We start from the raw sequence: 245,032 nt of genomic DNA on the forward strand, positions 1-245,032 counted from the left end.
GGTCCAATTGATCAAACTGATTAGGTCCATCAAAACTGATCTCTGGAATGACAACCTGGCTGTGGAATCCTATTATACAGATTAATATCTGGAATCAAGGCAGATTTCATAAACCATAAACTATCTAGTAGAAGCATATAAGTGTCTTCACTTCTGAATCCCTTTAAAAATAAGAACGGGCATGCCAATACAGAGGGCCATACAAAGAACGAGAGAAAGATTTTAGAATATATTGCAACTGACATCTTATTTTCACAAAGAAACCCACACAATATAACATGGTAACATGTGTTGAATTCCCTAAAGCACAGGTAGCCATGAAACGGTGTTTCCCATAATCATGTGACAGAAGGGTGATCACTATGGCTTTAGCTGGAGGAGCCACAGAAAGATGTATCTTATTTTCAGCACTTCCACTCCTCTTTCCTCCACAATTCTGCAGTAACTTTTCTCCAGCCACCTTCATCTATAGCATCCACGGGGCTGGGATTGTTCCCAGGTCAGTAGCTCTTTATCTAACATGTCATCCAGCCATGTGAAAAAGAGCAAAAGTCTAGAAGAGGTGAGGAATGCCCATGGGGCTATGTGACGGACAGAAAGAAGAAAGGTAAGAGTACAGGTGTCTTCATGTCAGTCTGCCCCTCAAGGAACTAATCAGTTCCATTACAAATCATCAAAACAATTATTTTATTGAAATTTAAACACCAGCCACCATCCCTGTTACATCATTTTCTAGGTGCCACTCATCTTTCAACTTCAAGAGCTAGGACGCTATATCACTTGGTTCTGAAAACAAAATACTAATAAATACCATACCTTGCCAATTCATTTTAATCAATGCTATCTTGAAATAGCTGTTTACTAATTTTGCATAATATAATTAAATACCCAGACACTATATTTAAGAAATATTAAAAGTATCACTTATCCTACTGGGAGTTGGGAAATTCCAAATTTAGGAGGTCTACAATCCCTGGTGTTGTGAAAGTGAAATTCTCCATGAAGACAGCAAATTGGAACAGGAATTAGCACAGCTCCTATTCTACTGAATACTATGATACGTGAAGAACACAAAAGGCAGGAGCTGAGAAAGGCTTAGAATCTGGTTCAACATTTCTTCCCTTAGTGATTCCAGTCCACAGAGTTTGAATTTAATATTAGGTTTCAGATGCTCCTAACCATGGGCGTTTGCAGAAAAAGGAAGAGGAGCATGGTAAAGCAAATTAATTATTTATTCCACTGTCCAGACTATTCCTTCTCCATCATTTGTTGTCTCCCCACTTTCTCTAACACCAGGTAGGAAACCTTGAGGTCACCCTTGATTCCTTCCTCTTCTCTAATGCATAGCCTTGACAGTCTCATGTTCTACCATTCCTACCCATTCCACACAGCATTTACCCTAGTGAGGCTAAGTCCTGTCATATCTTATCTGGCCTATTGCAAGGATCTTTTGATTGGTCTTGTACCATCCAATATAGTTTTACTCCAGTCTTCGTTCCTTATGCTACCTAATTAGCCCCTAAAATGGTATATGTTTCATTCCCACTACTCAAACCCCACCAATATACCTCAAACTCTTGTTGCAGGAATTCGCATTTCCAGGCCCTATTCCTAATACCGTTTTGAATGCTCCTTGACTCAAATACTCTATTTCAATCAAATAAATCTACTTCTCCTCAAATAGAGTAGATAAAGAACCTAGCACATAAGGGAGGATAGGAAGTACTTGTTTTACCTACTTGGAATAAAATAAAGCTACTGTATTCTTTTTGACTTTTGCCCGGGCCATTCCTGCTATTTAATCCTTTCCCTTCTCTTTGCCACTTCTCAAAATCCAATCTTTATTTCAGGAGGTTAAATTCCAACCTCTTCCTTGAAGCCTTTTCCATCCATCCCACTTTGGTCATTCCCACTCTAAATTTTTACAGCAGTTGCCTGTCAAAAGCAGTGTTTGTTTTCTGTTGGAGAGAAAGCTGGAGTATTTATCCTCCAGTCCCCATCCATCATGGCTTGAGATCTGTCTCCAGGAGCACTGACTCTCTGGCATTTTGGCCAGCCCCATGTATGGACCAAGAATGTTTTCACCAAGGAAAACCCTCAGCAAAACCCAGCAGATCTTGCAGTAGAAAGCTACAAGATTTTAAGGGAATGCTGAGTGCCTAGGGATATGGCAGGGAACATCCTTTCATCGAGTCACAAGTGCTGGAGGGCAACAAAGAGATTCCCCAGTCAATCTCTCATGTTTCAAATATACTTCTCCCTGCCCTCCTGTTATAGCAGTAACCCTATCCTCTCAAGATGTCAGCATCAGGAACTCTACTAACTCCTTTCTCTAATGACTAGACTACTGGCATGATTAGTATCATATCAGAATTGATCATTAATTCATGCAAATGATGGATACCATTATTAGAAATAAGGGTTTTGAGAGTCTCTGACTCTATGTTGCTAAACTATAAAATGTTACCTCTGTTGGAATCAGAGAACACTAAAGAGATATGGGCCTAAGACCTGCGAATGTGAAATGAGGATGGTACATGTCTAGATCCTAATCTCACTTGGAAGGAGTAATGGTGGTCACCTCTGAACCAGGCTGAATAAAGCTTAATTTTGACTGTCGTTGTTCTATACATGATGCTAAGACTTAATACCTCAGACTTTGGTGAATATAGTTGTGGGTTCTGATATTTTTTTGGTGAAGATAAAAAACCAGGATAAGGGCTTTCCTTGGGAAGAATTGGCCATTTCTAATATCAGTGGTCCTGGAAGGAGCCAGCTGTAGGACAAGAAAAAGACTAAAGAGACAGGCTTTCAAGAAACTAATACCTTGAAAAGGAGATAAGCATATAAACAAGTGATTATTAAAATAAGCAATTATAAGTAAGAACAGGAGAACTGGGTTATCATTATTTTTATTACAATTTAGCTGCCCAAACAGGTTTAGCCTGAAATCCTATGAATCCGTTTCATAAAAGGGAAACACACAACCCATATTAAGGACCCACACAACTAGAAAGCAACAACTTTGTCCTGCAAAATAATGTCCAAAGTGATAGAAACTATGCCAGGAAGAACTGGGCTAAGGCCTAATAAAAAAGAATGAGTGTAAGCATTCAAAACAGAAGCAGTGGTTATATTGGGTTTATTCCTCTCAAAATCTTTGATACGACTGACTCTAATCTACTGTAATGTATTTATATTGATGCTGTTGGAGGCTTCCTAAAGTACTAAACAATAAGTTACTACCTGGCCAGCCTGGGTTCTTGTTTGGAGGGACATATCTATGACTGGTGCTCCCCTAGTCATAACCTTCTTCTATTGCTTACAAGATCCAGTGGGGACAGCTATAGTCCCAACACCAGAATAGGAAATTTTCTCTCCATACCTCTTAGGGAAATTTATTTTGCAACATTGTTTTTTATATGCTGTATCCCAGATCCATTGATTTCCAAGGCAAATACATCTACTAAAGCTAGTTAGAAAAAGCTAGTTATGCCACGCAGTGACATAATCACCCCTAACTTACAGAGCATATGTTCTTAGGCTCAAAAGACACTCTCATTATCTACTCCCACTGGACAGATCCTAATTATCACCAAGTCTGTTATAATAAAAAGTAAGTATATTGGTCCAGTCCTCGTACCACATAAAAAGATACTAAACATCACACCTGGGAATTTGGTGCCTTCTTTTCACAAATGTGTCCCATTTTCCCTTTGCTCACAGTGCTGCTAAATGTTCTCCTTTAGTCTGAAGCTAATGGGTAAAGCCTCTACTTGGTCTACTCTCGGCAGCTGTGACCATCATCTAAATGAATATATAAATTAAATTAATGTGCAGCGAGTGCCTACAGTGTCCCAAACTATATTAAAACTGAGAAGTGATGGCCCCAAGGAATAAGGTCCTATTCTCTTTGAAGCTCAGAATCTGGGTAAGGAATAGATTAAAACCACCGAGTACATAGTTCACATATCAACTGTGAACTAGAAAGATGGATAACTCATAAGAGTACTTTACTTTGTTTCTGGGATTTATTTTTGTACTAACCTGCTCAGGTGTGGATGAAATTCTGAGAATTTGTAAAACTTCAATCAAAATAACAAAACCACAAAGTGAAACTCTGCCTCCGCCAAGACGGTGTTTAATTTCCTCTTGGCAGTCCATTGCAGATTCAAAAGGTTGTCACTATAGCAGTCGGGGGCTCACAGAAAAGAGAAGGCATGCTCTGGGTAGATTCTGGAGAGTTTATAGATGTTGGAGTGTGATTAAGGAAACCTACAGGCAAAGTCGAGGGCTCTAAGGACAGCACCAGGGGAAGTCATTACCACCCTGACACCTGAGAGGAGGGAGGGAACATAGTATTGGAGCCGGGAAAGCTGAAAGAATGGAAAGGTGTCCACAGGAAAGGAACAGTCATCGAGGAGGAATGTAGCCCAGACAGAACCACAATGCAAAAGTAGAGGGAGTGGGGTGAGCAAACTCTGACCTCCTCCTCTTCCTGTCCTTTGATCTCTTACATTGCCTCCCCATTGGCCAAATCCAACCAGAAACCAGAGGTCAATAGAGCCCATAGGGTGTAGCCTATAAGGGTCAGGGTAGAGGAGGGTGGAAAAGGGATTTGGAGAAGGACAAAAAGTGAATGACCAGCACAATCACCATCTAGATCTAGACCAAAAACCAACTTCCACTGAGTTGTCTTTTCTTGGTCTTATCAAGATACTTGTTCCCAAATGTAGTCCATATGGGGGCTCTGTGTATGTGTGGTGGGGGAGGTCTGTGCATAAATTGGCTTGGGAAACACAGGATTAACACATTTAAACCAGCTTCACTCTCCAAAAGTTTTCAAAGCTTCAGTATACCAAGGTCTGTCGTGTTTTTCAATAAATAATTGTTGAGAGCTATGATGGGCCAGGTACCAGGCTGGGTGTTGGGGATACAATGGTGAACAGGACAAATACCTACACTCAGATTATGTGCAATCAAATGGAGAGCAGACAATAAATAGTAAACGAAAAGCTGACTAAGTACAACGTGTTTATAATGAAGTTTCCAGATGAGGATTAAAATGTACAGCATGTCTCAAACAAAAGTATTTAGCTTCGGGAATCTTTGTTTCTAGACATTTTTTAGGGAGTGAAAGGCTCTCTCTCCGAGAGTCCACTCTAAGTTTTTCTTGACTATCAATTACATATTTTGATCTGAAATCTACATAATTAAATGTCTAATACCTAGTTTTTGATGACAGCTTTCACCCTGCGGGCCCTGGGCAGTCAATCGGAGAGTAAATCTGATATTTATGGAAAATGGGTAATGGGAAGATAACGTGAAAAAGGAGAGGCAATATCTTAGTTGTCAAAGACACTTAAATCAACTTAGCATCTTCCTTGCAGCATAGACTTTTCTTAGCCTCTACCCCTTAAGGCGAGATGATACTGAAATGGCCATGGGTAGATGTGTTTGAGGAAGATACACATACTTACCAGGTTTTAAGGCAAAGTCTATAGCGGTTTGAAAAACATGAGACAGAAAGCAAGAAAGTCAGTTTCAGGGAAGAATTTATTCATAATGGACATTTACTTGACTTTCTGTTAGAGAAAAAAAGCTTTTCATTAAGAAACTGTGTGGCCAGTTGTCATAAGTACTATTTGGTGCCTCACCTCAATACCCTAACCAGGCTGGTACATTCCACCACAGCTGCTTTAAGTGGTTGTTGTCTACTAAGGGCCCCCAGCTGCCCCTTCTCACACCTCCCCAAACCCCTCCCCCATGGTGTAATGGTTTACACCAGAGACATGAGGCCAAGGCTCAACTCTACCAGAAACCGCATCCTGGCTGAATCTCCCCTCCTCACTTTCTTCTAGTAAATTTTTCCTAAAGAACACCTCCCTAGCCCTGACCCCCTGTCTTCCTCAAGCTTCACAGGCAACTAAGAATCAGAAGGGATTTAGCAGAAATCACAGATCAAGTTAATATAGCAAGAAAGACATTACTAACCTCTTTACTACTCTAAGGTTACGACCTGAATGAAATGTGGCCATATGATATTAACTACTATTACAATAATATTTGCTTTGCACATAATAGTTTATAACACACTATCATAAAATAGTTTGTCTTCACAGTAACCCAGTGACCTGAGTAAAATATTGGGATCGCTGTTTCATAAATGAAGAAACTGAAGTTCAGGGATATTAAGGAACTTGCTCAATGTCTGATAGTTATTAAGTTGCATAGTGAAGATTTGACAGGTTTTGTTGGTTTGGGTTTTTTTCTTTAGCACATTTGGAGCTTTTCTGCTTTCTTGCCTATTTTATCCATTTTATCATGTTTTGTCATTTTCTAAGTTTTTAGAGTTTATACCATCAGTTTATGGCTTAGTCATCATAAAACTCTGTAGTACAATTTGTATTTTGGAATACAAGACTTTCTAGAATTTCTACGAGATACTGAACAAAATAAGCTACATAATTAAACATTACCTAATTTCTGTGAAGTTGATATGTCAAGATATGTCTCTCCACTTATTCAAAATCTGACTTGTGGTTCTGCAAAATTAATGTCCATTGATTTCTCAGAAAACTGTGCATTCGCTTCAAAGGGTTTGGTTTTTGGAAAAACCAAACAGTACATCATTATTGATTATGTATTGTCTTTCCTTAAGAGCCGTTGAGAATGTGAAACACTACCAAATGGGTACTCAGACATAACACTTATTTAACTCATTTCCCAAACCCAGCCTGTCTCCTAGCCAAATACAGCATAGTTTACTTTAGAAATATCAATATGTTTTTCTCAGCCAAAAAAAAAAAAAAAAAATGTCAAACAAGAAAACATTGCCCTAAGGCTTAGCTTTTCCACTTGGAGCAAATATATTATTTTAGCTTAGTGGGAGAGAATAGAAAGCATCTTTTCTCTGTGGCTTAAAAGAATATACCCTCCATTTGCCTTATCTCCTTGAGTTTGTGCAGTTAGGAGTCACAATGAGAATATTGATGAGCCAGAGAGGGAACACAGAGCTATTGACAGGCTCAGGCATATCTTGGAAATTATCATTCCAAATGCCTTATGCATTTATTTCTCTCTCTTGGCATGCATGAAAGAGTCAAGCAAATTTCATGTAATTGCTATACTCTAAGAGTTCCAGAGGGAAATTACTGAACCCAATTATTTACTTAAACACAAATAGAAAACTCAGGTAACCTCAGGGTCACACTGAAGCAGCTCCAGACTTGGGTTACAACTTTTAAATTAATGGGAAAGAGCAAGCAGTTAAGGCCGTTGGGGTGCACTGAGCAGTCTCGCCATAATTAAAGATCCACTTGCAGCCAAATGACATTACCCCCTGCTCTGGGAAGGAAGAGGGTTTAGCCATTCCAGCAAATCCCTAACATCAGGTGGTTGCAGGCTCTTGCTGCACAGTTCTGTGCCTATAAGAAGGCAGGGTTCCTTCGGTGTTGTCGATGAACTGATTGTCATGGGCTGTCATTTTAATTACTTTTTAATCCTCAATAATCATGTTATCAAAGGATTTAAATAATGTGCCATGCCTGGCACGGGGCTGCAGGCACCACACACGTGAGGTATCAGTGTACAATTAGCTCTAATGAGCGTAGAGAGCTTAACTCTGCAAGCTTCAAACAAACCTAATTTGCAAGTCGATCACACATCACTCAGAGCTGGAGATCTAACTATTAGATTGTTGAAAGGTACAATCTCTTTGGAAGGTTATTACAATAACAAGATGAAGAAAGATTTGAAATGGAACAAGAAACACACATGGAGTCCCAGACGATGAAATTTCACTGCTGCCAATCGGACACATACATTCAAGCAATGAGTTAGTCTGTGGATGGACTGAGACCGGCGTCATCGTCCAGGCATTTCATGATAGCTGGGTTTGGATCACTGTGCTGGCCACGTCTTTCCCTAGAGATGGGTCTTCTACACAGGAAATGACAGCTCTGCTCGGCAGCCTCTGTAAAACTCTACTTCGGCTACTGACCCTTAAAAGGGTCCCCATAGCTTATTTCTGTGAAAATTGTTAAGAAATAGGAAAGAAAGAAAGAACTGAAGCAATAGAGCAAGAGTGGAGGAAAAAACTTTTCAATATTTCTTTTCAAGCCAACTGATGAAATTAACTGGTAAAAATGAGGAATGGGGGTTTTTTGTTTGTTGTATTTATTATCTTTAGCTTTATCTGCATAATTGCTTCTGATTCCATCTGCCAGATCTTGGTGGTGACAGACCAGACATCTGGGTCCCTTCTTAGGGCCCAGAGGGAACTCATTAGAACCCAGGGTTGATAAAGCAGCAGCTAGTTTGACTATGACCAAAGCCAAACATTCCTCTGCTATTCTGGCTTACAGGGAGTGACAGTCCCCGAGAAAGCCTTTATAACAAGAGATTTCATTCTCACTGCACTTTCCCACATGACACTGAAAAATATAACTGTTCTGAGAAGTTGAACGATGGGGAAACTAAGGCAGAGTTGAAGAGCTATTTGCCCCACATCAGAGAACTGGTAGAGCCAACTATCCCAGGTGCCACGGTACATCTTTGTCAACAGCAGAGTTGGGGATCAGCCACTCACAATGACTCACACTGTGTCATCAAATGGATTCTCAGCAAACACCTGAAAATGACAACCAATGTTTGTGAGTCTCTCTGGGACTTACCAGTACCTTCCTTGGTCATGGATTTCTATTTCAGACTTCATATGTATATATTATCAAACCGATTTAAAATGCTTAGAGAATACTGGATGGAATATCTGGAAGATTCAAAAGTTTCCCATTCTCAAGGGTGGAATGTTAAATCTGTCTTCCCAGTATCACTCAGTCAGACTCACAGATAACACTTAGGATCCAAATACCCATATTGTTGGCAGACTACAGAAAAATTTGTTTTTTCTGAGATAACAAATATTTTGCATTCTTGCTCTCCAGTTAACAGGCATCATATTATCTTTTTAATTTAAGAAATATTTAAAGTCTGTCAAAGTAAACTGTTAAACATGCAATGCCAGGCTTCTTGCTATTAAGAAGAAGCTTGATTTTAAGGCACCATCTTGGTTGGTTAAACTATGTGTACACGAGACAGTACCTGACATACATTTACAATAAGTTGCCTCAAGCTTGGTGTCTGTAACCACCTCCCTAGACAACAGGATCAGATGCCTCTAATTCTTTTCAAAATCCGAGGCTCTTTTCATCAAAGCTTTAAAAAGTATACAAATTAAACTACACGCAGAGAGACGCATTGAAAGAAGCTGAAGATGTACCCCAATATTATTTCGCCATTCCTATTGTAAAGAAATCCATCGTTTCTTTTTATAGTTTTAAAAAAAAAAATTGCCAATTTCAGAATAGCAAAGTTCGATCATTTGTATTTGTCTTCATATTTTCAATGACTGATAAGCAGTTTATTTGTTCTAATGAATGTCCCTTTTGTTCAATGAAATCAATTCATCTATTCTAAATGCGATGCTTTATTTTCAATTATTTCAAGAACTGAGTGCATTAATTATCCCAGCAGCAAGTCAAACTAAAACACTGGTTACAGACATTTAAACTCTGACCCTAAGTAGTAGTTGCCCTTCAAGATGATTCATTTTATTTTTTTCCCTCTAGAGGTCTAATCTTTCAACCCTTCCCAGACAACCTATAATTCTGCTCCTTTGCCCTCTCTAAAATTACCCAAGTGCTGTCTGCCTTCAAGGGAGATTTACTGCTCTAATGGCAGAAGCAGTAAAGGTCAGCTGAAAACTTCAGGTCTATCTGCCCAGGGACAGGGGATTCCTCAATAATTTCAGCAGTCCCTGAAAATAATGACTGGTTTCGGTAACCTGATGACAGGAAAAACTACCGCATTGTAGCAAGGAAGTTTGTTTCTTCACTGAGAAGAAGGCGTCTGCGAGTTTCTGTACCTAATGATAAGGAACGCGGACTGCCATAAACAAGCCATTAGAAACAACAATGACCGCAGAGTCGGGGGTGGGGGGGGGGGGTTGTTGCTGTGACCCTTTAGGTGCCCACAACATTCGATTCTCACGCCACATCTTCCACGGTCTTTCCTTAGGGGCATGCAAGGCAGGCACCTGTGTTTTATCGCTCCTCATGAAACCTTTTCAGACCTGGCTTCCTAACTTACCTTAAAGGATTTACGAGATGATTTCAGCTCAGTTCTTTGTAGGGTTTGGTCTCAAGCTAAGTTAATATCCATAAACTTTGTGAGCTAGAAATGGACTCTGATTGTAAAAGTCAATTCTCCCTTGCCTGAGAGGGGCTTACCTGGGGCTGCCCCACTTCCTACCTGCCCATGCGGCAGTCCGCCAAGCTGCAGAAGACCAGATAGGAGGTGGGAGGAGAGTGGGAAGGCACCGGAGGTTGGCGTGTGCGCCTGCGCTAAGCCAGATATGGCCGGCCATTCATTCAATATTCACTAAGTCCATTTACGATGAACTCCTTAGTATTTTCCAGATCTCTTCCCCTACTAATCCCACATTGAAATTCTAAGAATAAAATCTGTCAGATAGAACACTGTATCTGTGGGCAAATCCACAGCTATTTTACTGCATAGTGCTCTTCTTAATCAATTTTTAGTCTCAAGTGGACAAAAAGTAGAAAGAAAAATGGATCAATAGCATGGGGCAAGGCTCTGGAACATGAGAGTTGAGTTCCTCAGACTTGGCCTGATTTTGTCATTGGCATCCTAAAGGGCATTATTTTAAATAGAGAACTGGGATTGTTCCATATCCATACCATCTCTTTTCAGGTTTCTATTTCTGTAATTAGGATCATTCAAAAAGCACCAAATGAGTACCCCAAGCGCATCACTGTTGCATATTAAAGAGACATGATTTCTACTCTCAAGGAACACATAATTGGACAATTTTCTATAAAAGAGTCTTCAAAAATCATCCCCTTCCATTCCTTAGCCCTCATTGGCCATTCTCAAAGGGTGATCCTGGCTTCCTCCCTCCATCTGTATGAGGTCAGAGATTCTCATCTCAGTCTTAAAATGTCTTCAAAGAATTGCTCCCTCTTAAATCTCTTTACGGTCTCCACTGTTCCTTTTATGTGCTGCTTCTTTAGTTTTCCACAAACCTCCATAGTCATTTGATATTCTTCCTTCCTTCCTTTCTCATAAACTGAATTCATGAACAAACTAGATGATACAAACTATATATATATATATAGATATACATATATTCACAAACTATTTGGCTTTTGTCCTCATTGTGAGGTAAAACTCATTCGGTTGTAACAGCTAACTATTTTGTATCATAGTGCGGGTATGTCTACACTCAGAAAACACACAGAAAAAAAGTTATTGGTTTTCTAAATACTAGACCATTACCTCACTAATTGCTATTCTTGTTTGGAGCTACTTATGCAGGCTTGAAGGACATAATTTAGTCTAGCTTCCTTAAATAAGTTTCTGCCTCATTTTTCTTCCTTTATTCAAACTTGCTTTGTTCCTTTTTCATCCTTCAGTTTGATTATTAATCACTTGTCCTTGTTTTCCACCAAACTTAGATTAAATTTCTTAATAAAAATCTCTCAAATACTAAATCAGCATTTCCTGTGCTGCAAAAGACACAATTATTCACATTGTGTTAAGGATCTGCCATCTACCCACAATAACGTCTGTCTCCAAAAACAAAGGCAGACATATTACTTTTGTTGATTTTTATATTTTAGTTTTTGGCTTCCTCAGCAGCTCTGGATTTATTGCCCCATTACTATGATTTGGTCCCTTCTTCATCTTTGTGTTGTTGACCCTTCCATGTACTCACTGATACAATTACTTTCCTTCAGAAATGGAAATAAATCTGCTCAAACTTGGGATGGAATTATAATTTATTCCTTTGGCTGACTTCTTTGATTAGTTTCTCACTTTTCTTGAAGAGTATAGGATGACTTTACACACTATCTCTTTGTCCTTGCTTGTCTACTAGAGTCAACACCCTAGAGCAATTTGGTAAGGGTCAGGAAGCATTGGTTACACATACATTTTTCCAGCCCCAATAAATTCTGCACTACTTCTCTAAGGTTTCATCAACATCAACTGTCTAGTCCTTGGCAAAGCCAATGGGCCCACATTGAAGTTTTTTAAGGAAGGAACCTAACATTTCCTGAGTGCCTTTCAGGCAGCTATCATTATTACCACATTAACTCATTTAAGTGTTGCAAACAGTCTCATGAATTATGTACTATTATCCCGATTTTGGATTAAGAATTCAATCATCTCACAGGTGGAGTGACTTTGCCCAAACTATGTAATTACTAAACAGCGGAATTAATACCCAAGTCGGCCTGATTTCAAAAATAGCTATTTTATCTACGATACACTATATCATTCTGTCTCTAAATAAATTCTACCTTTTCAAACAGAAAACTAAGACCTACCAACCCACTTTCTCTGCCAGTCGGAATAATAAAATAAAATTCACATTCTTTGTTAGTGTCCTTTTATATGTTGTTCTCAGGCGAGTGGAGGCAAGTAAGTCAATCCATGAGGGTTCGTGATAGAAAGACTTTATAAAGTCATTTTCTATCTTTAATTCTTTAACCCACTGAGCCACCCAGGCGCCCAGGATCTATCTTGAATTCTTAAAGTTTGTTTACACCTCTGTCTAAACTATCCCCTTGCGATTTAGTATCATCTCTAACCAGCTCCCAAAATTTATTCCCTTGTTCTTGACCACTGTTGACTTCGAGTGTACGTAGGATGTTGGTGTCTATGAAATAGTCAGCAACCATCAGAATGCAAAAAATCTTTTTACAATTTAGATGTGTGGCTCACCTGACATTAAATAACCGGACATGTATTTGAGAACATCTGGATTTTCTACCCCATGCCTCCATTTTCTCCCAGCTGTTTAACATTGTGAATATGAATGCTGTCTGTCATCATCTCTCCTTTGTTCTTCCTTCAAAGAATTCCTTGGTTTTGCCCCTCTCTGTCCATTCTTATAAACCCAGTCCATGGCTTTTCATTTTTTTTCTTGCTCTAAACCCTTTCTAAATGCACTTTCTCTGTCTTCAATGCATCCGATACACCATAATAGCCAGGCTACTCTTCTTTAAAGCTTTGCTTTCATCCTTTTACCCCCTTGCATAGGCATTTCTGAGCATTGTCTATTCTATCAGATAGAAAATTCCTCAGTCTAATTGCCAGGTTTCTCTGAAATTGAGCTCTGCCTCCATCAAAGACCTTTCTCACTATTCTCCAGCAAGACTGCCACCCCAGGAAGGTCATTTCTTTCATTGGTCTCCCCTGGAGCCTGTGCTGCGTAGCCTGGGTCCCAGCTCTGTGGTACAGCTGTGTGGCTTCTGCCATCCCACTCACATTTCATAACTGAATGTGTGGGCGATGGGATGACCTGTTGGTGGATAGCAAGACCTCAGGACCAGACACCTGGTGGCCTGAAGAAGGCCTAAGAAAACCCATGGGATTTGTGATGCCATAGGACCTGACAAGCCCAGAAGGGATGAGGAGTGGAAAGGGGGTGGCGGAGGAAAAAACTGATGTGAAAGTGTTAAACCAGTGTTAGAATTATTGGAATAAGGATGAGAGAAAGAGAGAGACGAGGTCTTAGGAAAATAAAGCATAAGCCTATTTCTGGGACTTTGAGAAGTAACTAGGGATCATCAGAAGTCACTGAACCAAGTAGAGAGAGTGCTAGTCTCCTCGCATGAAAGTAGACATACAGATGCTGATGAGTGGTCTTCTGGTACCTGTTGGTGAAGTAACTCAGACGGCAAAGTTCAGAAAATGATACTGTCAGGACACCAAATAGAGCATCATAGCACTGAAACTCCCAGGGCGGGTCCAACAGCTTTTAAGAAGGCCAGAACATGAGACTACTTCCTTCTTTCACAGAGGGCACAACTGCTCAATTTCATGATGCCCCGCATCTTTGTGTAACTGCAGGAACTGTTCTAGGCTTACATGCAACTTACCTCCACTTACGTGTATGCGTGGTGAGGATGGTAATGGTGGGCTCGTTATTATAAATCCTAAAGGTAGCACAGCTAGGCTTGACCCATGTCTTGGGAATTCCTTCCTCTCTTTTTCTTAAAATTCACGCATCTTTCTTTCAATCTGACGTGAATCTGGAGATCCATGAGTAGAAGTTAATGTTCCTATGGGCTCCAAAGTGCCAAGAGGATTTTCCTTTAGGAGTAGTTGTACGGTAATAAGGCAATCCTAAAGTTGCTATTCATATGATTATGCAACATATTCTATGGTAGGGAATATTGGAGTCAGAGGTCTGTCAGCAAATACTCCATCTTAACCACTGTAGGTCTGGCCAAACTCAAACCTGGAATGGGAGGTTTGAAGAGCCTCTGGAGTCTGTGACCAGCATTGGGAATTCAGCACAAGTTTATTTTCAGTGTGATGCCCCTGAGGAGATGTATGGGCATGGCTGTCAAATTATTCAACCTCTTTAAGCTTCAGGTTCCTCAACTCAAAATGCATGTGCTTACAGTCATAGTCTGCCTTACAATATTCTTGTGAGGATTAAATGAGATCGTTCAAGCAGAGTCCTCAGCATATTGCCTGACATCCAGTGAGTGTTTTAATATTAGCAGCTATATATTGTTAACGTATATAATAACTCATTTTTGCAACATTGTTTGGAAATAATAGTGTATTTTGCAAGTAACTAAAACCTAATTCTGTGTTAAAACTCAAATTTTTTATTGTCTTTATTGAAAATGTTTCTAAAATGTGCTCTATACATTTCTGTCGTCTTCTTAATTTCCTAAAGTGAGTTAAGTTCTGTTCTAGGAACAGAGCATAGGGAGCTCTGTGGGAAGGATGTTGTACTTGCACTTTAAGCTCTAGATTTTCAGTTGCCATATGTTTTTAGAAATTAGATCCCAAAAGGACTCTGACAGGAACTAAGCATCTCAAAATTAATACCATGTTTGTTTCAGTCTGAGTCTTTGTTTTCATATCCCTAAAACATCTTGCAAGCCCTGGAGGGAAGGAATTAATTTTTCCATTTATCAAATATCTATTGGGCATTTACTAAGGTCCAGAATCTCTTTACATGTTGAATAAAGAGCAGGACACAAAATAGACAAAATCCCTGCTCTCATAAAGTTTGCATTCTGGTTGGAGCTAAATTCAGGCAATACACAAAGTAACTATTGGATAAGATATTAAGAATATATTAATAAGTGTTGGGGGGATTATGCTTTCAAATATATAGTCAGCTGAGCTCTCACTGGTCAGGTGCCATTTGATGAATGCCATGAAGGCCCTGCAGGAGGGAACTATGTAGAATTATTTGGAAAGCGCATTTTGGGCAGACAGAACAGCAACTATAAGGCTGTGAGGTAGACAAGGTAGACAACAGACAAGGAACAGCAGTAGGGCAGGGGGGCTGTTGATGAGTAAAAGGAGAAGGAAGTGATAGGAAATGAGGTTAGAAAGGGTTTGGAGGATAGGAAGGTCATTTTCAGGACTGTGCCTTATCTTCTGCACAAAAGGAAAACACTTAGAGTGTTTGAGCAGAAGAGTGATTAGACCAAAGTTTCGAAATTTCTTGAAACTTCAACTCTTTCAAAGTCGACTCTAGGGGGCAAGGGTGGAAGCAGAGATCAGTATTGTCCCCATGGGAGATAAAGAAGTGGTAAGATTCTGGATGTAGTTTGGAAGTCGTCTTGCACACTTTGGAAGTGTAAGTTGCAAGAGAGAATATCCATAATGACTCCAAGATTTTTGGCCTGCATGATTAAAAAAATGAAGTTATAATAAACTGAGATGGAGAAAGCTAATGTAGAACAGGTCCGAACGGGGAAGAAGGAGTTCAGTTTGGGGATATGTTGAATTTAACATCTCTATTAGACATTCAAATGCCAATGTCAAGTAAAGTATTTGAATATCTTGAGTATGGAGTTCTGGAGAAAGATTGCAGAAACATCTCCTCACATTAGTAGTCAATTCTTACAAAGGCACAAAATAATTCAATAGGGAAACTAAAATCTTTTCAATAAATGCTCCTTGAAGTAGTTATCTCTGAGCAAAAAAAAGTAAACCTGTATCCCTAACAATTACCATGCCCATATATTTATCTGAGATGCAACATATAACTAATTGTAAAAATTAAAACTGAAACCTTTTAGAAGAAACATAGCAGAATATCTACACCACCTTAAAGTAGGTAAAGATTTCTTAGACTGGATACATAAAATAAAATAAAATAAAAACGGACAAAATACCTATGGCAGCGAGAAGAGATTGACCAGTTAAATTTCATCAAAATTTTTAAGTTCTGCTCCTAAAACAACCATTATGAAAATTTAAAACAAGTTTCAGAATGGAAGAAAATATTTGCACTCAATAAAACAATGATAACCCATTTTTTAAAAGATTTTATTTATGTATTTCAGAGAGATAGCAAGAGAGAGCATGGGAGGTGTGTGAGGAGAACGCTAGGAGAGGGAGCCCCGATGTGGGGCTTGATCCAGGACCCCAGGACCATGACCTGAGACAAAGGCAGACACTTAACCAACTGAGCCACCCAGGTACCCTCCCTGGGTTTTTTCAAAATGGACTAAAGTCAAACAATCACTTCATAAAAAGAGACATAAAAATAATCAATAAGCACCTGAAAATGTCATTAACAGTATTAGTCATCAGGAAAGCACAATAAGACCCATGAGACATTCCTCTAAACCCATTAGAATGATTAAAATTAAATTAAATTTGATAATACTGAATACTGGGAAGGATATGCAATAACATGAACTCTCACACATTTCCTCTGAGACATGAAGATGTCCATAGTGGACAACCACTATGAGAAATCACAACAATAGTTTATTATGTTAATAATGCATCTTCCATTTGACCAAGAAATTCCATCCTCAGACAGTTTTTTAAGAGAAATGAAAATATATGTTCACAAAAAGACATGTATAAAGATATTCATAGCAGACTGATTAGCAACAGCCAAACTTAGAAGCATCTCAAAATTGCACTAACATGTGAAAGGATAAACCAATGGTGGCATATTCATACACCGAAATACTACCCGGTGATAGACAGGAACAAATGGACACCCACAGCCACACAGATGCCTATCAGAAACATCTTGCAAACTGAGAGAAGCCAGACTGCCCACCCAAAAAAGTACATACTATGATTCCAATTCCATAAATTACAAAAACTGGCAAAATTAATCTATGATGTTAGAGAGTCAGAGTGATTGCCTCTCTAGTGAGGTAGAGGTCACTGCATATGATGAGGGGATTCTCTGAGGTGACGAAATGTTCTATATCCTGAGTTGGGTGTTGGTTACATGGCTATATGTCCTTGTCAAAATCCATCAAATTCTTCACTAAAGATCTGCATATTTTATGGAATGAAAAATACTCCTTTATTTTAAACTAGAACTATAAAACCAGCCAGGGTCAGCCTCTTCCTCTTCCACAGAAACTGAAAGTTCTCTGTTCTTTCAGCACTATCAGAAGATTATCCTCAGAGCAATCAAAATTATACAAGCTGAGTGTGAACCTCCCAAGCCCTTGACTGGGTGTTGCTACTCTTTCTTAGACTTTGCGCTGATGCAGGCAGAGGAAGGAAGAATTTTTTTTTTAATTTTTTAAAGATTTTTTATTTATTTGACAGAGAGAGAGATCACAAATAGGCAGAGAGGCAGGCAGAGAGAGAGGGGGAAGCAGGCTCCCTGATGAGCAGAGAGCCCGATGCAGGGCTCGATCCTAGGACTCTGTGATCATGACCTGAGCCAAAGGCAGAGGCTTTAACCCACTGAGCCACCCAGGCGTCCCGGGAGGAAGAATTTTAAGAGAAGGTAGAAAAAGTTGTTATGGACACAGCATGGCTGAGTTGTTTCTTCCAGGACTCTGGCTGTATCACTTGCACCCAAGGTTAAACTAATCTGGTGTAAGTCATTATGCATTGTCTAATCTGTACAAAATTTGACTGTTCACACGAGTAGTTTCTGAAAAGAAAAATGCCCATTGGCAAAATCATTGATTTGAGCATTTTGTGAGCTGATTTAAATTTGAATTCATATTTATTTCTTTATATTTTGCACAGATCGTAAGTAGGGGCTGAAATCTATTCCGTGACAGGCAGTTGGCAGAGCAGCATCGGGGTTTTCTCCATACTTCACTGTGACCCAGTTCAGTCCAAGAGACTGGCTCTGAGTCTATGGAGATGTGTGACGCGGACGTGATAACCACTACACTATGGAAATGCGGCAATGAAGATGTGAATATTTATTTCTTATAACTTGAGTTCTTTAGGGATATCAGTCACTTAGGGAAAGTCGCAGAGGTTATCAAGATCTTTAAAGAATTTTGACTTATATTAAATATTCCCAAATAACTGATTAGATTTCCAAGACTACTTAGTGGTGTTTTCTACCTCCCACCTCGCACTCAGGCCGACCACAGTCACTTCCTCTTGTCCCCAGGCTCCCTTTAAGAGCCTTGTGGTTCCATCTGGAATTTGCTAAGGGCCGGGAAACTAGAAGCTGAGTCCAGTATTGCATGAATAAGTGTAAATGAATTTCATACCAAATAATAATCAAAACTACTATAATACTGATACAAAAGTGTATCGATGAAATATCACAGAACTCACAGAAGAAATTTGTCAATATCAGAAATTAGGATATTTCAAGTAAGTGGAAAAGGGGTGGATTTTCACCAAGTGGTTAGGTTAAAAGACTAAAAAGTTGGGGGGAATGAGGGAGTCTCCCTATGCTACACCAAACACCGAAGTAATTCCAATTTGATTCAAGTTTTAAAAGTACAAAAAAGACACTATAAAAACAAAAGAAGAAATAGATGTGAATATTAATATATTCTTGGGATGGGAGGGCCCTTACTATTATACTATCATACAAGGCAAAAATAATAAAGAAAAATGCTGATTTTATATGTAAAACTATAACAATTTTACATGTAAAGAATGAATAGAATTATAAAGCAATCAACAGAAAAACAGCTGCATATTTATGACAGCCAAAGGACCGATAAAATCACAAAAATGGAAAATGGACAAAGAACCTGCAAAAACAATTCACATAGGAAAATGTGTCTGCCGAGAGTGAAGTATTACAAAGACTCTCCTAAAGGAAACATAGTGGACTCAGACCTTATGACCGCTCTTTGGGTCATTTGATGACCCAAATTAAGTCTTCCCATCTTCCCTTCCTGCTTCTTGAATGGTTGAGTTTGCCAGCTATCTGCTCCTGAAAATAGAATGATTTGCCCTGATGGAGCCACATTTTCCCTGGGCTTCCATTAAGCCAAGACTACACTTACAAAACAAATAGGTTGAGCTGAGAATATAGACTATGCAACCATGGTTTTGTGCTCATTTACATACCTGTCCCAAGTTCATGAGGTAAGCAGCCACAGACACCAAATACTGTCTTCCATCTCTCTGGTGCAGGGATCAGATGTGTGGAGGCAGCTCAGTGATGTGGACAAAGAGGAGGCCCTAGACTATTGTAGAGTTAAGGCTACCTCATCCTGGCTCCCAGTTTACCATCTGAGTTCTTAACTTCTCTGAGCCTTACTTTTCCAGCTATAAGATAGGGATAGCCATAGTGCCTACCTTATAGCTTTGCTCGAAATATTTAATGAGAGTATACCTCCAAAGCACTTAGTGCTGTGAATGATGCTTAGCAGCTACTGAGTAATTGTTGGCTATTACCTCCCTTATGAGCAAAGGACCTTAGTTCCCTTCCTTCTGGATAAAAATGTGCCAACACATCAAAGGATGATTTAGTTTCCCTTTATGTAGGTATGTGTGTAGTACATTGGGAAGGCATAACACTTGGCACTAGGAGATCTGGTCCTAGTTCAAATTCCACCCCTAACTAACATTAGAGATCACATGCCCACTCTGGGCCTATTTGCCCATCTGTTAAAGAGAGTAGTTGAACTACTGATTGCCCTCCCTTGTTCTGCCCAACATGCAGCCCCAGAGACATACAAACCAACAGATAAATCAGGGTCTTTAAATATGGCTATAGTCTACAGGAGGTAAAAATGAAGGTCTGTGAGCTAGTAAGTCACAGCTTTTAGAGCCTAAAAGAAAGTATAGATGAATTTGCTGAAAAGCTGGAATTCTATCAATCCATAACAGCAGTGATTATGTTATGGCGATCAGAAGCTCCAATTGGCAGTTAATCCTGTCTAATTTTTTAACTACTTAATTAAAGTAGTTAATTTAGTGTATTTATGTGTTTGTGTATTAGTGTATACGTTCATTTAGTGTATTGCAAGGCATGGGGAGTGCCTTAGTGATGAAAAGTTTGCAAACCACTAGCCTGGGTGCTCACTATCCATGAAGATATCTCCACCACTTTCAGCTTCATAGGGAAGCCAAAGTGGATACTAATTTATTCTTCCAAGCAGGGAAAGGTTGTAATAACGAAGATTCCCAGTAGTGTTGGGCATTTGTAGTGAGCCACGAACTGTCCAAATCTCTTTATGTGGATTACCTCTTTTAGTCCTCGCAGTGATCCATTTATTTCCATTTCACACGTAAGAGGACGGAAGCTTGAGACTGAGACCTACTGTCATCAAATAAGGTGAATCTCCAGAACTGTGGTGTTTCGAGAATAAAGGAGTCTAAAAAAATCATTTGAAAACATTTGAAATTAAGTGTCTCAGGCCAAGCACTGACAATGTGCAAGCCACACACATGAAGCGGTTCCATTGGAGTCCAGACACTTCGGAGGGGCAGCCCTTGGAAAACACGTAGGTGACATATGCCGGCGTTGAGAAAACTTCACTGGTTTGCCCACTTAAGAGTTATCACTAGAACATTTTTCATTTACTCTTGATGCCTCCTTGCTATTCAGCACCCTCTAGGCTTGTAAATTCACATAATTAGTGTGAAAGCATTAAAAAAAAGCAAAAAACATGAACTTCAGTATTAACTCAAGCAAAAGGTAATTAAGGAAGTAAATCTACAACAGAGAAAAAACCATATAATGCTTTGCAATGTCCAAGGAAATGGCTTTTAGATTATCTGCTATTAGGAAGTATTTCATTCCTATTCCCTTTTCCTCTGCTTGTTCATTTTTTCATTCCGTAATTACATAGAACTTGTTAAGTACCTGGGAATTGGGCCCTCAGCGGAGGTAGATCATGGAAAACTGTGATGCTGAATTGATGTTGAGCAGTTGTTGTCACACTTCACCTCAGGCTCTCCTTCCAGAGCTGTCCTTTGATCTTTAAGTAGGGACACAGAAAGTGACAAAGAAGGACAAAAGTCCACACTGGCCACACTTAGGGCTTTGTCTTCCAGCCAGAGAGTCCAAGGTGAATTTATACACCAATCATTCCCAACCAGATGCCAGTTATCCATCAGAGTCTCACCCCCATGGGTGTTGTCTTAATCTCCCCCCAAACACAGGGGTCACTTTGAAAGTGCCTCAAACAAACCCTAAATTACCAGGATTACTTGCTGTTTCTTTGAAAATGACTTTCATGTGAAAATGCTTCAGAAACATAAAAGTTAATCACCCCCTATCATGGCTTGCATCTAGCAGCAGAGTAAAGAGGAAATTAAATTCTTCTTCATTCTTTCTTACAAAATGAATCAGGACCTCACTCCATCTTCTCCACGTTTTATGTAAAAATAGATCACAACCCACAACTTCTCTCTCTCTCTCTTTCTTTCTCTCTCTCATTCTGTCTCTCAAAAAGGAAAAGGTAAAACACGGATTGTTCCAAAACTCAAAGTGGGAGAGGAATTCAGGGACAGCTACATCCTACCAGCCGTGTATTGTGCAGGTCTGAGAATACAAGTTCATAGGAGGTTAGGTCTCTAGCCAAAAAGATGTAACTTCCTGACACAGTCCGCATGAACCATCCAAGCCTTCATAAGTAATGCGACCCCATATATGCTATTATGGATGTTCAAAAAATCCTTTATGTTCATTTTTAATGAGGACGCCCAACCCTAAATTTCCCTTCTATTTCATACTTTTTTCACAGGCTGGCCTGGGGGTAAAATGGAAGCCTTGTGTTTGGCTAACTCCAGGGTGCTCAGCTTGAGCTCTGTGAATAAATTATGACTCTGGTCATTAAAATGTAATCAAAGCCAGGGCCTTAAAACCTTCACCTATACAAGCCTGCTCTCTGATCTTGGGGGCAGACGTCAGCTGGTCTCCCAGCAGGGCCTCCCCTGCCCAAAGCCCAGGCCTCGTGCACACTGCTGAAGCCTGCTCATCTTAGACACACACAGCTAAACACACAGAGCCACTGCCACGGCGGCAGGCTCCCAGTGGCTCTCGGGGCTGTCATTCTTAGGCTGCCAGGACCATCCTACACCCTCTCCTCCCAACAGAACAATGGGAGAGGCAGGTATCAGCCTTAGGCTGTAAAGAGGTTAAGTTGACCACTGAGGGTCCCACGATGTGACTCTTCCAAAATCTCCTTGGAGAGAACAGAACAAGATGACCCCTCAGTCCACTCACCCTTTAAGGGAAGGCTGTTGATTCAGAGACCTGTCTGAAGCAGACAAGTAGGGGAGAGACTGTCCAAGGTGGAAAAGAACAGGAAGAAACACGCTGGCTTTTTTCTTCCTCCAGCCAGTATCTCCCATCAGCTGAACGAGCCAGAAGCCAACCGGTCTGGGAACGTAGAAAATAGCACAGGGAAGGATGGTGAATCAAAGACAAACAGACCCAGGAGGGCAAGATGTATAAGATGTACTTGGGGAAGATAATAGCTCTTCTTTATTTCCTAGTGTTGCTATGAAGCTCTTATATATATATATGCACAAATACATGTCATAAACTATAAGATGTGATCAAAAAAGGTATTCAGTTTAATCCCACTTTTGATCCTTGGCTCATATTGCCTTCAATTATTTTTACATCACTTGTCCAAGTCAATCTGTTATTTAGTAGTTCTATTAACTTAAGCAACTTAGCACATGGCAAAGAATACAATAAACAATACCAATCTCATGCAAGTTATCTTCCAATCTTGACTAATGGGTACACAGCTCTGTACTGGAATCAGCTCGTGCATACCACTTGATGTTCTGCTTTTCTCACTTCACGTCATACCCCATTCTCAGGCACTGACATGCCCTGTAAACTCTGTTACCGCAAACCGCTAACACGCTATAGTTCACAGCATCATTCCTCAATAGGCCCTGGTCTGAAAATATTGACCAAGACACAGAAACCTTTCAAGATTAATGTCTGTGCTAGCCATGTCCTTGCACAAAAGCAGCAGGCTAGAATCGCATGCAAGTGGGAACAGAGGCAGAGTAAACCTTCTTGACTGAGAGAATCCTGAGGCAATACCTTGAGGGAAACAGAAATGCTGAACGTGGTGAATGACAGTCTGTGGAAAGACACCTCAATGTTGCCAAGTTATTAACAGAGAATCAAGGCTAAATGGATCATGAGCGAAAGACTGAAAGAGTCGAGTAGGGAACCCAGAGTAGGAGACAGTATACAGAGTGACTCATGACTTCAGCAGCATCTCTGCAACGTGGGTCTGAATTCTGATTCTGCCACCAGCTAGTACTGCTCCTTATCATTGGGAAGGATGCTTGGCCTCCACAAGTCTCTGTTGTCCCGTCTATAAGAAGCGATGACAGTAGTCTCTATAACTCGTAAGTTGGCTTGAGAAATTAAATGAGATAATATACATAAAGCACTTAGCAAGTACTCAGAAATCATACCCATAAAATTAAATTTGGCAGTGTTTCTAGACCTTAAACATGCACAGTGGTAAAGCTAAATGACATCTCCGTTGAGTGCTCAAGGCATAGCAACCCTGTGAGGGTCAGACATCAGCAACTGAGGAGTGGCAACTCAGTTTCTTTATGAGGACACTGACTGTTTTTAAAAAGTAAAGCTGCATTCAGTCAGTATCAAGATGGCACCCATCTCTCCTACTCTAAACCCTTGACTGATTCCTGGGTGCAAGGTGAAGGATGTACTATTTCCAAAAGCCCAACCTTCTAGCATTAATAAGGCGGTATAGCAGCCAACCCTATCTGGAGTCTCAGGTCCTTGAAATCCATCTTTATTTAGATAGCAGTATCTATTAGCGAAGGAAAATACCGAAGTCCACATCCATACATTACAAATTCGAGACGAATGGAAAATATTTCTAAAGCTGCTAATGAGAAGTAGGTTTATCCAAGTGTGAAAGCCAATCTCGTGGTCCGAGGAAGGCAAGTGGCATGAAAACAGCAGGAAACCCACAGTTAACTAAATTCTAAGAGTCTGAAACTTCTCAACGTGCCTCACACCTGGCAGCTTCCAAATACAGGTTCTTCTTCTTAGTATTGACCCAGGAACCACAGTTGGCTCCTCATTTTCATTTGGCACAAAAGTCAGTTTCCAACAGATAGAAAACATCAAGGAGTCGGTATCAGGAAGAAAGCTTATGCAATTTTCCCTGTTTTTCCAACATTTGAATTTTATGGACATAATGTATGCCCCAGCAATTTAAACCCTAGGTGTATCCCCAATACTGTTATCCATATGAGTACCAAAAGTACTACCACACAGTCAAGATAGCTTCATTCATAAGAGCCCCAAGGTGGAAACAACCCAAATGTCCGTAATGGGAATGGAAAAATAAATTGTGATATATTCATGTAAAGGAATAATAATCAGCAATGAAAATGATTGAACTACCACTGCATGCAATAATATGAAAGAATCTCACAAATACAGTAAGTCAAGAAGCCAGATGTCAAAGAACATATACATTATGATGGCTTTTACTAAGCGCTCAAAAACTGGCAAGCTTCATCTATGATGTTGGATATTATGAGTGTGATCATCTTTATGGGGAAGAGAGGGGATAGTCATTGGGAGAGTGTCCGGCTGGTAATGTTCTATTTCTTGACCTAGGATGGCGTTATATGGGTGGGTTAACTTGGTGCTAATTCATCAAACTGCCACTCTTATTTGGGCATTTTTCTAGATGCATATTGTACTTTAATTAAAAAATGTATTAAAATAGATTTTTCCTAAATTGACGAATATGAAGAATGAAGAAATTGCCTTACTGGATCAGACTGATGGACAACTAACCTAACTTTCTTACAATAAATTAGGAGGTGAGGGTTGGAGCTGCTACCTATGGTGTCATCAGTGAGTTAAACCTCCTCCTTTTGTCCAAATAACCTGTTCTGAAGCTCTAATATAATGATCTACTATTACTTCTTTAAGCTAAATTATTTTTATTTATCTGATTTGATAAGCTTCATATATTTATTATGCTATGAAAAATATTTCCCTCTATGTATCAAATGATGTCTTTTAAGCCTCAAGTGGTATCCCACCCATCCTAGTAGACCAAAATTTGTATCAGTTATGTTCACTTTCTTATTTCATAATTTTGTCAATGTGTTTGGTACTTCTTCCCACATTCATATTTTCCAAGTCAACAGTTCTAAGGTTTTAGTCTCTGTTGGTAGACCTCATGTTTGGAGTTTCTTTTTACACATGTCTTTCTGGTTTCCTGAGCATTTTAGCTGCCCTCTTTGGACCTGTTCCGAGTGGATTATGTCTTTCCTAAGGTCTCAATATGCAATGTTCCCATAGCAGGTGGGCGAGCCCTGGAGCGGGTGAGCATCCCACTTTTTCCTTATGCCCATTTGACAGTTTTAAGGAAGATAATGGCAGCCAGCCTGACCGGCCTCTTAGCGCACCTTCCATATATATTATGGGGAAATGTATTATTTGGATTGCCACATTGAAGCTCATCTGTTTACCTTATTTTGAAACTTTCACAGAGCCTTCCATTAGCTTTCCAAAATAACTACTACTAGAGATTCTTGGAGTTTCTTAACTCTTTTTGCAAAGTTGACAACATCAGTGTGTATCCCTGCCTTCAAAATCATTATAAAGTGGTTTCAAATGCATGGGCCCAGGGTTGACTCCATACATGACCCCACACTCAACCCTGTTGATCCAGAGACATAGGTCTATAATTCTAAGTTTATATTTCCTGGCATTAGTCTGGCTTCTCTTCCTTGACAACATAATTTCCAAAGTCCATAATTATATTTTTCTCAAAGATTTTTTAAAATTTAGAATATATGCTTTTATGCATAGAAAGTGTGTTGGGAAAATGTGCAGCAAGATTTTGTTTGTTTGTTTATTTTGGTTTTTTTTTTAATGTTCAGTTAACCACTATATAGTACATCACTAGTTTTTGATGTAGTGTTCAATGATTCATTAGTTGCATATAACACCCAGTGTACATGAAACCTGGTTTATGACCTTTGAAAATCCAATACATATGCCCACATAAGGACTTATCCACATAAGGACAACGATACCATCAGGAGCTTACCGCGTATCAAGGACCATGTTAAGTGATCACCTGCTTAGGTCTCATTTAATCCTTTCAAATATCCCAGGAGGTACGTACTAACATCATTCCAAGTTTCACAACCTGGCTGGGTTCATCTACCCCTCCCATGTCAGAAACCTGACATGAATTCAGGAGTGCTTGCTACTGTCCACACTCTTAACATATTACTACCCCCCCAAGCCTATTTAAGTTCCTTAAATAATTAAACTAGATTCACCATATTGTGTGAAATATTATGAATCATAATTATCTTATCTTAAAATGAAAGCACCAAAATGCACGTTGAAGCTAAATTTAACTTATTTTTGGATTGGGGGCCACTCTTAGATTACTCTTCCACCATTAGTTTCAGTAATCAAGGTTTGAATGTAAACAGTAGCAGTTTAAAGAGTAGCTGGAAAATACACTTGGCCCAAAGTTTTGGTGCAAAAAAAAGAACAGAAAAGACTCCCCTCTGGTCTGACTTCACTGTTGCAAGCTCATGTGATCCTGCTGTGGCGTTACTGCTTGACAAAAAAATACGCAGGCAGACATATTCAGGTACCTTCAATTGTGTTTTTACTTTATTTTTTCCTATTATTCTTTCGTCTCCCAAGTAAGAAGATAACAAGATTAGTGTGCCAGCCACATTTTTTAATGTTAATAGTATCGATTGTGCTTTAATTTGAAAAGACTATGATAAATGCCCAGATAGATAGGACTCAGCAGCAATCTCAAGAAAGGAGAAAAAATTAAGGGCCAAGGAGTCACTAAGAACATTATTCTAATGTATACACGTACATATAAACAGAGTCTACTAAACGGGAGCTTTAAACTTAACAGGAAGGGTAAGTTAGGGTCACTGTGAGAGTGACTACAATTTGCTCCTTTGAAACAGTCTCAAATGACCATAAGGAGATTTTAAACGGCTTCATCTGAAATGAGCTGCAAGAAGTCTGATTGTGAAGAACTACTGTACAGAAGTGAACGGGCAGGAATTTCATTTTAGAAGAAATATTTTTATCCTCAACATCATTAGCTCTGTGACCGAATCAAGACCACTTAAGAAAAAGAAAAAGACCACTTGAAAATTAATTACACATATATTCAAAAATGGAGATGAGCCAATATGCACAGGCCTGGAAAGGTTTGTTAGCCGAGTGTGTTGATGCAAAAGCACTGAGGTCATGTAATACTCAGTGAAGACTTCACTCACCTTTGGGAATTGGGCAATAAAGGAAGAGGGCTGATGGGGCCTGAAGGGTATTTATTCATTTCAAGTATACGCCATTTTCACCAAGGTTGAACTATCTCCTTGGAAGTGATAACAAAATATTCATTAGAAATAAGCTTTTCTGTGAAGGAAAAAGAACATAATCCTAGAAGTCCTCACTCAGTCTGCCTTGTCCGTCCAAAAGGAAGAGGGAAGGCAGGGGGAGAGCAGGAGGGTTGGGAGGGAGGAACAGGGGATGAGAGGAGGGGAGGAAAGAAGGAAGGAAGGGAAAGAGGAGAGAGGGGAGGAGGGAGGGAAGGAATGACAATTCTTCCTTCTTTGTCCAAAAGACACTATGATGTTTGTGGTGAGGCTCAGAGTGTGGTGTCTAACACATGCCCACTACTGCCATATTTCATCTTTTTATGCTTGCTGTATTTTTTGTCACTGTGCTCATCCATTTCTAGAAATTAGCACGTATTATTTATCTGTTTACCATATATCTTCTCTCTGCAATGTAAACTCCACACCAGCAGGGGTGCCATCTCACCGCAGCTCTGCCCCCGGCTCCTCTAAAATGGCGCCTAGAACAGTAGGCCCTCAGTGTAGATTTGAGGAAGGACAATGGGTAAGCTGACTGGTTCAATAACTAATAGCTGGGGTATCAAAAGATCTTGCTTTTTCAAAATTTTACTATCTGGGCTTTCTTTCACCCATCAGACATACTGTTGTGGAGGTGGGGTGACGCTGACATTACTCCCCATGCCTGAGCCCAATTTAGAAGCACTGTCTTGCATGTACATTTGTGCATGCGGGCGCACGTGCGCGCACACACACACACACACACACACACAATTTTGCTTATGCAAAGAAATTCAAGCTAAAAAAAGAAAATATATATTCTGATAACAAGTGAGAAGACAGGAATAGGCAATTAAAAGGAAAGATAACAAAGAGCAAACATATATCCTCTGTGGTGATTAAAGAAATAAATCTAAAATAGTCATGAGATACCAGTTTTTTAAAATCTCTGCCACTTGGCTATGAAGAGCCAATACCCATTTTGGGGCATGTGCAGTGAAATGAACACTTTTACGTGCTGCTAGTGGGACTGTCACGTCTTAGACATTCTTTTCAGTCCATCTCATCTCTGGAGGAGACTCTCAGTTGTGAGGTCTGTCCTGCCACAGAGGTTAGCCCAAGATAACCATAGCACCCAGGAAAAGGTAGGAAATGGTCCTGGGAAGATTAATCCTTTGGTTGCTGCAGATCACTACAGATATTTAAAATGCTAAACTCATTCAGACAGATCGATAGCCTAGGAATGACCCACTATAGCACTCTTCCACTTACTGTAAGTGCAGCATTCTCAGTGGATATCTGGAGAAGGAGAAACAAAAGGAACATTGTCCTGTTTAAGAAGGATGCAAAGAAAACCAGCCTGTAAATATCCAGGCCTTTCCAGCCAAACCCCATGGAATCACACACTACAGTATGGTAGAGAGTAAGATCGGAATGTCCCCATTAAACTACAGGCCAGCCATAGTCCCAGAGATTGTGTATGGAGTGAGCGGTCTTCTCCCTGCAAGTTTCTCCCTTGAAACTCAGTAGCTTTGCTTTATAAGTTATAATAGACATTTACCTACATATATATTGGAGAAGAGCTGAACAATTTGGTGTTTAGTATCAACACTAAAACAACATTTAAATGGGCTTTTGGTTTGCTTTGGGTGAGCACAGGTTAGTTATGCAATGAATCAGTGCTCAATCCAAGCCATATGGACTTCTTGGGATTCAGTCATCATTTGCCTAAAGTAATCTCAAGTAAGCGAATGGAAATCTGTTCTCTTTTCCATATAGTTAAAGAGAATCAAGAATAGTTTTCAGAGTTTCTCAATAAATATCTTCCTCTGAAATAGTGTACAAGGCATATCATATCTGTAGAGTAAATATAAATTCTTCACATAGCAATTTTGATGATGCACAAGTCAAATTTTTTAGTCCCCAGATCTAGTTGGTGACATTTGGGGCAGGGCTGATGGTGGTTCAATCCTGTGAGAGCCTTTGTCCTAGACATACTGCTACCAATTTCCAGTGGTCCCGAGAGGGGCCCACGAGGGGTGATAAAAACAGTTACTCCTTTTCAATTTCCATTCCTCTTCACTCAACAGACCATGGGACTACTCTCTACCATTCTTCTGACTGAACATAATTTCCAAAATTCTTAAGGAGAAATGGAGAAAATAATATTAAATATAATTCAGAAATCTTATCCAAAATGATTAAAAATCCTTTTCATGGAAAGAATTCATCCCTGTTTCACCCTTCTTCCATATTCTCCTCTACAAGTTACAGAATGTTTTTTGCAGTGTTTTAAGTGAGAAAAACAAGATTTCACTTTTACTGCCAAATCCAGAGGCACTGGAGCTCTAGCATCAGTTGTAGTTTTGGATCTGATTCTCTGATTCTATCTTGGCTCTCATCCTCATAGTCATAAAATGGCTGCCTCACCTCCAAGCATCACACCTCAGTTTATGTGACCAGAGACTGGAGGAAAGGAGAACAGAGATTTCTCTCATATTCATAGGTAGACCATATAATTTATCACTCATACTAGAATTTTCCAAGTGAAAGAGAACATTATTAATAATTTCACTAGGATAATACACATATCCCAGAACCATCAGAAAAACTGGGATGTATGCTGGTTCTACTTAATTAGAGACCAAAGCATTTCCCAGAAGTCCCAGCAGTCTGGAAGCAGCTCCCCTTTCCCGAGCATGTTGCCACCCACATAGACTTCTGTTACGTGAGCAAGGAGGAAGGTGGGTTAGCTGTTGAGTTGGCAACAAAGCATATCTGTCCTCAATCCAGGTATAGGATACTAAAACTGAATTTCTTCTTCAGATCTTAGAAATGGAAAAGGAGGCTCGCTTTTCTGAGAACACAGCTACAGTAGAAAGTGGAGCTGTTGTTGGTGGTTACCATTCTTCCTCCAGACTTACATCCTCACATATCCTATCATTTAGACACAAAACTCTCTACTGTCCCACTTGAGTTCGTATTGCCAAATCACACAGAGCAGTGCCCCGTACTTGGCACCAGTATTGAATTGGTTTTCGATAAGTGGGCCTTCCTTAGTCCAAAGCACAGACATCCACATATAGGTGAGGATCCTCACACCAAGAGACATATTTCAAACGGAGTGTCAGGTTGAATGGCATTTATATTCTCAAAGTCAAGATTTCCAGAATAAGTACCTTGAGACTTTAGTTTCATTCTCCAAGTCATAACAATGAAGTATTGCCTCTTATATAATCTCTAGCCATTCCATTTTTTAAATCAATTGATGCACTTTTTACCAAAATGTCTCAGAGTCCCAAAAGGTTATTCAGAAGATTGGCAAGCAGTCAAATAGATGTGCAATTAAAATCTTTGTCATCCTTTTTTGACGGCATCTGAAACATCTAAAAACAAAGTCAACATTCTGTTCCAAGACGTTTGTTTTTATGGTGGGAACACATATGAAACCTGCCCTAAAAACGAAGTGCTGGAGGCACTGACCTAGTTCAAGTTCAATATGTTCACAACCAAAAAAGAAATACTCACTGTCAGATTTTGACAATGATGGCTAAGGTCCAATACCCAAGGCTTTGACATTCAGAATGAAAAAACATCCTTTAAACTCTTATTATATTTCTTATGTAATCTTCATTTCTATCTGGATTAATTGACAATGAAAAGTATGGATGAAGAGAAATTTTTTTAGAGTCGCCTAAGTCTTTTTTTTCCCCAAGATTTTATTTATCCATTTGACAGAGAGAGACACAGCGAGAGAGGGAACACAAGCAAGGGAAGTGGGAGGGGGAGAAGCAGGATCCCCATTGAGCAGGGAGGGAGCCCAGTGTGGGGTCTCAATCCCAGGACTCTGGGATCATGACCTGAGCCCAAGGCAGGCGCTTATGGACTAAGGCGTTCCTGGAATTGCCTAAGTCTCATGCTTGACTTTGTTCAGGAAGTTGAGACCCCGTAGACCAGTTGCTGGGGCAAATGGAGATGGAGAATAGTTTGGGCTGTGTTGCTTGCATATATGCATGTGTTGGTGGGAGGATGATGATGGTCAATCAGGGAGAATTAGACCTAATCTCCACACCTCTGCGAGCATCCTTTCCAAAATCTCCCAGGAGAGGAAATTAATCTATATGTCAACTGCTGAGGCTCTCCCCTTGTGAAATATGGAAAACCTCTAATTAAGTAAAAGGCAATGGAAATCAGACAAGAGTCTTGGATTTGGGGCAGAATTATAATCCCATTATTCTAATAATAAATAAATAAACAAACAAACAAACTCCTTTCCCACAAATGTATAAAATGTCCAGGAAAAAACAGACCTAACTATATTTTTGACTTTGACTCCTGTGACCATTTACCAAGGGGAATTGGTACTCTCATAAATGTGCTTTCCAAATGATAGTGTATATATTCTAATTAATCTAGTCTATTTTTAACCAAAGCTATACTACTTCATTATTATTTTTGTCCGTATTGCATTGCTCAGAAACAACAAAAAAATCAGCTCACACATCAGAAGCCTTTCTATCCCTCATGAAAGGAAGAAAAAGACAGCTGTACCGTTATAGTGATCCCCTTTGTGGCTGATTTTTTCCATGGGACAACAAAGAAATGATATAGAGAAAGATAGTAATTTAGAAAGTGCTTTCCAGGAAAAGTGATTTTCTGGGCTTAAATCTTTGCCAATGTGGGGAAAAAAAAAAAAAGAAAAGAAAGGCAACTCTGCACATATCAGACAAAAGGAGTTTCATTTTGCACATTACAAAGTGAACTCATTATAGTCTCTGGCTAAGGTCCCAGAGAGAACCCTAATCTTACCCGCTAAAGTCCACCGTGTAGCTTGGAAACCCTTGTTGATTTCTGCACTTTGTAGTTCCTCATGCAAAGATCGCACATCAAATATGTCATCCCAGGAAGGGCACAGAAGAAAAAAGCAGTCTTAGGACCCTGTCCAAGCATACTAGAAGGTTGACAGTCAAACAGATTTGCAGGTAAAATCTTTCCTCTTCTTCAATAATGGTCTCAAAGTCACAGGAACATGCTCTGTGAGTGTGCTTTTAACATGCCCCATTGATCTAGCCTAAAACTGTGCATTGCTTGGCAAACAGGTCTATTATTTTAGCCCAAGGACAAATTCCATCAGACAATGGAGGATTTGCCTCAAGCTTCCCAGGCAGCAGTCAGCTCCATGGGGTTCTCCGCAAAGGCACGCCTGGCTCAGGAACGCACCTGAGGAGGCAGGGGTTAGAAGACAAAACAATGCCAGTAACCAGAAGACTTTCCTTCCTGAGCTTCCTCCACACCCATATATTAAAAACTAAATCCCTAAATAAGTTGTGCTCAGTATGCTAGTTCACTTGGTCCTCTTCTTAATCAAGTCTCTCCTACAGGATTGAAGACTAAACATAGATTGGGATGTCTTGAGCTAGAAATGCCAAAACTTAATTTAAGAGCTTCATAGCTAAGTTACCCTTCCAAAACAGTGTCCTCTGCTGCTGTGGGACTCTTCCATCCCAGAACTTGAGTTCCTCTTTCACGTCTACATTACATAGTGAAAAAAGTCAGTTTTTTTTTTAATTAAATGAAAAATATGATACATAGAAATAACACTATAAGACAAGAGTAGTTATTCTTGGCTGTAGAACTATAGGTGGTATTTATATTTCCTCTTATTTTTCAAATATTCTTAGAGTTCTTCAATAAGTGTATTATTTGCATAAAACAGGCACAGAAAACTAGGGCATCTAGGTGGCTCAGTCGGTTGAGCGTCCAACTCTTGATTTCGGCTCAGGTCATGATCACAGGGTCCTGAGATCAAGCCCACCCATGGGCTCTGTTCTCACTGGGGAGTCAGGTTGGGATTCTCTCTCTCTCTCCCTCTGCTTGGGCACATGTGCTCTTTCTCAAATAAATAAACAAATAAATCTTTTTTAAAATGCACAGAAAACTAATAGTCACAATAATTGTATTGTTGATAGAGTCTCTTTCTAAAATAAAGCGTCTAGGTGTTTCTTAATGCAAATCTTATGGAGTTCCCTTCAGGAGGTTAATTTTCTACTCAGCTCCTTATTTCACTTTTTTTCTTTAGATTTTCCAGATTAATTTTATTTTGAGTTGGGAAGAGCTGTCTCCTTGGGCCCCTTTAACAGAACTCTTAGACATTAGCTGCATACAAATAGATTATATATACTGTGTTGTAACATATAAATATCTTCCAAGCATCTATGTCTTGCAAGCAGGGGAATTATTTGCTCTATGCACTGTATGCAGCCGTAACTATGAGGGCTTAGGTGAAAAAATAATATAGGTCCTATTCTCTTACCTGGAAATTTTATTTATTCATTATCTGTCCAAATGTTCCAAAAACTAATCAGCTGAAGCCCCAGAGTCCTGAATGATAAAGTATGGAAGAGATGTTCTAGATCTGTGAGATTCTATGGGCAGGGATTATCAACTTTCTGCCTCTTCCAAAATATAACTTTAATAGTGTTCCCATACAACACCTGATTTCTGAGAGAGGCTGCCTACCAACGAGGCTGCCACATCAGTTAGCTACAAAAGGTACTTCCAGGTAAATCATTTAACCAATGATTTGCCTTTCAATGCATTCCAAGAGCCTCTTTTAAATACAGTTTCCACACTGAATTGAAATTATTCACAGATATCTATCCCTTGGGACATGAGGGCTTCATGAGGGCTGAGTCCTTGCTTCTCCTTCCCATCCAGTCCTTATCAGAGTGCGTAGTGCACAGCTGATATTCTTAAATATGTGTTCAATCACTCACTTCACAGTGGTATTGATTATTTGCATTTTGGAATGAACAAAGCTATAACAAGAAAAGCCTTTTTTAAAAAGCACTGTTTGATAGACACAGGTTACTCGTGGCCTGACACTTCAATGTCTCCCTCCGCCCCAGTCCTGCTCTGCTCCCTTCCTTTCACAGGTGTTGACCCCAAATCAACATCATGTACACAAAGCCTGTTTTAACACCCTCTTCCAGAGAATTCAACCCACAACTGCCTGGAACTTAAATCTAAGACAAAGCAGACTTCAAGGCCAAACACTTTTATGGTTTCTGCAGAAATGTCAGGTCTTCAGAGAGACCTTTGCTGACCCCGCTTCCCCAGAATAGGTACCCTCCATCACTCACCCCTACTCCGCCCATCTTCGTCCCCCTTAGTTTGCTTTAGTTTCTTCATAAAAATCTCTATTCCTGGATTGTTCACTTGCTTACTGTCTCCCAGTACTAGAAGATAAATTCCATAAAGCAAAGACTATGACTTGTTCATTGCTGTACGCCCAGCACCTGAGAGCATGCCTGGAATATAGTAGGCATTTGATAAATATTTATTGAATGAATAAACCATTGCTAGATTTATTATCTTCGAAACATAAAGGGAAAACCTAAAAGCCAGTTTCCATATATTGAAATTTTAATAAGAGTTTCTTTCTATGGTTGAATTAAAAAAAAAAATCACTGAATGTACCAAATCGTCTCAGCAGTTAATTAGATTCAACAGTTATGACTATAAGCCTTTGTGCAATCATGGAAATGATTACTAATTCATAAATCCCGAACAAATAAAAATCTGAGGCAGACCTAAGAGGACCATCATCCACCTTCCCTTCTGTAGTTTGGTTTGGCTTCCATGTAAACTCTTTGTGTTTTGTTTTGTTTTTAGAGAAAACTCTAAGAGTATTTATTTCAGGAAGATCTCTTTCTCTCCTGGGCTAGAAAGGGAGATCATAAGAGAGAAGAAAAACAATGGCCAGAAAGAGAAGGGTGGAGTGTTATTCAATGTGAACTTGGTCTATTCATTAATTCATTTTAAAAATATGTATTTAGAAGAATGCATTGGGGGCTCCTATGATCTGAGCATAATGCTGGACTCCTTACTTCTATGGAGCATATGCTAGTAGGGGAGACAGAGAACAGACAAGCTAACAGGTCAGCAAAGCAAAATCCTTTCAGGAAAAAAATTAGAGTGCTATCTATGATGAAGAGTAAATGGGGATAGGGTGGGATTAGTGTTAAAACGCGATAATCACTTTCCTTAAGAAGGTGTCATTTAGGCTGAGACCTGTAGAACAGAAAGGAACCACCCATGCAGTGAGCTGATGGAAGAGATTCCACGCAGAGGGAGAATAATAAACAAAGATCGTGAAGCAGGAATGAACTTGGTGGTTTGAGCAGGGCAAGGACTAGCATGAGACACTCACCTAGGTTATAGAATTAAAGGGAGTGCCAACAACCTCAGTAATCGAGATAAATGAGATTTTAATGCAATATTTTGAAAATAAAATTATCAGTATGGGAAATAAAGACAGGTTGAGTATTACTGATTTCCCTTTGCCAGAAGCTCCAAAAGAACTTGGCATAACACTGGTATTGAGCCTATCTTTAATTTTTTGATATTTTATGAGTCATTCACTTCACACTAGTCCCAGCTCTGGGAGTGAGAAATAAAAGCAAGGAAGTGGGGCTGGAGGGTAGTAAGTGAAAGGGGAGGGAAGCAGGGTCCACAAGCTCCAGGCCCTTGCAGATGTATGGATTTTATTCCTGGAGCCATGGAAGTCAAGGAAATGATTTAAGCAAAGGCATGCCAAGCTTCTGTTGGCATTTTACAAGATCAGATGTGCTGTAGGTATCAGAGCAGAAGTGGAGTGACTGACTAGAGAGGAGCTTACATAGGCGTTGCCCTAGCTAGATGTGGTAGAAGTGTATATTCAGAAATAGAAACAAGGCTTCCTGGCATAGTAGATTGGAGAGAATGCAACAAGGCAGAACACACAGTAACTCTTCCTTTCTGGCTGGAGCTGAGGAGATGGTGGCATCATTTAATGAACGGGGTGAATAAGACTGAGGAGAGACCAAAAGAAGTGAATCAAGAATTCCATTTTAGTCTGTTTACATTTGAAAAGACATTGAACCATATACTATGTAAAGTACACAACTGGAAATGCAAGTTTAGGTTTCAGAGGAGAGATCTGAAGCAGAGTTAAAAATCTGGGATTAAAACAACATGGAGGAGCACCTGGGTGGCTCAGTGGGTTAAGCCGCTGCCTTCGGCTCAGGTCATGATCTCAGGGTCCTGGGATCGAGTCCCGCATCGGGCTCTCTGCTCAGCGGGGGGCCTGCCCCCCGCTCTCTCTCTGCCTGCCTCTCTGCCTACTTGTGATCTCTGTCTGTCAAATAAATAAATAAAATCTTTAAAAAAAAAAATATGGAGATGACTGTTAGAGCTTTGGAAACAGATCAGACCAGGGAGGAGAGACTTGAGAACAGCATTTTCAAACTTAACCGCTCATTAGAGTTAATATTGCATCATGCCACATCTCAGCTCTGATATGTGTAGAACTCTGTATCAGTATAATTCTATTTGCCTGCCCCCATACCCTTTGTGCCATTGTCAACCCATTCTTTACTTCTACATTCTTCATAAACTCTACCTTAAAATGTTACTATTTTTGCTTTCAAGAGTCAAATGTCCTTTAAGAAAATTAGAAAAGTCATATTCTTTTATATGTACACATTTACCATTTTGTGTGCTTCTCATTCCTTTCTATGCACAAGTTTCCAAATGGTTCCATTTCTCTTCAGTCAGAAACATTTAGCTGTTCTCATTATACAATTTACTGGCTACATATTCTCTCAGCTTTCAATTACCTGAGAATGTCTTTATTCCACTCACATTTTTAAGAAATATATTCACTAGATTTAAGATACAAAGTAGAAAATTTGGGTTGTATGGTGCCAGGGTAGCTCAGTCAGCTGGGCTTCGAACTCATAGCTTCAGCTCAGGTCATGATCTTGGGGTTCTGGGATTGAGCCTCACATCAGGCTCTACACTCAATGGGGAATCTGTTTCTCTCTCCTTCTCCCTCTGCCCCTCCTCCCACACATACTCACTCACTCTCTAAAATAAAAAAATCTTTTAAAAAAGGGAGAGAAAGAAAAATTTGGGGTTTCCCCCCTTCCTCATTTTCAGAACTTCCAAGATGACATTTCATCATACGGCAGTCTGCATTGTTTTTTGATGAAGACCAGCTGTCATTCATCTCATTTCCTCTGGATTGTGACATTTCTCTCTGGCTGCTCTCAAGATTATTTCTTCATCTTTGTGTTTCAGCATTCTGACCATGATATGCCTAGGTGTGATTTTCTTTGTATTTATCTGCTTGGAAATCATGGAGTTTCTTGAATACCTAAGTTGATGTTTTTCATCAAATCTGAGAAATCTAGACCATTATTTAAAATTTTTTTTCTATCACACACTCTTCTCCTTTTTGTACTCCAATTACACATATATTAGACCACTTGATATGTTTTGTATACCCCCCAAGGCTATGTTTATTTGACTTCAATCCTTTTTTCTCTGTGTTCTCCAGATTGAGAACTTTTTATTGATCTGTCTTTAATCTCACTGACTCTCTATTCTGCTATCTTCAATCTGATATTAATTCCACCTGATGAATTTTTTAAGTTATTATAACTTTTTAGTTCTAGATTTTCAAAAACTATATAATATAGAAGAAGAGATGGAAGGTGCAGAAGAGAAGGGAAATGGGATCTAGTGAAAAAGAGGAGAGATTTACCTTTAGCAATTCCATAATGAAAGAGAGTAAGAAGAGGAGACAGGTACAGATGAAAATTGAATTTTAGCTTCTATCCCAAAGACATTTCAGAACTCTGTTCAATAGCTTCTGATTTTTCAGTGAAATATGAAGCATGTTGTCAACTGAAAATGAAGGGAGAAGCTTGAGATAGAAGATGGTAATGAATTGCTATCTTCAACTGTAAAAAGTTTTCTTTATTAGGTACTTGAGTGCAGTTTGCTATACAGAGATTGTTTTCATGATTTTCTCACAGTACTGAGCTACATGGATGGAGAGAATCGAAAGTTTTGCAGACAGGCGTGACAGAGACAGACAGTGGCAACAGGCTTGAGTGCACTTATTACCCTGGATAGGGATAAACTAAAAAATGGAGAGAGAGCAAAATGAAGACACAAAGGAACTGACCACTTGTAGGTAAGTGTTAGGATCACTGAAGTGAAAGTCATGCTGGGTTCAAAGACCGGGGGCGGTGAGGGTGGAGGCACCAGGAAGCCTTGGGAGCCATCAAAGGATGGGGCATTTAAAACTGAGAATTTTAATTTGGTACAGTTTTTAGTGACGAGACATTCAGGCTATGAACATGAGAGGCGTTTGTGGTGGAATAAATCAAAGAACTGAGCTGTTGGGGGGCATGTGGATAATAGGGCTTAGGGAGGTAGAACTGTGAGCCAAAAGGTAAACTGGGTACCAGGGAAGGACGATGGGTGGAGGAGAGATGCTAGAGGTACCAAACAGTGTGTAGAAGAGTCCAGGTTATAATGGATACTTGAAAAAGAGAATGGGACATCTGGAAAAATCTGATATAAATAGGGATGAAACATGACAGGACAGGTTTTGAAGGTCCCTAAGAAGGTGAGAACTCACTTCTAGAATTATATACCTCTGACACAGGCTTGAGTAAGCTTATGATAAACTCTACTTCAATAGTGATAGCTAGTCTACCAAAAGTTTTTTTTGTTTTCGTTTTTTTAACTCATGGCCTGTGTCTGGTTTTGAGGTTCCCCAACCACCCCTAAATCAGGTAACATAATAAATTTAATAAATGTACAGATGGAGATTTTTCTATTTAAAGGAGAAATTAGGGGTGCCTGAGTGACTCAGCCAGTTAAGCATCTGCCTTCACTCAGGTCATGATCCCAGGGTGCCAGGATTGAGCTTTGCACTGAGCTCCCGGCTCAGTAGGGGGCCTGCTTTTCCCCCTCCCTCTGTCTGCAGCTCCCCCCGTTTGTGTTCTGTCAAATAAATAAACAAAATCTTAAAAATGTAAATAAAGGAGAAATTAGTCTTGGAACTATTTTTATCAATCAGCACACATCTGGGTTTGTTCAGGAACAAAGCAGCAGCATGTACCCAGAAGCACTATCACAATGAGAGTATCGCACTCAAACATAGTCTGGAGAAACTTTCTGTACTCATATTTTGGAGCAGTGAAATAAAATCAAAGAGGAACATATATGTTGGAACTTGAATTTAACATGTCCAGCGCAGCTCCTTAAGAAAACAGCCCAGTTTCCTTCATGTTTGTATGCTAAACAAGCAAACTACAGCATGCTTTTTAAAAATCTCTTTATTACACAAAGGAAGAACAATAAATGCATCATCTCATTTGCCTGAAAGAATGCTCTGAAAGTGAAACCAATCACGTTTATAAAATAGGTGCTTATTCCATGTACTCCAACTTTTTTGACAATTTGTATTTAGATTTCTTTCTTTTGTTCTCTCTCTCTCTCTCTCTCTTCCTTCCTTCCTTTCTCTCTTTCTTTCTTTTCTTCCTTTTTTTTTCTTTTCTTTCTTTCTTTCTCTTTCATCTTCCCTGCCACCTTAGGGCAGAACCTGTTGTGACAAAGACTAATCAAACCTTGTTCATGGCCTCAGGGTCTCACCGATAGCATGTATTTAAGAAAGTATTTGTAGGGACGCCTGGGTGGCTCAGTTGGTTGGACTACTGCCTTCGGCTCAGGTCATGATCCCAGAGTCCCGGGATCGAGTCCCGCGTCGGGCTCCCAGCTCCATGGGGAGTCTGCTTCGCTCTCTGACCTTCTCCTCGCTCATGCTCTCTCTCACTGTCTCTCTCTCAAATAAATAAATAAAATCTTCAAAAGAAAAAAAAAAAGAAAGTATTTGTAAACATGTATTTGTTGACTGAATGAATGTAGACAAGCAAAGAAGACAACTAATGTCTGGGAAGGAAACTAAAGCTATAACCTCTTAAATCCAAGATCTCTGATAGAGTAATAGCTTGCCTCCTCCATCTGTTTCTCATAAAAAGTAAGAGTTAAAATAATGCCATGAGTAAGAAAAACAGTCAGTTCCACTCTTAAAACTAAGTTTTGAATAACACTGCCCTGAAAGAGAGAGTCTTACTGCTACTGGACAAAGAAAATGAAGAGAATTTACTGACTCCCAACAATGTGCTAAGGTGTTGACTAGATCAAAATGTTGTAAGAGTTCTTGCAGGACTTGTAGAAATATGGAGGCCTTCAAGAGTTGGTCTCTGTCTTGGCTCAGGCTCCTATAACAAAAGGCCACAGACTGGCTAGGTGGCTTATAAACCACACACATTTATTTCTTACAGTTCTGGAATGTAGAAGTTCAACATCAGGGAGCTGGCATGGTCAGGTTCTGGCAATGGCCCTTCAGATTGGGGTTGTATCCTTGTTGTATCCTCACATGGCAGAGTGTGAGAGAGCTTTCTGGGCTCCCTTAATAACTAATAACTAACATATAAATAATCTTACCAGTTTACAACTAAGTGTAACTAATAAATTATAACTAATCCCATTCATGAGGATTCTACCCTCATGACCAATCACCCACCTAAAGCCCCTTCTAAACACCATCACACTGGCCATTAGGATTTCACCATATGAATCTGGTGTGCAGTGGGGGCATATTCAGTCTATAACTCTCTCTAGGGACACTACACTGAGCATAGGATCAAATATTGTAGATATTTGGTCCAGGATGACAAAATGGAGATGTCCCAGTTGGCACTAGCTGCACTGTTGGGAGTTTCTGGTTCAGTCCTCTCTTCGTGGCTGCCATTTCATACGGCTGCATATACTAACAGCTTTTCCACTTCAACAGAAAACAAAAAGAGACACATTGTATCTCATTTGAAGGAGAAAGAGGAATTTGGTGTATGAACATACACTTTTAAAAGAAAAAATGTTGGGACGCCTGAGTGGCTCAGTTGGTTAAGCGGCTGCCTTCGGCTCAGGTCATGATCCCAGCGTCCTGGGATGGCTCCTTGCTCAGCAGGAAGTCTGCTTCTCCCTCTGCCTCTGCCTGCCACTCTGTCTGCCTGTGCTCACTCTCTCTGACCAAAAAAAAAAAAATAATAATAATAATAATAAAATTTAAAATGTTGTGAATTGGCAATGTAGTCAACATACAGAAATTAGTGTATCAGAAATTGTAAAAAACAAAATCCAGATATTACCTCCAAAAATGATATGGTGAGACTACCCACGTAGGAGCTGTGGTAAAACACCACCTGTGCCTGACCACACGGCTATCATCATAAGTACTTCCCCACATGGCCCTCTGCAGCCCTAGCACTTTGTACTGATTTGTGCACTCCCTTAGTGGACACTTTCACATACATGACTCTTGTTTTTCTCATTATCATAACAATTTACAAAAGGAGGAGATGTGCTTCCTCCTTTTCTTCTCTTTCCTCTATGTCTCTGCCTTTCCATTGTCTTTCCAGCCTTCTTTCCAACTTTCTCTTTATTTAGTTTCCAAAGAGCTTGTCTTAATTCCTGTCTCTATTTACTACCAGATCCTCATCCTCACTGTGAACTTCCCGGTCCTCTGAGAATCTGAAGACTTTATTGGGTAAAGGGAAAAGCAGATGGATGCTGAAGGAACAGCAAGAATTGCTCTTAGAGGAGGGGTAGGAGTCCCTTAATGCCAGGTCTTCTTCAGTGCTGCCCTGTGAGGAAATGGTAGTTTTGTTTGAAAACCCCATACACCCCAGGGCAGGAAAAGAGTCTCAGGCCATGGACTGAAAAACAAAGGATCACACCTCCTCTCATAAAGGTGGGAAAAAAAGAGCTCATGTAGATGTTGCATGTAGCCAAGACTAGAAATCCCTTGGAACTATCTACCTGTTGTGGCACCTTAGCAATGCCTGAGGAAACGTGTATTTAAAACCCCAAAGAGCTGGTAACTTTTGGACCCCAGTTCTGGCTAGGCTTGGAATGACCTTAAATGAGGAAAACAATTGAAAATAAAGACTTCAGAAAAAGATATGACAGAGGATGAAGATGAAGATATGCTCAGTGGCCCTAGATCAGCCAAACTCTCTTTCCTTAGTGGGAAATTATCATCCCAGATGGCCAGCTTATTGGACTTCATTTCTGCGCACATCTCCATGTCACTGCAGCTTCAAGCAATGGTTGGCATGACACCAAGTGGCCTGATCATCAGTGTTTCAGCAGTGTAAAGGCAGCAACAACTACCCCCAAACTAAGAGGCCTATTAGTGGACTAAACAGGTTTCTGAATTCCTGTGAAATAGAAGATTATCCAAGAAAAAATAAAAGATTATTAAATTGGGCTCACATCCTGGGCAGAGTGACTACGGCTGGAGTTCTTGGAGAGATCCCAGGAAGGAGAGCATGTGAGAGAGAATGATATTATTTGTGATAGACAGAATGAGACTCCATGGCATTTAATATGAATATTTAAAGTAACGAGCTACTATTCCATGGCCTGAGCTGAAGCTGTGGCTGCCCAGACCAGAGCCGCTGGCTGGCCCAGAGGTCACATGCAGACAAATCTTGTCCACAGCAGAGCTCCGGGCAGGTCTCTCTGGAAGGAGAAGGAACATGTTCAGTCAGTGCATAGGGCAGCCCAGAAGGGCTCGAGTTCACATCCAAGGGTGACCTCAGCCAACAAAGGGTGGGAATTATTGGAAAAATGCCTCAGGTTCCTCACTCCTCAAAGAGACCATTCTGAGGTGTGACCCTTTATCATAAGGTCACCCTTTATCAGTGACCATTTATCATAAGGTCCCAGGAAGATTGCATCCCAGTTGCCCACGTGGTAACCTCCTTCCTCCTGTTCTCTTGAGTGGCTTTGCCTTCTTCCTGTCCTGCTTCCCCACCCCCTCCGTGTTTCTTGGGACTAGCTGATAAGGGAGAAAGGAGAGACTACCACCCAAATTCCTTTTTCAGAGTTTGCTTTTGGGAAAACAATTAAAACTTGAGGAAATAAAATTTAAAACAATTGTTAACAGTAGAAAGGGATGTATCTGTTTAATCTCCCTATACATCTAGCTCTCTACAAGACTTCGGTCTTTGGGGAAAGGAACCATGTCTGTATTTCTTGCACCTCCCATATCCTCATACCTGTCAGGTTCTTAAATATTTGCTGAATAAGTGAATGAGGTACCAGAAAATATCCATTTAAGCTAGCAAATTCAAGTTCTGGTTCAAGAAGACGACATTGGAAGCCTGACTCACCTCCTCCCACAGACACACACACAGTGAGTTAGTTGATAGTTAGAGACAGAAGTTTCCTCTGGGAAAAAACAACGACAACAACAACAACAAACAAAAATATCTAAAGACCACTGAAAAGGAAGAAGAGGCTGGGACACAATCTTGGCATAAACCCCACCCCTGGCACAGCAATCTTCTATTGGAAAGGAACTCAAAACCTAGAGTTGTTCCTTATGGAGCCAAGTTTGAACCCCATTTCAGGCACCCCAACTTTTAAGACCTGCACCAGAGAAATGAACCCGCAAAACATCTGGCTTTGAAAACCAACAGAGCTCTCATCCTTGAGAACTGCAAGGCCCATAAGACTGTAGCCATCTGGGAAACCTGCCCCAGGGCCCACCCAACTCGGACAAAGGAGTCAGCCCAACATACACTGAAAGAGGCTTATTTGCTTATATTATTAACATGAAGCACGAGAGACAGACAACTGAATTAACTCACGTTTATAGGAGCCTGCTAGAGTGCTCTCTGGAGGTCAGAGACTGGTGGGCACCATCTTTTTCCCCTTAATACTTTCTTTTTCTTTTTTCATTTCTTTCCTTTTCTTTTCTTTTTCTTTTTTCTTAGTGGGTGCCATCTTCATACTCTCCCTCTGCCATGCTCCAGAGCACCAGTATCTCCCAGAAGAAAGCTCTGACACCCATCTGGTGTCCCAATATTTGCAGCTGCATCCAGGGCACAGCCCTAGATTGCCTGTCTGCGGGACTATAACAATTGGCCTCCCCGGGAAAGAAGCTTCCACCCTTTTCTGATACCAGGACTTTCGCAGCTGCCGCCGGGGAACACTCTACCTAGCCTGGTTCCAGAGGCTAGCATGGTTTGCTTGAAGGTCCCACAGGACTATAACCAAGGAAGAAAGAATTCTTACACAGTTATCACTCCAGGACCCAGTGAGAGGCCGCGGTCCGAGGGGCTTGGCCTTCCTGGGCAGGAGACCTATTAGCTGATCCTCAGGGCTTTGGCCTGCACCTGTGGGGCAGGCTTCTCATTAACCCCTCATCTCAGGGCTGGTGGCAGTCCTTTCCAGAGACCACGGAGAGGGGAGCTAGTGCCAGGCTTTCTCTCATGGCCTCATTTTTCACAGTGCTCCAGAGTGCTGGTGTCTCATGGGGAGAACCTCTTACACATATCTGGTGCCCTGGTTTTTGGGGCAGCCACCCAGGGACACCCCATTATTAAAGTCACTCTCTGCGGGCCAGGTGGACTTGCCTTCTGGGTCCAAAGGGGCTGTATCTATTATAGACTGTTTTTGGCAGGCTACCACCCCCAGGGCAGGGAGACTGAAACACATCTGAAACACACCCTCTGTCTTTCTGTGAAAGAGGCCCATTTGCTTGTCCAGGAGCTTTGGTCTATAGGGCAGGCCTCTAGCATGGCTCACATCTAAGGGCCTAATTCGCTGCTCTCTGGGAACTTGGGCTGGTGGACGCCACCTTCCCACAATCCTCTGCCTTGCTAGAGCTCATCTTATCTCCCAGAGAGAAGTTTATACACTCATCCACAGCCCCAATTTCTGTGACTGCCACCCAAGGGGACACCCCCAGATCACCTGGCTCAGGCAACCAAAGGGACTTATGCTTGTGGCCCCACAAGAATGTATATATTGCAGACTTTAAAACCTGCTTCCTGAGGATCTGGCTTCTCCCTAGCCTGAATCGAGGTGCTGAGATCCTCCCCTAGGGGATACATCAACAGGTCTTAGCATATCCTCAACTATTGGGAATGTGCTGTTAAAAATAAAGTAGGCTGCCTGGACAATCACAAAAATTCAAGAGACAACCAAGAGCTGAGGTGGGTTGAACGACAGGGTTCACCTCTGACACCAGGCCACCCCTTCAAGACTTCAAGACTGAGAGCAGTGGTTGTTTCTTCTACTGTGCAGAAACCAGCAAAGGGCCAAGCAAAAGGAGAAAAAAAACAAAAAGAAAAAGAAAAAAACCATAGAAATATGTTCCAAATGAAAAAACAAGATAAAACCTCGGGAAGAAAACTTAGTGAAATGAAGATAAGTAGTTTACCTGATAAAGAGTTTAAAGTAATGGTCATAAAGATTCCCTCTGAACTTGGAAGAAGAAAGGATAAGCTATCATATTTCCCTTCTGATAAGCACTATGCTCAGATTATTGGGTAAAAGCAAACTGGTGATAGTTATTGCAGCCCATGAAAAGTGGTAGCTACTTTGAAAAAAGACATCCACTTAGTTTTTTATAATGAAAAGCAAAGATGACCTCAGAGTCTAGGCCTACCAAGAGTTCCCTCAGGGATTATTCAACACACACTCTCACACCACACAGACACACACACAGACACACACACACACACACACAGCCTTCCAGTGCTGTACAAGGCAACAGCAACACCATGCGTGCAATAAAGGCATACAACACAACTAAGGCAAAATGCCTTTTCATTTCATACAGAAACATTCAGCAAAGCCCATGCTGGCTGGTGGAAGACACTCAGAGAGAATATTCTAGCAGGTAATACCTCTCAATTGACTGGCAGCTATCAGAGTGGAGAAATGTCTCAGACCCAGTGTTAAAAGACAATAAAAAGCACCAAAAATAATTTCTATCCCTTCCTGCTCTCCTCATTTTTGCATCTTTCTCTTTTTACCACTCTCCCAGATTAACATCTGGAATAAGTTAAAAAATGGTCCAACATCAGTACATTCTTAGTTTTTCAGCCTTAGCTAACACTATGTTTCATATAATTACTTTTAAGTCAACTATAATGTGCCATAGGAGGTGGGGGTAGAGTCTCTTAAATGAAGTAGGTATGGAGTCCCAAGAAACAGACTATAAACCAAAGAGAAGAAAAGACTCCATCCTTTCTCTGTGCCAGGTACAAATGGATCCTCAAATAATTAAAGCATGGATATATCCAGTGGAGTTCTGGAGGCTGAGATGTTGTGAGCCAGGTAGAGAATGGGATGTGGCCCATCAGCTGGCTGCTGGCCCAGGAAAGCAAGCCAGGGGCATGTTGGGACCTCATGGTGTGACCCTATGCAGCCACTTTGAGTATCAGTGGTCAGTTATTTTGTGTTGTACTTCTCCAAGATCATCTCACTTGCAATGAAGTTTTGTTCACACCTGTCAATATGGTCTTAGCTCTGGAGCATTAAGGGAGAGGATTCATGCCCAGGGACCATGCCCTGCTGTCTAAGTCCTGAGTGGTGTTAAGAGGATCAGGCAATTGAGCAGACTGCTTTGGGGGTGGGGGACAAAGGGGAGACAGAGCAGAAGGACTTAGAGAATCAGCTCCTACAGAAAATAGTACTTTAGGAGAGTTCATGGAAATAGCTAAAATTGTTCTCTCATGGTTGTACCCCAAGTCCCCTCCAAGTGGGTGTGCTGAGCGTTTCGTGGATGTCTTTGGTTACATGCATCACAGCTCTTTGTTTTGAATGCCAATGTGCACATAATATTACTCAAGAGAAATCTTCAGGAGCAGGCAAGCTAGAAGGGGTTGTTCTCTCTCTTGAGTGTCCATTGCAAATATTGTCTAGACACTTCTCATCTCCCAATTATTTGGTGAGAAAGAACAAGTATCATTTATTGATTATAGTGCTGGTTCGTTGCAATGACCAAGGTTAATGATTTGTTCATTTAAATAGTATGATGTGTTTGTATTAACCATTATGGTCCAGGAGCAAATATTAAGGAATTTGAACTTTCAAACGTCGACTTGAATTTCTCCTTGACCTTGGCATTTGATAATGTAATTCATCAATCCATGAATTCTTTACTGCCATTTGGACATCAACTTGTTGGATTTTACCTTTTATTTACATCTGTTAAGGTTAGTTAGTGGGTGTTAAATTCTAATTTTCTTGATCGATTTCTAGAGCCTCTTTTTCTATACCATCCAAAACAAAACCTACACATAGATTTTGAAATGCATTGGAATTTGAATATTGAATGAGACAACATTTCTGAAATTTTGATCTTGGAATGTTTTTCTCAAAAAGGTCCTATACACGGATAGTCCAAATCTCTTAACCTTCAGAGCAGAAGAGACAACCATTTAGCCAGCCCTTGGCCTAATTCTGTTGAGTCCCAGAGCTGCCATTATTTATTGAAACATAAGCAGTTGATTGGATGAATGCCCAGGGGCCTTGGCATTGTAGGTACTTAAATAAATCAAATGGTCCAGAAAACTGGTATTATATGAGACCTGCACTTGAACTGCCACTCCCCTCATACCCACTGGTAAATCCAGAAGACAGGGAGGACCCTCATCCATTATAAGGGAGAGCAAGGCCAGGCAGAATAAGGGGAGAGGGCCAGCCAGGCATGTCCAGTGGTAAGTGACATGGAGACCTTGTAATAATATCATGGTGGGAGCAGAAAGAGACCCTCCCCCCTTAAATGAGAAATGCTATTTAGATCATTTCTGGTGCAAACTTAACTTCTAAAATCCAGGCTGTTCCTCAGGTCCTTGCCCCGATGCTTTACCGAAGCATACAGCACAGGGTCAGGAAGAGACAAGAATTTACATTTTTAATCAGGTTATGATTTTCATAAGTTCTATCATTTTACTGAACACCTTTATCCCTGTGGTTTGTTCTTCAAAAATCTGATTATCTTGCAGCCAGATAATTCTCAGAAATCTCCTCCTAGGAAAACTAAACCCTACTTGAGCATAATAAAGAAATGCAACCCCACTGTTGAAAAATTCAGGATAGAGGCAAAAAGGCCTAATTGAATATTGACCAAACAAAGCTATCTTATTTGTTCCTTACTTTAATATTCTTTCTTAAAGCAAACCTTTTCAGTCTGGCTTTTGTTCTCAGTTAGAAAGACCCACCAGCAAGATCAACAGGAAACTGGAAATGCTGCATTAAAATATTTAGATCATAAGTCTCCAAAAGTAGAACCACATCTGTCTCCCGATTTAGTATGGATACTTGGAGAGACCAATGAATGTTATAATCAATTATCACAACGGCAATACCAGCAAACAGGCAGTGAGTTACAGCTTGAATACATTCAAGATGGACTTTACCTCCATGAGATTTAATTAAATGCTATGCATATAAATAATCTCACACATTCTAATTCCCTGCTTTAGTCAGAGTAACCCTGGGCTTGCAGCCTCTTGCTCTGTTGCATGACTAGGTGTTGATCTGAAAGCTGAGAACAACTAATAAAAGGGTCAGGCCCAAAGGAAAAGCAAGCATTCTGAGCTGTCACCTCTATCATCTTCCTTGTGTCTCTGTGGATTTTATCCTTTTACAAACACAACCTCCCTGGGCAGAACATTAGGACACAGAATGTTTCCCACACCACTTCAAAACTGTAAGCCACTGGAAGTGCGGTAGCTGGCAAGTCATGGTCTTCTTAATTGAAATCCAGCTGCTGGTGGAATAAATTTGATGTTGGAAGGGTTGTAAGAAGAAAGACCAAGAGAGGAAGAGGTCCCTGTATTGTTGTACTTAGCTTTATAAAGATCCTCCAAGGTGTGTCTTCACATATTTCTGGGGGTCCTGACCAGAGTACTTAGCCTACCCAGCTTATGAGGGAAATAGCCCTGCCTCGCTGCGTTGCAGAGAGTCCCAGGGAGCACTGCTCCTGCACCTGTGAGCCACACTCCCCCTACCAACACTTGGATTGCCGTTCCTGAACTGGGCCAACCTTTAAAAGGATGAGGGCCTGTGTAGGAGTCTGGCAGAGAAATGACTTCCAGAGCAAGGAAGTGCTGAATGATTCAGATTGTGCAGTAGGAGTCAATGCAGAAAGGTCATGAGGTCAAGAAGAGATAAGGGCCCAGAGAGCCAGAGTCATGAAGGCTTCAAATGTCTGAGTAAAGCAGAAGCTACAGAACAGAGCGAGCCAGACAGCCAGTCCTTAGGAGGAGGAGCAGAATGAGAAGACATCAAAAAGTGGTATAATTGGAAAGTCACATTAAAAGGCAACACAGTAGAGAGGATATCCAAATTTTCCTGCTTTACAAGGGTCTTGAATCCCAGTGGGCCTTAGTTCCAGTCTCAAAGAGACCTGGTTAAGCCAGGTTATATTCTGCCAAGAGGCCTGCTTCCCACACTTCTTATAGGTGAGAAGCTTTCTTTTCCCCACATATAAAAGCTAAGAAGCAGATGAGTTAGGCTAATGCTCTTCTGGTGGTAGGCATATTAAAGTCTCCTTATGTGACAAGCATCAAGGACAGTATAGGAACACTTGAGATGAATTTACTTTTAACTGTCAAGTGCGGTAGAACTGTTACCCATCAGCATCTTGAGATGAAGGCCAAAAAAAAAAAGGATAATTAAAACTAGCCTTTCAAATAAGCATCATTGCAAAGGTTACAAAACACTGCAGTCATGCCAAACTTGGTGAAATCAATTTCCATCTTGTTGCAGTGTGTGTCAGGCAGAGATTGCTGAAACCAACCAAATGAAGAGCATTGATAATTGGTATTAATAGCTTATATAAATTAATTTGCTTTTTGTCGAAAAGAAAATTCACCAAACAATTAATTATATGGAAGCCCCGCACATTGCCTAACAGACAGCATACATGTCCTACTGTTTTTAAAAATGAAAACAAGCACTTGAAGTTTCAGGATATCCAACTGGTCCTTGAAAACTGAGAATCCCTTTGCCAGTAAGATGAAACGAGTTTGATGGGGAAACAGAAAGAGCATCTTAGTGCCTTTAAAACCACAGAAAATATAAAGAGTAGTGTATTTAATGTAACTGAATGACTGAAAATAAAACGGAGATAACTAAGTCCACATATGTTCGCAGCCCTTTGCTGACGACCAGTACTTAAGGGTCATAACTTAATTTCCCTGCCATGCTCAGGAGGAGGGGGAGGAATAAGTAATAAGCCCAAATGGGACATCCAATACTGGTAACATGAAGTACTATGTGAAAAGGATTTCATGGATTCATGTCCATAGGTGTTTAGTGTTGGGCCCACCATGGTTTGCCTGCCATTGGCTCTAACGGGAATTAATATCCAGTGTGGGGGAGGGGAAGGAAGTTGAGGACCTTCTATGTCCATTTTTTTGTTTATAATCATATCTCTTGTCACACACACTGGCCACCTTCAGTTCTTTAAGAGCTAAGTTAGAAGCTTTGAGGACTGTTGGGCTCTAGGCTTCTTTCTCTATTCTTCCTCCCTTCTTGCCTGTTCATTTTTGTTAAGGATTCTACCAGAGGTTGGTTTCTCCCTGCTCTCAACAAAGACAAGTATATCAAAAGTTGAGTACAATATCAGAGTTCTTAGAAATTTATCATAAAAATCTAGCAGGACTTCAGTCTCATGGAGCGAAACAAGGGGTGGGAAGAATCTGATCCTCAAATGGGATAATATATTAGATTGCAACGCCATTTTTTACTCCTGTCTTATAAATAATACACCTTCACACCTATCAACCCACACAATACCATCCACTCACTCTTGGTCACAGAGAACCACAGGGAATAAGAGCCATCCTCGTTCGACCACCTGGTCCCGAGTAGGTTTAGGATGTTAGGGCCGACGTCATTCGGACCCTGACTGCTCCTCCCTTGAGCTCAATTCTCCAAACAGAGCCACAATGGCTGCAGCTCCCCAGGCATGTGTAACCTTTCGGGTCAGGTGCCACTGAACGCCAGCACAGATCCCAAGAGAGCAAGTACTGTGAAGCCCCTCTGCACATGGGGTTTTCTGTGCAAATCTCAGACAGTACCTCCCTCAAGGCACTGCAGATTGCTGAGTAGAAGAGGTAAGTCCTTAGTAGGATTCTGCACATGCGCACTGAGAGCTGCACCCCGCATGCCCCAGTGTTGTCCTTGCATCGTTAGCGCGTACACGCATCCACGTCTGACAGGCGACACCCAGCCACTTCAGGTAACTGTGTTTTCAGAGCAATTGATACTGAAATGGGGAAGGCTTGGCTTTGCCCCTTGCCTTGTTCCAAACTAGATAAAATCTAGCGTTCTTTCTGTTAAAAAAAAAAAAAAAAAATCAAGAAAGTTTTGCCTCAAACTATTTGACTGTCTTCTCCCTAACCAAGAACTCTTAAGTTTTTGCCATGTTCCTTTGTTTGCAATATGTGCTTCATTATCTTATTTAATCATGGATTATCTTTCCACTTAATTAAACTCACTTTTCACTTTGAAACTTTGTATTAAAAAGAAAAATACAGATGTCATGTAGAATTATTTTACTAATCTATTATATCAATCAAATAATTGCTCCCTGCCCCCAGGTAGTTAAAGATGAGACATTGTTGATCAAAATCTCTCTTATATCTTTCTTCAAATTCCAGAATTTTTAAAGCCAAGTAAGTATAAAAGACCCAGATCGCAAACATTGCTAAAAAACATCTTCCAAAATCAATGTCAGACATTTGGATTTCTGATTAATTACAAGAAAAGATCCACCAAAAGGAATGTAGGCTTATATAAGGGAGGCAAAACGCTGTGTTCTTCCTTTACTTTTCATTCAGTTATATCTTCATGTTTGTTTGTTGGATAACATATGGAAAGACTTTCCTTGTGAATCTGATCATATCCCTGACAAAAAGTCCTCTTTGGAGCACTGATGAATTCTAGTTTAGTTCGTTGAAATGAAGATAATTAATATTCAAGACCATCTCTAACTCAAGATTGATTTCATAATAAGTCTTAAAATATTTAGAAATAACAAATGACTACTTTAGATTCTTCAGAGGGCATACAGAAAGAAAAAAAAACAAGAAAGCATGCTCCTGAGAAAACATTGTCTTCTAGATTGATTTAGAGTTGAGTCCCAAGGAGCAAGGAGCAGTAGGCCCTCAGACCTAATGAGAAATGCCATGAGTGGGATTAAAATCCATTCGGGACACTGAATCACTCAACAAATATTAAGAAAAATACCAAAGAAAAAGTATCTGAAGCTACTCCCTTTTAAGGTGGGTTTCTCAATTTTCTGCTTCTGCTCACCGAAGGATATTAGAAACATCTGTACAGGACAGAGGCCAAAATCTTGGAGAAATTGGTGTTTCTGAAGGGTTCCAGGTTCTTGCACAGAAAACAGATTCATTAAGTCCCCAGGATGTACTACACATTTTAGGAGTTATGGCTTACCCATTGCCATGGTCTGCAGCTCCTCCCCTATTTCTCTACATTTGCAAAGTACTATTGACTCAACAAAATGTGGTCTATGGAAACCAGATGCTCAAGGAAGAAAAGCTTCTCTCACAGAACAGTTCAGGATCTCCACTACTTGCAGATTTACAATGTACATTAACCAAAACTACGGTGGAAATTGCAGTAGGTAGGAGAGCTTCTCTGTCTGGGTCTTTGTCTAGCTGGCCATGTGGTTAGGGCAAGTCTGCACAGCTCTAGAGGGCTCAGCTCTCTCATCTCGGACGTGATGGTATTTTCTCAACCACCTTAACAACTGCCTCCAGACATAGCCTGACTGTGGAACAGACATTTCTGGCTGCCCACCGGATCCTCCTTTTAAATTCCTATTTGGTTCAGAGAGCTACCCTCTGCCAGGCAGCACACAGGACTCAGGCCACTGAGCTCCCTTTAGCTGAACTAAGCCAAGAGTCATCATATCTTGCTTGCGATTTGCTGGCAGCCTGGGAGACCATCTTCTGTCCTTGGAAGTTGTCTTGTAATTTCCCTCCAACTGTTCCTCTGGACACCAGGAGGGCTGTATGGAAGAGCTAGAAGACAGGTAGGAGGTGACAGTTAAAAGAACAGTAGAGGGGGTGCCTGGGTAGCTCAGTGGGTTAAGCCCCTGCCTTCAGCTCAGGTCATGATCTCAGGGTCCCAGGATCAAGTCCCACATTGGGCTCTCTGCTCAGAACGGAGCCTGCTTCCCCCTCTCTCTCTGCCTGCCTCTCTGCCTACTTGTGATCTCTCTTTCTCTGTCAGATAAATAAATAAAATCTTTGAAAAAAAAAGGTGGGGGGGAACAGAGCTAGAACTGGTAGTTTAAGCCCAGTCTGAAACTCACTCTTCCTCTGGACTTCAGTTGTGTAAGCCAATATATGTATTTATGACAATTTGATTGGGACCCTGCCGGTCATAGTTGAGGTCATCCTGATAGATAAGACACTATAAAAGCTACACACCTTGGGGACCCTCAACAACCTTACCAGAATCTGTCTCTAGGACGTACTTACACTGTGTTGCTTATCCTCCTTTAAAGAATATTTGCGTTGGATTTTGTTTTTAATCTTTAGCCACTGTGGATGAGCTCACCTTGCCCTTTACTTTGCCTTACTTCCTCCTGCCTCAGACAGCAGTCAGAAGCCCGGACATCTTGCTTGTAAGAAAGAGTCCCCAGTTTTCCCAGAGTTCCCACTCATCCCAGCCTCCCAGGACCATTCCCAGCACAGCAGCTCTGCCCAGCCTCAGTCCAAGCACTCCCATCCCTTTATCAGAGACCAATTTTCTTAGACCAAAAAAGTACAAGTTTGGAGGTTTTTGAGAAGTTGTGTGGTGGTCTCTGCTTACACCTTAGTTATTGTTTCTAACACAATGCCCTCAGATGACCAGTATCTAAATCGCCAGTCTCATGATCAGATGCTTGTTAGAAATGCAGGTTCCCAGACTTGCTGAGTAGTACTCACATTCTGCATTACCCCAAAGACAGCTCAGCTTCCAGCCTCAGCATCTGATGAAACAGAGGCCGCAGCAGTGAGAGCAGGAACCTGGGGAAAGAATTAGGAGTCAAAGGGACAACCTGGAAGTGTGATGGGAAGGTGCTGGACGATTTCGATTTCGGAAACTTGGAGTGGAACTGTGCCTGGAGGCAGATGCAAATTACGACAGGCATTTGCCTCCCAGCTTCTGTGACTTTGACCTTCATGCATGCTCTACTAGCTTTTGCTTCTGGCATGATTTGCACCCAGACATACCCAGCATCACGATGGATCCCTCCACAAATTGTAGAGCTGATGACAAAGTACTAGGTGAAGGATAAAATGTCCAAGCCCGAAAGGTCAAAGCGAAGTTTTATAAAATGGCAATCTACATGTCACAAAAGTTTTGCATGAAAGTTAGTACTTTCACAAATGTGAAATATGTTTCCCAGTCCCACAGCACCTCTCATTTCCCAAGTCCGCACCAGTTCATAGTGCTCATTTCACGCTTTGTGTGGCTTTATAAGTTCTTTCCAGTGCAAAAGAGAAAACCACCCACTTCCTTCCTTTTTCTTAGGAAATATATTTTACACAGTGACTGACACAACAGAATGCAGATTATATGGGGAATAACGCCTATAACTTCTGACTGCTAACTTCACTCAGATTTGGCTTTAGGGAAACTGTAGACACACCTGGGAAAAAAGTGTTCAGCACCATTTTTTTCTTTTTCAGAAAATAATGGAATGGAAATTGAAACAATCTATTCTAGAATCTGTTTATTCTGGAGTCTATTCAAAATAGATATTTAACAGTTCATTCTCTCAGACTCTCTACATACCTAGAATTAATCCCCTTTTCTCCTTTATAACAAACCTACATCCTCTTCTCTGCCTCTACTACTCCTGTTCTCATTGGGTATTTTTTGTTTTAAAGATTTTTTAAGAAAGGGGGGAGTGGTGCCTGGTGGCTCAGCTGGTTAAGTGTCTGCCTTTGGCTCAGGTCATGATCCCAGAGTCCTGGGATCAAGTCCCACATTGGGCTCCCTGCTCCGTGGGAGTTTCTGCTTCTCCCTCTACCTTTGCCTACTGCTCTGCCTGCTTGTATTCTCTATCAAGTAAATAAATAGAATCTTAAAAAAAGAAGAAGAAGAAGAAGACAGAGAGGGAGGGAGGGAGGAATGAACAGTGGGGTGGGGCAGAGGGAAAGAATCTCAAGCAAACTCCCCACTGGGCAGGGAGCCCCACACAGGGGTTTGATCTCATGACCCTGAGATCATGACCTCAGCAGAAATCAAGAGTTGGTGGTTAATAAACTGAGCCACCCAGGTGCCTCCTCCTTAGATATTTTGACACCAAAACTATTATTCATTTTCTTGCTCACTAGGGGCAAATCAGTCTGAGGTCACACTTGCCCACCATTCCCGAGCCCTATGCAATGGTCTAAAAATTCATGTAATGGATTCTAACCCTGGACTGAGTTCTTAGATTCTAGTTTTTAAATTACATTGCAGACACCAGAGTTAATTTATAATACACAGAGCTTTCATGTTAGAACTCAAATTCAGGTGTTAACATCTGGGCCTTCTGATCACCGATGTCACTCCCATCTCTATTCTCTAGGTTAGTAGTTCCCAAAGTGGATGTGAATCAGAATCACTGGAGGAGTTAGTTCAAAATAGATTTTGACACAAGTCTAGCATTAAAAATCTGATTTTCTCCCTTTCTTCCTTCCTTTTTCCCTCCCTTCCTTCTTATCTTTATTTATTTATTTTTTGTTTTTTGGCAAGCTCCCTGAGTGAATCTCATTGCAACCACCCAAGGACTCATTTACTGAAGACATTTGGGAAGCACTTCTCTGGCCCTAGTGGTTCTTACATGTGCATCAGAAACACCTGAAGGCCTTATTAAACTATAGACTAAACCCTCAAAGTTTCTTGTTCAACAGATCTGGGAGGGAGCCTGAGAACTGTGCTTTTCTAACAACTTTCCGGGTGATGCCGATACAGGTCTGGGGACCACACCTGGAGAACCACAGCTCTAAACCAGGTTACTTGTACGCATGTTTATTAGTCATTAGGTTTTTTTTTTTTTTTAAATTATGTAGCCAAGGACTGGGCTTCAGAGGAAGGAATTATCCTTTCAGATCAAGGGTAACACACCCAGCTGAACATCATAATCACCCAGGAGCTTTTAGTTTCTTTAATTTAACATTCAATTACCGGGATTAGGCTTATGCTTCACCCCAGAACTACTGAATCAATGTCTCCAGAATGCCCTGGTAATTTGTATTGTTTTGAAGTTACCCAGAAGATTCTGATTACATGGATTCGAGAACATGGCCTTAGACAAGCCAAACTAACTTACACTAAAAATTATCTGAAATTAAATTTTAATGGGGCATCCCGCATTTTCAGTTGTGCATCTGGCACCCGTACTCAGCTGTATTTGTGAACAATTTATTTCCTCTGTGTGTTCCATCTTTTGCTCAACACAGCCCCATTTTAAATGCTCAAGGGGGTGGTGGTAAGAAGTGAAAGCCATGCAAACATGATGTACTGGGTGAAGAAGAGAAAATTAAGATGTTTCCTCAGGAAAGAAACACACACACACACATGAAACTTCATTAATCTAGATAGCAGAAACAAAATCAGAAAGGAAAAAAAACTACTGTCTGCTAATGGTTTTTTACCAGACGATTTGTCAATTATACAGTCAAAAGAAACCCTGGGGAATAAAAAGACACCAAAGATGCTATTAAAATGTTCCAAGTGAAGCCATATATAATTAATTTCAAACAAGCATAAGCTATGAAAACTCAAATACTTCAAGGTGCTGAGTGAAAGGAGGGATAAATCTACATCAAGCTTCAAAACTGTTGCTTCCAGGTGAGTCCAAGATTAAGCCAGAGACTGGGAGATCATGATGTCTGCTCCCTCCCTGTTTTATTGGAAGCTAAAGAGCCTTAAGAGGAGATGCTCCCAGGGCATCAAGGACGAGAAGAAACAAACATACAGCCCAGCACCTGACATCAGCACATAACAACCAAGAAACTGAATCGAATGAGTGAAACAAAACCAAAACAGAGAAGAAAAATTCACTGACACAGAAGACAAAGAATTCAAACCACCACACAGCCTGCATAACCACCATTAGTACCACGGTCCCTCCAAAGCAAGCAAATTTCTCTTGATGCTGTCCTGCCATTTCATAGGTTAGTCAGCAGCAAACTTCTACTGTGAAGGACAAGATAATGAATCTTTGAGACTTTACAGACCATACACTCTCTGCTGCACCTACTCATTCTTACTGTTGAGCGTGAAAACAGCCATAGATACTTTGTAAATGAAGACACGACTGTCTTCCAAAAAACTTTACTCACAAAAATACATGGTTCTTGTGAACTGAATTGCTTGTCCATTCAAAATTCATATGTTGAAACTTCAATTCCCAATTTTATGGTATTTGGATGTGTGGTCTTTGGGAGTTAGTTAAATCACGAAGGTGGAGTCTTCATGAATGGAACCAGAGCCCTTAAAAGGGAGTGAAGAGACCAGACTCTCTCTGCCCTGTATGAATGTAAGTAGATGGTGGTCTTCAAACCAGGAGGAGAGCCCTCACCAGATCTCTGACCTGCTAGCACCTTAATCTTGGACTTTTCAACCTCTAGAACTATAAGGATTAAATGTTTTTTTTTTTTTAAAGATTTTATTTATTTATTTGACAGAGAGAAATCACAAGTAGTCGGAGAGGCAGGCAGAGAGAGAGAGAGAGGGAAGCAGGCTCCCCGCTGAGCAGAGAGCCCGATGCGGGACTCGATCCCAGGACCCCGAGATCATGACCTGAGCCGAAGGCAGCGGCCCAACCCACTGAGCCACCCAGGCACCCCAGGATTAAATGTTTTTAAGCCATGTATGAATGTAAGTAGATGGTGGTCTTCAAACCAGGAGGAGAGCCCTCACCAGATCTCTGACCTGCTAGCACCTTAATCTTGGACTTTTCAACCTCTAGAACTATAAGGATTAAATGTTTTTAAGCCATATAATCAACAATGTATTTGTTACAGAAATCCAGCAGACTACAAGTGGTAGGACAATTTAAAAAAAAAAGTGTTAGGACATGTTTGGTTCATGGACAATAGATTGCTGACTCCTATCATAGGTGAGCCCACGCAGCAAGGATAGCATCATTAATGGATTCTATGGAGTGCTCAGTGTTCTGAGGGTAGATGCTCAGTAAAACACCAAAAACAAAACCCAAAAAACTCCATTTGCTCATCCCCTGAACATACAAGGGTAGAGTGTTTGAAGATCACCCCAGTTGCAAAGCCAGGAAATCCAGGATTCTGGAAATAGAAAGAAGTTGTTGAGACTGTTAAAAAAGGGAAAGATGAGACAAAAGGACCAAACATTTTAGCACATTTTTAGAAAAGATCTCTCGGTGATCCTGACATTCAGAGAAAAGTTGACCCTATGGGGGAGGGGGTCCCTTGACAGTTTCTTTGAAGTTTAGCTGCTACTGGGGAGGAGGCGTTGTTATACTTCTGCATCAGAAAGACTTCGGTGCCTGGGTGGCTCAGCCTGGGATGGAGCCCAAGCCCCATGGCAGGGATCAAGCCCCCTCCCTCTCCAACTCCCCCTGCTGTGTTCCCTCTCTCACTGTGTCTCTATCAAATAAAATAAAATCTTTAAGAAAATAAAAAAAATCTTTAAGAAAAGACCTCAATTCACTAATTTGAATTGAACATCCCAAGAAGTATCCTTTCCAAAAAAGAAAAAAGCTAGGTCACTTTGGCATGGAAGTTTATAATTTAAGCCAGAATATATCACCCATGGTACATGGAAACATGACTTCAGTGACCTCCTTTGTAACACTGGTAAATGTTTTATCTGAGGTCACCAGGTCAGTCAAGAAACACACAAGCATGCACTGTACGTTGTATAATTTAAAAGCTTTTATTTCCCCCCAACACGAGCAAATGGATTTCTTATTGGTTCAACTAGAAGTCTTCTTCCTATAGCTAGTTGCCTTCTCATTGACTATGTCATTGGTGGGAAAACTGCATTCTCACAGGGGAAGGATGAGATTTCATAGAGACACTCTGAGCTCATCATGCACAGTCAGGAGACGGTCTGACCCAGCAGCTTAGAAAAGAGTCTTGGGGTTGACGAATCCCTTCAGCTAACAGCCTGGGCAGGCAGGAGCAGCACAGGCTTATCGCCACCCACCCATCACAGATGCTGGCAGGCTCCTCCCGCCACAAGTGACAAAATGCAGCCCCTCTGGCCCGGAGGCTGGGAAGCCAGACGATCTCCTCAGTTCCTGCCACATCCCCTTCCTCGATCCCGTGGCCTGATGCAGGAGTGCTCTAGCCCAGCAAACAACTGGCTTCCGCTTCGGGGTCCAAGCTGCAGTCTTCCAGTGCGAAACTGGTCTTCACTCAAATGTTCGGAGTTCACGCAGTTTTTGGCCTGTGCTTCAGGAGGCGGTTTCTGCTCTCCTAGGAACAGTGGCTTTGCATCAGCAGAAGCACAGAGACCCAGGCAAGCGCGGGTAAGGAGGGCGTGGGGGCGCCGCTGCCGGATGTCCTCTGCGCGTGCATCACGGCGAAGACTGCATTCGTGTGGTTGGTGGGTAACTCTACGTTACAGATCATGCCTTCACAGCAGGACCTGCACTCCTGTCACAAAAGCAAGACGACAGGGGAAAGAGAGTGAGCAATGGGAAAGAGAGGAAAGGCTGAAGCAAAGAGCCACCGAAGGAAGCTTCTTCAGCACAGAGACTAGATAGAATTAGAGTTCACCAGCTCATCCAGTCTACGACAGCATCAGGCCCCCTCAAGTAACTTTCCCCCCGACTGACCCGGCAGTACGGATGATCTTGAAGTAAGGACGAATCTTTTCATTTAACAGAGATTTATCTGCAGTGAGCCAAGCAAAAGCACACTGGAAAGAAGACGAAGGGGAATTGAATAAGACTGCCTGACTGAGTCAACAAATCCTCTAAGGTTTGTAAGGAAACACACTGAAACAAAAATGAAAGCGAGGAACCTTTTGGACTGGTCATTGATTTTCTTTCTCAGTACTACTCGTTAGGGGATAGTAATGGCTCTCTATTGTCTATACTAACACCTGATTCCTATCATTACAGCAGCAACGGCTTGCTAATTATAGCTGCTGGGTGCTGAAAAAGGCTTGCTCCCTCCCAGCACAAGATGTTTTCAGGGGACGCAATCTCCTGCCATAATACCTGGAACGATGCTTCAACCTGATAAAGCTAGCCAGCCATTCACAGAGGCTTCCAGGTTGGCTAGCTGAGAAAAAGGCAGCAGCTCTGAAATACCTTTATCAGCAGCTTTCAACCCTGGGTGCATAGCAGAATCTCCTTGGGGAGCTTTAAAAAAGAAAGATGCTGATGCCCAGGACCCCAGCCTGAAGTTCTGTTTAGGCCCATCTGGGATCCCCATCCCCCATGACATAGCTACGAAAGTTCCCAGGAGACTATCCTATGGAGCCAGAGCCACTTTCTGTACACATCAACTAAATCAAACTCTACAATCTCATGAAATTAACACACTTTCCAAGTAATTTTTTTTCACAAACATTTCAGAATTCCAGGCATATAAAAGAGGAAAATTGCTCATTTAGGACGAGAAAGTCGAGATAGAGTGATCTAAAATCTATCTATAGTTCAACCTATTAAACAGATGAACTCTTTCAGACTCTCACTTCCTCATCTAAGCTGTGGTAGGGGGTAAGACCAGGACTCCTTAGTCAAAGTGTCCCCATTTCCCTCTCCCCACATTCCAGCTTCCCTGGGCAGTGTGCTTGGTGATACCTGGCCAAAACCAAAATCTGTGAGTGGGGCTCTGTGGGTTTGTCATTCTCTCATGGATGGTTTGCTCTCAGGCTTCCAGAGCAGACGTCAATCTACCCAAAGTCCGAGGTCTAGAGTGTAGTTGTGTGGCCTGGGAAGCATCGGTTGTTTTTTTGTAATGTTCTTTTTCCTTGAAGGACAGAGAGTTTGCAACTTCTCTGTGGTCTCCGTTGCATCACTGTCAGGGAGTCCTTCCCCAAAGAGTAAACACATACACCATCTCATTCATCCTTCCTGCCTTTCCATTACGTGTAACTAACCATCAGGAACAAAAAACCTCAGGACAGTAACTTTACACACACAACTCCTTACCGTATGTTCAGAATCTCGGCTGTGGTGGCAGCCAACAAAATGACATTCACTTCTGGAGGCACATTTTTTGGTGATGGATGTACTTCTTCCATGACTGGTGAAGTGGTGAACTGTCAGACAGTACTGTGTATCTAGGCAAGAAGAAAAAAAAGCAACCTCGTATGTCACATTGCAAAAGAGAGACTTGAAAATCACTTCAGAAAGGACTAAACTTCAGGACGATCCTTAGGGTTCCAGGCAAGCGGGTTAATGGGAGAAGCGGACACCTCGCCTTTGGTGTGTGCTAAAGCTGACCTTAGGTCTGCTATTTCATATCAAAGTGCCTATATCTCTCTCTCCCCCTATGAAACACAGGTTCTAGGACTCTATGAAACAAACGGTGTAAATGCAATGGGCTAGAGCACTTTGGTGTATTATTCAGCATTTGTTTCTTGTCTACCAAGAGGCCAGAGGTGAAATGAAAAGCAGATGCTTCAAAGTATACATCAAGACCAGCTTCCTAACGCACCCAGTTCCTACCCACACTCTATTCCCCCCAAGCATGTCTGACTTTTCCTGAGTAGTCCCATTTTTCTCCTCTTTCTTTACTCTTACTCCTTCTGTTCCCTCCCTGCCACGTGCCTAGCTCATTTCTACAACTTTCCTCAGGGCTTTAAGCACTCATGTTTTACTACTTTGAAAGAAAGTGATCTCATGCACTATCTGAGGACCTTCCGCTTTGGTTTCGCATCTCTCTGTAGTGATCTCAGGCCACTGCAATGCTCCTTAGGTTACTGAGAAGGGACGACAGCGGCAATATCATAAGATGGGGGGAGGGGGAGACTTGTTTAATATGGAGAATACCCGGCTTCCCAGAACAGCCTCAGTCACAAGTGAGTGCCTTCAGGTCCTTCAAGCTCACTCTCTTTTAAATAAAATGATGTTAAATAAAAAGTATGCTGACATTTCGATAGGGTTGTTGTAACTTCAAGTAATACTAACACCTACCAAGTGGGTACCGGCAGCTACACACAGTAACATGTATTCACCCAGCCAATCCTTATGATAAGCCTTAAGACAAGTCATATTAATACCATTGTACAGATTAAAAACAACAACAACCCAAATCGAAGGCCCACAGTTACATCGGGGAGAAGGTGGTGGAAGGTAGCATTCTAACCTGGGCCGTTTTCTAGGGTTTTGTACTCTTCCCCAACTATTCTGCCTCTCAGCATACTCAGTATGAAACCAGATGATGGTGTGGGGCGCTCGGCAGGAGTAGCTGACTTCCGCATTCGGAAGGAAAAGGAATGACTGTAATGTTTTGGAAAGGCATTTCAACTTAGACTTCAAACAAAGGAGAGCTGAAAACTGGTAGCTGTGTTGTTCATATAAAATGTCACCCGTGCTAAAGCAGCCCTGGAAAGTCAGAACAGAAGCCAGGGTAAATAAAACAAGAAATGTCATTCTTGTCATATCCTGTTACACAGAGAACCGCTCTTAACAACACTGACAGACCACAGAAGGAAAACTCGAAGGTGAAAAGGAAACCTGAGATGACATCGAACAATGGCTGTGGCCCTGTTCGCCCCAAGAAATGGTTGACTATCACTCCCTAAATAATGGCAAGTTGTACGAAATTACACCCTCGGTTAGAATTCCAGATGGTTAGTATCTCTGGGGCTTGACTGTAGAACAGTCAAGATTGCACCCTCATGCACACTGGAACATGGGGTTATTTCATGGCAAGCTCTTTAAACAGCAGGTGTTCAGGGTAGACCTGGAAGAGTCCACGGGCTTTGCCTTCCCATCTCTGACATTTGCTTGGTGGTAGAAAGCTGCAGCATTCCTCTTTTGTTCATGTGTTTCAACAGAGATAAAACTCCAAAACCCCAAATATCCATGCACGTTCCCATTAAAAATGACTTTGATGAATAAATGACAATTTGGAGCATTACACACAGACCTGGCGGAACAGTGTTTTGATACAATTCAAAATAATACGGTCTGTGAAGATGAAGCACAAGAAGTTAGACATCAAGGCCCCAATTTACTACTGTGTGCATCCTTACCACCGAGTGTTTCAGGGGAATTTAAAGCAAATAGCAGAACGATACCCACCTTCTGAAATAAGGTACTAAAGCAAGTGTTGGTCAATCTTTAAAACTGTGAAATAACTAAGATACCTTTCTGTGCAAAATGTAGAAATCTCCAAATGCATAACATACATTCAGGTATTCACAAGCACATACTCAATTGAGGGTTACTCTACGAAAACATAAAAGAACCTCAAGAAAAATTATAATAATTATTTTTGAAAAGAAATCATGACAAATACTGTCCAAGTAGATATCATAACCACTTGTGCTAATTTACAGAATCAGAGACCCAGGCCCCAAAAAGGTCTGCAGTGTGGACTATTTCTTGGGGCCACACACTGGCTTTCTCTGGAAGAGGTAAGGCTATTTCTGTTTTATAGAATATTATACAGAAATTTCCAAAAGAGTCAAGGTAACAAAACACCAAAACCAATCATCTTTAACTCTTGAAGAGATTGTCGGTTGGCTAGTTGGCTTTTCTTGGCCTTTTAGGTCTAAAAACCTAAAAAAAACAGTACCTCCTAAAAAATTTGAATAGCCTGATCTTCTTACAGCTCTAAGTAGAGCTTTCCAATTCTAAATCCCCCATCAGCACATCTGGTCTGCTTTACCACCAAGTCTGTATAGATTAAAGCACTGAACTTCTTGTCCCTCGATTCCTACCACCCTAGTCCCAGTTGCCATCTTCTCTTCTCGGAAGACAATGAAAGACCCCATCTGGTGTCCCCTTCTACTCTTGTCCCCAACCACCGGCTCTTCACATAGCAGCAGAACAGTATTTTAGAACACAACTAGTATCCTGTATTTCCCTAGCATACAACACCCTCCTGCCTTCCTATCACATTTATAATGAAATCCAAATTCAACCAGAAAAAGAAGATCCTATGTGCCCTGGTCCTTATTTCCATGAGACCCCTTCTCTATCTCCCCCTAAGTTTTAATGGCCAGTCTTCTTCCAGTTTACTGAAGAGGCCAAATCTTGTTCTCTTGCAGACTTTGCATTTGGGGTTCCCTCTTCTTAGCATGTTCTTTCTACAGATCTCCACATGGCTGCCTTGTTTTGGTCAGTCAGGTCCTAGTTCTTCAGAGATTTTCCTGACCACCTAATCAAAGGCATGTGTACATTCTATCAACAAATATTTATTGAGTGCTTAGTATGGGCCAGGCAACTGGATGGGGCACTAGGGATGTGTCAATGCACTAAGCAAACTAAGAAGATATTCAAATGTTTGTCAAATGAATGAATGAGTTACCAAAGCATCAGTGTATCCCAAGAGTATAAAAACCTTTCTTTGCTTCAGCCAATACGTATGACTTTCCTAGAGGTATCATCAAGCATTTCTGAAATTCCTGGAATGCCTTAGACAATATTGTGGTTTATTTGCTCTGCCTGATAAACACTATTTAAGAAATTCTCCTTGGAGACACATACACATCGACAAATTGAGGATATGCCATCAGTTTCCAAATACTGTCAGAACAGTCTAATATCTGCATAGTCTCTTAAATCTCTCATTGAAACAGAGCATCACCAGCCTGTTGATATGCTAATCCCATTATATATGGCATGTCTGCTCAGGGCCAGACATGAGAGACCTCAATGAGGTAAGATCACAAGAGCGTCTTCCAAACTCAGCACACTTACTTTGTGGACACCATTTGTCTTCTGCCCATCGATTGCAGTTATAATTATCTCCTGCATTTTCACAAGTAAAACACTTGAAGCTGTTTGGAAATGGCGTAGCTTTAAAGAAAAATGCATGGTGAAACAGAAAGGTTACAAAGGACAAACTTTCAAACATCAAAGATGGCACAAAATTAGCAACTCTTGTTAGATCAAACAAAACGTACAAGCCATCATCCTGAGAACTGTTGTTGCTCGCGAGCTGGACGTAACTGCCAGACTTCGGGGCATGTTTTTTATTCCCTTTTCTTTAAATACTTTGCCTACTTCTCTGTTAGAGAGTAAGGAAAATGATTCCACAAGGCACTCTGAAATATCGCTCCATTACAATTTATAACTTGGGAATAAGCGCGAATTCAGAGAACGGGCAAGGGTGGGGATAGTGTCAGAACCAATAACTTGGTACAGAGTGGCCCCTGAGAAGAACTAGAGTCAGATAAGTGTGAGCTTGATTTCTACTCTTCCCACTAAGTAGCTGTGTGGCTTTTATGTTTCCAAGAATAATAATATTTACAGTAACACTAACAGTGAAGATCCCCAGGACATGCACAGGAATCCTGAATATTAAACAGGAGGTTGCAATAAAAATATCTAGGAGAGACCCTGCCCCCCTGTCAAATCATGCTAGTTTCTGTCCACATGCCCTTCCATTATAGCAATCTCACTTGATGTATGTTAATTATCACAGCATTAGACCTCAGTCAGGAATGTAACATTTCCTATAAGGATGGGAGTAATTCTCGGGCTCTTATGCTCAGGATAGAGTGTTACAGAAAGCAGGATTATGACTGTTGGCTATCTGCATTGAAAGCCGCTAGAATGCCCTTTTTGTCTCTATCCTTTTTTTTTCCCTCCACCTTGTATCTTATTGTTTTAATGGGCAAGATGTCAAAAGTATAATGAATTTGACATTTCTTTATAAGACATGATATAAAGCCTTGTGTAAAACTTTCAATTCTTCCATTTCTGGAGAATAAAACACATAAAGATCAAGGAGAACCCCAAACCACCCTAGTAACCTGACCACACATTGGTCAATTTTTTTTTCATTTTTTTAAATGTGTTTTCTTCTTATCATAAAATTGTATTAGACCTATAAAGTTGAAAATGTGTAATTTAGATTTTATGAAAACTGTCTGTGCCATGTCATAAATAATGTAATATAATCATAATATGATCATTACCAATTTAGAAATGTATAATAAATGATAGTTCAAGGTGTGTGTATGTGTGTTTGTGTGTGTGGTACAAATGTGTACATGTGTGTGTGATATATATGTGTATGCACATGCACACACAATGTCCTAAATAATAAAAAAGCAAAGTAAAGAACAGTAATGATATAGGCTTCATTTAAAAGTAGTATAGGGGTGCCTGGGTGGCTCGGTCAGTTACGTGTCTGACTCTTTATTTCAGCTCAGTTCATAGTCTCAGGGTCTTGGAATCAAGCCCTGCATCAGGCTCTGCATTCAGCGTGGACTCTGCTTGAGATTCCCTCCTTTTCCCTCTCTCTGCCCTCTCCCTGCTTGCATGCATGCTCTCCCACAAATAAATAAATAAATCTTTAAAAAAAAAAAAAAAAGTAGTAGTATAAATACAGTGGTTCCTAAACCTGGTTGTGCATCAATAATATCAGGAAAGCTTTTCTAAAAAGGAGAGGGGGTTGGGGAAAGAAAAGAAAAAAATAATCTGCATCCACCCTTCTGATGCCTGAATCTCTGCAGAAGGGACCAGGGAATATGTAGTTTTAAAGTCTTTTATCATGATTCTAATACTCTTCCTGGTGTGGGAACCCCAGGCTTTGGTGTTTCTACCAAACAACTGTTATCTACAACAATCTTTCCTTAATAAAACATATCAGAGAAGTTTTATTTGTCTGAAGAGAAAGGAAGACAGAGGATATCTGTATACAAGCACATATATACACATATATGTATGTAACGTGCAGAGTTTTCTTGAGATTCTCTCCTCCTCTCCCTTGGCCCCTCCGTGTTTGTGTGCTCTCACTCTAAAATAAATAACATCTTTTTAAAATATATATATATTTATTTTATCCTATAGATGATATTCACTGATACTTTTTTTTAAAGAAATTAATGGGAAAGTTTTCTTTCTAATAGTGACTGTACATTATCAATAAAAATCCAAGTAATCTTTCCTTCTAAGTTTCAACCAAACTAACCTGTTCCAAAATTGTTAATGACCATTTGAAAGAATGTATCATATATGGAGAAATTTCCTACAGCCAATATGCCTCTACAAGGAACAGATCAACAAAGAACACTGAATCTTTTCTGCTAAGCCATTCTTAGGAACAATATTCAAGAGCTTATTTTAAACAAGAACCCCTTGGAAACTTCAGCAGAAAGCCAAACCATTTTAAAGAAATAGAACAAACTTCTGTCACCATGAATTACCTCTCCCCACAGAAGTAGGGAAGACTTCCTGGTTCTTTCTAGGTGTAAACCAAATGTTCCAGAGCAGGCAAAGTTACGATAGGAGGAAAGAGGGTCTCTGAATGGTCACCTTGACCCCACAGCCATGAACTATGACTCGACCAGTACTTACGGTCCAGAGGAGGCCTCACGTTGTAGAAGTTGATGTTCTTGCCCAATGCCCAGTTTTCTGACAAGATGAAAACCTGGACAGCAGCGACAGCCAGAGCATGACGTAGGGGCAGCATTCTGACCTTGGCTGTGGGAAAATCCCAGACTCACATATCTACGATGAAGAGAGAGACTGGTCACAGTTATCTGCATTTTGTGTATCAGTAGGAGAATGTTTTGCTTCCCTTTGGAAATCCTGATTATTCAAATATATTCCACCATCTACTTGTTCTGTAGGGCCCATACCTGTGGTAAACGGCATTCTTCCCACACAGGTGAAAGGTTTTGTTGTTGTTGTTGCTGCTGGTTTTGTTTTTGTTTTTTTAATTATTTTTTAAAGATTTTATTTACTTATTTGACAGAGAAAGAGATCACAAGTAAGCAGAGAGAGAAGAGGAAACAGGCTCCCCGTTGAGCAGAGAGCCCGATATGGAGCTCGATCCCAGGACCCTGAGATCATGACCTGAGCTGAAGGCGGTGGCTTAACCCACTAAGCCACCCAGGTGCCCCTGTTTTTGTTTTCTTAAATGATTTTATATATTTATTTGACCAAGAGAGACACAGCGAGAGAAGACACAAGCAGGGGGAGTGGGAGAGGGAGATGCAGGCTTCCCATAGAGCAGGGAGCCTGAGGTAGGGCTCCATTCCAGGACCCTGGGATCATGACCTGAACTGAAGGCAGACGCTTCATGACTGAGCCACCAAGGTGCCCCCACACAGATGAAAATTAAGTGATTACTGCCTTCTACTGGTCAGGCCTTGACACCAGCCAGCAGAGCTGGGGCCAGACACCCAAAGGCCTTTCAGGCTCCAGTAGAACAAGCAGCTGCAGGGGTGTGGCTGCACCCCATTCTCTCACTGCCTGAGGCTAACCGGGGTGCTTTGTGCTGAATCACCCAATCTCTTACTGGCCAGGGTTCAGAGCATGGTCCCCTGAAGTTATACCAAGCCACCTTTCTGTCAACACCATTCCTTGAGTAAACACTCAAGTTTGAGAAGTTCTGCAACATTTTCAGAATCTGGAAGGAATCATAAGAGTTGGAGCAGTGGGAAGCACGGTCCGTAAAAAACAGTGAATTTGAAAGTGAGTCTCTGCTGGATCCCAGAGCACAAGGGCATAGAGAAGATAAAGGAATCACTGTAAAAATGCCATCCCCAGGGGCACCTGGGTGGCTCAGTGGGTTAAGCCTCTGCCTTCAGCTCAGGTCATGGTCTCAGGGTCCTGGGATTGAGCCCCACATCGGACTTTCTGCTCAGTGGGGAGCCTGCTCCCCCTACCCCCACCCCACCTTTCTCTCTGCATACTTGTGATCTCTCTCTCTGTTAAATAAATGAATAAAATTAAATTAGAAAAAAAAAAAGAATACCATCCCCACCTGTGTCTGTCATACCTGGTGCAAGAAGCTGCCAGTGTAGGTTCTAGAGGAAGCAGAATAAAAGTTCTCTGAAAAGCTGAAAAACATATAATGTTAGTCCTAGCCCACAAATACTACTCACAGCTTTCAAAGACTTAAAGTAAGCTGGCTTGGGACCCATGAAACAACGATGTCCACAGAGCACTGAGTAAGATGGTTCATCTTAAGTTCCCAGAGGTCCTACCCTCTAGAAGCAACCTGGTAGTAAGAAGATCTTCAGTAGAGATGCTAAGAACCTATTGTGTCACCACAAACTTGTTCTCTTTGGCAAGGGGGAAGGTGTGGGAAGCAGAAAAGAATGTAACTTGGAGTCCAAAGACTTTGGTTCAGATATTGGCTCTGCTCTCTATTAGCTGCCTGAACTTGGGCAAGCTCTGGAAGCTCTATTAACCTCAATTTCCTCATCTATAATGTGGCTTAATAACACCTGTTCTGCCCACATGTCAGGGTAATTGTATGCATCAAATATAGACTCAGTTAGACTCACATAGGATAGTGTAGTAACAGCACCTGTAATACGAGTCTGTGAAAATGCTAGAATCTTAGAGCTCAATAATATTGCCTGAGTTCATTTTCTTCTTGCTGAATCAGCTGGTCTCAGTAGGTTTAGGGAATTTTTCAAAGAAGAAAAGTGTGATCTCTGCACAGATGAGCATAATCCTTCACATGGAGATTTTGTCTGAAGCCAGGCCACTAATACATGGGATCTGGGGATTTTACTTTTCTTGTGTTGGGAGTAGATTGGTTTTCCATGTGTGGCTAATGTCTATCTACGGAGCTGGAACTGGATAAGAGACAACATACAGCCACAGCACCCCCATCCCTACAGACAGCTTCTGCCACTGAGAACTGAGTCTCTAAGGAAGTACTCAGTGTAAAGGTAAACCTGGTGAGCTTCAAAAATCAATAGTGCCAAACTTTATATACTGCATTTCAGTTCAGTTCAGGACAGAGTGAGACCTACTGTTTCTATATATTTTTTATATATCTTTTACATGAGAAAAAAATACATATATTTTTTTCCTGGTTCCACTTTAGAAACCAAAATTGACTTTTCAGAGTTACCAGATTTCCAAATCCTATTCATATGCTCTTTCTGAAGAAATAGACATTTCTTACAGCTAACTGTATTACTCCTTACAAACAAGTCATTACACTGGTACAAATTCTACTTCTCCTATTCATTTCTCTGAGTTGGACAGTTCCATATTCATTATGAATCTGGAGTCCAGGAATGAAGACCCCTGCTTTACACCAGTGGGGAGTCTCTGAGTAGGGGAGACTAATCCCTCTTTCAAAAACCTCAAATTCACTGTGTTCCAATAGCTACCCTGTATGATGTCTATGATTCTAGATTGAAGAGTAATATTGTCTACATTCAGTCCCTTTTCCATCACTAAGCAAAGGTGGGACTTCAGACAAGTTGATTAAACTTCCCAAGCCTCAGCTTACCCATCTGTAGAAGAGGCATAACAACAGTCCCTACCCCAGGGTGTTGAAGAACAGATTAAATGACACCATGTGTATGAAGCACTCTACCAAGTGCTGGGCACATGGGCACTTTCTATCTGGTAGTAAAGAGCATTGGCTCAAATACATCTTTCCAAACACAGAGCCTCATGCAAGTCCCTTAACCTCCCATACAACAACTTATGCATCTATAAAATGGAAGTAATAACACTTACCTCATAAGGTTGTGGGAATTAAATTAGTTAATATTATGAAGCACTTAAACTATCTCATCAGCTATGTTTGCCATTTTCTACTACTCCCCAGGTAAACATGTCCTCTGATGAACCAGAAATCACAAGCCAGAATCCCTGGTTTGTCTCTATCTAAGACAGAAGCCCATTCCTTCATTCAATGTGGCTACTGCATAGAAAGACCTTGTAGTGCATAGAAAGACCTTGTTATTACTGGATCTCCAACAAGGTCTTTGCTCTCATCATGTCTGCATTTTAGAAGGAGAAGATAGGCAATAAATATGGGAAAAACATAATCTCAGATAATCCCAATTCTGAGATAAGTACAATAAAGAGATGTGTTAGAACAGGAGGAGATACTTTACATGTATGGTGGGCCCAGGATGAGAAGAAAGCATACAAGCAAAGAATCAAGAGGAAAGATACCATGGTCCCAAGATAAGGAGTTTGCCTTGTTGAGGAACTCAGAAAGTGGCCAGTGTGACCAGCGTGTTCCCAGAAGGGGGGCCCAGATCATACAAGCACTTACAGGCCATGGCAAGGATTTGGGATCTAACGAAAAGCAAGGAATGATTTGGTTTTAGATTTCTCTAATTTTGAAAAAAATGCTTTGTCTCTGCAGAGTGATAAGTCCCAAATCCTTAGCCTTATTTCTAACTCCCAGAATAAAAGGATGCCAATAATAGAGAATATAGAGGAATGTAGAATTCACCTATCTGGGAATCCCAAAGGCATCTCTGAATAAAAGAGTGGATGGCAGACGACTTAAAATCAACCAAAGGAACAACACACCCAGATTAGATTTGTATTTGGGTTTTTCCATTCTTCAAAACAGCACCATAGGGAAGGTGGCCCCATCACCATTGTACAAGAGAGGTTCAGAGACTGCGCATAAAGACCCTAGCACACTGCCTGGAACATCTCCTCAAAACATTCCCACGTAGCTTCCTCTAACCTGCCACCCTTGAGCAGTAGTGAAAAACAAACTGTAGGAAAATTGCTTCCAAATGGACTGGTGTCTTTTCATTTTGTTTTCAACTAAAACAGCACAGCCTTATTCCATCAAAATTCTCTAGAACTGCAGAAGTTTTACCTGTCAAATGAGGAAAACACTAAAAAACATCACCTATTTTCCAGAGCTGGCTCTATAATCCATTCCCCTATCCTGCTTTTCCCCTAAGTGCCCAGATCCATCTCTATCTGCTCTACAGTGGGTTTGTGTTAACATGACTGTTTTATCTTTCACAACCAAAAGACATTAGGATAATGAAAAAACAAATGACTAAGTATGGTATCTGAAAGTTGTTTTACATTTAGAATCATTTCAGAGACTCTGAACTAAAAATCATCTGCTGGGACTCTGCGGAGTGGGCTTCCAGTACCATCTCAGTTACAGAACAAGGTTACAGTAGAGCTTGGATTTTGCTCCAAAAGGAAAACAAAAAAATCTTCATTCTGTGACTTTCTCCAGGACCATCACATAAAGCAGAGTTCTTCATAGCGGGGAGGGGTGGCCTATAAGCTTCTTAGGGTTATTTGCAAAATTTTGTGTCTATACATATTTTCCCCCTGGGCTGAGCATCTCAAAGGAATCAGACCTAAATGATAGTAAAGAGAGGCTGATGCTGTTTCAGGATACAGCTATCATGATTGGGCTTCCTTTGACTTAGATGTTTCTATGTCTGGCACTGAGTAAATTCCGTACATACATCAGGGATGTGGTATACACTCCTCAAGTTCAAGGGTAGCTCAAAAACATTCCTCCCCAAACAGAGCACATTATTTTTATACTATTTTCCTAGATGGTAGGCCTGGTCTGAAACCCCTCACCTGCGGTGCTGGTCTTCCATTTGTTTTATGATCTTCTCTTTGGAAAGTTTGATAATTCTTGCTCCAGAAGGCAGTGTGCTTCTTTGCCAAAAGATGGGGTGCTTTCTGCAAAGCACCTTTATAGGGATACCACAGGGATGGGCAACTCTCAGGTCTTCCAGGAAATGGCAGGTAGCCAGATTTATAAACTTACAAAACCTGCTTGAGACTTTGGCCTACTACTATTGCCCAGAGTAAAGGACCTACACAGCACTTGGTCCAGAACCATGACTATGTCCCAGGTCTGAGTAGTCATCATCATCATGTCCTATACATGGCATTTTATGCATCCACAAAAAACGTGCAAAGCTGATGGGAGCTTCAAGAAGCAGCATGCCCTGGACACCATTAATAATCTGGGGGCAGGAACATGACCTATGTTATTTTTAAATTACCTGGGTCAAGGCTCAGTGCATGGTAAATACCCTATAAACACCTTTTTGAATAGAACCAACCACTTAGCTATGGCCTATAAGGAACGCTTCCGTTAGCAAGTAAGACAGAGATTGTGGGTGGTAAGGAATTGGTAGAGTGTCCAAAGATAAAGAAATGGGCTCACAAGGAGAGATGAAAAAGAAGAGTCCAGATAGATGTGGTAAATACTGGTACTTCCTGCAGTTGCTGAAAATGAGTCAGCAAGCCAAGGCTAACTCTAGCTGCCAATAAAACAAATGAAATGGAGAATTTAAAGGAGGCAGCTCTGCTAAGTCCAACATGCCCATCAACAGTCACATTCACACCTTCCTGAAAGTATCACTTATCCTGCAGTAAGACACTTTAATGACAAACTTTAATAGGCCTGGCTTCTCTTGTAAAAAGAAGGAAGGCAAAGTGGAAATTCAAAATGAGTGTTGAAATTTTACTCAGAAAGAATGGACTCGATGAAAACACTGCTCTCAAGAGGAGAAACTTGCCAGAAAACTTTACCATCCGCAACAAAGGTTGTGTTACTTGTTTCTGGCTGTTGGGCCAGGTGGGCCAATGGAGATACTCTGGTTCCCATTAAATTCAAGAACAGTGTTTCATGGGACTTATGCCAGACTCTGTGCCAGCTCCCTTCTTTGCAGGGGGACTGAGTTCTCAACTGCTGACCTTGCCTGGCCATCTAGAGCCCCACTCCTAAGACGAGAGCTTCTACCTTCTCTAATCAGTATTCTATTTCTGGTACATGAAAAATCTTTCTTCCCCCTAAGTTTAAATATAAATTTCTTGGGGCATGTGGGTGGCTCAGTCAGTGAAGTGTCTGCCTTTGGCTCAGGTCATGATCCCAGGGTCCAGGGACCAAGCCCGGAGTTGGGCTCCCTGCTCAGCAGGGACCCTGCTTCTCCCTCTCCCTTGGCCCCTCCCCACCCATGCTCACGTGTTTGTCCTCTCTTTCTTTCGCAAGTGAATAAATGAAATCTTTTTAAAAAATACATAAATCTCTTTAAAGATATTTAATCTAGCCTTTTTATGGGCCTGGAGCAAAAAATACAGGAGAGAAATTAACCTTATGCCCAATCTATTAGTTTCATCAGAAAATACAAAATCTCCATGGACAACAACATTCACTAAGGAAAAATAGGGTCATGACTCAACATCTCATTACCAGCTTGTCCAAATCTTAAAAAAGTAGTAAAACTGTAAGTCATGTTTTTATACCAGGTACTCTGCTGAGCACTTAGAAAATAATAAATAAGAGACATAATCCCAGTACTCACACATATTATTGGGGCCAAAAACTCAATGTGAGATGTGTCCATCAAGGGTTAATATAATCATTTTAAAAAGTAGGAAAAACAACAGACTTTAGGTTCAGAAAGAGCACCCAGAATAAAATTCTGGTTCCACTTTTTTTTTTTTTTTTAAACAGGATCAGCATTTTTTTTAAGTTTTTGTTTAAATTCTAGTTAGTTAACATACAGTGTAATATAAGTTTCAGGTGTACAATGTCATGATTCAACACTTCCATACAACACCCAGTGCTCATCACCCAAAATGTCCTCCTTAATTCCCATCACCTATTTAACCCATCTTCTCACCCACCTCCCCCCCTCTGGGATCATCAGTGTGCTCTCTATGGTTAAGAGTCTGTTTCTTGGTTTGCCTCTTATTTCCCCGCCTTTGTTCATCTGTTTCTTAAACTTTACATATGAGTGAAATCATATGGTATCTGTCTTTCTCTGACAGATGATGTTGACAGTGATGTGAGCATATTTTCATATATCTGTTGGCCATTTGGAGAAAGATCTAGTCATGTTTTAAGCCCATTTTTTAACTGGACTATTCATTTTTGGGGTGTTGGATCTTTTAAGTTATTATAGTATAGTTTGGATACCAACTCTTTATCTGTCATTTGCAAATATCTTCTTCCATTCCATAGGCTGCCTTTTAGTTTTGTTGACTGTTTCCTTCACTGTGCAGAAGCTTTTTGTCTTGGTAAAGTCCTGATAGTTCATTTCTGCTTTTGTTTCCCTTGCCTCAGGAGACCTATGTAGAAAGAAGCTGCTATGGCTGATGTCAGACAAGATACTACCTCTGTTCTCTTCCAGGATTTTTATGGTTTCAGGTCTCACATCTAGATGTTTCATCCATTTTGAATTTATTTTTGTGTATGGTTAAGAAAGTGGTCCAGTTTCATTATTTTGCATGTAGCGGTCCACTTTTCCCAAAATTATTTGTTGAAGATACTGTTATTTTCCCATTGAAGATTTTTTCCTGCTTTGCCAAAGATTAGTTGACCATAGAGTTGTGGGTTCAATTTCTGGGTTTTCTATTCTGCTCCACTGGTCTATGTGTCTACTCTTGTGCCAGTACCACACTGTCTTGGTGATTACAGCTTTGTAATAAAACTTAAAGTCTAAAATTATAATGACTTCAGCTTTGCTTTTCTTTTTCAAGGTTGCTTGGCTATTTGGGGTCTTTCATGGTTCCACACAAATTGTAGGATTGTTCATTCTAGCTCTGTGAAAAATGGTATTTGTATTTTGATAGGGATTGCATTAATTGTGTATGTTGCTTTAAATGCATTATGTAGTATTGACATTTTAACAATATTTGTTCTTCCAATCCATGAGCATGGAATGAATTTTCATTTCTTTGTGTCATGTTCAATTTCTTATGAAAACTATAAATTCTGCTTCTAGGTTTAGTAACCAGGTGACCACAGAGTTAAGAAATACTGTCCCCATTTGTCAATAAGATAAGGGAGGCTTAGAGCCATGTAGGTAAATTTCTTAAGCTGTTGTAGGAATTCGGTGTAATCACACAGGTAAAGCAGCTTTTACTTAGATGGCGTTGAAAAAATGTTAGATCCTTACCTTCCCTCCCCATTTCTTCAGACATCATTAGCAGGAGAACAGAGATAAGATTAAGGGATATAACTGTCCAATTCTGCTCCATACTAGCTGGACTGAATCTGGTAAACAGTATTGATTTCTTTGCACCAATTTCTAAAGGATATTTAGGAATAATCTTTCTTGCAACCAAATGAAAAGTTGGAAGGAATCCAAGGTTCTTTCCACTTCTAATATTTTATGATTTTTATGGAGGGATAGTAATGAAGATTTCCAGTTATACCATAAAAAGTCATAAATGTAATACAGTATTCCCATATTTCAGATTTCTGCTATAATGTGTAGAAGGATAAAAACTTTTTAAAATCTCATCAATCATAGGATCAAAAATTCACAGAAATGAGTATCTCATTTCTAAATAGCAGGCTGCACATTTTACAGTGCTAAAAAGTTTTTTCTACTCCATGCAACATGATAAAATGTCTAAAACAGGGCTAATATTAAAACAACATTATGCAAATGAACCTTAAATCTAATCATGAGTTAATATAAGGCAATGAGTGTGCAATTTGGGTGGGAAAATAGTCAAATCAATGTTAAAGGCAACTATCTAAACGTGATTCAAATTTTAAGGAAAAAAAAAACCTAAAAAATAAAACCCTTCCCAAGTAATAGCTTTTCTACTGAGTTTTTGTCAAAAACATGAGTTTACATGTTTTGAGAAAGTTTTGATGACACTGAAAGAGATGGTTAAGAACTTCATGTGAACAAGATTAAAAAGCTTAGATGATTAGGAATTGGATAACATGCTCCTTCTAAAAAGAATCAAGATTGGTTTGCCGGGTTTTATTGAACTATTTGGACAAATGGTGGGAACCTAATAAATAGATGTTAACAGATTAAATTTGAGAGTATCCTTCATACAGGTGAAATAATTTTTGCCCAGTTTATATCCATAAGTGATTTTTAGGAGGCTTATGCCAAATCACTTATGCATTGAGGTTCTCAAAATGCAGAGTAAAAACCTTATTAGATGAGAGAAAGATCTTAACCACTAAACTTTGTTCATCTACTGTGCACTACCTTTCACTCTTAGGGACTAAGGGGAACACATATTTTCATTATTTGATAAAGGCAAACTCCTTCTGATACTTAACTCTCAAACTGATAGGCCCTATGTCTCATCATACAGAGAGCACCAAACAACATATGGACGATGCCTGAAATTTGTTTCAAAGAGCTCCAGACGCATCCTTCAACTGGCCATTTCTTAAAAAAAAAAAAAAAAAAGTCAAGGGCACAATATTAAAAGATAATTCTATAGTGATATTTCTGCGGTCGGGGAGGCAAATGCGAGAGATTATTTTCTTTTCCATGAGAGAAGCAGTTCTTTACATTTAAGAGAAAGATACCAGCGGACAGGCGCTCTGCAAGAGAGCTGTGGGCACACAGGTGTTTAGCACTGTTAATGAGCAATTCCCCAGGCAGAACTACACAGACATAAACTAAGCAGCAGCACAGGCTGGGCACGGAAGACATTGTTTTTATGTCCCTTACCCTTGCTTGCTTTACTGAACCCATTTCTTTTAATCACCAATCAAGGCTCTCATAATAGAAATCAAGGCTGAAATGTCCAACAGCTGGCTAAGAATCCATTATTCTACATTTGTTGGAGGGATGTTTCTTGCCAAGTGCACATTCTCATATTATATCGCATACACAACTCAACTGAGAAAATGTAGCTTTCAGGGTCAGTGTGTAGATGACGGCAAGTACTTCTGACTTCATTTGGTCTCAGCTGACATAGAAAAGGGACCATAAAAACAAAGTGTGCGTAGAGATGCGTTCCTCATTTGAATCTCTCTGTATCTATTCTAACAGGAGAGAATGTCTTTACAAAGCAGAAGTCTTAGGCAATCAGTTCATCTGGATATGTGTGCATGCGTATATGCACTCCCACACACATGCATGTACGCATGTGCATATACACAGACACAGATTTTTAAAAAATATTTTATTTATTTATTTGACAGACAGATCACAGGTGGACAGAGAGGCAGACAGAGAGAGAGAGGAAGGGAAGCAGGCTCCCTGCTGAGCAGACAGCCGGATGCGGGGCTCGATCCCAGGACCCTGGGATCATGATCTGAGCCGAAGGCAGAGACTTAACCCACTGAGCTACCCAGATGCCCCACATACACAGATATATTTTATTGAATGATTTAAGTGTTAACTACATGCCAGGTTGTAAAAGTGTCCCTAGAACTCTATATGAAAGACTGTATTACCCATCATGTCAGCTGTTTTCAGCACCCACACGGTTATCTTCCAATTCGGAGAGGGTTAGGATGCAAAACTGTTATTCTATGTCTGGTCTGTCATCTTTCTTCTGCACTAGGGTTTTATGTTACTGACCGTTGTTTATAGAGCCCTCACTAACTCAACTTCATTCTTGATTCTACAGCTGAAATAGATCACACAAGTAAACAACATGTTTGCAGATATTATTGTGAAAACAGAAGGGCATTTTTTAAAAAAACCCACAAACTGCACACTATGGCAAAAGAATATCATGCTGACTTTTGCATAGTCACAAAATCCAGGGCAGATTATTCAAAGAACTCTCTGGAAGCTGACAAACTTATAAAAGCAATCCTAATAAAAAATATCTGCATTCTGCATATGTAACAAAGTTACAGCATTTCACTTGCTCTATAAATTGTCACTATTACCACTTGGAGCAGAAGGAAATGTACATATATAAAGATATATATGTGCATAATTTCATATTCCCAGAGGAAAAGGAAAAATTATGTGCATTAAATAGTGTTTTAATTGCAACATGAAAAACTGCATTTAAGCAACAGTTCATGATTGCACAAGGGTAAAGTCAAGTGTAAATGTTGCCAAGTATAATGGCAGAAAAATGGCCTTTGTAGGCAGCCCAGTCTGGGTGCAAATTCTGACCCATCATTTGTTGGATCTACTATCTCTAGCTATTCCCTCTATTTCTCTGAGACTCAGTCTCCTTACCAGTAAAATAGAGATACTAAATATCTGTTTTGCAGAAAGTTGTGAAAATTGGAGAATAAATAAGTCCTTACCCATTGCCACTGTTGTCAAATTATCAATGGGAAGTGAAATGTAGAGATTTATGGTTGGTTCCTCTATAGATTATAGGTTGGCAAATATCATTACATTCATGCAACACCTACTTGATTAGGACTGAAATTCAATAAACATTTTTTTCAGCTCTCAAATTCTATGATTTTCTGAGCATATATGACAGAAGGGTGTAAAATTCCTCTAAAGACCAATTTTAGGAAAACTACTCTTAGCATTTTCATTTATCTGTTTTCTGATAAATCTATATTCTTAGCCTTTACTTACACGATAGGCAGTTGCTCTTACAAAGTTTGCTTTCAAAAGTGCTCCACATGGGTCCTTACCTGTACTTGCCACTCGTCTTTAAAGGCCTAGTTCATGGGGCACCTGGGTCTCAGTCATTAAGCTCTGCCTTTGATCCCAGCATCCCAGGATTGAGCCCCACATCCCACATCCCTCATCCAGCATCACATTCTTTATCCCGGCACTGGGCTCCCTGCTCAGCGGGAAGCCTGCTTTCCCTCTTCTAGTCCCCCTGCTGGTGTTCCCTCTCTCACCGTGTCTCTCTCTGTCAAATAAATAAATAAAATCTTAAAGGCCTAGTTCAAATATTTCTCATTCATTCAACCTTACTATATCTGCTCCAGCCCATGGGTTAGGCTCTACTCTGAAAAAGGCTTGGGGTTCATTTGGGGACAGAAGACTATATCCCTCCTTGGTTAGCACTGGATTGGGCACAGCAAGTTCTTAGTCCTTCCTTTTGGAGGAGCTGAGAGTTTCTAAAGGTCTCACACAATTGCAGGCATTACCGATAAAAATACATTGGGAGGAAAAAAAAAAACCTTTTTCATCATCTCGACCATAGAATTCCCATTTCAACTGTTTCTGTAGATTTTAGGCTAACCCTGTGGACATTGTGAGAACTCTCTTTTCAGCAATGTTAAGTCTACCCAACTACACCTAGTGTATTCACGTGTTGTTTGACACACACTACGGCAAGCTCAGAAAATGCTATGACCACACCATCTTCCCAAGCTCTCCTCACAGGATGGAAGGGAAATGAACCCTCCAGGCTTTCACCTTTCGTCCTTCCAGACCTACCCTCTATCCCTCTCCACTCTACTCTGTGCCCTGCAAAGCCAAGTGAAGATCACTCACACAGTTCTTTTTTTCACGGACTTCCAATTTAGTTTGACTAATGGCAGAAACTGGCAGGTTGGAGGACGGGAAGAAGTTGAGAGTGGGGTACATATTCCCTTGATTCACTCCTGCCCGGTTGTTTCACACCCCTCAGCTTCCGTCTCAGAGCTGACTCCACAGCTACCTTCTCTTGGGTTCTGAGAGCCATTCTCTCTCCTTGTCCTGTGAGCCTATAAAATAAACTCTTCTCTGTTGCAGACCCTGGAGCATGGTACTATCTCTTGCTGGTCTTCCTAAACCTAACCATACCATTATAAACAGCACCCTATTAATTCTCTCCAATTATACCAGTCTGAATATGCCCTTGAATATGTCTGCCTGCCAAGTCCCAGCCAGGACCCTGACTGAGCCTTGAATATGGTCCTAAAATATCAGGAGTCACTTTGGACCAAAGCATCATGGCTTATTATTATACTGGACTTAGTATACTTCTTTTCTTTTTTAAAATTTTATTTATTTATTTGACAGAGAGAGATCACAAGCAGGCAGAGAGGCAAGCAGAGAGAGAGAGAGCAGAAAGCCCGATGCGGCATTTGATCCCAGGACCCTGAGATCATGACCTGAGCTGAAGGCAGAGGCTTAACCCACTGAGCCACTCAGGCACCTCGGACTTATTATACTTCTTATAGGAACAGCTATTGTGAATAAACATTACTCCTTTACTAGAGCAAGTATTACTATTGGCTTATAATAAAGCAATATTTGAATTTATTCTATAAACCTAGGTAAGAATGAAGGCTGTAGAAAGAAAATGAGAATATTATATAGAAGATAAATCTATCTGAAGAATGTTATAATCTCAGGCAAATATCACAAGTCCATCAAAATTAGCTTTATCTGCTCCTACTGTCATTGAGAAATAACATTAAATAAGTAAAGAGATAGGCAAATTCTTGAATGTCAATAAAAGAGCTGAGAAAACAGAACACATGTTATGGACATGGTACTGAAGCCCACTGAAGCTTTGCTATTTTCAGGTTGTACCCTCTTACCGCATTATAGTACCTACAAATATCTGCACAGAGATGTAAGCTTATTTAAATATAATAAATCCACTATAAACTGGAATCCTGTATCAATACAATGGTGCTTGGCCCTGCAGTCTCCTTCCTAAGATCTTATATTTTGAGAAACACCATGAATTTTTACATGACAATAGGCTTCTCACTGAAGAAATTTTCTCGACCTGCCCCCCTTTGGTTAGGCTTCTGATTACTTCTCATCTTGTGCAGTCCCAAACCCTTCTACAGAGATAATGTTTTTGGTAGCCACGTTTGCCCAAAAAACACTTCCCTTCACCTTCCAAGGTTACTCATATCCACCTTTCTTAATTTTCGCTCCTCTTCCCTTTCCATTCCCTGCTACCCTCACTCAAGGACAACTGAAAGAAGGTAGAAAAAAGTTCAGCTCGAAATGTACATTGAGATCTCATCCATATTCTGTACCAATTTCCAGACCATAAAACTCCTTATTGGCAGAGAAAGTGTTCTGTGATGATGCCTACAAGAGTGCCTTTTACCTTGTACCTAAAGTACACCTTGAATACAGATTTTAAAACACCGGCATATAACAAAAGAAGTCAAAGGAAGTCTTCTCTTTTCTAGTACTTTCTTGTTAGTGGACCCAAAGACTCCTTTCGTTGAAAGCATCTGAGAGAGAAGACTAGCTTAGGGATGAGGTAAGGGTGGCAACCAGAAAGTGATGGACTAAGGAAGCGCTGATGACCCTACTTACTATTCAGAGTTTGCCAGAACGTGAAGCCTGTTGTAACAAATGCCCAGCTCACACTTTTTTTTTTTCTAAAGATTTTATTTACTTATATGACAGAGAGAGATATCACAAGTAGGCAGAAAGAGAGGGAGAAGCAGGCTCCCCGCTGAAGAGAGAGCCCGACGTGGGGCTCGATCCCAGGACCCTGAGATCATGACCTGAGCCAGAGGCAGAGGCTTAACCCACTGAGCCACCCAGGTGCCCCCAGCTCACACTTTTGACGGCAAAGATGACGGACTTCTAGCGCAGAGTTACAACTCTGGGCTACCACATCCCACCATGGGTGATGACCACTCTAGTAGTGAGCACAGTGCCTGTACTTCCGGGTAACCACTCCTCAGTAATCCAACAGCAACCCCCACAACTGCCTGTACGTGTGCACAGGGCAGACAGTTAGTCGTCGTTGAATAAATGCCTGACTAAGGTAGGCTTCACCCATTCTTTCGGTTTCTAAAGTCCATTTCCTTGACTCTGAGGAAGACTGACTTCCCCTTCCCCTCTGGTGTCAGGGCTTGGGCAGCAGGAGATGACCCCAGCTTGTGGCTGTGTAACCTCAAATTAGCAACCGTCCCCTATGACTCATCAGCAAAGAACTTTCCCATCTGAAGCGAGTTAATCTTGCCCACACGTTCTTGTGAGGTAAGTGCCCTGTGTTCATCTGCAGGTTATGAAGAGGAAATTGGAGACGAGAAGGTTTGGGGCTGTGCCAAAGGTTATTAAGGGTGTCTGCTGGGGAATGAAGTCACAGAGCAGGGATCCAGGTTCAACACCTCCACCCACTCCGGATCCAGGCCTTTTCCTGGTGCTTTGACCACCTTCTCATTCTCTGGGCTTTCAGGAAGGTATAGACAGTATCTAGCAGATATGTGCATTTCAGAAGGGGAAAAATCATGATTTGGCCCTGCTAAATAAATACTTTTGGATATCTTTCTGAGAACGCCTCTCCGAAGTCATCTCACATTCAGATCTTTTTCAGCAAAGATATGTTGTTCGATAGATTTCATGCTGTCTCCTGGAAAGAAGGCTGAGATGATATATCCTCACTGCTCTTCCTGGGAAATGCACAGGGAGGTTCACCCTCGGACCCTCACAGACACAAGTCCGCGCGCAGACTGCTGTGGCATTCACGTTGCTGCCCTTGTGAGTCTCTGAAGTGCCCAGAGCAGAATGACAGCACGGCCTCCTCTCCACGCTTCATTCACCCGGGCTCTTGCTGCTCTACAGCATATTTCTTGTCTCTGATCAGTTCCCCGGAGCAGGTACACAGCACATATCTCAACCTTTTTTTTTTTTTTTTTAAGATTTTATTTATTTATTTGACAGAGAGAAATCACAAGTAGATGGAGAGGCAGGCAGAGAGAGAGAGAGAGAGAGGGAAGCAGGCTCCCTGCCGAGCAGAGAGCCCGATGCGGGACTCGATCCCAGGACCCTGAGATCATGACCTGAGCCGAAGGCAGCAGCTTAACCCACTGAGCCACCCAGGCGCCCCTATCTCAACCTTTTTAATTATCAGCCTTCGTGACTTTGCAAAGAGAACCAGGATTGGCTGTTTATGAGGGCAAAGCTTCAACCATCAGAATCATGTCCTTTTCCCTTTGTAGGTTCATCTTCCTCCTCCCACCTTCTAGATGAGGACCTGCCTTGAGTTTCATGCTCTTCTGTAATTACTATTTACCTCCCTATAGTGTGTTATTACTACTACTCTCCTTAGGGACCACATTCACTCTCACGCATTCAACTCCCATTCCTTGTCAGTTTCTAAATCAGGCCCATCCCTGACCTTAGGAGGCTGGTCTGCCAACTATAATTTTCTGTCATTTTTATATAGCTTGAGTTGGAGTAGATGACTATTTCTTTTAGAGAATGACTCCTCCTGACAGACATGAAAACATTTGCTATGGCCACAATAAAACAGCATAGTATTCGTACAGGAGTAGACAGAAAAATGGAATGGAAAGTCCAAAAACAGACTCAAATACATGTGGGAATTTCTTATATGGTAAAGGTGGCTCCTCGAACCAGTAAGGTAAGATTTTACTTTAAGAAAATGAGTTGGGACAACTGGATAGCCAAGAAAAACATAAGACTGGATACATATCTTATACCACACACACACAAAAAATCAAAGCCATTACAGTTCCACAAGAGAACATTTTGAACACAGGATGACATTAGATAATCATAAGGAATTACTGGTGTAATAATCACAGAAGAGTTATGTTCTAAAAAGTCCTTATATATTATTGATATATACTGATAAAAAGAATATATGTTGGAATGCTTGGGTGGCTCAGTTGGTTAAGTGTTGACCTCGAGTTCAGGTCATGATCCCAGGGTCCCGGGTTTGAGCCCCACATCGGGCTCCCTGCTCAGTGGGGAGCCTGCTTCTCCCTCTGCCTCCACGTCCCCTGCTTATGTGCACACTCACTCCCTCTCTCTCTGTCAAATAAATAAATTAAATCTTCTAAAAAAGAAAATATGTTACCTGAGGTTTGCTTTAAATATTCTCAAAATGATAATACATTGTATGTTAATAAAAAATAAATATTCTCAAAATGGATGGGAGAATAGGTAAAGTAAAAGATTTGCAAAATATTCCTAATTGATAAAGCTGGAGAATGGGTAGTTGGGGTTTATTATTTTCCCTAATTTGTATATGCTTAAAATTTCCTATAACAAAATGCTTTTGTTGTTGTTTTTTTTAAGTACCAGAAGAAAATATGAGTGACGTCCTTGGAGTGGGAGAAGGCCTTTCCAATTATGATTCAAAACCAAGAAATTATAAAATTAAAATTTCATAAATTCAATTACATTAAACAATAAGTTTTGTATGACAAAAAAATAGCATAAGCAAAGTCAAAAAACAACAACCTAGAAAAAGATATTTTCAATTTATATCACAGACAAAATAATGAAAATTTCACTAACATGGAAATAGCTACTGGAAATCAATAAGAAAATTATCAGCAACCTAACAGAAAAATAACCAAAGAACACTCACTAATAGACATTTCATAGGATATAGGAAATAAATAGTTGTGAAACACCAGGAGAAAACTTACGCATCTTTTCAAATAGGGGAAATGCAAACTGAAAGTATACTGTATGGTTTCAAGATTTTGATGAGTCTGACAGGTAAAAATATTTTCTAATGCTGTCTTTTAAGGAGACCATAGGAAATCAATTGCTTTCATATATTGCTGGTGGAAAGGTGACCACTTAGGAGCAATTTGGTAACATTAAAATTTCAGATGCATTTACCCTTAACCCAAAATCTCACTTGTTATAATTTTTTCAACAGATAGCCTGCACACATGCACAGTGATACATTGCCATGATAGTCATCACAGCACTATTAGTAACAAATGACTGGAAATAATCCAAGTCCATCAAAAGGAGTGTGTGTGTGTGTGTGTGTGCGCACACACACAAAACACAATGAAATATAACACAGTCATTTAAAAAGTGAGGATGTTCCCTATATGCTGTTATGAAAAAAGCTCTAGAATATAGATATATATATGAATGGGATACAGAGATATGAATATAATGTAATTTTTATGTTGGAGAGAATACAGAATAAAAATTACTATATGTATTTACTTATATATGTATAAATATACTCAATAATGATATACAGGAAACTAAAAGAACTGAGGACCTGTAGGTGAAGGAACAAGGTAAAAAATGGTAAAAAGAGGACAGAAGTAGGAAGACTTCTCAGAGGACATCTCATTTTGTTGTTTTGATTTTTGACCCACATAAATCATAACTTATTTAAAAAATTTTTTAGAGAGAGAGGTGGGGAGAGGGAGAGCCTTAAGAGTCTCCATGCCCAGCACAGAGTATATCATGGGGCTCCATCTCACAGCCGTAAGATCAGAACCTGTGCTGAGATCAAGAGTAGGACACTTAACCAACTGAGTCAACCAGGTGCCTCTATTCAAAATTAAAAGCTTAAAAGAAAGTTCAATTGACTCTATAGTTTATGATTAAGCATGTACCATATAGTTAAAGCTCAAGTTCTCTCTTGTTGACCCAGGGCTTGGAAAGAAGAGATGACACAGAACAGCATTTTTTTTTTTTTTAATTTGGCTTTGAAATGAATCATTTTGTGGTAGGAAAGAAGGCACCAGATAATTCACCACCCTGATTACACTTTACAAATTCCATCAGCAAAGTACCCTGAGATCTTGGTGAGAACACAGTCACAGTGGTCTGCAGTAAGAGCAGAGAATGCAGAGAAGGAAGAGAAGTATTCTGCAGAAGAGAAGTGTTTTCTATCCATTTGAGTATATTGTGATTGTTGAATGTAAGCAACCCATCTTTTTGCACGATAGGCCAATAGTGGCTAATGGTTTCATCTCCAAAGTCCATTTCTATCTTGCTGTGACTCCAGACCCCAGATTCCATGTTGAGAAGGATTTATCTAAACTGTATGTAGGAGGATAATTCATTATCTATTCTAAGATTAAAAATGTACAACTGCCACAAAATAAATTACATCAATGTAGTATATAATTATGACAAATAAAAAAAGTTTTTATACACTCATTAGCCTATATGTTGTTTTCTCTATATGAACGATTTCTTTTTTTTTTTTTAAGATTTTATTTATTTATTTATTTGTCAGAGAGAGAGAGAGAAAACACAAGCAGGCGGAGCGGCAGGCAGAGGCAGAGAGAGAAGCAGGCTCCCCACTGAGCAAGGAGCCCGATGCGGGACTCGATCCCAGGACCCTGGGATCATGACCTGAGCCGAAGGCAGCGGCTTAACCAACTGAGTCACCCAGGTGTCCCACTATATGAACAATTTCTATTGGGCTCTATGAAATGTTAGAAAAAGCTCATTTCCTGTGACTCCATTAGAGGTTCTGAATCCTAGATTTCCAACTTTCAAGTAGAAAAGGAGCAGTAGCCTGGGAAACCTTTCTCTTAACCCCTAGCATCGTGGCTTCATGGTAGGAGGAAGCTAGGACTCACTCCTGCAGGAAAGGAAGCAATGACTCCTTATGCACCTACAGCAAGGGGGAAATGCCCCTGTATTTAGCTGAGCGACCAGCTACGTATCTTGCCATACCTAGGCTATTTCTCTGGATGTAATCAAATGTTAAAAGTTACTGCTAACATTGGGCAAGTCAATTCACCTCCCAGTGCCTCAGTTTCCTCACTGTAAAAAGGAGATGACAAACAATAATGACCTCAGTGAGTGAGTTAATATGTTTCAAGCACATAGAATAATGTCTGGAAGATAGTACGAACTTAGTAAATATTAGCTACTCACATTAGCTATGTTTAAAACTCGCTCTTTAGAGCCAGCCTTCCAAGGCTACCTCCTGAGAAGTTATAGAACACATCCCCTGTCACCATTTCCCTTCAACCAAATAGTTGTGGTACAAATGGAAATTACTCTCATAACTTCAACTTTACTCATGTTGAATGATTTACATAATCCTGTAGCTAGGAGGTCCCAGAACTGCATTCCTTTCTTTGGCAAATGTGTACACTTTCCTCCAAAGGCAGTATTTGTTCATCACGCCTTGTCTGAGAAAGGACTGCAGGCTAGGCTTCGAAGGAGAATGCCAATCTCTTTCCCCACCTTCTGTGCCAGGGCCTGAAACCCTGGGCAGCAGAGGAAGATACTATCCACAGCCAAGGGCAGAACCAACTAGTCATGGTCCCGCTCCATTTACAAATGAGAGAGCGGTGATACAGTTAAGACTTCCCCCGGCATTTAGTCCCTCTGAGCCTCTGTTCTCCATCACAAGAGGATACTCAAGAGTCATGCTCCTAAAGTAAATTGGAGAAAAGTGTGTCTATAATCAGTAGTGCTTCTCTCTCTCCTACAGTGTCTCCTCTTAACACAATCCAAATACGAGAGCAGAAGAACTGGGACTCTGCTCCCCTGAAGAGACAATCTAGAACATTACAAAAATGGTCCCCCAAATCATTTGGTCTTAGGGAAGAAAACAGAATCTCACTCTGTCCCTGATGAGCAACGAGAGGGTGAATATTTTCCCATCTACCGGTTTCAAAAATACATCTTTGCCACGTTTGAAATTTTCACCCATTACTTCTTTCCTTATACTTCATTTTTTAAATGCACATTAATTTCATAAAATAATCCAATTTATACACTCTAGTTGGACTAACTACGTTTATTCAATTATTCAATCAATATTTATGCAGCACCTACCAAAGGCCAGGCACGGCTTGGTTCACAGCCATGCTTCTGTCCCTAGAATAAAGTTCCTGCTCTCAGAGATCCGGCTTTCCAATGACTTGCTGAGGCTTTTCTCCATGTGTCCTCATGCAGGATAACTTCCTTTTCTAAGGTAACATTTACAAAAGGCTTCTGGGTGTAAGGTACATAATATCACTAGTTCCTTTAATTCCTACAACATTCCCGTGAGGGGGGTCCTCTTATCACCCCCACTTCACAGACGAGGGATCTGGAGTTTTAAAAGAGGATCAGTAACTTGCCTGACACTACAAAGTTAGTAAATCATGGATAGAATAGAAATTAGGTTCCAATTCCAAACTCCTCCATTTTAATCCCTACACGACAGTGCCTTAAAAACTTCTTAAACATAGCTCGCTATGATGGATTTCTGGCTTAAAATGGTCTCCTCTGCATTTTCCATGTTTGGTTTGCTATGATTCTTTGCCTCTTCTGTACAATCCCCTTCTAGCATCTAGAAAATGATCATTTAAAAGCAATTTTATCAAGTCATGGGACCATGGCAGAACAGGCTAACAAGAGCCAATCATACTAAATATTTAAATATATGCACTACACTCCATTTAGTGCATTATTCAGATTCTGGGCTTACACAAAAAGGTTTCCAGAACTTACCAGCTGCTTCTTTTTGTGATCTCAATGATTTTCTTGCCCAAACAAGACTCAGAGGACCCATTTCCCAAATCAGCTTCCTCATATTTACACCTGGACATTGATGTCATTTTCCTTTCCTGCCAACCCGAAACTGACTAGGGAGGAGAATTTGGATTCTCTCTCCCTAATTGCTTCTTTTCCTTTTCCCAAAACCTTGCATTTTTTTTTTCTACCTCTAAAACTCCCTAAGCCAAAAGCATAGTCCAGTCAAGTGAGTGTGATTAAGCAAATTAAGAACCGGCTCAGGGAGTCCCTCTAATTGCTCTAATCAGGGGTGCTTTCCCTGGCCCTGCGTGAGGGAGACCCGGCTGGCCTAGAACATTCACTCCCTGTCAGGCAGTGGTGTGTCAGCAGATGGCAATCACTGTGGCTATTTTTCCAGGTTAATGTGAGATTAAGTTTGGGGCTTTGGACCCTAATTATTCTTCTCAATGATTTCTTTTAATTGGTCTACTGAAAAATGCTTGGCTAATCCCTGAGTGCTCCAGAAGCCCACACACCCACTCAGACCACGACATCAGATTCTTCAATAAGGAGAAGAACATGTGTGCAAAGGGAGGTTCCTATCTCCCTCTCTCACCAAATTCAAGCTCCCGGAAGGCGGGAGTCAGCTTCCATCTCCAGGAATGGGAGTGGACAGAGCAGGTGTTCAAACGTTTGCTGAATATTGTGGAATGGAGAAAGGAGGTGTGAGAGTCCCATTTTATGTTAATGATCATTTCATGAGACAAGGGATTTGATAAGAAAAAAATACTTGCATAGGGTATGTGTACCTTATGTGCTTACACTGAAGTGAGAATGTAGAAAAGACATGGCCAGTGCTCCGTACATACTTTACAGCAAACATCATCTGATTCTCACCATGAACTCGAAACAGTTAAGGGTTCAAGTATATACGAGAAAGAGAAGACCAAACTGACATCCAGTCAGGAACTTTCATCAGGAAAAAAGCAGTGGCAAGAATAATCAACATTCTAACAAGCTTGATTTGCTTATGAACGCCTTCAAGGAAAATTCCAGAACCTCAGGAGTCTCCTAGCTAAATAAGGGCTACAGGATGGTTGTATATTTAAATATTGCTACCCTGCTTAGGCTTTTGCTTATCTTCCTATAGCTTCTGGCAATGGTAACTCATGATGGAGAGTTGAGGGAGCTGTCACAGGAATTCCTCTGGGTCTGGGTTCACTGGGCCCTGCAGACAAATCTATGAAAATCTGGCAACGTCCTACAGCTGCAGCATGGCTGCATGATGGAGTCCTCATTTATGAGGCTTCCTTTCATGTAGGCAATTACATTGAACACTGGGTTAGAAGTGTCATGTTTTGATATCATCAAGCCACATTTATTTGGGGGGTTTTTCTTAGGGAAGAAAGTATTAATCAAATAAACTTTTTAAATGGAAAATGCATACACACACACACACACACACACACACACACATATCCACACAAAAATATGTACACTCCTTTTATTCACTTAATAAACATTCTTGAACACCTACTGTGTACCATACGAGGAATCAGAAATAAAAATTTAAGACTTGGTCCATGCCCTGAAGTGGTCTGAATATAGTGATAAAAGCTGCTCATGTACAGACAGCAAACATGTGCCAGTTGCTATGGAAACAATGGATTATGAAGTGTTACTAAATGCTACCACCTTTACTTTTAAGATTTATTTGAGAGTTCGTGTGTAAGCCTGAGTGGGGAAGGGGCAGAGAGCTTGAGAGAGGAACTCAGGCAGACTCCCTACTGAGCCTAGATTCTCTACCCAGGGCTCAATCTCATAACCTTGAGATCACAACCAGAGCCAAAATCAAGAGTTGGATACTTAACCGACTGTGCCTCCCAGGAGCCCCCAACCTTTACTTTTCTAAAATGCTAGTTATTCCTATAGCTTGTAGTAGGGAGGGAAGCATATTATTTACACTGAAACCATGTAGGGAGAACCCTAGAAACAAGCAAAGCTGAAAAGAACAGATCTATGTATGTTTAGTTTGGCCAAGTAGAGGAAATGCCCAGGAAAAACCTTTTCCTCTTAAAAAATAAATAAATAAATAAAATTAAAAAAAAAAAAAAGGGGGGCAGCCTAGTAAAGATTTTCTGCAGATATCCCCAGAATAAATGAACGGGCGCAGATTAACACTGTCTCCACAGCCTAAACTAGGAATTGGATAGCCTGGTACTTTGAGGATTTCCAACAGATTTAGAGCTCCCATGTCCCTATTCTTGGCTCAGCAATTTTTTCACCTGCCAAGAAGTTCAGTTCTTCCAGAAGCATGCAATACCCTAGATAAGTCAAGCTTGAAAGGGGGAAAATCAAGTTTTACTGATGGCCAGGTTAGCCCAAATTAAGCCTCCAGTGTAGTAAGATGCACCGGGCATTACCTGGCATGCCCCCGCCTCCCTCCCCCGAGAGTTGATCACAGCGTGCCCACCTGATCTTCCTGAAGGCATTCCAGTCATAAAAAGAAATGGTATCTTTCCCTAGGATTCAAAATGAAGTAATTTTCACTTACATGAAGGCGTATTTGCCATCCACTTACGGAGGCACTAAGAGCACTCACTCTTAACAATGAATATAACATAAAAACTTACTTTCCCGGAACATACTTGACTCGGAAAAAGTTGGCTACAAAGTCATGTGAGCTGCTAAAAGACATCATCTGAAGCTTGCAAGGGCCTCTTTTGCTGTTTTGGACAGACTCGGCCTCCTCAGTGTATCCCAGTGCAGTTCTGAAGTCCCTCACTCTCTGGAAGCTTCTCCTTACTCATTATGAGCATCCAGAGGTTGGTTTTTTGCTTTTTGGGGGGTTTTTTGGTAATTTTTTTTCAGTGTTCCAAGATTCATTGTTTATGCACCACACCCAGTGCTCCATGCAATACCTGCCCTCCATAATACCCACCACCAGGCTCACCCAATACCCCACCCCCCTCCTCTCCAAAACTCTCAGTTTGTTTCTCAGAGTCCACAGTCTCTCATGGTTTGTCTCTCCCTGTGATTTCTCCCAACTCACTTCTCCTCTCCATCTCCCCATGTCCTCCGTGTCATTCCTTATGCTCCAGAAGTAAGTGAAACCATATGATAATCTGACTCTCTCTGCTTGACTTATTTCACTCAGCATAATCTCCTCCGGTCCCGTCCATGTTGATACAAAAGTTGAGTATTCATCCTTTCTGATGGAGGTATAATACTCCAATGTATATATAGACCATATCTTCTTTATCCATTTGTCTGTTGAAGGGCATCTTGGCTCTTTCCATAGTTAACATCCAGAGTTTTTAGAAGCCTATGCTGACCAAGGACTGACTGCCAAACTCACTACAACTGGTCCCAGACCAGACTTCTGCCTCAAATCAATCTTCAGGAGAACATCTCACTCAGATAATATAGTTAGCCTGTTTCTAAGGCCTTCCACATCCATTCAAAATTCTTACAATTTTAGTCTTATTTTGAGAGGATGCCAGAAGCCAAGTCTCCCTTCTGATAATTAAGTGACCTCTACAGCTAGCACACCAAAAACGGTCAGTTCTTAGAGAACGTCAGAGATCAAAATTCTGTTAAACAAATCCCCACAAGCTACCTAATAGGGGATCAGCACTGTGAGAAACACTATAAAGTTGTATTGAAGTCAACTTTTAAATTTAGGAAATATCTTTAACCTAAACTGGCCAGACTCGGTATCACATGTGAAATGAGTGCAGGGAGGACAGGGCTGAGTCTGATTAGTGATGAAAACAAGTGCTCTAGGAGGAGACCGTAAGGAATAATGCCACCTTACTACTATGTAAGAGCAAAGCCTGAAAAATGAGGTCTTTAATAGACAAAGTGCATTCACATATAACTCTTCTCTTAATTTGTACAATAGCATGGTGAGGTAGGCAAGGGAGATAACATTTTATTACCCCCACTTTACAGATGAGGAAACAGAGAACCAAAGAGGCTTAGCCAAGGACATCTTGCAAATAAGCGGGAAAATCCCAGGATAGTAATCGTGTTGTGTGACTTTGTTGCCACCCCACTTTGCCTCCTTGCCGAGTCGCACGGGAGGGACAAGAGGGAACGTGGAAGGACACGAGGGGTGAGCTACAGAGGATACAGGTAGGCAACAGAAAGGATGAAGGGTCTTTATGGGGAAAGGAAGAGAGATGGGCAAAGAGCACGACCACAGGCTTGGAGGCAGAGATGAGGGAGAGAATGACTTACTGAAATGGAATTATATTAGAACAAAGCAGGGAATAGGGTTTGAAAGGAAATTAAATAATCATGGAACTTTCAGAAAGTCAGTGTCAGCAGCTGAGTTTTGGTCTTTCAAACAATGGGGCTATTTTGTGAAAGAGACGGACATGATAAACACAGAGGTTAAGAAAGTTGATATGGTATTTGTATAGTTGAGGGTTAGAGGGGTGGGAGGAGGGGAAGCAGAGAGTCAGGGTTTCTGGAATCCAGGAGAGGGTAGCAAAGGGCCAGCACAGTTCTGAAACGTTGAGGTGGGTGTGCTTTCCAGACTTCATCATCCACACTTGTTTACACATCACTGAACAAGAGCAAAGCTAAAAATACTTGGGTTATAAGGAACAGGGCATATAAAAGAGAAGAATGATTGATGCTTTCAAATTTATGATGGATTAAGTCATTTTAGGCAGGTTGACTTAAAATTTGTAAAATATGCTGTCTTCAAGATTGACAAAGGTAAAATCACCTCCATTTTTAGGCCTTCTATTAGTGCGACTTTCTGCATTCTGTTATCAAGAGAGCTGGAGGTGGACCGCAGGTCTGTTGGAGTTCCAGCAGATGAAGGGGATTTGAGCGGGGGAGGGGGAACTCTGGGTCGCTCACACACACTTAAATGAGAATAGGTCAGATTTTGCAAAATTGCTTTTATCGATAGATCACAACACTTCATATGGGTAAAGGGGTCCACAGCTTGAAACATCTGAAAAGCCATTGATCTAGTCTAATCTCAGCCCAGAGAAAGCAGCAGAAAAAGGCCCATGCAGTGCCTTCTCCAAGGTCACAAGTCAAAGAGGCCACCTGAGGGGCATTTTTGCACAGCAAAGAAAATAATCAACAAAATGAAAAGGCAATCTATAGAATGGGAGAAAACATTTGCAAACCAATGTCTGCTAAGGGATTAATATCCAAAATATATAAGCAACTCCTACAACTCAACAGCAAAACACCAAATACTCCAATTAAGAAAGTGGGTCATTGGGGAAATACAAATCAAAACCATAATGAGATATCACCTCGCACCTGCTAGAGTGGCTTTCATCAAAAGGATAAGAGATCACCAGAGTCATGAGGATGTACAGAAAAAGGAACCCCTATGTACTCTTGGTGGAAACGCAAATTGGCTCAGCCCCCATGGAAAATAGTATGGAGGTTCCTCAAAATATTAAAAATAGAACTCCCATAGGACCCAGTAATTCTCCTTCTGGGAATATATTCAAAAGAAATGAAATCATTTCCTTGAAGAGGCATCTATCTGCTCTCCTACCTTTATTGCAGCATTATTCACCCCAGCCAAGATCAGGAAACAACCAAAGTATCCATCAATGGATGAATGAAGAAAAAAAATGTGGTTTTCTTGGTGTATATGCATGGAATATTATTTACCCATAAAAAAGAAATCCTGGAGGTGCCTGGGTGGCTCAGTGGGTTGGGCCTCTGCCTTCGGTCCAGGTCATGATTTCAGGGTCCTGGGATCGAGCCCCGCATCGGGCTCTCTGCTCAGCAGGGAGCCTGCCTCCCCCCCCCCCCCCGCCTGCTTCCCTGCCTACTTGTGATCTCTCTCTGTCAAATAAATAAATAAAATTAAAAAAAAAAAAAAAAAAAAGAAATCCTGCTCTTTGTGACAACATGAATGGAAGTGGAAGGATTCTGCTAAGTAGAATAAGCCAGAAATAGAGACAAGTCTTGTATGTCATCACTTACACATGAAACCTAAAAAAGTCAAAATGATAGAACCAGAGAGTAGAATGGTGGTTGTCTGCCAGGACTGGGGGTGGGGGAGTGGATAAGGTAATGGGGAGATGCTGGTCCAAGGTAGTCAACTTCCAGTGATAAGAGAAATAAGTTCTGGACTGTAATGTAGAGTGTGGTGACCAGAGCTGATCATACTGCAGTGCATACTGACCAAGAGTCAATTTTAACTGTTTTCACAAAAAAAAGTAACTGTGAGGTCACAACGGAGGGTTTAACTGACTAGATTGTGGTCATCACTTCATGATGGATACAAATATCAAATCATCACATTCACACTGTATCCCTTGACACGATTTTGTCAATTTTACACACAATTACGTTGGCTAATCTGACCTTCCTAAGGCTGAGGTTGTGGGGGAGAAGAATTGGGGCAACTGAGAACTCAGCAAACGAAACTCATTCCATGGCCTTTCACACCCAGGCTTCCCTCAGTCCCTTTACTGTGCCTATGGCAGAGCGGTCCCCGTGGCCTGCAGCAGGCCAGCACGGGCAGCAAGGGCAGTGACAGGGACACGTGGAGACACACATGGCCAGGCTGAGCCAGAGCTGCAGCTGCTTGTTCCCATGGGAAGCCTCCCACCAACGAATGAAACTTAAGCAAAGGGTCTGCTTAATAACTCTTCTCCAACTCATTCATATTTCAATATTTGCTTATTTTTCCTTTTCCTTCCCTTCTGTCCCCCCCACCTTTTTAAAAAGATTTTGTTTATTTTAGAGAGAGCAAAAGAAATCACAGAGGGAGAGAGATCACAGACACAGAGGGAGAAGCAGACTCACTACTGTGTGGGGAGCCCGATGCGGGGCTCAACCCCAAAACCCTAAGATCACGACCAGCGCCAAAGGCAGACACTCATCTGACTGAGCCACCCGGGCACCCTACCTTTCGTCACCTTTTGAAGACTATCTAAAGCTAGCCGCCCCCCATACCCCACAACAGAAAACCAACCGACCACCACCACCCAAAAAAAGCCACCATAAGGAAAGGGATGTGTGTGCCCTAAGGGTGATCAAGAAGGACTACAGGTTTGGAATTTCCACGGTTAAGAAGAATTAGGACCCAGAAGCAGAGGCTGCTTTCACATGTACAACAGCACACAACACCGTACCCGTTCCTGCAGTGCTTGCTAGATCAGGAAGTTCAGAGGGAGAAGGGCCAGCAGAGCCCCTAGTAAATCTGTCTTTTTGTTTTCTAATCATAAAAAGTATTCCCCTCACTTTCTCACACAGGGCCTAACGTCACCTTAACTGTGTTCATCAAGACAGAGCAAGTGTCTTCACCAAAGCTGGAACATTTCTCTTCTTTGACAGCACACACTGATTAAATCTTCCCAGAGAAAACTTCAGCAGACCAGAATCCACCTTCATGCCAGGCACAAAAAAGGACAGACTTTACAGTTCTGGTAGTTACAATTCTCTTATTGTCAAGGAAAATAAATAAAAGTGATAGAACTGCGGGCGCCTGGGTGACTCAGTCAGTTAAGCATCCAACTCTTGATTTCAGCTCAGGGCTTGATCTCAGGGTGGTGAGTTCAAGCCCTGCACTGGGCTCCATGCTGGGTGTGGAGCCTACTTAAAAAATAAATGGTGATAAAATTTTGTAGAAAATGTCTACTGAAGATATAGCTGTTTCCATTTTAATTTAGGTTCGACTATTTCTTACCAGTTTTGTGTATTACCTAACCTACCTAAAGGAACCCTTAAAGTAACTATACTACTGATTGTAAATTTAGGAAAACTGGAGCAAACACAGATGGTATATAATCCAGCAGTGCTAGAGGAGCTTTCCCCTGCAGGACCATTTCAGGGTGGAGGATCCTGAGAGGATTGTGACTTTGCCTGCAATGACATTAGTGCCAAGAGACATTTCCAAAAAGGGCTGTAAGTTATGAATTAACAAGAGTGCTCTGGGAACTGATTAACGCCTCCCTACTCAGAATTCCCACTTAAAAAAATAACAAATCAAAATGACCTTTCCAGCCCTCATCAACACTTCGAAGAGAAGTAGATCCCAGTTGGAAATCTGGGGGAGAAAATGATGTTGGTGGCACGTGTGCTGATCTGAGCAACAGAGCCTGTTATTTCAATGCACCCCTGTCTAAAATATAAAATCTCCTTAAAACATGTAATGCAGCTCTCTGTGCTTCATGAGCACTTTTCCATGAAAGCTCCGGACCATACAATATGAAGCAGTTATGGGCACGGTCTGCTCACGGAGGGTTACTGAGATGGGTGGCCTTGGTAAAATATCTCCTGATGCCTTTGAAAGTCATCCACATAACTGCAGAGCTTTCTAATCCCAACCAAAGACCCATAATTGTCCCAGGATCAAGTAAGGCTCTCCGAACCCCAGTCCAGTAACTGGATGCACAAATCTCCCTTTGAATTGTTCCTGAACCACGGCCCTCGAGCATCTGTGTGGAAAGGGGAAGTAGGTCCCCTGCACCCCTCTCTCACCTGTCACCAGTCAGTGATTCCAAAATCACAAGGCACAGCTGGAACTCTCTTTCCTGACCTCCAAACTTGGGTATTTACAAGCTGGCTAATGAAGAAGTCACCATCTCCCGACCCCTAGATAGCCGGGCAAGAATGAACACCCAGAGAGGTACACTTTTATTCTAGAGTTGGATAGGAAAAGTAATTTCCATCCCATGGAGCTCTAAAGGGCTGCCTTTTATCCCATGGGGGAAGGTGGGAAGCCTGCCTTGCGCCAGCTGGCCTGGCCTTTGATGGGTTTATTGACAAGGCTTACTGGCTACAGGAAGTACAGGGATATATACCTTTGTCCAAGAAAGAGGAATGTACACCACCGACGGGCTTCCGGGACCTCATCAAACAGTCATTGGGCTTAGAAGATCATGTCTACAATGTATTAGTATCAGGAGGAAAGCATTAAAGGCATTTCTCAAGTTTAAAGGAAAACAAAATTTCAAAAGCAAAGTGAGCTAGCTGCTAGTGCCTGAAGTCAGTGGAGATGCGGAGCCTTTAACTTTGACAGACTCTGCTGTGTGAACAGGGGTTAGCTTCTGCATTGTTTCCTCACTCATGGGGTCCGTCATGGGCTAAAGAACAAGACCTAGAGGGAGCCCTGTTTAGTCTCATTGGAAAAGGGCAGGAGAAGGTAAAATGATCAGAAACAGAGTTAATTCTGCACTGACCTCTAGATCACAGCGGGGACAAGATGCTGTCTTTATACTACTCTACAATTTCAATAAAGCTCCCACATCACTGCCTAGTGAGAAAGGGAAAAACAAGGAACCACCGCCTCTACACTTCATGCTTCATTAAAAGCCTGCGCTGGAAGCCCAGTTGCTTCTCAGCCAGAGTTACTTAAATCCCTATCTCCCAGCAGAACACGAGACATTCTCACGGCACAGTGTCTTCTGGATTTAACTGGAGCCAGGGAACCCTTGTTCAGATCCTGTGCTTAGGTTCTCTTCACCACCGGGAGAAATGGATGAACTTAAGTGAGTTGGTGAACTTCTCAGAGCCTCTGTTTCCTCATCTGTAAATCATGAAGGCATCATTTAAATTGCAGGGCTGTGGTGAGACGTCAACGGTAAGAAACAGAGAAGGAAGTGAATTAACTGTAAAGTATGTTTCACAATGCCTGGCCTGGAGTAAGTGCTCAATAAACATTAGTTCCCTTCCAGTTTTGTTTTGTTTTCTTTTCATTTTTGATGGTGTCCAAGAAACTCTTAGAGGGAGGAGAGAGTGCCAGGCAGTGTAGGAAGTTGACACCGTCTGAGCTTTCTCCCTGTTGGGATGGTGGATTTGGCCAAACCACACTCTCAGTCCTCCAAACAGGCTCTGTGTACCACCCGCTGAAGTGTCTCCTCACGGGGAAGGCACCGTGACGTGCTCGACGTGGCAGAAGGTTTGTTCAGAGCATCAGTCATCTGTCCCAACCCCTCCTGGATCCCATGGCAAAGATTCATGCTACTGATGACTCCCAAAATGTCTGCCCTCAAAACCAAAAAGCAATGCATGTGCTGTTTCATCGCCCTTGGTCATTCACATCGGTTTATCACAGAAAAGGCAACCCGATTGACTCCCAAAAAAATGAGGTGAAAATGGGTAAAAGGAAGGAGGAAATGGCCAGATGGAAGAACAGTTAAGGTACCCAATTACAACAAACATCTCTCTCCTGCCAGCACACCAAAAACAGGAGGGCAGCCAGCTTTTAAGTTGCTATCTTAGCCGGTTGGCTACACATGGGATGGAAACAGAGGTCCAACAATAGAAAAAGGAAATCTCTTTCCCATCAAATGGGGAGGGGTCAGAAATACATGTAAAGAAAACTGCTGTCGTGGGGTCCCGAATTTATTCTCTCCACATGGTACGGAATGCATTTACACAGCTCCCATGCTTGGGGGCTGTTTCTCGAACTACCAATGCTGCCAATTTCACCTTGTAATCTAAAAACTGGGCTGCCCATTTGCTCCCTCCTTTCTCCACATGTAATAATGGAAACGTTATCTTTCATGTTCCAGAAAAATGCAAACACAGCTCAACTGATCCACTTCAAATCTCCCCAAACAATTCGATTGAGGATGAAAGCAGAGCAGACATTTCAAAGTGAAGATGGTTGGGCGTCTTAAGGCATGGGGGCAGTGGGTGTGTGTATAGAGCAAAGTCTTCCCATAGAAGAGCTATTGTTGGTTTAAAGCAGAGGTGCTGTCCTAATGGGTGCAGATCCTACAGGACTGGGTGTGACCTCCCTCAGGGTCATAATTGTACTGCCCTCCGTAGAACCTATGGGTTGGCCGTCATGCTAGGACATAAGTAACCACCAGACAAGTCCTGGAAATTGTCTCCAGTTACCTGACTAGCCTAAATGCCCCTCCAAAGCCAAGAATCAGACATAGTTTGGAAGTCTGTGAATCAAATAGCTAAGGTAAAGGCAAAAAAGCAGTAGTTAATATGACCAAGTGCAAGTCACAGGTGTGGGAGTCCAGAGGTTATGGTGGCAGACAGAGGGGCCTATGCATACCAGGATCTGGGATCGAGACACCGAGCACTTATCAATGGAAGCCTTATTCTTCTGAATGTTCTTCCATTCCTTGTAAAACTAATCATAACTCCTTGAAGGATCCTTGATGGCAAGGACCCTGAAGTGCCTTCCAATTCTCTGGTCCTTACTGGAGCTGATGGGAAGGAACCAGAGGGGCAAGAGACACAGATCTCAGACCACTCAGTTGCACCACTAAACTCAACACCCTCTACGCTGCGTCAGCTGAGACTGGAAACTGCTTCCCCCAGAAGAGCCTGTCCCTTAGGAATCCACACGTGGTCCAGTAGCTTTTGTGGCTCATGATGACTGGTCTGAGTATCCTGCTGCTGACGCCTTAATGTCAGCAGCCATAGAGAAAATAAGGCAGGAAGGAGCAAAAGGGGAAAGAGTATAAAAGCCGAGCCTGCCAGCTATACAGCAGGGAGCTGGGGTGTGGGCCTGCGATTCAGAACAGAGAGGGGTAATCACAGTGCTGTGGGTGCTCACACACATCATTGGTTTTTACTGTAGATCTGGGGAAGAAACCACAGAGCAAATTTCAGTAGTAGAGAATTTTCTTCTTAAACCAGCACAACCACCACTTCACCAATGGCTTTAATGTTCTCATACCTCTCAATAGAGGAGAGAAGCTCTGAAAAAATACTTTTTTCCTATTCAAAATGTTTCCCTGCAATTCATGTGTTACTGCAAACATGTGGCCTTTCTTGGGTCCCCCTTTTCCCATCCACTATAAAAGGATGTCCCCACCCCCACCACACACAAAAATAGGCTTGAGGCTACAGAACCTCCCAGGGGAAAAAAAAATCTGAGGCCTGGGGAGCAAGGGGAGGCTGCACATAAGAAATGAGAAAAACAGGATTCCTATCCTTGAGTTATAAAAACTGAAAGGTATGGGAAATTTTATAGACCCAAAAAGTAATGAAATGAAGAGAAAGACATCAAGTCTACCCAAAAGGTGATAAAATATTTTATTTGTTTTTTGGTTGTGAAAAAGAAAATAAATCATTAAGATGACTATCAGAATGCCTCAAGGAGAAGGGCATCGAATAGGACTTGGCTATAAATGTTGTAGAGAGTAATAAAAGAGCTGGGTTTGTTTCCTTAGCATTGGTCAGGCTGAGCCTGCCTATTGCAACACAGGGACCAGCTGCAATGGTTCAAGTCCATCAGCCACGGGGCATGCGTAGGCATTACTGCCTTTCCAGGCTGGCCCCGTCCAAGGATCCCCAAGCAGCTGCCCCAGCTCGGGTTCCCATTGAACACGGACGCTACGGGACATGTTGTCAAGTGCCAGGGCCTCGGGTTTATTTTCATGACTACTGATTACTTCATGTATACCTACTTATAAAACAGGGTTGGAGGGGGTGTCCTTATTTTTCTTAATCCTAGGAATTCAGGATGAAGAAGGCAAGGCTCCTTCCCCAAGCAGCTCAGTCTAAGGGGCCCTGGATGAATTCTGATACTGTTTAATGATGCATTTCAAGTGCCTGAAAGGCTGAGAAAGGTGACAGAGTAGCCACTATAAAAGCAACTATTGATTTTATTTAAACCCCAGAAGGATTAGTGAAGAATTTGTAAAAGAGGTAGGATTTTCAGCTACCTCCCAGACTTGCATTCAGCCTTTTACCTTGAATATTTTCTTTCTCTCTTCTATATGTCAAGTGCTCCTATAAGCATGTGATGGCTCTGCTAAGTCTTAAAAGTTAAGACTCAAAACTCAGTTTCTCCAGAGCTGTAATGAATATTCGTACTAAGAACTCAGAAATAAGCTGAACTTCGGAGTGAACTGGAACTAAACGCATACCAGTCAATGTTCATCTCCACAAGTACGCATAAATCCAAGTTCAATCTGGGACAATTCAGTCTCGTGTTTGTCATCCAAATCACCTGCAACAGGACCCAAGAGCAGTGCCCAGAATAGCGACACCGTATGGGGACAGGTAGTATCTGTAAACTGGAAACAACTCTGGCTGTCTTGCCGTGGTACCCATCTAGGATGCCCCACGTCTTAAGTGTCAAGGTGCTCTCTCCACCATCACAAGGACAGGGCCTTAAAGTGGCTTGACTGAGACCATCACTGAACATGATTAACCTGCAGCACTACTAAGAAGGAACAGGCTAAGGACACCTGGGTGGCTCAGTGGGTTAAGTCTCTGCCTTCAGCTCAGGTCATGATCTCAGGGTCCTGTGGTCAAGCCCTGCATTGGGCTCTCTGCTCAGCAGGGAGCCTGTTTCCCCTCTCTCTCTCTCTGTCAAATAAGTAAATAAAATCTTAAAAAAAAAGAAAGAAAGAAAGAAAGAAGAAGAACAAGGAGCAGGCCAAACAATGCGCTCCCAAATCACCATTTTCATCGCCCTATCTTTGCACTTTAGAGCCACACCAGGCAGGCTGGAGATCTGGTAATTCACAGAATCATTTTACATTGACGATCAGGATGGCCACTTTTGACCATATCAGACAATCCAAGGTCTCAAAAAGATGCACGGCTACAAACCTACACTTATGAAGTATTTTTCCAGGATGCAACACAACTCCTTGTCCAAGGTACGTTTGGATAACTAATATTACTAAACAGCTACTTTGGCCCTCGAGTCCACTGCCTGAAGATTCTTATTCATTTGGAACCAATATGAGCCAGCCTGGATGACTCAGGGGAATGGTAATGATGGGATGAGTAATGGTTCTCTTGAAGTCACTAGTTAGGATAAAAGCAGTTTGTTCATTACCTGACAGGACAGGTTTCTCAAGCTGGCCAAAAACAGAACAAATAAATCAATGTCACTTTCCTCCCTAACACCTTAGAACTCTCTATTTAAAGTCTGCATTTCAGCTCACAGTTCAAGAAAATCTATCCACAGAATTATCCATTCGGACTCTCCCTTACTGAGGAGATAGGGTAGAGGTGGCAGAGAGGACATTTGTAACCTTTGTGGAGAAAAATCCTATAGAAACACCACCTGGCTCTCTGCTCTTGGTCACTGCCTCAGTTATTTTAGGGATCCTTTATATAAAACTAATACGATGCCTAACTCTAACAGGGGGAACACACATGCTGACACATAAAAGTCTTTAACACGGCAGTTCATTTTAAAGACTTGAAAATTGAAAATGTGTCCCTTTCAGAGTAAAACTAATCTCAGGAGTAAATCCATAAATGCATTAGGGATTTCCATTTCCTAATTTATCTGCATCTCCCCACTATTTTCCATGACACATTACTCCAAGTTACCCTATGGGGACACATGTTAAAATATGGTTTACTTGTGGGACGCCTAGGTGGCTCAGTCGGTTAAGCATCTGCCTTCAGCCCAGGTCAAGATGCCAGGGTCCTGGGATTGAGTCCCACACTGAGCTCCTTGCTCAGCAGGGAGCCTGCTTCTCCTTCTCTCTGCCACTCCCCACTGGCTTGTGTGCTCTCGCTCTCTGACAAATAAATTCTTAAAAAAAAAAAAAAAAAGTACAGTTTACTTGCAACTAGCAGAGCAGTAAATCCTGGGGAGCCAGTGCATAGTAGAGTGAATACAGACAACAATATTGTATTATAATCAAACTTGCTAAAAGACTAAATCTGAATCCAACCCCTAAAAAGAAACGGTAATTATGTGACATGAAAGAGATGCTAACTATTGCTATACAATGGTGATATTACAATATACAAATGCCTCAACATGTTGTGTACCTTCAACTTATAAATGTTATATGTCAAACATATTTCAATAAAAAAAACTTAACATTATGATTTCGTTCCAAATGAAAGCTACTAAAGAAAGACAAAAAATAAACTGATTTAATAGACAGCAAGTAACCCTCCACATTATTCCCTCATTTTAGAGTTCCTCTGGATAACAGCTGAATAGATTTATATTATGTGTGATTTTGGTAATAATCTGATTGAATATGGTGCTGAGGCTACAAAGTAAACTTAAGTGAAAAGGCTTGACCACACACCTGATCAAAGCATAGTTGAAGGTTACCAGCGGGAGAGAAGCGAGGGCTTGTGACTGACTACAGGACGTTGCAGGTAACGTCACTGTCCACACACGCTGGCTCCTCCCCCGTCTGGTGGTACCACACTGTGGCTCGTGCAGACCTCCCACATTGGAGTAACCATCTTTCTCTGCCCTTCTTTTCTTAGCAGTTATCCACATTTGCAAAAAGGTCGTGACGGGGTTGGGGCGGGGGGTGGGGAGACCTGGCTAATAAGTAGTCAGGACTCGATATCCACAGGATAAATATGGAAAGTGATCATGGTGAAAACAGGAGAACCATGCACGGGCTTGCCATGCTCAGACATAGAGAAAGTTTTCATGTCTATTCTAGAAAGACTTCTTGAAGACAAAATTTCAAGAGCTGCTTAAGGTTCCATTTGAAAAGCTGTGCTTTAGTTGGCTCGCTAATAACAACCTTCCAAGAAAGAGCCACTGAAGATAAGAAAGTCACCGAAGAAGCACCTGGCACCATGCGTTAGAAGCTGAGGGATGTGTGTGCAGATGGGTAAACACACATTCTTCCCATTTAAAAGGCCTTCCTCAGCTCAGACTTCCTTGCCGAGAGCCAGCCTAGAGCAAAATCCTTTCTTCTTTTTTTAAATTCCCTTTCTGTGTTTATTATTAAGCAACCCTCTTCACTGCTGGGGGGGAAAAGGAGGAGGAGCTCACACAGACTTGCAGGCATTGCTGTCCTACAACACTGGTCACAAAACCGATGAGAAGGGGGAACAATGAAACCCAGCAATCCTAGGGTGAGTCAGAACTGCAGTGGATTCGAGTAAACACCAGGTCAGAAATGACCTCTGTGGGGCTAAGGTGACTCAGCCTCCCCTTCAGGAAACAAGAGGACTTTTGCAGGCACTCAAGGCCCCTGTGGTGAACCAGTCTACAAGGTTCATCATGAACACCACCGGCGCAGAAGGCGCAGAGGACTCTCAGTACCTCCTCCATCCCCTCGTCCACCGCCTGCTCCCGGACACCGCCATTCCCCCAGCACAGGCAATGTTAGCCAGAGCCAAAAGCAAAGCAATGTTCATCCACCAAGCCTACGGGACAACAGAAGTGCAGGCTTTGGTAGCCTTGCTTGACCAAACAAGTGGAGCTGGAGGGGTACTGGTCTGCTGGACAGATCCATCCCAGGAAGCAATAAAGTTTACAGCCAGGAAAAGAACAGCCCCAGAGGCCTTGGAAACAAGAGAAGCTTCCTGCCTGTGCTCTGCTCACTCATTCTGCCATAAAGGCAGGCTGAACTATTCAGTTGCAACAGCGGACAGTAAGGCACTGTTTAGAGAAGGTCTGCTTAGAGACCTGCCTGTCGGGTTTTCATTGCTATGCTAGGGGATAAACCGTCCCAGCTGGTTCAAATCACAAAAAAAGCAAGCAAGTATCCAAAAAAGAGCAAGTACTCCATGCAAGACAGGATTATAAACTCTTTAAGATTAACAGAAGGAAAAGATTATAAGGGTAACAGTTTCTACCGGGATGGGGAAAGCATCCCGAGGATTTCCTGTTTGACAATCAAGAGATCTGGCCTTCCGGGAAGTTCCTGGTGTGGGAAGGGGAGGTGGAATGCAAGGGCAGCCAGCAGCAGCCTCTCCCTCATCCCCTACCTACCCTGTGTTCTGCCCTACCTGGTGGGGCTGTACCTGTTTCAACGGCCCATATTCCAGCTTAGATTCTAGCTGGAGTCAACATGTAGCTTCTCACATACACAGAAGTTGTGGCAAAGACCCCTGAGCAAGGGAAAGAGTCACTGAAGTTAACTGAGTCCTAGGAGGAGGACAAGGACATCAGAAGGAGGAGGCTACCTGCGGAGCCCAGAGGCAACAAGGAGATTTGATGGAGAGAAGAGGCTAGATGGCTAGAATAACTGCCCTCCTGTCTTAGACGGGGAGTCTCTCCCCCATTCTAGTGGCTACTGTGTGTCCTGGTCCCTAAATGTGCCCCACGCCTATCAGACTAAGGAAGGGGCTATGGGCCACTTCATCTGTGGCGACAAGGGTAACCTTATAAATGTTGGTGAGACTTGTCACTTACTTACTTTCCTTGTGCCACCTGGGACTGCCTGGAGATTGCACTGAATGCTGTTCCACAAACATTATGTAAAAGAGCTGTGAGCCTACCTTTTCCCTGAGGTCATCCCTAAACAATAAGCTAAATATATTTTTTTTCTTTTGAGCTTAGGCTCTCTGATCACCTGAAGCAACAACATTATTAAATATTCTCATTCTTCAAACATTTCCCCAGAAAATGAACAGAGTGACACCATGGCTGTGAGCGCCAGCGTTACTGGACACCTCCACACATGCACACTAAGAGTCCCTCTCTGTTCCGTGGGATCTGAATGTCTTTACCTTCTCTAATTAGGGTCTCCTACAATGTAATCAGATCCACTTCGGACCACATGGGTGTACCCAGAAAGGCTGTGTCTCCCTCCAAATAGCCAATCCCCTGCCTCTAGAAATAGTATATGGCCCAAGAGAGAACTCTATTAAGAGTCAGGAGGATTTCACTTCCGTTAACCTGAGAGGCACCTGGGGTTAATGCAGACTCTGGTGATAGTTGGCCTGGGTAGAATCCCAGTTCTGCCACTTAATAGCCTGATAGCATTGGTGGGAGTTACTTAACCTCTCTGTGCCTTGGTGTTCTCACCTATAAAATGGGGATAAAAACATATTCATAAGACTGCGTAATGAACAAATGTGTTATTACATGTAAAGGATTTAAAACAGTGTTTGATATTAGTAAGAACAATATTAACATTTGCTGTTATTATTGCTATCTTTATTATCATTATATTCTTGAACATGTTACACAGCAGACCTCCATTTTCCAGAACTCTCTCAGATAGGCTGACAACACCATCCCTACACCGGGATGGCTTAAGACAAAATAATTGTAAACTAAATTAATTTCAGATTGGTTTTATATCAAAGTTAAGAACCAAGGGTAAATTTCACATGGCCATGAATTCTTTGCACCTATTCCATTAGGAGGTGAAGTCTATTTGGCATGAGGGATCCCAGGCAAGACCGGCAGAGCCCAGCCCAAATTGCTGACCCGCAGAATCATGAGCAAATAAAATAGTTGTTGTTTTAAGCCACTGAGTTTCTGGTGGTTTCTTATTATGCAACAGATAACTGATACAGAGCCCCAAACAAATGAGGCTTTATTACCAACAGCATTTCCAACACAAACACACACAGGAAACCAGGCCACTTGTCTGTCTGTCAGCAGGCTTACCAACAGCGACTTGGTGCTGCCAAGCTCTCATCCCACTCACCTAGGCCCACTAAAGCCACCACAGTCAGCCTACAAACTTGGGAAAAGCTAAGGTTGATTAACGATCAAATCTGGGGAGATAGAGGCACGCTTTCTGAGCCAAGGTAGGTGCCAAATTAGGTCTCTGTGGAGGTGGGGGGTGGGGGTTAAGTATGGAAACAGAAGATTTTGTTCCTTTTAGCCCACAATACAATCCAGACCCTAAAATGGCAAGATTTGGCTTCCTTGGAAGTAGCTTTATACCATGTGTCTTAAATACTGCACAGTGAGGTAGGTAGATGCCTTCAAGGCAAGAGCAAACTGATTCAGGGTCCACCTCACCAAGTGAGAATCAGGGAGAGCCAGTCGGAACCAAACATGTGATCCCCGTGGTCCAGCTATGCAGCTCCAAGAAGGGGGAGGGGGGTTGGGAGAAGGGGGAGGGGGGTTGGGAGAAGGGGGGTGGGGTTATGGACATTGGGGAGGGTATGTGCTTTGGTGAGTGCTGTGAAGTGTGTAAACCTGGCAATTCACAGACCTGTACCCCTGGGGATAAAAATATATGTTTATAAAAAATAAAAAATTAAAAAAAAAAAGGAAAGAAAGCAGGGAGCCCAGAACATCTTCATTTTTTTTCTGCTGCTCACATCAAACGAATGATTACATTCTAAGCTTTGATTTTGCTATGACCTAAGCAAAAAAACACTCCCAACCCACAACACAAAGGGAAAAAAAATACCAAGTTCCATGGATCAGTATTCTATCATCTGTAACACATGGGAAGAAGTGATAATTAACTTTGTAGGAAAATCACCCTGAAACACAGTATGAGAAACTCTGGAAGCTTAAGTTCCTGTCCGTTAAAAGCAAAGCCACCACAGCTAAATGAAAACAATCTTATTAATCTGATCATCTGGATGACCCATAGTGCTAAAGTTTCTTAGGTGAAGATTAGTAGCTTTCATCTGTCCGTGTATTTATTTATTCATCCCATATTTGTTGAGCACATACTTTGTACCATTTAGTACTGTGGGTGTCTAGGCATGAGAAAGTGGGGGTGGGGGGAAAGCAGAAAAGTGCAGACAGCAAGGATTATATAAAGGTAGTCAAGACATTTCATGTTCCAAGAGATTATAGGACTGGTCAACTTGAAAAACAAAATTCCCTGCTTGAAGTAATTCAGAGTAACCCAGCTGAGCCCACCTGATTTGCTGCATCAATTAGAACTGATCCAGTTAAAAATTAAGAGGCTACAGAAAACCCTGTTTTAATAGAATTACAGAGCTAACTAGATATAACTGGCCCACAGATGAAGATGCTAAAATGAAGTAATTTACACAAGGACTCAACAACCGGTTTCAATGCAGCCCCAAACCTGGGTCTTCCGAGTTCCAGGCCAGTAGGACTTGGACCAACGCCATAGAGACCCTCTCAAGATACAAGGTGTTTACAGTGTAAGGGGGCATAGACACCCCACAATTCCAACCCCTCTGGCAGTAGACAGTCCCTGACCATCCAATACAGTGGGGAGAAATTCTGTGCTTGGGGCACCTGGGTGGCTCACTCAGTTGGCCTCCAACTCTTGGTTTTGGCTCAGGTTGTGATCTCAGGGTTGTGGGATCAAGCTCTGCACTCGGTGGGGAGTCTACTAGAGATTCTCACTCCCTCTGCCTCTGCCCCTCCCCCGATGCATGTACACACACATGCACTCTCTCTCCCTCTCTCTGAGATAAATAAATTTTAAAACAACAACAACAGCAGCAACTCTGCACTTGTCACATGGGAACAATTCAAGAATACAACTTCTTGTGGAAAAAACTTCAGAGCCCTCTAACCATATACACTTGAGTGTTCAAACAGCCATTAAAACATGCTTATAAGACAAAGGCACAAGAAAATATGTAGGTTACACTTAAATTTCAAAACTTAAATATGTAGTAACAACACAAACTACAAAAAGTTTGTAGTAACAAACTACACAAAGGTAAAAATAGCAGCAAAACACACTAACATGTTCATGACTATAAAGCTGGCATTATTTTTAAACATTGAGTGACTTATTATTATTATTATCATCATCATCATCATCATTATTATTTGACAGCGAGAAAGAGAGCATGCATAAGCCCAAGCAGGGGGAGAGGGAGAAGCAGGCTCCCTGGTGAGCAGAGAGCCCGATGCAGGACTCAATCCCAGAACCCTGGGATCATGACCTGAGCTGAAGGCAGACACTTAACCGACTGAGCCACCCAGGCACCCCTCACTGGGTGAGTTTTATTCTTTATTCTTTCTGCTGTTCCCTACATGCCAAATATCCTTCAACATTCTTGAACTGCTTACATAGTTTTTAATGTTTTGGCTACATCGATGAAGAAGAGACACAATGTCAATGGTGGTCAGAGGGCAGAGGGCATGTGAGCAGGGGCAAGTGTGAAAGTCAAGTAGAGTGCCAGCCCTGCATATCGGCATGTGCCTCAAAACCTCACAGTGCTTGGCCCCTGTTCTGTGCTGTTCAGTCGGTCGTATTCCGGATCTACCCCTTTTGGCTTAGCGATCTAATTTTAGGCAACATACCTACTTTTTAAAACCTCAGGTTCCTGGGAATGCCTGGGTGGCTCAGTCGGTTATGTGCCTGACTCTTGATTTCGGCTCAGGTCCTGATCTCAGGATTGAGAGACGGGACTCCATGCTCAGCGGGGGACCTGCCTGCCATTCTTCTCCTCTGCCCCTGCCCCACTTTTGCTCACCTACACGCCTATGTACACTCTTCCTCTATTTCAAACAAATCAATCTTTAAACCTCAGTTTCCTCAACCCTAAAAGGTGGATATTCATAGGAATGCCATGCAGTTTGAAAATAATACAAACGAAATGTTTAATCCAGTCCCTGGCAGAAAGTAAGAGCCAGCAAATGATAGCTGTCACGGTGATGGTGATAGAGACGGCTAATTTCAGTTATTATTTTTTATTGCCACTGTTATCATCATTCTTATGATTATCCGTATTAGGACGTTCCTAGCACTGTGTTTAACACTGTAACTAAAAAGGCATTAAGATTCCTTGCTTTGGAAGATAGCCCAGTGCTCTCCACACATCTCATTGCTGGACCGTCCCTTCTCTGAGCTCCATACTCTCTGGGTTTATTAATAATAGACTCTTGGGTGGAAGTAACAGCTTGCATACCACCCAATATGCCTGAAGGGAAATGGTGATAACATACAGATTCCTACTTGTTTTTTTAGGCCTAATTAGGAGAATACAATGTCATCCTTTAAAAAAAAAAAAAAAAAAAGGCAAGCAGTAAACCATTTCAGTAGATATCCTACAGAATTCTGCTTTGTGCTTGAAACTGGTAATTATCTTTAACAAACATGAGTGCTAATAATTCTACCTGCTCCTTAGACAAGAAACAAGATTTCTGGGCCCATCATCTCACAACCCAATCAGCTCAGACAACTTCCTTTACAAGTTGCCTCTCCCACCCATTAGAGGCAAGGTGGGAGGTCTGTTTGCAAAGCAGAGGGCTTCTGGCTGGAAGCCAATAGCCCACACCAGGAAGAAGACTTCTTAGCAGTCCAGACTCAGGTCCCTGATTCCTCAAAAAGACATTCCCCAGCTGTGGCAGCCTGACCAGCAAAAACCAGACCTCAGTACAGTTTTTTCACTGAGAAAAGAAAGATAGGTCCAACAACTGAATCTGGTCAACATGTGTATTAAGCACCTCACCTAAAATGGAAAGGCCACATGAATGAAGTGAAAAGCAATCATCAGTAAAACATACAACTTTAAACATGCCCAAATAGATGCTGTTTCCTCTTCTCTGTTGGAGTAACACTTTCATTCTGTTTTGGATCAGGAAAAATGTTCTAATCCTTAACATTCAAATGTCCTATAATTACAAATGCTGAATAATTAGTGTATGCACTTCCTAAGTAGACTCAGCAATATGTTTCATCTGATCTAGACACTTCTGAGCTTTACTCCCTATCCCCCACATATTCCTGTCCCCATCGCTGGGATAGTAACTCTGGAACATTCTCTTGTAACTGACCAAATTAGTGTACTATGTGGGAAACGGAGGAGTCTTTCGCCCACTGATCACTCCCTGGGCATGGGGACTCTCTCCTTAGGTTCACCAGAAATATAACTTAAGCGACAATCTGCCTCCCAAGTCCCAGAACCAGAGCGAGCAGTACATGGTGAAGATGGGCTAGAAAGTCTGGCAAATCACCCAGGAGACAGGTAAAGGATAGAGTCCTAAGATTCCCAGAGTCTGCCCAGCTCCCCAGTCACCCTACCCAGAGCTCCCAAAATGAAAAGCCAATGTCTGTAATCGCTTCCAACCTTACCTCCAGAGAGAACGCGGCGGTCAGGCTCCTCTCTCGACTGACCGTGAAGAGGTCTCTGCCCACACAAGGTAACCAGCCTACCAAAGATAAAAAGGTAAGGTAAGAACTACGGCAGGCATGCGTTACATTCCTCAACAACTGGAATGCTTCCTAGTCCAAAGCAGGTCTCCGGGTGTCTGAAGACCTTTCAGACTACAACAGCAGCAACATAATCACTGCACAATATCATCTGCACAAAATCCCTGGACTCAAGTCAGGTGGGGCTGTTAGAGCTGCAGAGAGTGAGCTAACATTTTCTTAGCACACACCTGGGGCCGTCTAATTGGGAATGGTAATAATTGGTGAAATCATATACCTCATCACATCCCTCAACAAAAATGGCTGTTTACCAAGGAGCTGGCAGAACTCTGTGTAACACTTACATACATCAGGGTAGGCCGGCAGGTCAGAGCATTCACACATTCTCACACTCCACACATCCACACACAATGAAGACTCTATGCCATGAAACTAACCCTGCTCTTTGGAAGACAGCCCTACCAGCTGATGATATGATGACAACATGAGACTTGAACCTAGATGAGGGGGTGGGAGGGAAATGCAACCTTCTTCTACATGCACTCAAAGCAGCACATGTAAAAGACCCCAGTTATGGCCTGTTTTAAGGAAATTCTATTGTATTTTTATAGCCCTCATCTGTGATGGTTTTGTGTTTAATCAACTTGACGGGACAATGGTGCCCAGTTGTTCAGTCAAACCCAAGTCCAGATATTGTTGTAGAGGTATTTTTAAATGTGACTAACATTTAAATCAGTAGACTTTGAGTAAAGGAGATTACCCCTCATAGTGTGCACAGGCCTCATCTGACCACTGGAGGCCTTAAGAGCAAAGGCTCAGTTTCTTTCAGGAGGGTGAAAGTCGGCCTTGATGAAGCCTTTGGGCTCAAGGCTGTGACATCAACTCTTCCCTGGGTCTCCAGCCTGTTGGCCTGCCCTGTAAATTCTAAACTTGCCAGCCTCCATAATCATAGGAACCAATTCTTTAAAAATCAAGTGCCCAAGTGGCTCAGTCTATTAAGGGTCTGCCTTTGGCTCAGGCCATGATCCCAGGGGCCTAGGGTAGAGTCCCACGTCGGGCTCCCTGCTTCTCCCTCTGCCTCTGCCCATGCTCATGCTTGCTCTTGTGTGTGTTCTCTCTCTCAAATAAAATCTGTAAAAAAAAAAAAAAATTGATCTATCTACTGGTCACTCACTAGACACACACACACACACACACACACACACACACACACACCCCTTATGGGTCAGGATTCTTTGGAGAACCTTAATACACCATCTAACATCAAAAAAGAATGTGTTAATTTATAAAACACATATACGACGTGAAGCAGACAATACAAAAAAGAGGCCAGAGCATGAGGAATAGTCCACAGAAATGCATTTTGTAAGTATTAAACTATTACTTGACATGGTTCATAAATTAGGTTCTGAGCATCCTAGTGGCCAAAGCAATGAAGAGACACAATCACACTAACTCAAAGATATAAAGTATAACGTACACACTTCAAGAGTATTAGCTTTTTCTTGTTATTAAGAAATTTCTCCCAAGGGGTTAACCTTTCCTTCCTAGGGTACTTTTTTTGTTTGTTTTGTTTTTTAAGATTTTATTTATTCGACAGAGAGAGATCACAAGTGGACAGAGAGGTAAGCAGAGAGAGAGAGGAGGAAGCAGGCTCTCTGTGGAGCAAAGAGCTCAATGTGGGACTCGATCCCAGGACCCTGAGATCATGACCTGAGCCAAAGGCAGAGGCTTAACCCACTGAGCCACCCAGGTGCCCTGGTATATTCTTAAAGCATCCTTTATCACCCACACTGAAGGGTCAGGAGGGAAAGTAATTAATTACAAGTGCCTCTCACTCTATGTAGTAGGGAGTCTGCTATACTGCTTCTTACTGCATCCCTCAGGCTGAGATAGGAGGCCAAAGCACATCTCATTGAAGTGAACTAGCGAGGCCAAAAAGAGGCCCTAGCACACAGCTGTCTGATCATTTGGCTTAATCCAGGGATTAAAAATTAGAATGAGTGAACCCTATCTCCTTTGAGGTATTTCCCAGAAATACCATTTCTCCCAGTGAAAAGCCAGGTGGGAAGTGGGCTACACTGTCTGAGGCTGTGGTCCCTGGCAATTGCCTGAAACAAAGGTTTTCTCTACTGTTGATCGGGAGCAGATCCACAGCAAAACTGCCCTCAGATAAGCTTATAAGTTCACGTCACACATCTGAGAAAGGTAAGGTTTCATTTTTATAGGTTTGCATTTGTAGAAGTCTTAAATAGCCTTCTTGCATTAGAATCAATTTTTTTTTTTTTAAGGATCTGTTTATTTATTTGACAGAGAGAGAGATAGCAAGAGAGGGAACACAAGCTAGGGGAGTGGGAGAGGGAGAAGCAGGTGTCCCACAGACCAGGGAGCCCAATGCAGGGCTTGATCCCAGCACCCCGGGATCATGACCTGAGCTGAAGGCAGATGCTTAATGACTGAGCCATCTAGGCGCCCCTAGAATCAATTTTTTAAAAAAATTTTATGACAGTAAAATATACATAATATTTACTATTTTAACTATTTTTTTTTAAATTTTTCTCACTTTATTTTATTTATTTATTTTTATTAAAATATAATGTATTATTTGCTTCCAGGACACAGGTCTGTGAATCATCAGTCTTACACAATTCACAGCACTCACCATAGCACGTACCCTCCCCAGTGTCCATAACCCAGCACCTTATCCCCTGCGGCCCCTGATAACCACTATTATACTTTCTGTCTCTGAGTTTGCTGATTTGAGGACCCTCATGTAAGTGGAATCGTGTAATCTTTGCCCATTTGTGCCTGTATTTAACCTAACATAATGTTTTCAAGGTTCATGCACGTTGTACCATGTACCAGAATTCCCCTTCTCTTCATGGCTGAGTAATATTCCATTGTTAGTATACACATAGCGTTTATCCTGGAATGATCTTTAATGTAATTAACTCAAAAATTATTGAATATCTACAGTGTAACAAGTCTGATTATTTAGACATTCACTTTATTCTGAGAACAGTACTTTGGCAGAGTCAAGAAGTGCTACTCCACAAGGAATCAATTAATTGTATAAATCCTACCTTCAGAATCAGTAGCAGCAACAAGAAAATAAAAGTCTAAGTTTCTCTTCCCGAAGGGTTAGGTAAATCTGCCCCACAATCTTAATTACTGTTCTTCATGTGTAAAGCTGAAGCGAGATTCGAATATCCCTACTATGTGGCCCGTGTGCTCTGTAACGCTCCATATCCCGGTGCCTAAAGCTTACCACGTGTTATTCTTGACCCCCTCCCCCAGGGATACTGAGCTTCCATCTAAACAGCTGATGTGAAGAAGTCAGAGAAACTGCAGTCCTGTGAAGCAGTACTTTCTGTCCCTACAGATAAAATACCCTCACAAAATCAGCTAGAAAATCATCTTCCCTCTAACTGGCTTGCCATCCATCAGCTTTTTAATTCCTAGACATGCCCCTAAAGGAACAAGTCTTCTGTGTAGACACATGGGTCATAGGCAGCCCACAGCACCTCGCCACCAAGACGATTTAATAGTTGAAAGAGAACTCGAGAACGTGCATTCCACTCTGGGTTTCACCGTTAGAGCATATAAAAGAGCAGATGGCGGGAACTGGGAGGGATGCCACCACACACCTGAATTCACAAAAGTGGCCCAGTGTGAGTCATCAAAAGATGTCCACAGGAAGTTGATGAAAAACCACCATTTCTGCACACTGACAAGGGAATTGCAAGCAAAAATCAAGAGCCAGAGAGGATTTGAGTCACTTTGCTCAGCATAAACTTCTCAGCTGGGAGGATCTGCTGTCATCCCAGACTGTTAACAATTGGCTGAGCTGAACTTCATTACTACTTTTGTATTCAGCTAACTGGGAATATGTCACTCAACCAACCAAGGTGGTTTTAGAAAAATACAGAATTTAGCCTTCAGTTTCTCCTGTATGTTTTTTAAGACCGATTTTGAAGCGAGAGTTTTTTGCAGATCAAAACAAAATGAACACGATTAAGATTGTTCTTTTTACACTACATCAAAAACTACATTGGGGGGGGTATGTGCTATGGTGAGTACTGTGAAGTGTGTAAGCCTGATGATTCACAGACCTGTACCCCTGGGGCAAATAATACATAATATGTTAATTTAAAAAACTAACGATGTATTGTATGGTGACTAACATAACACAATAAAAAAAAATTGTTCCTTTTAGTATACAGTTGAACAATCCATTGCCTCTGAAACAGGAGACATTTCTATGTGTTGTAGAAGCCAGCCCCAAACAGGCTAAAAGTAGGATGCTAATACAAAGATCCCAAAATTAGCCTAATTGGGAAACCTCAGAAGGAGAAGAAACTTAGGTCTCTGTCCTAAGTCATTACTCTACCCCTCTTCTCAGGGCATCATTAATAGGCATTTTGGAAGTGGCTGAGGGGCACAGCTGGACTATGAAAATCTCACCTCTGATAGTCATTCGGATCCTCCAACTTGGGTTAAGTTCATTAAACCTTTCTCATGCACATCCACAAACACCCTCAAAAATATCTTCCCATAGCTTGGATCCATTTTCAAATGGATCAAATCAAGAATCCTGATAAGGTGGGTCCCCAAGTGGCACAGTCAGCTGGCTGTCTGACTCTTGAGTTCAGCTCAGGTCATGATCCTGGGGTCATGAGATCAAGCCCCAGGTCAGGTTCTGTGCTCAATGCAGAGTCTGCTTGGGTTTCTCTCTCCCTCTCCCTCTGCCCCCAGCTGCCTTCTCAAATAAATAAGTCTTTTTTTTTTTTTTTTTTTTAGAGAACCCTGATAAGACCATCAGAGTTCATCAGAAGTTATAAAATTAAACTTGAACCTGGTAGAATGCCAATTACTTTCTGTTAAGGGATGAATTGTATCCTCTTCCGTGTGGGCACAGAACACAGACAGGAGAGCTGACTGAGGTCTTTGTTAGTGCTGGGAGCCACTCTTCCCTCCAAAATTCATATGTTGGAATCCTAACTCCCCCACTTTCAAGTACCTTGGAAGGTGACTATATTTAGATACAAGATCCTTAGAGGTCATTAAATTAAAATGAGGTCCTTAGGGTGGACCCTCACCCAACATGACTACTGGTCTTATAAGAGGTAATTAGGACACAGACATGTACAGAGGAAGACCGTGTGAGGACACAGAGAGAAGATGACCATCTGCAAGTTGAGAAGAAACCACACCTGCCCACACCTTAATCTCAGACTTCTAGGCTCCAGAACTGTGAAGTAAGAGGTTTCTATTGTTTAAGCCACCAAGTCTCTGGTACTTGCTATGGCAGCCCTTCCCCTTTTCCTTCTCTGAACGCCTACATTTCCAGGGAGGACACTGTACAGGTGACAGGGACACTCTGTCTCCTACCTGCCAAGGGGCTCGCTTTCATTCATTTCCTTATCTCCAACCAGGGTGATCTAGAAATCCAAAGAAGTGACAAGTAGGAACACCTCACAGATACCCTGAAGACCCCTACTCTAAAACAGGGCGCCAGTGCTTGCCCCAAGACCTCTGACCTCCAAAACTATAGGAACTTTCTCTGTCTTTCCCAAATGCTCTCTGCTAACCAGAAGTCACCCTGCAAACAATCTTGGGAATACTGTGTCCAGAAACCGAATCTTCATTTCTCTTGCCTCAATACCCAAGGCTGGCTCAGATGCTTTAACCAACCTTAATTCTCTCTCTTCCTAAAAAGAAAAGGAGAGGTTGGGGACCAGAGAGATTTGCACATTCAGAAACGAGTGCGGAGCAAGAGATTATCAGGGATAAGAGGACTCCCAGTTGCCTTAAGACTTGATTCACCAGTAATTACTTTCTCCTTCCCTAGAGACGTTCATACAGGAGAGCCGACTGACATCTTTGTTAGTACTGGGAGCCATGAACACCAAAGCTAAATTTCCACTCTGCGTAGATAACATTTGGCCTGTAGTAGGTAGGCACTGGGTCTGGCTCCAGGTGCTATGGCTTGAAAGGGACTGTGTGGTACTCATCAGGGGACGGGGCAGTCATACAAGATGGATTGGACTGTTGGTGGTTAAGTCACCAGTGACAGAGGAAGCACAAGGAACCACCGAGCTTGTCCTCATGTCCCACTTCCATTACCCTCCTCAGGCTCCTCAGTCTTGCTCTGGCCACCTTCCCAAGCCAACACAAGCTTGACATGGCTTCGCCTGGAAGGTCCAGAAACAAATAAGAAATCTCCTATTAGAACGAACGTCACCGAGCACTCCAGGGTTAGCGGACAAGGCTCCTGGGGTCCTCTCCAGACCACAGTTATGGAGTGGGGGATTCCATCCAGAGTGCATTCCAGCAGCAGGGAACACTAACACTCAAGCTCACACTGGAGCCTGCCAAGCCCCAGCCACTGGGAGAAAAAGGAGAGCAGCTGATGCAATTAGCCAGGCCAATGGGAACTTGTCAAACCATTTAGATAAGACAGTACTTGAATTTATTCAGTTCCCATTAATGGAGGGGGATTGTGCCCCACCCCCCAACCCGCTGATTCTGTGGGCTGCACACCATTTCCCTAGCAAGGAAGTGAAAAAAAGAAAGGATGATTTCTCAGCCTACAAATTCCAGGGCTCCGCTGTTAAATCAGCACGTGCCATGCCTTCAACCAAAGAGTAATTTGACCTTAATGGAATTAAGGGACACATCCTGTTGACTTTGTCACAGAACTTCAAACTCAGTGATGAATTTTTTAAGTATCCAATTAATAAAATAAATAAATAAATAAAGCAAGGTTCCTTATCCAGTGCAATCTTCCTGACACCGCTTAACAACTGATGACACATTCCCCTTGCTAATGGCTCTGTTTCAATTATTGAGCTGTGAGCTCCTCAAGAGTCCACATGAAATCTTACTCTTCTATCCTTGTCGGGCCCTAGCTTAGTGTCGGACACAAAATAGAAACTTGGCAAAAGCTCAATTACTGATTGCTCCTTTCTTTTGAAATAGCATTCCCTGTAAGAAAGCAAATCCAGGGACGCCTGGGTGGCTCAGTCGGTTAAGCCGCTCCTTCAGCTCGGGTCATAACCCCAGGGTCCTGGGATTGAGTCCCACATGGGGCTCCTTGCTCAGCAGGGAACCTGCTTCTCTCTCCACCTCTGCCTGATACTGCCTGCTTATGCACGTGTGCGCGCGCTCTCTCTCTCTCTCTCTCTCTCTCTCTCTCTCGACAAATAAATAAATAAAATCTTAAAAAAAAAAAAAGTAAGAAAGCAAGCAAATCCACTGCATCTGCCTCAACTAATCAAAAACACGACTCCCTCCCCACTCCTGACCCATACACCCTCTTCCCAAACTCACAACAGCAACAGAATCTTCACAATGAATGTCCACAGTGGATCCAGTGGACCATACAAACAACAAAGGTACAGATGGAGTTTCCAGGTTGGTAAATTCTTGTCCTGTTCTAAAATCTGAGCCTATCTGGCTGTTTCCCAGGATTGCTATAACAGTCCTACAAGTTTAGTGACTGGCAGCAGATGTTTATTCTCTCACAGCTCTGAAGGCCAGAAATCCAAAATCAAGGTATCCATGGGCCCGATGCCCTCTGGAAACTCAGAGAGAGCCTCTGTCCCCCTACTCTCTGGTGGCCGCTGACACTCCTCAGTGTGGAGCTACTTAACAGCCATCTCTGCCTCTGTCTGCTCCTGCCCTTTCCCGGGGTTTCTGTCCAAATCTCCCTCTCTCCTCTAAGGACACCAATCATTGGCTCGGGCGCATCCTAAATCCAGCATGAGCTCATCTGGAGATCCTTCACTGAATTACATTGGCAAAGACCCTATTTCCAAATAAGGTCACATTCACAGGTACTAGTGGTTAGGACTTAAAATAGATCTAGTTTAGGGGGTACTATTAATCTCATTAAATATCCAAAGTCAGAACACATCATCTGTACCAGAAAACCCTTCTTCCCAATGCTCTTTTTTATATCAACAGACTCATTTCCTACATAGGACCCAGGTTGAACTCTTTGAGCCATGTTCAAGGGCCTTCACCCACTTGTTCCCTGGTTCCTATCAGCTCCCATAATCCGTAGTGACGAAGTACAGTTCACTCAGTTCTATCCTACAAAAGTGCTTATGCCTGTCCCCTCTTTCCTATGCCTGCTGCCTGACGACCTTGGCCCCAGGTCAAATTCCCTGTCTCCTACTGTTCCGCCAGCTTCCTTAACAGAACATCCCACATGTTGCTGCTTTAAACAGAGCCCAATCATGCCACAACCCTGGCCACGGACTTTCAGTGGCACCTCGCCAAATGAAGGCCAATTGCGGGGGTGGTCTAGCATCCAGGTCCACTAGAATGAGCCCCAGTCTTATTTTCCACAGCTACCCTCCACTTGGTCTAGGGCCTAGTCGAAGTGAATTCCTGAGTATTCTTACGTAGATTCTCAAAGGTCTCCAAGACTTTCAAGCCCCTCTGCCTGGGATTTATTCATTAATTCAAAAAGCTTCTATCTTGACATATATTCCCTTGTCAGTGTCTTCATAGAAGGGCCCAACTCAAAAGACAACTCCTCCCAAAGTCTTTGACGAGTTTCATCAACCACAGTGGATTCCTCTTTTTTAAAAAACTTAGAAGCCTGCCAGACAGAGAGTGCATTCTTGTACTCTCTTCCCTTTAGTGATCTGAACACATGTCACAAACCTCATGACCAAGTCTGGATGGAACCCTGCTTCACTCATATGTACATCCTCTCCAATATTTTGCAGAGCAATATGTGCTCAGAAATATGTGATCAAGGAACACCTGGGTGGCTCAGTCAGTGAAGCAGCTGCCTTTGGCTCAAGTCATGAACCCAGGGTCCTGGAATCGAGTTCCACACTGGGCTCTTTGCTCAGCAGGGACCATGCTTCTCTCTCTGCCTCTGCCCGCTTATGCTCTCTGTCTCTCTCTGACAAACAAATAAATAAAATCTTTTGGAAAAAAGAAACAGTGATCAATAAAAGGTATATTAAGTAAGTAAATAATACAGTCTCTGCCTTCAAGCAGCTTCCATTTGGGGGTAGGGAGGACGGGATAAGCACGAAGGCAAGTAACATTAACTAATACAGTACTGTAAGATTCCCAGCAGAAGTAAAGATGGAATTCTGGGGGAAATACAGACATGGAAGTTTTGAAAAGGGTGCTTTGAAAAAAAGTTTTTTCAAAAAAGTTTTGAAAAAAATGTTTCCTAAAGAAGTAGAACTTAAGAGAGATCTTGAAGGATATACAATATTTTGATGAGCGCAGAGTGGTAAGTCAGGAAAGAGAACTAGATACAGAAGCAGCAGCATCTATAAAAGAACCAAGTGAAAGCAAATGCATTTTTCCACTTCCATGAAGAGCAGAGCTTTCTGGCCCCCCCAGCGGAGTGAGTGGTGAGTAATGAAAAGCAGGGCTAAGAAGGTAAGCCAACATCTCAAGTGTTAGGCCAAGGAATTCAAAATGGACGCTGCAGGAGCTGGGAAATAGGGAAGGCTTTCAGACAGGTGTGATGTGGGCACACCTGCACTCTGAGATGAGCACTTAGATGCTGCTGCAGAACCTAGCCCTGGGGATGCATCAAAGTCCTCTGTCGAGTTTCAAGACTGCTTAATACAGAAGGAAAAGTACAAACAATATAACAATACTCCAACCATGATAAAATCATGTTGGTATTTTGCCACTGTGGCTTTAGAGTTTTTAAGAGAAATAAACCATTTTATTCTTGAGCTCCATTTTGTTCTCTTCCCCCAGAAATAAACCCTTCAGGGAAGATCCTTCTAGTCCATGTTTATACAGAGAAAGAAGCAGAGATAGGCATATATATCTGTAAAAACCCTATAGCATTGGTTTTGTGTTAAAATCAGAAATAATACACTTAGCAAATATTGCTCTAAATTTGCTTTACTCACTGGAAGCATTTTTAAAAATTCAGATTCCTGCATCCTACCCAGATCTAACAAATCACAATCACTGAGTGGAGGGATGCCTGGGTGGCTCAGTTAGTTAAGCATCTGCCTTTGGCTCAGGTCATGATCCCAGGGCCTGGGATGGAGCCCCCTGTCAAGCTCTCTGCTCAGTGGGGAGCCTGCTTCTCGCTTTCCCTCTGCCTCTGCCTCTGCCTGCTGCTCCCTGCTTGTATGTTCTCACTTACTGGCTCTCTCTGTCAAATAATTAAAAAAAAAAAAAATTTTTTTTTTTTAAATCACTGAGTGGAGGTATCCAGAAATATGCAGTTTTAAATAACTTTCAGTTCATTTTGCTGTCACCAGACCTGGACTGGGGTGTCATGGGTGTAGAAGACCAACTAGAGAGAGGATAAAGCCAGCAGGAATGATAATTCAAGCAGGGCTGTTGTGGTCCTAAGGATGGACAGTGCAAATGCAAAAAGGAGACAGGTTCTGAAGCCCTGTGAGGATTCGAGCAACAGGACTTTACAACGAATTAGAATCTGAGGTGAAAAGTAGTAACTAATAAATGGCCCCAAGGACTTTAACTTGAATGAGTTGGAGGACAGCGATACCCTTAACAAACATGGAAAACTCAGGTGGAAGAGCTGGCTGTGGGAGAGAAGATGGATTCGGTTTTAAACATGAGAACCTGGAGTTTCTGTGGCATCTTAAGCATCTCCAACAGGTATTTATAGGGGCTGGATTCAGTCAAGGGAGAAGGCTGGGGAAGGGCCACCGGGAGCAGGAAGCCACAGGAACGATCAAGGATCAAGAATCCACCACCAGGAGCTGAGTGTGATAAAGAGAAGGACTGAGAGACATCACAAGTCAGGAGCTTTCAAGGAGTAGTAGCGATCACAGCAGGGGAAGTCACATGTGAGTGCCTGAAAAATAGAGCAGCCACATTAAGCTACTATTTAGTGTTGAAACTTGATGCCTAAAAGAATAGCTGAGGGGTAACTCTTTTCGGGCTTAGGGTAGGAGATCTGAATGTGCAGAACATGAGAAAGGAACCAGTGATAAAGAGACTGAAAAGATACTTATTCTGCAGAAGCCCTGAGAGGTTCAAATCCAAAGACACCAGGTGGCAAGAAGGCAAGGGAAGGTCTTAGATTGAAAACGGAGATTATTCAAAAGCAGACAGAGCAACTCCGACCTCCAGAGCCTCTCCTCATCCCTACATAGGCAAGGCATCTATAGAAGACAAGCACTCTGTGCTTTAGAAAAAATTGAACAAGAGGATTCTCTGGATTCAAAAAGCAATGGGCCCAATGGAGCCGTGGGATGACGTGAAAACCACACTAAACCAACTGCTCCTGTAGCAGTAGCACCCAACTACGGAACGACATACATTCTCCCTCTCTGTCACCCTTCATACCCCACCTCACTCCCTCCTCCCTTGGGAGACTGGACAATTCCCTGGAAAAGAGAAACACCCATATATACTCACTATCCATCACCTACAAGAAAACCCCACCCACTGACACAGAATTTTTAGCCAAGGATAGCCAAGGATCACCAGGCATTTGAGGAAAGTCTCCTACATGAAAAAGTGAAGCCAAACCAAACAGACCAGTAAGTCACATGGAACTCAGAGACCCTAAGGAAGATGAAGATTTTATGACTCTCTAGAAGCTACAATGGCCTGGAGAGATACTAATTTGGCTGCATGGTTTTTTTAAAAAATGTAAAGGGGAAAAAAGATCACACAAATCTCCATTTCTAAACTTGTCTTGAAAAATCAAAAGGTCCGGCAATTCCAGAATCACAGGGAGCCTGGAACTAAGAGCAAGAAAGAGACAGGCAGAGAGAGAGTGAGCCCAGACATTCTTTTAAGGCGAGGGTTCAGAGGTATTACCAGATTCACAGGGGTTCATGACCCAAAAAGAAGATAAAAGTCTTGAAACAGCCCTTCTTCCTTTCTCTGTCTTCCTGGGAAGAAGTAACAATTTAGAGTGCACCTAAAAGCTTTTAGAAGGAACATCCAAGACTTGATGTGTTAAATCAACTTCTCGCATGCAGCTGCCCAGTTCAGAAAGGAAAAAGCTGAGCACTCCAGGGAATGTGAGGAATTAGAAGCTTGCATGTAGCTATCACCCCATTACTGCTGGTGCATTGAAACTGCACAGATTAATGGGTCAGGAGCAGTGCTCCTGCAGCCATCTAGAAATATCTTGAGAAAAAAAGGAAGAATCAAAACTGCTCGCAGCTCAGAACACATGACTGCTAGAATCGCTGACTTGATTAGAAAAGAAAACACACACACACACACACACACACACACACACACACACACACACACACGCTAGCTCATATGCATACATTTGTAATCAGCCAAACCTGCTATACCCAATCCCAAGGCTTCCTGTACTCATCAGACACTTTGTTCTGACTGGAGGTAATCACAAGACACAAATAAGTTCCTGCCAAATAAGAATTAATTTAAATTCCTCTCAAAGCTTTTCAGGAGACAGAAAGGCTGCCCTTGAGAGATACCTTCTCCTGGGTTAATGACTTGGGTTATTCTGTTTATCACAAGCCAAAGGTAACTTGGTAGTTGGACTGATAAAAGGTCTTTCTCAAATTGCTTTACCGTGGGGTTTCTGCTTTGTTTGGTTTTCAATGTGCAGAATATTTAGCCACACAACGATCCCCAAAGCTCCTGGAAGCAGAATAGGTGTTGAGGGCTTGGGCACAGTGAGGCTCAAACAGAATTTGGGTCAGAGCTCTGGAGGAACCACTGAGAACGTGGGATTGTGCACCCTCCTGTGTACAGTCCTAGTCCCGGACTGCATGGGAGGAGCCCTTCACCTGACGTCACCTGGGGTTACCACTGGCAGGGCAGGGCCTCAGGAAGAGATCTGTATTCCAGAGTCAAGTTACAAAACTTTCTATGTGGGCACCTCTAGTTTCTTGCCTTACTTGACAATGCGTCTAGGAAATCTAAGAGATAATAGTCTAGAAAAAGCTCTGCATCACTTTGAAAATTGCCCTTCGGGCCAGCAAGTAAGTATGAGAGTCTCCCACAGCTACTAGCCCAATGGTCTCTAATGCCTATTTTTTGTTACTAGAGGGATTTTCCTGGAGTTGCTTTTCTTTCACATATCCTTGGGGTTGTTAATATTGGGGATTTCTCAGGAATGGCTCCAGAAACTATAGTTCTTGGGGCACCTGGGTGGCTCAGTCGGCTAAGCGTCTGACTCTTGATTTCAGCTCAGGTCATGATCTTGGGGTCATGAACTTGACCCAGAGTCAGGCTCTGTGCTAGGCATGGAGCCTGCTTAAGAGTCTCTCTTTCAGGGCACCTGGGTGGCTCAGTGGGTTAAGCCTCTGCCTTCAGCTCAGGTCATGGTCTCAGGGTCCTGGGATCAAGCCCGGCATTGGGCTCTCTGCTCAACAGGGAGCCTGCTTCCCCCTCTCTTTCTCTGCCTGTCTCTCTGCCTATTTGTGACTTCTTTATCAAATAAATAAATAAAATCTTTAAAAAAAGTCTCCTCCTCTCTCCCTCTGCCCTTCCCCAGTTCCCCCCAAAAAACCACACTTCTCGTGTAACAGTCTGAAGCTCAGAGGGTCTACAATATCTTACAGTCCTCTTGCCTGGGTCTTCCAAATTACTGCCAGCATGACTACAGCATTTCACTTAAATTTCTCTAACAATTTTCCATTGCTCCTCAGAAACAGGTGGGACTCCTTTCATACAGCCTGGCATGGCCTGGCCCCATATACCCAACCTCCTCCTCAACCATGCTCCTCAGCGCTCTATCTGCTCTGGCCACGCTGGCCTTCTTCCTCATGTTCACATTTACCACGTTCCATCCCACAAAGCCTCTGGGCACGGTGCCCCCCAACCTACAGAGCTTGCCCGTCTCTTCCTCTTGCCTTTAACTCTTACCCATCTTTTCTATTTCGGTCCATGAGCCACTTTCCCTGGAAAGCCTTCTCTGACCTCTCACTGTGTTTAACTCTATCTAATAAAGGCTCTCGGAGCAGTCGACTCTTCGCTCTCCTGAGAGCACTTAACACAGAGGCAATTTTACGTTTGCTAGTATGATTAAGTGATTAATATCTGTCTCCAGCACTGGATCTTAAGCTCTGTGAAAGATGAGACCGTGTCTGTTTTTGTTCACCCATTACACTGCCTTAGCACAGACTAGAGGCTTAACAATATCAGATGGCCGCACAGAAGGATGCACACACAACCTCAGCAGGACTGTCTTCTTGCCTCTCCGCTCTCTTATTTTTCCTCTGCCAGGAAGGTTCTGCCCCCCATTCCACCTGTTGCTTGTTCAGAGCTCTGCCTCCCCTAGTACGAGAAACAAAGCCTATGCACCTTTTCTAATTCCATCAAGTACAGCCCCAATTTCTCCTTGACTATCGTCTCCACTTTCTCTGGTCACCCCTGCACTTGCATACTAGCACCACGCTGTGCAGTGCAGTGTCCAGCTTCCTGAGCAGGCCCTGGAGGCTGGAGGATGCCAGCTCCAGAGGAAGCAGAGCTGGCGCCTCATGGGACAAAACCACCAACAGGAAAGGACATGGGGAGTGAGGCCAACAGATAAATCCACCCTCCTTTCTCCCTACTTGGGACTATTTGGAGGTATAGGCCCTCCCTGCAGCCCTCCTAGAGAGGTGCTGAGCCAGGAGAAGAAGCTACTGAGAGATAGACACAGTTCTTCATGGCTTGTAGAAAGGCGCCAGCCAGGACCCAAGCAGCCCCTCTTCCCGAGGCCCCTTCTCCCCACCTCGTACTCACACCTGGAGCTTGCATCTTCCACATAAATTGTTAGCACTTCAATTCTCCTCTACCTTGCTCTCTTGAGCATCCAGGCTGATACCCTCGCATATCGCCTGTATCCCCTAAAGAGAGAAACTGCTTCTATAGCCCAAGTACACTGTGCTTTTGAGGGGAGCTTCTCACACAATGTCACGTGAGTAACCGAAGCTGTTGTAATCTTGGCCTGCACCGACAGAAGGGAATTCACAACACCTCTGCTTAATTCTGCGTGGGCTAGAACCACCGTCAGTAGTACTGATTTTCATTCTGAGAAACCCAATTAAAAGTGTTTCTCTCAAAAGTTTTGAATGACAGACCTCTTAAGAATCGGATGACAGATTAATGAACCCTCTGCCCAGGGAAACACACGTGCATCAGTTTGCTTTCAGTTTAGGGGTTCAAAGAACCCCTGAAGCCCCATCCATAGATTTCATGTTAAGAAACTCTGCTTCAGAGAAACAGAGCCAAAGAACAACACAATCAATAAACAGTGACAAGAAGAGCAACTAAAGCCATGTTTTATAAGAAGCAGATGTAAGAACAACTAAATCTTAAAAGAAAAAAAAATCAAGGAAGGATAATAGGAAAGCTGGTATACTTGAAGGCCTATCAAGGAGAGGATCAGATGTTTGCTCTTGCAGCTCTTTGACTGGGGGCGGCTTCTCTGACTTCCCCAGTCAGATTTAGCTGTGTTCTTGTAGCCTGTGGGCCTGCTGCAGTTCTAACCCATAAAACTCTAGGCCATCATCTAAAGGGCCAGACAGAGGCACCAACTTGGCCAGAAACACACACACACAAATAGACAGTGGTAGGAGATCCCATAACCCATCTACGTTTTCTCTCTGCTTTACAAAAATAATTCTCAGCTAAGGGCACCTGGATGGCTCAGTCGTTTAACCAAGGGGCTCTTGATTTCCGATCAGGTCACAATCTCAAGGTCATGGGATGGAGCCCCACCCCCTCATGAAGCTCCACACTCAGCCAGAATCTGCTTGAGTTTCTCCTCCTTTGCTCCTCCCCCAACTTCTGTACCCATGTCTGTGTGCTCTCTAAAATGAAGAAATCTCAGAAATCTCAGAAAGAAAGAAAGAAAGAAAGAAAGAAAGAAAGAAAGAAAGAGCAAACTCATTCTCAGCTCATGGGCCACACAGAGTGAGGTGGCAGGCTGACTTGGGTCCCATGGGCCACAGTTGGTCATCCCCTGGCCTGGACTGTGGCCACTGATGAATCAGTCCCCTACCCCACCACACTGTGAGCTCCCCCATGGTGAAAGGCCTAACTTATTTCACCCAGGGGATCCAGTTCTAACAGTGATGCATACAGAGTCCAAGTTTAATATATGTGTACCAAATGAAAAAGTCCTGTTCATCTTTCAAGACTGAGCTCAAGTGACACCCTCCACAGAGAGGGCCCTCGTCCTCCAGTTTGACTGGATCTTGCCTCACCTGGCAGTGCCTCAGGCCCCTACTTATGCTGTGTATTGCAGCTGTCCACCTGCTGAAGAGATCTACAATGAGCGGCTTACACAGAAAACCCAGAGAATTCATCTCTTGCCAATTCTCAGGCTGATTCCTTACTTTCTTATGTGAAATATAAAGTAACCACTCACTATGTATTTCCATAAAGTAGCCTTTTGAAAAGTCCTATCAAAAGTGGGGATGGCTCCAAGAAAGCTGTTAAATATTCTTGTGCAGCTGTTCACATCTTCGCATTTAATTAGTTATAATTGCAATTTTAAAAACAATCAAACTCCGTGGGTGTTATTTACTGCATCTCATGATGATTCTGTTTTTCATGCTCCTCAAAAGAGAATTGGATGGAGATACCCAGGTCTAGAAACTACCAGGATTGAAAGGACAAGTTTTTATCACAGCTAATTTCCTTTGTCATTCTTTCGGGGTGAGTGTGGGGTGATTTAAGAAAACATTCTACAATTTCAGAAGACAGATTTCTAAAATCATCAAATGGGATATCCAAAACTTGGTGGTGTAGACTTGTGGTTTTCACCAATGTCCTCAGCACAGGAAGACCAAAACCAGCCATTTCCCGCAGACCACCCTCGCCATGGAAAAACTCCATGGCCTTTATGTTCCTAAACACAAACTGGAACCAAAATTTACATAACACTAGCCAACAAGTTGGGAAGGAAAAACAAAGGGGAATCAAGTTATGTTAATGTTCTTGCTTTATCAGAAAGAAAGCTACCAATTAATTTATTTTCCATTTAGTTTGTTATTTTATAAATATTTTTAAAAAAAAATCAAAGACAGTCCATAAATGTAATGTGGTATACTAGATGGGATCCTGAGACAGATAAATGACGTTAGGTAAAAACTAAGGAAACATGAATAAATACGGACTTTAGTTAATTATAATATATCATCATTGGCTCATTAATTTTGATAAATGTACCACATTAACATAGGGTGGTAATAATAGCAGGAAGTGGGTGTGGGGTATATGGAAACTCTGTACTATCTTTTCAACTTTTCCATAAATCTAGAACTATTCTAAAGTAAAAAGTTTATTAGTTTTGAAAAACAGGGGTAGTCTCTAAAGAATAAAATTAAGAAAAGTAGCTTATAATCAATCAGGTAGAGAGGGAAAGGATAAACGAGAATTTTGGTCAAAGGAAATACCATAAATAAGAATACCAACGGGGGTACCGATGAGTAAGCAGAGTACACAGCAAATACAAAAGTGGCAAAAACAAGGACTGAATGCCAAGGATGCGGTATCTCTTATTTTCCTGAACAAATACTGGGCTGCTACCCTCCAACTCCCTTCACACTCCTAACGTTTTTCATTCCTATCCCAGGCAGCTTATTAGCTGTCTGTGATTAGGTCAACCAATTAAGAAATATTAACCAAGTCACCAATAAAAGACCCTCAGAAAACACCATGGGACCACATTCCTCAATAAAGCAAGGACCTTCCTCATCTGTGCCTCCACACACTTAGCACAGGATCTGCAGACTGTAGGTGCTTCACAATTGGAGAGATTAGCCAGGCAACACCCGGGCTGGGCAATGAACTCACCTGGGGAGCTCTTAATGAAGACCAGTGCCCAGCAACACACCAACAGATTCTAATTTAACTGGTCTTGGGTGGGGGCCAAAACATCAGTATTTTTTTTAAAGCTCCCCAAAAGCTCTAACATGCAGCATGGTTGAGTATATCAGTAAGTCTCTAAGACAAACTAAACCAGAGCAGGCCTGGGTATTAAGAAATCAGTTAACTTCTTTTACAGTAGAACAGATGTGGGAATTTCTTTTCTTTTTTTTTTTTTAAGATTTTATTTATTTATTTATTTGAGAGAGAGAGAGAGAGACAGTGAGAGAGAGCATGAGCGAGGAGAAGGTCCGAGAGAGAGAAGCAGACTCCCCGTGGAGCTGGGAGCCTGATGCAGGACTCGATCCAGGGACTCCAGGATCATGACCTGAGCCGAAGGCAGTCGTCCAACCAACTGAGCTACCCAGGCATCCCCAGATGTGGGAATTTCAAATCATCACTATTTCTTCTTCCTCTAGCAGCTGTAATTCACTGTGTTCATCTCTAGCAGCTGAGATGTATAGTCTGCTTTTAAGTGTTAAGGGTATGGGGGAGGGGAGCACCAGTGTCACATAATCCCCAAGGCCTACTGAATGGTCAGATAAGAAATGCTCCTTATGAATTCAGATAATTTTTTAAGTCCTCAAAGAGGAAGGATATATTCTGGAGAAAAAAAAATTTTTTTAAAAGCAGGGACTCTCTCTCAAAAACTGACAGAATAACAGACAGAATCTCAGCAAGGATACAGAGGAATATAAAAGAACAACATCACCCAGTAAAATCTGACATTTATAGAACACCCCAAAACAGCAGAACACACATTCTTTTCAAATGTTCATGAAGCATAGACCAAGAGAGACCACATCATGGACTATAAAACAAACCCGTGGGGCACCTGGGTGGCTCAGTTGGTTGAGCGACTGCCTTCGGCTTGGATCATGATCCTGGAGTCCCGGGATCGAGTCCCACATCAAGCTCCCTGATCAGCGGGGAGCCTGCTTCTCCCTCTGACCTCTCCTCTCACACTCTGTCTCTCTCTCAAATAAATAAATAAAATCTTAAAAAAAAAAAAAAACCTGTGCAAATTTATAAGACTCTCTATCAGCCGTAGGCTATTCTCCATCCACAATGAATCAACTAGAAATCAGTAACAAGAAGATAACAGGAAAATCTCCAAATTCTTGGAAATGAAATAATACACTTTTAAAAAATCCACTGGCCAGAGACAAGTCTTTAAGGAAATTTTAAAATATATTTAACTGAAAAGAAAACAAAATACAACCTATCAAAAATACATAGAATGGATAAAGCAATGCAAAGAGGATGATTCGTAGCACGAAATACAACTATTAGAAAAGAAGGGTCTCAGGGCACATGGGTGGCTCAGTCAGTTAAGCAACTGCCTTCAGCAGTTCAACTGCCTTCAGCACTTCAGATACCGGAGTCCTGGGATCAAGTCTCACATCAGGTCCCAGCTCCTCAGGGAGTCTGCTTCTCCCTTTGACCTCCTACCCTCTCATGCTCTCTCTTACTCACTCTCTCTCTCTCTCAAATCAATAAATAAAATCTTAAAAAAAAAATAGAGAGAAAGAAAAGAAAAGAAGGGTCTCAAAGCACTCCAAACTCCTGCATCAAGAATCTAGAAAAGGAGCAGCAGAAACCCAAAGCAAGCAGAAGAAAGGAAATAATAAACTAAGAGCAGAAATCACTCAGAGATCCATGCAGGAACATAAAGTGACCTGGAAGTCAGGGATTACAGCAATGCACCTGCAAACCAAGGAATACCAACAATTGCCAGAAAACCACTAGAAGCTAAAAACCAAGCAAAGATTCACACACACACACGCGTGTGCACACACACACACACACACACACCCCACCCCACAGGCTTCAGATGGAGTGCGGTGCTCCTGACACCTTGATTTCAGACTTCCAGCCTCCAGAACTGTAGGAGAATAAATTTCTAGGTTTTGAGCCACCCAGTTAGTGGCACTTTGCTGTTGTAGCCCTAGAAAACTAGATGAGATTCTAATTAGCTAGAAGGAGGGGGGGAAATTTAAGAGAAAATTTGATTAATCCAACAAAAGGTAGGAACTATTTTTTAAGTAACAAAGGGAAAAAAGTTTATATAATACAAAACATAGCAGAAAATATTCAAATATGTCGGTAGTTCAAAAGTTACGGACATGTTAAAATCATTTGTTAGAATACAAAATGCTGAATGGCTTGACAAATCTAATTCATTTATAGTCTTCCAATGACAGTTCTAGAATCACAGAACAAAATCATAGAAAATAAATAAAAATGAAGAACATGAAAAACATATACCAAAACCACCTGAAAAGATAAACAGCTGGTGTAACAATATTTTTTAACAATTTATTTATTGAAAGAGAGGGTGTGCAGGCACAAGTACATGCACATCTGGGTAGAGGGACAGAGGGCTAATCCCAAGTAGATGTGGAGCCCAAAGTGGGGCTCAGCCCAAGACCCACAAGATCATGACCCAAATCAGGGGGTTGGATGCTTAACTGACTGAGCCACCCAGTCACCACCTTAATGACTGAGCCACCCAGGTGCCCTTGGTGTAGCAATATTAATATCAGAGACAAAAAAGAACAAATTCATGCTTATGATGCACCAAGAAAAAATAACTACAGTGTTTCTAAACAGCACAGCCTACAAAAACATCCAGTGAAAGCTGACAACTATAAGGACACATTGGGCTCCCTGCTTGCCTGGAAGCCTACTTCTCCCTCTCCCATTGTCCCTGCTTGTGTTCCCTCTCTGTCAAATAAATAAATAAAATCTTAAACAAAAACAAACCCTCTCTTCCCAACAAACAAAATTCATTTTTTTAAAGCACTTGGGAGGATTTATATAACTATCCATGTACTATCGCCCTCGACCCGCAAGGACGACAAGAAGCCCCAGTTCAGATGTATCTTCTATTTCCGCAAGTCTACACACTTATATACGCTTACATGACCAATCAGCGAGCAGGGTACAGGAGGGAGCGAATCAGGCTGTGCACCTAAACGAACAACTTTGCTAGCAACCAATGCTGTTTTTTTTTTTTTAATAATTTAATTTTTTATTTTTTATATAAACATATGTTTTTATCCCCAGGGGTACAGGTCTGTGAATCACCAGGTTTACACACTTCACAGCACTCACCAAAGCACATACCCTCCCCAGTGTCCATAATCCCACCCCCTTCTCCCAAACCCCCTCCCCCCAGCAACCCTCAGTTTGCTTTGTGAGATTAAGAGTCACTTATGGTTTGTCTCCCTCCCAATCCCATCTTGTTTCATTTATTCTTCTCCTACCCACTTAAGCCCCCATGCTGTTTACTTCCTCTTTGGGCGTTCCGCTTAGTCTCACGAGGCAATCGGAACCTGGCAACTAGCCAGGCGCCATCTTTTAATGGCGGAGGCCGCCCTGGCCAGGGGCCTGCCTCCGACAATGTACTAGGTTTCCAAGAAGTCTCAACAGATTTCAAAGAATCATGGTCTTACAGACAATAGTCCTCGACCAAAACACACTGTTGTTTATCTCTGATTTCAATTTCACTCTAAGAGACATCCAAAGAAGACTACACTAAAAGAGCGAGCTTCACTTATATCGTAAACACAAAAGAAGGGCAATTACAAGATATCACTTAGGACCCAGGGTTTTCTCACCCAGGGTGACCACAGATAGATACAATTTGGCAATACCTATCAAAATTTAAAATATACATTTCCCCTTTGCCCCCCAATCCACTCCTAGGAATTTTCCCCATAGATACACTTATAAATGTGCAAAGAGAAGAATGTGCAAGGATTTTCATCACAGTATTAAACCACTACTGCAAAAGATACAAAAACTTTCACGTCCATCAATGCAAGAATGAGTCAACTGCGGTCTTGTCAGGTAAGTGGCTATTAACGAGAATGAGGCAACCTGATGTCTATGATGCTTATGATATGGAAGTGCTCCAAGATCTGCAAGATCTGCAACAATGTGTATGGTCACAGTTCCTTTTTTTTTTTTTTTTTTTATATAAAGGGAAGGGCATTTGTTAGAAGGTGGAGGGGAGTCAGTAAGTATCCTCCAGACTGAGAAGTCACTTTAAAAAACCGAAGAAACAGGGGCACCTGGGTGGCTCAGTGGGTTAAGCCGCTGCCTTCGGCTCGGGTCATGATCTCAGAGTCCTGGGATCGAGTCCCGCATCGGGCTCTCTGCTCAGCAGGGAGCCTGCTTCCCTCTCTCTCTCTCTGCCTGCCTCTCCGTCTACTTGTGATCTCTCTCCGTCAAGTGAATAAATAAAATCTTTAAAAAATAATAATAATAATAATAATAAATAAATAAATAAATAAATAAATAACCGAAGAAACAAAGCAAGCCTCTTCATCCCATTGACACAGTATTTTATTCAGGTACTTCACTGACAGGGGCAATAGGGCAGGTGGGTGGACAGGCAGACAGACAGAGGATTGAAGAAGTAATATGCAGCTAATTCTTCACACCTTAATTCCCAACTTTCATGGAGCTAGGGGCATGGTGGGGAGGTCCCAGGGTAGTTATCTCAAGGGGCACCATCTGCACACCAGAGGGGAGAACAAGGTGGAGGGTCAACAAGGGAGTCAGTGTTGTCAGCACTCCTACAGTCTTTACATTCCAGAAACACCCTGCCGACACAATGTACTAACAGCAGTTACTTCTCAAGTACTAGGAGACACTAAAAGATAGTATCTGCATTTTTACCATGTTCGTATATTATTATTCAAATAAATAGAAAGCTTTTAGTCACATTATTCATTTAAAAAACAGCATCTAAATAAAACGAAGTCTCTAGTGATAAGCCTAATAAACAGCAGAAATTCCAGATTCCTTTGCATATTCCCATCAAATTCCTTTTTTGATGAACTGTCAGGGCTAACATGTCTGAGCAATTAAACCAGCAAACATGTTCAGCAAGGTATCCAAGAGGTTCATTACCTGACCAGTATATGTAAACGTGCTTAGTCAAAAACTTCAAAGCCAAACCAGTACAAACAAATGGAAGACTGCTCCATTTCATTGCAAACCAGCTTGGCGAATCCTCACTACCTCTCCAATTTCTCTCTCCTATCTCCTCCCAAAGGACACATCAAGTAACTTCTGGCCCAGCCTCCGGACCTTTGCACATGCTATCCTGTCTCCTGGAATGACCCTTCTCCTCACACTCCCACCAGATAGTCACATGGCTTACTCCCTGGATTCAAGGAGATCTCTGCTACAACGTCACCTCTTCAGAAAGGCCTCCCCTGACCAGCTGATCTAAAACACTAGACCTTCCCAGGCCCTCCCAATCTCCCTACCAGCTTTACTTCTTTTTTCCTTACTTATCACTACTTGATAGGATTTCACTACTTGTCTGTTTGCTTCCCACGACCATAAGCCCCACAAAGTGTTGACTACTACCCTGCAATTCCTTGCAGTACACAGTAGACACCAAACAAACATCACAGTTTAAACAAGATTTGTTCATGGTAAGTCTATAGCACAGTTTTATGTTTTGGCCAAACCCTATTTCACATAAGTTTACTTTTTTTCCAACTGCAGCTTTTTCTCCTTTTGCCCTAGCCAATCATCAGAAATAGGGCAAAGAGAGAAGACTTCTCCTGGAGAAAGAGCAGACTCAAGAACAAAGAAAGAACTTATACCATGATGCTGGATTTTGTTGAAATTCACCAGGCTAACATGTTAGAAGTTCAGAATCAGTGTTTACTTTCTTGGTCATCTAACCATAAAAGCTAGGGGAAATCTTTTCATACAGTATGGGGAATAAAAATGCAATGCTACAGAAGTACCTTAAAAGAAAGATGAGTTTAAAGAAGTCATTTGAATCTAAGCCTATGGGAGGGACCTTGGCCCTCATGGCCAGCAGGTGAATCCGATCTAGCTAAGTTTCAGAGAGTCAAGGATTCAGCTGCCTGTCCCCTGGAGGGACACCCTTATTCTCTATCAAATTCTGCTCTCTGTTAGAATTCTCCCATTTACCTCCTCTAGGCTTCACTTATCAGAGAAAGGGCACTAATCTATGTCAGAATCCTAGGGACAGAAAGAAATCTCTCCACCCTGATGCTTTGAGACAGGTCTGCTTTAGACACCCCCCTCCCACGTTGGTTCTTTGAGGGAGCCCCCTACCCTTTTAAGCACTGAGTCACAAGCTCATCTAGCACCCTGGTCTCTGAGTTCTGACCCAAAGAGAAGATGGTGTTAGCTCTATGACACTGAGCCAGATGTCCACTCTCCCCAGCCCCTCCTCACCACATCCTTGTAACCCACTACACAGAGAAAGGACACCCCAAATCCCACCACACCCACGTGGTTCTCCAAGGGCAGGTTATATGCTTTTATGAATTAGCACACGGTCTGATAGCACCCTCCAAATCAGCCTGTGGAACCCAATTCCGACCAAGAAAATAACTGCCTACTAAAAGACCAAAACAAGTTCGAAACAGGTGAGCCTGCACCACCTCCCCTTCCCCCTGCCTACAGGCTTCTCTGGTCTCTAGTCAGCGAGCTCTCAGCCTAACCTAATTCTTCTGTGAATCAATACAAGACATATATCTCTTGTTTTCACTGAAAAGGAGAGGAGTTCCTAATTATTGCCTATCTTATATATCTTCAAATACTTGAAGGCTCCTTTCTGCCTTCTCTTCTCTAGAATAAATGAGCTTACTTCTGTAAGTCTGTAGCAATCATCTAATTTTCTTCATTGTCCCCTTGATCTTGGAAAAGTACAAGTTAGAATCACAGATAAAAATAGTTATATTGCTGCAAGTTCTGCTCCTCTAATATTTAAACCTGCCCAATTATTATACATCTCAGCCTGTTATACCTTAAACACAGCAGGGAATGAGAAAACAAGTGCTTTTTCAAGCATCTGCCGCCACTGACCCTGGATTACCCGGGTAGTGTATGCTTACAGCACTTACTAAGACTGTAAAGTGCTCCAGTGACATTATTACAAGAGGGGCAGGAACAGTGTCAACCTAATGAGGTGGCAGATCGTATCTGATGGTCTCCATCTGAAAATCAGCACAGGCCAGGCTGTGTGCTAATCAACTCACCAAAGGCCCTTCACTCTGGGACAACAGCAGCCTTTGTCTACACCTGAAAGGAAAATGAGCTGCCTTCTTTCTAGTGCTAATAAGTTTAGTGGAGAGGGGTTATGTTCCATGGGAAAAGCTGGGCTCTCCCCGTCTAGGGCAAGAATCCAAAGCAAGACTCGAGGAGGCAGGACATTCCTTCTTGAGTTGGAACTCGAACCACTTTGCTGGAGGGTGGACACTGTGTCCTTAAGCTCAGAATCCCCGGTACTTTTATGGGGACTGACATGTAATAGGGGCTCCAAGTCTATTTACTGAGTAAAACAAATGAATGAGTGATTAAGATTTACATTTGGTACTAAACTTCCTAGTAACCAAAGCAAAAAGGAATATACTGGTTTACACAGTTCGCATATGTGAACCAAAGAGAAGAAAACACTACTTCAGAAGACAAAGTACTGGTAACACCATTTTTGAAGAGTGTTGCACACAAGCTTCTGAGTTCTGTAAAAGCCTCTGCTGAAAACCCATGAAAGAGACCAACAGTAAGTCATTTCTATCAAGCAAGTACTGTAAAGAGAGCTGTTGGTCACATACAGATTTTTCCCATCCACAGGGCTTATGGGTCAAAGATCAAGGTCAGACATCCTTAATGGCCAACAAGAACCGCCTATGGCATCTCAGTCACGCACACTGGCTGGCTGGGCTGGGGACAAGAGAGCACATGTTTCCAATGGCAGATCACTCCCAGAGAGTTAAATTTGGTTTAGAAATGCAGGCATGGTCTGTCAGAGAGTGGGCAGATTCCACTTGTTAATGACGTACAGTTAACTCTAGACCAATGACCAGAGACAGAGTCCATGTATTCAAACAAGGGGTGCAGAGAGTAACAAAGAGAACAGAAACTGAGGTTTAAAAAGATAATTTCATTGAATAATACCATCCCACAGCCTCTCCCAACTGAGGAGGGAAAAAAACACACTCTATTGCCCAAGCTCCTAAGCAGGATAAGTAGAAACTTAGATGAAGCAGTAAGCCTTCCAAATTCTGGAATTTAATGACACCGTAAAAAACAAAAAGCAAATACACTGAATGAAAACAGCCTTTCAGAACATCCATCCAAATGAGATCCATGCTGGATTTCAAACAGGAAAGTTCTATGGTAAAAGTGATTTGAAACATGGGTCGCTGCCTTTGGAGTAAATGATCAGAGAGCATTTCATATAAGTTCAGGTGGGGAATTTTTCAAGTATGTCCACAGTCAAGTGGAGATCAAAGAAGCGCAATGAAAAGAACTGTGGACTGACTGACAATGACAACAGTGGTTGGAGCATTAGTTCTCTTAAAAGGGCTACCTTGAAGATGAGGACTCAGACTTTGGAAGAACCAAGGTAACTGGCAATGGAAGGAATCACAAGCAACATTCCTTAAACAAAAATCTATTGACTTATGGGGCACCTGGGTGGCTCAGTGGTTAAAGCCTCTGCCTTTAGCTCAGGTCGTGATCCCAGGGTCTTGGGATCGAGCCCCACATCGGGCTCTCTGCTCCGCAGGGAGCCTGCTTCCTCCTCTCTCTCTCTGCCTGCCTCTCTGCCTACTTGTGATCTCTGTCTGTCAAATAAATAAAATCTTTAAAAAAAAATTTATTGACTTAAAAGATACATACATACATACATACATACATACATGTATATGTAAGAACAATAGCTCCTAGTATCAGCCAAGTTGAGATGAAACAGATCATCTTACACACTGTAAGAAAGATGGGCTCCTGGGTGACTCAGTGGGTTGGGCCTCTGCCTTCGGCTCAGGTCATGATCTCGGGATCCCAGGATGGAGCCCCACATCGGGCTCTCTGCTCAGCGGGGAGCCTACTTCCCCCCTCTGCCTGCCTCTCTGCCTGCTTGTGAACTTTCTCTATGTCAAATAAATAAATAAAATCTTAAAAAGAAAGAAAGAAAGAGGGAGGGAGGGAGGGAGGGACAGGGTCACTGACCCACTGTGCTGAACTGCACCCAAAAAGGTAGTATCAGGATCTAAAATATGTATCCTTTGACCCAGCAATTCCACTCCCAGGAATCTATTATAATGAAAGGTATTTGTTTATAAAAAGCAACAATGTATAGATAAAGGACTCAATTGTAGCATGGATTAGTATAGTTAATAAAAGAAAAAATGGAAACAATCTAAATGTCTACTAATACAAAGTTGACTAACTAAAGCCTGACATAAAGAACTATAATGATTCTTTCACTCCTGCATGCACAAGCATGTATTGGGTAACTGCAATGCTGAGCTTGGTTGTAGGCACGGGAGTTACATTACACAAAATGTACAAAAACAAAACAACAACAAAAAAAAACCTAGGTCTTGTTGAGTTTATGTTCTAGACGTAATGCTTTTAAATAAATGTTTAAGGAGAGATTCCAAAAATAGCTACATATTTTTGAAATATATACACCTATCTATAAGACATGTATTTTTGTGTACAGAGAATGCTAGATGTGCCCTTAAATGTACCCGCCTTGCAACAGCTCTGAAGCCTCAATGGGTTCAGAACAAATGGGAAACCACTAGAGCACTTTTAAAATTTAAAAAACAACACAAGCCTGAGCTTTGGGACACACTAAGTGGATCTGATAATGGCTTTGAGAAAGTAGACGCTAACTAAATGATCTTAATAATTTACTTAACATCATTAATGAAGTTTCCCTTTCCTCGACCATAAGAGTCCAAAGGAAAAGAAAACTGTCTCAAACATTGAGAAGAGAGAGAAATGTCTTTCTTCAAGAGGTGCCTGGAAAATAGTAGATGCTCAATAAAGATCTTTCTTGCCCTTTCTCCTCAGAATGCCTTGGGATTCAGAGCACTTCACCTCTCAATGTCTTCTCTCCTAAGTGCTTATCCAACTTACAAGAAAATACATCCTTTAAAAACATTTCAGTAAATACTGTTGCTGGATCAAAGAACTTCTCAAGTATCTCTCCTCTCTCTCCCACCCACACAAAAAGCAATCCATCTTCTTTCCCTTTGCAACACTATATTCATTCTTCTCAGCATGATTCTCTCTTCCCAAAAGCGACTGGTTTAAAAAACTGTTTTTTAAAGATTTTATTTATTTACTTGACAGACGGAGATCACAAGTAGGAAGAGAGGCAGACAGAAAGAGAGGGGGAAGCAGGCTCCCCACTGAGCAGAGTCCAATGCAGGGCTCGATCCTAGGACCCGGAGTTCATGACCTGAGCCGAAGGCAAAGGCTTTAACCCACTGAGCCATCCAGGTGCCCCTCACCTTTTTTTTTTTTTTTAAGATTTTATTTATTTATTTGACACAGAGAGAGAGATCACAGGTAGGCAGAGAGTCAGGCAGAGAGAGGGGGGAAGCAGGCTCCCCATTGAGCAGGGAGCCTGATGCAGGGCTTGATCCCAGGACCCCAGAATCAGGACCTGAGCCAAAGGCAGACGAACCCACTGAGCCACCCAGGCACCCCCTAAAATGTTTGTTTTTTTAATTAAGCAGATATCCATAGCTGATTCTCACCTGTATTCTAACTGGGAAAACAGTCCCTTCCTCAGAAAGCCCAAAAGGACATCTGAACCAGGAAGAAATAGAACACCTGAACAGACCCATAACCAGTAAGGAGATTGAAACAGTCATCAAAAATCTCCAAACAAACAAAAGCCCAGGACCAGACAGCTTCTCAGGGGAATTCTACCAAACATTTAAGAATAAATTCCTATTCTCCTGAAACTCTTCCAAAAAACTGAAATGGAAGGAAAATGGAAGGAAAACTTCCAAACTCATTTTATGAGGCCAGCATCACCTTGAACCCAAAACCAGACAAGGATCCCATCAAAAAAGGGAATTACAGGGACGCCTTGGTGGCTCAGTGGGTTAAAGTCTCTGCCTTCGGCTCAGGTCACGATCCCGGGGTCCTGGGATCGAGTCCCACATCTGGCTCTCTGCTCAGCAGGGATCCTGATTCCCTTCCTCGCTCTCTGCCTGCCTCTGCCTACTTGTGATCTCTGTCTGTCAAATAAATTAAAAAAATCTTAAGAGAGAGAGAGAGAGAGAGAATTACAGACTAATATCCTTGATGAACACAGATGTGAAAATTCTCACCAAAATACTAGTCAATAGGATCCAACAGTACATTAAAAGGATTATTCACCACAACCAAGTGGGATTTATTCCAGGGCTGCAAGGTTGGTTCAACATCCACAATCAATCAATGTGATATAATACATTAATAAAAGAAAGAACAAGAACCATATGATACTCTCAATAGATGCTGAAAAAGCATTTGACAAAGTACAGCATTCCTTCCTGATCAAAACTCTTCAAAGTGTGGGGATAGAGGGCACATAACTCAATATTATCAAAGCCATCTATGAAAAACCCACTGCAAGTATCATTCTCAATGAGAAAAACTGAAAGCTTTTCCGCTAAGGTCAGGAACATGGCAGGGATGTCCATTATCACCACTGCTATTCAACATAGTACTAGAAGTCCTAGCCTCAGCAATTAGACAACAAAAAGAAATTAAAGGCATCCAAATCGGCAAAGAAGTCAAACTATCACTCTTTGCAGATGATATGATACTATATGTGGAAAACCCAAAAGACTCCACTCCAAAACTGCTAGAACTTGTACAGGAATTCAGTAAATTGTCAGGATATAAAATCAGTGCACAGAAATCAGTTGCATTCCTCTACACCAACAACAAGACAGAAGAAAGAGAAACTAAGGAGTCTATCCCATTTACAATTGCACCCAAAACAATAAGATACCTAGGAATAAACCTGACCAAAGAGGCAAAGAATCTATACTCAGAAAACTATAAAGTACTCATGAAAGAAATTGAGGAAGACACAAAGAAATGGAAAAATGTTCCATGCTCCTGGATTGGAAGAACAAATATTGTGAAAATGTCTATGCTACCTAAAGCAATCTACACATTTAATGCAATTCCTATCAAAACACCATCCACTTTTTTCAAAGAAATGGAACAAATAATCCTAAAATTTATATAGAACCATAAAAGACCTTGAATAGCCAAAGGAATATTAAAAAAGAAAGCCAATGTTGGTGGCATCACAATTCCGGACTTCAAGCTCTATTACAAAGCTGTCATCATCAAGACATCATGGTACTGTCACAAAAACAGACACATAGATCAATGGAACAGAATAGAGAGCCCAGAAATAGACCCTCAACTCTATGGTCGACTAATCTTCGACAAAGCAGGAAAGGATGTCCAATGGAAAAAAGCCTCTTCAATAAATGGTGTTGGGAAAATTGGACAGCCACATGCAGAAAAATGAAATTGGACCATTTCCTTACACCACACACAAAAATAGACTCAAAATGGATGAAGGACCTCAATGTGCAAAAGGAATCCATCAAAATCCTTGAGGAGAACACAGGCAGCAACCTCTTCGACCTCAGCCGCAGCAACTTCTCCCTAGGAACATTGCCAAAGGCAAGGGACGCAAGAGCAAAAATGAACTATTGGGATTTCATTAAGATTAAAATCTTTTGCACAGTAAAGGAAACAGTTGACAAAACCAAAAGACAACTGACAGAATGGGAGAAGATATTTGCAAACAATATATCAGATAAAGGGCTAGTATCCAAAACCTATAAAGAGCTTAGCAAACTCAACACCCAAAGAACAAATAATCCAATAAAGAAATGGGCAGAGGACATGAACAGACATTTCTACAAAGAAGACATCCAGATGGCCAACAGACACATGAAAAAATGCCCCACATCATTCGGCATCAGAGAAATACAAATCAAAACCACAATGAGATATCACCTCACACCAGTCAGAATGGCTAAAATTAACAAGTCAGGAAATGACAGATGCTGGCGAGGATGCAGAGCAAGGGGAACCCTCCTACACTGTTGGTGGGAATGCAAGCTGGTGCAACCACTCTGGAAAACAGCATGGAGGTTCCTCAAAAAGTTGAAAATAGAGCTATCCTATGACCCAGCAATTGCACTACTGGGTATTTACCCTAAAGGTACAAACATAGTGATCCAAAGTGGCACATGCACCCAAATGTTTATAGCAGCAATGTCCATAATAGCCAACCTATGGAAAGAACCTAGATGTCCATCAACAGATGAATGGATAAAGAAGATGTGGTATATATATACACAATGAATACTATGCAGCCATCAAAAGAAACGAAATCTTGCCATTTGCAATGACGTAGATGGAACTAGAGGGTATTATGCTTAGTGAAATAAGTCAATCGGAGAAAGACAACTATCATATGATCCCCCTGATATGAGGAAGTGGAGATGCAACATGGGGGGTTTGGGGGCTAGGAAAAGAATAAATGAAACAAGATGGGATCGGGAGGGAGACAAACCATAAGAGACTCTTAATCTCACAGAACACTGAGGGTTGCTGGGTGGGTGGGGTTGGAAGAGGGTGGTGGGGTTATTGACATTGGGGGGGGTGTGCTGTGAAGTGTGTAAACCTGGAGATTCACAGACCTATACCCCTGGGGCTAAAAATACATTATATATTTATTTTAAAATTTTAAAAATTAAAAAAAAGGAAGAAAGAAAGCTCAAAAGGTCAGCAAGTGCAACTTGTCTGAGGTAACTGGAGGACCCCACCGGCCAGGGCAGGCTGCAAGTCTTAAACTGACTACAGCAACCTTACAACTTGCTTCTACTGGAGCTTTTCCCTTAGTTCACACACTTTGCTTCATATTACAATAAAATCTTCCAGTACAGTATCTATTAGATAGTTGCAATCATGAAAATAAAATACAGCAGCACAAAGGAAGCTCTTTTGTGGGCCCACTGCCATCTGGGAAAAAGAATATTCTAGCAGGGAATCTGCTAAGAAGCTAATGAAAACCCAGAGCCTGTGGGAGCCAGAGTTAGCATCCAGCTGCAAGGCTCTACCAAAAGCCACAGGATTTCTTTCATTGAGGCCAGGGCCAGAGGAGCTTATGGAGTATTAAAAATAACATTTCTTATAACTCACTACCTTTATACCATGTTTTATAAGATACTTTCAGGAACTTAGCACCAAGATGAGAACCGTATCTTCTGAAGGAATGCTCGGTTTAATCTATGCCTATGAGAACTGTGTAATCGATCTATTTTTCTTTTAGCTTTGGTTACCAGGAAGTTCAGAACCAGATATATACCTTCATTCATTCACTCACTCATCTCTTCAATAAACATACACAGAACCCCATTACATGTCAAGTATTACACAAAGTGCTGGCAATTCTGAGCTCAAGGACATGGTCCCTTTTTTCCAGAAAGCCTTGGACAGATACTGAATTCACAAGTGCCCATAACTATGATTGAGACATACACAGTAAGTCAGAGCTCAGAGGAACTGCACCCCATGCAGCTGGTTGGCAGGAATGGTGGGGCTGCCGGGGGGGAGGAGGGGCAGGGGTTGGAAGATGGCAAGGAAAGAGAAATCAAGAAAAATGCCCCTTAAAAATGATATATTAGCTCTGCTCTTAGTAAATTAGCTCTCATTTGATTTCTGATGTTTGATTCTTTTAAAATGTTTTAAACTTTCATAGAAATAGATTGAAAAATCCATATTTATTCATTCATAAGCATATTTAATTGAGCCATATCCTCTTTACCTAGAGGACCCCTCAATATTTACAAAATACAGCTCATAATGGGGGAATTACAAGGGACCCGGGGCGGGGGCTGGAATCAGATATAACTAGGAGTAATCTGCTTTGAAGAGTTGATTCTTGAATATCTTGTGAATATTTTCCAGGATTCCAAAATAACTTTGGTTTAAAAATTTGAAGGCATCCTCTTATTAATTCTTCATATCCCTAACTTTGTCTGCTTCACTACTGTTGACTATAGTATGCCAGCCTCAAAGATCTTGATTTGATAGCTCTGGGCCAGTGGACAGTGACTGACAACAAGGATTAACGATACGGTTTCTAGATGGATCCTGGCTTACGTCCAGATTTGGCTAATGCTAAACCAACGCATTCCTTTGCCTCTCCCTATAACAACACTTCCCTGTGCCGCAGCATACACTGTGAGAGAATGGGGTTGCTGGCACAATTTCAAGTTATATCATTGATTCAAATCTATCCCCAAGCAAACCTGCTTTTATTTCAGATGAACACTCTCTAGTGGTCTGAAGTGCAGGGGCAGTAAAACAATTGTACATTTATGTAGCATTCCCATCCCCAGAGGAATAGTTTCCTAGGCCTACAAATACTTAAGAGGTAATAAAGAGTTTCATGAGCTGGATTCTCCTTTTTGTCTATAGTTTGTTTTTTGTTTTTTTTTGTTTTTAAATCAGAATTCCATGTAATAGATAACGAATCTGGTGCTTAACAGCAGCAGCCCTAATAAAGTATACTGCATGCATAATTCTCACTTAATAGTAAGTACTGCATAAACCTATGGTAAAAATGGTAATATTCAGCTTGTATATAAGAAGGAGCAAGAAAAATAAGTTGGGCCTTCAAGGAAGGCTGCAGGGAGATGCTGACTAAGTACATCCTTGGGCTTCCTCTGCGCAGACATTCTCCATCTGATATCCACAGGGCTTCCTGCTTCCCTTCCTTCCTTCCACTCTCTGCTCAATTGTCTCCTTATCAGAAAGGTCTTTCTTTTTTTTTTTTTTTTTTTAAAGGTTTTATTTATTTGACAGACAGAGATCACAAGCAGGCAGAGAGACCGGCAGAGGGAGAGGAAGGGAAGCAGGCTCCCTGCTGAGCAGAGAGCCCGATGCAGGACTCGATCCCAGGACCCTGGGATCATGACCTGAGCCGAAGGCAGAGGCTTTAACCCACTGAGCCACCCAGGCGCCCCCAGAAAGGTCTTTCTTGACCATATTTCTTTACAACAGCAATCCCTGCATTCCTTAGCCCCTTCTCTACTTGCTTGTTGCTTTTTCCCCCCATTTATTTGTTTGTGCATAACACTTCCTACCACCAGAAACAGGTTCATTTTCTCTCTTCCCCAAATCTAACATATGCCCAGAGAGCAGGAGCTGGGTTTTGTTCAATATTGCATCTCCGATACACCTAGCACCAAGTAGGCATTCAATAAATACGTGATGAATGAATGATTTTTTTAAACTCTTTCCAATCACTCACATTCCATCCCAGCATCTCAATAGTGAAACCAAGACACAGAGATGGTAGAAATCTTCCCAACATCCTCTTCTCCCTTATTCCAGCAAAGAACAGCACTCTACGAAAAAGTCAAACTTGATCCAAACAAATGGCCCAAGAATCTGTGAATCCTGCAGCAATACATCTAGAAGTGTACCTTACAGAGCAACAACTGAATGAATTTTGACTTCGTGGCTCTGACACTGTTGAAAGGTGCCCACTTTGCATGGTTCCCAAACATGTTCTCCAAGAGTTTATCCAAAAGAGGAGAAATCAGGCACTATGTCTACTTACCACCTTAAAACGAGACCAGTGTATACCAACTATATCAGCTCCTGTCCACCACCTAAGTTTAAAGGACAGGGGTAGATACTAAGACCAGAGATTACCGTGGACACTGGGCATGCATGAACTTCATTAAATGGACCACAGAGCACCACACAGCACCAGTTCACGACCACACAGCACCAGTTCACCAAGTGCTACTTGGCACTTCAGAATCTCTCCAGCACACAACATCACCTTCCCGAATACGAGACTGTAAGACCATTGAGGTCTTCAGTGTAGCTAAGAGGAAGCAACCCAGATATACCAAGAAATGAGAGGCTGTGAATCACTTAAATCACAGGAGATCTAGAACTTACTAAAAACAGAACAATGAAATATAACTAAATAAGCAGTAAAGTGTCTGATCCATAATTGCTCTTGGTTCTGTTGCTACAAGTACACATACCAGAGAAAAAATTTTAAGAATGAATAAATAAATAAAAGCTTCAGTCCACAGAAGCTAAGGGGCTCTGGGCAGACCATAATTCTGTCTCGGTATTCTGTCTTGACGTTTGCTACCAAAGTGTTCTACTAAACTGCCTGCCACGGAGCCATGAAGCAGAGCCCTAGTAATTCTTCCAACAAGTTACTGAGATTGAAAGGCTAATTTAATGGGGCAGGGCCAAGTGCACTTAACAAACCACACATCTGTAAGATGGAAATACGTTGTCCTCATCTTTAGCGGTAACTCTCTTCACTAAGTAGCTCCCCAGGAGTTCTGAAGCCTTTCCCCTTCCTGGTGTGCAGCTGCCAATGAGTTCACTTCCTTCTGCACAAAAGAGGTTACCAAAATGGGGGGGGGGTGCCCCGGACCCACTGGAGCTTCGGTGAATTGAGAAATCTGAGCCGCATCTGATCCCATCCGTGAAGAATGCGGGGACTCCTGTTCTCCATGTTAGTAACCTATATACCTTCCCTAAGTCCCCTTCTCCTTGTCCAAATGGAAATCAAATCATGCAATCACATGGATGGGGAACACGTTTCCACGTCGTGCTTTCAGGTGTAAGTCCATCCCAGGCCACCTGGGCTGCCCTGAGAAAGCTGCTTCTATTTGCTGTGCATGGGGAGAGTCCAGCGCAGCCCGGAAAAAGAGTTTTCAAGACGTCAAAAAGATGAACTCCATTTTAGACATGGCTATTCTTTTGATGTAATGAATCAAACTCTGGTCTGGCCAGCTTTATGTGATTCTATGCCACACAGCTCTGACTTGCCCAGGATTACATTTCTAGAAAAGGCAGCACAACTATATGGAAAGCCCCCACGATGCATGGCTTTGCTCAGCCACTCACCGCAGCTCTGGGCTCATCACTTCTCACTTCCTGGTCTCAGTTTTGCCAGCTCTAAGACAAAAAAGGAAGACCAAAATGATATCTGAGACTGCAGTCTACCTTCATATCCTCTGGTTCTGTGGGGTTTTCCGGGATGTCTCTCTTTGAAAGTAGTATTTTCATCATCCATTCTTTCTGGCCTTTCTGGTTAGCCTGTATTCATCCCTAGAGACTTCACTAGTCAGCTTTGTCTTATGCTGGAGAATATTCTGTGTGAACCTTCAAGTCACATAAGAGACTGACTTAGGACACATGCATACTTTCTTTGGGGAGCCTGCAGATAGGTCCTTTCTAACCCTTGGCTCCTAAACTCTTGTACTCAAGACTAGCCTTTAAGTCATTAGTGACCTTCCCAGAAGGCTTTGCTCGTCTCTCCCTTCTCTTTATATTTCTTGCATTTTCTCATCTACTTTGGTTTTTCCCCTCCTCCTTTCTCATCTTTTCTCACTGGGTCCTGCCAGCCCAACTAAAGAGATATTTAGACCCACTGGGAACGTGGAGGAAGAGAAGAAATCGCTGCTTATCTTCAATGAACAGAACCACGAGATTAGGACTAAAAGCTATTTGAAGCACATTCATGTTGACAACTTTAAGAAAGCTATAACATAAAGCCATAGGAGATGAAATGAATTCTGGATTGCAAATGGACAGCAACAACTACCTTCATGTTGAAACATTCTAAGACACTGCTTTGTGTCCAAAGTTCTTTGATAGAAAGTCGATGATTACAGTAAGATACAGAAATCACAGAATTTAACCAATGTGCCAGCAGCATAATCCCAGAGATTAATGAAACTCCAGATCACAACCGGTTCACATATTTTTGTTAAGCAGGAGTGGCTCGTGTGGTGAGGATTTGTAGTTCAATCAAATTATCCTCTCTACATCCACTTGTGAATATAATACTCACAACATCCATGTGATTAACCAAAGCAGCCTAGTCCAGGAGGGTTGCCAATGGCAGGCAGCAATGTGGCCTATCTAAACAAACGAACATGGGAAGGTATCATTATAACTGAAGTTGCAGACATTTGGGATATAAGTTTTTTAAAGTAGGAAACTTTAGGCAGGGGAGGAGTCCTAAGGCAGTCCTTAGGCTCAATATCCTTTCCCAGCCACACACACCAGGTGCAAGGACACAGACTTCATACAGCATCCTCCTGTCCCCAGGTAGAAAGATCTGCTGGGATGCAGATAAAGTGAATGCAAATTTTAAGCAGTGAAAGGACCAGGGAGGAGGAATACAGGGGATGCTCCTCTCCCCAGTCATGGAGAATCACTTCATCTGGCCCTGCTGTAACTCAGTGGGACCAGGCCCCCTTCCTCTTCCAGAGGCACAAACCTTTGGTTTCCTGGCAAGCACCCTGAACTGTGTCTCCAGGTGTGCAACAGAATTTGCCAGGTGCCTAGGATGGATGACTAACCCCTGTCCCTCCTTGATCAATCCCTTTGTGGGTGTCTGCCTAAGTAAACTCCTTGGGATGGATACAGAACACAAGCCAAACCACTCTGATGTCCAAATTAAAGCACTTGACTTCCCCACCTCCCCCACCTTCAAAAAGCATTTAATTTTTTTTTTTCCCCTAGAACAATAGGATCATAATACATCTGGAAATTTGCCAGTTTGGCAGCAGGGTCTGGAGGACGGATCAATAGAGCAGCACAAACTACATCCTGAGCAAGAGTCTAAGCTCTGGGCTGGGTCTGGGGTAAATCCAAAGCAGAGAAAGGCAAGACTTAAGGGGTGAAGGAGAAGGGCTGCCCCTGAAGTCCTGTTCTGACAGACCTCTCAAGGGCATCCAGGGAAGTGGGGGATGCATTCACTCTATTTGAGCACAAGGCTAACAGCACCCAGGCTCCTGGACCAAAGGTGAGGGCCTGGGATGGAGCAGAAGTGGAAACCTGGGGGAGTAAGAAGAAACAAAAACAAAAAGTCACCTCTTGGGCGCCTGGGTGGCTCAGTGGGTTAAGCCGCTGCCTTCGGCTCAGGTCATGATCTCAGGATCCTGGGATCGAGTCCCACATCGGGCTCTCTGCTCAGTGGGGAGCCTGCTTTCCTCTCTCTCTCTCTGCCTGTCTGTCTGTCTACTTGTGATGTCTCTCTGTCAAATAAGTAAATAAAATCTAAAAAAAAAAAAAAAGTCACCTCTTTTTTTTTTTTAAGATTTTATTTACTTATTTGACAGAGATCACTAGTAGGCAGAGAGGCTGGTGGTGGCGGTGGGCGGGGGGGGTGGGGGTGGGAGCAGGCTCCCTGCTGAGCAGAGAGCCCAATGTAGGGCTCGATCCCAGGACCGTGAGATCATGACCTGAGCCAAAGGCAGAGGCTTTAACCCACTGAGCCACCCAGGTGCCCCAAAAAGCCACTTTTTTTCACCAAAGGAAGAACAGTAATGAGAAGCACTGGGACCATGACAAAAGAAAGATCTAACAATGCTTCTCTTCAGCATGCTAGCCCTCAGTGTGTCAGGTATCTGTCTCTGTATCTCCTTCTCCCTCCTTCCCTGTTACCCCAGCCTTGCTGCCAAGTCCTGAGCTGACATCCACTCAAGAGTCAGCACACACAGAGCTCCTACTGGCACCAGGCATGGAGTTAGAAATGAAGGACACATGGAACCACGAAAGACCCCGAATAGCCAAAGCAATGCTGAAAAAGAGAAGCATAGGTGGAGGCATCACAATTCTGGACTTTAAGCTCTATTACAAAGCTCTAATCATAGAGACAGTATGGTACTGGCACAAAGACATATAGATCAATGGAACAGAAGAAAAGCCAGAGATGGTCCCACAACTTTATGGTCCACTAATCTTCGACAAAGCAGGAAGGAATATACAGTGGGAAAAAAAGATGATCTCTTCAACAAATAGTGTTGGGAAAATTGGACAGCTACATGAAGAATGAAACTGGACCACTTTCTTACACCATCCACAAGAATAAATTCAAAATGGATAACAGACCTAAACATGGGACAGGAAACCATCAAAACCCTAGAGGAGAACAGAGGCAGCAACTTTTTGACCTCAACCATAGTAACTTCTTACTAGACATGCTGCAGGAGGCAAGGGAAACAAAAGCAAACATGAACTATCAGGATTTCATCAAGAGAAAATCTACTGCACAGCAAAATAAACAATGAAACTAAAAGGCAACCAACCGAATGTGAGCAGATATTTACAAGTGACATATCTGATAAAGGGTTAGTATCCAAAATCCTAAAGTACTCGGCAAACTCAATACCCAAAAAGCAAATCCAACCAAGAAATGGGCAGAAGACCCAAAGAGACATTTCTCCAAAGAAGATAACCAGATGGCTAACAGGCACTGAAGAGATGCTCAACATCACTCATCATCAGGGGAATACAAAACAAACCATGATGAGACCTACCCCACACCTATCAGAAGTGTTAAAATGAACAACACAGGAAACAACAGATATCCGTGAGGATGTGAAGAAAGGGGAACCTTCTTACACTGCTGGTGGGAATGCAAACTGGTGCAGCCAATCTGGAAAACAGTATGGAGCTTCCTCCAAAAGTTAAAAATAGAACTACTCTATGACCCCGTAATTGCCCTACTAGCTATTTACCCAAAGAATGCAAAAAATACAGATTCAAAGGGGTACATGCATCCCAAGGTTTACAGTAGCACTATCAGGAATAGCCAAACTATGGAAAGAGCCCCAGTGTTCATAGTGTCCACAGCCTGATGAATGGATAATGACGTGATACATACACAGAGAGAGAGAAATGTTACTCAGCCCTCAAGAAGAATGAACTCTTGCCATTTGCAATGACACGGATGGAGCTAGAGTGTACTATGCTAAGTGAAATCAGTCAGAAAAAAGCAAATACTGTATGATTTCACTCAGATGTGGAATTCAGGAAACAGATGAACACATAGGAAGGAAAGGTGGGGTGGGAAGAGCGAGAGAGGGAAGCAAACATAAGAGAGAACAAAATGAGGGTTGCCAGAGAGGAGTTGGGTGGTTAACAGGCTAAATGAGTGATAGGTATTAAGCAGGGCACTTGTGAGGATGCACCCTGGGTGTTATATGTAAGTAATGAATCACCAAATTCTACTCCTGAAACCAGTATTACACAACAGGTTAACTAACTAGAATTTACATAAAAATTAAAAAAAAAAAACAAAAAAAAACAATGAAGGACCTGGAAGAATTCTATGGGTTCTCTGCTCTGAAGATACAAAGTCCAACATAAAAGCTGGATAAATCCCACTGGGGTCTCCTCTATTTCAGCATGAGCACCACCAGCTAAGGATCCTTGCCAATGTCACAGGAAAGGGTATGGCTCTGTCAAGCCCTCAGCACTCCCCACTCCTCCTTTCAAAGGTATCTTCCCCTCCCCAGTAGATAGCCTTCCTATTACACAACTGGATTTACATTCCCTTGACTCAAAGATTATTTCCAGTTGAAAGCCAGGAGGAAGACATTCATGATTCTCAGTGATTTACACCTCTGAAGGAAGGAGTTAACTGTACCCATCCCAAAGGGAAGATTTTCAGACAGAGAATGTGAGGGTATGCAGAGAGCAGCCCAGGCCTGGCATGTGTCCTGACTCCTTCAGGCCATGCTCTTAAGAAATACCCTGCTGGGATGCCTGGGTGGCTCAGGTGGTTAGGCAGCTGCCTTTGGCTCAGGTCATGATCCCAGCATCCCGGGATCGAGTCCCACATCTGGATCCTTGCTCAGCAGGGAGCCTGCTTCTCCCTCTGCCTGTCACTCTGTCTGCCTGTGCTTACACACACTCTCTCTCTCTGACAAATAAATACAATCTTAAAAAAAAAAAAATTAAGAAATACCCTGCTTGCTATAGTTTATATATTCACAAGCTTGAGAAATCATAATGCTCTAAGTAATCCCACATGCAATAATTCTTATATTTGTTTCTTTATGGGAGTCTTAGAAATCTAGAGGAGATAGCTTTTTTAGAACTTTCCTAAGCATAGATTTTGGTCTTGGTCCTTCTTGCCCTGCATGACCCCAGTAGATAGCCAGCAGAAGACCTCCTTGTGTTGAAGAACATATCCAGAGTTTTAGGAAGCATGCAACAGCCCCCAGATTGCTATTCATCCAATCAGTATGACATTTCAATCAATCAGGAATTATCATTTTTCATCCGGAAAGAGATGCGATTCCCCTGGTGAGTTTTCCCTTCCTCTCATTTGTGAGGTTAAGGTAGGTGGCCTATGTGATTCTCATCAGATTTTCTTCTGGAATACAATCAAAAGAATCAGAACACTAGGCAAGATTAAAAATAAAGCCATCTCTCAAGAGAAAAGAAAAGGGAGGTGTTATGTTCTTTGGCATGTCCTTAAGCATCTGAGCAATGAATAGATATGTAACCTTCTACAACCATCTTGTTGCTATTTTGTCAATACAAGTGGCTCTGTAATTGCCTTCAGAAATTCTGACTTGTTTTGAAACGTTATTTTTGAAAAGAAAAAAATTAGGATATGTTTCACATTCAAAGACCCTATTACCACTCTTCACTAAGAACACAGAATACCTTACCCATTCCTTCAAAGGACTGTATCCAGATGAGGCAAAAATGCTACGTATTAGCTTAACACCAAATAAAACACTGTTCTGTCTCCACCTCCCATCCTTGTGAGACTCTCTCATGTAATCATAGCAGCTACTCATCAATAATATGAAGGGAGATGCAGTACCAATGATTAGAACGAGGACAAAAAATCAGTTTCCAGAAAATATCCCTAAAGTCCATGATTTAGATCTATAACTTAAACTGAACAACTTGCTCTATTTATATTGGTCTACCAGGAGATTTCAAATGCTATCTTAAGGTTTAATTTTTGTGTCTGCATTCAATAAAATCTTGCAGGGGAAAAAAAACAAACAAACCTACATGCTATATCCAAATCCCTGAAAAAAATATAATTCAATTACAGAAAAATTTTTCATGGTAGGTATAGCCAGGTATAAAAAGAAAAATGAGACACAAACCTAATTTTCAAGAAGCAAATGATGCCAATACCTTATCTAAATGGAAAGAGCCACTTGAATAATGGGTTATATTTTTTCTTCTAAATAAAGAAATCAGTTGCATGACACAAGTTAGCTGAAAATATATCTTATAAAGAAATTAAATACTTAAATATGGGATCCATTTTTTTCCCCTAAAAGAAATAGTCTTTGTCATACATAATACTGTATTTTGAAGAAACACCTCTGACCAATGACCCCAGGGTTATCAGTAAAGAAGAGCATACAGAAAATAGTACGTGAAATGCTGGGTGATGAGGACACTATCATACCCCATGTTGGGTCCCCCAATAATGGGTCCATGGTCAAAGGAGCAAGACTGATACAAAGTGAAAGTCAAGCAAAGCTTTATTTCCCGCCAAGCATCCAGAATCAAACTGACCGTCAAACAGACAGTGGGGGCCGCCCCTTACGAGAGGAAGACCCCTCCCTGCCCCACAGACTAACTTTTATAGAGCAGAGGCCATGTGGTTGAGCCTGACCACACACAGGTGGCAAATGATATTGTAACACACAGAGAAAGCTGCACAGTCATGCTAGGTCACACATGGGTGGCCAATTGAATTACAATTCACCCTATAGTAGCTATTTGAACTAGCCTATCATCTTAGTCAGAATTGGTGCCCAAAAGGTGGGGCCCACACTCCTTGGTAGCTAGGGAGACAGTATGCACACTTTACTGACTGGATGTCTCCACCTGACCTGACTCATCCCTGCATTCTGGCCGTTATCTCCACCTGACCTGACCCACCCTTGTATTTGGGCTTTGTTACCTGGGACTGGTTTCCCAGACTTGTTTTTAAGTAAGTTCCCCTGGTTGGGGGCGTGGGGGGGGGGGTTTAGGGTCAATTTAAGTTTTACTGCATAAAAAACAAAATGGCTGTTCAACTGAGGTGGGGCCGATCTGGCTAAATAGGCCCTTACACCCCATAAGCCAGAAGTAGTTCCAGAACTCAGCCTATAATCAGGTACAAGTTAGCTGTGACGGAGAAGAAACAAGGAAGTAGGGCATCCTCTAAAGAGATCAAATTTTCTGCTTCTAGCCTATACTCTAAGAGGCCCTTTTGCTAAAACAAAACTCTAGAGAAGTAGAACAAACTTCATATTGCATTTCTGATCACCAAAAAAGTACAAAAAGTATTCCAAAGGAGTGTATGCACAAGTAGAGAAGAAGAGAGAGAGAAAGAGGGAGGGAAGGAAAAAATGTAAGATAAATTCAAAATTTTAAGTGGCAAGCATACATGTGAGTCAGGATTGCCCTGGGAGCAGATGCTTCAGCTTCAGATATGGAATGCTGGGTCCCTCACACGGTTGGGTAGCTGAATCTGACACACTCGTGAAGTCAAGACCCCCTGAAGGTTGCTAACGTAGTCCTAGGTCAGTCCTGCCCCCAAGCTCCACACAAGAAATGCAAATCTTCTTGGAGAAAAGCTCTCAATTTAAGTCCTCAATGTTGCTATCAATTGAATTTAATCAAATATAAGCTCTCAAAAAAGAATTTCCTCAACACCTAAGAAAATAAAGTAACATAAATGAGAGTTGCCAGAAACAGAAGGACACCCTTAATTTCCAAATATTTAGCACTCTTAGATAGATTGTGCTTTAGTACTCTCAGATTTTTATCCCATATTCTATTACATGAGATATTTCATGTTTCGAAACATGAAATGTTTCGAAACATGAAATATCTCATGTAATAGAATATGGAATAAAAAAATGAATGAGACTTTTAAAAATGACCAGAAACAACACAAAATCATTCAAATTAAAAACTCAATGGACAAGTTAACCTTCATATTTACCACAGCTGAAGTTAGAATCACTTGAACCAATAAGAGTTCTGGAAAAAAGTGACCAGAACGCAATAAAAAGAGAAAGAAAATATTAAAAGGATATTAAGAGGCATGAAGCATAGAGTAATAAAGTTGAAAATTGAAGTCCTAGGAGAGAATTAAGATTGGAGGGCAGGCAGTTTTGAGACATAACAGCCAATGTTAATGAAAGACACCAATCCAAAGACACAGAAAATACTCTTTACTAAGCAGAATAAAAAGAATTCCACATCTAGGCACATTGAAGTGATACTGCAAAGTACCAAAGACAATGACATTATAATATCACCCACAAAAAAAGACCAACAGTTAGACAAACAGATTTCTCAAAAGCAACAACTGAAGTCAGAAAACAGAAGTGATCCAATCTTCAAAGTGTTAGGAGAATAGAACTGTTAACTATAAAAGAAACCACAGTCTCAAAATGGCATCTCTTAAGGCCAAGTCACCTAACTGGGGCTTAACACCTAACCTAACTGCAGTTTCAACCTCCCCCAAAAATGTAAATCTTAAAAGGTCAGTCAGGAATTTTCTGATAAATACCCCTGAGGTAAACTGTCACAAGGGCCCAGAAGAAGAGGTAAATTATCGAATCAGACCCCTGGATTCCCCTAGGGTATGGTGATCTGCCTGGAACAATCCTGTCTTTTCTTTTGCTAATAACTTTCTTGCCCCATCCTCCACCCTATAAAAACCTTCCACTTTGTACAACTCCTCAGGGCTTCCCTCTACTTGCCATATGGGCAGCTGCCTGGATCATGAACCCATTAACAAAGCCAATTAGATCTTCAAATTTACTGGGTTGAATTTTTCTTCTTTGACATCTACAATGCCCAATGAAGCCTTTTTTTTTTTTTTTTAAAGAAGGAGAATGTGCTTTGGTGAATGCTGTGAAGTGTGTAAACCTGGCGATTCACAGACCTGTACCCCTAGGGATAAAAATATATGTTTATAAAAAATAAAAAATCTTTTTAAAAATAAATAAATAAATAAATCTATGTTTCTGCAACTCAAAAAAAAAAAAGGAGAATGGAATAAATACATTCTTTTAAACAAAAATGGAAAGTTTACCACCAATAAATGTCCCTAAAGAAATGCCCTAAAAGATGCGCTTTTAAGATTTATTTGAAAGAGGGACGCCTGGGTGGCTCAGTTGGTTGGACGACTGCCTTCGGCTCAGATCATGATCCCGGAGTCCCGGGATCGAGTCCCGCATCGGGCTCCCAGCTCCATGGGGAGTCTGCTTCTCCCTCTGACCTTCTCCTCGCTCATGCTCTCTCTCTCTCACTGTCTCTCTCTCAAATGAATAAATAAAATCTTTAAAAAAAAAAAAAAAGATTTATTTGAAAGAGAGAAAGAACAAGCACATAAGTGCAAGGGGCAGGAAAGGACAGAGGGAGAAGAAAGAGACTCTCCAGCAGATTCCCGCTGCTTGAGGACCACCCCCCCCCCCCCACCATGCAGGGTCTGATCCCACAACCCTGAGATCATGACCTGAGCTAAAACCAAGAGTCGATGCTTAAATGCCAGAGCCACCCAGGCACCCAAAGGATGTACTTTAGGAAGCAAGAAAATGAACCCAGAGAAATATCTGATATGCAAGAAATGATAAGCAGAAAAAACAGTAAATATATAGGTAATTTAATACAGGTATTTTTACAACTCTGTAAAACAATGCTAAAACTAAAGTGTATCTCATGGTGGTAAAAAGAGAGAACTAACATGTTAAACAATAATAGAATTCATGAGAGTGATTAAAGTACTCCCAGAGGCTGTGTTGCTTAGAAAGGGGTTAGGATTCTACTGAACTGCATTTACAAAGGGGGCAAATGGCACCCGGGCCCTAATCAGCCGGGATCACACCAGGAGTCCCCACTGTCCCGCTCCCCTTAGACCTCTCCAGTTTGTGGGGAAGAGTTGGGAGATGGGGGAGAACCAGCAGATTGGACATGTTTCTTAACACAAGGGGATTCTGGGTCAGTCCCTGAGAGAGAAGGAACACCTTGGAGGCAAAGAAAGGCCTGGAGGCAGATGAAAGGCATTTTTGCAGCCACTTTCAGCAGTGTCTAGAAAGTAATCCACTTACTTCACTTGCAGACCAGACTAGGTGTGGCTTTGTTTGTGAAGAGCTTTGTTGGGGCTGTGCATTGTTTGACTGCGGCAAACAGGCTTGGGGATTAGGGGTTTGTGAAGTCACTTCACAGCCTGGTACATGAGGATGTCTTTGAGCTCCTGGGTCTCACCATCCCAGAGTTTTGGGGTGGCAGGGAAAAGAGGACATGAAAGGTCTATGTTCGACTGGGAAAGTCCAATTTCCTCCTGGAATTTTCCTGCTGGGTGCAATCTGACCTCATCAACCCACATTAACTTCCTTCTTGAGAAAATAAAAAGCACAACCAAAGTCTTCCGTCTTCAAAGGCTTCCTTGCAACTTGGGTGACCCAGTTCAGGTCTCGTGTGTCAGGGTCAGCCTCCAGGAAAATTGCCCAGAGAAGCTTCCTGTCACTGGTTCACCACTTTTCATAATTTGGATGTTGGGACTGGTAAGGGGAGAAGCTGGTGAGGAGCTGCACTGTAACTTGTGGAATGCGCAGGGTCCTTTTTACCTAAGCCTAAAGCAAACAGCACCACATCCACGGGCAAGGGAGAAACTGAGTAACACATTCCAGTGCCAGTTCTAGTTATTTAAGACTTTGTCTTTTACCTAGGTTATCTCTACCTCTGAAGATCTCCATTAGAAGAATCAGGGAGCAGAGACAACCATGAATAACCACCCCGTTCCTACAACTTTAGAAGCATTAGAAGTGATTCTACTCCTGAGAGCTGCTAAGGACAAGGGATGCTGCCCCACTAAGAATACCCAGTTACTCCAGCACACACACCTGTTCCTAGTTATCATTCAATGCCTCCATTACATAATGTGTCCTACAACCCTACCTAAAAAACTGACCCGTGCATTCAATACCAGACACCCGTTACCTATTTTCTCAACATGCATATAACTGCCTTGAGTATTAATATAAATTTTTTGCCTTAATGCACAGAGAAGACAATGCCCAGCAGAAAAACTGTCACTGATAATTAGAAGGCAGTTTCTCCCAGCCCCAAAGAGGACTATATATGGATATCCACCCCCAAGAAGCACTGCATTCAAAATCCACACAACACGGGGGTGGGGTATTGTAGTGAGAAATTAAGAGACATTCCTTAATATTTTCTTCCTTTTTAAGATTGGAGAGAGAGAGAGAGAGAGAGAGAACATGAGCAAGGGGGATAGGGGCAGAGGGAACGCAAGCTCTAGCTGACTCCCTCCTGAGTGTGAAGCTGGCATAGGGGGCTTAGGGCTCGATCCCAGAACCCTGAGATCATGACCTGAGCTGAAATCAAGAGTAGGATGCTTAATCTACAGAGCCACCAGGGCACCCCTAAAGACATTCTTCGATATTTTCAAAAAATGAGATTAATACTTCAGAAAATCAACCCCCAAACATTTACAAAATTTCACTATGCTACTTGGTAATGGCAGAAATAGGAAGAATCAGCTTTGGATTCCGCAGGAAAGAGTCCCAAACAAGAAAATCATGGAGCAAATGAGCCACAGGGATCCTTTTGGCTAATATCAGATTTCCTAACTATGTACCACTGAATCATCCAAAACCTCATGAATTCTTGATATGAAGACTCATAAAGTCTTCTTAGCACTAAAAGAGAGGTTTAGAAAAAATCTGTCCCTTCTTCCTCCTTTAATTCACATAGGCAGGGATTACCCATCCAGTGTTAACTCCATGGTAATTGTCCAACTTAAATTATATCCAGACTTTTTTTTCAAAAAAGAAAAACAGGGGTGCCTGGGTGGCTCAGTGGGTTAAAGCCTCTGCCTTCAGCTCAGGTCATGGTCTCAGGGTCCTGGGATCGAGCCCCGCACTGGGCTCTCTGCTCAGCAGGGAGCCTGCTTCCTCCTCTCTCTGTGCCTGCCTCTCTGCCTGGTTGTGATTTCTCTCTGTCAAATAAATAAAGTATAAAAAAAAAAAAAAAGAAAGAAAGAAAAAGAAAAACATTTGGGGCACCCGGATGGCTCAGTCTGTTGAGAAAAATATTTGGGGCCCTTGGTTTTGGCTCAGGTCATGATCTCATGGGTCATGAGATTGACCCCTGGATCGGGCTCCAAGCTCATCAGGGAGTCTGCTTGAAGAGTGTCTCTCTCTGCCTCCCTCTCCTGCTCTCAAAGTAAGTGAATTTTATTTTCACTTATTGAAAAAAGGAGAGGGAGGGGCACCTGGTCAAGCATCTGCCTTTGGCTCAGATCATGATCCCTGGGTTCTGGGATCAGGGCCCACATTGGGCTCCTTATACTACGGAGCCTTCTTCTCCCTCTCCCTCTGCCTGCTGCTCCCGCTGCTTATGCTCTCTCTCTCTGCGTCAAATAAATAAATAAACCCTTGAAAGAAAGAAAATGAGAGAGAGAAAGCGGGAAAGGAAGGAGGGAAAGAAGGAAGGAAAAGCAAAAAGGGAGTCCCCCCACCCCCATGTTTCAAGCCCAGCATCAAGTGGCATCCCTCTGCAGACCCAGCCCTAGGGCACTGCTTCCTCTATGGCTGCAGTTCTGAGTGCTCTTGAGACACTGCTTCCTTTCCTGGTCTCTTCCATCCAGAGCTGGCCATAAGCCCTCCCGGAACATGCCTTCTCTCTCGTCCCCTCAGCTCAGGGCTCCCGTGGCTTTCTGTGGCTGTACTCCCCTGTCCTGTCACCCTGCACACATTCTGCAGGTAAAACCCCCTGAATTCTCCTCATTTGAACTAATGGTGTGAATTCTGTGTCCTGCTGGGGCCATGAGGATACAGTCGTAAAATTTGGTCAGGCCGATCAGAACCATGCAAACCCAGAGGTGCCTGGGTGGCTCAGTGGGTTAAAGCCTCTGCCTTCGGCTCAGGTCATAATCCCAGGGTCCTGGGATCGAGGCCCACATCAGGCTCTCTGCTCAGCAGGGAGCCTGCTTCCCCCTCTCTGCCTGCCACTCTGCCTACTTGTGATCTCTGTCAAATAAATAAATAAAATCTTAAAAAAAAAAAAAAAACTATGCAAACCCATAGGTGCAGATTAGACGTTCAAAAAGTAATATAAAGAAGAAAAATCACCAACAGGGAAAGCAAACCCATGAAGATAATCACATAAACAAAAGCCCTGACCTTCTAAGTCCATTCGTGAAAAATTTAGCTAAAAAATAATAATACCTTTTGGAAATAAAAAAGCTATCTTTGTGAAAAAGTTAACTACATCATCATCTATAGTAGGGGAAATTTTGGAAACAACCTCGATATCCTCCAGTAGGAAAATAAATTCTGACACTAACAACTTGAAGGACTAGGATGCTACCATGAACTAGCATTAAGACTTTATGGGAGGGCACCTGGGTGGCTCAGTCATTAAGCGTCTGCCTTCAGTTCAGGTCATGATCCTGGAGTCCTGGGATCGAGCCCCGCATCGGACTCCCGGCCAGTGGGAAGCTGGCTTCTCCCTCTCCCACTCCCCTGCTTGTGCTGGCATGCACTCTCTGTCTCTGTGTGTCAAATAAATAAAATCTTAAATAAAATAAAATAAAATAAAAAGTGAAATAAATAAAATAAAATATTTCCTTAGAAATAAAACAAAGGGCATGATATCGAGAGGCCTCATGGCTCCAGCCAGTGACAGGAGAGGTGCATTCAGAGAGATTAAAGCTCTTCCAGACTATTCCCCCCCTTCCGATCAATAAGCAACCTTCAGCAGGACATTTAACGTCCGCCTGTTTCTTTGCTCTGCGGTGGAAGGACTACCGACCCCCTTACAAGAATGTGAAGTTGATGAAACCCAATAAAACTGCAAAAAATATATATTTTTGCTTTCATACACCTGCTTCACTGTCTATACTGACTGCATAAGCTGCCTCTAGCTGGGACAATTTAAAACGAAATCATTTTCTTCGACAAATTTTGTGATACAGTGTTTGAGCTGTGTTTCCGAGACGGAGCACTTTCATTAGTAAGTGGTAAGACGAACACTGTCATTTGAGGGCCTTCATTGGAGGTTTTAAAATATGTTTCACGTTCCTCCTTAAAGAGATCCTATCTAGCAGAGTGATAACTGATTGATGGCTATGACCTTCTGCACATTCTTCTAACTCCTTTTAAAATGAAATCAAGGCTCTTGCTGCTGCTGGTGTCTACGGGCCCGGTGCCAAGGCACGGTAATGAGGGCTACATATCATTCCCCCCTCCTCAAGCCCGCCAATTCAGTTCATTGTTAATGTGTTAATGCGACCAACAAACACATCAAAAGAGGGGCCATCCAAGAGAAACACACTTTCCCCATTCCCAAGGCTTGTATCCTTTAAACACTGGTTGTCGGAAAGACAATGTCTTCGTACTGAAGACGAATATGACACCGTATCAACATTACAACAAAATGCTTTTACAGACATAAAGCTCTTTATGCTTTAATTTTAAACTGATGATTTGATATCTTCCTAAATTATACATTTTAGCACAATTTCCTAATCTAAAACATTTATTTGTCTAGAATATATATTAACTTGAAATATTGCCATTCCTATTTCATAGCTGAGCGGAAGATAATTTTCTTTAATTACACATTAATTCCAATGTACTACTTGGAAGTTAGGCAGTTATTGTTTTAACAAGGTGAGGATTAATGGGCAGGTGTTCTACTATACTCTGAAGAAGAAATAGAGGAATTATACATGATTCATTTTCTCACTTCTCCGAGCTGAAAAATATTAACAACACTGCCACTTACACTTATAAAGCACTTTTCATTTTCAGAGTGCCTTCTTATCTGAGATTATGTTTTCCTGGATCTTTTAGCTTTGACAGATTTTTCCAGATAACACACAACTCTAGTTTTTCAACTTTCTGATGCCCAGACATTTTATGTTCCTATGTTTATATCAACAGGATGCAATAAGATGTAGTAGAATAACCAACCACGGCCTTTGGAGACCAAAAAACCTGGGTTCAATCTCGGTTCTACCAACACTCCATGACCTTGGGTGAATTACTATGATCATCAGTTTTGCCATACTTACAATAAGGATAATATTCACTTCTGGGAAACCTGGGTGGCTCAGTCAGCTAAACATCCAGCTCCTGATTGCAGCTCAGGTCATGATCTCAGGATTATGAGATCAAGCCCCACATCAGGCTCCACACTCAGTGTGGAGTCTGCTTGTCCCTCTCCCTCTACTCCTAACCCCCCTCAAAGAAATAAATAAAATCTTAAAAAAAAAAAAGAAAAGAAAAAAAGATAATATCCACTTCCATCAATAGCTATTGTAAGGAATAAATAAGATATAATTTATAAAAAAGAGTCTCTTCTATATCTGGCTGGCATATTAGCAGTTATCCTCCTCTGTCTTAGACATTGTCTTGCCCCTAGCTGCCTTATTTTCTTCAAAATATTTGAATTCAGAGAGGTATGGAGGAAGTAGAAAATCAAGAATAAGAACATTAGTTCCAGAAATTGTACCAGGGGTCTTGCATTGGGATTCTCCCAGACACCTTCTGTCCTGATGGGCCTACTCAAGCAGTCTGCAAATATTCACCCATCTCTCTTCTACTTTAATAAAGTTATCAATGCTTTGGATAAAACCAATACTCATCAGTTGGCACTCCTGTATTTTAAGTTTAAAAGCACGTGTCAAACCCAAGAAAACATCTAAAATACAGAATACCTTTTGGTTACTGTGGGAGCCAGGCTTCACAATGGGCCCCAAGGATCTCACTAAAGGCCATGCCTTTAGGAGTGTTCTCCCCTGCCCCCAACACATACTCTAAAGTCAGATCGGTCTATTATGCCACCAATGAAATGAGGTGGAAGTGATGATGTTTGACTTCTGAGGCTAGGTCCTAGAAGACATTGGAATTTTGGGGTCTCTTGGATCAGTTGCTCTGGGGAAAAACAATAATCAGGTCATAAGGACACTCAAGCAGTCCCATGAAGAGGCCCACATGAAGAGGGACCAACTTGCCAGCTACAAGAGTCACCTTAGACATAAATCCTTCCGCCGCAGTCAAGCCTTCAAATGCCTGCAGCTCAGGCCAATATGTGACTACCTCATGAGAAACAATATGTGACTGCCTCATGAGAAACACTGATGCAGAATTGCCCAGCCAAGCCAATTCTGGTTTCCAGACCCACTGAAACCCCTGAGAGATAATAAATGATTATTGCTGTTTTAAGCAACTACAATTTGAAGTTGTTACACAGAAGTGAATTATTATTACGGTAACAAGTGTAATTTAGCAAGAATATGCAATGGAATGACCTGACCCTTCATCATGCAACTACCAACCCAGAGAACATCTCCAAACCAATGATTTTAATATAGAGATCACTGTCATATTTTAAACATCATCACCTCACAGATTAACAAATTCCTCAAGTCCCATACTAATTCCAAAAACCTTTCTAAAAATGATATATTTGATCATGTAGAAATGCAAAATGTCTACACAGAAAAGCTAGAAAGTAAAAATCTAATGACATATGAGGAAAATTCCCAGCAACGTATGATAGAGGGCTAAAACCTACATAAAAGAATGTATAAATCAATAAAAATAAACCATTCAATAATAAAACAAAAAGCAGGTATGATTGAGAGATTCAGATAAAGGAGAAGAGCTTCAGAGACTGTACTCTAGAGCACTCCAGTATTTAAATATCATGAATAAGAGGATTCAGCAAAGGAGACCAAGGAGTGGCCACTAGGACAGGAAGAAAACTAGAATATGCTGGCATCTAGAAAGCCAAGCATCAAAAAGATTTAAAGCAAGAGAGGGATGACATGTACCAAACCCTGCTTCTGAGGCAAGCACAAGGAGAACTGAGTGTTGACTACTCGATTTTGCTACATGGAATCACTAGTAACGACCATACCATCCAATTTCTCTTCCTACTGCCAATAAAGGTTTGTTGAATAGCCAATAAATGCCAGATACATTACTTCTTGGAATTACCACCTCTCCTTGTGTGTTGTAAGTGCCAACAGAATTCATCCTTTTAGGTTACATCCAAAAGGCCAGTGGAGATTCTTGGGGGTGGGAGGATGGGAAAAGAGTTACAATAATCAGAATATGAAGTGTCAGAATATGAAACACCAGCAAATTATTCAGAAATATTAGGAGGAATCTGGGAGACTTCTGACTAATCATCACAGTGATAGTTTTCTAACTGCTTTATACTGGCAGCTGTCTGGAAAGGCTGAGTTATGCTGCTATAACAACAATCCCTCAGTCCCTGCACTGACACGCTAGGTCTATTTCTTGTTCAATCAAAGCCTACTGTGGGTCCAGGCACCTCTCTGAGATAACTATCATCCATGTGTTGTCTTAGCATTCCAGACAGCTGTAAATATTTCCATAATTACCACAACAGGGAAAGAGAGCCCTAAAGGGTCTTACACCAACTAATTAGTCTGGCCCAGAAGTGACTCATGTCCAGCCACAACTCACTGCCCAGGAAGGGTCATATGACCTGCCCAATTGCAAGAGGAGTCAGGAAGAGAAATTTTCCCTTGTAGATGAACTAGATGCAGGTGAACATTGTGAGTCTACCAGTCAGGATTCTACTGTTCAAAGGATCTGACATCTAATCATCCATGTGACCATGAAACAATTCCAATAAGGTAAATAGTGAAGTTATTTGAATCTGTTTACATATGTGAAAATTGAGGTAACAAAGGTTTAAACAGCTTATCTAATTAGTAGTAAAATCTAATTTAAATCGTTGTAGTAGTAGTAAGGATTGCCTCCCAGCTCCCTGAGCTTTCTTTTCACAAGTCCATGCTGCCATCAACTTGGGGGGAAAAAAAAATCATTAGGATCACTGTAATTTGTGGTCATGGTATACGTAAAATATGCCACAGAACAGAATACTACATGATTTTCTAAGTACCTTATACAAAAGGAAAGCCCTTTCAAATAGCTGGGATCAGTCCCTTCAGACATATTCTTGGCAATGACTAGCTGATGTCTAAAATAAAAGTCAAAAATGCTTAAGATGGAAGATTGGGGTTTTCCTAACAACACTTGAGGCTCCTTTCTCTACATCTGTCACTAAAGATTAGCCCTCAGAATAGCATTGTGTGAACCCCCTTTATGTTAAAGATGAACTTTAAGCTTCAACATTCCCCAGAGTTCTAATTTGCAGGCTGCTGACAGCCCAGCTTTAACAGAGACCAGCCTTTACAACTTCTGTGTTAAACCTTATAATACAATTTCCTTTTCTCAGATATGTGGGGTCTTGATAGGATTTCAGGATAGCAGGAAAGAGTTGTATTGGAGTTTTCCTTTATCACTACTTAATTTAGCAAGACAAAATGCTAACATTTTGCAAAAAGAAATGCATATCCAGGCCCTGGATTCCTAGATCAAAATGAAATATCACTTGGCATTGAGATAAAAGCATTACTTACAATAAGACTTCTCCAAAGACTGTACATTTAGGGAAAAAAAGTAGTTGGAGGAGTAATTAGCTATAAGCTTCTATTTTTTCTTTCCTTCCTTAAATTCCATACTGTAATGCTTAATTTAGAAATTGGTATGTGATTTAAGTACTAAGCAAGAGCCTCAAATGGTATCAGGTCAACCCGTTAAAGCTCTTTTAACTGTTCTGTCCATGGCTTACCTTCCCTTTGCTCTACCAGGCTTTCAGAGGGGAAAAGGAGGCAAAGGAATTTCCAAGGTTAAGACAAATGGCACATACCCAAATCTGACAGTAGTCAGCCAACTGCTAGGCTGTTTGTTGGCTTTGGTATTAAAAACATTGGAGGGGGAAGAAGGTAGTTGGGTTATGGACATTGGGGAGGGTATGTGCTATGGTGAGTGCTGTGAAGTGTGTAAAGGTGGTGATTCACAGACCTGTACCCCTGAGGCTAATAATACATTATATGTTAATTAAAAAAAAAAAAAAAAAGCATTGGAGGGGCACCTGGGTGGTTCAGTGGGTTAAAGCCTCTGCCTTCAGCTCGGGTCATGACCCCGGGGTCCTGGGATCGAGCCCCACATTGGGCTCTCTGCTCAGCGGGGAGCCTGCTTCCCCCTTCTCTCTGCCTGCTTCTCTGCCACCTCCTTGTGATCTCTCTCTCTCTGTCAAATAAATAAATAAAATCTTTAAAACAACAAACAAACAAAAAATACTGGAAATTGGGGCACCTGGATGGCTCAGTCAATTGAGCGGCCAACCCTTAATTCTGGCTGGGGTCATAGAGTCATGGTCTCAGGGTCAAGAGATGGAGCCCTGCATCAGACACCACGCTCAGCAGGGAGTCTGCTTGATTTTCTCTCCCCCTGCCCCTTCCCCTACCATTGTTCGTGCTCTGAAATAAACAAATCTTTAAATTAAACAAAAGTAAAAATAAAACACTGGAGATAGGCAAGAACTTCGAGTCCAAAACTCTACTTCTTCTCAATACCTATATAGCAAAATTACTGCCAAGAGTGAAGAGAACTTGGTCTCCTAAACAAGTAACCATGCAGTTCACTCCAGAAGGCCCCTTCAATGCACTTTTTGTCCTACTCAGAAAAAGCCTTCCCCGGAGATTCTAGCAAAGGCTTTCCAACATGCGTGTTAATGGAAAGAGCATGAGGAGATTTGGATTTTATTCCCAAATCAATTACTAGCTATTTCCACATCTATTTAAAAACCCAAACTAGGGGTGCCTGGGTGGCTCAGTGGGCTAAAGCCTCTGCCTTTGGCTCAGGTCATGATCTTGGGGTCCTGGGATCAAGCCCCGCATAGGGCTCCCTGCTCAGCTCTCTGCTCTGCTTCTGCCTATCTGCCTACCTGTGGTCTCTCTCTGTCAAATAAATAAATAAAATCTTAAAAAAAATTTTTTTAAATAAATAAATAACCAAACTAGGTATTATGGTGAGACTCACAGCGAATAGTACATATGAAAACCATTTATATTTTCAATAGAGCCTTACTGTTTGCAACACATTATACTTTATTAAGTATAAATTTATTCCTCGGGCTTAATTTATACTTTATTAAATATAAATTTATTCCTCGGGCTCCTTGGGCTTACATGAAGAAACTGCACTTATGCCACCCATGTAGCCAGGACAGAAAATGACACTGTCCAGCACCAAATGTTATCTTTCTTCACTTCATCACAGAATTTCAGTTTAGAAGCTGACCTGGATATCCTTTTAATCTTACTGACACACCAGCCTACTCCCCATGTTAAGATACAAATCTTCAAGCAAAACCATCCAAGAGCAGTACTGAGTCCTGCGAAAACTTCTGCAGATTCCACATCCCTTAGGTAGGGGGACCTTATAATTTGTCATCCACACTGGGACACTTCTGGAAGTGAGAGAGGACACTGTAAGTAATGACACCAGGACACTAGTTAAACTGGAACTGTCCTTGTGAGCCACTCTCTTCACAAACCACATGAAAGACCTCAACCCAGGCAGCAGATGGAGGCCTGGAAGGCTATCTATAAAGGAAATAACGTTTTCATTAACCTATTTTTTGATGCACTGGATTTTCTCCAATTAATTTTTCAGATGGTCGGTGCCCTCCGAGCTTTTAGTCTGCCCCCCACCCCCAGTACACCTTCTGCTCTTGTTCAAAACAGTCAGTGACTAGGGTAAGAAAAAAAAAAAAATCACCTGATGTTTCTACTTAAAGAAACTATTTGTTGACCTGTTGGGTTTTTTTTCTTAATTTTTACTTTTTAAAGATTGTATTTATTTGACAGAGAGAGAGAGAACACAAGTAGGCAGAGAGGCAAGCAGAGAGAAAGGGAGAAGCAGGCTCCCCATTGAGCAGAGAGCTTGGCACGGGGCTCAATCCCAGGACCCTGAGATCATGACTTGAGCCAAAGGCAGAGGCTTAACACACTAAGCCACCCAGGCGCCCCTGACCTCGTGGTTTTTAAAAGCACAGAAACTATACTGGATAGGAGATAACCTAGAACCAAACACTACTAACTGCTGTTCCCATCTGTTTTCAGTGTTTCTGACTTTTAATTACACTAGTAATTCATGAATATTTTGTTCCTTTTAAAACATGAGACAATATGAAAAATTCAAGTGATAATAATGGCCCAGGAACCTACTGATTTCCAGGCACTTAATATACATCATTCCAGATAAGCTTCGCACTAACCCTTGATGATAGTATTTTTATATATTGCAAATTAAGAAGCCAAGGCTAAGAGACATGAAGTGATTTGTATGAAAACTCCTAGTACTTTGATTCCAAAGTTCACTTCATTTATACCTTATTTTAAATATTCTATACATTTTCCTCCTTTTCCCTGCATAGTTTTTTCTTACTGTTTGACCTAATCATACTATGTATGCCATATTCTATGTTTATATGTACATAGTGTATTGATACAAACTTGTGAGGGTTGCTTCTCATTAAGAGCACCACAAGCATGATGAAGAGAAAACAATACACGATGTTTCCTCCATCTCCTCCGTACCCAAGTCTATTCACCCTCTCTCAGGGGTAACCACAGAGTGCCCTCTCCTATACCTCCTTTAAGACATTTAAGCAGGTGGGGCATATGTATCTGCTTACACTCCAGTCCTCTGTTCCCCTACACAACATGATTCCAAAAACCATCCATGCTCACTACTGCCAGTTCCTCTCCCCAGGCTCCCTGGAACTCACCCCAGTGAGACTTTCATTCCTACCACTTCCACAAGACTGCACTTGTGAAGGTCACTGATGTCCTCCACCTTGTCAAGTCCCAAAGTCAATTCTAAGACCTCGTTTTATTCAACTCTGAATACCAACTGACATAGTGTATTGCAACCTCTATTCTTGAAATACTTTCTTCTCTTAACTCCCAGGATGGCCCTGTCCCAGGTATCACCCTGCTTCTTTGCCCATTCCTTTTTGGTCTCCTTTGATGGTTCTTCCTCATCTTTCTGACTTCTAAATGTACAATAACCCAATCCTTAGCCTTCCTTCATTCTCCAACTCTACTTACTTCCTGGGTGATCTCATTTAGGCCCATGTTTCACATGCCTTCTACATGTCAATGGGTCTCCAGCCCAGACTTTGACATTGAACTCCAGACGTGCAATGTTTAATGGAAATTATATAGGGAATCTCAAACTCAACATATCCAACCTGAACTCTTGATTCTCTCCCCCGAGTCTTCTCCATCCTACTAATGGCAACTTTTTTTCTTCTTGTGTATAAAGATTTACACAAGTAAATAAGTAAGTGCAAGAAGAGGGGTAAAAACTAAACAAAAGCACAATGAGCCATTCTTAATTTCATTCTTTTTCTTACCCTATGGCTAACCCAATAACAAGCCCTGCAGGCTCTAACTTCTAACCAGATCCTGAGTCTATTTTCCCATTGCCTTCACCACTACCAAGTACTTTGGCCTGAATGATCATACAGCTTTTCACCTGGTCTCCTTACTGCCCTTCACCTTCTCTCAATTCTCCATAGAGCTGCATAGCATACCTTTAAAAAGTTAAAGCAGATCATGCCATTACCTTTCCCAAAACCCCTAAATTATTTCTATCACCCTCAGCGCAAAACCCAAAGTTCTCGCCACATGCAGCAAAGCCTCACATGGTCTCCCGCTCTCCTCGTGTGCTCTCTCCACCCTCATCCTCACTGTTCCTTCCCTTACTTTCTACCAGCTCCCAACCATACTAACTTTGGTCTCCCTCAAACAAGTCAAACCCATTCTCCTGGCTTACTATTCCATCTCAGTACTTATTCAAATATCGAGAATGTCCTTCCCCCAGACAGCCACCTGGTGTGTTCCTTTACTTCATATTCCAGTCTCTGCTCAAATGTCATCTTTTCAAAAAGTTATTCGCACTCATGGTACTATATCTTATTCTACTCCCCATCATATTCTCTCTCCTTACACTACTTTATTTTCTTCAAAGCATCTATTTTGACCTGACATAGTATATAACTATTGCCTTGTAAGTCTCCAACCATAGAATGTAGACTCCTTAAGAGCAAGGATTTTGTTTTATTTGCTATTCTATACCTGATGTCTATTACGTATTCATAAAACAGTCACTAAATAAGGGAAACACGTGTATATTTTACATTAAGATGGAATATAATACACAATGTTCTAAAGTAGACATTTCCACTAGTCAGATTGCAAAATCTCATAATTCATGAGCAGATAATTCATAGTATTCACTGTCCTCAGAAGGGTCTTCCCTCAATAGCGGGGAATACTTAAATCTAGACTCTGGTCTCTCCTAGCAAATACAAAAATTACCAAAAATGGTCAAACTTTCCAAAATAACTGCATCCTAGAATGAAGCTCAATAATGCTTATAGGAGGGGCACCTGGGTGGCTCAGTCAGTTAAGCATCTGCTTTCATCTCGGGTCATGATCCCAGGGTCCCGGGATAGAGCATCACATCGGGCGCCCTGCTCAGCAGGAGGCTGCCTCTCCCCTCTGATTGTGCGTGCGTGCTTGCACGCGTGCTCTCTCTCTCTCATAAATAAAATCTTAAAAAAAAAAAAATGTTTACAGGAATACAAAAATATCCAGCACCCAAGAAGGTAAAATTCACAATGTCTGCAAATAAAGATTACAAGACATAAGAAGCAAGAGAACACAACATCATTCAGAACCACCCAGAATAGATGCAGATGTTAGAATTAACAGACAAGGACATTAAAACTATTTTAACTGCAGTCTAGTTCTACTTCTACTTAAGTTTTTTAACAGAAAAAGAAAAATTTTAAATCCCAAATCAAACTTCTACAAAAGAAATTGCAACCTCTGAGGTGAAAAACACATTGAATGCAATTAATGATTAAACATTCCAGACCAAAAGATTAGGAAACTTAACATAGCAATAAAACCTGTCCAAAATGAAACAAATTTAAAAAACAGAAAGAGCACCAATGAACTACAAAAACAACTTTTTTGCCGAAGATACATATAATCAGAATTCCTTTAAGAGATAAGGGTAGGAGAAATAAAGAAATACGAGCTAAAAAAATTTCCAAATTTAATGAAAACAGTCAACTTGCAGATCTAAAACACTTAATGAACCCATAGCATGAGAAACATGAATAAAACTATAGCAAGACACATAATTATATAACTCCTTAAAATCAGTAGTAAAAAAGAATATGTTAAAAACCAGTCAGAGAAAAAAGACACATTATGTCCAGAGGAACAAAGATCAGGAGGAGAGTGGATTTATCACCAGGAACAATGCAAGTGAGAAGATGTCTGAACATCTTCAAAGTACGGAAAGAGGAAAAAACCCATCAACTGAGAATTTTATACCTAGTAAAAATACATCTCAAAAATAAGCTTTATTTGAAATAGCTTAAAATAGCTTGAAGACCTGCACTACAAAAACTGTCAAAGGAAGTCCTTCAAATCAAAGGACAAAGATACCAAGTGGAAGATGGATCTACACAAAGGAATGAAAAACACCAAAAATTCTAAGTACACAGATAAACACAGAAGACTCTTTCTTATTATTTAAGTCCCTTTAATAAATAAATGTCTGTTTAAAATCTTGTCAATATACTGTAGGGCTTCTTAGATACACAAAACTAAAATGTATGAAAAATAGCATTAAAGGCAGAGGAGAGGAGCAGAAATAAAAGTATTCTATTGTAAAGTTCTTATATTGTGAGTGAAGTAAAACAATATCACTTTGAAGTAGACCAGAAGTTAAAGACGTGGAATATAAACTACAGCAACCACCCAAACAAATAAAGCTAATAGGCTTTAATAAGCTTTGATTTAGGGGCACCTGGGTGGCTCAGTGGGTTAAAGCCTCTGCCTTTGGCTCAGGTCATGATCCCAGAGTCCTGGGATCAAGCCCCACATCAGGCTGTCTGCTCCTCAGGGAGCCTGCTTCCTCTTCTCTCTCTCTGCCTGCCTCTCTGCCTACTTGTGATCTCTGTCAAATAAATAAATTTTTAAAAAATCTTTAAAAACAAATAAGCTTTGAGTTAGCTAATGAGCTAATAAACTTTACTTAGGTAACAAAGCAGCTAAAATGAAATCACTTTTTAAAACCTCAATCCTAAAAGAAGCCAGAGAAATAGGAAAGGAAAACAAAAAAACAGAAAGGACCAATAAGAAAACAAACAGCAAGATGAAAGGCTTAAATTTTGCTATATCAATAATCACACTCAAAGGCACCTGGGTGGCTCAGTCAGTTAAGCATCTGACCCTTGAACTTAGCTTAGGTCTTGATCTCAGAGTCATGAGTTCATGCCCCATCTTGGGGCTTCATGCTGGGTGTGGAGCCTACTTAAAAAATAACAATCACATAGGCATATTCATTTTAAGCCATCTAACACCCCAAATTAAAGTCAAAGGTTGTCAGCTGGATAAGGACATACCCAAGCATATGCTGCTTACAAGAAACACACTTTAGATATAAAAACTTAAACAGATTAAAACCAAAATGATAGAAGATACAGCATGCTACTTTAAAAAAATAAAGAAATAAACAACTGGAGTGACAATACCAGACAGTGTACATTTCACAGCAATATTTTTTATATATTTATATTTCTAGGAATAAAAATAGCCATTTCATAAAGTGATCATTAATCAAGAGGACAGAATAATCCTAAACATTTTTAAATCTATTATCAGAACTTCAGAATAAAAAAGAGGAAAAAAAAAAAAAACTCCTTGAACAGTAAAAATTAGAGAAATCTGTAATTATAATTGGAGATTTCAATACCCCTCTCTCAACAATTGACCCAACAAATAGAAAATCGTTCAGAATCTACTATGACCTACTTGCCAATTATAGAATACTCTACCCATCAAAAGTGGAATCACTCTCTTCAAATGCACATGGAACATTTAACAAAACAGAACCTATTCTGGGCTATAAATCAAATCTAAATACATAAACAGTATTTTAAGTCCTAGTTCTCTAACTACATAGAATTAGAAATCATCACCAAAGATCTCTGGAAACTCCCCAAATATTTGTAAACTAAAACATAAACCTCAACAATGGGGTCAAAGGTTAAAAATAAAATTAGAAAGTATTCTAAATTAAATGAAGATGAAAACAGAGTATGTGGGACTCTTGAGAAAAATTTACAGCACTAAATACCTAAATGCCAAATGCTTCAAGAAAGCCTCAAATCAATAGATGTTAGAAGAATGGGAGAATATTATGAACTTTATGGCAATAATTTCAGAATCACAGGTTAAAAGAAAAAAATTCTTGAAAGACACAAGTACCAAAGCTTACTCAAGAAGAATTAATAAATTTAATAGCACTATATCTATTTAAGAACTTGGATTTGTAGTTTAAAAACATTCCTACAAACAAAATACCCAGATGCATTCACTGGTGAGGCCACCAAATATTACTGAAGAAATACAAACTCCTCTCAAGCGCTTCCAGAAAAATCAAGGAGAAAATACTTTTCAATTCACTCTGTGAAACATTATTCTGATACCAAAAGCAGAAAAGGACCTTATAAGAAAACTGCAAACCAACATCCCTCATGAATAGATGCAAAAATTCTAAACAAAATGTTTGCAAATTGAACTTAATGTATAAGATAATACATCAAGACCACACAGGTTTTCTACAGGAATGCAAGATTGGTAAAAAAATAAAAAAAATAAAAAAAATAAATCACCAGAAAAATAAAAGTCAATTTACTGTATTAAGAAACTTTAAAAGAAAAACCATATGATTATCTCAAGAGACAGAAAAATCACTTGACAAAACTCCTACATCTATTCCTGATAAGGGGGGGGGAACCTCAGCAAATTAGTAACAGAAGAACTTCCTGAATTTGACAGAGTATCCACAAGACACCTATAGTTAAAGCACACTCAACAGAGAAACACTGTATACTCTCCTCTGTGATCAAGTACAAGAATGTCCCCTCTCATCTCTTCTATTCCACATTGTACAGAAGCATCCAGCCAGTAAACTAAGTCAATCTAAGAAGGCATCCAGACAGAAGTAAAACTAACTTAATAGAGGATATCGTGACCATGTATGTAGAAAACTTAACAGAAGGTTCAATGAAGCTACTAGCACAAATAAATGATTTTAGTAAGGTTTTTTGGGCACCTGGGTGGCTCAGTCTCTGGGCGTCTGCCTTTGGCTCAGGCTCCCTGCTCGGTGGTGGGAGGCCTGCTTCTCCTTCTCCAACTCCCCCTGCTTGTGTTCCTGCTCTCGCTGTCTCTCTCTCTCTGTCAGATAAATAAATAAAATCTTTTTTAAAAAATTGTATATTTATATACCAGCAAACAATCAGTGATTTAAAATCTTTTTAAGCACTTATAATATCATTCAAAATAAAAGCCACTGAAGGATAAATCTGGCAAAAATGTGAAGGAACTCATTACTGAAAATAAAACATTACTGAAACAGAGAAGAGAAAACCTGAATGGAAGGTTACAGCCTTATTCATAGATTGGAAGGCAGATACTGTTAAGTTGGCAATTCTCCCTTAACCAGTCTAAAGATTTAATGCTATCCAATCAAAATCACAAGAGGCTTTTTATAGAAAGTGAAAAGCTGATTCCAAAATTCATATGAAAATGCAAAAGAACCAGAGTAACAGAAACAACTATTTAATTTCAAGATTACACAGTTAGGAGCAGTGAAGTAAGGAAAGGCACACGGATCAATGAAACAGAACAGAGCTCAACAATAGACATCTATTAACAAATGAACAACTGATTTTTGACAAATGTATAATGGCCATTTAGTGGGAAAAAAATACTTTTGGCAAATAGTGCTGGGACAATTGGATGTGTATTTGCAAAAATTTTAACTTTGAATCAAAACTTGCCCCAGCTGAGAAAAATGAAATCCACACAGATCGCAGATCCAAATGCAAAATTTGAAGTTTTTAAACTGTGAGAAGAAGAAATAGAAGAAAATATTGGTGGCTTTAGGTTAAGATTTCCTAAATGTGACACCCAAAGCAAGATCTGTTGGAAAAAAAAAAAAGATAAAATTGATTTCATCAAAATTTAAAACTTCAGTTCTTTGAGAGAACTGGAAAAACTGAGAGATTTAACTGTTAGAATAAAAAGATAAGCCGCAGGGCGCCTGGGTGGCTCAGTGGGTTAAGCCGCTGCCTTAGGCTCAGGTCATGATCTCAGGGTCCTGGGATCGAGTCCCACATCGGGCTCTCTGCTGAGCAGGGGATCTGCTTCCCTTCCTCTCTCTCTGCCTGCCTCTCTGCCTACTTGTGATCTCTCTCTGTCAAATAAATAAATAAAAATATTAAAAAAAAAAAAAAGACAAGCAGCAGACTAGAAGAAAATATTTGCAAATCATGTACCTGATAAAAGATTTGAATTCAGTCTATATAATGATACTCAAATATCATTATAGATAATGAGGATACAGCCCCATTTTGTAAATGGACACATCAAAGAAGATATACAAGTGGTACAATGCACATAAAGGATGCTCAACATTATTACTCAGGAAATATTAAGACCACAAAGAAATGAAATGGCTCACGTGCCATTAGTGTTGGCACGGATTCAGAGGAATTAGAACTCCCACCAGAAATGGAACTCTCATTTTGGTGGGACATAAAATGGTATAACTCTTCCAAAAACAGCATGGTAGTTTCTTAAACCTACAACTACCTTTCCATTCTTAAGAGGAAAGAAAATATACATCCCTACAAAGATTTATACATAATTGTCCATAATAACTTTACTAGTACCAGCCCAATGCCACCAACAACTCCAGTGTCCACCAACAGGTGAACGGATAGACAGACTGTGGAGTGATCACACAATGGAATGTTATTCACCAGTAAAACAAATGAACTAACGATGTGAACAACATGCATGAATCTCAAAATAATTATGCTGAAAGAAGCCAGACAAAAATGAGTATAAAACTGTACTCTTGGGGCGCCTGGGTGGCTCAGCGGGTTAAAGCCTCTGCCTTCGGCTCGGGTCATGATCTCAGGGTTCTGGGATCGAGCCCCACATCGGGCTCTCTGCTCGGCGGGGAGCCTGCTTCCTCCTCTCTCTCTGCCTGCCTCTCTGCCTACTTGTGATCTCCGTCTGTCAAATAAATAAATAAATTCTTTAAAAAAATAACTGTACTCTTAACATAAAACTCTTGAAAATGCAAACTGGTCTACAGTGACAGAAGGCATTTCCCACCAGGGGAAGGGTACACAGAGAGGGGTAGGAGATTGGGATTACAAAAAAACCCAAGAAAGCATTTAGGTGTGATGAATGTGTTCATTATCTTGATTACAGTGACGGTCTCACAGATACATACATGTCAAAAGTTAGCAAATTACACTTCAAATACGTGCAGTCTGTTGTAGGTCAATTTTATCTAAAAAAAATAAAAATTAAAAATAAAAAAGAGAATGAGATTGCATATCTGAGGTTGCCCTTTTGCCAGCCTAAGTTTTGGCCTCATTGCAAAAATTTTTCTTGAAGAGCATTTAGGAACAGACTGACATTGTTAAGCTTAATGCTCTGTGAAATAGTCTCAACTAATTGTTTCAAAGGCCTGTGGCAGCAGTTTTCTGAGCTCATATCAGATGACACTTTTTTTCTTTATGTAAACATAAGCTAATGTTGCCACTGGATACCAAACAATGCTTCTGCTGCAGAAATCGCAGCCATATTCACACCCACAGCTAAGTATGTTCTTTCACCCGAAGAGGGCTGGAAACAATGCCCTTCATTCTGTGTGTTACGCCTGAAACTTTACATGGTCACTTCTGCAGGGAATCCTACAAGGGAGATGGCAGATCTGAATCACTAGTGGATTGGCTGTGGCAGGGGGGAAGTGTACACACACGTGTGAGAAAGACAAAATGAAGGAGACACAGAGGGACATAAAGATGAAGACCTTGAGTCAAGTATCAAGAGCAGTGTTCCTCTTCTGGAACTTTCTGGCTTCAATCCAGCCATTTCTTCCCTACAGAAGAAAAATGTTGCTTGACATCTAAGTGATTCCATCTCTCCTCCATCTTCTAGCCCACTCTCTGGAATTCATTGAGCCCGCAGTCTCTCAGGTTTCGTTTATGGAGCAAGTACACACAAACACAGAAAAACCCGTGCATATTTGCTCATTTGAAGCCCAAATCCTTCCAAAAACAGTGCAAATGTTTCATTCTTTTCTTAGCAGAAGTTGTCAGAAACCTGTTGTCACACTACAATAATCCCATCTTACATTTGGTCTTTTTACATGAAACCCGTGCTTCCTAAATTCAGTCCGTGCTGGTGACAACTTGGCTTTGACTAAAACAAAGAATCAACTCATTGGCAAAGATCAGGTCATTCTAAACACAAACGCACCGAGAATTAAAGCTGTGAGTTAAGTGCCTATAAGAATCTCCTGCAGCCTCTTACATGTGTTGTCACGTGAACCCTGAAATCATCTCATGCCATGGGGTTCCTGCCCTCAGGGATCTCTGAGAGCCCATCTCCTGAGCTCCTGAGGCCATGACGGATTCAGAGTTCCCATAAAAGTCTGAGGTGCTCTCAGGGCGTGGGAGCAAGCATTAGGGCCCCCATTAGCCCAAATGGCACCATTATACAAATCAGGAGAAGGAGCTCAACATGGGTAGAGGAGTCCTGTGTGTGCACATGGCTTGGTGAGAGGACAATATCTGAGAGCCTCTGAACAAAGCCTCCCTCTCTCCAGGCCAACACCGCCTTCTGCCAGATAGAGCAAGGGCTGGATTTTGGCCCCACTTAACCCTTTGGCTCAGTGCCCTTGTGCAGTGAACAACAGGCACAACAGCTATCCTTGATGGTTTGCCAAGTACTCCCTAAGCCTCGGCATTTCCACGAGTTGCTATTCAATTTGTAAACCAGTGGCTGAATTTCTAGGGCTACTTGTGGTGTCTCCCCACCCAAACTGCTTTTAATTTCCAGCCTTTGGACTATGCCATGGCTTCCACGGGGATGCAGAAGGGGAATACATTGGGAAAAAAAAGGAAGCATCCTTGGAAAAAGCATCCACTGGAAAGCAAAGGAAGCATCCATTGGAAAAAAAAAGGAAGCATCGCCAGTTCCCTTGGTGGTTCCAGATTTCCTCTGGTTTTGGCTCATCACTGCTAGACCAGCCCGCATCACCTGCCACACTCAAGGCTGGCTCTGGCAGAAAAGCACCATTCAGGAAGATGGCTAAGTTCCCCTCAGCTGTGCTGATACTGGAAGCCGAGGAATTAGCCAAGTTTAGAGGTATGCGCTTTTGCCAATGGCCTGTGCTAATGAACATCAAGTCAAGATAAATTAGTGAAAGCAGCAGAGCCGACAACAAGAGGGTCTATTGTTTAAGTAAACCCGTGCTGTCTGAAAACACAACTCTGCCCTCCAAGATTAGAACATGGACAAGGGTTGGTTCAAGCCACAAGAGTGTGGATTAAAAATACCACAAAGAGGTGGGCAGCAGGAGAGCTCTGGGTTAGTGTGAGCTCAGACAGGAAGCAGATTTTTATTTGCTTTGCTTTTTACACTCCAAATTCTGGGTAACTCACAGCCCAGCCTACATGGTAGTTTTGAAAGGAGGATTCTAAATTGTTACTAAGTTCAACGATGGATTCATTTAGCCTTTCTCAATAGCTTACAAACCCTGCCATTTTAAAGTCCATACACTAAGACAGATTAGGTTCATAAAGCCCTGTGGGAAAGGGTAGTGAGGAGGAACTGAACTTACCCAAGAAGACGATATACTGGCTGGTTAGCTCTAATTGAAGCTAAGCCTCTACAGGGTCCTCTAGGCTCATCCAAAGGCCCACGGCCCATTGGTGACAGGGCAAGGGGCCTGGGGTAAAAAGCAAGGGTTCCTTATGCCTAATCCCTTTCAGATCACCCTTCTGTCTCAAGACCTGGCCCTTTTTCTGCTAAGGTCAAAGGACTCCAACCTGAGCCCCCACTTTTAAAAACAAAAACCAAAACCCAGAGAGCTTTTTTTGAAGGCAAATTTCTAGAGAAATTAGCAGAGAAAATAGTCCCTCTAAACTGGAAGTGGCCACTGGTATCAGCTCAGGTGTCAACGACAACTAATTAGCAGGACGGTGTGGGGCACTGAGTTGAGCAGCATTCTGAGGACACAACCTGGACCCAAAGAAAAGAAAAGGGGCTACAACTCCTTAATAAAATACAGGATCCAGGGGCGTCTGGGTGGCTCAGTGGGTTAAAGCCTCTGCCTTAGGCTCAGGTCATGATCCCAGGGTCCTGGGATCAAGCCCCACATCAGGCTCTCTGCTCCGCAGGGAGCCTGCTTCCTCCTCTCTCTCTGCCTGCCTCTCTGCCTACTTGTGATCTCTGTCTGCCAAATAAATAAAATATTAAAAAAAAAAAATACAGGATCCAGTTCAGCCTATCACCTCCTCTGCCACTCCCCATCCTTCCCAGCAGCCCCCAGCAGATAGAATCAATCTTTTCCTAACAGGAAAGAAGTTGGTGTAAGTGGTCTTCGTCACAACAAAAATGTGAAACTCCTCATACTAAACATAATGAGGACAAACCTTTCATTCAGAACAATAGCACTGAAACAGTAGGAGGACAATGCCTACTGAGAACAGCTCTATGAGGCCTGCATGTAACTAGGAAGTAACTTCTGATCAAAGGCCCTGGCCATTTAGTTAGGAACTATCACACTGCTATGCCAATAAACTTACAAGCGCTGGAACTCCAGCTGGGTAATCAGGTGTGACCTCACCCTGAGTGCTATCTCTCTTTCCCATCTTTTGGAAAGTAAGGTTTTAAAACTCCCTGGGTTTGGGGCGCCTGGGTGGCTCAGTGGGTTAAAGCCTCTGCCTTCAGCTCAGGTCATGATCCCAGGGTCCTGGGATCTGCTCCTCTGCTCAGCAGGGAGCCTGCTTCTCCTCTCTCTCTCCCTGCTTCTCTGTGATCTCCGTCTGTCAAATAAAAAAATAAAATCTTTTAAAAAAAAAATAAATAAATAAAAGTCCCTGGGTTTAACACTGTATTCCTCCTCAAGTTCAGCCACCACAAAAAGAGGCTTCAATCCTAGACTTCACATTGCTACTGACACCACACACACAGCTTTGGGGATCTCTGGGAAGCCTGAGATGGGCACGGTTGCATCCTGGTTATGAGGAGTCACTTCATTATTCAGAGGTATAGCATTCAACCATCCTAGAGTTCTACTGGGTTCCAGACTTGGGGCGGGGAGGGACAGAGGTCTTGGAACATGCATTACTGGCATACTCTTACTGGCACTGGTGTGTGATCCTCGCATGGGTCTCCAGGCGGTTCAGAGACCCACTCTGATCTCTAAGGAAACAGATGTTTAAAAAGGGCTTCTGGGGGCAGCTGGGTGACTCAGTGGGTTAAGCCTCTGCCTTCGGCTCAGGTCATAGTCCCAGGGTCGTGGGATAGAGTCCCACATCAGGTTCTCTGCTCAGCAGGGAGCCTGCTTCCTCCTCTCTCTCTCTGCCTGCCTCTCTGCCTACTTGTGATCTCTGTCTGTCAAATAAATAAATAAAATCTTTTTTAACAATAAACAAATAAAAAAATAGAAAGGGCTTCTGTCCTCTGTGAAGGGCTTTGTTTGACTTCCCTAGTCCAGTGGATAACAATAACAACACTTTTCTATAGATTTCACTAAAGTATAGACAGTATACCTCCAGGATCTCTGTGTACATCCAGCTGTATACAGAGGATGTTAATGGTCATTGGACATCAGGAAACATCTACTTAAGCAATTGTTCTGGCAGCTGGTCAGAAATTCAGGAGGCATTCTTTGCCACTGATCATCGCTGTGACAGTTCAATATATTGGAAAGGCATGACAGCCTTGTGGATGTGCAGGACGTGGCAATGCATCCACGTCCCGTCAGCTCACGACTGTCTTCAACTATTCACCATTGAGGCTGTGTGACTTTACAAAATCTGTATATCTCTATATACATATTCACATGTATCTCTACATCTATGTCTACAGAATAGATATGTCAAAGTTCCAATGTATTCAAGAAGTCAACAATTTTAACTTATCAAATCCATGCAAAAGAAACCAAGCCCTTGCCTAACCCCCCTTGGGCATGTGCAACACAACTCACACAGGGAAAATAGGTTTTGACAACATGGCTCCAAATGAGTTTGGGAATGCAGAAGTTAGGGTAACCTCAGAAGATTTAAGTCTCTGGAGTTCACAATGAAATTCATAATGTGTCAACATTGATAGCTGATCACTAAGGAAATAACTCGGAAAGACCACCGGGGCCGGCCTCTTAACTTCTAGGATTTTTCCACCACTCTAGGTTCACTCCCTCAAAAAAGCAAACAAAAGGCAAAGTTACAAGTGAGCAATTACTCACAGTTTTTATATGCAAGTTCTTTAAAAGATACTGCCTCAAAGTAATAAAAAAAAAAAAGCAGTATTTGACTCAATGGCTTTTAAGAATTATACTCCCTTCTCTCTCCTCATTAAATAACTCTTGTGTCTGTGCATTAAAAATCATGTAGGGTACGTGACGGAATGACCAAATAGCCAAGAAAAGTGCTGATGGTTAGATATAAGCACACTTGTATTTCTCACTGATGAATCAACAGCCATGGACTTTTCCTCAAGTCAGGAAAGCAACCTAATTTAAGAGGGTTGTTTTATTGCCTGCTCTAACTTGTATAAATCTCTGATGAGATCTAGTTCAAAAATTCTGTTTTCTCCCTTTTACACTCATTCCCAGATACATGTACGCTATCTTCTAAAAGAAGGTACAAGGATTCTAGGACAAATCCACACATCACAGGCCTGAGAACTATAGGCTCAACTGCTGCCCAGCCCAGTCTAATAGGGTCTGGTACTCCCCAAACGAGGTGATGCAACCTGGCTGGTCAGTATAGCAAATCAACACAGGATGTGCAGTCAAAATTCCATCCAGATGGATCAACAGCCATTGCCTTCTACTGAGAAAGGAAAAGCCATCAAGCTACTTTTTCTCGTTTACTGGGAGTTTCACATAAGTAGCAAATAATATTTCACTCATTGTTTATCTGAAATTCAAGTGTAACTGGATGTCCTGTATTTTATCTGGCATCCCTTCCCCCACCCTTGTGCGTTTCCATGTTTGTCATGCAGAAAAGGACCTTCCCAACACCTTGCTGATCCTGCAACTTTTGCAAATGTAAAGTTCAAGACCGGTACCTAGGTGTCTATACCAAGATCTCAACGGCTTCATACCTGAAGGAGCCTCAAAGGGGCTTTGTCCTGCTCTTACAGCAGGAGAGTTCCCTTCTGGGGGGAGCAGGGAGCCACCAGAGCAGCATGCCTCCAAGACTTTCAGGCTTTACTTCTGCAGTAACGCACAGCTACCAAAGCACTTCGTAGATGGTTAGAATAACAAATGTATATTGCTATTTTTGAGCACCTGTTTACAAATTGCCAGAAACTGAAACTGGCAAGCATGTCTGATTGGCTCCCACTGAGGATGGAGATATAACTCCATTTTCGAGATCTGGCTAAGATCTGGCTAATACACCTATGAAATCTGGAGTTTTGAAGGTTCTATTCAAACTTAAAATTCTTTCCTTTGGGTAAAAAAGCAGCTGATCTTTTAATCTTTGGTCCTAAAACATTCTGCTCATTCCCTTCTCCTCTTGATGGAAACTCTACCTACCTCCATTAATGAATAACTTAGCAGCAACTCACTCTTTTCCCACCTGGGGAAAGTTTAGGAGAAAACAACAACAACAACACCTAAAGAAGAAAAAAAAAATCAACCATCCAGAGATGGCTGAGAGGTTTAATTATTGCCTGGAAAGCAACACCTTTTCACAACATCTTTAAGACTAATTTTCATAATTACTTACTGATTGAAACTGGGACTTGCAACAAAGTAAACTCATTTCCATATTAATATTCGGTAATGATTAATGTAGCTCAGAGCCCAAGTTCAAGATGTGAAAGCAGGGAGTAAGTGGAAACAAAAAAATTTAACCCACGGGGTAAATGGGCTACTTCTCTCTCCAATGGTCTTCCATTCATTAACCGGCTTCCAACAAACTTGCTCTGTGATGACTCACCCAGAGGGACTTCAGGCAGTAACACAAAACCTCCACAAACCTCTTGACTCCGTGCTTCCCATTTTTCTCTCTCCCTGTCTCTCCCCTGCTTGTACTTGCTTCTGTATTTTCTCTCCCTCCCTCCCTGCATAATCTCCTCCCCATCCACCCCCATTCATCGGTCTGTCCCTTTGGTATCCTTTATTGATCTATCCTTTCCTTTCTCACCCTCTCACTGTCACTTGGGCCCTCCCTCCCTTCCAGGCCCTTGACATCTCTTGCTTAGTCTTGGGCTCTCTTGCAGGGCCTGCATTTTTAGTTTTGCTCTCGGTCTGAATCCAAGGTCTTGAACATCAAACGATTACCCCGATGAGCGAAGAGTAAATAAGTTTTATTGTTCAAACCAAGTACATACATACAAATCACTGCTGAGCTTCACTAAACTCCCATTTGGGTGGAGGGGGGAAAAAAAGCCCAGCTAGACACACACACACACACACACACACACACACACACACACACACACACTAATTTACACTGCAAGAATGAAATGTCTTTATTTATCTGGGAGAATGCTGTCACACAGGACTGCATACTGTCCTTGTAAGAAGAGAGATGTCCTTTCAGCTTTTGTCTTCGTCTGACGTTACCACCTATGGTGTCCTTGCCGTCCTCTCCTAAAACAGTACTTCTTAAACATTAAAAGTCACAGGAGCTGGAACCAGGACACAGACTTTGCTAATTCTTTATTGTTCTGATAGCTATTTTTGGAGTTGCGACTTGATATAAGCCCATTCCTCCTTAGAAGTCCTTTGACAAGAGGCTAAGCAATGCCAAGCAATGGAACAATATGGTGATGATTTGAAGAGCCTGCATTACAATGAACAAGTTAGGCCTACGTCCTGACAAGGATCAGACGTGAAAATATAGGGATTGCAAATAGTGCTTGTGTTCCTTTTGTCCATAAATGTCCCTTCATTTAAACGAAGTTTAAAGTAAAATCTCATTTTATTCATTCTTCTTTCCAAAGAAGAATCCATCTGAGACTTAATGAATGCTTTCAAGAATTTCAGTCTTACAGGCAATGCATAATTATTCTCCTGCTCTAATAGCTACCATATCCAGAACTTAATGCCCAAGTGGTTAACCCCAGAGGAGCATTCTCCTCTAACTATTCATTTCCATCTGCCTGGGGTTGAGGAGGTATTTTTCAGACAATCCTTTGGCTATTTGGTTCAACAAATCTAATTATGATCTTTACATGTACAGTATGTCCTCAAGATTGTATTATGTCCCTGGCATTCTAGAAATGAAGTTACAAAGCTTTTTTCCATTTTTTTCAAATGGGAGCCAGAGTCCAATCTTTCTCAGGTCCAGAGGTCATTTACTTTTAGTGAAATTACATTCTGGTATTAAAATCTTCACAACGAACATTTTAAAAATAAGAAGAAGAAAGAGCTTTATTCTATGTACTATTTACTTATGTGTATTCATTCACACACAGGGACCAAAAATAATCAAATCTGGACCAAAAATTAAGTAGATCATTATTTTCTTATTTTCTGGGAGAAATCTCATCATTATATATGTTTATTTTACCCATTTATTGTTTCACCACTTTATATATCAATTCCATGGTACCAAAGCCATATTCCATTAGATCAGGTACCAACAATAACAACAAAAGTCAAGACAATTCTTATTCCATTATAATTAGAAGGACAAAGTTGATGCAAAGGAGTCTGAGTAACTGTTAAGAATCACAGATGAGGGGGTCCCTGGGTGGCTTAGTAGGTTAAGCGTCTACCTTTGGCTCATGTCGTGATACCAGGGATCCAGCCAGGCAGGCATCCTGCTTCCTCTCTCTCTTACCCTCCCCCCTCCTCCTGCTCTCGTGCACTTGCTATCTCAAATAAAATCTTAAAAAAAAAAAAAAAAAAAGCCACAGATGAAGCAGAAAATGCATCACCAAACCAGTAGAGCTTGGAGTCAGTGGGAAAAAATAATTAAAGTGACTGTCATAAACCAGGGAAAAAAAATCATTCACCCACAGAGCTAAAGAAGTAAAGTGCAGATTCCTAATACATACAAGAAAGCAAAGTCTTGAGGAAAGAGAAAAATCACAAATTCTAAGAGCCACAGATAACAAAATGCGATATAAGAATACACATGTGGAAAGAGATTAAAGATATCCAGTTCATGTCTAGATAATGAACGGTGAGCCATGTACACCTCAAAATGTCAAATCCAAGGGAAAATACCTAACCTTGATCTTTAAAGAGATGGCCTAAGAGCACTTAGAGAAAAAGTAGAGATCGTCAGAAACCACCAGGGATTGCCCAGAACGACAGGCAGTATATTACCTTTATTTCCTTCTTGAACACTGGTCCCAGTCTTATTCACAGAAATGCTGATAGGGTATCTTGACACAGTCCATCACAAGATCCCATCTGACCAGGGCGTATTTTTGTTCCAGGCCTCAGCACCAACACACATTACTTCCAATTTCCTATGGCCATCGGGCCTCCTGCCTGTTTAGGGTCAGTTGCATCTGGACCAATGCAGACTATATCACACATCTGCTAGAGTCTTCGAAGTCAGTTTCCACCACTTGCTTTGCATCCCTCTCTTCTTCAATCTCTGCCAAAATGTAAATTCCCACTTCTGCATTCCAGAACTATTCTCCATCCTTGCTTTCTTTGGTAGCTATCTTCCTCAAAGCTTTCCGCTGTACCTTTTGGCACCCCTGTTTCCACATAAAATAGCCCTTTGGCATCCATAAATTCGTATCAGAACACAGTTTCCACCTTCTGACTTAAACTGAAATCTGGCTCTCTCTTAGAGCTGTTGCTTATTTCCCCCACTGATGCTAGCTATCCTCTCCCCCGAGTCCTGAGCTATGTGAAGCATTCATTTGACTATAAGGGACAGAACCCCAGAACCCCATGATGGCAATGGCCTTTGGAGGTAAGACATTGCATTTCTCTCTCACATGAAAAGTTAACTAGGGGTGGGCTTCAAAAGGTCAGGAGGAGCCCAGGTTATTTCTTAACTTACTGTTGCACCACCCTCAGAAGTACTTTCTACCTCATGGAACAGGAGGACTGTCATTTCATAAAAGAACAAGCACATGAGAGTTAGCCAGAAGAGAGAAGACTTCTAAAGAAGCTCGACAACTACCGTAAGCACCACTCCCACTTATATTCTATTGGTCAGAACTTAATCACATGGTCTTACCTAGTTACAAGGTAGGCTGGGAAATGTAGTCTTAATCTGGGCAGCTATGCTCTCAGCTAAAAATTATGATTGTCAAGGAAGAATAGATACAGGATTTTAACTCACAGTATCTGCCTCATGAATCTCAGATTTCAAGGCCGTTTCCAGAACTGTACACCTGTCTTAGTTTATAAAGATCGCCTAGTCATTTCCACATTGGTTCACGGTCTTCATAACATCCCAAGCCCCAATGTCATCTGAGATGACTTTCACACATACAGACAGCCTACTCAACACCCTAGGATCGCAATTATTTGACCTCAATACCAACATTTTCACCCTCCTTCCAGCTCTGCTATCACCTCTAACCATATACTAGACCTTAGCATGATCTTTGACACCTTAACTCAAACCTCCACATCAATCCCAACTTCCAGTCCTTCCAGCTTTCTTACTTTCCTCCTATTCATCACACATTAAAACAGCTAGATCCTAAAAGCTGCACTTTTTTTCCAGTCTGACAGGCTTTCTCTCTATCCATCTCTTTCTTTCTTTCCTTCCTGCTCTTATTCCCTCCCAACCTTGCCTCCCTCAACTACTCTGGACACCACACTTGCTCTCATGAACTATCACCCAACTTTCCAAGCAAATCACCATCCTGAACCAATTGTTGCTAAACCAGTGGTCCTCAAAATTGGATTAAAATTGTCACACAGTCTTAAAACTGTCCTTTTATACTACTTTCTCCTGTATCATATTACAACCAATGTCTTCTCTAGGTTTCCACTGCAGAGGTGGCACAATATGTGATTCACAGGAATCACTAGTAAATGGTGGTTGGTTTATGGGTAAAATGATGGAAAGATGATTTGATGACAAGAAGAATACAAAGTGGACTATAGTATACTTAGGTAGATTTGTCCCAGTATGAAACAAAGAATGCCAAGGGAAGCTCATAAAAGGCATAGCTCAAGACAGTCTTACAGCCTGTGGTCTTACAGACCTTACAGCCGGTCTTAGACTTGTCCTGCTAACAACATTAATGAGGCTATAGGTGGTATGATTATTAAAAATACCAAAAACTTGCAACCAAAAAAGAGAAATAAATGTAATATGCCAGAAACAAGATCCAAAGACTTCCAGTAAGACAGATGATGGTCAAAATCAATCTACCATAGATGGACAGTTAGGTACAGTCTTTTAAATCATTTATTCATTTGCTCACTTATTTATCATATAAGGATAAAGCCCTTTATAGGTCCTTCATTTAGATCTGAAACCTCAACTTCACATGATGCAGAGATATAATGGAATCAACACAATGGGGTAAATGAAAATATACAGAAGGCTTTATGTTATTGCAACTGATGTTTGCTTGCTGAATGCAGGTCTTACAGCCTGTGGTCTTACAGACCTTACAGCCGGTCTTACAGTCTTACAAACCCCAGGCTGTGGGTTTCAAAATGTCAACGCCGGTCATGTACCAGGCACTTAGTAGAAATCAGTAAATAATTACATGAATAAAGAAATTCTGGGGCGCCTGGGTGGCTCAGTGGGTTAAAGCCTCTGCCTTTGGCTCAGGTCATGATCCCAGAGTCCTGGGATCGAGCCCCGCATCGGACTCTCTGCCCAGCAGGGAGCCTGCTTCCACCTCTCTCTCTGCCTGCCTCTGCCTGCTTGTGATCTCTCTCTCTCTGTCAAATAAATAAATAAAATATTAAAAAAAAAAAAAGAAAAGAAATTCTTAGTGTTTTTGTATCAAGTTTTAAAGATTTAACATGCCTTGCCTTGCCTTGCCTTATATAAACAATATCATTGGGTCTCCTGAGTTATCTCCCCAATGGTCTGAGATAACCTTTGTTAAGAAACAGGATATTCCTTCAAAATAAAAGATTTCTGTAGTAGAACCACATATTTAAGTCTTACATAGAGAATTTTGTTATGTCTGGTTTAATATGAATAATCCTGCATGAAGAGGCTAAGCGTACTGACAGCATTGATAAAGATCATTTCCATTCCTAACATTCTGTGAATACCTCTGACCTCTGGCTTGAGCCAAAACAAAGCAGGTCTAAAATGGAAAGAAGTGATCCAGAAAGACGATTTAGCTACATTATTTAAGTGCACAATGATTTCATTTTGCCATGTAAGTCATTAGGACCCAGTGGTCAGTTGGAAATTGAACCACTATCCAAAGGTCAGTCCATTTGCTAAAAAGCCCATACAATTGCATATGAATCTATGTTATGTTAATGCCTTTGGCTAAATTTAAGTTCTTTAAAGGATGGATTCCTGTAGCTCTGAAATATAAAGACTTTTTTCAAGATACACCTGTTATCATTAATTCAACATCTTGTGAGGACACAAAATCCTCACCACAGAAACAACGGGAATTCATGCAAAGAGAACCAAAAATTCCCTGACCCCTTCAATAGACAAGTCAAGGCAAAGTCACAGATTGTAGGTTCCCAGAATAGGTAATCTCCATTCCTATCACACACTGTTGGGTGCATTTTGTAGAGGAAGAAAGAGGTAGACTAGGAGCACAAAGGGACTACTACTCTGGAGTAAGACCGGAAAAAGGAAGGAGAGAGGAAGCACCAGATTTTAAATTTAGCACTTTGTGATACCGTGAAGCTCATGGCCCCACGACTGCTCATTTTCTGAGGCTCTTTTCCCCTCCCAGGGCTGGGAGGAAAGGAGTGCCATGTGTGGAGGGGAGCGCTGCCAAGAAAGCCCACTATTCACAAACCCAAACCAACCATCTTTCTCCTTGCCTTTCTATCAGCAAGTGAGGAGACTCCTTCCCATTTTCTAGATGCAGCTGCCTTTGACTTTATAGTCAAATATGTAAATATGTAAATATGGGCAGGCTGTTTTACATCGGGTAAGTGTTTATGTGTATGCGAGTGGAGACATATAGTCTAGAAACATTTCATTTTGGAAGGAAAAAAAAATGGGCTGCATTGCACTCTGGTTGGAACCCTTGAGCTAAGGTGCATCCATGCATGCACTGAAACAGCCCAGGCACTGCCCCTGAGAACAGCTTCCTGGCCAAGAGTTGTTTTTAATGGACCTTTGTCCCGCTGCCTGCATTAAGAGAGAGGCATGGAGAGCCTAACTTCCTCCTTGGCGGGGGGATCCCAGTCTTCACTGGTGAGCCTTGTGAACTACCTTCCTGTCCTCTCCCACAAGGCACTCTTCATTTTTCTTCCTGGACAAAAAAAAAAAAAGGAAATAGGCTAATAAAATGCTTCTAATTAGAAAAAGACTTAAGTCACCTTAACACAGAAGTTACCAGATGGAATCCTCACTCTCCTCTTCGCTTTGGCAATTCTGAGGATCAAAGCTCTTCTTAGGTTCCACAATTTTACAACTGCCCTGAACAAAGCGGATCCTTAAAGAGAACTAACTCCCCACACACATACACAACCCAGTGCTGGCACACTCAAAACATCCCAGTTTCTAAGCCAGGTGCCTAGAGTTAACAAGCTATTTGAAAGGGCTCCACTTTTTTACAAGCAGAATTTGTCATTTAGCAAAACGTGTGTCCTTCAACATGAAGGATTACCAGAGTATCAAAAAGAACCACAGCCATAATTGCTTACAATGTATTAGATATTTTTTTTAAAAAATCACAAATCTATACTGATACTCACAAAAAGGGTAAATGAGGAAAATTGTTTAAAGAAGACCAGCAGCGGGGCCCCTGGGTGGCTCAGTGGGTTAAAGCCTCTGCCTTCAGCTAAGGTTGTGATCCCGGGGTCCTGGGATTGAGCCCTGCATCACATTGGGCTCTGTGTCAGCAGGGAGCCTGCTTCTCTTCCTCTTTCTCTGCCTGCCTCTCTTCCTACTTGTGATCTCTGTCAAATAAATAAATAAAATCTTAAAAAAAAAAAAAAAAGAAGGCCAGCAGCTCATTGTGGAAGCACCGAAAGAATTACAAAACCCCCATTTTGCAACACCAGTGTAATAGCTTGAGGCAGGGATCAAAGGAAGCTCAAAAACTTGGTTGAAAAGCTGTTAGGAAAGAAGATATTTGCACTCTGCCAAAAACCACCCCACAAATTCTTACTAATTGCAAAGGAAAAAATGTACTTTTGCGGTAGAAAGATCTGGCAGTTCCACATCAGTAATACCGTGACAGTAGGACATTCAGCAGTAGGCAACTCACAGCATCACCCACCACAGGGTTTGGGCAAAATGTCTCCTATAGTCCAAATGTTTGTGTCCCCAAAATTCCTATACTGAAATCCTAACTCTTAGGGTGTTAGCTATTAGGAGGTAGAGACTTTGGGATGAGATTAGGTCAGGAGGGTGGAGCTAATCCCATGAACAAATTAGTGCCTTGTTGAAAAAAAAAAAAGGCTCCACAGAGCTCCCTAACTCCTTCCAGCATGTGAAGCTACAATGACAAGTCTGCAGACCAGAAGGGACCCTTACCCAGCCATGCTGGCTCTCTGACCCTGGACTTCCAGCCTCCAGACACGGGAGAAATAAATTCCTGTCTATAAAGCCACCCAGTCGAGGAGCACGTGGGTGGCTCAGTGGGTTAAGCCTCTGCCTTCGGCTCAGGTCATGGTCTTAGGGTCCTGGGATCGAGCCCTGCATTGGGCTCTCTGCTCAGCAGATAGCCTGCTTCCCCCTCTTTCTCTACCTACTTGTGATCTCTCTCTCTGTGTCAAATAAATAAATAAAATCTTTAAAAAAAAAAAAAAGTCACCCAGTCGATGGAATTTTTGTTGTAACAACCTGAATGGACCAAGATAATGTTTCACCTGAATTTATTCCCATTTCTAGACTTAACTTCCAGTTTTAAGGAAATACAAAAGATAGAATACATACATAACACATGAGGAAACAATCAAGAAACCCATAAAGTATGCAAGACATATTCCAAAACAACTAGCCTAGACTCTCCAAAAAGTTAAAGAAGTTGATGTGCAGGATGTTCTAAGAGAGACAAAGGAGACATAACAAATGCAATGAATGAACCTTGATTAGATCCTACTGTTAAAACAACAACAACAACAACAACAAAAAACCTCTAAGACATTTTTGAATAGGCAGGAAAATTTGAAAAGCATAATAAAACAATCACTGTTAATTTGCTTAGGTGTAGTATCATATTCAGGTAATGAAGGGAAAAGGTCCTTCCTCTTAGAAGATGCTTTCTGAAATATTTAGGGATGAAGTGCTCTGATGTCTGAAACGTGAGAGAAGCAGGAGCAGATAGAGAAAATGCTGTTGCTGGGTGTGGCGTAGTGGCATGGCCTAGGGAAGCTATTGCTTTTTGTCCTAACAGCTCTGCTGTAATGCCCCACCCAGCAAGCTGTGCTACTTTTTTCCCATTCAAGGATACTCTGTCCAGAGTCTCCAGACTCTAGCTGGGAGATAGGGCTGTCTGCCTCTGCTCCATGTGCGGGCATCTGGTTTCCTTCATGGACGGCACACCCAGGAGCACCCAGGCAAGGAGAGAGAAAGCTGTTCCACACCCTGGATTCCTTATTTCCTACAGGCAATGAGGTAGAAAGGGAGGCCTGAATTATGGCCTTGCCCAGCCAGGTTCCAATGACTAGCTCTTCCAGCGGTAATTATTAACCACACAGTGGAGTCCAGCCACCCTGGGCCTTTGGCTGGCACAAGAAAAATCCCAAATAATTTCCAGTAATAAAGATAACCGCAGTTCTTGAGTACTTACTATGCACCAGACATAGCGTCTGACATGTACCACAGTGTAAGTAATTCCAGATGTGATCAATCTTCGGCAAATCGTTATATACTACAATCAACTACTGACTGAAACACTCCTTGTAAGCCAAGGCTCAAAACTAATTTGTGTTATTATTCACATTCAAGGAAGGGAGAGTCAGTTATCTTTGCTTTAAAAAAAAAAAAAAAAAAGGTAATTGGTACCGGGGGCAGAAGGAGGTTCACCCTTTCTCCCCTGAAAACCATTAATGCAAATCACCCCTCAAATTCTTGCCTGTTTAGGCATCCATAATCATTTATCATCAGAAAGAATGTACTACAATTAAAATCCCAGCTTGCTTCCTGATGTTCACCATAGCAATCAGAGCAAGAGAAGCAAAGATCTCGTACTTCACCGAGCTGTTCCTTCAGGCCATGGCAAATCTAGCCACTTGCCACTGCTCACCGCTCTTCCCACATTAGTGGCAGAACATTCAGAAGACTTTAAGGAGATGTTTCTGTCCTTAAAGTTACTGCAGAAAGTTACTAAGAGGGTAAAATTAAGTTTCAAATATGCCATGGGGATATAATAAAGAGGAAAAAAGACCTTCAAACCCCAAGGAAGCTAGGCAGGCGTCCGAATCTTGAAGGGCAGCAGCTGAATGACACGAACACTTACCCAAAAAGCACAGCAAACCATCCAGCAAGTGACCGCTGCGCTTATATCCGTGGTCCCTATGTAGAAGACAGTAACTTCCTCCCAATAGGAAAACTACACCGGAATATCATACAGCGATTAGAACTGAAGAGTAGCAGAATATGCCACCCCAAAAGAGGACCACAGGCGTTCGGGACTTGCCACCAAAGTGGATCACTTAGGGAGCAGGGATCGAACAGCTTGAGCTGGAGGCACTTGAGAAACAGCAAACGCAGGGAGAGGCCATCTCCGAACTCCCCAGTCTGCCTAAAGACATAAGTAGCTCCTCCATAAGTAGCTCAATTATCATAAATATCCTCCCAGGAGTTTCATCAACTGGGGAAGACAGACTCTTGTCACAGGAAAGACGACGGAAAGTCAACACCACACACAGACTTTGTCACAAATGTCCTACTTCTCTTCTGTTCTTCTAAGGGCCCTTTATTTCGGCTTTCCTAAAAATCATTTGCTCTTCCCTAGGAGCCCTACATCCCACTCGTATTTCCCTGAGAACATGGTATTTAATCCTGAATTCTAAACTGCCTCAAGGAATTACTTTTCTTTCAGTGTCTCTCATGTATACATAAGGTATACATGTGAATAAACTACTGTTCTTCTCGTTACTCTTTTTTTTTAAAAGATTTTATTTATTTATTTGACAGAGAGAGACACAGTGAGAGAGGGAACACAAGCAGGGGGAGTAGGGGAGGGAGAAGCAGGCTTCCCCCTGAGCAGGGAACTCGATGCGGGGCTGGATCCCAAAACCCCAGGATCATGCCACGAGCTGTAGGCAGATTCCTAACATCTGAGCCACCCAGGCGCCCTGTTACTCTGTCTTTTATTTTAAAAGTTCTCAGTCAAGAACTCTGAAGAGTAAGAGAAAAACTCTATTTCCTCCCCTGTAAAATAAATGGTCATCCCTAGAGGCCACAGCATGGCTAAATCTCATATAATGTCGACCAAAATAAGCCAGGCACTGAAAAAGGACATACTGTGACTATACAAAGTAAGTACTTTATTTAAATTTTTTTTTAAGATTTTATTTATTTATTTGACAGACAGAGATCACAAGTAGGCAGAGAGGAAGGCAGAGAGAGGAAGGGAAGCAGGCTCCCTGCTGAGCAGAGAGCCCGATGTGGGGCTCGATCCCAGGACCCTGAGATCATGACCTAAGCCGAAGGCAGAGGCTTTAACCCACTGAGCCACCCAGGTGCCCCTATTTAAATATTTTTAATTTAAATATATTTCCAAGTATGTAGATACATAAATAAAATTCAAACCAAGTGAGAATAACTAATGCTGTTAGAATTTAAAATAGTAGTTATTTTTGGAAAGAGGACTAGGGAGTAGGAAGGGGTACAGTGGGCAGGGAGTGTCTCGGCTCGATGGTAATACAGGGATGTTCAGTGTGTGAACATTCACTGAACTGCACTCTTCTCTGTGCACGCAGGTTATACTTCAATAAAAAGTTTCATTAAAAAAATATGAAGACAGGGACGCCTGGGTGGCTCAGTTGGTTAAGCAACTGCCTTCAGCTCAGGTCATGATCCCAGCGTCCTGGGATCGAGCCCCGCATCGGGCTCCTTGCTCGGCAGGGAGCCTGCTTCTCCCTCTGCCTCTGCCTGCCTCTCTGTCTGCCTGTGCTCGCTCGCTCTCCCTTTCTCTCTCTGACAAATAAATAAAATTAAAAAAAAAAAAAAATATGAAGACAAAACCACAATGCAGGATCACCTCACACTTGTTTAAAAGGCTATTATAAAAAGGACAAGAAATAACAAGTGTTGGCAAGGATGCAGAGAAAAGGGAACCCTTGTGCCGTCCTGAGAAGGTAAATTGGTGCAGCCACTATGGAAAACAGTATGGAGGTTCCTCAAAAGATTAAAAATGTAACTACCATATGACCCAGCAAATCCACTGCTGAGTATTTATCCAAAGAAAATGAAAACAGGAACTCAAAATGATATATACCATCCCATGTTCATTGCAGTATTATTTACAATGACCAAGACAGAAAAACAACCTCAGCGTCCATCAACAGGTGAATGGGCAAATAAAACACAGTATATATTTTTCATATAACAATATTATTCAGCCATAAAAAAGAATGAAATCGTGCCATTTGCAACAACATGGATTGACCTTTAGGGCATTATGCTAAGTGAAACCAGTCAAACAAAAACCGTATCATGACTTCATTTATATGTGGAATTTAAAAAACAAAAAACCAAGTTCACGGATACACAGAACAGATTTGTGGCTGTCAGAAGCAGGGGATGGGTGATGGGGAAAATGAATGAAGGGAGTTAAAAGGTACAAACATCCAGTTATAAAATATACAAGTCATGGAGATGTAATATATAGCACGATGACTTTAAAAGTTTCTACCACAAGGAAAAAAATGTTGTAACTATATGTAGTGAATATTAATTAGACTTGTGATCATTTTGCAATCTATATGAATACCAAACCATTCTGTTGCCCATTTAAACCTAATATAATGTTGGGATGCCTGGGTGGCTCAGTTGATTAAGCGGCTGCCTTCAGCTCAGGTCATGATCCCAGCGGCGTGGGATCGAGTCCCACATCGGGTTCCTTGTCCAGCAGGGAGCCTGCTTCTTCCTCTGCCTCTGCCTGCCACTCTGTCTGCCCGTGCTTGTTCACTCTCTCTCCCTCTCTCTCTGACAAATAAATAAATAAAATCTTTAAAAAAAAAAAAAAAAGACTAATATAATGTCATAGGTCAAGGAGATCTCAAAAAAATGTAAAAAATAGGAAGACAATGGAATCTTCCCTTCACCAAGAGACAGGACTTCTGTAACACCTCCCCACCCCTCCCCCACCCCAAGAGACTGTGGTAATAGTCGTCCACTTAAAGCAGGTGAGAGCTCAGGGCACCAAGGAGTCAACATCACAGTCTGTATGTAAAGTGAAATTAGACCCAGTCCCTGCAATAGCCGTACAAATAACTCCACAGGCATTAGCAAGATTCGCTGGTGGGGGGGTGGGGGTAATTACAGAGGCCTTTGATCCTCTATTACATCTTCTATCTGGGATCTCAAAGAAGCCAGTGAACAAACAAGGCCCAGCAGCAGTCAGCAGAGGCAGCCATGTCTTCGTCTGTCTACAGTAGCAGACCTGGATCCTGCACCTTGGCCTGGTGGCCGCTGAACTCAGGAAGAGACTGGAGGTTACTAATGTCCTGATAGAAAAACATTCTGATTAAATCAAGACTCCACGAATGTTAATTTCAGTCTGGTCTTTTTAGATAGGAGCCTAGTCAGACAGCAAATGTACGTGTCCCAGGTTGGCATTTCTCCTAAGACACTGGATTCTAAAAAAGGAAGAACTGAGAACTTGAGAGAAAGGACACAGCCTGCTACTTCAGACCTCCTGATCCTATATGAACTCCTTGCATCATGTTACGGGGTGTATGGTGTCGCCCCTCCACCCACCCTCCACCGCAAAATTTGTATGTTGAAGTCCTAACACCCAGTACTTCAGAATGTGACCTTATTTGGAAGTAGAGTCCTTCTAGATGGGACTAGTTAAAATGAAATTACTCTGGATTAGGGTGGGTCCTATTCCGACATGACTGGCATCCCTATAAAAAGGGAAAGAAAGTTTGGGCACAGACGCATAGACACACACACACACCACAGAGGACCTCGTGTGAAGACTGGAATTACACTGCCACAGGAAGTACCAAAGCTGGGAAAGAGACCTGGAACAGATCCAAGTGCCTTCAAAGGGAACAGGGGCCTATGGACACCAACATCTCAAACTTCCAGCCTTCCAGTTGGGAGCAGACACATTTCCGTTTTTTAAGCCACTTGGCTGTGTGAGTTTGTGATGACAGCCCTAGTAAATGAATCCATCTCCTCAGCCCAGCAGGCCTGGCCATGTCAGGTAACAGGGCAGTTCTAGCTTTATCTTGGAGAAAAAACAAGTGCAGAGAAATAAATGGATGGCTTTAAGACACAAAGCCCTCACTAGAATTCAGAAACCAAGAAAAAAATATATGCTGCAAAAAGTTGTGAGAAGTCAAAGCATGAAAGAAATGACAAAATCTCCATCCCTAGGAGCCTGCTAGCTCCTCTGAGATGGCTTAGGATGATTCTGTCTAAAAGGTGGCTAGTTTGTCCTCAAGGGTGTCTCTGCATCCTACAAATCTCAGCCACCTCTAGCATACCTTCCCCCCCCAGACTCCTAATTCCCACTGCAGGAATGAATTACTTTTCAAAGGCCTAAATCTACTAAAAAGAATGTAGCTACTGAAAATGAGGCAAGGGGAAAAAAGAATATGAATAGAAATGGCTTTTTAATAACTAATAACACTTTAAAGGAGGCTAGTTCTGACTCACTTCTGAACGTAATAGGGAAGTCATCTACAATCTCTTCCAAAAACATCCGTCTAGCGAAAAGTTTGCATGATATTGTCCATTTCAAGTGTGGCCATAGAAAATAAAAATGAGCCTCTCCAAGCAGTCAGTGTTAGGGGTGGGTTTTATGAATTGATCTCTGGTATGTGCCAGCTATGGCCAAAGTCCAAATTGTAGCAAACATCAGTAGTATCTGGATTAAATTTAGTATTTGCTACAACAATATGCTTAGAGTTAAATTTTATGAAATGGCAATCTACTCATGGAACAAATAATGAGCACCTGTAAATGCCAGTCCAGAGCTGACAATCAGACCCAGGCATGGATGAAATGAGCCTAGCCTTAACCTCACAGAGCTCAGCATGCAGTGCACAAAGTGGAGTTCGAAGGTACCCCACTAGTGGTAATACTTCCTGGTCTTCAAAGGTGAAAATTTAGTAACAACTAGCTTAGAAATTTCTATTTGCTCTTCTAAATTTTAAAACTAGCTGACTCCCAGGACTACCCTTGAAATGAGTACCAAAGGCTCTAGGCTCCTCTCTGGTATAATGCATAGGAGTATTGCCCTCCATGTGTGTGCCAGCCTTGGAAGCCGACCGGTCGATAGCTTGAGAAGACCAAGGTCATCAATTTAATCCCCAAAAAGGACCACGGTAACTTCCACATTTCAAATCATTGGTTTACAGAAAGGAACTGTGGCCTCCAACACACAGAGAGAGGATAGGGGAAAAGTGTTTCATGAACAGAGAGGGAAACAGAGGCCAATACAAATGAAGATCTGGTTACAGCAGGAAATAGGCCTCTATCCAGGCATCATGGCACCTGGGGTGGGGGCTGGAAGTGCCTGGGGAGAGCAGACTCCCTCCTCCGTCTGGGATTCCCTCAATCCTCCCAGTATGCTCTTTTGGCCCGACACAGTGTTATTGACATTTTCCAGTCAGCCCACCAGGCAAACTAGCAGTGTTCCCAGTCACATTCGTGTGAATTCTAGAATTTACCTTTCCTATTTAGGGAGGACGGAGCAGTTCAGAAGCAGCCTCTCAAACCAACAGCAGCAGTTTGCTTCAGGGAACAAGAGCTCCATGTCAGCCCCAGGCTACCCCTCTGGGACTTGAGGCCCATCCAACTCCCCTTCTTCCTCAGGGACACCAGATCACTTTTGGCAAATGACAAGCTGAAAGGTACAGGCCAGAGTGATTAACACCAGTTCTCCATTGTTATATTTACAATTTATCCACTAAAAAGATACCTAGCACTTGAAGAAAGGACAAAAACCTTAAAAGTCACTCCCTTCAAATCATTTAAAAACAGCCCTTTGAAGAGTTACTCCAGCAGACACCACTTCTTACTATAGATCACATGGTCTTTAAAAAAAAAAAAAATTGAAGTGTTACAGAAATAAAATGGTTTCCTAATACAAAGGGATTTTTTTTTTTTAGAGTTAATCAATTATGTCCAGATGGTTCTTTAAGCCACTCTAGAAACCCAAGCCCTCACCTTCCCCGGCTGCTGGGGAGTTGCCCCACTCTCCAGAGCTTTCTGCAGACCATCCCTAGGGGCAGCTGATGCTCCCGGTGCATACCCAACACGATTTTTTGTCTTATTGTTTCAAGATTGCAAGGGACTTCCTGGGAATTAAAGATGAGCTGTCAAGGCCTTCTGTGGCCTTTAGCAGGACACCAGTCACTAAGCTGGCCATAGCTATTCCTTCCAGCCAGCGGCCTGGCGATCTATAGCCAGAGGCACAGGTTGTTCTCTCCACAAATTACAAATGCCTGCAGCACATATATGGGGGTGGAGGAGGGCTGCAAACTATGCACAGCCTGAGTTCGTAATGTTTTCTCACTTCTCCCTTTTAAGGGTTTCTTCCTCCTCCCTACATAAGTAACTTCAACCCCAGTATATTATAAGCTTAGGCTACCTTTAAAGAATTCACAAAAATGCCTTGAACACCTCAGATTTTAAATGATAACATCTTCCACTGAATAAGGATACTCAAATTTTCTGTCCATTTTCTACTCTTGGTCCTTTTTTTTTTTCCTTAATTAGAGTTGGCAATTTGGGGGGGGCACCTGCGTGGCTCAGTCAGTTAAGTGGCCGATTCTTGATTCCAGCTCAGGTCATGGTCTCAGGGTCCTGGGATCAAGGTCTGCATTAGGCCCCGCACCCAGCATGGAGTCTGCCCAAGGATTCTTTCTTCCTCTCCCTCCTGCTCTGCCCCTCCACTACGCACAGGCACACGCATATGTGCGCTCTCAAACTCGTTCCCTAAATAAATCTTTAAAAAATAAAATTAGAGTGAGGATTTTTTATTCTACTTTTGCAGGTAGTACATCCTTAATATAGTATATTTATTAGATACAGAACAGTCTTTTTAAAAATTCCCATCTCATAATCAGCATTGCTTCCTATCTTTTCCAACCAATCCTTATCCTGGTTCATACTTAATGTAGATCATAAATATTACAGCAGCTATAAAATGTCCATCCTATGGATGTAGAATTTACTTATCCCTCCCCTTTTGTTAATTAACTCACTTTCCATTTTTATTATAAATCTCACGTTAAAGAACATCTTTATGCCAAAGATTTTTTTTTTTTTTAATTTCAGACATTCCTTGAAAATAGATTTCTAGAGTTAGAATTTGTCCTGGTAATTATCCAAATGAGCAAATAATTTTAAAGTTGTTTAAATTTTAAAGTTTAATTTCAGACATTCCTTGAAAATAGATTTCTAGAGTTAGAATTTGTCCTGGTAATTATCCAAATGAGCAAATAATTTTAAAGTTGTCAATAATGGACTACCAAAAGGGTTCTCACACATTGCAGGGTTAAATCCTGACATTTTACTTTCCCATATTCAGGGATATTCATTTTCTTTCCCAAATTCCCATTTCCTAGAATCCCTTCCTCTCCTGGACTTGCCCCTCTTTTCAGCCTCCTGCTTCCTTATGCAAAACTGGCCCCAACCCTAGGCTGATCTGTCTCACCTAGAAGAGGGTCAGGCTTTGTTCTTACTTGCTTTTGTTTCTGCCCATTTTCACTCCTCCTCTAACTCTGCCACAATACTCCCCAAAAAGTATCTCATTAGCAATGGATACATATAGAATACAGGTATATCTCACCTGCTTTTTAGAATGTAAATCCTTTAGTGATTAGAAATATTTAATTATAAAAGATATAGTCTTGTGATAATTTCTAATTTCCTTCTTGTGAATTTTTTTCTCAAGTTCCTAGTCACACTCAGTCATAGTCAAATTGCACTAATTTACAGGTTCGTCCATTATTTCAATAATTTCTGCCCTCTATTTCCCCATCCACAAAGAGCAAACAAGTTGACTTCTTTCCTCTGTCAAAAGTTTGACAACTTTTTTTTTTTTTTTTAAAAGATTTTATTTATTTATTTGACAGACAGAGAGAGATCACAAGTAGGCAGAGAGGCAGGCAGAGAGAGAGAGGAGGAAGCAGGCTCCCTGCTGAGCAGAGAGCCCGACGCGGGACTCGATCCCAGGACCCTGAGATCATGACCTGAGCCGAAGGCAGCGGCTTAACCCACTGAGCCACCCAGGCGCCCCAAAAGTTTGACAACTTTTTAAAAGTTTGTCTTTTTTCAGAATCCCATAAACTATTTAACTCCACCACACTGAAATTAGCACAAACATACACTTAATGGCTCAGATGCTCAGAAACATTGAAATGTAATCAAATGTACATAAACACTGCAAAACACAATATAAAAACCACAGCCAGAAACATACATATCCATCAAAACACAAGTTGTCAACCTAAACCTGACTGGCTGTTTCTAGGTTTTTCTGTCACCTGTTTACTACTACTTTACTCGGGACCTACAGCCCCGTAAGGAATTTCCAGCAAATGTCCAAGATTTAAGAACAATTCATGGGGAAATGAGAGAAAGATTTTCAATTTCACAATCAAAATCACTAAGCTTATAGACCACCTAAATCTATGCTGCAAATTAAGAAGAGATCACCGTCATTTAACTCTAGCAACAATCGTGAAGAATAACGTGGGGAGAGCTCTCCTGAGACCATCTCTCCCTCTCTCCATTTCACTTGGACCTCAGTCACTCTGCCACCTGAGGCCAATGGTATGAAAAGGATACACAGCAGTGGCTTCTCAAACGTCCACGTGCCTCTGAATCTCCTGTGATCTATGGAAGGCTAATTCTGCTTTGGGGGCTGGGGGTAGCAGCTCCTGAGATCCCGCATTCCAGCAAGCTCCCAGGGGCTAGTTGCTGCTGCTAGTCTGAGGACCACACTCTGGGAAGACTTCAGCATCTGGGAGTTTTGTCATCACAAAAGTTCCCAAAATGCAGCTATAAATGATTAACTCCCTTTGTTTTTATGAAAGGCAAAGTTCTTAAGAAAAAACAAGGTGTCTTTTCTTTGAAAGCTTAAACCCTGATAGATTCTGAAATACATCAGAAACTGGGAACATGGGCTGCCTTGAGGAAGAATCTGGCCAACTGGAGGAGAGGAGCTGGAGAGTGTTTTCCAACTTTTAAATGTTGAACCGGGTGAGTGAATTACCTATTTAGAAAACAAATAGTATTTCAAAATTTTAAGGCATTTCATAGGATATTCTGGAAGTTCAATAAACGTTAAATCAAATTAATCTCTTCCCAGGAAATTAAGTGGGAGGCCCAGGAGACCACCTACCTTAAATAAGTTAGCATCTTTCTTCAAAGAGGGAATATCCCTTAGTTCAACCAGCTTCTAGGACAATGCCAATACTACATTTTTAATTATAACAACATTTTTCAACCCAATCACTCTTCTCCAGCACTGGAAGGGCCCCATAGCATACAGTGATTCATAGTAGATTCAAAAAAGCTATGTGCACCCTAGTAACTCGGGTCCCACTGCTGGGAACAGGGAGCAAAGGCAGAGAACTTCCGATCACCTCAATCCCTGGCCTGTAAATTTGAGAATCGGGTCTATTCGCACTATCTTTGTTCCTACGAACATCATTCAAGTTGGCGTTTTAGATCTTTCTAGAAGAAACTGCAGCTGAAATCAGAAACCATAGGCAGGAAAGGGAGGGAATGTGTGTACCAGTGTGTGTGTGCTCCTGGGTGTGTCCTCACAGGAGTGACCCCACAGCTGACCTTTAGAGTAAACATTAACTCCGACGTCTGTTCTCATCTTAACCCACAGGGACTCCGTCTGCGCCCGCACCCTCCCAGGCAGGGGCTCTGCAGAGAACACATTCTTCTGTAACCTGGTCACGACTCGGCTCTAGGACGCTCTGAAAGTGCCTGTAGCATTTGCAACTTCTAAACTGATATTCATCCATACACCCTTGAATGCTTGTCTGGGCTCTATTTTTTACCGCATCACCATAAAGCAGATGATCCCGCATTCTGCTGGGGCTTCCTTCCCTTGATGGCTCGCTTCCGCCCTCCTTCTCCACCCACACAGCTGTCACCCCGTGGGGATCTTCATCCCCCCCAGCTCCAGAGCCCCATCTTCTCGCTTTCAGGTCTAGCCTGTGCTTAGAACGGACCGGCTCAGCTGTGTGGGAGCAAGGTGAATGGTCGGAGACAGACAAACCCATGTCCCGGCTCAGCCTCAAGGAGGAAGCCAACAGCCCAGCAGATGTGTCTGCAGAACCAGAGTCAACCATGCCCAATTCCAGTCTCCACGTCTGTTAGTTGACAAGGCAATGGTAGGGAGAGAACCAAGAAACACTGGAGTAAAGGAGGCTACAGCAGCACAGTGGTTCTTCCTAACTCTCTACAGAGCCCCCCAAGAGCCACAGATACAGCCCAGAACCAGCACTAACTCCCAGCAACACAGGCGTGGGCCTGGCGAGGAAGATGTCGAGAACCAGGCACAGAGCTGGACCCCGCCAAGAAGGCTGCGTTTCCAGCAGAAACGTCTATGCCAAGCAGGAAATGTAAGACACTCAGAATTACGGGCCAAAAATACATTGTGAGGGTTGTGGTGGGAGTGCCGTTCAGCTCACGTGCGTGTTCTCACCCAGGGCTCGAGCTCACGTGGCTGGTTTCTTACCTGCCAGTCGGTGGGTGTGAGGGCCTCTGCCCACGTCAGCAATGGATCAGGAAGAGAGAGCCACCGAGCTGGGCCTGCCGGTTAAAAGCAAGAGGAGCTAAGCTGCATAGGTCTGGAGAAAGTACTAACAGCTGCCAAAGGGCCATTCCCCTCACTCCCAAGTCTGATGAGCCCCTTCCACATCACAGACCTAGCAATGGTAACTAGGCAGGCATTGCACCTAAAGCCATCACCCAGACCATTCCCCCTGTTTGTTCCTCTCTAGCCACTCTGAAGTGCCTTGAACAAGGCAGATGAGTGGCCAGTCTAGGACCTTTGTTCCCTCTGCCTAGAAGGGTCTTACCATAGGTGCCTTACAGCTCTCTTCACTCAAATGCCTGTTAGCCTTCCCAGACCCCCTATTTAAAATTACAAATCCCCTCTACCAGCACCTCAGCACTCTTTCCTTTTCTTGTTTTATTTTTTTTTTAAGATTTTATTTATTTATTTGACGAGAGAGAGAGAGAGAGAGAGAGATCACAAGTGGGCAGGGAGGCAGGCAGAGGTGGGGGGGAGCAGGCTCCCCCTTGTGCAGAGAGCCCAATATGGGGCTCAATCTCAGGACCCTGAGATCATGACCTGAGCTGAAGGCAGAGGCTTAACCACTGAGCCACCCAGGCACCCTTATTTTTTTTTTAAGGGAGAATTGTGGGGAGAGGGAGAGAGAGAATGTTAAGCAGGACCCACATCCAACATAGAGCCCAGTCCCACAAACCTGAGATCATGACCTGAGCCGAAATCAAGAGTCAGACGCCCAACCGACTGAGCCCCCCAGAGGCCCCCTCTTTATTCTTCTCCCAAGCACTTATCACACTGATGTTTTGTACACTTTACCGACATATTGTTTATTGTCTCCTTCACCAGAAACATGTGTGCTGAGAGTCTAGGAAGACTTAAAGAACTTTCAAGAGAGAAAAGTGGTATTACAAGCCAAAACCACACATGCCCATTATGTCCCCTTCCTCACTTTACTCAGCCATTCCCAATTGTTAGATGTAGATTGAGAAACGTCCGTCTTCAAGTTCTCCTTCGCCTGCTTCTGCTTCCTTGGTATCCTCTTTCTCCAAGCTCCCATATCACTGTCTATTTATGCAAAACTTTAATCCAATAGCACCTGCCTCACTGGGCGACTGGGGAATGAGATGAGTGAGTTCAGGGTTAGAAAAGCTCCAGGACAGCGCTAGGCGCTATTACTTACCCAGTAAATCATAGCCATTGTCATCATCTAGCATACGTATCGTGTCACATATACGGACCGAAGTCTTATTTCTACAGCTACATGGTAAGTAAAACTGAGGGCAAAGATTTCATTCTGTATTTTGAAATCCCCCGGAGTACTTAACCTGGTTTTTAACAACTGTTTGTCAACTGGTTGAAACGAAGGATTTCCACTTTTAAAGATTTGCTTGAAACCCCTCCGAACCTCTATTTAAACAGTGATTCTGATCCTCTCCCTCCTCCAGGACTGACCGGGTAGGTAAATACAGCAAATCCTTGAAAACGGCATGTATAATAGGGACTTTGCCATTGCATGAATAGCAGAGCCAAAATACTATATGAAAGATCAAACAAATATTGACTCAAAAGAATTTTCCCCAAGGCAACTGTTATAGTCTTATCTTGAATAGAATGTTTGCAGTTAATTAAGTATTGCTGTGCTCTCAGCAAAATCCTAGGCAGACCCTGCCAGACTGAGTTTTACTTCCCATCATCTTATCACTATTTACAAGTCCCTCTCCTCACACCCCCTCACCTAGCACTACTGCCAATGCTGTATGTGGGATTAAATGATAAGTAAATCATACACCTTTTATCCATGGACAAAAGATAATGGAATTTCAGTCCCAAAGATTCCATTAACCTATCTCACAGCAAATACACTCTGTCTTTAGCCTCCCAGAAATCCATCAGGCTGCATCTATTACTACCTGTGGACGTCTTAAGAAATGTACGAAATAGACCAGTGTAGAGATGGGGCATTCACTGGTTTCATGGAACATGCCTATCTACAGCAAATATGAGAGTTCACCAATCCTGAAGCCTGCCAGCAACCATGAGCTTCAAAATTCACCTCAGAATCATACTGTTATGTGAGGGGAGTGGACTGACTGCTAGCTTACACTGGGCTGTCTAAAATGTGGAGGAGGTCAGTTATGACGGGTAGAAGCCAACAAAAATCATTCACAAAACTTCTTCCTTCCCTACAGCCTAATTTATCAAGTGCTTTATGTGATGACATCATAATTCCTCAGTGGGACAGGCACCATTCTAAGCACCGGGAATACAGAGGAAATAAACCCTACCGTGCCCTCAGGGAAGTGATATGAGAGAGACAGAGAGAGAGAAAGGGGAGGTCAACAATAAGTAAAATGTATACAGTTTGTCTGTGAACTACAATGGGTTTGAACTTCTTGGGTCCACTTACATGTGGATTGTTCTCAATACAGTACAGTACTATACAGGTATTTTCTCTTGTGATTTTCTTGACCTTTTCTCTAGCTTACTTGACTGTAAGAATATAGTATATAATACATGCAATATATAAAATATGTGTGAATTGACTGTTTATGTTATCAGTAAAGCTTCTGGTCAACAGTAGGCTATTAGTAGTTTAGTTGAGGGGGAGTCAGAAGTTATACATGGATTTTCAGCACAGAACTTGTGGCTCCTAACCCCCACATTGTTCAAGAGTCAACTGTACCATATTAAATACTGTTGAGTGCAAAGGAAGAGAGAACAACAACAACAAAAATAGGGAAGCACAATATAAAATGTTATGGGCCAGAAGGAGGGGTGAAATTACAGAGGGGTAGCCAAGAATAGTCTCAGTGAGAAGCTTATATTTGAATCTGAAGGGTGTGAGGAAGACAGCCTTGCGGAAGGATGGGGAAGAGCATTCAAGGCAGCATTAAATACAAAGGTCCTGTGGCGGATCATGGTTGGCGTGTTGAGGAAACAGCAAGGAAGCCAGTGTGGCTGGAGCCAGCACTCATGGGGATAGATTTAAGAAATAAAATCAAGAGGAGCAGGTACTAAGATGTATGCCTCCAAAACATATAGCTCTTTGTCAATCACAGAGAAAAGTCACCCATTTACCAAATTTTCATATACTCAAAAGGCTGTAGTGGTTATTTTTCAAAAAAAAAAAAAAAAAGGCATATCTCTATATTTTCAAGAGAACAACAAAAAGATAGGGAAAAAAAAAAAAAAAAGCCAACATACAAAAGAAAAGGAAAAGAAAGCCAGCATATTTGCCTGGGGAAAAGTCCCAAACTTCCATTAAGAAAAATGAAAACTGTCTGTGGCTTTGAGCTTAAGCTTCCATAGAACTGGGACCAACCATCACAATAGAGAACACAGCTTAGCACCACGGGCAACTGGATGAGCAACAATGCTATAAAAAGACATCATGCTGGTACAAAAGAGTAACATGCAGAATTACAAGAGACAGGGCACTGAAATTTACCACAGGGACATTTCTGTAAATGTTGCAATGCCCCAAAGGTCTGAGGCGAATTTGAATGCCAAGCTGGCTAATGCAATATCCAGACCACACATCCTTCCTGCCCAACCAGCTTCTCAACGTGAATAAGACGCTATCAGCCAAGATCTGCAACACAGCAGGGTTTGGGGAGGTCCATTAAGCTCTGCTATCTTCCAATTCCACTCAGTCCTCATCAACCAGTTTCATGAATCATGTAAACAGGTTTCCTATGAACAAACACTCATAAATTCTAAACAGTTCAGTGTGGTGACTCCACTGTTCTTCAGAACATAGGGTCTGTGTCACCAAAGACCAAGGCCAAAGACATGGACCACAGGGCCAACTCTGAACCCTGTGTAACAGAAAACAGCCATTATTAATGACTAGTCACAATCCCTCCCCCATCAGTTTCTGTAAGGCCACGCCCACCTCTCCACCCACAAAATGGACAAACACTTGTTCCGGGACTATCCTTAGTTGGAAAATACCAGGAAGAGAATTGAAAGAAGTCAGTGGGACTAAAGTGATCTATAGAATAAAGGACTGCAAGGAAAGAAGTGACCAAAACTTTAGAAAAGGATGGACCAGAGGAGCAAAAATGAGTGTTGCGGAAAGGTGATCTGGGACAGCGCACACCGGCAGAGAAGCAAGAGAATTTTTAGGGGTATTACTTGATACTTTTAGAACAAGTAGACTTGGGGGGCACCAGGATGGCTCAGTCATTAATCATCTGCCTTCAGCTCAGGTCATGATCCCAGGGTTCTAGGATCGAGCCCTCCATCAGGCTCTCTGCTCAGCGGGAAGCCTACTTCTCTCTCTCCCACTACTCTTCTGCTTGTGTTCCCTCTCTCGCTGTGTCTCTCTCTATCAAATAAATAAATAAAATCTTCAAAAAAAAAAAAAAAAAGCACAAGTAGACTTGGGGAAAGAGTCCATGGACACAAATAATGCAGTGAATACTTCACTTGACAGACTATATTCTGCATTATCAAGGGCAAACGAAGCATGGCAAAGATGTTACAGGGAAAAATGACAACCAGATGTCCCCTACCCTGTTTCCAACGCTGAAGCCCATTATTCCACAGATGTTAAAAACCACAAGCCAAATTCCTCCCAAATGACGTAAAAAAGCAGAAATATGAACAAAGATTCATTCTGTCCCACATTTTCCCACTCTCAGCAAAGAGCCGAGGTAACAAAAACCTGTTTCCTTGCAGTGGTATTCCCCAATCATCTAGAAGTTTCTACCCAGTTGACCTAAGGGGAAAAAAAGGATTTTCTCTTGGGATCATGAATCTAACCAGTCCCTCCTTTTCCCCTCCAGAAGACAACCTATTAGGCAAGTTGAGAGGAGGGTAGTCACACACCCTTTAAAAGCAAAGATTTTTCTATCCACCAAGAAGTTTCTGATCAAAAAGGATTCATAAATAGTATAAAATATGCCCTACTGGTGAGTAGTCGATTTTTCAAGTGCACAAGGAAGTTAACAAATTCTCCATTCTAACCATAAAATAACTATTGGAAATACTAATGATTATACCAGAATTCTGTTTGAGTTATATAAATTTTTTTTAAAAATTAGGTGTATAAACAGAACCTATAAGCATGAGAACTAAAGATAGCGACTATCGCAGAAGATCCTCTAAAACCAAAGAAACAAAGACCATGTGAAATACTGCTTTATAATTCTACATAAAACCCAAATACCTGCTTATGGAGGATGCTTTCTGTTCTCTGTTTTAAAGTTTTTTCCTGTTTTCTTGATTTTCCAAAAGGATAATAACAATGTCTACAGTCAGGGGGGAAAAAAAACCATGAGGTTTTAAAAACTGATGTACAGAAGCCAGACAGACGATGTAGGGCTCGAGCCCAGGCCCCTGGGACCATGACCTGAGCTGAAGGCAGATGCTTAATCACCTGAAGCACCCAGGTGCCCGAAAGAGCAAATTTTAAAAAAGACATTCAAATTATTAAAGTGTTAAAGAACAAAAATGTTTATTAAGGGTCAGAACGTATAAACAGAAAATGTGATCAGGAAAAAGCATTCACCACTGAGTAAGATACCTTTCACAGTTCAACAATTTATACATTCTATACCAGCACTTCTCATACTTGAGCATGTCTTCTGTTTAAGTTCTTAGGTCACCTCGAGGGTATGTTAAAACACAGATGATGTGGTCTGAGAGGGGGCACTTCTAACAAGCTCTCAGGTGATACAGTGGTACCGACACGCAGACCTCACTTTGAGTAGCCACGTTTGAAGCCACGGGAAGTGAGTAGACTCTAGCCTGTGTTCTCCCAGGAAGCATTCCCTGCTCATTCTAGACAGGGCAAAAGAGCAAATGAACTCAGAATTCCACCTCCTTTCAAAGCTCTAAAGCAAAGGCACAGGGTCCTCTCTCTTGTCAACCCTTGGTTATTAAACAGTTGTTATGTTCTTTAAAAGGGGGGTGTCAATTAAGACAATCAGGATTGCAGGACCTAATGAGTTTGCTGGAGCATCCAATGGAACCAGCCTCTGGCAGACAGTCTCTGAACGCCCTAGAATTCACAAAACACCGATCTCTTGGTGGCAGTTTTCAACCACATCATTTCCCACATGATTTTGTCAGATGCCTAGGAATAGGAGGCAACCCACAAATTCAGCATCTGTCACTCATAAGGACACAAAACAAGGCAAACATGCCCTCCATGAGCTTACCTAGGGCATCCCGGTGCACAGGCCAAGGGGGGAAATTGAAAGGAGTCAGAACAGAGCCTGCCCTTTTACTCCCAACCTCATTCTTGCGGCCTCCTCAGGATCCATCAGGAGCTAACAGCAAAAACCATGCTCACAAACTCCATGCTGCCACCGGAAGAGACGGCAACGCCTGAGAAATGACTCAGGCCCACACCCAATATCCTCCACATCGACAACCCATCAAAGCGGGAGAGGGTGACAGTGCAGACTCCTTTCACCCTAAGGAAGAAGGCACCTGGCTGAGAGGCCTCCAAGTTCTATGCAGCGAGAACCTCAGCAAGAAACTGCCTTAATTCACCATGCAGAGGAGCACAGAGAATTCCCAGCAGCCTGCACGTTCCCCAAACACCACATTGCCGTTTACCCCCCCATGCTGTCATTTCCTGCCCGCAGGGAACTAATTACACACAGTGGGAATTCTGGAGCTGCTGGTTCTAATGTTTATCTGCTGTTAACTTGTTGTGTGACCTCAAAGATATTTCTCTAGTGCCTTTATTTCCTCTGCTATAAAAACAAGATAAGGGAATGACGTGCTTGACAAAGCACCCTCACAGAATACTACAGTCATCACTACCCTAGAGAAGCTCTCAGGGATGGTAATTAACGTGTCTCTTTTACGAAGGCCTTCAGTAAATATGCTGACATGCTGTGGAAAGTTGTGAAAAGCCCGGGATCTCAAAGGCTATTTCCTTTTCTGCTAAAACAGGTTTTGGTGACAGATGCTACCTATAAAATTATTGGTAAAAATAGTATTGAATGTGCTTCTTTGTAAATCACTGTTTCATTCACTGAGATGTATTTTTCCAGAATCATAGCTCTAACAACAGGCCATGGCTTCACAAGTAGAAGAGATACTAGGAAAACCACCTTGAGTGATATGTCCATAGCCTTAACATCCAGCACCAAAGACTTAGTTAAGTAAATTTGGGCTGTTCTTCCTTTCCAATGAAATAATTTGCTACTGCTGAAAGCCATGTTTTAGAAGGTTAATTAGTCTGAGCATGTGAGAAAAGCTGGTTACAAAATATTCTGTAGCTAAAACAATCAGTATAATCTGATTTTGTAAATCTATCTGGGCATAAAAAATACTCAATAAATTATATTTTACATCTATTAGGTCCCCAGTCCTTTTCTTAAGTATTTGAATAAGCTATATATACAAGTTATAACACACTTTAATCACTTATGTGTCACAAATTTAATGCAAATTTTCCCAGTCCATTGTCTCTTCATTTATATGTAAGTTCTAAGTTTTTATATATTCAAATCTATTTGTTTTTTCTTCACTGGTTGCTTCTCTTGCAGTAAAGACATGAAAATTGTCATTTCTATGCAGGCCTAATAAATATTTTCTGCTAGTTTTTCTATAATTTGATTTGCAATATTCAGCTCTCTGTAGAGTTTATTCGTAAGACATGGTATGTTTGGTGGCGTCGGAAGTGATATCTTCTTATGTGAAAAGCATTTATTAAATAATCTATTAAGTAATTCTTCCTCATTGACTTATTTTGAAAACGTTACCACATTGGCATTAGATGTAGTTAGGAAGTTATTCCAGTTCATTTTCTAAATAAAAAGTATAAAAACCTCAAAGTAAAAACCCAAATATACATAATAGTCTCATAAGAAATCCCAGTAAGAGATTATAAACAAATCAAATGATCAAGCCACTTTGCCCTCATTTCAGGCATCAGTCAGCTAAGCAATAATTCCTACTTAAAATTAATTCTTCCCATTCATTTGAAAGCTTTGAGAATGTATTTGGAGGGCATATAAGTATATGGTGGCTAAGTCACCAATTGCTGTTTGGCCTCCCTGCTTATTTGGGGATGGGCAACTTCCTGGGCGGCAAGCAATATTATTCCAAACCCGATAATGGCCCTTGGCCTAAAAACGCCAAAAAGAAGTTGAAGAATTCATTGCTTAATTTAGTCAAGATTTAGAACTGTCATTTTCACTCTATGGATTTTTCCTCCAGATATATTAGAAACCTGTACACAATATGTACTATATAATATGTATTATATAACTTTAGACTTGTTCTTTCCATTTCTAATGTCTGCATCTTCCCATTCCCATTAAGATATAAGCTCCTGGGGGCGCCTGGGTGGCTCAGTGGGCTAAAGCCTCTGCCTTCGGCTCAGGTCGTGATCCCAGGGTCCTGGGATTGGGCTTTCTGCTCAGCGGGGAGCCTGCTTCCCCCTCTCTCTCTCTGCCTGCCTCTCTGCCTACTTGTGATCTCTGTCTGTCAAATAAATAAATAAAATCTTAAAAAAAAAAAAAAAGGTATAAGCTCCTGGAAAGCAAAGGAAAGAAAGGAAGGAAGGAAGGACAGACAGATGGACGGACAGGCACATTTGCTGAGCCTTGCCCACAACAGACACCCAGGAAAGCCTGCCAACAAATCAACATTTAAGCAGTTCCGCCATAAATGATGCTTAAAGAAAAAAAATTATCTAAACATACGTATACACACACGCACACATATGTATATGTGTATGTGTGTGTACATACGTATAGATATCTCACTAAATGTTTTCATCTGAATTCATCTCTCCTCCTAAGTAACATGGACAGATTTTTGCCATCAACTCACACCCTGAAGCACAAGACATGATGATCTTTCTGTTCATTTGCATAGCTACGACTCGTCATTATCCAGCCTTATTTTTTTGACTCAACAAAATAGAATTGCACCATTAGGATTTCAGCATGTCTGTTCTTGCAGTGACGATTTTGAATTGTGCCTTCTAGAAGCAACCACTTTAAGAAAAAAAAAAAATGCAACTTCCAAAGTATACACTTGGCTTGGTTTTCAAACCTGAGCTTTTCTGGGTTCACTTGCCTGTTGTTTTTCCACATAGAGAAAGACTGTCTGAGAGGTTCCTCTGGAGCAAGGCAGCTGATGAGAGAACTCAGCCTTGTAACCTCTGTTTGTAATCCTTTCCACCCATTAATGGACAAGTTCTCTAGGCACTATCATCATCATCGTCATCATCAGTGCTACAATTTACTGAGCACTTTATATAGGTCAGTCACACTGCTAAATGTTTCAACTTGTTATGTCCATTACCAGAAAATTCTGGGATATACCTCCAACCCCTATCTTAAAAAATTGCCCAACTTAATATTATACTTAAGTGTAATTTTAGAAATCTTGCTTAATTTTTTAATCTAAGAAATGACTAGCATATTGAGAAGTTTGTTATTTAAGTTCATAATATACTTGGATTCTCACACATAAAACAGAGAAGTGTAACCTATAAGAACATCTCCCTGTCCCTGCTTCTCTCTTTTCTGTTTGAGAAGAATGGATGCGTTTGTCGTGGAGCAAAAAGAGGCCCAGGAGGAGCAAGAGAGATTATCTTACATGTTGGCAAAGCAGCTGTATTTGACTCCTCCCATTCCTGTCCCTATCCTGCTCCTGAGGAGTTGGGAGAACAAGGTAGAGTTACGCACCCATAAATACTAACCAGGCTGCCTCTCCCAACATTCGCCTAGGGGTTTCCACTGAAGAGACAGGCACGCCTCCCAGGAGGTTCCCAGGGAATGGAAAGCAAATGTCAGGGAACCCAGGAAAAGATACAATTCCTTCCACTGTATCAAGAGAGATATCTGAAAACACATATAAACAAACACACAGTTGATTCTTGGGCTTACACTGGAAGTCTTATCATAGCTGTTCACATCTGCCACAAACCATGCTCGAGAAGAGCACTGCGGCCTGGGGAAGTCTGAGAGAGGCGGCAAGCTTTCCTCTGCTCCTCTGCACCCTTTCTGGTGGGTTTCATGAGAGAATATTATCATCCCCATTTCATTCCACAGAGTCCACAGTCAAACCCACACCAGTACACTTACCCCTAAAAGGTGTGGTCTCCTCCGATGACTCAGGACAAAGAACACATTCGCAAGGCCTGGAGGTGGGCATTGGGACAAGCGCAGGAAAGGCACTAATTGAAGCCAGGCCCCCGGGGGTTCAGATTTGCCCGCGTTGAGGGTAAACTCTGCCCCTCATGGAGCTCCCTCGTGGAACCTGCGATTGTAGGAGGCACCCGAGCGGCCCCTGGGGCCTCAAGTTGTTGGCCCCAATCCTTCAGCCCTCCCCGTGTTCATGCCCTTCGCCAAGTGCCCTCGCAGCTCCTCCCACGGATGGGGATCAAATCATCCCTTGCCTCTGAATTTGAGGCTTGGCGTGGGAATGGCTTTGGCTGGAAGGAATCTAGGCAGTAAGAAGTCTTGCAGGTTTCCTTCTACCCCTGCCGGCTCTGCCACGGCCTTGGGAAGGGCCGCCCCAAGTAGCTGCTGCCCTCAGCTTGGATCCCCCCGGAAGCAGATGCAAACCCAACCTGCATTCCCAGCTGGGTCCCAGCTGGAAGCACGGCTGCTCTGTCAAGACCAGTGGATTCCAGCCAAACCCCGGAGCCGACCGCAACTGCAAGAAATTTAATAAGTAAGCGCTGTTCTGAGCCACGGGGTTCTAGAGTATTTTTTATCTGGCATTATTACAGAACAGCTAACTGATACGTGGTCTAAGGAGACTGCTCGTGGAAGGCACAATAGGCCGCATCCCAAAAAAAAAGATAACTAAATTTTAACAAGTGCTTCCTATGCACCCGTTTTTGTAAGAGCTTTAGGTAATTTATTTACTTATTCATTCCTCACAAGGACCCTTGAAGACAGATAGGATTTTCATCCCTATTTTAAAAAGATGAGGCCACAGAGACACAGTTAAGTAACCTACCCACACGGGGAAGGTGGTAAAGCAGGACCGAACCCCAGTCACCAGTCACCAGCCACTGGCATCCAGAGCCCTTGCCTGTAACTGCCACACTAAACAGCCTGGCAAACCCTCCTGTCCCAAGCTGCCTCAAATCTGTGGCCTCTCATACCCTGGGGTGAAATCCAAACTGACAAGTATACTGGTAAAATATTCCAGGTCCTTCACAGCCGGGTCCCTGCTTATCCCATCCGGGCTCCTGCTCCCTCTCCCCCTCGCTCCTCCTCAAGGTCTACCCCAAGCACACTGAGCCCCTACACTTCACCACCTTGGACCCACCACTTCCTCTGCCCAGAATGCCCTCCCCGTCCTTTCTGACCACCTCAAGGTCATTCTCTAGGACACGGGTCCCGGGTTCCTCCTGCGGAAACTACTTCCTGTCCCCAGCCAAGGGCACATGGTTGGTCATCCTGGCTGTTCTCCCAACTTCCAAGACCTTTTCCAAAAAAGCATGGACCACTTTGCACTATTACCATCAACTTAGCCCTTTCCACAGCCTGGCCATGCATGAGCACCTTAAAGGCAAGACCTAGGTCATACTCATCTCTGTGAGCTCAGTATGTAACACGGTACCCAGTTTCATCTTGGGAACTCAATAAAAGCTGACTAAATTAAAAAGCTGGCAAAAGGAGCAGTGACACAAGGGAGAAATGGATACGGAGACAGGAGGTTTAAGTTTTCATTTCTAAATAGCAAGTCTTCATTTCTAATAAACATTAATTAAACTGCCTAACACCCCTGGGTCTCCAGCTATATGTTCTTCAATTAAAATAGTTCTTTCATGACGGCTTCCTCTGCCAAACCTTTCCTCCCAGGCTTATGTGTTCACCAGAGCGACTCAGGACAAGTAACAAAAGGCACAATATTTGCTTGAAACCGAGGGGAAATGGAAGGCTAACTCCCTCACTGTTCACTCCTGGCAACACAAAAGTACGCGCGCTCTGACTTCCAAAGAGATGGAGGGAAGTTGGTGGCAGAGGAAGGCACATTCTTAAGGAGCAAAAGTAAAAGACTCCCAAGACAGCGCACAGAGAGGGGATGACTTGATGTGGGGAGAAAACGCTTATTTAATCCGAACCAGCAAGTGGGCCCTGGGAGAGCCCGGCTCTCAGAATGGTAACTTGCCACTGACAAGGTGATTATTCCTTAGCCTCAGGGGCACCCAGTAAAATTTCAGGGCTGGGCCACTCGACAGCCCCTGTGGAGAGCTGACAAGGGCCACAAGATGGACGTGACGGCTGTCCTCAAAATCACAGGTCTCCCAGACCATGTGCAGGAGCCGGACCCTAATCTTGGAGCTGCAGGGCATCTCTGTCAATAGGGTGACATGGTCTGCTCCTGGAGCCTGAGGCTGAAATCCTACAGGCACAGACCCCTCTCCCCACCGCAGCTTCACTGTCCCTGAAGATTGGTGTTTCTGTTGCTGGTGTCTCCTGAGAAAGGTGGGAGACACCCAAGTAATGGGTGTGTCCGGATCCCTGTCCTGTGCACCTGGGGCTGATGTCAGAGTTACAGATGCCTGGAATGCAAGAACCAGAAGATCTTTGAGATCAGGCCATTTAGGAGTTTTCAGACATTTTCTAGGGACCACTTGGTGGTTCAAGCAACAGCTTCCAAAAGCATAAATAGGAGAGGGGAAACTGAGGCTGCTCCCTTTGGAATCCCAACTGTTGGTGCAGGGACAGCCTCTGAGATGACTCGGTGGAGGCTTGGGGATTTGGATTGGGCATCACAGGCAAATGCCAAATCCACCTCCTGCAGTATAGAAGCCACGGTTCAGAGTGGGGTGAGGTGACCTCATCCAAGGTCACACAGCCTGAAGGCAGAAGGACTAAGAACAGGACTCAGGTCCTAAATGGCAGTCCAAACACTCATTCCTCTACACAGTGCCACTCCCCTTTCTAGAAGGAGCCCTCTACACCCTAACCTCCCCCCTTCCCCATTAGCAAGTCCCAGAGCCACCCTAGCGCTCAGACTGAGGTAAAGGGTAACTTGATGACAGTATGTTTTACGGGTGCATTTATCACACACACCAGGGAAAGCTCTGCCCTAAATACCCATCCATGCCCTCCTCCTCTTCCCACCCCAACTGGCCCCCAACAGAGACGAATCCTCAGAGGCTTTTCCATGACCTGGAACCTTCTCAGGACCCACTGTCACCTGCTCTCCTTTTCCGCTGTATTCCCTCAGCACTGAATCAAATGACTGACTGCCTGCCATGCTGTGATTCTTCGATTGGCTACGTTTGTCCCTACATACTGTTTGCGCCTGACTTTAAAATGCTGCTTGCACCACTTTCTAATTTCATTTTAGAAGCCTGCAAGGAGAGAAGCCAACATTTAATCGTAGGGACTGGAGGGGACTGTACAAAGCGCTTACAAGGCACAAATAGAGTAGTTATTTTCCTATTTCCCTTCTGATTGAATTGGCTGCTGTATCGTATGCAGTAAACAGTGTGAACCAGAAAGCAGCTCTGCATCCTTATCTCAGCCCCTCACGTAATCAAAAGAAAAAAATGCATTGTAATAAAAAAGAAAAAAGGAAACGAGAACTTCGTATTTGTTTAAAAGTTAATTAAACTTGAAAGGTTTGTGGGGTCGATTCATTTTCTTTTGTAGCTTAAGACAATAAGGTTTCCATTCCATTTTACCAGTGGAATGATAAAAAGTAACCTGATGTTATTTTAATTGTAATAATAAATAATAAAGCTGGAATAAAAGGTTTATTTTTAAAGAGCAAAATAAAAATGGAAGCATATGTACCATGCAATTCAGACGTGACTTATAAAATAAAAACTGTAAAACTTTGTTAAGGTGTGTGCCTATTTCATCGCTTTTGCTAATACCACTTTCATTCTTTTCCGGAAAGATGACTTCACAGCAAGCATACAGGTAGGACTTTGTATGCATCCTAGTGAATCTCCCGAACGGACAAGATTAAAGGGGAATATGCTCTTTCCAAGGAAATTCAAAATACAATGAAACAGAGCAGGAGGCCCCCTGCAAGTTTTCTGGGTAATGGGGGTGTGGAGCTGGGTAACGTCTCCATCCTTCTCAGGTCCATGTCATAGGACCCACAGAAAGGACAAAGCCAAGGAGTCTTGAGAAAGCAGGACTCCTGGATGAGGCATACTGCAGAGGGGCACTGAGCCTGGTGTGATACTACCAGACACAAAAAATGGAGCCAAGAAGTGGGCTAAACATAGATTACCTCCCTAGAGAAAATGTTGTATGATGGGGTGTGTGTATGTGTGTGAGAGAGAGAGAGAAAGAGAAAGAGAGAAAACATTTCAGAGAAAGAAGAACTGCTGATGAGAGAGAAGAGCAACTGTTGAACAAGGTAAGAGGTTACTCCAATTGAAAAATGTGGAGCTGCATAAGAGGATTTCCAAGCCTCCAGTCCTAAAATTCCTTGATTCTATGGAGTGAAAACTGAATGTTCCATCATCAAACTGAGACCTAAAAACCCCAAGGGGGAAACCCACATCTCTTACCTGTTTCCTTCTGACAGGTTACCCTGCAAGGGAACCACTTGCCAGAGTATTTAACATCCTTCTTCCTATCTGTCTCCCCCCACACTTCTCCGTGAGCACCCTGAAGACACAGTGTGTGTTTAATTCATCTTTGTGATCCCAGCACAGTACCTGAAGCATATACTGGGCAGCCAAATATGGAAAGGCAGAATGAAAAACTAGTAGGGAAAATTTAAGTTTTATTTTTAAGTAATGAAGGCTTATATCCTAGAAAGCATTAATCAAAGTTCTTGGCACCTAGATGTCACATAAGTAGATTCTTCAATTAAAATACTTTTTTCCGGGGCACCTGGGTGGCTCAGTGGGTTAAAGCCTCTGCCTTCAGATCAGATCATGAGCCCAGGGTCCTGGAATCGAGCCCCACATTGGGCTCTCTTCTCTGCGGGGAGCCTGCTTCCTCCTTTCTCTCTCTGCCTGCCTCTCTGCCTACTTGTGATCTCTGTCTGTCAAATAAATAAAAACTTTAAAAAAATTTTTTAAATACTTTTTCCCCCTATTAACTATGAGGCCAAACCTTCAAATGCCCAGGCAAAAGGGAATTTTTGTTTGTTCCTTCCCTAGGAGAAACCAATCAGCAACTCCTACTCCATTACTCAGATTCTTAGAGTATAAAAGAGGTCACCAAAAAGTATCATAAATAATATTGGCCACCTTGTTAGTCCAGAACTTAACATAGGAACAAGAATGTCTGAGCTTACCACTTCTAGTCAATGTTGTATTGTTGCTTCTAGCCAAGACAATTGGGCAAGAAAAAGAAATTAAAAGCATCGGTTTTGGAAAGAAGTAAAACTATCTCTCTTTGCAGATGATATTATCTTCTCTAGAAAATCCAAATGAATTCACTAAAACACTATTAGAGCTAGTCACCAGGTTCAGCAAGGTTTCAGGATACATGATCAAAACATGAGAATTGACTGCATTTTTATGTGCTATACATAAGCATACACAACAAACAACTTAAAAATGAAATTAAGACAATTACACCAGAAAAATTAAATGCTCAGTAATAAAGTTAACAAAAGAAATACAAGACTTACCAAACACCACTGAAAGAAATTAAAGAAGACCTAAACAACTGGGAAAATATTCCATGTTCATTATTAAAAAACTTAATATTGTTAAAATGGCAATAATCTTCAAACTGATCTATAGATTAATGTAATCCTTATCAAATCCCAGCTGGCTTTTTGTAGAATTAACAAATTAATCTTAAAATTCGTATGAAGATATAAAGGACCCAGAATAGGCAAAAGAAGACTAAGTTGGAAAACTTATACTTTCCAATAACAAAATTGGTACAAAGAAACATTAATCAAGATTGTGTAATACTGGCATAAGGACAGACCTATAGATCAATAGAATATAATTGACAATACAGAAGGAAATTATATATTTATTGTCAGCTGATTTTTGACAAGTTATGACAATCAATGGGGAAAGAATACTCTTCAACAAATGTTGCCAGAACAAGCAAAAGAATAAATTTGGATCTCTAACTCACACCATATATAAAGATGAACTCAGATCAAATATCTAAATGGAAAAGCTAAAACTGTAAAACTCTTAGAAGAAAATATAGGTGTAAACCTTTATAATTTTGGATTAGGCTATGGTTTCTTAAGTATGGCACCAAAAGCACAAGTGAAAAAAGAAAAAAAAAAAAAAAAAGGATGTTACCAAAACTAAGACTTTTGTATTTCAAAGGATACTTTCAAGGGAATGAAAAGACAACCTATAGAATGAGAAAACATATTTGCATATCATATATCTGATAAGGGTCTAGTACCCAGAATATATAAAGAATTCTTACAACTTTACAATGAAAAGACAAACAACCTGATTTCAAGTTGGCATAGGATCTTAGTAAACATTTCTCCAAAGAAGATATACAAATGGGCAATAAGCACATGAAAGAGAGTCAACACCGTAACTTATTAGGAAAATGCAAACTGGAACCACAAAGACATACCACTTCGTACCCACTAAGATGGCCATGAGCATAAAGACAGATAATGAAAGTGTTGGTGAGGATGTGGAGAAATTGGAACCCTCACAACATTGCTGGTAGGAATGCAAAATGGTACAGCAGCTTTGGATAGAGTGTGGCAGTTCCTCAAAAAATTAAAGAGAATAACCACACAACCCAGCAACTCCACATGTAGGTATAAACCTTCAGAGACCTGAAAACACAAGTGCACACAAAAACTTGAACATGATTGTTCACAGAAGCATTATTCATAATAGTCCAAAAAATGGAAACTACCCAAACCTCCATGAAGATGAACAGATTAACAGAATGGGCTATATCCATACTACAGAGTATTTTTCAGCCGTAAAAAAGAATGAAGGACTGATTTATGCTATAACCTTAAAAACATTATTAACCTTAAAATCTTGAAAACATTGCATTAAGTAAAAGAAGGTGACACAAAAGGTCACATACTGAATGATTCCATTTATACGAAATGTCCAGAACAGGCAAAACCACAGAAAGTAAATTCATAGCTGCTGGGGGCCGAGAGAAGGAGGCAACAGGGAATGATTACTAATGAATATGAGATTTCCTCGCAAAGTTTTAAAAACATTTTGGAATTACGTAATAATGATGATAATTCATAACTTAGTGAACATACTAAAAACCACCGAATTGCATATTTTAACAGTATAAATTTTATGGCATGCGTGTTTATCTCAATTTAAAGATAACAATCATGGTGAGCTACTTGTATATTGCTGGTGAAAATGTTTACTGGTAGAACAGTTTTAGAAACAGGGATCCAATTTGCTCCCATAATTCAAATTCTAAGAATCTAAGTAATTATTAATACCACCACTTCAGTTTTAAAGATTGCTTGCCATGTAGTTTATAAGATCAGAATATTGGAAATACCCTGAAGGTGCACACATGGCTCCCCAGCGTAAACTGGTGAGTGCCTTTGATTCTGGCAGCACCGGGGCTGGTCCACATGGCCTCCCTTGCTGAGCCAACGCCTCTGAGTCCCCTGAGCTGGGAGTGGAAAAGAGATTGGGCCAGACCCAGGCAAGAACGCTAGAGACTCCTACTGCTCTTACCCCAAATGGAGCGGGTTTTTTCAAAAACAAACCTTTCTCAGATGGTTACATGCTTTTAATAGATTACCAGAGTGACAGAAACACTGTTTCTGGGGGTGCCTGGGTGGCTTAGTTGGTTAAGTGTCTGACTTCCGGCTCAGGCCTGATCTCAGTGGCTGGCGTTGGGTTTGAGCCAGGAATCAGGCTCTCTGCTCAGTGGGGAGCCTGCTTCTCCCTCACCCTCTACCACTCCCCCTGCTTGTGTGCATTCTCTGCTCCCCTCCTTCTCTCTCTGACAAATAAATAATAAAAAATAAATAAAAGCCTAGGTGATAAAATAGAGTAGTTCATGTCTTCTGAAAGCAACACAGAAATATAAATCTAGAGCCTAAAAGTATTAATTATTTTAAGTATTTATGTCACTTCTAGAAATTCTATTCTAAGGAAATAATTATGGATCTGCTCAGAGATTTAGCTCCAAGAAGGTACATGACAGAGTTGTTTATAATAGCAAAAAACCTAGTTCAAATGAAACGTGCAAGATACAGCTTCATGATGAAATATACTAGCCATTAAAACTAATGTTGCACAGGAGTATAAAGCAACATGGAAAATGATTATAAAGGTTAAGCTAAAAAATAGTTTTAGTACAGGGGTGCCTGGGTGGCTCAGTGGGTTAAGCCTCTGCCTTCGGCTCAGGTCATGGTCTTGGGGTCCTGGGATCGGCTCTCTGCTCAGTAGGGAGCCTGTTTCCTCCCCCCACCCAAAACGCCCGCCCTGTCTCTCTGCCTGCCTCTCTGCCTACTTACGATCTCTCTCTCTCTCATTCTGTCGAATAAATAAATAAAATCTTTTTTTTTTTTTTAAAGATTTTATTTATTTATTTGACAGAGAGAGATCACAGTAGACAGAGAGGCAGGCAGAGAGAGAGAGAGAGGGAAGCAGGCTCCCCGCTGAGCAGAGAGCCCGATATGGGACTCGATCCCAGGACCCTGAGATCATGACCTGAGCCGAAGGCAGCGGCTTAACCCACTGAGCCACCCAGGCGCCCTAAATAAAATCTTAAAAATAAATAGTTTTAGTACAGAGTGAAAGGTATCATTTCATTTTTATAAATACATTTACATAACATACACACACATATAAAGACATGCATGCTTAGAAGAAATGAGAATGGTTCAAACAGCAACTATCTCTGGGTGGTGAGAAAAGATCTGATTGGTGGGGCAATCTATTATTTTCCACATTTTCTATAAGGAACTTGTATCACCCTGGTAATAAGGAAAAACTAACAGCTACTCTTTCTAAAAAGGTGAAATCAGGGGCGCCTGGGTGACTCAGTCATTAAGCATCTGCCTTTGGCTCAGGCCACAACCCCAGGGTCCTGGGATCAAGCCCTGCATCTGGCTCCCTGCTTGGTGGGGGGCCTGCTTCTCCCTCTCCCACTCTCCCTGCTTGTGTTCCCTTTCTCACTGTGTCTGTCTTTGTCAAATAAGTAAAATAAAATCTTTAAAAAAAAAAAAAAAGGTGAAATCATATAGTTTAATATAGGATGTCTCTGTACTTAGAATTTGAAATAAAGTTATCACATGGTTGAGTATTTTTACATTTAGCTCTGGGCTTCCTGGCTGCCAAGGCAAAAAGAGAAATAGGAAGAATTATCTAGTTCTGTACTATTTTATTTTCTCAGTTCTTCCCAGGAGATAAACTACCATTCTGGCACTAGACGCTAAGAGAAGCGCATGTGCACTGCTTCTCCATAATACGAATAGCCACCCTGTAGCGCAGCATAGCAGGTGCTGACTCATAGCCCTCACTTTTGTACCCTTACTATTAATGTTTAAGAACTGTAGTCCCCACCCCTTGCTAAAGGATAACTAACACACACACAGTGCCTTTTTCATAATGTACTACCATCCTTATTTTTCACCACAGTTAAGAGAGTCCCCAAACGAATGTTTCCAGTAAGAAACTGATGATGTTAATATCTGGCTTTTATGCCACATTTTGATGGTGTCACCATTTTACTCTGAACAAGGATACTCAGAAGACGGTCCCATAGATGAAGTCGATCTTGAAGAGTGGTAGATGTAGCACAGTTTGAGAATGTACATGTCTTTTCTTTTTAATTAAATTTAATTTTTTTATCTGACATAGAGAAAGAAAGCACAAGCAGGAGGAACGGCAGGCAGAGGGAGAAGCAGCCTCCTTGCTGAGCAGGGAAGCTGATGCAGGACTCAATCCCAGGACCCTGGGATCATGACAGGAGTCAAAGTCTTAACCAACTGAACCACCCAGGCACCTGGAGAATGTACGTTTCTCATACGCGTAAGAGTCTTGGATAAGAGGAAGCAGAGAAAAAGTTAGGTCAGTGGCTATAGAGAGTCGCTCTAAAAAGAGGCACTTTGCAACCTGGCACTAACGCTACCAGCCCTGAAACTGCTGGAAAGCTGAACCTTGCTATGACAAGAAGTAGCTTCCAGAAATACACGCAAACCACATAGGTCAGAGTCAGAGCCTCCGAGGCTGAGATGAAGGGTGGGGATGACGGGAGCTGTGCCTATGACCTTCTGTGGATGTCAATCCTTGCTACAGAAATAATTTAAATTAGATTTTCTTCTGTATCTTACCTGCAGTTTCTTTCAGATCTGATGGATCCAAGCCACTCCCAGAGACAGCAGAGATTCTGTAGAGCCTGGGAGATGCTAAAATAGCTTACTTGTCCCTCCAAATCCCTTCACCCCAAAACACCTTTCACTCCATGTGTCTGATGCTTCAAGGCTGGAACCAAGTCTTTCCTGACCACCCATGTGGCCTTCCTTTCCTCCGTGACTTCTGAGAGCACTCACCCACCACCACACGACACACTGACACACGCCTCGCATGTCATATGACCCCAGTCAGGTTGTAGACTGTAAAATATTAGGCATCTCACCGAGCACCTACCACAGTGTCTTATGCGTGAGTATTGAGGTGACAGGTTCAACTAAATTACCCAGTTTGTCTATTTCCCAAAGTAAATACATGGTGATAAGCAAATAAGGTTGATGGCACAATTGTCAGCAAGGCAATAATGCTAAAAGGTCAAAGTTTACTTGACCAGGAATGTAGTTTTTTAAATTTTTTTCAACAGACTAATTTTGTTAGTGTGATCACTACGGACAGGAAGAATGAAATATTTTTCCTGACCTCAAAGGAGTTCACAGTCTTTCAGAAAATAAAGATGCACACATAGCTAATTAGGATAATGCATTATTAATATGGGAAAAGTGGGAGGACACATAACAATTACAAAGCCATCAACAATGTTCCTCAAGAGATGGCTGCAATTTACATCCCACTGAATTTGGGCCACATGACTAGAAATAGTGTCTAGAAAAAGACAAGGAGCCCTCCCTTTCTCTACTCTGAACAGATATGCCCCCCTGAGAAGCCCTGGTTTCTGAACTCAGCCACTGATTTGCAGAGGACACCACACAGTGCAGCCCAACTAATGCGTGACACTGGCCAGAGCAGGGAGTTAGCTGAAACACAGCTGAAGGAAGCAGCATCACGCTGGGTGCAGCAGAGCTGAGGTACCAGGAGAGCTGTCTTGAAACCTTTGGGAATGAGAGCTTGTCTAGTGAAAGATGGGCTGCAGAAGCACTTCCCATACTGAAAAAAAATTTTTTTTTAAATAAAAAAAAAAACCACTGGTGGGTCATAAAATTAGAAGTACAAGACTTACAGTAAATGTTATTTCATAAAATGCCTGTCGTGGATATGAATGTGTGTGTGTGCATGTATGTGCACAAGTGAACACATACTGGGTCATGAAAACAGATGTTTACAAAACAGTCTGCAAGGCTGTGGATCAGGCAAATTATTTGGGAGATTATAGAAGGATTTATTTCAATTCAATAGAAGGAAAACACCTCTAACAATCTCATGATCTCACACTGAGGTTTACTGTTTTGAGTGGCAAAGAGTTTCCAGCCCCTGAAAGACTTCAAACAGTGCTAAAGCCATAGACAGCCATGGAGGATATTCATTAAGCAGAAAGTTAAATGAGAAGAACTCTGTTTCCTCCCCATTCTATGAGACTATCAGTCTATATCACAGGCAATTAACTATCACTGAAGGCACAATTAGGAGAAAATAATTTGATGGAGTCACAAGGGCAAATGTATATAGTCTGAAATTTTATTTGGTTGCTTATGCTGGATGAGCATCCCTGTGAAAGAAGAAGTTGTAGGGGATACTTAGACCCCAGTTCTCAATCTAGATATACATGAGAATTACCTGGGGAGTACTTAAAAGATGCTTGGATCCCAACATATATCAATTAAAACACTGGGACTAAAAATTTGTATTTTGTTTAATGCTCTTCAGGCCGGAGTTGAGAACCACTGATTTATAGGTATAAAATGTATAAATGAGGGGCGCTTGGGTGGCTCAGACGGTTAAAGCCTCTGCTTTCGGCTCAGGTCATGATCTCAGGGTCCTGGGATAGAGCCCCACCTCAGGTTCTTTGCTCAGCAGGGAGCCTGCTTCCTCCTCTCTCTCTCTGCCTGCCTCTCTGCCTACTTGTGATCTCTATCAAATAAACAAATAAAATCTTTTTTTAAAAAATATATAAATGACACTGTAAAAAACACAGAGAGAAGGGAAACAGTCCCAGGATTTGTATAAACATCATAAAAATGGTTAGAAAGCATCATATCAAGGCTTTTAATTTCTGCTCAGGATGCAGAGAGCTGAAGAGAGCATCACTCCCATGCTCACAACAAATAAAAAGCCAGATAAATGGCAAGTCCAGAACTTTCTTGAATCCACTGGAAAGCCGAGGTCATAGGGAAATAAACTAGCCCCAAATCTAAGGAGAAGCAGACGCCTACAGGAAGAGAGAAAACAAGTACTTGTTTACCTGAAGTTGATGCACCTGGACACTGGCTAATAGGCATCAAGTAAGGAACAACAACAGAATACTGCTGGAAAAGTTGACAGAGCATGGAGCCAGACCACTTGGAGGTATAGCACAAAAGGAAAACCTAAGGCTGACACTGAGACAGACATTAGGAAAACCCCTCTGGCCAACCAGCTCCAAACTCAGACTATCAAAAGAGGAATTTGAAGTGTATGGTGAAATGAGAATAACCATACCAACAACAAACCTCAAATCCAGTTCAAATCCTGATTAGAGTGATCAACCCCACACTAAAGGTCTAGCAGAAATAGAAAGGCACTACCATTTCAAGACATAAAAACTATTTATCTCGGGGCGCCTGGGTGGCTCAGTGGGTTAAGCCGCTGCCTTCGGCTCAGGTCATGATCTCAGGGTCCTGGGATCAAGTCCCGCATCGGGCTCTCTGCTCAGCGGGGAGCCTGCTTCCTCCTCTCTCTCTCTGCCTGCCTCTCTGCCTGCTTGTGATCTCTCTCTGTCAAATAAATAAATAAAATCTTTAAAAAAAAAAAAAAAAAAAAACTATTTATCTCAGTCTCTCATGTCCTACACAAGATGTCCAGTGCTCCACAAAACACACAGGGTATACAAAAAGCAAGAAAGAAACAAGACTGCCAAGAAAGGACAATGAACTGAACCAAACTCCAATATAAAACAGATGTTGAAGGTATCAGACACTAAATTTTAAACAACTGTAATTAATTGTAAAAGACCCTAACAGAAAGAATGGACAACATGAAAGATCAAATGCTTAATTTTACTAGAAAGATAGGTCTACAAGAAACCTGCTTTAAATATACAGATAGGATATGTAAGGGAGAATAAAATGAAAAAAAAAAAACTTGAAAGGCTAAAAACAGTAACAGAAATGGAGACAGCTTTCAACATTCTTCCACAGATTTGACACAGCCAAGGAAAGAGTCAGTGAACTTGACAGTAGGTCAACAGAATTGCCCACACTAAAACAAGAAACAAGAAAAAGAAGAATGAAACAAAACAAAGCTCTGTTCAACAGCTCTGGAATAAGTCAAATGTTCTAAACTAGGTATAAATCAAATTACAGAGGGAGAGAAGAAAATGGAGCAGAGGAGGGACGCCTGGGTGGCTCAGTTGGTTAAGCAGCTGCCTTTTCTCAGGTCATGATCCCAGCGTTCTGGGATCGAGTCCCACATCGGGCTCCTTGCTCGGCAGGGAGCCTGCTTCTCCCTCTGCCTCTAGCCTGTCACTCTGTCTGCCTGTGCTTGTGCTCTGTATCTCTCTCTCTAACAAATAAATAAAATCTTTAAAAAAAAAAAAAATGGAGCAGAGGAAATATCTGAAGAAATAATTGTTGGGAATTTTCTAAAATTAATTACAGACACCAAACCACAGATCCAAGAAGCTCAAGAACATCAGGCAGGATGTGCAAGAATGTACATATATGTACACATGTGTAGGCACACACGCACATGCACACAGAGGTACAGCATATTAAAACAGCTGATATCGAAGGCAAAAAGAATCTTTAAAAAAAAAAAGACTTTATTTATTTATTTGACAGACAGAGATCACAAGTAGGCAGAGAGGTAAGCGGGGGGTTGGGGAACAGGCTACCCACTGAACAGAGAGCCCAATGCGGGGCTCAATCCCAGGACCCTGAGATCATGACCTGAGCCAAAGGCAGAGGCTTAATCCACTGAGCCACCCAGGTGCCCCAACAAAAAGAATCTTGACAGTAGTGGTAGAAAAATAAAACACTAAATATAAAAGAAGATAAGGATTGTAGAAGATATCTTGTCAGTAGCATGCAAGTAAGAAGTCAATAAAGCAGTGTCTTTAAGGTGCTGAAAGAAAAAATAAACTGTCAACCCAAAATTCTAGACCCAGTGAAATAAATTTCAAAAACAAAGGAGGGGGCGCCTGGGTGGCTCAACAGCTAGCAAAATGGCAGGTTTTAATTAAGTTTAACAGCATAGTAAATGTGAATAGTCTAACACACCAACTGAAAAATAGATATTGTCAGATAGGTGAAAAAAGAAAGACTCTGAGGTCTACAAGAAACCTGCTTTAAATATACAGACACAGACAGGCTAGAAGTAAAAGAAAAGTAAAAGATACAGGAAACAAACACTAAACGAAGGAAGCTGGAGTAACTATATTATGAACACCCAAAGCAGTAGAACCCAGAACAAGGAATACTAACAAGGAAAAGGAGGAATAGTACATAATAATAAAAGGATCAGTTCTCCAAAAGGACATAACAGTCCTGAATGTGCATGCACCTAAGAACAGATGATCAAAATACATGAAGCAAAAAGTGATAGGACAAAAATAGAAGAAATAGAAATATAAAAATAGAGAAATAGAAAAATCCACATTTATAGTTGGAGACTCCAACATGCCTCTCTGTTACTGATAAAACAAATGGACAGAAAATCAGGACAGAGAAGACCTAAAATTTCCAGAACATTCTACCCGAAAATAGCAGAATACACATCCTTTTCAAGTACACATTGAACACTCACCAAGACAGACCACATTCTGGGGCATAAAACAAAGGTGAGCAAACTTAAAAGGACATAAGTCATGCAAATTATATTGTGAGACAATAACAGAATTAAATTAGAAATCAATAACAGTAAGACTTCTGGAGAATTCCCAAATAGTTAAAAATCAAATGATATACAGTCAAATAACATGTGGATTAAGAGGAATTCTCTTAATATTCTTAAATATTTTAATTTTAAGTAAGTGAAAATGCAAATACACATAACAAAATTGTGGAATGCAGCTAAAGCAGTGGTTAGAGGGAAATGTATAGCACTAAATGCTTACATTAAAACAGAAGAAAAATCTAAGATCAGTAAAATGAGCTATTAAGAAAACAACATAATTAATTAATTAATTAATTAAACCCAAAGCAAGGAGAAAGAAGTATTAAAGAGCAGAAAGCAATAAAATCGAAAATAGAAAAACAGACAAAATTAATAAAACCAAAAATTTGGATCTTTGAAAAGATCAATAAAATTAATAACCTTCTAGATAGAGTAAGAAAAATATTGAAGACACAAATTACCAGTATCAGGGATGAAAGGAGAAAATCACTATAGATTCCATGGACATTAAGTGGATGATATGAGAAGACCACAAAAAATTCTATCATATGGAGATATATTTGACAACTTACGTGAAGTAGAACAATTCCTTAAAAAATACAAACTACCCAAACTTATCAAGAAATAGGCAACCTTAAGTGCACCCATACCTATTAAATCTGTAGTTTAAAACCTATCAAAGAAAACTCTAGGCCTATATGGCTTCATTAATGAATTCTACCAAACACTAAAGTAAGAAATAATACCAATCCTGCACAGCCTCTTCCAAAAATACATCACAACCAAGTGAAATTATCCCAGAGATACAAGATTGGTTCAATGTGTGAAAATCAATCAGTAAAATTTGCTGTATTAAATATGAAGAAAAAAAATCACATGATCTTGTCAACAGATGGAGAAAAAGCATTCAACAAAATTCAAAATCGATCCAAAATAAAAAATCTCAGTAAACTCAGAATAAAATGGAAATTCTTTAACCTCATAGGGCATCTAGCCTCAGTTTAACATCATACTTAATAGTGAAAAATTGATTATTTCTTCCCCATCACAACAAACAAGGCAAGAATGTTCTCTCTCACCACTCCTATTTAACATTATACTGGAATTCTTAGCCAGTGCAATAAGAAATATATATATATATGGCATCCACACTGGGAAGGAAGAAATAACACTGTCTTTATTTACCAATGACATGATTGTGTAGAAAATCCAAAGAATCTACAAATAAGCCCCCTAGAATAAGTGACTTTAGGAAAGTAACCAAATGTAATGTCAATATATAAAAAGCAATTGCAGGGGTGCCTGGGTGACTCAGTTGAGTGGAGTGACTGACTCTTTATTTTGGCTCAGGTCATGACCTCAGGGTTGTGAGGTAGAGCCCCACACTGGGCTCTACACTCAGTGGGGAGTCTGTTTGAGATTCTCTCTCTCTCCCTCTGTCCCCCAACTCGCTCTCTTTTTCAGTCTCTCTCTTTATTTTATTTTATTTTTTTTTAAGATTTTATTTATTTGACAGAGAGAGAGAAAAATCACAAGTAGGCAGAGAGGCAGACAGAGAGAGAGAAATCACAAGTAGGCAGAGAGGCAGACAGAGAGAGAGGGGAGGAAGCAGGCTCTCTGTGGAGCGGAGAGCCGGATGTGGGGCTTGATCCCAGGACCCTGGGATCATGACCTGAGCCGAAGGCAGAGGCTTTAACCCACTGAGCCACCCAGGTGCCCCACAGTCTCTCTCTTTAAAATAAATAAATAAAGCTTTTAAAAAATTACATTTCTATATACTAGCAACAAGTTTGATTCGCAATAAAAATTGAAAAACCGGCTTACCAAAGCTGAAAACTTTTGCCTGGAGAAAGACACCCTTAAGGGAATAAAAATATAAGGCACAGCCTGAGAGAAATTCAGGCAAAACACGTTTCTGACAAAGAACTTACATCCAAATTAGGTAAAGAACTCTCAAAACTCAACAATAAGAAAACAAACAACCCAATAAAAATAGGCAATCAAAATTACCACTACATAACATTTAAAGACTTTAAATTTTTATTTGAATTTGTGTATTTTTTCCAGTCCATTAAGAGTCTAAACAAAACTCCTCACAAATTTTTTTTGGACCATTTCATTTGATCCAGAACTAGCCTTTTGATCTCTGTCAACCTTTGATGTAGTTTATATTGACCTAAAAAAAAATAAACTATTAGTTTTCATTGAACTCAGGAGATAAATTTTGTATAAGCCCTTCATAAAGAGACTAATTTTCCCATCAAATAAAACTGACTCTTTAAACACACAAACAAAAAAGTTGTAACTTTCTGAGGCATAAAAATTTATTTCCTCGGGGTGCCTGGGTGGCTCAGTGGGTTAAAACCTTTGCCTTCGGCTCGGGTCATGATCCCAGGGTCCTGGGATTGAGCCCCACATCAGGCTCTCTGCTTGGCGGGGAGCCTGTTTCCCTCTCTCTCTCTCTTGCCTACTTGTAGTCTCTGTTTGTCAAATAAATAAATAAAATCTTTTTAAAAAATTATTTTCTCACCTTTTAAATAATGAACCCTGAGCATGAATCACATTTTTAATCACCATACTTCCTCCTTCTCCCTGATACCAAAACTAAACAATTCTGGAACCCAATGATGAAAGAAATGACTCTTATTTTCCCTTTGCTCATATTTCTTCACTTATTTCTCACCACCTGGTACCACATTTTGTAAGTCACTGTAAATCATGTTTGGGAACAATGTGAAGTATAACAAAGAAACAAAGAGATTCTGTGTGAAAGAAATCTTTTAAAATCAAGTTATTCAACATATAATCCTCTTCTTCCAAGTGAATGTCTTTTCCTCCCAAATATCATGCCAGCTCGGGCCATACTTCTCTGCTGGAAACCAGAGAAAGAATAAACCTTGAAGATTTCCAGCACTATGCCCAGCTTGTTTCCAACTATTGCACTCTTTTCTTACCCAGTTTTATTTTTTTAGAGTCTTTTTTTAAATGTGAGTATGTCTGACACATAATGTAACATTAGTTTCAGATATACAACAGACTGATTCAACAAGCCTATATGTTACACTATGCTCACCACAAATCCAGTTGTCCCCACCATACAAAGCCGTTACAACACCGCTGGCTATATTCCCTATGTTGTATGCTTCATCCCTGTGACTTATTCATTCCATAACTGGAAGCCTGTATCTTCCACTCCTCTTCAGCCATTCTGCCCACCCTTCCACCCCCCCTCCCCTCTGACAATAACTTATTTCTTAGTACTTCTCTTCACCTGAAAAATGAGACAAAACATAAATAAATAGGTTCCCTTCTAGGAGATTGTAGGTGTGATGAGCAGAGAGATTTGTCTTTCTTGTGTACTCTTTTACCCTCAGCACCCGAAACAGGGTCTGGCACACAGTAGATGCTCAATAAATATTTGTGAACCAATGACTTCCCAAGACATCTCTCCCTCCCCATTCCTTCATGTTTTTCCAGTGATCCTGGACATCAGCACTGCTGATGGAAAATATGCTGCCCTCCACTCCCTGCTCTCAGGATTAGTGACCAAGTCTTTTTGCCAATTTCTGTGCCAACAAGATATGGAGGATGCACAACTTGTTGCCCAATCTAACTCCAAATGTCCACCAACATCAGCCATATCAGATGGAAACAAAAAGCAGCACTCACTTCACACTTCCAGTGAAAACAGGCTAAATGTTTTAAAAGCAATAGGCAGTTGAGGCTGGTTTCCTACCAAAACAACTACAGACAATTCGCCCACTGATTTTACTATCAGGACAACTGTTTTCTTGCCCAGGATCTCCCACTAACTGCATCTTCACCAAGTCCCAGCCTGTTAGTTTGAAGACAGGTAACAATACTGAAATGAAGCCATGATTTGGAACAAGCAAGTGTTCTCAACGGGAAGTACAGGAGATGGTGAAGGGGAGGTGCTGGGGACTGAGACACAGACCAGAACCAGCTGTGAGGCTTTTTCAAACTATACACATCCCCCCAACCCCAACTCCTCCACCCTAACCCACCCCTACCGAATCATCACCATAGAGTAAGCCACTGTTGCTGTTGCCAACAGGAATATGAAAAACTCAGAAAAAAAATTTTAAGTGTAAATTCTTTGAAGAATGGGACCAAGATTTATGCTTCTTGGCGATAGCCAGAATGATATCTCGCACTGGGTACTCTATGTTACAGTCGAGTCTCTACCTGTGTCTCTGCCGGTGTCTCCCGCCTCACTTTTCTCTGCCCTCAGCTACACCCTGTACTTCTATTGTCCTGCACTTCTCCCGACTGCCCATACAGGCCAGCCCTTTCACCATCTGTCCCTGCCTGTGGGAAAAACCACAGACTGACTGCCTACCTAACAGCCTGAGAGGCAATCTCCCTTCCTCCCTTGCTAGCAGAACTGCAGCTTTGTTCAGATAAGGGGCATCAGTGTGTGGAAGGTGAGCCCCTCTCTCAGTTCCAGAAGATGACATGGATAAAACAATCATAGCCCACCTTCTTCTCTTTCACCAGTGACTGGTTTAAGGTGGGCATGTGACCATTCTGGCCAATGACCTAGGGAACGTCTGGGAAATCTTGTCCTTTGTTTTCTAGACAAACACTGTCCCTCCCTTCTGTTTTGGATGTTACCAGCCGTAGCCCTGATAGAACCATAGTCAATCTGTGGCAGAGCAGGGAAAAGCAAGCGAATCCAACCAAGAGGGCTGTGACCACCGTGAACCACCTCCTGCAGACTTCTTAAGTGAGACAGTAAAGTAACCTAAATCACATAACTTACAACAGCAAGCACTGATTCCCCACCACAATGGCCTGGGAAGTCCCTCCGGGTTTTTCTCCTCAAGCAGCCCTACTATCTCCAATTTTGAGCACCACTACAGTCTCCTTGGGAAGTCTTCACTCTATGCCAGACAGTTAAAGGGTCCCAAGCACTGTTATCTGCATATCTGCCTTTCCCGCCAGACTGTGAGCTTCTCCAAAGAAGCATTTTCACCCTTGGCAGAGGCCCTGGCTTACTGAAATTAAGACTCAGTTTGGGCTTAGCCTAAGTGACTCCATTTTGGTCCTATTGAATGAATGATCAACAAAACAAGGAATGGAAGGATGAACACACAGGATGCTTTCCATGCCTGGATAAAGACTTGATGACTGACAGATTGAATATGGCACCCAGGCTGTCTACACTCTACTACAGACTTCGTCTAGGTGGTGATGAGCAAAGGCAGAGAGAGTGCAATGGACATGTACTATTTTTATACAACTTCTCACTGGGAACTGCCCCTCTCTAGCCAGCAGCTGAACTGGAGCTGAACAAATCCCCCAGGCACTGGTGACACCTGGGTGAAGTATTCACTCCTATTGTGAATATCCGTATCACTCTTACCACCACTCCCTATGCACAGAGATGACTTGGCCCAGCTTTAGTCTAGCCTATCAGTAAGACTTGCTGTAAGGACAAAAAAGTTGGAAGAAGAGAGAGACTCTCCCCCCCCCCAACCCCCCACCCCAAGGAGCAGATGAACCTGAAGTCGCCAGTGCTATTTATCACCTCATATTAAAAACCAGTCATCAGGGACGCCTGGGTGGCTCAATTGGTTAAGCAGCTGCCTTCGGCTCAGGTCATGAGCCTTCGTGCTCCTTGCTCAGCGGGGAGCCTGCTTCTCCCTCTGCCTCTGCTTGCCATTCTGTCTGCCTGTGCTCGCTCTCTCTCCCTCTCTCTCTCTGATAAATAAATAAAATCTTAAAAAAAAAAAACAGTCATCACAGAAGGCGAAAAGAGTTAAGACATGTATGAGAGAGAATGATGCCTGCAACCTCATGTGAGCCCCTGGATGTAGCCATGCCTGAAGCTAAAACCCTCAGACTTTTTCATTTCTGTGACCCAATTTCCATATTACATCAGGCAATTTTCAAGTGACCAACACCCAATTCAAAAGAATTCTGACAAACACAGCTGATAATGACGAAAGCAGGCTGATAACACCCCTCTACCTGCACCTTCCGATCGACTGCCTCTAGGATGGCATCGGGAAGTAAAAGAGCCTGAAAGTAGCCTAGCAGTGAATAAGTCAGAGTGATTAAAGGGAAAAGAAAGAAAGAAATGCCACCCCCAAAACACACACACACACACACACACACACACACCCCACCGCCACCACACTAGGGTTTCACCCTAAAGGAGGGTAATCTAAGCCTCCTGGATCCCCCTTCTGTTCAGAAATGTGCGGAGACCTCTGGGAGGCATAAAGTGTTACACTATCACATAGGGAAAAAATGGAGAGAACTTTCACCAAGCTTCTTGCCATGCACTTTATGAACATGAGATAACGTAAAGCTATTTTAATGACTATCATGCCCATTTTGCCTTTGAGGAAACTGAGCATCAGCGAAGTGAAGCAAGTTGCTCAAGCTCACATAGCTAGTAACTGGAATTTAAAGAGCACTCTAGACCTTTTCCTTCTCTCTTGGATGGCTGGGTCCTGGGAGATGGAGGCCCTCCACCTCCACCCTCATCTCCACAACGCCCCAGGGCACACAGACCTGCAGTCTTCCCACCAAAGGCCCCTAGAGTCAGAGCAGCCGAGCATACTCAGCGCCCAGGGAACAAACTAACCCGGGCGCGTAGGTCTTTAATCACCGCCACCACCAAAAGTAAAGAGCCGGGCAGAGCAGCGGCAGGACGCGGGCCCGTGTGCGGCGCCGCAGAGACAGAGGCGGGAGCGACTTGGGCTCCTCCGCCGCCCGAAACCCGCCGCAGCTCCGGCTCTCCCCAGCAGCCCGGCCCCCCAGCCTCTCCGCTCCCCACCAGCGCCAGGCAAACGCTCGGAGGTGCCCTAGCGGAGCAGGAGACCCTCCGCCGCCCCCGCCCCCGCCCCGTCCAGGTGTTCCCAGCTGTTAGCCCCCCGGAGGCTTCGGGACCCCCGCCCCTCCACTGCACCGCGGCCCTCCACGGCCCCGCCGCAGCCGCGCGGTTCCGCATGTCCCCCGCGCGGGGTCCCCCGGCCCCGGCCGACCACCGCCCCCAGCTGGCCGCGGCCTCCCCGCTCACCTGCGCCGCCCTCACCCGCGGGGCCTCTCGGCACCCCAGCCCGGCTCCCGGCCACGGCTCCGAGCGCGCCCGCCGGGGGCCGGCGTTGGCTCCGGCCGCGCGGGGCGGGGCGGGGCGCGGCTCCTCCCCGCCTGAGCCACCTGGGGCGCCCGCGAGGGGCTCGGCCCGGACAGGTGGGCCCCGCTCGGGAGCGAGCTGCCCGGGGCTCAGGCTCCTCTGGGAACCTCAGGGATCCTCCGCCGGGTTGAAGGGAAGCCCGGGCGACCTCCTGTTAGGTGACACCGGGTCGCTTAGTGCCTGCGAGGTGGCGGGGAGCCACGGCCCTGTCTGTTTCCAGCCTGACCCGCTCAGGAAATGGAACACAGAGCGTGAGGCTGACCGGACCAAGCGACCAACAGTGCGAAGAGTGGAAGCCAACCCCTTTATTTGGGGGATGTACAAACCGAGAACCCAGAACTGAGACCCTCGGGTTGGGGCCCAGGTGACTTAGTTCAGAACTGTAAGATCTCAGGCCTTTTCTGACCATCCCACACTAAGCCATCTGCACCTCACCCATGGTGGGCTCAGATGACGTCCAACCCTTCCGTAAAATAACATTAAGCTATAAATAAGATCATTTCAGGTAATGATATCCTCCCTCAAGAGGGGAGGAATCTCCTCTGTCCATTGTTAAATAACCAAGGACTTGAACAAATCCAAAACAGCTCATGTGCTCAGTGAATACTTGGTGCACAAATGAGGCGTGGCCCGGTCTTCTGAGTCCAGCCTTCTGCTGGTCCTTACAGGCCAGAATTGCCCCAGCATCTCTCCTACTTTCAGTGAGAACCCAGAGTCAAGAGGCCAGGCTTCCAAGCCACCACCTATCCTTTCTGTACTGCTTGCCTCCCCTCCCACGGCCTGCCAGGCAGCTGGCTTGAGGGAGTCCACACCCCTTGGGCATCTTTGTAAACTGTGAAGCAAATCTTTTAATTTCTGAAGATGTCACAGGCAGGGTTACTCAGAAATATAATGTTGTCCTGCCAGCTTTGCCCTTGTGGAAACTGCTGAGAGTTTGTAACTCTGACCCAGGAGCCCCCAGCTAGTAGCAGAGCTAAGCCTCTGATGTTTGTGGTGATGGTGGGTCCTGTAGCCAGGAAGCCTTGAGTGGGGATACAACTTCTACAGAAAGGGGGCTTGTGTTTGGTCCTCTGCTGAGATCTCTAATTGGTGGCCTCTCCAGGCCTCTCAGAGGGCAAGTGTGATATGAGACACTCACACTTACCCAGGCCCTGACAGTTTAAAAAAAAAAAGTGTGGGGCACCTGGTTGGCTATGTCAGTAGAACATAGGACCCTTGATCTTGGTGTTGTGAGTTGTTTGAGCCCCGTGTTCAGTATGGAGGTTATGCTGAATAAATAAATAAATAAATAAATAAATTCCATTTAAACAAACAAACAAAGAAAAGGTATCAGAATAGGATACAAAGAGTGTGGTCTATTTTTTCCACTGGGCAAATGAATGGCCTTAACACACACATACACACACACACACACACACACACACACAATGATGTGTGTTGCTGCTACTCACACATTAATATCAAGATTCACTAAAGAAACCCATTCTAAGCACACTACAGGAAACACAGCACAACTTTGAAGTTGCGTGGAGAACATTCCTGCTTAGAATGATTTCAGTATACTTCTCTGTCTATTAAACCTCAAAGCCATAATTAGATGCTGTCTGTTAAGGTGAGGTCAGGGCCAAGTGGTCTGCTCCACCCATACCCCCAACAATAGGCTTAACATTCTTAGGGCCTGGACCCCCGCCCCCTCCCCCACCCTGATCCTGCTTCATCAGTGAGTCTGGCGCAAATGGGTGTTTAAGAAGTGGTAGGGCCTGGTTAGTTGCTTCACACCAGGGAAGGCCAGCCTGGTAAAAGTTACAGAAAATGCCCCACCTAGGTGTGCCCTACTCCAGCTGTATTCCCCTGTGCAGTAGGTGGGGAGGCTGGTGTCCCAGGGTGGGGCTGTGAAGGGTCCTGCGGTTGGGACAGCCACTTGCATCAGCACATGGGACTGGGCTTGGGAGCCCCTGCAGTTCTCACCCACACAAACTGGGCCCAGCCCTTCCTGTGTCCTGGTTTCACTCAGAGCAGCACGTGCATCCGTGATTGAGGATCTTTCCACTAGAGTGTGTGATCTTGGCCAGGCCAGTCTGGTAAGGGATGTCACCCAAACGGGCCTGGGAATGATCATCAGGAAGGCACAAGTTCTGCCCGGGCGTCCCTTCATTTTCTCTCGCCTTCTCCGCCCCACCCCCAAATCCTCCCTCCCCCCACCCAACCCAGGGCTTGCTGAGTAGCCCTGGGCAAGTTCCCTAATTGTCTAATTGTGTGTTTCTCCCACTGGGAAAACCTGCGGGCATGAAATCAGACAAGATCTCAGCTGGAAGTTCTTGGGTTGAAAGGAGGATCTGAAACAAGAAAGTCTGATACCATTGTAAGGTTAAGTGAAAGAATGCAGTTAAAGTGCTTGAGCACAGAGCCAGCACAAAGCACCTGCTCAGTAAACAGGTCTTGTACTTCCTTTAATGTGGCTCAGACTGACAGTGCAAAGGGAGCCAGCTAGTATCTGGTGACACAGTTAAGTGCTGAAAGTAGGACAAAACCGCTGATTGACTTCTTAAGGGTCTAGAATTAATTAATCCTTGCCAATGACCATGCATGTTACCATTCTATGCTAGTCCCTGGGCAAATGATATCTGAACTAGGAAATTTTCCGTTTCTTCTCTATCTCTGGTCCTCTGATTGCGCAGTGAAAGAAAATCATCCAAAAAATAACCAGAAAATTTCTGGGCCTTGAGATATTATTTACCTTTTTCTCCCTACCTTTACCTTCTCAGTGTGTGCCCCCAATACTATACATCATTTTCTGAGCACATTTTTTCAATGAAACAATATACATGAAGTGCCTAGGATAGTTCCTGGCACATAGTAGCTGCTCAGTTAACTATAACACACACAGGAGAGATGTAGGAGAGTGGTGAGCAATAGAAAGAGCCACGAATTCAGGTAGGCAAATATGATAATGACTTAATTAGGTCACCCAGAATTTTAAGTTCACTGGCTTTGTTTTCAGGTGGGCTTGGGTTCAAATCCAGCCACCGCTTAACCAGGTATGTTAATCTCTCTATGCCCCAGTTCACTCGTCTATAAAATGAAGATAGTACTAGTATATCATAGGTGCTGGGAGGCATACATAGAACCACCTTTAGTGAGTTTCTACTTTAGCCCAGGCACAGTTCTAAATGCTTAGTGTCTCTTCTGAGAGCTGACTTCTTAATCCAGATCTATAGACCCTGGTACTGGATTCAGCATTCTGTGTCTACATACATTTTTGTGAACGAGAGCATCCACAGCTCTCCTTAAATTTACAAATAGGTCTGGGTCTCAAAACTGGTTAGGAATCACTGCCTTCAAGCCTTAGCAAAGAGTCTTACAGGTGGAAGACTTGTCAGAGGTGGTGCAGGCCACTGCTCCCAGACCCCTGTGAGGAGGGGGATCACTGGGGATGCCTGCTCGAGACGCAGGTCACTGTGCCTGAGAATTCCGAGTCAGGACAGCGGAGTGGTTTTGAATAAGAGTGCTACTCACCTACAGGCAAGCCTAGGAAACTGGTCTCATCCAACTTCTCATTTCTCAAGTGCAGAAATCAGCCTGGGGACCCGTTCATTTTGAAGCAGCTTCCACCTCACAACCATGGACCAGCCTCCCTTCCCTCTGAGTCAAGCCCTCACCTCCCCTGAACAAAAGAAGGGAAATGCTCTTCTCTCCACAGCCCAGGTTCCCATGAGCAGCACTCTAAGTACAACAGAAGGCTTTTTTCCCCAAACTTATTTTTTCTCCTTATTTATTTAATTGAAGCCCAGGTAACACACAGTGTGGCCCTAGTTTCGGGTGTACCACATATTGAATCCACAAGTCTATACATTAAGCTGTGCTCACGAGGGGCGCAAACATCTCAGTGCACAACTATCCTAATCCCATTAACGTGCATGTTGCCACGTCCTATTCATTCCATATTAATTCCTATTCATTCCATAACTGGAAGCCTGTACCTCCCCTTCCCCTTCACCCATTTTGAAATCAGCCTTCTATTTTGAGGGAAAAAAAATGTGCAGCCACCTCCGTGTTAGCCCTTTAAATCTCAAGGAGCCTAGACCTTTCTTGCCAGAACTGCTCCCCCAGGACCCGCCCCCTCCACACACCCCACTGTATGCAGCTTTACTATTTGAACAGCTGAGGCTATTCAGTGAACACTTTCAAGTGACATCCTACAAAAATGTAGACGCTTTGTTCCACTTCCTACAGCCACAGGCTAATTAGGCACTGAACAGGGAACTTCAGTCTGGTGCCATTTAGTTGTGTGAGGCCCATGGTGGGAACTACGTCTTTCCTGATGGATCTTGGCAAGAAATGAGTCTGAAGCCAAAAAAAAAAAACAAAACAGAAGAGGCAGCTACAGCAGGCAGCAAGGATGGTTATCAAAGTTACATTTCAGGCACATCCAAAAATGTGGGCTCAAGAATGATCAGACAAAATCCGGAACCTTTTCATTTCAGTTGGTGAAATTCTCTTCGTGCTTACCAAGGACAGCCAAGAATACATAGGTGTTCCTGGAGTTTTTGAGGTTCATCAATCACAGAATCCTAACATGGCGGAAAGTTGAAATAACCTCCCTGAAGCAGATTGGGCATATCTCTCACATACAAGGCCAGCATGCAAAATTTCCTGGGTGGCAAACTGTAGAAGCTGCATTTCCCTGAGAAGAAGACTATAAAACGATGCAGGTGGCCCCTTCAGGCCTGTGCTTGACCTTGAAGCTGGGCAGCAAATCAGTTTTTCCATACTTATTCCTCAGTACTATTCCTTACACTCTCAGGGCCCACCGATCAGTGTGAATCTGCTTGGCTTTCTACAACACATCAGCTGGGGATTGCTTGCCCTCTTTCAGTTGGGTTCCAGAGCAAGCACTGAAACGTGAACTATAAAGTTATGGGTCTGCTTCCAAATTGCTGGCTACAAAAATGTCCAAATGGGGCCACCTGGGTGGCTCAGTGGGTTAAGGCCTCTGCCTTCGGCTCAGGTCATGATCTTAGGTTCCTGGGATCTAGCTCCACATCCGGCTCTCTGCTCAGCGGTGAGCCTGCTTCCTCCTCTCTCTCTGCCTGCCTCTCTGCCTACTTGTGATCTCTGTCTGTCAAATAAATAAATAAAATCTTTAAAAAAGATGTTAAAAAAAAATGTCCAAATGTCTTTGGTGTTGTATTTCTGAACCCAGGAAAAAAGTTCTTAATTATTCCAAATTTACTTCTTACTTTTGAAGATAACACAAACATATTGATCCTCTTTTTGACTTGCTAGGTCAATGAGGAAATGGAATACCAGCGTGGAGAAAATTCCTTGTGTAAAATCAGAGTGTGGTTACCACTCACACACCAAGAAAATCTTCCTCAGGACCTTTGCACTTACTATCCCTTTGCTAGGAGCTGTCTCCAGATCTTTGTATGCTGGCTCCCTTAGTCACCCTCAGGGAGACCTTCCCTGACTACTTCATTCAAAGCAGACACAAGACACTTGCTGTCACAGCACCCTGTTTTATTCTCTTCAGAGCACTTAAACATATTAAATTATATTAGAAAATGGTCTTCAGTAGTTCATAATTTGCCTGTAAGAGAATAAAGACCCTGTCTTGTCTTATTCACCACTTTTCTCCAGTTCTGAAAACAATGCTGTGTTCAAAGCAGGTGCTCGGATATTTCTGGAAAGAATGAATGAATGCTAGCATTTTGGCAGAAGACTTGAGTTCATCACATGGAGATTTCAACTGTTCCTATATGTATGTGGCTTAGGTCTGTGGATAAGCTCTGGTCGGGGAGTGAAATGTGATTTTAGCCTAGTCTCTCTACGCTCCTTGGTAACCACGTAACCCAGGGAAACTTAGCCTCCTGGTTAAGAAAATAGACTCTCCAGATAGTTCCACCACTCCCTAGCTCTGTGATGTTGGGCACTTAAACCTCTCCATACTGCAGTTTCTTCATCTGTATATGGGGAGAATAACAGTACCACTCTCACCCATACCTTGTGAAAAGATTCCAGAATGCGCTTGAAGAACTAGCTGCTATCATGAGCCATGCATAGTACCAGAGGCTTTCGGTTAAAAAGGGAAGGGTGAGGACTACCAGAACTCTGTTGTATAACCTGCCGGAGTTCACTCTTGATCACCAGAGTGACACAGTCCTGACGGTTGGTGATCTCCAGGCAGAGCAGGTGCACCAGGCTCCCGCTCTCTGTGGGTGTGGTGAGGGGGGAATCAACTAACCTTGCCACGTGGACACAGGTGATTCCTAATGTCTCTTGCGGCCTTCCTTTCTACTCCTAGTACTGGTGATGTACACTTTATTTCTTCCAAGAACTCCCTAATTTATTGGCTTAACTGATTGGATGTCTGCCTTTGGCTCAGTCATGATCCTGGAGTCCCAGGATAGAGCCCCCTGCTCACTGGGGAGCCTTCTTCCCCCCATCCCCTCTCCTCACTCATGCTCTTTCTCTCTTGCTCTTGCTCTCTCTCAAATAAATAAATAAATAAAATCTTAAAAAAAAAATAAAAGACACTATTGACTTACAAGTCATAGGGGAATTCAGGAATGAGAAAATTGAGATGGGCAAACGGAGGACTGTAATAGAAGGAATGTGGGCTCTAGAGACAAAACTAACCATGTGACCTTAGGTGACTTCACCTGTCGGATTTCAGTTTTCTCTTAGGTTTATGGCCTGAACAGAGACAAGCAGAAAGCAGAGGTCATGACCCTGAGTCATGTGTTTAGGAGCAGCTGACGCACGTGCCGAAGACGACAGAATGGCCCGCGCGGCACAGCGAGTACCTGCCCCCCTGTGCGGGGCCAGGGGCAGAGCTTTCAGACGCCAGGCTCTTCCTAGCAGAGGCAGCAGACGGCTTGCTTCCAGATGCTGGCAGAAGCTGAGTGTGCTTTTGTGTTCCGGCTCTGCTAAGTGACTCCGTGAGTGCCCCTCGTCTCACTTTGGGGAGCTTGTTAAGCTCCGATAAAGATGCTGCAGGGATGTAGGCTTTCAGAAATCATTTCAGTGATTTCTGAGATGCAGAGTGGACTTGATTCATGAGGCAGTGTGAGGACCTCGAGGGCAGAACACGCACAGGAGCCCGGGGTGTGAACCCTTCCCAGGCACAGAGATGGACACCGGCCCCAAACCCTCCTCACTGCCATTACTGAGAGGGTATGGAGCCTTCCATCCCGGTGAAACAGCCTAAGAGCAGCTCTTCCCCCAAAAGGAAGGAGGGGGAAAGTGTGGGAAAGGAAGAACCCTCGACGGAGGGCTACAAGGAGATCTGACTCACTGAGTAGATCGGATGATTCCCAGGGTCTCCTACACTAAGTAGCAGCGGTGATGGGTAAAGGCCTCGCTGGGGTCCAAGGTAAAAATACCTTCTCCCAGGAAGTTTTTGATAATAACTATGAAGAACAATACAACAGGCCCCCAAAGGAGTCACTTAACCCTAAGTGCAAACCGACACTTTATTACAGTTTCAGCTCTCCGGGAAATGGACTCTTTAAAGCGGTCAGCTAGGAATCACCTAGTCAGCGCTAGGTCGGTTATTGGCCCAGCAGACCCCTGCTATCCCCTGAAGGAAAGTGACCTTGCCAGAACTACTCTGCTTTCTGCCTCTTTGTTCCCACTCCCTCCTCCCCATAAGTCTTCCATTCTGTACCACTCCTTGGAGCTCCTGTCTGCTAGATTCATGTTGCCCAATTCATGAATCACTGAATAAAGCCAGTAAGACCTTTAAAATGTACTCCGTTGAATTTTGTCTTTTAACACAGCAATCTCTTCGATTTAAGTAGCACTTTCTAGAATGTTTGCACACAATTTCTCGTCTGATCCTCCAACCAAATGTGAAGAGTAGAGAGAGGTGGGCTGAACGTCTCCGTAATTCAGGTACGGGGAAAAGTTCACTGACATGCTGCACAGCTAAACAACGTCACCGTTGGTCAGTGCGAAGTAGAGTGCTATCCTGGTCCCAAGTCCCTCCTTGTTTCGGTTTGGAATTACTGAACAGCGCCATTGCTTATTGGTCCGGGGTATCCTGCCTTTGCGGGCATGTCCCAGAAGGGGGCGCTGCAGGGCAGCAGAGAGGCCAGACTGGTAATGGGGTCCGCAGGTCAGCAGCCTACCTGCCAGGAGGAGGTAGCCACCCGTGACCTAGAGGAATCCGCCACCAGCCTCCCGCCCCAGCTCCGCAGAAGCCCATTAGAAGCACCCGCAGACGGGAGAGGCACAAGTAAATGGAGTCTGCGGTAAAGCAGGGTGGGGAGTGCTCACAAGGGAACCCCACTTGTATGGTTTCTGCTCCTTTCTGTAGTTGGACCTGCAGATGCATGTGTGGTATGGTTGGCATGTGTACTTCTTCTACACTTAAGGCATTAAAAGGAGACTCTATTAATCATCCTGACAAGGCTGGAGGTGAGGGAAGGGCAGCTCCTCTCAGCAGTCTCCTCCAAGGCCTCACAGAGACCCGGGGAGGGGGAACCCACCCAGTGCCCCTCAGACCTCCCATTAGAGCTGGCCCAGATGGGGCAAGAGAACCCTGCTTTACTGGGAGCTGACACAGCAGAGGACAAATATATTTTAAAATGCAACTAGAGAGCATGAATGTCCTAAAGAGAAAGAAAAAAAAAAAGTCAGCATGAGTGAAGTTAAATTCTTACAGCATCCTGTATGGAACTGCCAGGAGTGACTGCAGCCTTCTAAGTGGAAGAAAGATCCTGACATGGAAGAAAGATCCTGATAGCCGCTGGGGCACAGACTTCCTTTAGGAGGTGCACTGTCAGGCACCCCTGCTGTGGGGCCTCCTCCTTCATTATTGTTTTGATTCTTTCCTAGATGCATCTGGCTGCTTAACATAATTCAAATAACAAGGAATTCTTGGGATTCCTCTGAGAGGAGAAAACAGAAAAGTTGCAAAGGTGTAAGACTTTGTATAAATTCTTTGTAAAAGGATTTTTGCAGCTAGTTGCTGGTTATTGACACACACACACACACACACACACACACACACACACAGCACAGACCTCGGGACCAGACTGCCTGGGTTTCGATCCTGACTCCTCGCAGCTGTGAGGCCTTGGGCAAGTGACCAAGCCTCTCTGTGCCTGTTTCCTGCCCACTAAAGTGGAGATACTGGTGCCTACCTCGTGGGGTTCTTAGGAGGATTAGATGGATTAATACATGTAAAGCACTTAAAACAGTAGCTGGCACACAGCCAGAACAGTCTCTGGCATTCACTGGCTCTTTCCTGCAGCTTTCTGAGCATTTTGAGGTTCTGGGGCTGTTGTATGGCATCCAGAGCTAGTTTGCCAACGGCTGCATACGTTCTGAAGGAGTAAAATAGGACTTGAGGTACAGTTTTTGAAGAG

The 245,032-nt window shown here is 42.1% G+C and overlaps 1 protein-coding gene across 3 annotated transcripts; it reads right to left on the minus strand.

Moving 5' to 3' along the window:
* Positions 1-59,270: 59,270 nt before the first annotated feature.
* Positions 59,271-235,639, minus strand: LYPD6B (LY6/PLAUR domain containing 6B). 3 transcript variants are annotated; one of them, XM_032356180.1, is made up of 6 exons: positions 235,542-235,639; positions 111,717-111,793; positions 67,850-68,002; positions 65,243-65,341; positions 61,520-61,650; positions 59,271-60,011 (listed from the first exon to the last, which is right to left on the minus strand). In XM_032356180.1, exons 3-6 carry the CDS (start codon positions 67,962-67,964, stop codon positions 59,832-59,834), a joined length of 525 nt encoding a protein of 174 aa, XP_032212071.1. In that variant the 5' UTR covers positions 67,965-68,002; positions 111,717-111,793; positions 235,542-235,639; the 3' UTR covers positions 59,271-59,831. The 3 variants fall into 3 exon arrangements, with proteins under 3 accessions (XP_032212071.1, XP_032212072.1, XP_032212070.1); XM_032356181.1 differs by lacking the exon at positions 235,542-235,639 and adding an exon at positions 120,573-120,587; XM_032356179.1 differs by lacking the exons at positions 111,717-111,793; positions 235,542-235,639 and adding an exon at positions 69,279-69,342.
* Between the last annotated feature and the right edge of the window lie 9,393 nt (positions 235,640-245,032).

Source organism: Mustela erminea, chromosome 8, assembly GCF_009829155.1.
Source record: "Mustela erminea isolate mMusErm1 chromosome 8, mMusErm1.Pri, whole genome shotgun sequence".
In the NCBI taxonomy this organism is placed as follows: Eukaryota; Metazoa; Chordata; class Mammalia; order Carnivora; family Mustelidae; genus Mustela; species Mustela erminea.

Coding starts and splice junctions, on each gene's coding strand:
- LYPD6B (XM_032356180.1), bottom strand. CDS start 67,964: ATGCTGCCCCTACGTCATGCTCTGGCTGTCGCTGCTGTCCAGGTTTTC. Junction 65,342..67,849: donor CGTGAGGCCTCCTCTGGACC/GTAAGTACTGGT, acceptor TTTTCTTTAAAG/CTACGCCATTTCCAAACAGC. Junction 60,012..61,519: donor GCCGAGATTCTGAACATACG/GTAAGGAGTTGT, acceptor CTTTTGTGACAG/GAGTGCAGGTCCTGCTGTGA.